The sequence below is a fragment of the Triplophysa dalaica genome, chromosome 16, assembly GCF_015846415.1.
Source record: "Triplophysa dalaica isolate WHDGS20190420 chromosome 16, ASM1584641v1, whole genome shotgun sequence".
Classification (NCBI taxonomy): domain Eukaryota; kingdom Metazoa; phylum Chordata; class Actinopteri; order Cypriniformes; family Nemacheilidae; genus Triplophysa; species Triplophysa dalaica.
In genome coordinates this window covers 6253134-6538453 of record NC_079557.1, presented here as the reverse complement: position 1 = coordinate 6538453, position 285320 = coordinate 6253134, and the positions used below count along the sequence as shown (strand labels likewise).

General features: G+C 38.6%; 22 protein-coding genes and 1 long non-coding RNA gene across 29 annotated transcripts; 11 read left to right on the top strand and 12 right to left on the bottom strand.

The window, feature by feature from the left end:
* Window positions 1-43838: 43838 nt before the first annotated feature.
* Window positions 43839-45342, bottom strand: si:dkey-109l4.3 (uncharacterized protein LOC559137 homolog). Of its 2 annotated transcripts, XR_008909244.1 has the most exons (5): window positions 44927-45342; window positions 44636-44827; window positions 44367-44449; window positions 44132-44238; window positions 43839-44028 (listed from the first exon to the last, which is right to left on the bottom strand). XR_008909244.1 is itself a non-coding variant. In XM_056769526.1 (4 exons), exons 1-4 carry the CDS (start codon window positions 45105-45107, stop codon window positions 44200-44202), a joined length of 495 nt encoding a protein of 164 aa, XP_056625504.1. In that variant the 5' UTR covers window positions 45108-45342; the 3' UTR covers window positions 43839-44199. The 2 variants fall into 2 exon arrangements, 1 of the variants encoding a protein (XP_056625504.1); XM_056769526.1 differs by having other exon boundaries at window positions 43839-44238.
* A 229-nt stretch (window positions 45343-45571) lies between these two features.
* On the top strand, window positions 45572-46493 carry tomm5 (translocase of outer mitochondrial membrane 5 homolog (yeast)). Its single transcript, XM_056769527.1, has 2 exons — window positions 45572-45782; window positions 46177-46493. Exons 1-2 carry the CDS (start codon window positions 45662-45664, stop codon window positions 46209-46211), a joined length of 156 nt encoding a protein of 51 aa, XP_056625505.1. The 5' UTR covers window positions 45572-45661; the 3' UTR covers window positions 46212-46493.
* Window positions 46494-46717: 224 nt separating this feature from the next.
* grhpra (glyoxylate reductase/hydroxypyruvate reductase a) lies at window positions 46718-49630 on the bottom strand. The gene is made up of 9 exons (XM_056769525.1): window positions 49300-49630; window positions 48875-49005; window positions 48646-48718; window positions 48423-48539; window positions 48164-48252; window positions 47717-47818; window positions 47429-47564; window positions 47209-47339; window positions 46718-47127 (listed from the first exon to the last, which is right to left on the bottom strand). The coding sequence occupies exons 1-9, from the start codon at window positions 49383-49385 to the stop codon at window positions 47006-47008; spliced, it is 987 nt and encodes a 328-aa protein (XP_056625503.1). The 5' UTR covers window positions 49386-49630; the 3' UTR covers window positions 46718-47005.
* Window positions 49631-49698: 68 nt separating this feature from the next.
* LOC130438477 (uncharacterized) lies at window positions 49699-60965 on the top strand. Its single transcript, XM_056770409.1, has 33 exons — window positions 49699-49948; window positions 50078-50128; window positions 50234-50346; window positions 50435-50518; window positions 50719-50774; window positions 50940-51008; window positions 51143-51340; window positions 51431-51567; window positions 51785-51970; window positions 52059-52180; window positions 52286-52396; window positions 52476-52574; window positions 52685-52727; window positions 52917-53188; window positions 53305-53315; window positions 54636-54781; window positions 54892-55077; window positions 55266-55298; window positions 55384-55483; window positions 55588-55680; window positions 55758-55840; window positions 55929-55987; window positions 56362-56429; window positions 56754-56856; window positions 56943-56998; window positions 57099-57234; window positions 57320-57359; window positions 57483-57554; window positions 57645-57752; window positions 58035-58200; window positions 58407-58536; window positions 58716-58829; window positions 59655-60965. Exons 1-33 carry the CDS (start codon window positions 49810-49812, stop codon window positions 59697-59699), a joined length of 3429 nt encoding a protein of 1142 aa, XP_056626387.1. The 5' UTR covers window positions 49699-49809; the 3' UTR covers window positions 59700-60965.
* A 1692-nt stretch (window positions 60966-62657) lies between these two features.
* On the bottom strand, window positions 62658-66358 carry grxcr1a (glutaredoxin and cysteine rich domain containing 1 a). The gene is made up of 4 exons (XM_056769883.1): window positions 65848-66358; window positions 64266-64505; window positions 63325-63390; window positions 62658-63195 (listed from the first exon to the last, which is right to left on the bottom strand). The coding sequence occupies exons 1-4, from the start codon at window positions 66253-66255 to the stop codon at window positions 63016-63018; spliced, it is 894 nt and encodes a 297-aa protein (XP_056625861.1). The 5' UTR covers window positions 66256-66358; the 3' UTR covers window positions 62658-63015.
* Window positions 66359-71015: 4657 nt separating this feature from the next.
* Window positions 71016-170520, top strand: atp8a1 (ATPase phospholipid transporting 8A1). Of its 5 annotated transcripts, XR_008909221.1 has the most exons (38): window positions 71016-71342; window positions 89480-89594; window positions 94453-94552; window positions 97361-97459; window positions 99931-99976; window positions 100060-100100; window positions 101349-101422; window positions 103715-103784; window positions 103903-104030; window positions 104497-104608; window positions 104923-105088; window positions 109230-109357; window positions 109718-109795; window positions 109928-110016; window positions 113728-113772; window positions 116796-116868; window positions 118083-118188; window positions 118762-118844; window positions 120615-120664; window positions 120877-120946; window positions 121419-121503; window positions 121977-122116; window positions 123579-123717; window positions 128723-128787; window positions 135614-135786; window positions 137915-138098; window positions 140557-140667; window positions 148451-148525; window positions 150212-150334; window positions 154390-154468; window positions 156606-156667; window positions 157047-157103; window positions 157499-157606; window positions 164283-164371; window positions 164749-164841; window positions 165091-165182; window positions 165988-166276; window positions 167652-170520. XR_008909221.1 is itself a non-coding variant. In XM_056769173.1 (37 exons), the coding sequence occupies exons 1-37, from the start codon at window positions 71294-71296 to the stop codon at window positions 167747-167749; spliced, it is 3495 nt and encodes a 1164-aa protein (XP_056625151.1). In that variant the 5' UTR covers window positions 71016-71293; the 3' UTR covers window positions 167750-170520. The 5 variants fall into 5 exon arrangements, 4 of the variants coding, with proteins under 4 accessions (XP_056625151.1, XP_056625150.1, XP_056625153.1 ...); XM_056769173.1 differs by lacking the exons at window positions 101349-101422; window positions 165988-166276 and adding an exon at window positions 102120-102193; XM_056769172.1 differs by lacking the exon at window positions 165988-166276.
* A 961-nt stretch (window positions 170521-171481) lies between these two features.
* shisa3 (shisa family member 3) lies at window positions 171482-175127 on the bottom strand. The gene is made up of 2 exons (XM_056769176.1): window positions 174421-175127; window positions 171482-173066 (listed from the first exon to the last, which is right to left on the bottom strand). Exons 1-2 carry the CDS (start codon window positions 174692-174694, stop codon window positions 172474-172476), a joined length of 867 nt encoding a protein of 288 aa, XP_056625154.1. The 5' UTR covers window positions 174695-175127; the 3' UTR covers window positions 171482-172473.
* A 1112-nt stretch (window positions 175128-176239) lies between these two features.
* Window positions 176240-184099, top strand: LOC130438150 (BEN domain-containing protein 4). Its single transcript, XM_056769959.1, has 5 exons — window positions 176240-176836; window positions 179204-179767; window positions 180852-180943; window positions 181311-181551; window positions 182014-184099. The coding sequence occupies exons 1-5, from the start codon at window positions 176383-176385 to the stop codon at window positions 182253-182255; spliced, it is 1593 nt and encodes a 530-aa protein (XP_056625937.1). The 5' UTR covers window positions 176240-176382; the 3' UTR covers window positions 182256-184099.
* An 803-nt stretch (window positions 184100-184902) lies between these two features.
* Window positions 184903-195439, top strand: LOC130437696 (uncharacterized). The gene is made up of 6 exons (XM_056769181.1): window positions 184903-185764; window positions 187977-188482; window positions 188704-189265; window positions 189958-192189; window positions 193228-193369; window positions 193722-195439. Exons 1-6 carry the CDS (start codon window positions 185385-185387, stop codon window positions 193980-193982), a joined length of 4083 nt encoding a protein of 1360 aa, XP_056625159.1. The 5' UTR covers window positions 184903-185384; the 3' UTR covers window positions 193983-195439.
* Window positions 195440-196383: 944 nt separating this feature from the next.
* Window positions 196384-203037, top strand: sfxn5b (sideroflexin 5b). The gene is made up of 14 exons (XM_056769182.1): window positions 196384-196556; window positions 198478-198546; window positions 198920-198997; window positions 199098-199124; window positions 199204-199258; window positions 199536-199561; window positions 199842-199895; window positions 200164-200220; window positions 200469-200534; window positions 201077-201167; window positions 201468-201583; window positions 201801-201886; window positions 202040-202157; window positions 202336-203037. Exons 1-14 carry the CDS (start codon window positions 196500-196502, stop codon window positions 202411-202413), a joined length of 978 nt encoding a protein of 325 aa, XP_056625160.1. The 5' UTR covers window positions 196384-196499; the 3' UTR covers window positions 202414-203037.
* Window positions 203038-203107: 70 nt separating this feature from the next.
* On the bottom strand, window positions 203108-206354 carry zgc:153018 (Transmembrane protein 179-like). Its single transcript, XM_056769183.1, has 4 exons — window positions 205808-206354; window positions 205579-205716; window positions 204217-204295; window positions 203108-204118 (listed from the first exon to the last, which is right to left on the bottom strand). The coding sequence occupies exons 1-4, from the start codon at window positions 206128-206130 to the stop codon at window positions 203915-203917; spliced, it is 744 nt and encodes a 247-aa protein (XP_056625161.1). The 5' UTR covers window positions 206131-206354; the 3' UTR covers window positions 203108-203914.
* Window positions 206355-207457: 1103 nt separating this feature from the next.
* On the top strand, window positions 207458-209716 carry ttc9c (tetratricopeptide repeat domain 9C). Its single transcript, XM_056769929.1, has 4 exons — window positions 207458-207651; window positions 208369-208675; window positions 208781-208963; window positions 209186-209716. Exons 1-4 carry the CDS (start codon window positions 207640-207642, stop codon window positions 209326-209328), a joined length of 645 nt encoding a protein of 214 aa, XP_056625907.1. The 5' UTR covers window positions 207458-207639; the 3' UTR covers window positions 209329-209716.
* Window positions 209717-210066: 350 nt separating this feature from the next.
* Window positions 210067-218928, bottom strand: si:ch211-168f7.5 (dapper homolog 2). The gene is made up of 4 exons (XM_056770465.1): window positions 218287-218928; window positions 214291-214459; window positions 213199-213402; window positions 210067-212710 (listed from the first exon to the last, which is right to left on the bottom strand). Exons 1-4 carry the CDS (start codon window positions 218515-218517, stop codon window positions 210384-210386), a joined length of 2931 nt encoding a protein of 976 aa, XP_056626443.1. The 5' UTR covers window positions 218518-218928; the 3' UTR covers window positions 210067-210383.
* A 1227-nt stretch (window positions 218929-220155) lies between these two features.
* On the top strand, window positions 220156-221896 carry map1lc3cl (microtubule-associated protein 1 light chain 3 gamma, like). The gene is made up of 4 exons (XM_056770034.1): window positions 220156-220594; window positions 220893-220948; window positions 221022-221128; window positions 221344-221896. Exons 1-4 carry the CDS (start codon window positions 220537-220539, stop codon window positions 221501-221503), a joined length of 381 nt encoding a protein of 126 aa, XP_056626012.1. The 5' UTR covers window positions 220156-220536; the 3' UTR covers window positions 221504-221896.
* A 1297-nt stretch (window positions 221897-223193) lies between these two features.
* On the bottom strand, window positions 223194-232253 carry ehd1a (EH-domain containing 1a). Its single transcript, XM_056769310.1, has 5 exons — window positions 231534-232253; window positions 228788-228885; window positions 225387-225799; window positions 224589-224753; window positions 223194-224400 (listed from the first exon to the last, which is right to left on the bottom strand). The coding sequence occupies exons 1-5, from the start codon at window positions 231929-231931 to the stop codon at window positions 223873-223875; spliced, it is 1602 nt and encodes a 533-aa protein (XP_056625288.1). The 5' UTR covers window positions 231932-232253; the 3' UTR covers window positions 223194-223872.
* Window positions 232254-234559: 2306 nt separating this feature from the next.
* ubxn1 (UBX domain protein 1) lies at window positions 234560-237506 on the top strand. Its single transcript, XM_056769311.1, has 10 exons — window positions 234560-234609; window positions 235122-235184; window positions 235258-235311; window positions 235594-235715; window positions 235909-235993; window positions 236066-236257; window positions 236345-236396; window positions 236650-236772; window positions 236944-237121; window positions 237275-237506. The coding sequence occupies exons 2-10, from the start codon at window positions 235126-235128 to the stop codon at window positions 237313-237315; spliced, it is 906 nt and encodes a 301-aa protein (XP_056625289.1). The 5' UTR covers window positions 234560-234609; window positions 235122-235125; the 3' UTR covers window positions 237316-237506.
* A 332-nt stretch (window positions 237507-237838) lies between these two features.
* si:ch211-114c17.1 (pre-mRNA-processing factor 39) lies at window positions 237839-242149 on the bottom strand. Its single transcript, XM_056769309.1, is given in 15 exon segments — window positions 237839-238189; window positions 238280-238445; window positions 238534-238605; window positions 238734-238918; window positions 239073-239215; window positions 239218-239343; window positions 239498-239624; window positions 239718-239954; window positions 240050-240154; window positions 240240-240423; window positions 240785-240952; window positions 241184-241302; window positions 241387-241512; window positions 241585-241814; window positions 242079-242149. Coding segments are annotated over 15 exon segments (2118 nt in total). The 5' UTR covers window positions 242137-242149; the 3' UTR covers window positions 237839-238117.
* Window positions 242150-243565: 1416 nt separating this feature from the next.
* Window positions 243566-253947, bottom strand: ganabb (glucosidase II alpha subunit b). Its single transcript, XM_056770101.1, has 24 exons — window positions 253669-253947; window positions 252779-252880; window positions 252210-252318; window positions 251882-252009; window positions 251588-251767; window positions 251072-251144; window positions 250761-250848; window positions 250215-250311; window positions 249824-250004; window positions 249581-249734; window positions 249265-249500; window positions 249042-249168; window positions 248823-248902; window positions 247415-247555; window positions 246645-246741; window positions 246451-246552; window positions 245959-246202; window positions 245806-245870; window positions 245640-245716; window positions 245435-245509; window positions 245228-245341; window positions 245028-245140; window positions 244840-244940; window positions 243566-244736 (listed from the first exon to the last, which is right to left on the bottom strand). Exons 1-24 carry the CDS (start codon window positions 253773-253775, stop codon window positions 244630-244632), a joined length of 2898 nt encoding a protein of 965 aa, XP_056626079.1. The 5' UTR covers window positions 253776-253947; the 3' UTR covers window positions 243566-244629.
* Window positions 253948-254463: 516 nt separating this feature from the next.
* Window positions 254464-259012, bottom strand: ints5 (integrator complex subunit 5). Its single transcript, XM_056768913.1, has 2 exons — window positions 258796-259012; window positions 254464-257834 (listed from the first exon to the last, which is right to left on the bottom strand). The coding sequence occupies exons 1-2, from the start codon at window positions 258867-258869 to the stop codon at window positions 254807-254809; spliced, it is 3102 nt and encodes a 1033-aa protein (XP_056624891.1). The 5' UTR covers window positions 258870-259012; the 3' UTR covers window positions 254464-254806.
* A 3112-nt stretch (window positions 259013-262124) lies between these two features.
* On the top strand, window positions 262125-263671 carry LOC130438191 (phospholipase A and acyltransferase 3-like). Its single transcript, XM_056770016.1, has 5 exons — window positions 262125-262259; window positions 262401-262454; window positions 262781-262889; window positions 263036-263304; window positions 263379-263671. The coding sequence occupies exons 2-5, from the start codon at window positions 262437-262439 to the stop codon at window positions 263493-263495; spliced, it is 513 nt and encodes a 170-aa protein (XP_056625994.1). The 5' UTR covers window positions 262125-262259; window positions 262401-262436; the 3' UTR covers window positions 263496-263671.
* A 448-nt stretch (window positions 263672-264119) lies between these two features.
* rarres3l (retinoic acid receptor responder 3-like) lies at window positions 264120-265822 on the top strand. Of its 2 annotated transcripts, XM_056769886.1 has the most exons (6): window positions 264120-264218; window positions 264424-264479; window positions 264865-264973; window positions 265055-265154; window positions 265266-265323; window positions 265509-265822. In XM_056769886.1, the coding sequence occupies exons 2-6, from the start codon at window positions 264465-264467 to the stop codon at window positions 265626-265628; spliced, it is 402 nt and encodes a 133-aa protein (XP_056625864.1). In that variant the 5' UTR covers window positions 264120-264218; window positions 264424-264464; the 3' UTR covers window positions 265629-265822. The 2 variants fall into 2 exon arrangements, with proteins under 2 accessions (XP_056625864.1, XP_056625863.1); XM_056769885.1 differs by having other exon boundaries at window positions 265055-265323.
* Window positions 265823-267090: 1268 nt separating this feature from the next.
* Window positions 267091-275688, bottom strand: scyl1 (SCY1-like, kinase-like 1). The gene is made up of 18 exons (XM_056769884.1): window positions 275385-275688; window positions 274516-274656; window positions 272531-272653; window positions 272206-272423; window positions 271925-272015; window positions 271673-271828; window positions 271433-271591; window positions 271071-271178; window positions 270864-270977; window positions 269983-270138; window positions 269703-269891; window positions 269512-269587; window positions 269190-269384; window positions 268801-268928; window positions 268629-268709; window positions 268216-268557; window positions 267998-268076; window positions 267091-267867 (listed from the first exon to the last, which is right to left on the bottom strand). The coding sequence occupies exons 1-18, from the start codon at window positions 275490-275492 to the stop codon at window positions 267743-267745; spliced, it is 2589 nt and encodes an 862-aa protein (XP_056625862.1). The 5' UTR covers window positions 275493-275688; the 3' UTR covers window positions 267091-267742.
* A 3734-nt stretch (window positions 275689-279422) lies between these two features.
* LOC130437866 (uncharacterized) lies at window positions 279423-284367 on the bottom strand. Its single transcript, XR_008909243.1, has 2 exons — window positions 280805-284367; window positions 279423-280567 (listed from the first exon to the last, which is right to left on the bottom strand). It is a non-coding gene; the product is annotated as an uncharacterized LOC130437866 (long non-coding RNA).
* Window positions 284368-285320: the final 953 nt, after the last annotated feature.

Below are 285320 nucleotides of genomic sequence, written 5' to 3'. Positions count from 1 at the left end.
AACATCACAAGATGTGCATCAAAAAACACGGACAAAGCAGACAAACCTGCCTTCGGAGCAAGCATTTCATTTTTATAGGTGTTCCAGTTGCACCTGGCTTATTTGCAGAGGTCAACTATGATTTAAAGGTCAGTGGCCATACAAATTACTTAATGTCTTAAGCCATACGACATGATAATAGGCAGGATGGTGTGTGACTAAACTATAAGATCATTCTCAATGTTGTTCCTTATATCTGTAGCCTCGAGCCTCAGTGAAGCTACATGGCTGTCTTTCTGACGTCTTAATGGACCAATTATCATGGCTTTGGAGTGGATCAATGAAAGTTCTGTCAGCTCAGGCTAGAGAGACAATGGAGGTGGGAGGATGTCACAAGATGCTCCGAAACCCCACGGAAGGCAAGCATGGCTAGTTTTGCCTTAAAGAGAGTCAATCTGGGGAGCGGCATGTGTGACTTAATCCTGTGACTAAAGTGGCAGTGGCACTCAGTAAAGTGAACATCTTTTGTGTCCATTAGAATTGTCTTTTTAAAGCAGTTAGTTTAGATGTGACATGTAAGAATTAGGGCTCTAAATTAACATAAAATGTTTTAACATAAAGTCCATTTGTTTAGAAACATTTATGATTGATACTTCAAATTTTGGATCTTAATTGTTGTGACAAAAAAAATTATGTCAAAAATCTGAAGACATTGTAAATTTGCATCAATTTTGCAATAAAATAATTTATGAATGCATTCATTTTTTTAACAAATATATAAGTATACTTTAAATACCTTAAATCGATTTCTCCTCCTTTTAGGTAAGGTTGCGAATTGAAATTGCAATTTAAACAAAAAATGGTCTCCCCTGACCTCTGAATTAGCCAATAGGGAGCCTGCAGGGGGCACGGTCATGGCAGCATACCAACATTTTTAATCATTTATCAATTAAGACATTACTTAATTCAGAGATTACCATATTATTGTATCATTTTTTATTAATTTACATATACGGCTGCATTTGAATTTATTTGGGGAAAATAATTTTTTTTTTAGTTATTGGACAAGTACATAAAAATCAGTGTTGAAAACTTTCTGCCTACACCTTGCATGGTTACCTTATAATAGTGATTGATATATTGAGCTGTGCAAGTTTGCAGGATATTTAACATCGGTTGACTTCAACCCATATGAAGATAAATACATAAAGTAACCTGCAATTTCATTTTTCAAACAGAGATGGCAACAGAGATTCAAAAGTTAAATTTCCATTTTCAATTTTTGTTTTGGGTTGAGAACAAAAATGTATTATAAGATTTATTTATATTATTTATAGGTCCATTTCTGATTCAAAGTACCCAGACATTCAGGCTACAACAATTTTTTTTACAGTTTTCTTGTATTGTGCTGCAGAAATTGGATAAATGTCTTGATGTACTTTTTACAAATTTACAATCACTACCAGAGCACTTAAGGTAGATGAGGGAAGAAAAGCTAAAACTTTCTTGTCATTACCACATTTGTCATATCTTAAATCTGCCTGTATTTGTGTCTTCTTGACTTTTTTTCTGATGTTAGCCCCGCATGGTGTTTTTATTGGTCCTGTTTCCTCTGTTCCTCACTGTTTTCACCTGTGCCTCATTATTATGATGAGTGTTTTGTGTATTTGGACCTCTCATTCCCAGTTCTCTTTTTCATGTCTTGTGTGTTTTGGTCCTTTGTTTAGGAGGTGAGTGCAGTGCTGTCTTTTGGTACCCACTGTTTCTGTTCCCTGTAGTTTTGTTTGTTTTGAATTTATTATTAAACACTGCATTTGAAGCCTACCTTGCTTCCTCAAAGTGCCCCAGTTACAATTATTGCCATCAGCATCAACACATTTTTGATGTTTATGAATGGTGACAGAAAAACCACTTGTGTTTTAAATACAAAAATCCTGATTGCCTGGCAGGAAGCAGTTGGCATTTTGAAGTACATGACCTTGTTCTGACTGTAGTCCTGTAAACTTACGTACGTACTATCTTATGAGTGCATAGACCTAAATGAGTTTTTATGGTTATGCTGTAATTTATAGAAAAATAGTGGCAAGTGTATGAATCGTAATGCATAGACATTGCTGTATTTAACGATTTGGCTTGTTGCTCATACAAAGCCAATGTCAACATTTTCCCCAGCCTGGTGATGTTTCTGGGCTGTGCTGAATTTGATCCTCATATGGAAGTATGGCTCCCCACTCCAGCAAAAAAAAGATTTAGGGAGCTAATCCAAATTGACTTGCACTTGTTCAGATTGTATCGCTACCCCTGATTGGAGTTCTGATGACAAGCCAGCTTTACACTGATGGGAAGTGAGCTTGGGTGACAATTTTTTGAAATTTAGCTTTGGGTCTACTAAAATCTACCAGAGAAAACTGAAAACTTTCATGGCCTGCTAGTCCAAAAGGTATTCAATGTGTTCTTCATCGTGACAAATAACATTGGAGAAGATGCGTTAGCAGTTGCTAAGACATTACCAAATCAACTACCTGACTTCATCGATGATTTAAAGCTGCAAAAAAAAAATGAGATCATTCCACATTTGCCTTTCAGTATTTGAATATGTATTGTGGCAATTCCAGTCTGCCGAATTTCAAAAGAAACCAACGTTATATATCATTATGACGCTATATATCATGTATGCGAGTATACGATGCAGCTCACCACGTTCTGGAACAGAAGTACATTTTCTTGGTACATGCTGTAGCTCTTTCACAATTGTCTGTTTTATGTCAAGAGGGAGTTCAGGCACAAACACAGTTCGCAAAAACCCATGTCAGATCTCTCCTTTAGCTGCCAGCAAGTTCACAACGCATCATTTCTGTACCGTCAAGCTCAAGGAAAAATGAGGCTGGACATAAGGGAAAGGCATTCTTCTATGAACATCTTGTGGGTACTACCTTAAATGAACTGAAGAGAGAACACATCATTCCTCTCTTCATTAAGTTACATTGGCTCCCAATAGTAACTCACATCAAAGTCAAAGCTCTGCTCTTGGCTCACAAGACCACCAGTGGTTCAGCACCCCATATGTTCGCTTGCTAATACAGACTTATTTACCCGGCAGATCCCTACGCTCTGCAAACGATAAGTCTTGTAGTGCCATCATAAAAAAGGGTATAAATCACTCTCACATACCTTTAGATCTGGTCCACATTTGTGGAATGATCTGCCCGCTGTTACAAGATCAACAGATTCTGCTGAAAACGCATCTCTTCCATCAACAACTGACCGATTAGTTCTGACTTCTATTTCTTTTCTACTCATTCTGTTTCAATTGCTTCTATTGTTTACCTCATTTGTATGTCTTTGGATAAAAGCGTCTGCTAAATGATTAAAAGTAAATGTACTTCTTTTACTCAGTATATTATTTTTTTCATTCCTTTTTTTAAGTCTTAATTGCTTGATTCATCCCTAACATGACAATTATTTTTATTTATCTTTGTTAAAATGTTCTTCTCCTTATCACACACATTTGTAAGTCAAATGTAAAAGTTGCAAAAAGTGTAACAAAAACATCACAGAATAACTAAATTTTGACAAAAATATGTCAGAAACAACCCTATAATTCAACAAAATATTCTGTATAGTACTCAGATGATCCTTTGAAGAGATTTTTAATAGTCTTACATCAAATACAGTTTAAACATTTGTAAAATAAATAAATTATAAAAAACCTGATATAATATAGACAAAAACAATTCTCGCCATGGAAGCTGGTGTGGCGTAAAAAAACAAATAGTATTATTTCCTTTCCCGTTTTTCCTGAATGTAAAGAAACATATGGAATATTCTGTGTTTATTATTGTAATTCTGCTATTATTTTGAAACCATGCCATTGTGGGACATTGTTTGTGACAGCTGCCTTATAGCACATATCAACAAGCACAGACAAAATTTCCCAGATTACTTTGGGGGTGGTCTGTGAAGTGCACGGCAAGTTGGTTTTTCTTCAATATGGTCTAGCTACATATAAAAACAAAATTTGTGTCGTCATAAACATTAACAGTGACCGTTTTTCTTTAACTTTGTGACTCTTTTAATTCTTGCTCTGATGTCAATCCCACAATTCCCAGCCACTCCATTACCATTCATGACCAACCACCGCCAGTTTGCTTCAAGACTTGTTTTCAAATCTAGTGTTAGTTTCCAAGCTTACAAATTCACAGCATCACCCTTCACAAATTACAGGTAGTATAAAATACACGCTGTTCACTTTCTACAAACCTCCCTATAAAGCGTTAAGTCCTGAGATACCATAACTGATTGCCCGAGACCTGTGGGGAGGGAATCCAGTTAGATTCCTGACCGGGTGCAGAAAACCTGATCTGATCTCAGCAGGATGTCGATTATAATTGTTTTGAATTCCAGGTGTAGCTCAGCTCTCTGAAGGGAACTCGGGCTGGATTACAGCCTCATCCTCAAAGTCAAAAACCAAACGATTCGAGAGCCGACAGAACGCTTGATTAGGAAGGCTGTCGAGCCCGGGGGAGACCTTCTTCTCCTGCTGACCCCTTCCATGTGTCATCACTGATTAATCTACAAAACGTTTGACAGGCCGCCCTTCTTTCATCGGACAAATGCTGTGAGCTGTATCCTGCCCCACGTCCGCACCACATCTCTTTGAATGTTTCAGTCATGCTGATATGAAGTGTGATGGGACTGAAGATAAGTGAAGAGAGGATTTTGGGGCTTCTCTAATAATGATAATATCATTGCTACAGCAATAAAAATTTGGGAGTAAATCATGATTGTGAAAAAACAACATGACGGTTGATAAAAGTCATACAAGTATGTGTGCTTAAATATAAACAAGTTTGATTGTTTTGGATTCGTTTCTATAAGGCAACATAATTCCATAGGTATGTTTGTGTTTTTCTTTGAATTTTTTTATTATTGCTCTTCTAAAATTTGTGAAGAAAGAATAAATTATGATACTATAAATCTTTGACTGGAGACGGCAAATGTTGTGGATAAATATATGATTAATCCTAATTTAAGTTAATTATTTGTGTAGTGCATTTCACAAAACATTATTTCAATGAAGCTTTTCTGAACATAATTACATACGAATAAACAAAAATAATTAAAGTAAACACAGATAGATAGATAGATAGATAGATAGATAGATAGATAGATAGATAGATAGATAGATAGATAGATAGATAGATAGATAGATAGATAGATAGATAGATAGATAGATAGATAGATAGATAGATAGATAGATAGATAGATAGATAGATAGATAGATAGATAGATAGATAGATAGATAGATAGATAGATAGATAGATAGATAGATAGATAGATAGATAGATAGATAGATAGATAGATAGATAGATAGATAGATAGATAGATAGATAGATAGATAGATAGATAGATAGATAGATAGATAGATAGATAGATAGATAGATAGATAGATAGATAGATAGATAGATAGATAGATAGATAGATAGATAGATAGATATTCAGTATACAGTCACTGGACAGATTTTGTTTGTAAAAAGCATATAAGAGACGTGACGAAAGCATGCTCATCAGTTCACCTTTAATGGCTTATTAATGAAAGCTGCCCTTTAAAGTGTTAGATTAGATATTTTTGCAGATCATCTCTGAGCTCAGACAATAGCTATGAGTTCTGCCGCAGAGAAAGATACAAGACTCTGGGACCAATGAGCCCTCACGCACCTTCCCATGTCGCTGAAGAGATAAAAACCATATAGCATTATGACCTTATCTCCAGCCGCTGTTTCAAATTAAAGAGTAAAGGCGGCCTTATCTCAGTAAAGCGCGACCTTGTGCATTGAAAGAACATGTATATCAGTGTTCATTTGAAAAGCATATGGAGTTGTGACAGTTCGAATGCACTGGGGTGAAATAAATGTGCTGGTAACTTGAGTCTGTGCTTCCTGTCTGTAAGAGACAGATAAGAGCAAACTTCGCATCATTTGAGATGTAGGTAATCTCTGCTGTGCTGGAAAATAAACATTTTTAAGGTCTCTTCACCTAGTGTAGTAAGATCTCTGGTGGGATCTTACATTTAAGAATGTATCACTTTTATGTAATGAAAATGGTCTTCATGGATGCTTTTAGCATAATTTCGTGTCGATTTTGTTAACAGAACCTATTTAAAGGGACAGTTCTCCCCCAAATAAAAATTCTGTAATTTTATTCCACCCTGAAGTTTTCATGTCATTGAAGACCTATGTGTAATCTTTTCTTCTGCGGAACACAACAGAAGATATTTTGAGAAATGTATTAGTGGTTTGTGTCTTTTTTATGGAAGTCAATGGGGGTCAGTGTTGTTTGGTTACCAACGTTCTTTTAAATATTTTCTTCTGTGTTCCACAGATGGAAGAAAGTCATACAAGTTTGGAATGATCAAACATATACATTTTTGCCATGGGTTTATATAGGGGGTATTGTGTGTTGGTAAGACTGTTTAATCGTCCAGAGCATGACTGCCCTCCTGTCTGCCAGCTGTGATATATGTTCATATATATATACTCCGTCATACAGAGCCGTAAATTCATACTCCATAAGTCATTTGTACAAATGGGTCACTGGGGTAACAGGTCGACTGCCGAGAGGGGTCAGTATCCAACGTTATATCAGTTTCACCGCATCTTCCTCAAAGGTCCAGTGTTGTAAATTTAGCGACATCTAATGGCGAGGCTGCAAACTGCAACCAACGGCTACTTCAACCCTCCCTTTTGAAGCAGTACAGTGGCTGACAGAGTAATACGATGTTACAACGTTTTATTTATTTTAATTTCTTTACGAAACGCACTCTATAGAGGGCAACTGTAGAAACAATATGATGAATTCCATGCAAGGGGACCTATGGTGTATAAAGATGGAAACAGCTCATTCTAAGGTAATAAAACATAACCCTTCATTTTGTAAGGTCTTTATACACATCTGAAGACATGTTATATTGCATTTCTGTTAATAGATCCTTTAAGAAGGTGCAACATAGAAAAGTTGATGACCCTGCACTTTGACCTCAATCATAACACGAGACTGTATTTAGAGATGCCTAGACCTTAGGTTGAATCCTCCATTTCGGATAAAAGCATCAACCAAAGGCGTGTGAATGATGCTTCCTGTTTATTTGTCATTTTGTTTCAAATGAACGACTCTCCAAGGTGTGCCACCGTTAATCCCATTGTGTCTGTCTTCACTCCCTGCCAAGTGCAGCTTCACCCCAGTTCTAAGCAATGTTAATCACTGAAAGGCCCACAGTGATTGGAGCTGACAGGGCCAATTTAAATCGTTGTCTAATTGGCTGAAAGGAACTTTCAACGCTGCCATCGCTTAGTATCAGCTTGATGGATGTACAACTACTAGCAGGGTGAAAATATAAGTATTCAAAGTCAGGTTAATCACTCTGGGAAAGGGCAAACTTACAAAAAAAAAACAGAAACGTATAAATATTTTTTTAGGAATTCATATCGTGAATATCTAAATGAAATTTTCTGTGGCTACAGACTCAGAGCGGGTTAAGCTGGGCAATTACTATAGGGCGATGAATTAAAAGATGCACAGCATGCATGTCAACACGTTTCTCAGTTCCTCGCGTGCCTTGTCAAAAGCCTCTTTAATTTACACTCTAAACCTATTATGATACCACAATCAGCACCCCATTCCACACAAACTCAAACATCAACTGGCACAATCCTTCATAATGAGGTTTTGTTGGCATGTTTACCAAGATGCTGGGGCTGTCACAATGTACAGTGTGTTCTGAACAGCCAACACCTGGGTGCTGACTATGAAAGACGATGGTTGATGGTACTCAAAACCTCCACAAATGTCCTAGCTATGGCTCGAGACCCAAGGTTAAGCTTTCAAAGGCACAAAAAATAAACAATAGACTACAAGAAAACATCTCCGTTAAACCTTGGACAGAACATTCATTGAATATGCAGCTTACTAAGGAAGTAGAACCTTTTGAAGTCTTTTAAAAAATGAGTCACTGGGTTGTAAGGACTCAAATTGATATCTCAGACACAGATGTCCTTTGGAGTTTACATCCTCTAGTCTATACCACCCAACAAGCCCGTGGACCGAATTAGATTTTTCTTTCTCAGAATAAGAGAGTTCTTTTGATCAGGTTTTTTCTCTCTGTGCAGGTTTTATGACCAATTTCCCCTCTCGCTCACTCTGTCCCTTCCTTTCTCTGCAGCTAGAACTTTTCCTTTGATATGACTTCATAATTGGATTATGGTTTCCACAAGGAGCACTCCACAAATTACATTTCCATATTTTCATAAGCATGCTTGAGCCCAGCGAAAATCCAGAGATAAAAGGCTTTGTGAGAGGTCAGAAAACAAGTGGAAAGGCAAAACAATTATCTGAGAGGAGAACATTCTTTAAGTAAAATGATAAATTTATTATGTTTTAAAAACCTTCTAATAAAAATAACTAAACCTTGGGTCTAGGTCAACTTTGTTTTGTCATGTTCTAAGAACATTTATGCATGGTTTAAAAGAAGTCACAAGGAGGTCCATTTTTTTGTTTATTCTTTTACAATAAAGCACTTGTGAGCTGTACAGTCTGTACAGTTTCTTGCACAGCTCCTGCATTCGGGACGTGTTTAAATATACACACATACACTGTTTTGGCCTTAAAGGTGATGTACAGTTATGTCAAAAGAAATGAAAAATGTACCTGATCATGACCTGATGTTCTATCACTGTCGTATAAGGTTGAGCCCATGGGTCATTCAAAGAAACTGGCTTGTCTATTTTTATTTTATTTTTATTAAAATTTCCGTTTTTAAGTGTTAATAAATTGTGTCATAATGCCACACGAAATGAATTAATAATTTAATTAATTAATTAGTATTAATAACGTGTCGAAAATAATATTAATATCCAACAGTAAATGTTAAAATATTAATATTATTAAAAAAACAAATTGTGTATTGGTTTCACATAAAAAAGTTATTTTTATTTTTTCATATATAATGTATTTATGTTAAATTTGCACACTTTGTTTGTCAAACATGTTAAACGTGATTTTTTAAGTTCTCAACTCAAATATTTCTAAAGAATAAATAATGTATCAAAACAATGGTAACCACGAAGCTTAAAAAATATAACAAATCTTCTAAATCTCAAAGATAAATGAACATTTAACATTAACAAGTGTTCATCTGTACTGAAAATACTTAATAAAGTGAATTTCTCTCCAAATGCATTCTTACACAAAACACAAGAACAAAAAGTCTCTACCATTGAAACACAACACAAATCATTCATATTCATTTTCTTAAATTGTGTTGAATAAACAAAAAAATTAAGTAAACTCAAATATTTACTAGTAAAGTAGCAATATTCTTTTTCTTCAGTGCATAACAGGCCTAAGGATAGACTAAAACATATCAATTTAGGTTACTAGATAATCATTGGTTTGTTAAAAAAGGACATTCCTGCAGCATCACAGCTGCTCCTTTTCAAGTCATTATTTGCACCTACGATCACAAGGACACAAAGGACGCCATCGTCATTAAATGACCCGTCTACTTAGTGTGTTTACTTCCTGCTAAAGTCTGCAGAACTGCTCACAAAATTGATCCACAACAGTCATCTTTCTCTCCGTCTCTCTCCTCCTCGCTCTCTCTTTCTCTCTCAACCTGCTCTTCCTTACTCCCGCTTTTAATTTCAGATCTAATGCTTCAATGGTTGGTTGGTTGATTCCACAATAATAACAGACTTCTTGTGATGACACACATTAAAGCTTAACCACAATACCTGATTACTTCCACAGCGTATCCAGTCTATCAGCGCTGGCGTGTTACTCCACTGAAGCTTGGCATAAAGGATTATTAATTAATGGGCTTTCCTGTTGTTGTAATCAAACTGTCTGTGGAATCAATCCACAGATGTAATGACAAACAGGCAGGGAAAAAGCACCTATAGAGAAAAGTAATGGTTTTCTACAAGGGTGGACTACACACACTCATCAGACTTTGTGAATTTCTCCACCCCACGTGTTCTTAAACTAATGAATCACATCATACGATGTGACGCTCGCTTCGAGAGAACAATACAGATGGGTTGGGAAGAATTGTTTTCACAAGTTCTGCCAGTGAGTCAGTCGTAAGTGTGATTAACGTAAATACTGATTCTAGACTCATATGCCACATTTCTCTATCTGTTAGCAGCATATTCAAGTAAGTTTAGTTCAAGTCAATTAAAGTCAAGAAACTAGATGCACTTTGGATCTTAACAAGTCTCTGCTGATATAGATGTGATTTGCGTGGTTTATTAAAAGTGTATTCATCCAAGATTTGAATTCATCCCTAAAGACAAAGACAGCGTTGTCGTGTACTTTTCAAAATGCAAATAGATGCATCAGCGACACGCGTGAAAAGCTAAGAAAGACAGTGAAGAGTGAGACCATCAGTGTTTACATTTGAGCTCCTGATTGGCTCTAGCACTTGTTGCCTGGTAACCAAAACCTCTTTTCGAAAGACAGTATATACTGACTGAAATATCACAAAGACACACTTGCCAAGGTCTGACAAACATACAATTTGTTGTGTAAGGCTCGAAAAAAGGATCAAAATCTCTTGAGAAAAATGCAATGAGATGCTTCATAGGAAAAATTCACATGGCTGCCATCCATAGAGAAGCAAGACCATTAAATATTCAGATGTTCAGGAGTAACACAATAACTGTGTATCTGATGCCATGGATGGGTATACAGATAGCTATCTTTCCACTTTTGTTATGTAACTGACAGAGACATATCAACTGGTTTGGCACGTCTATATGGTCTAAGGAAAAGATCAAATGACTCAGTATCGTACAAATGATAACTACAGGAAAGGAAAAGAATGACGTACAGCGTCTGTGTATTACAAGGATGCAAAATGGTAAAGCTTGTATTACCCTGGAATTCTTCACTGGTTTTGTGAGTTGAGCCTGGCTTGTTCATGGATGGGGAACCTTGTGGGGATAACAAAGATTGTTGCTTGGAATTATTAGTGAATATTAAAGCCAGCAGGGGTCGATCACCATCTATTCTGCCAAATTAATAAATGTAAATGTATTCTTTGCAGGTCATATGCCAAAATGGGGGCATATGCTGGTTGAGCGCAGTACTTCTGCTTAGATGATAATTCAAGGTCTTTACTCTCAGTAGTCAATAAAAATCCCAGGGTGGGGTGTTAATGTTGCGTTCTGATCAAATGTCCTCCATTTGCCTACTAATCATCCCCTAAATGTTTGTATGAATTATGAACATGAATTGGCTACATCAATGTACTCTGGTGGCCATTCTGCTGCACACTGATGGTTGATCCCAGCCTACAAAGGGTTTTGAGAGGAGGCCAAATTAATAAATGTAAATGTACATGTACATGTAAATGAGGGGAGGCATCGGAAAAGGTATCCAGACAATATATTAAGAGTATTGAATGTATTTTTATTATTTTTATGTATTTTTCATGTGGAGGACATGTAAATGCATTAAACTTTGTTCTTTGATCAGATTTAGGCCATCAACTATTCAAGCATATCTGGCAAATACATACAGTATTTCAATGGCCATTTCCTCACTTTTGCCAATCTTTTCAAACATGACATTTTTCCCATGTGAGATTCTGGAAAGCTTTAAAGCTTCATTGCTTTAAAAACAAACCCCTTTAAGTCTCAGAACGTTAACTTTAAAAAAGGGATGTAAAAATATTTATGAGTACAACAACCAACTTGAAACATTTCATCAAAAATAAATAAAAAGACTGAAGCCACTTTGAAGTCACAAAGTGACCCACCACAAACAGAAACAAGAATATATTTTGACATATTCGCTAAATAATAAAGACCGAGAGAACGTGACACACGTTTGTTTTGAAAAGAACATTGCTGCTCAGTTTAATTAAAAGTTTAATTCCTTAAACAATTCGTTAAAGTAGAAAATAAATTAATTCTTCATGTCTCCTGGTCGAATAGAAAAACTCAAATTGAAAGATTTCATTGCAAAAACCACATTGAGAAACATGATACAGTGGAGAGATAATCCCCAGACACTGATCAGAAGCTTTAAAGACAAGAGAAAAAATCCCAGTTGGTTTCACAACAGAAAATCGTGTGCATGTTATTTCTGCTGGAAATCTTAAAATTAAAATGAAATCCGTTATGTCAGAAAGGGAGTGTTTTTTTTTAAATGTGTGTTTGGTTGAGGGGAAAATGGGGTGAAAGTTGCAATGCTTTAATTTATTTTCAGTTTAGGGTTTTGTTCACATGCATCAATGGCAGGTATTGTTTTGAAGGAACTCATTTAAAAAACCCTCCAACCCTAATCGTAATTTCAAAGTTTCAAGCAGCCTAAGGTTGACTAGTATTGTGCACAGCTAAAAAAATCAAAGAATCCCATTGTTACACTATTCTTATTTTGTCTTATTTTAAACTGACTAGCATTTTTTGAGAAGGTAGCTTGAATTTCTGGGGAAAAAACCTCCCGGCAGCAATGACAACAATAAGAGCTGCATTGAAGATATTTGTGCACAGAAGTCCTAAGTAATGAATCTGTATCCAAATCTTTGAAACTCATTGCAAACGAATATTAGCATCCTTTTACTATTTAAACGTAAATCTATATGATTGGTCTTTCATGTTTTAATGTGAAGTTCAATTTACAGCAAATGAAAAAAATGTTGTGGACTGTCTTGCTATAGCTAATAAAAACCGATTTTGTCTCTGGTGAGTGGGAAGAACCTTTAAATGTCAGAGTTTAACATTATTTGACATAATCTTGTTCACTGATGTATGGTGTTGGCAGTTTAACCAGGCACTCATAATTTTCCATTTGCACTTGATCACCCGTTATTTCACTGTCTGTGCACGACATTAGTGCTCCTGCTGTTATTGAGATAAGAAGACTGTGCTAACACTGTGCTAGAAAAGAAAATGTCTCCTCACAGAGATGGTATATGGCATCTTAATGTTTGAGATTAAATATGTTTCATGTTTAATGCCTTTACATTTATTCAATAAAGTTCAGAATGCATCTTTGGGAAAAGCTTGTGACAAATTATTGAGATTTCTTTCCTATAGTAAAATCAGCCGGAATAAACCCTTTCCTATAAATGATGTAGATAACTGTTGCCAGAGTCATATAATACGGTCTAAAAAGGATGTAAATCCCCACAAGGTGCATCTGTGTTAGCTGTGCACGCAAACTGACAACCCAAAGCGCAGTAGTATTATTAAAATATTGAGTCACCTTCGGTAGTGTACTGAACATAATGTGTTTTGATAGCTGAGCGACATTCACAGGTGCATGATAATGCTGTATAATACAGCTGAATGATCAAAGCAGAGAAAGAGGAAGCCGGCCCCTCAGACGCTCTGTATTTCTAGCTACTGATTAACGTGAAAGAAAACATGACATCACAGCACAACGGGGCATTTCCTGTTAGGCAGTGAATTTTCATATCCCCCTCATATTTTAATAAAATATAGTTAACTTTTAGCTTTTTCCATCTGGTTAGTTATCATGTATAAATAATGATGCTATGATTAGATTAAAGGGACGTTTCACCCAAAAATACAAATTTGGTCATCATTTATTCAAAACCAGAAAACACAAAAGAAGATATTTCTTGGTGATTTGTCCTTACAATGGAAGGCAATGGGGGCCAGTGTAGTTTGGTTACCAAAATTCTTTAAAATATCTTCTTTTGTCTTCTGCATAAGAAAGTCAAACAGGTTTGGAATGACACGAATAAAAGAGTAAAAGATGGAAGAATTGATGTTACAGTACACATTTAGTTTTGCTGCTTTTTTAACTCGTGACACAAGAAGATTCATTTTTTTAAAGGTTTACCCGGGAGACATTTCATGAGCCATTGAGTGGACACATGATTAAGTGGTTGAATGAATCATGAAAATTACCGCATGCACCATATCCCATCAACAGAGAGAATGAAGATTCTTATGACTGTCTCCCCACACACTAAGAGGAAGTGAGATTGATGCTATGTTAGTCAGTCAGTTTCATGTCATACACCATGCAATAACACGAGGCTAACCTGGGGCACGTGTTAAAGATGGTATTTAAAGGTCGCGTGTTCCAACCTCCAGCTACATGTAAGTTAAACTGATCTAAGACCGTTCAGCATCCTAAACACTGACTTATATTTCTGAGTCACTTCTGTGAGTATTGATTATTATATCTAGAACATGCTTTGTATTATCCGGAGATATCTGGACATTATTTTGCTCTCAGAGAGAGAAGGACAATAAACTGACTCTGACTTTGAAAAAGCGAATTGCAAAGCTGGAGTTTTCAAACCAACTCAATATTTCTCAGGCCACCCTGACCTCATTCAGAATGTATGGGAAATTAAAGTTTGATTATCTGTCCGCCTATGCTTTCAAGATATTGGCCTTCTGACCGTACTGCTTTCAAAACTATAGACGTTTTGGTCACACGCTGCCAAAAGTGCAATTGTTACCTTGAGTAATTTCTATCGGATCTTGACCCTAAAATATTACTTTGGTATTGGTGTAATCTAATGTAGTCAGATTAGTTCAGTCTTTTTCGACGAATACAAATTCAAACTCACCGTATAAACACATTGTCTAGCATTAAAGATGTTTACATCGTATCAAACCATAAGACATAAACAGTGTTTACTAATGTTTCATTATTTATAGATTTACATGAGATGATATTTCAGGGAATCAATTTGAGCTCAAAACCAACCGACAAAAGCATGAGCCAAGAAGAGCAAACAAGTATTCTGTTAGTGCAGCATTAAGAACTCTAAATGTTTTGTTTGTCAGTGGGATTGTGAGAAAAAGCAAGAAAAGGACACAGGGGGATGAATAAAGGACATAATGGGACCTCATTCACTTCAGCCGTCTGAGGGGCGTCAGGGAAGAGAGACTGAGGGGTCGGCGCAGTAATTACATGACTGCTCGGCGAACGGGGAGAATTTCACCTCTCCAATCATCTGCTATTATCCTGCATTCCTACAGGCCTGAATGCCTGTACCTAGCACCCATTGAGGCTCGTCTCTCATCCTTCACCCCTGCATTACCTGCCACTACTGCATCACGCTGAGGAACGGCCCACTTGCATTGTTCAGCCGGCGTTCTCATTTCAATTGCAATGTGAGTGCGAGATGTCTGTAAATGGGCTTATTTTTACAGGATAAAACATTGCAGGGATTTGATGGGTGTACACAAGTTTGAGTAAGTTTCAATGACAGGCTTTATATTACTAAAATAAATGATCTCTCAGGTTTATTTTGTATTTTGATATTCAATCTCAGTCTGTAATTATTTCTTTCACTGCGTGGCTTAAAATACTCATTTGTTTCAATCAGATCTCTTGCGAGTAGATTTAAAATATTGAATAAACTAGTCAAATGCAGTGAAATCAAGTTTTCAAACCAGACTTGGCCAAATGAACACAGTGAGGTATGATGTTATTTTTTCTCTCTTTTTTAAAATCTAAATCATAGCAAATATAATGAGATATTCGCACAGGCAGAGCCTCTTTGGCCTGTTTTCAATGTTGTAGTGAGACTTTCTGAAACCCTCCCGGATCAGATTTTGGGGTTTACGGGCCACTTAAGTTTGCTAATCTAAGACGAAAGGTTTTCATAAGCCACAGGATGGATTATTGTCCACACGACAAATAAAGCATTGTATGAATGAAGGGATACATTAAAGATCTCATTTCAACTGTGGCCAGGCAGGTAATCATAATTGTCTCGCGAGGGGATTTTGTCTGTAGCAACCGGTCTAGAACGGGTCTTGCGGCATAAGGTAAACCCCCATGGGACAGCAAGTCTCAATAACCGACCTCGCGAAACAATAAAATATCCACTGTGACAACAACTAATACCTGAGTGTATTTCATTTCTTTGCTTTCTCTCTTTATTGGTCCTTCCTAAAGTAAGTTTGTGACTGTTCGAAATGTACAATCAAAAGTATATTGCCGGTTTCCCAGGATAATTTATTGAATGTGCGTGCGGTGGGAGCGTTATGTCTGTTCAGAGAAAAGGGAAGATAGCAATGGAGAGATAGTAGGAGTGATGGAGAGCAAAGGTAAGGAGTAAACATCAAATTATCATATAATCACACTTCATCGGAACGCGGTTTACGTGAGCGCACTATGAAACGGCAGATGCTGGTTATATTTCAGACACCTCGTCTGCAGACGTCCCTCTGAAATAGTGGCCTGGGTGCAAGACGGCTTTGAGTAGTGCACGTTGTGCATAATAAGTTGGGGAAGAGTTTCAAGCACCTCTCCAGAGAGTCGAGTCACTAAATAATTAAGCACGCCGTGGGAAGGTCTGTGTTAATATTGCGTATAAATGAGTGTGATGATGCAGGAAGGTGATAAGCCAGATGCATGGCTGAAGGTGAGAGCGGTGTTCTTCCTGGATCCATTAGGAATGAGCTAGAGCCGCTTACAAATGCGACAGATTTAGCAGCACAGATGGAGATGTGAAATCTCGCCATGTTTTTAAGGAGGGCGCTCAGATTTATTTTATTGTTTTGCTAACATCTTTAAATATGTTAATGTATTATTTCTTCAAATGAGTGCTGTTATTACGAAAACATGAAATATGATTATGAAAACAGAGCTTTTTATGAGATTGCCAGTGCTCTGAGTAATGGTAAAAATAGAGTACCCAAATTTCACTTTCAATTTGTTGTACTGCTGTCAGCTGTTTAATTTATTGTCAACCCGGAGGTGATTATAAACCGAGACCATAAACACCAAAGGGGGTCCCAGCTGTTTATTTATGTTTTAAATCCTGGTTTGGTAATTGGAGCATCCCACGTCAATTAAAACGGTTTTAATTCTCAGCAGGATGAAAATGTTGATATGCCAAGTAAATGTCACTATTTTAAGCTCGAGACACCCAGTACCGTTGTAAAACCGTCGGCAAACTAACGGCTAAAATAACCTGCTGTCTAGGGGTGAGAGTTATAATATGTGGACTGACACTTGGTGACAGGTTTTTTAAACTTTCATGTTTAACTTGTTGAAGTACAATAGTTTTACCTACACTTCAAATGCTATTAGATTGTTAATGATAATCTTAAATCTATAATTTACCTTATTCGTAAGTTTTTTAATTTATATATTTAGCCTTGTTGTGCAAGCACTGTTGAGCTTGTGCAGAGGCATCAGCTTTTGCCAGAGGGGAACTGGAATCCCCTGGTTGGGCCTGGGCTCTCCTGAGGTCTTTTTTCTCGATTGGAGTTTTGGGTTCCTCGCCACTGTTTGCATATTGTTTTGCACTATCTGCCTGGCCGGGGGGGCTGCTTTAGAATATAGAAGTTAAACATAACTTATATTATGCATATAAGAATTTATAGTCCGTTTAATATTTGACCTGTGGTTCTCTCTCCTTTATCCCAAATGTGTGCTTTCATTGTGCGTGTGTGCGAGTGTGTTTGCGTGTGTGCGTCTATGTCAATTTGTGTAAGTATGTATGCATATTGTGTGTGTGGAGCATTTGTATGTCTGTCTTTTGTTGTTTTCACCTTTTCCTTGTTTCTACAGGTATATGCCTTTAGTTGTTTTTCTTGTATTCAATGTGTCTCATGTACAGCTGCTTTGTAACAATGAAAATTGTAAAAAGCGCTATATAAATAAAGTTGAGGTGAGTTGAGTTAAATTTGCAAATGTTTGTCTCTGCGATAAAAGATAAGCTATTCAAGTTGCTTATAACGGACATATATTACAACATATATATAACAGACAAAAAGGGGAAATAAACGGTTTAAAAGATCTTGCCAGCATGGCCTTTTTTTGGCTATTAAAACTTGTAAGAGAACAGGTTTGGGTTTCAATCTTATGACGTCACGTATTGCAACACACGCAAAATGGTGGTCTCTGAGTAAAAGGATTTTGTTCATTGAATGATTGTTCATTCACCGTCTGTGTTTGCTAATAATATAACTATTTATTTTATATGAATGTTATATTAATTGTATTAAATTACATTAAAACTACAAAACTTAAAACAGTTTTGCAGTGGTCTACTGGAAGTTAAGTCTGGGTCAGATAACCTCATGTTGTCGCCCCTGAAGCTGTCTATAAAAGCCAGGATGATCACACAGTTTTTTTCCTCACAATGATATAGACAATACCAGCGTTAACCTATTTAGCTAATCCTAAAAGTATAAGTGTTAACAAAAAAGCAGCATTCAGTTGATCATGTGATGACATCTTCTGATATAACACAATATAACATCTCATTGAAGTGTTGTTTTGCGCACATTTGCAAAAAGTAACATAATTTTTTTAAGTTTAAAACTTTACTTGAGTAGAGAAATGAATCTCTGGGTGTGCCTTTTAAGTATATTAAAGTTGGATTAGGTGTATTAATAAAGCTAAGATTGAGTAGTCTGACATTTGATATTTCCCAGCACTCCACACCATCCATCATAAACACAGTTGGGATCAGTCTAAAATAACAGATTTTCAAATTCCCCGTCTCTTCTCGTGACTATTTTTAATTCAGTCCCTACTTGTTTCACACCTTCTCTCTTGATTACTAACACAGTGGGATTTAAAAAAATCTTAAATGATGTGCTACAGGACCGCTATCAGCCAACGATTCAAACTAACCGTAGTACATTACAACCTTCAGTTTTAAGAGAACAAGCCCTGATCTCCATGTTTCTGCGTGCCCTGCATTCAGTTTTTTTTTTGTCAGCCTGTCCTTCTCCCATCAGCTCGGAGGGGGGACGACTGGTCGGAATTGTGAAGCTAAATAAAAGCTATGTTTGGGCTTTGCAGGGGCGCTTTTGGAGGCAAAACTCTATTTCAGTCTGGCATTTCTGTCAAGCACAACAGGGATTAGGTGTTTGGGAGCACGCTGATCCGACCGCCAGGCGAGGAGAGGGAGGCTGTCTGTGTTTAGAGAGCCTGATTCTTTGGGCTGTAGAGTCTGATATGGAAGAGTAGTCACAGACGATTAAATGCAAGACGTGGAACCTGATGGGGGCAGGTTTAGTATAATCGCTGGCACGAAAGTTACGCTACTAACACAGCAGGCAGGGCGTTAGGCCGGGATCACACCGCAGCTCGAAATTTAAGCTTCAAGTCGATGGTACTAGAGGCATCTCAAAGTGCGTAGATCACTGGAATTAATAAACCAGAGACTTTTGAATCCACATGATGATTTGCATAGAAGAAAGATGGATTCAATTCACTGGTCCGTGGGTATCTGATGTCAAAGACTTGCAAAAGATTTGAACTGGATTTACTGATGCTTTCAATTGAGGTTTTTCTATAGAGGTATTGAATCACAAGGACAGGTGGCAGTTTCACAAGCTCTTTCTACATTCGATGAACCTCACTTGCCACTATAATCAAGGCTGAACAGAAAAATCACAGTATGATGCTGTTTGCAAGAAGAGTATGACGTTGGTTGTGATGTATTTTGTAGTTCGCCAGAACACAGCTTCACTGCCGTTGACTATATCAAAAGACAGATAGCGGCGTGTTTTCCTCCACAGACATTATTGATCTTTTATTTACAATCAGCTTTCTTTTCTGTGAACATATTACACGTTATTCAACATAGAGTATATCAAATGTTGACAATCCATATGCCTACTTGGTAACAGGGTTTTCTTCAGAAATTATAAATATCTAGCTTTTTTTTAAGTTAAATCATTGGATTCTAACATCGTGTTGACGCAAAGTTCTGTTCAGATTTCCATCCAGCATGAATTCAGATGAAACCTTGATCTCATATCTTTTCACTACAATGAGAGCTCAAAGTGCAGTTTCATCATTATGTTCTGCTTTCTTTGACTTACAATCATTATCACAGTTCCAAGGTTTTTCCATTGTTACACATGATGGTTAATTATTTATATAAAGGTAAGACAAACATTGTGCATTGACTACCGTCATTAAATGACCTACAAAGGGAGTTGTTAGAGCATGAGTAACAACCGAAATAATGAATCCCTACTCAGAAGACTCGTATCCCTTGTTGTAATGGTACATGTTTATCGACATCAACTTTGTCTTATAAAAAGTATATTGGACTGGAACTGGATCAAGCCTATTTTTCAAGGGGTTTGTCGTAAGTCTGCTAAAGTTCACCCGAAAATGAAAATCTCTTATAATTTACCAACCCTCATGCCTTCTCAGTTGTACATTAATAATATCCACCACCATGATCATGCATTGGTCCAAAATGTTGGACTGAAAAAAGCACATACAGAACATCAACCATAGAAGTAATCTATACAACAACTTAAGCGGGTGAAAACTATATATTTTGAGCTTTTGAAAACAAAACAAGCACATCTTCATTGAGGTTATTATAGTTTACTTAAATAATATCAGAATGTGCTACTTGAAATCACATGAAATGTGTCTTAAAACTGAAAATTAGAAATGTTATCTTTGTCTTTTAGTTTGAGGCACTATACTACATTATTAACTGAACATAAATAAAACCAAAACTGAAACTTAAATAAAAATAAAAATAACTTGTATAGCTATCTAAAAAACATTAAATCATAGAAAAAAAATACAATTATAATAAAAAATGTATATGTAATATATAATAAAAAAATACAATCAATATAGTCATAAAAATGTATATAAAATTTAAAAATGACAAAACCAGAATTGCTCAAAACTAAACAAAAAAGAACATAAATAAAAAATTGAGTTCTAAATATCAATGCCAAAAATCTGAAAAAACTGTCTATAAAACTTTGAAATAAACTTTACATTCAAAATTGTAGTTATCTATGTGTCATCATATGTTAACTGATGAAGTGGGAAGCTATATACATCTGGAAAGATTTAGCAGAAATGTCATTCTTCCAAATATCTTTTTTTGTGTTTCTGGAACTACTTGAGTGTGAGTAAACGATGACACATTTTGGATTACCATGTAAATGCCATGGTTTATAATTAAATACGGTAATCATTTAAGACTGTGGAATATATCAAAGTAGATATTACCACCTTACCAACCATCACCATACCCCTGTTTTGCTGTTTTTATTTAGGGTAAAAGTGCCTGCAAACTATTGAACCCTTAGGGAAATACTTTAGCTTTTTTAGTCAGTGGACCATGGACTTTGACGTCCAGTGTCATCATGCTTGGCCTCCGATTGCCACAGTTTTTCCTATCCGTCTCCCAAGACTATTAAAGAAGCTCGATCTTTGAGCTCCCAAAAAGTGTCTGAGCAGATCAGGGCCTGAAACTGCTTCTGAAACAAAAGACATGACAAACACAGGCTGAACTCTGTCTCACCCGCTTCATTCTCCCTTTCTCTGGTTCCCTTTGAGTGTAGAAAGAGATGTATAATATGTGCACAAGTGAATAGCACTTTGACCTTCTGCTTTCTGTGTGTGGGTGTGACTGAGTGTGTGTGTTTTGAACTCCAGTTGGACTTAAACTCTGTCATACAACATACTCAAACTCTCTGTGCCATTTCTGCATTTTTAATAAAAAGCATTTAAGCAGAGTGACCTGTCAAAATCACCACAAAGCTACACATGGACACACCTCACCCGACTGTAAAAGGCAACACTGCCCCCTTCAGTGGCGTGAGTGTACTGCAACTCTGAATAATCCAACAATCTTTCAATAACAAGATTCTGTTTTGCTGCAGGCAGTAGATTATCAGCTCTATGCTAGGAAAGCATACAATCTGTAAGTAGTAGGATAAAAGGATGAGTAGTGTATTAACTCAGTGTCGGTATGGCAATATGTCACAGCAGTGTATAAAGAACGCATTGGACTCGTGACAGACTTGAGAATGAGGTGGAAATACAAAATAATGTGAAAATGCGTGTAATATCGTTTCTCACGAGCTACAATTAAACAACATGGGGGTCTTAGTTTTTGGCCCACTGAACCATAAAATTGCAGTTTATGGCATAGTAATATAATCTAAAACAATTTTCCTTTCTTTAGGGAGGGTTAATGACTAGCCGGAATTTCTGGTGTGAAGCCCAGACCAGCTGTTTCACTCCAACACAAAGAGTGCAAAGAATTCCTCTGATTCTCATTCAGTAGAAAAAGGACACTAAATATACAGTATACTGTTCTGTAGTTAATGTCACCTGTGGGCAGAGCTCTTTTTACAAAAATAAAATCTTAGGCAAATTAAGCACAACCTAATGTCCATAGCAACTGGCCACTCACCAATATTAAATACGTATGTAATATTCTGTCAAATAAAAAAGTTAATAGTCATCTAAGCTATGGAAGATCTGTGCACCACCCATTTGGGTATTAGAATTACTGTTCTTGTAGCTCAGTTGGTGGAGAAATACATTAGCAGTGCAAAGATCTGGCATTTGACACAAATGCTAAAACTATCTGTTGCTTTGGATAGCATCTGCCAAATGCAAAAAATTGTATTAATGTGATGCTATGTCTAATAACTCATAAGGAAGAATGTAGAAAAACGTTTTCAAACAAATGTTTAAAAGGGGTAGTTCACCCAAAAATGAAAATTCATTGGGGTTCAACGGCAGTACCCATTGACATGGGTTTTGCGTCCATACAATAGAAGTGAATGGATACTGCCGTTGTCCTTTACCAACATTCTTTAAAATGTTATTTTTTGTGTTCTGCTGACAGAGTGAACGATGACAGAATTTTCACTTTGTGCCGAACTATCCCTTTAAATAGCACATATGAAAGTCTTACTCATTGTTGTCTATGCACATTAAGCTAAGGTAGGAGAAAATCTTTTAACATCCAAAAAAATACATGCTTTAATTGTACTCTTTGTAGCTAGTAAATCCTTTTCCAACACCCCCTTCCCACCTGTCTTCCCCCGCCTCCACCTCTTCCTTACTCCAGCACTTCCTGTTTTCTTTACCAGTCTTTTGACAGCTCCAGCTTTGATGCTGCAACACCACATGGTCTCACATGCCTCGGTTTCCCCTGAAGAGTGAAACAGACTGCTGTGAGAGACAGACATAAAAACAGTGAGTGTGAGAGAGACTGGCAGGCAAACTGCAAGTTGACCAAGTCCGGTCTTTCTGTGCCGCTCGCAGATCTGTAAATGGATATATAAATATAAATGAGGAATGGTAATAACTTCTCTGCTTGGCTAAACTGCGAGACAGACTTATTATAGTGATTCTATCAAAATATGTAAGGGATGATCATTTTGGATCATTAATTTTGGAAGACATTAATGGATGACCTGCATCATAAAAAGTGTTATTAAATATCTTTGTCAAAATTTCCAAGGCAGTTATGACAGGCGAAAATGCTTTCAAATAAATCATTATAATGTGACATTTGCTTCAATCGAAAATATTAGTAGTTAATTTATCAATGCCAGACAATATTTTAACTGTAAGAAATTGGTACATAATATTTCACGCAGGTTTGAAATGACATAGAGGTAAGAACATGTGAATTGGAAAATTTGTTGGTGATTTATTCTTTTCAAGCTTAGGTGTTGCACATTTTTATTGACTTACACCACAATTCCATCTTTCACTATTTTTCTCTCAAAGTATTTTACTTGTATTTAATAAAAAACCCAAAATGAACTAAATCAGTCACTTGATTGACAGCTTGTAGTGATGCTCATTGTGAGATGGCAGGTTGCAAAAGGGGCAGTCGAGCGCACAACCATTACTTCTGTCATCACACTGAAAAGCCAAAGATGTTCTGACACATAGAACACGACATACAGGCTAGCAGACAAAAAAGAGCTTCCACCGTGAGAAAAATAAACAAGAGCTTCTGATTCTGACACTTGAAAAAGCTCCTCATCGTGTTTAACCAGCGGGCACAGAAAAAGTCCATGTAAAATGCTTATTAACTCAGAGCCTCCAACCAGGCAGGAGCCCGTAAATCTATCCGCACCACAAAAAAGGCACACATACAGGTGCAGACGGTCGAATCGCATCCTAAGCTCTCTCTATTTCCACTATCCATCGTGAAATTTCAAGATGCTAAAAGAAGCTTCCTGTTTCATCAATCGATGATAGCTAGCTGTCCCCTGCAAACATTTTCTGCATAATAATCACTCAAAGAGTTTCATCAGCAATCACAGAGGACATCAGCGAGGGGCCGGCTGCTTTCCAGGTTGGAAGCTGCGCACGCCAGATCTTTGCACTCAAGATCAATCACTAAGCAATGCCCGGAGTGTCTAACATGATACACGCCGTAAATTTCAATGATTTCCAACAAGCCCAGATAGAAGACTCTGGAAGACGGGGGATCACAGGAAATTTGCATCTATGCACGGCCAACCTCATTTGGCACGGTGATTTGCTCGCTGTGTGAAACGGCAGCGTCAGCTGAGAGGTCAAATCGGGAGATTTTCAAGGGTACGCTATGTGTCCTCACTTCAAATGTGTGAGCAGCGCAGATTGACTTGCGACGGATTTACGTAGGTGTTCTCAGACACTGCGGGCGTGATTCTCCGCTGGCGCGCACACTACTTCGCTTCCTAATGCTGTTCAAATGCGGCAGTCGACGTGCACGTGCAGAACGCCATCTGAAGGGCAGTGGATAAGAAGAACACACCTCTCCATCATTCTGAGAGGAAATTGGATGGCAGGGTGCGAGATGAGCTGTTTTCCAGCCCAATTGCAGCTCAGGGGCTACAAGGGCAGAGTGTCACTGGCAGCAGGTAATCCAGGCTGACCCGTGCCTGCAGCATCAGGAATTATTCAAGGCTCTGGAGGAGCAGTCATTACCACCGCGCTAATGCTTTCCTGGCTGCCAGCGCTGAGCATTACAAAGCTTGGGGGGAGGCCCAGATTTCCTTTTTCCCTCGCTGTCTTTACTGGGTGTGTATTGAAGTCTATAGATAAGCCCCTGTTTGGGAGCCGACGGGGTCTGGGATTAAATTTTTATCGGTGGTGTCCCCAAATGTTTTTTGGCCTTTCCAGAGTCTCAAGACAATAAGCAAATACAAAATTAAAACAAAAACACAACAAGCTATTTTACGGTTTTCTCATGAGAGGGCTGTACAATGGAGGGTAACAATGCACAAAGTAAAGCTGTTAGACATTGTTTTGTGTTAGTCAATGTTTTCCCTGTTGTATTTTGGTTCAGGCACACAACAATATATATATGTATTTATATCAACAACAAAAAAATTTAGAAATATTAAAGGACCTTCAAAGTGCGTTGTCAACAGTGTTGGGTAAGTTACTCTGAAAAAGTATTTAATTACTAGTAACTAAGTACATATCCAATAGTGTAATTAGATTACTATACAAACTACTCCCTTCAAAAATTATTTAATTACTTTCTATGTCCTAAATCAACCATGATTAGAATTGATTCAAGGATATGCATGAAATGGCTCTTCTAATTCATTCAAATAAATAATAAATACAGCAACTTCATAAATTATTCTTATTAACTGACCAAAACAACTGTGCAATTACATTAAGTCATACATTTAAAAGTTAGCCTTAAAATTTTGATGTCGTTTCCACTATTGAATATATTACACAGTATTTAGTTCAATTACATCAGAAGTAACTAATTAAATTACAGAAAAAATTTAAGTAATCCCTTACTTTATCTTTTCAAAGGAAAAGTAATTAAATTACAGTGACTAACTACTTGGTAACTAGTTACACCCAACACTGGTTGTCAACATCAGAAAATAAAGTGATTGCTTGAATGAAATAACAGTAAACATATTGCTGTTTGCACGCATAATATCAGTTCCTCAAACTGATTTATTTTCTAATGGCATAATGTGTTTTTCTTGGTTACATTTCAGTTAATGAAAGATGAAAGATTGTTTCAGGCCTATTAACATCTGCTTAAGACAATTTAATACTTGTACTAATGACTGGACATAATTATTTTTAATCTGAACAATGTTTATGAAACCCCAACCAGTGTTTAAATCTAACAATTGTAGATTAAATATTGTAATTCAACCTCAAATTCAGACTCATAGATCTTAAAGCACCCAGAAACCAACATCAACAATTGATTTTAATTTACTTTCTAACTTTAAGCTGAAATAAATTGTGAAAGAATGAATGGCCTTTGAAGCTACAACCACTCGAGCGCTTTATTCCGTTAGATTTACCCACAACAGGTTTAAGTGTACTACTTTCTTCTCATAAAGTATCTTAATGGTCATATCCCACATATTAGGTCTGCTGTATTTTGAACATAGGCTTACCAGAGGACACATTTATTTAAACTCTGTATTTGCATGTTTCCATAAATAGATACAAATTAAACTATGATTGTCTCATGGAGCACAGATCTTATGAAGATTGAACACAGCCAGGATAACGTATGTCGGATATATTTGATGCGTAATCTTGGAATTTATACTTTTGATTACATACTTTAGTATCTTTCTGGGTACAGTGAGATCATTGAAATCTCTTCTGAAATGTCTTTCTGGGTCTATTTCTGAGCAGACACAAAGAAGCCTAAAGCACAAGACCAAAATGGGCAGTACAAAACCTTTAAAAAAAATAATTTAATCATATTGCTTTCCAGGAGGAACTGAAAAAGAGTGAGCATTTATTAAATTTCTCATAAACGTTTTCAGCGGCAGCAACATGTGACCACTTAACTTCCGGTAGACCTCCGCAAAGAATCAATGATGTTAAGTTTTAATTTAATTTAATACAACTAATATACAATAAAATATGAATTAAATTTAATATAAGCATAAATCAAAAATAAAAGAAATTGTTCCAACTTTTAAAATAGCTAAGCATTGCCATGAGATTGTGTTGGAATATCACACACTCTGGTTAACACAGCATGAGTTTAACACAATACCACATACTGGAGCCCAATGTGACACAGGAGACTGCACTACAAGACAACTGTCATGGCTTAATCTGACATGTCACCCGGTGTTCAGCTCAGGCATCTACCAGGAGACGTGTCAGACCTCAGACAGGCGGCCTATTGTAGGGCTGTGAAGACAGAGGTCAAATCTGACAGACAGCCAACAATGTCTGAGAGAAGCAGTCTGCTTTAGTTGTACTTTTAAGACTTCAATATGCACAGTTTTATTATATGGTACATTATGCGTGGCCTCTTGCTAGACTTGAGGAAATCAACCTACAAAGGACTTGCTTTCAGTTGTCTCCGCAAACTAAACTGGGAAAAGTAAGCTTAAAACACCGTGATAGCGTGCTGGAAAAAAATGGTGGACTGAAACACAGATGATCAGTACTTTCTATACTAGCTCCGCTCCAGAAAAAGCTTGAAGGACGACCCCCCTGCCTGCACAATCCCATCCAGTTCATCATAGTCTGGGCTAAGTGGGTGAAACATATATCCCGTGTACTGAAGCCTCCCGCAGTCCTGTGACGAAATTCCAAACTCCAGTGTGATAAATTATGTTCGCATTCTTTAAAGCCTTCTTGCGTCTTGATTTATTTTTTGACTTCGGAAGGCGAAGTGCTTGCGTCCTACCAGCGCATCCCTCATGGTAAGCTAAATTAGCATAAATCCATTATGCAAGCAAGGTGGTGTGGCTCGGAGTGCATCATAAGAGAGGAGCTCTATTTATCTATTTATAGCATGTACCTGGCATCTGTTCGACCAGCCTGATCGCTGTCTGCCAATTAACTCTGTGTCGAAGTTTGACTGCGGATGCAGGAGAGTAGAGGGGCATCTCACAAGGTAAAAGTGACTTCTGAACTGCTTGAAGTGCTAATGACAAGTGTCTTTATGCTGATTACTGATGTGCTCTCTAATGAATATATAGAAACTTTCAAACAGTATGTCAAATATTGGATGTGCTTCATGGTTCACGTATATAAACAGACAAATTACAAATGAGATCTTTTTTTAGAGGCAATGAGATAAAACGGAGACTTTACCTTCAGTCTCATGATGTTCTTGAGGAGAAACAAGTGAGAACATTCACAATTTTTATATATTCATCAATTAGAGATGTATTGTGGCCATTCCAGTCCAGTGTCTGTTGAATTTCAACCAAATTAAACCTCTGGAGTGACTAAGTCATCCAACAGCAATGTGAAAGACTGACAGAAAGACACAAGTGATAAGGTTTACACATAAAAATATTTTTTTCAAGTTTTACTTAACACATAGACTAATATTACTGTTTAATTGCTGAATAAGTGAATATAAACTTTTTTCTTTACAGTATTCGAGGTCTGTAAAACTACACAGCATCTTTCTGTTATTTTGACCTGTTTCTCAAGTTTTCATTTTCTGAATTTTCTTTGAAATTCTGAAAGGATATTGTTAGTAGTTCATGGAATTGAAAAAAAATTATAATTTTACCTGAACACATACCATACAAATTTAATTCAGAAAGAAAATCTATCTTTTTTCTGCAGGCTGTATAAGGAACATGTATAACGTATATAATAGTATTAAAAATATAATGTTTATTTAAATACGGTTTGATACGGTTTTTAAGTACAATTAAACTGGATTCACAAGACATTTTAACATACTCTTTTAAAATATTGGCATGTGTTGAGAGTTGAAATAAGTTTTAAATAACTTTTTTTATACATTTTGATGAGTTGACGTAATGTAAAAACTTTTAAACGTTTGAAATAGTAAATTGAAATGGCTTGTAAAGCCAGTTTGATTGAACTTAACATTTAATGGTAAATTCAACAAGTAAAAACTAATGCAGAATCACATGAGCAATCATATCAGAAAAATGTGTGTGCAGTAGCCTTAACTAATATTTGCCAACAGCTGTGGGTGTTAAACAAAACTGAACGGTCCCAACATAATAAATATATATAATATGAACCAGAGAGACAGAGACCCCTAAAATAAACAAAACTGGGAGCAGGATCAAAGATGGCAAACTAATATTAAAAGAATTAAAAGATCTATGTTCATATTTTATTTATTATAGTTTTATTGTCTGCGTCCTCTCATTTATTATTTACTTTTAATAAAAGAACGCTGGTGTGTGGGTGAATGGCATTCAGAGTGGAGGCCAACTTTGAAGTCGCCAAAGAAGTCTGTAACTGTAGATTTTGATATGGACTTAAATATTATTTTCTGATTATATTTATTAAATGAATCAAAAATTTGAATAACTCAGCAATACTGTCTACATTTACTCTATAGCTCTATACCTTGTATGTTAAAAAAAAATATTCTCTTAAAAAACAAAAAGTTGATCAAGTTGATTAAGCAAAATGAAACATAACAGAAAACGAATTGATCCCGGCTGTGAAAGAGCAAACGCTGAGAAATACACTGTACCTCAGGGAAATGCTAAACACAGGTGCATGTGGAAACAGCCGCTACAATAAATTTGATTTCTTACCCCAGACCATCACCAGGGAATCTATAGGTAATATATGGACGAACTGGCAGGCTAGCCGCAGTAAAGAAATAAAATCCACTACACTAATGACTAGTTTTCACCATGTATGTTTCAGCGCATTCATCCGTTATTAAATCGATTGTCACAGTAAACAGGAGGTTGCTAGGCACTAATGTTGTCACTGTTCATTTAAAGCACCCGCTCATTAAACACCGCTAATTATGCAGAAATAATGAATGCTCCGTCCGAGAGTCAATAACTGATGCTGTATTCACTCATCAGGTTTAGTCAGTGTAGAAACTTGTGTCTGACATCATTATGAATCATTCAACAAAACCGGTGCTCTTTTTTTAAATTATATCAACCACTTTGAAAACAAAAGCAATGCTTATCTGACATAGTCCAGAAGAATGTATTGTTTCAGTTTTTTAACACTACACAAACATTTGAACAAAATTAATCTAACTGTTAAATGAATATATTAAATGATATATGTAAGACTTAAGAATAAAATGAATAAAAAACTGGCTTCTGGACCAGTGTTTCCATTTGGCAAAGTGGTATATAAAGTGTACTACACAAACATCTTTTACTGAGTAATTTGCAGATATAAATAACTTAAAAATCATAACTTGCAGTCTAAAAATGCTGGGTTGTTCTCAACCCTGTTTTGGGTTACAAAAGGACAAATCCATCACACTGAGTTGTAAATGAACCAATGCTGGGTCGTTTCAACTCAAAATGCTGGTTTGTTTTTATGCATTGTGGGGTCAAATATAAACATTTTCAATTTAACCCAATGTTTGAGTTTGTTTGACCCAACCATGGTTTTTGTATAACCAACCATATGGTTTTTATAGCCAGTCATAGAAGTAATTATTTTAAATATTCCAAAAGAAATACATTCATACCATAATTATAAAAATGGTTTCTCATACAGTAGATAAATCACATTCATAAATCTAAAAAAAAATGTTTAAAGGATTACTTCACCCAAAAATGAAAATTCTGTAATCATTTACTCCCCTTCGAGTTGTTCCAAATCTGTTTAAATGTTCTGATGAACACAGAGAAAGATATTTGTTCAAATGCTTAACCAGACAGATTTTGCCCCCCATTGACTTCCATAGTAGGAAGAGATACAATGGTAGTCAAAGGTGCCCCAGAACTGTTGCTGTCCTACATTCTTCAAAATGTCCCATTTTGGCTCTCCTTTTGCCAAGTGGTTGATTTTCTTAGGACAACATCAAAATCGATCAGATTTCGGAAATAAATGTACAGTTTAATCTTCCGAGCAGGATTATGTGCTTCTAGACCATTGTTTTTCACTCATTATTTCCCTCTGATTTTTGGGGTATGTTATGTTTAGGGTTGGGCTTTGCTGTGGGTTTAGGTTTTATTTATAAAAATGTTGTCCTTAGGTCAACAAAATATGTTGTTCTGAGGACATCAACCACTATTTCAAAAATCTATTTTTGAAAGTATTTTTCCTACTATGGGAGTCAAACCATCGGTCATGTTAAAAGTATTCTTCCAAGTATCAGAACAAAGAAATTTATACAGATTTGGAAGAAGTCGAAGGTGAGTAAATGATGACAGAATTAAAAAAAATTGGTGAAGTATCCCTTTAATTAAACCAGGACAAATCACATTCTTTGTCTGATGAAATGGTTTACAATCTGACTTTCGAATAAGAAAACAATAACTCTCGAGTGTTTTCTGTGGAGTAGAATGAAGCTGAACAATGCGCTCTCTCCAGTGGCCGGGGTAAACATAGCTTTCTCTACTCTGGAAGACATTGGGTCTGGTGCCCTCATTACATGCAGCAGAGTGGTGAGCTCTGCATCGTGTTGAATATATCCCTCTTTGCAATTTCAGGGGCGTCAGACAAGCGTGCCTGCATTAAGCAGAAGCAGCGTTTGACTGACGTTATCAGCTGCTAACACTGTTCCGCACTCTGCAGACCGCTATTGAATTCAAGCTCAGCTCGGAACACCTTGCCATTTTGCCGGGTTTGATGATGTATAGCCAGCAATTCGGTGCCATTTGTAATCATGAGCAAACAAACAATATCTCGGGTAATTGCGTCGGCTGAGTTGTTATGGAATTTTGTCCTCGTGTATCCACAGGCACAGTGGCCATCTTACGACTATTTGCATAAAAGCGAATGGCGCGATTGATTCGCTTTGGTTTTCCATGCTCGCAGCGGTGAACAAGGAGGAACAGATATCTATCTGTGTGATGGATTACTCCGTACGGCTGTGGTTGAGCAGGAACTGTTGAGTGAGGGATCAGATAGGTCTAAGTAATAGGAAGTCGGATTGAATGTGTTGAAGTTTTAAAGTGCCCAGTGATCTAAGAGAGTAGCAAACCTGTTCAAAACTTACAATCAGAATGATTGAAAGCAGACGTTTCATGGTCAAATGCGTTTCACAAAACACATCTGTATTGTGATGGAAAATGTTTTTTATCAAGGAACATACATTGATCACTTATTTCATGATAGATATTCTATTTATTGCTATTGATTAACTATTTTATTATTAAATAGGACTTACGTTTCTGCTGCCTCTGATGCCAACAAGGGTTTGGAGCCATGCATGTTCTTGTGCCATCAGCCAATCGGCAGGCTATACGACCGTGACATGGGAAGATTAAATTATTTACTTCTACATCAATATAACCCGGTAGCTTTATCATGTTTTAAACCAAACTCCATACTACCGAATGAGAATCCGGCGTGTAATGTGGCTTTCTGTTCCCTCATGCCACCAAGCATTCTGTTTGCAATTAAAGTCTAAATAGATGGCACGGCGAAACAACAAAGTCCTCATTTAAATTCTAACTAATGACATTGCAGTTAAGTGGACTCGGAGGCCCCAGAGGTATCGCGGCAAAGAAACCTCATTTGAAAAACGTGTGTTCTTATGATGCTCTTTTTCTGCCGCTCGACAGTGAAACTCTTCTTATCTTTCGGTGCGATTATAAGTCGAGTCGAGCTTCAGACACAAAGCACAGCAGGTACTTCTGCGGGGCTATGCAAATGATTTCACAACAATGTAGACAGATAAAAAACTCAAGAGCGAGTTTGCACATGCAGCCAGGGTGAAAAATATACAGGCGTTCACGACATGCACAAAGCAGGCATCCTTTTGAAAACAGAATTACAGCTTAATGGCATTCGGAAGTTAAAAGAAAACATTGGATCCAATCTAATTCACAATACAATTGTTCTCTCAACGCATTTAAATTACATGTGATGCAACAGTTGCTTTTTTGAAGGGAAGAGTGTAAATCTTGGAGTCCATTTTGGTTTTGTCTCTCTCAACCAATGTCTATAAATCATGAGTGAAATAAATGATTTATCTTCTAGGCGGTCTGAAGATGTTTGGTTCTGCAGGTGCCAAACATTGATCTCTTGCATTGATCGTGCACCAAGGTGTCAGATTCAGTAAGGGGAATTCAGCCAGAAGGCAACTGGGTTTTATTTTCTGAACAGAGGTCGCTCATGCATGCATAGTTGTTGTTTTTTAGACGCAAGACTTGAACAGTGCTGTCAGAGGTCCATTAAGCTCAATCACAGGGGCTGGTTTTGCTGCCAAAACAGGGTTCCTTTACTTGAAAGCTTAAAATAAGAAAAGTTTCAAGCCATTCAGGTCACACTGTTTTCATTGTGAGGTCTGTTTGTTCGCTGCAACAGCAATAACTTATGCATCAGAGATTGATCAGAACCAAAACTTATACATTTTACATTTAGAAAAACTAAAAAACATTTTTCTTTTTTTACACTTGATCCTGCTTCTATGTATGATGTTTTGCCCCATCCGAAAGTATGATTTGTTTTGCCATGAAATGACTATAAAGCCCGTCGTTGCTATAATACAGATGTCAAATTGTGTTTGTGAGCATGTTTGGTCTGTGCTTTAAATAGGATGCAGTACTGGAACAGATTCAAGCACCAAGATTAATGAAGAGTTTACATTAAAGGCTATTCATTCAACCGTGAATGAGTCAATTAATCACGACATAAGCCTGCATGAATTACTTCACCTGCAATGTATTATATTATGTGCTCAAGGATTTTTTTTTAATTGTAAAGTATCTCATGTTAGAAGCAGTAAAGCAGACAGCATGTAAAGTACTGTATGAGAGTAAACAACAAATCTCCTGATTTTGGATCCAGGGGAACAATTTTGTAGAAATAAATCTGCAAAAATATATGTATAAGGCAATTTGGAATAAAATTCTAGCACCCCATAAAAGTACCATTGATATTGATACAAAATACACTCACCATTTTAATAAGAGTCAAAATGAATTTTTGGGCAAGGTATAAAATAAAGGTATTTTCTGCTTAACATTTTTTAAAGCGTAAACTAATTGAAAAAAAATCAGAACGATGTCCATCTCCTTACATAATTTACTCCTTGTCTTTTCTTATCTTCGTTTAAATCAGTTTATATACAGTTGTTGCACTATAACAGCTTTGTTTATATGTTGCACTTAAAAAAACACTTACACTTCTAAACATATAAATTGTCATTTTGGTGTGTTTTATTTCCACTTGTCAAATTGCGGTGCTATGACAATTTTTACACTAGTGGGCCCATATTTATGGGCTTGCCTTGGGCCCCAAAACCCCACGAGCCGGCCCTGGTTACAATACGATTACCATATAACCTCATTAAATGTATACAGACTGCGCTATAGTGTTATGAATTTTACATTAACCTTCATGAACCAGTTTAAGCGTATCAGACTCAATGAAGTTATTAATGTAGCAGCTGGAATGCGTAAAATGCTTCAGGCTAAATTTCCAATCTTTAGGCTTAACATTTCCTGAATAAATAGGCAACAAACAATTTTTTGTAAAATTACCCTCGCTCTCCCGTAAATTAAACTAACACTCCAATAACTCAATCTAGAGAATCCTTATAGCGTCATTAGCAAAATGTTGCTTCATAATATCTAATTCCCCAGATGCCTTTGTTTGGAGGGATCTATCATCAGGCTTCAATTTAAGCTTCAGATAAAGCCCGACACCGGCGGTCATTGTGTGAGGTGGAAATCTCTGTGTCGCTTACGTTTGTACTGATAATAATGCCATTAGTTTTTCTAACACACGCTGGAATAGCTTGTTGTATCATCTCCCCACTTCAGGCCCATTCTAATATGTTTTTCTTAGAAAAGTGTTTGGAGGCTTATTACAGCAATTCCTCTGATGTGACTAAATAGATGTCAACACTCCCTCATCGCAGGACCCAGACAGACAAAAGAGCATCTTAGCAATTCGTTTGCGAGTCCTATTTTTCCACCTCTACTGCGAGTCTGTCCACGCAAGTCCAAAGGTATTAATGGTGTTCATTCTGTGACCAGTTGGGTACATGACAGTTCATTTTCTGCATGGGCTCACAAAAGTCGATACGATCTTGTAAAGACAAATACCAGATAGCGGCCTCCCTAACCGATTTCGTTTTCCGAAGAAACATTAATCAAATAGGTTGGATATGGAAGTGCACAGACCGCCCAGCCAGTCCATACGCATTAATAAAGTAAGCAGATGATGTATGAATGAATTCATAGCAGGTTCTGCCTTTATTATTTCTGAATGCCGCCGAGCGCCACAAGCGCAGGGGATGGTGGGAAAGCTATGCTGGAAGCAATACTTACTCCTGCAGGTTGGAGTAATATCCCTCAGTAAAGTTAATCTATAATCACGTTCTCTCTGTAATGGATTTGCTTTTAATTTGTTTTACCTGTGAATAAATAAGTACATTTGACATACCAGAAATGTACCAGCGGATGAAATTCACCTTAGAAGAATAATGTGACGTGCAGAATGGATTATCATTTATTCACATTCACATCACTTCATCTGTCTCAACTTAACTTTAATGGCAGAACACAAACTAAATTACATTTTATATTTCATGTAATATAAAAAGTGAAGTGGTTTTGAAACAAAACAAATGACTAATGTCACTGATGGCCCAAGGCAGCACCCGAGATTAAGATGTACAAGTTCTCTTCCAAAACCTTGTGCCGAACCTTCTACAGGCAGCACCCTTTCGAAGGCAGGAAGGTAATAGAATATTAGTGATCTTCAAATACTGTCAACATATGCAGCTACCAGGTTTTGAAACAGAGCAACCATGCTTGCCCTGACACTAAAGCTGGTTTGAGAAAAACAAACCAGAAAAATCAGTCACAAAGAACACCTCTAAGAAAAATCTATTAAGAATATTAAAACACGTAAACAAGGAAGACCGAATTAACAGCCGCAGAAAAAATGAAGAGCCCTTTCCAAATATTCATTTTTTCAGCATTTCTTGATGTCTTATGGCCATTCCAGTCCAGTGTCTGTTGAATTTCAACTAAATCAATCCTCAGGGATGATGACATCATCCAACAGCAATGTGAAAGACAGACAGCATGACAAGACACATGAATAACATCAGATTTTTCCTTTTTTATAAACTTTTTCTAAATACATGATCAAATGTTACTGTTGTATTGCTTAAAAGTGAATATAAACTTGTTTACTTTGCAGTATTTGAGGTCTGAAAACATGCAGAGCAACTTTTCCGATGTTTTGACCTGTATCATTTTCTGCAAATAGAAAAATAGAAATGTGGGTAAAATAGTGTATGTAGCTCACAGAATAAAACGAAAATGATCACTTCATCACTATCACATTCTCAAAATCTACATTTGAGATAATAAGCATCAAAGTTCAACCATTCATTTCTGTGATTTCAATTTTTGACATGGCCTTACAAGATTTTATTTTATATCTTATTCAAAGGATGTTCTTTACACCATGTAAATGATTTTATGTAAAAAAAAAACCACCAAAACACATTTTTTACATAAAAAAAAGTGCTTTGGTAACAGCAATCATTGATGCATACTCCCTTTTCTACCTCAAATCTAAACGTGCTCCCTTCCAAAATAAAACGCAACCAAATATGCGATAAACATTGTGACCTCTCACACTTAAAGCAAGAAACATTCCTCTGAGCAACATCAACTCGTATTAAATCTGAAAGCCTATTGCCTCAGCTCCCAAAAAAGAAGCTGCAAAAGACCCCATGTTCTTAAGAAGTCTTTTTGATTTTTTGAATAAAACTTGAATCTGCTAAATGTTAGCCAAAAGGCATCTCTACAAGCACACACAAACACCCATCTCTGTCAAAAGCCAAAGCACTTTTCGTTGACTTTTAAAATGAAGTGGCGGGTGAGAGAAAAGCTAGGAAAAAATAGAGCTGTTTTTCAGGAAAAAGGAGAGCTACAATAGAACTTTGAAATTCTCAATCGATAACTTGAAAACAAGCCGTCATCTCAAAACCACTCTTGGCTGAAATATAATGGGCAATTTTAACATTTGTTATTTGTTTTTTTTTCTGGTTTTCTAAGTGAAAAGTTATTTTTCTCGACTGTTAAGTGATGTTCGATATAGTCGCAGGCCAGTGGAATCTATTCAAAATGATGCAGTCATGTTCCTCGCTAAAGTTTTAAGGATGCAAATACATTGAAGACTCTTTTTGATTTCCTGAACGTGAACAAAGACACCTGCAAACGCAGCATAAAAGAAGTGTCTTTAACAGCATGGCACTTATCTACAATAACTGACAGCCACTCAATTTTCCCCATCATCCATATGCTCAACTACAGCACAGTGACTTTAATGCAGCATCTGTTTTCTACAAGCATGAATTTGTATTGTTAGCCAGCCGGTCAAATCAGGAAAAAGCCAGACGCTGGATTTAATTTGTCTGGGGTTTTGAGATGGACAGAAGTGTTTCTGTGGGTCCTTCATCTTCACCATTAGCATCTTGGCAATCTGCAAAGTAACAATCTTCCCAAGGTATTGTAGAACAAGGACTTTTGAAATCCCTATGATATGAATGAGCTTAAGCACAAAGAAATGTTTTTTGAATAAGCGCATCGCCATGGCGATGTAAGAGAAGTGTGCGTCTGTCGTTTAGATGTTTCAATGAGGCTGCAGTGGAAGAGTCATGCATGACTGTATTTTAAAAGATGTCTGAGGTGGAAGAACGTAATTGAAATGAATGAGGTGACATCAAACAACTTCAAACTGTTTCTAAATCATCGTTAATGAAATATTGATATTATATTTGTCATCAGGACTCCCTGACGCTAACATTTGGGGTTTTTGATAAGAATTCCAACACTTAGTCTTAAACACTATAATTTAACAAACACAACTGGAGCATAAACTGAAGAAAGATGTTTAAATAATCAATAAATCTAATTTTATAAAAAAATATCTTCTGGATTTTTTAAAATCTTATTAAAAAGGTCAAGTCTAGGATTGGACGGGTATAACAAACTTTCATTCCGATAGGGTTAAGGTTCAAGCCGAGCGTCTGATGCATAAGGCAAAGCATACTGAAAACACTTTCTGAATTTCTGAAGTTTATCGGATTGTTCACATTTTTTTATCAGATGCTTGTATTCAAAATGACTTACAAAGGAGAGAGCGTTCAACAATTTGTCCCTGACAAGAAAAAAATATGTTAACAAAGAGTTGACTAAGGTCCATTCATCTCAAAGGAACTTTTTATTTATAAAAAATACTTTCAACATTTATAAACCCTCAAATCTTTATCTTAGTTCTGATGAACACAGAGAAAGATATTTGGGAAAATGCTTGTTACCAAACAGTTCTTGGCCACCATTGACTACCATAGTAGAAAAATTACAGTGGTAGTCAAAAGTGCCCCAGAACTGTTTTTTTCCAAATATATTTCTTTGTGTTCATCGGAACACAATTTGTTCTTGAACTGTTCCTTTAATTTGACTAAAAGAATAACTGCAATACTATATTTTTCTTCATTATCGTCGGTGTCCCTACAAAACCTTGGATGTCCAAACTTGCTGTTTGTTAAGAAATGGAAAAAACACTGTATGCGATGAAAAAGTTATTAAAGATAAACCTTGACATGCACTTTTTAAATCATTCAATTCTTATTGGTAAGACATTTGCAAAACCCAGTGGCAAACATAAAGGGTGATTAATAATAATGATTTATGGCCCAAAAATTCAAAGCGTTCATTATGCTAAATAATGGTGTTCATAATGGTGTTTTGTTGGAAGCCAATAGAATTTGAAATCCATTTCTGAATTTCATTTTTTTTCTTGTTTTGTTGAACATTATCATTTATGTCTGTTTGAAAGGCACATATCAAAAACAGAAACACCGAAGCATTGCCAATAAAGCATATGTAGCAATTTGCACAATCGTTTCTAGAATATTGCTATAAGGTCAGAAGATACATACGTGCTTGTGTAAAACTGCAAAACACACTTCTTCTAAAACTAATTGCCAGTGACTTGATACCCTCACTGAACCAGCATCTGTGCCAATAAGTGACCAATCTCACAGCCCTAACCTTATCACACTGATCACTTTATAGTGTATCAGATCAAACCCAAGGCCACAATCGGTCCAGAGCCTTGACCTAATATTACACGGCCCAATCTGTTATCCCGCAGCCACTGACCAGGGGGCCTGATATGGAACGTAATAAAAAATTGATAAGAGTTCTTTAATATCTCTCCGCTGGCTTTTACCACTCAGAAGAGAACTGGTACGATGAATGACAAACGGAGACGGAGAGAGAGTTTATCAGAAAGATTACTACAGTTTTGCTAATGTTCCACAAATTTCTTGACCGAGATTCGACGCTGGCGTAGCACAGAGAAATGGGTGTAATCACAAGACGTAACGCTTAATGTAGCGTGTCACTATTCTTTACTTTTCTCTAATTTCCATCTTGTATTCACGTTTCACTCGGTTGATGATGGATCTGGATAGTGATGTTGTTGTTATGTGAAATCAGTTCCATTTTAAAGAGACAGTTCACCCAGATAGAAAAATTTCACCATATACTCAGCTTCATGTTGTCGCCAAAGCCATATGACTTTCTTTCCTCTGCAAGAGAGAGCATTTTGAAGCAGGTTCATGATAAACATAAAAATAATTTCCTTTTTTGTTCCATGAAAAAAAGGCAAAGCATGTGGGTTAAGAATAACATAAGACTGAGTAAATACCAAAGTTTTAATTTGGGCTGAACTGTTGTTTTTAAGTGGCTAATGGAATATCCTGTGACACAATGAAAGCAAACCTGCGAGACAGCTGTCAAGAGAAAGCATAGCGTGAGCTGGGTTTTTCCTTTCTGAAATCTTTTGGGAACGGCTTGAATATGACAGTTAGCCACAGGGCACGGCAAAACCTTTCCCTAACCTACAGAGGAGCAACGCACGCTAGTCACACCATGTTATTTCCTCTGATGATGTTTTTGCATAAACATGTCCGCAGGCTCACAGCTCTCTCACAAGCCTGCGTTGATTCAACCGCTTATCAACATCCTCTATCTTCATTCTGTCCCAGCATGGGTATGTATACAGAGCCAGGTGAATGTGTGACCACGGGCTCTTTAAACCCCCTGTTGACATGGTTCATATACTCTTATCATCACTGAGTGGACCCTAATGTCTGAATTATGTCTTATTGAGGGTGAAAATGCCTTTCTGGGGGCAAATTTGGCTTTGCGGGATGCGCACACAATCATGCAGAAAATATCCCCTTTTCCACATGCACTCTCTTACACACACACTTGTGGGATGAGAGCCTTCGGTTATGTGTGATAACTGTTATCATATGTGACTATACCTGCCTTAGAATGCCTGCAAAGAATATAAGTCAATCTTGCAAACAGGTTTACAAAACACACCCATGGGTTTTGATGGTTTTAGGTCTTGGGGACTTTTGGTATGGTCAGGTAAGAAAACCAAAACAAAAAACAATTAATTTAAAAATCTTGTGAAAACAGCAATTATGGAGTATGCCTAAATGTTGTAAATTACTTTTATATACAAACATATCTTATGTTAGAATATTTTTTAAATGACCGAATAGATGGGAACTTCTTCAATAGGCTATCCCTTAAAAAGCTATCCAGGGTGACACCTCAAGAAAATGCCTAACGAAATTCCAAAAGATTCTAGTGAAAGGGTGGTGCCTTTGAAAATGCTAAAACATCAAATATAACAACAACAACAAAAAATGCAAAGTTGCTTCCACAAAACTGAAACAAACATCACAAGGATATAATTACAGTTTGCCGTAACTACACACCTGCTTTAGTCCTGTGCAGGCGCCCCATCCTCCACCACCTCCTACCATCTGATGCAGTGACTGGTTAAAAGATTCTGACTGTGACAGGATTTTCAGCAGATGGCAGCTACACTGCATTTGACCAGCAGTGCATGGTGGAGCTGCAGGTTTTGGATAACGGCTCCTGGTGACTGCCAAACACCACTAGTCTGGCACTGATGAGATGCCGGTGTAAACTCAATCATATCATAGGACAGCTGGCTACGACTACAGTCATTGACGCCTGTCGGCACTGATCTGATATCAGTTCAGGCTGAGGATTTTACAGCTGGCCTCTGTATCAGAGTGGAGTTAATTTCTGCATTAACCTGGTGGCAAATGTTCTTCAGCATCAACAGGCTTAGGTTATTCATGTTTAAATATTGCTCATCGAGCGTAACATGACACACTGTGTTGAACCGCTGAACCATTGATAGAGGATGTTAAGACCCCATTGATAAACCTGTAAATAACACTATACATCTGTACATTCAGTACTTCAATTTAAACAATTATATGTTGTTTTTATTTACATTCTTCAGTTTGGTATATAGGGCTTTATCTTTGTAATATATGACATCTTTCATCTATGTTTGCACTGTGTGTATACCTACTTCTGAACTAGAAGCTCCTGTTGCCAAGTCAAATTCCTTGTGTAAACATACTTGGTAATAAAGCTCCTTCTGAATCTGATTAAAGGTTAAGCTTGTCATTTTGTAGATGTTAAAAAACCTTTTCAGACCCAGCTTAATATGCAGTGACAACTATTAAATCTTCTCCATAAAGCATTCGGGTTGATTTCCCTTCAAACAAGATAACAACATTGCTGTTTGATCGTCTAAATCTGTAGATTATATGTGAATTATGTGCATAAAACATACTGCAGTATTTACTATAGTCAATTCTATTCGTATTTACTTTAGGATAGTATATTGTGTAGTAAAGTGTAGTAAATACTATAACTGTAGTTACTAATATTTACTACACTTTACTACACACTACACTACTACGCAATATACTATCGTATAATTAATATGTACTACATCATATTATAAATTACTATGTTTACTAAAGTAATAGGTATACTACAGTCGTGTTGATGCGGGTTACCACAACAATTTGCTACTGTATTCTGGTGAAGGTAATATGACTGATAAATAACATATCCGTAACACTGTAACGCTAATTACAAATGACGCCAAATCTTTCAAATCTTTTGCAGTAAAATGTATGAAGGTTTTAATGTAACATTTAAAATTTAAAGTAAGCAGCACACACACTTTGAAAAGCACTGGTTTAGAAACATAGCAACACAACCACAGGAGCATTATAAAATATATTCTCCTCCTTTTTATTACTGAGATCAAGAAAAGGAAAAACATAATTCCTTAGTAGTCCCTTGTGTGAAATACTAAACAAAATGTGTGCCTGCAGTATGAGAAACTAAAATCGCCAATCTTGCCATAAAAACACAAGCCACTGCTAAAAGAATTGCTATTATTACAGTAGCAATATCCTCTCTAATGGCAAATGAACTCCTGTTAAATAGACAAAGTTACATTCGATTTACATTTCCATTTACCAGAAATGCCCCTTATCTTTTTAATTCTGTAAGTTAAAGGGCAAAGTCTGAGTTGTTCTGTGAACACGTAGAAGCTTTCAAAATGAGCTAGTCTCACTCCTCTAACATGCTGACTCACTTTCTCTCTCTCAGGCGGTGATAAAGAGCTCATTTTCTCATCACCACACCAGTACTCAGTATCTGTCAGAGTCACCCAGGCATCGTTTAATCGGATTCCCAGTTAGAAAAGAAGAAACTTTAGATTAGGTCTGTCTAATGCTCTCCCGCCAGCTAAAAGATTCCAACAGTCTATGAGGGAAGCTAAATACTCTGTCCTCACAGGAGGTACACAGGTGTCAGCAGTCTTTAATAAAGCGCATTCTACTGCATTCTATTGCACCTGAGAGGCAACATTAGCAGCTCCAAAAATACACTTTGGTGTTGTGTTTCAGTATGGGGTTGATATCTCTACTTCAATACAATACACACGCAATGTGTTTATGAAGAGTTTCTGTTCAGGGGTATAAGATAAAATACTAGATGTTGCTTTGAGTGTCTCCTATTATTATGGTGCAGACCGACTCTGTGTCATCCTGAAGATTTAATATCCAGATTTTTAAATGTCTTGTTAGATGCCGTCTCCTTTTGATAGCTTTTGTTACACTGCAGTCTGGTGTACAAAGTGGTGAACTACACCTACTTTTTCTGAAAACGTGACTGCTGTTTGCTCCTGCAAAACACCTAGTTAAGATGCAATCTATGTACATGGTTGCCAGGGCATTCATATTTGGTTTTGTTAAGACTTTATGAGTGACAGATCAAGGAAAAAATTATTCTTACATTTGTAACCACAAGAAGTCTAGCAATGGTGTCACAAGTACAAGGGATTAAATGTTAAAGGACTGTTCACTAAAAATGTGTACAAGAATATAAATAGTTTTTAGAAGCTCTAAACCTTGGCAAGCACTTTTCAAAATGACTTAACAGCCATAAAGCTTTCTCCATCATTAGGGTCATCAGTTTTATGTGGAATTATAATATCCTCATTTTAAGTCAATTTTTATCTTTAGCAATAAATGTTCCTTTTTGACTTCCTAGGGACAGCTGGGTAAAAGCACAAGCATCAGCCTGGTGCCGATCGGGTCTCCTGGCACCAACTTACATCGCTCTCACTTGGCTACCAGCTGTGTTTATAACTCCTTTGTGAGTTATAATAACTGATATATTCACCATCGACCAGCCGCTTTTAACACAAGTAAAGCTACTCTCAAAATTGCAACCATTAAAGTTGTCTTCTCTAAAAGAACATTTTAAAACTGTAATATGCATTGGACATGCATACTGTATCAGTTTCCTTGCTGTTGTAAAGGGGCTCATGTGTTTGAAAATGGATAAGAGACTTACATAGTATGATAATACATATTTTCCTCTAATGAGGAGTAAAAAATAAATAGTTTCTCCATCTCATCGCCTTCCTCCAGACTCCTGTCAGACACTTCTGACTCACACAATTTCTACGTCATGAATGATCTATGTAAAACTGCCCGCTGAGACTAATAGAGGAGGGGGAGTGTGAACAGCTTCTAAAACAAGCCTGAGATGAAAAGTATTGAGAAAAGTGAGAACAAAAGGATAAGGGAAAAGATTCTTGTTTTGTGAAGTGTCCAAAACGTCACATATAGAGTCCATAAAGCCTTTTTATTGTAAAAAAATATATACAGTATATAAAAAGACATCAAAAGCAAAACTAGCATACAACACTGCTGAAGTACTAACAAGTACAAATGCAGAGAAACAACAAGCCTGGCATGTGATTACATAATGTTTATTTTGGTCTATTATCTCAGTCACTTATAACAGTGTTTATTGTGCAAAACCACAAATGACCACACTTTTGGAACATCTTGCACCGCATTAATGAAATACACTTGGTTGATAACATCCCTTGTTGAGTCGCAATGGATCAAGTTTACTGCTACTCATGAAACAGACGCTGTTACTAGAAAAGAACCGCACAGAAATAATGTATAGTGATGTGTTGAAGGCATATACTCTGTTAAGAAGTTAGAAAAGGTCAATTAACACTTTAATATGTATAATACCGTGATTGTTTTGTGCTTTGTGATAAAATAGCACTGCCCAACTCTGCTTATCCAGACGACTATCATCCTTAGAGACAATCAAGAGTGCTGACAACTTCATGAAAAACCTGAAGGCAGAAGATAATGCCACATGATGAATACCAGATACATTTCTGAATGTATGTGTTTTGTATCCTTTTGCCATATTAAACATTAAACATATACAAAATAATAAACATATCAACAATAAACTCACTTGTAAGTTTGTGAACAAGTAAGAAAGTGCAATAAAAAGCTTTTTTTCATGTTCGCTATACCGCCAGCAATGAATCGCTTGACCTATATGAGCAAAAAGAGACAGAATTTTGTTACAAAAACTGAGAATATCCTTTGGGATGCAACCTGGTCCTGATACTATAGATTCTCAAATGATGCAATTCCCAAGCCTCTCATAAGGATAACAAGAGGGACAAGCAATGCAGATGAATTGCTTGAACTTATGTTACTTAAAAAAATGAGTCCTACCTTGGACCTTCTGCTGAAATCCACCGGCTGCATTGCCTATGCAGTAGACGTCCTGCTCAAAGCTGATCTGGTCGTATTTTTCAATGTTGGCCAACAAAGTCCCATTTACTGGCAGGTACAAAGTGCTGCCATTAGGCTGCCAGCTCTCTGAGTAGTACACACCTTTTTGGCCATCAATTAAGACAAAGCCACCTAAAATTTGAAAGTTTATACATTCTTAAACTTGTTTTACAATCAATGTTAGGTTTAATAACAGCGTCAAGAACACTAGTAACAGTCTACGTTACTTACGTTTCCTCAAACTCTCTTTGGAGGGAAAAGCGTTCAGACAGTCTGCTCCGTTTACATTTACAGTCGTCTCATTTCGTTTACGTTTACTAGGTACAGAAATGGGCGACGTCTCTATAAATCCATTACCCCACTTCAGATGTACCTGGCAAGAGTTAGTGGACAGTAACCCATTGGGGTCCATGATTTGGTTAATTTTAGCAGTGTGTGATCCTGCACCTTACACTCTTGAAAGTTCTAGAAAGCACCCAGAACCAGAGGATGCTCGAGAAACATAAAAAAGCTGTACGGAAGTATACTAGTAAAATAAGTTAAATGGACAAAAAATTATATGTGCATATATATGTGGTTTTCAGATACTCGCACCAAGTGCTTCACACACACACACACACTGGAACCTAAAATCAAAACAATACGCCGTGAGAAGGAGTGTGAGTGATAATGTTGCCTGTTTACAAAGATAACAAGTTTAATTATTTTCAGAGGTTCATATGGTAAATGTTAGTATAAATTGTTTAATGTCTTATAAATATTACAAAATAAATTAATAAACGTACTTTACTTCCGTATAAATGGTCAAAATACTCGATTTACAAGCAGGCAATTGTAAGTAAGCCAATATTGGTGGTCCTAGAAGCCGATCCTCTCTGACGTACTTCCCTTTCACGTGCCTGTATCATTAAGTGTGGCTTGCTGCGATCATTTGAGTCACATATAGCATTTAATAACAGCTACAAGATGTTGAAAATCGAGGGACTCGGTCCGAAGATGGACCCTGAGGAGATGAAGAAAAAAATGCGAGAGGATGTTATCACGTCTGTTCGCAACTTTTTGATATATGTTGCGCTCCTTCGAGTCAGTGAGTGTCCGGCTTATTGCATTGGTTATAGACAGCAGTGATATATTATATCACATGGCATCTCCGTTTGTTCTATGATATTACAACTTTAACGCTGTTAGTATCTCTTTTCATGTATGTCTTGATCTTAAGGCACGGAGCGAGATATTGATCGGTTTACCGTGTCATCCATTTGCGGTAACGTTAGTCTCCATAAGTAGAGGTCACCTTTGATGTATGCCTACCCAAGAATGAATTAATATTCAACAATTAATGCGTGGCCCACGATTTGGTGCTCTATTAATTGACATTAGATTCAGACATAAAAAATCTCATTTTGGGTGTTTAAATGTCAAAACTGACAAAATTAAGTAAGGTTGAAATTGAAATAAATGTTTGTTGACTTCTGTTTCAGTACCCTATGTTTTGAAGAAGCTGGACAGCATATGACACCCCGCTATGGACAGAAACATTCCCTGTACAGATGAACATGCGGTACCTGGATGTTGCTGCATAGAGCCACTTGCCACACCGGATGATATCTGAAGAGACCTAAGGAGATCTTGTCACCTGTCAACCATGATTCTTTTATTTATTTGATTTTTTACTGGATGCAACTGAATGTATTTACTTTTTCTCTTAGCCATTTACATATATGAAAAACAACAGCTGTTAAACAGAGTGTTTCACATTGTTCACAAAGGTGTAAGCAATAAATCTTTTGTCACTTAAGCCCATTGCCTGTGTTGTCATCCACAGGTACACTAAAATGGCAATGACACCTTGACATCTTATGTATACTTGCACTCAGATAGCGGAGATCAACATTTACCTTCGCAACACTGTAAAATTTAAGTCTCACCAGTAACCATTGTAAAACCTACATCTACAATACTCTTGCAATGTATTGAGAGTGAAAGTGATTACATTTAGCTTTTCATATAAAATGCATTGAATGATGTTGACATTGTATTCCATTTTATTCATGTTTAGAAATGCAGCTTAACTATCTGTTAAACAAAATGTGGTTCTCCATGAGATGCCAAAATACCATCTTTCAATAAATCTGTTGTTAGATACAGAAAACTTTTTGCCGTTACAGTGAAGTTTTGTCACAAGAGTAAATCATGATCAAAATTCCAGTATGTCCTCTGCCTTCTAAAATCTAATTTTGTAAAGACCATGTATTTATTCACTTGCTGATATTTTAACTTCAGATTTTGGATAAGGCACAATTCAGAACACTACAACTTTAACTCACTGGGCATTTCAGTATCTCTGAGGCCTGCCAGCAAGTTGTTTGCAGACAGTTCACCCATCACACCACGTGTGTTGTAGGTGGCACTACCAATATGGGGAAGAACGACTGCAACACAAAATGACATTGTATAAAACATTGTTCTAGCTGCTTTATAATTTTTAAGATACTGATTAAAAGTGTACTCACCACAGTTATTAAGGGTCAGCAGTGGGTGGTCAGTGGGCAAGGGTTCGGGAGTTGTGACATCAAGGCCTGCTGCTGCAATCTGTCCACTCCCGAGGGCCTTAAACAAGTCCTCTTGATTCACAACTGCACCTCTAGAAGAATATACAGAATACACCTTCCATTCCATACTTGTATTGATTAATTTTCAAGCACAATGCTTTGCTTGAACAGTGTAACGTACCTGCTGGTGTTGATAAAGATTGCTGTTTTCTTCATCTTGCTGAAGAAGGTTTGGTCACAAAGGCCCTGAGTTTCAGGAGTCAAAGAGCAGGACACGACCACAAAATCACTCTCACTCAACAAAGTGTCTAATGGCACTGAGAAACAAAGAGCGGGGGGCTGGGATTAGAGAACCGGTCCTGATCTTAAAATTATAATTTAAATACCTCCAAATACTTGAATTCTTGATTAACATGATTATATCCCATTTTAAAGACAACTTCATTCTCTCTAATTTCTTCTTACATACCATATTCTCCCTCAACCTCTTGGGCCTGAGGTTTGGGTTGTCTGCCTGTGTAGAGCAACCTTTTAACTCCAAATGGTTTCAGTCGCCTTGCAATCGCCAGACCTACAAATCATCAAACTGATCTTTCATTTCTCCATTACAATGAACACGAAAAATAAGAAAAACAGGAGCCTAAAATTACTTTAAGTATTCACTTCTGCTTAAACCCCACAAAAAAATAAATAATTAAGTGACGTTTTAATGAACTTGAGAGATGCTCACGTAAAGACATTGTTTGCAAAATAAATATCAATTCTGAATATAACAACAGATGGTGAGACAGATGTAACAAAACAGATGATGCATATTGTAGGTGCTTAAAGTAGGTGGTTCATGTTAATGGTATAGACGTGTGATTTTGTTTTTTTAATTATTTCCTGAAGGCATTGTACATGAGCATCACTGTACCTATACGTCCCAATCCAATCACCCCTACAGTGCTGCCAGACAGTCCATAGCCACATAACCACAGAGGCTTCCATGTGCTCCAGCCACCACTGTTAAGAGAAATAAATGAGGTTTCCTCACCTAAGAAAATATTGAAGTACTGACTTATTACACAATAAAACATTTTTGAGTTGTTTTGTTTGTAATTGTGACACTGGATCTGTTCAAATTCAAGCAGTGATATATAGCAGGTGGTGCAGTAATAAAGAGAACGACTTACTTTTTGACTTCCTCTACACCTTCGGGGAGACGTCGAGCAGTGGCCAAGAGCAAAGCTACGGTCAGCTCCGCAGTAGCATCTGTCAAAACGTCAGGAGTGTAACCTACTCGTATCCCTCTAGGACAAAGAAAGATGAAGAACCTCATTGCTCTGTGTATGAACATCCATATTGTGCTCAACACAAGTCAGAAACAATTCAGAATTGTTTTTTTCATTATGTCACCTTTTCTTTATTTCATCTATGGCAAGATGGTCAAATCCTACCGAGAGAGTGCTGATCACTTTCAAGTTGGGTCCTGAGTAACACAGTATTTGTCAATCACATTTATATGAAAACCTGCAGCACAAGCACATACAACATTGCGAACTGCAGGATGTTTATATATCTTATTTCATGACATCGCTTTAGTTCTGGTGACGTTTATTAATAAAGAACCAAAGGTTTGTTTTACCTGCCGCATCCAGGACCTCGGTATCGATTTTGTCCGAGAGTAAACAGAGAAGCCCATGAGCACCTGCCACCCCTTTCAGCAGCTCTGCACGGGGCACAGGCTCATCACAGTCCCACACTGATAAATTACACCTGCAAATAGAGATAGATGGGAATGGGTGTTTCATTTTAAGACTCCAAAGACTGTATTATTTTCTAAAAACTGCCATTTAAAAGATTGCATTCTAAATAGTAATTTATTGACAGGAATGAATGAAATTAAAAAATCATCTGACACCAAAGGTCATTGACAATCCACGTGCTGTCAGTGATGTCCAGTGCCTTCCGTCATTTTGATAAAAATGCAGTTTCTTAATCAAAATGATTTTACACATAACGTTACAGAATTGAGTAATGTTTCATACAAGACCATGTTAAGTTTCTTACATGCCGGCGGCTTTTTGGAGTATTTTCATGCCCTCTTGCGGAATACGTCTGGTGACGAAGACTTTCATCATCTGCTGCGCGCTCATCCTGAACGATGAACTGATGAGTGAAACTCGTATAATTGACTCTAAAACAGATTGATAAAGTTTACGCCGACTTCCATATCTCCAAAGGCCACAGCTGTAGGAACTGGGAAGCAATGTAAATACGTGACAAGTCGCTGAACACTGTCGTTCGGCGGGCTTTAGCACCACCTTCTGGAGCGGATGGGCAGCGCAACAGCACTTAACTCTGACTAGAATTTACATTAAACTCTACACAACATGTTCTTTAAATTACGTGAGGTACATTAAACGTGGTTTATTTGAACCCCTGTTTTGTTAACGTTGTGTTTGTTTTACTGAAAGTGTACTCAAATCGTTTTCATTTGCATTTATTCAGAATTTACATTCCAGTAACATCAAATGTATTAGTTTTACAGTTTGTAAATTAAAATTTGTGGTCGCATTAATGTTTAACTTTAATTTACTGCAGGTTATGAGGTTTTTGTTGACTTTAATCCATCGGGAGTGTGGTCAAAGTAAACGGTCGAATGGAGGTCTGATGGTTGCCATGACAGCGCTGCGTGATCTTCCGGTGACTTTAACCGGTAAAATATGGAAAAGCTAGAGTCATATTTACAAATAAATTTTTCACTACATATGTTTGATAAATTACTTTTATGCTTTGTATTGATGTTTCATTCATCCTGAGAGGCGCTAACATTACTCTTTTATAGTATCTGCTGCTGGCTCGTGGTGCAAGAAAGTGACAAAGTCTGCTCTGCAGGGTGAGTCAATGTTAATATAACTGCTGTGATTTGTGATGTGGTGTGGATATACACTACATCATTTATTTATTTTTATTAACTATACACTGTTTTTATTTATTTCAGATGTTATGGAAAGACTTGCTGTGTGTGTCCCCCCTTGTGAATGCATTCATCAAGAAGAACTCCAAAAGTTCTCAGAAAGTTTTGGGTGTTTGTTGTTCACCTATTCTTTTCATGTGAGTACATCTGTCTCTCTTTAATGAATCTCATTAAATGAATATCAACCTGTATTCGCAATTTGTGTATATTTTTGGCTGCTTTAAGGGAGGAATTAGCAGTGAAACGATGGAGGCTGACCAGACAAAAATTCAAATGTTTCTCCATAGACTCAGTGCGGTACATGCTCAGGTAAAAATAGAGTTTTTGGCAATTCAAAAAAATAGTGATTATGGCAATTCACACAACTACCAAGACTTCTCATAGTAATAAATTTGACTAAATATTTAAGAAATGTTTCCATTAAGGTTCACATTTATTTGTAAATTCGGGTATTTGTAGTGTATTTTTCTCATTTAAATATATCAATTTATATTATTCATCTGTTTCAGATCAGAATGACGTTAGAGATTAGGACTGACTCCAAGAAAGACCAGCAAATTTTTAGGTTATTCAAAGAATTAAAAACATTTCTAGTGTTACTCAAATTATGATATAATGTGATGCAATGATTAATATACTACTTACTTAAACTCACATTTTAATTTACTGTATATTTTTAGTAAACTAAATCTGATTAAAAATGCAATTGTCCTTTTCTCTTCCATTATAGGAGAGAAGCTGGAAGTAAAGTTTCAGTGATGGATCACAGCATTTCTTTGGACAGTGCTGCATGTGGACAGTCAGTTCATGCAATTTTTGTTAAATAGAGCAACTTTTGGGAAAGCAGAATCAACATACTTTGAATATAGTCTCATAAAATCTGTCAACCATTTACTTTTCTGTTTTATTTCCATCTGTTATTTTGTTATGAAGGAGCCCAAACTCTGTACAGTGTCTACTATCGTGTCCCAAAGTCCACCCTGTATTAGGAGACACATTCAGTTGTGTTCTCACCACTGACGCAATCGGAGAAGGGTTGTGTGGGGAAATGAGGATGGCTACCATGGCAACACTTGCACCTTGTATGGATCAGTATCCCAACTGGCCGACTCGCCTGTCGTGCATACAGATATCCTTAAAAAAGAGGGTTATTATTCATATTAGAGATGCATTAGAGATACATTGTCTTGAAATCATTTTTCCTTAACATTTAGTATACATGCTAGTGTACAGTCCATGCGGCATGCCTCTAATGCACCAAAGACAGATGACTTTCCTCCAGGACTTGGCTAAATCACTGTCTTGGGGTGATCTTGGCATTTCTAAAGTCTCCTGCATGGAAGCACAAACCATTGAGGGTAAATGACAGGGCCAAATGGAAAGAAATTGAGGATACTGAGAGCAAATTGACTCACTGTGTTGCAATTTTATGGATGGTAGCCTTGCTGCAAAGCTGAAAGGGCACTTTGCTACAAATAACTTAAGGCTAATAGGAATCATGACGTGCCACCAAACTGCTGCTCCAGACAGTCATCCAGAAAATGTAATTGTTTAATTTTTCTTTTCTCTAAACAGGCTCCATGTGTTCCGAAATAACGTTTTCGGTAGATCTCTGTAATCATAATGAGGAATCAGGATGTAGCGGCCCTGTACAGCAGAGCTCTGAGCCAGAATGGAGCCATACTGTAGAGCAGATTCTCACTCTATTCATTTTCACTCAATACACTGACGCTTTCCACTCCCAGGTTTCGGACTTCATAAGTAGGTCTCATGCACTTGTTTTATCACATAGTCGCTTTAAGATTGGTCATGATATTTGAGGTTCTGCTTTGAATGTTAAACATGTCAGGCAGTGAGGAGGCTTTAGAAAGACATTTGGATTCAGTGCTTTGGTACAATGGGGATCAAGTTAGGGCAGCTCTGCAGACTACACTTAAAAGCACACTGAAGGTTTTCCAGAAAAGACAAAAGGTAAGATTTGACTTTATTGAATTGTAATATATTTATCAAAATGTGCTTTTGAACAACATTGGTCATTGTGAACCATGCATACTGTACTTTGTCTGTGTACTTTAGGCCAGGCTGAGGTTGCAGTCCACCCTAACCACTGTCTTGAGCTCAGTGAGCAGTGTAATTGCCAGTAGCAGCAATGCAAAGTTTCGAAAAACATGCTATGACAGCATAAGGGTATTATATACGACTATAGTTTAATCTAGTTGCCAAATCATTTATCTTCTAACCGTGTTAGTAAAACTCCACATTATAGGTCACAAACACTTGTGAGTTTCGTGTTTCTCTACAACGATCTCTTCAAACTGTCGTGGATGGCCGCTTTGCTCCCAGGCGCATGTGTAATAATGAAAAGGTCATTTTTTTTAATTCCTTCATATTATTTATTATTAATGTGTCTTTATTGTTACCTTTTCATAATGAGAACTGTTGATTTATTTTTTTCGAAAACAATGCTCTCCCAAGATGGCTGAAGCTGTTAGCTCTGAACAGAGTAGCATTGAAGAAGGTAAGTTTGAGCCTACTGGAAATTCAGCTTAGACCACTCAAAAAATCATGCTGGACTGGTGTCTGCTGGTTGGTTTGATAGATTTTGAACACTACGCAAATTTTTGTCAAAAATATTTATAAGAATCATGAATCATTCATTGCATATCTTATTTTAAAAGAGACTGTGTTGATTCATCCCTTGTTTCAGACTTTGAAAATCCACCAGACTTTTCTCCTAAGAGGAATGACGGTGACCTTGGATCACCATGCAGTGTCCCTAAGAAGAGACAGTGTTCACATTTTCCTGAAACGCCAGATACCTTCATAAATGTAATGAATTCAGACGTCTTTGAGGCATCACCCATTCAGAGACGTCCCCTGTCATCTATACAACTTCCTCAGAGTCAGCAAGCCGAAACGACTGAAGACATGCCCTCAGTTCCCTCCATGACTAAGCTGACTAAACGTAAAAATAAACAGGTGACGCTTTATTTATGCATTTTTTAATTAACAGATTATTGTTATGTTACATTGTCCAGTACAACTCAAAAGAAACTGTATAACCATCCATTGTCTTATATGTCTTTGTTTTGTAGGTAGAGAAGCAGTGGCTTCAAGAGCTTGAAAACTTTTCCGAATGGGACTGAGATCTCAGACGGACTTTCTCTGGCTCTCTTTTGTTGTTGTCATCCTTGAAAAGATTTGTTAGAATTTGTTATTTTTTTCTCTTACAATGTCAGTTTAGGATATATACTATGTATGTTACATTTTTATTCAAAGTATATATACAAATAAATACTTAATTGTATTCCACATGGAACAATAAAATGTATATGTTGGTGCATCGTATAAATTAATGTAAAATATTGGATACATTGAAACAATTGTAATGTGTGAAAATTTACTGTCAGTGTTATTGCTGTAACCAATTGCACATCCCTGAATACTAGCCTTAAAACTAGCCTTAAATACCCCACATGAAATCTCAAACATAGTTTTTAAAACAAACATTGTTTTAGGCCACACCTCTTGTCCTCCGGTGATGGACTCACCCTGGTCCGTTCTGTGAGACTTCACTGCAGCCGTGGTGGACAAAAACGCTCTCACGTTCGCTTGTTCAAAATCTCGCGAGACATCAGCCTGTCGCACTTTCAGTGTTTTCATGGTGCTCTTCTTTATGAGCAGCGTTGAGTTAACAGACGAATACGCAATGGACTGAACTTTATAAAGGTAACAAATACCGGACTAAATGACTTTATTTCAACGTCTGTTTGTTCTCTGTAATATGTCTATAATTACTCAGCAGGTGTAGCATCTTGCTAAGTTGCAGCTATCACGCTAGGCTAATGAAAGGCACCGGCTCCAGTCAAACCTAGTGTGTGTGTGTGTGTGTGTGTGGTTAACAGAGCGACAGTCTTCACTTAAGCTGAAAGAAATGTAGACAGTCTCACGTTTAGACATCTGCTGGTTGGCTCAGCGACGAAGGGACGGGTTATCTAGCCAGATATTTATCTCAATTGAGTGGTAATTCTATGCTAATCCTAGTATTTAAAGTCGATGTTTATGTTGTCAATGTTGTCCTTTGACTTTTAATGTAGGACTGTTTGGAGAGATGGAACTTTTGGCACCCATTGTCACATTGGGCTTGTTAAGTGGCTTTGGGATCGTGTGTACTAGACATCCTAATGTGTTGTTGGTACAGCAGCTGCCACTATTATTGTTGACAACATACATTTCACCAAGTGAAGTTCAGATTGCTCTGATTTTGTCATATAGATGTCTCAAAACGCGTAGTTTATATATAAGAGGCTCGTAAAAAAAGCACACGGCTAGACATATTCTGATTGTGTGACTGTTGTTTAGTATCACAAAATAATGAAACCGTTATAAAGTTGTTTAACAATGCATTGTCAATCTTGTCCAGCAGGATTCAGTGTGTGTCTCCTGGATTTGCCATCGTAAGGATGTTCCCCTGCCTAGCCTATAGACCATGGCAAGTCCTCTGTCGGGTCTACATGCAACAAAGAGCCCCTTTGTCTCAAATACCCCCCAAAATAGCAAAGCCGTGTTTTGGTAAGAGTGTCATGCGTTGTGCAAATCTATAGTTATTTATATATGAGGAAAAAACATTTTTTGTGTGCCTAGGAATGACTTCTTAATGCATGACTTTTGCCATTCTGTAGGTTGGCAAAGTGGCGCAGGGGTCCACAAATTCTGGTATAGCTTTGCAGACTCAAGGGTGACGTCTGTGACATGGACACAGGTGCAGTACTGTTCCACATCAAGCAGTGGTAAAGACGCTTCTCCACCGAGCGTTAATGGGACAACCGAGAAAGCACAAGCTGCCCAGCCTGCTGGAAAAACTACGGGTAATGTCTTCGAGGACGGAAGCTTTCATATGCTTCACTGTTTGTTTCTTTGTTATCAGGGATTTTTCAACTTTTATAGATTTTGATCTTATATTCAGTTTGTGTCATTGTCATTTCCAAGAATAGTGGATGATGACATTTGTTTTAGGAGTTAATGGTTATTTCTCTTTTCCCTGTTTTGCTTTTAGGATTGATAAAAGCTGAGAACATTCAGGTGAAAGGTAAATCACTTTTTTTACCCACTCAGTCAGAATGTATATCGCTTTCGAGACTTAAGATATCGGTATCTGTTCCTTATATTTACAGTTCGGGCTGTCCTGAAAAAGAGGGAATATGGCACAAAGTACACCCAAAATAATTTCATCACTGCTGTGAGAGCTATGAACGAGTTCTGCCTCAAACTCAGGTATCATAAAATTCAGAATCAGTCCTTACAATCACAAAATTCTATTCAATAAAATAGTCTACCAAAAGCTACATCTAAATCTGTTTCTTTCGGTGTACTCTTAGTGATCTTGAGCATCTTAGAAAGATCCGTCGGCGTAGTCCCCATGATGACACAGAAGCTTTTACTGTCTTTCTACGATCAGACGTGGAGGCAAAGTATGTGCAACCATCTACATATAAACCAGTAACTAAATACTAGCCATTAGTGATTATGTTTTGCTGTCTGTATCCAGGGCGCTGGATGTATGGGGCAGTCAAGAGGCACTTGCTCGAGAGAGGAATCTTAGGAAAGAAGTGGAACGGGAGTATGAGGAAAGTATGTCTTTTTAATGCTTAAACTGCATTTTGGTGTTTTGTGATCTGCTGGCTAATAACCACTTGTCTCACTCCTCCTCGCTCATCAGACATATTTAGAAACCAGCAGCTGCTGAAGGAATACAAAGATTTCTGGGGAAACACAAAGGTAGGACGGTTTATTACTAAGATTTGCAATACCCCAAATCATTTTTTACGATTTCCATCTAGACACACAGATACATCTTTTCGTCTTGCATTGACCCACTCACTAATCTAAGCTAGTTAAACTGATGCCAATCTGTAAGTAAAGCCCTATTGTGAACCACTAACTAAGTAGAGGAAAGCTAATTTAAGCCTCATGATTCAAAAAGTCCTCAGGGTTTGTCTCTTTCCTCTAGTATCCTCTGTGTCTGCATTTTAACTTCACTGCTGCTGATTTCAAAGCAGAGATTATTTATACATTAAATATTTGTGTTTATATCATTTATACTGTTAACAGTGAAATGGGATGGGTTTTAACATTGTGTCTGTTTTCAATAGCCTCGATCAGGGAATAGGGCGACATTTCTACAAGGGCCAGGAAAAGTGGTGATGGTAGCTATATGCATGTAAGCCTTTAATTAAACTATTACACCACCATCAATACTCTGATCACAAAGTTGTAACTACTGTATGAGTAAAAGAGGAGTCTGCCCCATGTCCATATATTAGATTAAAAAGATAGAGTAAAAAGGCATGTGCTCTCACATGAGGGACCACAGATGTCTTGATCATCTGTTCATCATCAGTTCTTTGTTTATCAGGCAAAGATTTTGATATGTTCCCTTCGTCAATGTTTTCTATTATATAAATCATGAATAAATTGAATTTTAATGTTTTTTGAAAGTTATCCACATCACAAACATTGAATATTGATTTTGTGAAATATGCAGAAACGGACTGAATTTCTTCTTCAAGCTGTTGGCGTGGGTATACACAGGATCTGCCTGTATGTTTTCCGAAGCCATTCATTCGCTAGCTGATACCTGTAATCAGGTCAGGACGTCCCTTTTATCACTTTTAAATTCCTTTAAAGTCAAGTCTTATTTTAAATCATCATTTGAACTCTCTCTCTCTGACAGGCTCTTCTTGCGCTAGGCATCAGTCAGTCTGTCCGAAACCCAGATGCCAGCCATCCGTGAGTGTTTTATCACCTGCATGCAACTCATACACTGCGATTTCTCAGTGTACATGTACTCAATGGCCACTTCTCTGCCTACTGTCATCTTTTTTTAAAGGTACGGCTTCTCTAACATGCGTTACATCGCCTCCCTTATCAGTGGAGTGGGCATCTTCATGATGGGCGCTGGATTGTCCTGGTATCACGGCATCATGGGATTACTGCACCCTCAGCAAATAGAATCACTTCTCTGGGTTAGAAGCCTTGAATTTGATTTTGCATATGAAGGGGACAAGTACTAGTCAGTGGAGTTATATCCCTATTTTATTTGTGTTGTAGGCATACTGTATCTTAGCAGGATCTCTGGTCTCCGAAGGAGGTGAGATGTGGTTTCCTCTTACGCTTTTTATGGGGCTGTGTTGGCATATCATCTTACAGTCTAATGTCTCACAATTATTTCTGCATTATTTTAATTTGATTCAACTGTTGGTTTACCATAAAGCTACTCTGGTAGTGGCCATTAATGAGATCAAGAAGAGTGCAAAGATACAAGAGCTGTCCTTTTACGAATACGGTACGTACCTTTGCATAGCTTTGTCTGTTTATTTATTGTGATTAGCATTTTCACACTATTGAAAGATGAGAACTTGTTTGTGTGTGGCAGTGATGCAAAGTCGAGACCCCAGCACTAATGTGGTCCTGTTGGAGGATGCTGCTGCAGTCCTGGGGGTGGTGCTGGCTGCTGGATGTATGGGGCTCACCTCTCTTACAGGTATTTAACACAAACACTGATAGGCCCGATCAGTCTGACGAAACATCCTTACATGTTCAGTATAGATTGATTCTCAATGGCAGCACACAAATGGTTGCAGGTGAAATAACCATCTGGGACTGAGCTTCATCCTCTTGTAAAGAGCTGTTGATGTTCTTTTAAGTTCTTTAAATCTACCTCTCTGTGTGGACGCAGTTCTCTAAGCTCACAAAGTCAATTTGGTTACTTTTTCTTGATTGTTTCTTTGCTGCAGTATCGACGCTCTCTTTCCTCCCTCCTCAGGTAACCCATTCTATGACAGTCTTGGTTCTCTTGGTGTGGGAACCCTGTTAGGGGCGGTGTCTGCGTTCCTTATTTACACTAACACAGAGGCTCTGCTGGGCCGCTCAATTCAGGCTGAACACATGCAGAAGCTCACAGAGTTTCTGGAAAGTGACCCTGCAGTCAGGTCAGTCGCAATTGTCCTTGCATGTCTCCTTGTTTCCATAGTATGCATAATAAGATCAGAGCAGTATTAAAAATCAAATCTTTTCTCAAAGGCTTCAATAAGTGTTGCTTGAGTATTTAGTGCTTCTTGCGAAGTAAGAATTGGTTTTATTATTGCTCATAGATCTTAAATTTGATGTCCTCACTTTAGATATTTTTTGTCCCCAGGGCAATTCATGATGTCAAAGCCACAGATATGGGGCTGAGCAAAGTGCGCTTTAAAGCGGAGGTGGACTTTGATGGGCGGGTGGTGACGCGCTCATACCTGGAGAAACAAGACATTGAACAGATCCTTAACGTATGTGAACTGGTCAAGAGCATCTCACATGACTTTACTGTGTGCATGTTTGTGTAAATCTTATTCTGCAAATACTTGGTTTTTTAAAAAGGTAAATGTGATCTGTTGGTATTCTAAAGACTTCCAAATAAGCACCTTTCTTAAGCTGTAATCAACATATGGATGTATTTGGCCTGTAGGAAATTCAGCAGGTGAAGACACCAGAAGAGCTGGAGAATTTTATGCTGAAACACGGAGAGAACATTATCGACACATTAGGAGCAGAGGTGGACCGCCTGGAGAAAGAACTGAAGGTATCACTTCTTTAGTGAAAATAGGCCACCATGACATCACACATAAGCAAAATGCAAGCTTTCTGTTTACTCTCTATGCTGTGAGAACAAACACTTGGGAGACACCACACACAACACCTCTTCAGTGAAAAATTTGATACTTAATGAGCTGTAAAATATATGGTGTATATATAAGCAGTGGCAGGAGAGTTGAATTACTGGAACTTATTTGTCATTGCTAATTTTAAAGAGTACATAACTAGGCATTTTTGAGGTCCTACTTTGGTTTAGGTAGTCTCCAACAACAAGTTTATGTACATAGGTGTAAAAGCACTACTATTTTGTAATAATAGGCAGTTATTCTTCCCTTACTTCTTGACTGACTCTCAAATTATTTGTTCCGCAATTCATCTGTCTAATACCCTCCTTTCCGCTAGCCTAGTCTGATGTGATTGGTCAGATAGTCTAATCGGCTGTGATTGGTCTACAGCGAATGAGGCTCAAGAGCAACAGTGTTTAGGGAAAAGAGTGAAGTTTCACGGGCAGTCCTTAATCCCGTAATCAGGGAATTTATGTAGCGACGTACATCTGCGGCGGTTTGCGAATCGGACTAGGGACGAATCATTTGTGTGATTCAGAGTCGACTGCCTTTTTTCCTTTCAAAAGCCAATAATTTTATTCATTCTCCTTTGGATTTACAACTTGGCAGACTGCTTACTTTCAAACACAGCAATGTTACACACTGCATGAAATGTAATTTTCATGATATCCTGTTATGTACTCTTTAGCAAAACATGTTTAAAAAAAATTTGAAAGGATTTAAAAACTGCACTTTATTTTCCACAGCAACGTAATCCTGAGGTGCGGCATGTGGATCTGGAGATTTTATAGTGTTATAAAACATGGCACAACGAGGAGGAACAAGAGGAAGAAGAAGAAATCAAACCTCGATCGAACTCAAACTTCGATTATTCTCTTCAACCAGCCAATCAGCTGAAGTCTTAAATTACCCAAGCACCAACCTGTACATGGTTTCATTAGTTAGGTAAGCTAGAAGAACCACAGAAAATGACTCTAATTGCATAGAGACATCGGCGATAATGACTTATGCTTCTGTGATGTTTATATCATCAGAGCTTTGAAATCATGTGCTTGAATTCAGAAGGACCAGAATCTTTTTAGCGTTTTACTTTGGCCTACAGAGTAGCATAGACTCGTAATTCACAATCTGTTTTTTTTGTCTGCTAAGCCAATAGTGCAAAGGTAATGATTTGAGGCAATGGCTTTATATCTCAAATATATTTAGAAATTAATCAACATTTCCCCATATAACTTTATTGGCTACACAGAGACAATGGTGAGTTTAAGTGATGCCACTACTAATAAATCAAGTGAACAGATTTCTGAGTAAAGCTGTAATAAGAAGCAGTGAGAGGCATCCTGTATTGCAATTGGTATGTTTATCAGTTTTAACAGGTATATTTGTTGAAACACTCTTCAACTCAAAAAACTACAAACTGTTTTAACAAAATTGTTCAGATTTTGTCAAATGTATCTTTTTGGCCCATCTCAGATGTATCTAACCACAATTTCTTTTTAAATATTCTTGTCCTATCTGCTTACAGTACTGCTGTACAGATCTGGGTTCCTGATGCCCCCTAAACACATCTTTGAGTGATTTTGTTAATGAGCCAACCTAGTTTGTGAACACTACTTCAGGTTTCTTTCTATTGTAAATAGTTCCTGATTGTTAAAATGCCTGTGAAATTTGGTTATCAAAAAAATGTAGTTAAATTGTTCCTATCCATTGTCAGGATCATTTGTTCAAACAGTATGTTTAGACGGTAGTCGTTGTAGATACTGTATGTTCTCATGTGTGCTTGAAAACATTGTCATTTTTGCTCAGTCGCTCAGTTCCTTTTAGGAAACGACTGGTAGTTCTTAAATATATTGAAGGTGGATTACCATATGCAAGGTTAGTTGAAGGTTGACATTCAGATTTGTTTTGGGGAAGGCTTTGAGAGTAAATATATATTTATATTGAATATGATTTGATTGGTTTCAGATTGCTATTTGGTTCAATATTTTACGAAGATATAATACTAAAGCAGATTGAGTATTAAATTGCAATTTATTTATTAAACCTCTGAATATGTGTTTTATTGTCCCTGATATTTTAATCATTCATTGAAAATTCTGAGTTCGTATGGAAGGCTTTAATATTCAACCCCTTTGTAAAATAAATCAACGCCATTGGTCTGCAGACTAGTCTATCACCCTGACTTTTATTTTGATTGGCTCAGATTGTCCTCCGTAAAACATTCCATAAAACTCAAACATACGTTTGAAATTCGTCGTTTCCTCACATTAATATTACCATACTATGATTACAGTCAATAATGTTCACCGTATATTGAATCCAATGTTAAATGCTCAATGACAAGCGTGATTTCAGTATGTAGTGTACAGAATGCATGCGAATGCACGGACATTATACACCGTCTCGGTCTCAAATTCTGGTGAGCTGACTAAGAAGTCTGCATTATTGAGGAGTCGGAGGCGCGCGCGCAACGTGTGATTCGCCCTAGGATGCTCACTAATAAGGTGTCTATGTAGCGCGCGCTTCGGTTTTGAGTCGCATCCAGAGAAGGACAAGCGAAACGTGTGGCGCATCTGTGATGTTGATCATGAAGAACGAAGGGACGCCGCGCTTCAGCATCGGATTTCTTCTCTCTTAAGGGCTCGCGTTTGATGGTACACAGCATACTGTCTTTTCCTTTTTTTAAGCCTACAACGAATATATATTGCAGGAAAATGGACATTATCGCTGAGATGCATATATCACAATAAATGAATTTGCGGGTAATGAAATCCGTCGGTTTCGCACATCGTGCGCGTTTTTAAATTCGCGTATATAATCGCAAAAGCACGTTGAATTTGGCTGTGTGCTTTCTGTGTGCAAAATGTGAAGAATAATACAAGATGTTGATTTTCATTTTTTATAGCGTATGGATATTGTATTGTACTTTGTCTTTAACTGTAATGCATGTCCTATGTTTGCATGCGCGCACGATCCAGTTCTTTGTTTATCGATTGTAGATACTCGATATTCGTGTGAATTTTCCTATTGTTATGAATGTTTTCCAAACCAATAGGTGGCGTTTTTGGCCATATCTTGATGACCATGTACTCTGCCTTTTATTAATTCATTTGCTTGTTGTATGAATTATAATGTTTTTCCAGCTTGCTTTATAACTGTGTATGTCATGGTTCTGTAAATCTTGTATTTTTACCTTAATGCGCCCTGGCACATTAGATGCCTACCTGGACATTATTCATAAGCCAGCGTGATGCTGTATCTATAGGCAATTTACTAGGTTGGTATATTTTTTAACCTCTGTACCACAGGGGACATTACAGTGATTTACTCTGTGCTTTGAGCCTCTTTACAATGCTGCCTTGTAGACTCCAATTCAAGCAGCATTGTACAGGGCTATGACTGCACAGAGACGTTCATCCAGACCTGCCCTGCTGTTTATTTGTAAAGGATTTCTGCCGACCTCATTTATATACAATTATTGTAAATGTTATTTGCATCGATGTTTAATGAACCCTTAAATAAGATCAGAGTGAAATGATAAATTGCAGATCACAGACATTAGGTCATCCTTTTTCAAGGCCGGCAATTTGATTCCTGCATACATTTGAATAATTAAATGTTAACCTAACTGGCTGACAAATGAGAAAACACTTCGCTTGTTGAGGACTTATCTCAGTGATCTGTTTTTGTATGGTCAGTCGATTAACTGATAAGCTTTCCTCAGCATGAGACAGGACCAGCTGTCTTGATGTTTAACAGTTTATTGCCACATGCTGGGATCATAGGGTTTGGAAAGATGATATCCCGCCCCTGACAGTCGTTCTGTAATTTTCTTAATGGGCTATTTTTATTTACAGTGACAGACAGAGTCCATACTGTCAGAATGAATAACGTTGCCAGGTATTTTATCATAATATTTTAGCAAATGGCAAAATTGAGGTAAAAAATAAGCATCATTGAAAAAAAATGTGTGGACGCAGTTACATTTTCTAAAAAAATGTTTATTAACAAATAACATGTGTTTTTTGCATCTCTATGTAGTTCTTAACATGGCTTATGGGTTTAGAGATGGTACTGGGAAGGGGTGGCAGGCACTTGAAAAGGACCTCAGTGAGAACAGCTGGAGCAGGGCTGAAGACCGTTCTCATTGCATGCTGTGCACTTCAGCGCTTTGAAGGAGTCGGTGAAGCAGTTGCGAAACACAGACATTTTGCTACCATGGCACAAAGGGCACGGGACGAAAGCGAATCCCCCACATGCCTGGCACGTGTTGGGGTGCTGTACCCTCTACAGTGGAAAACAGAAAGAGGAACATTTGAGGACAAAAATTGGACAAGAAACCAGCTAGGTTTTGGACTATTTTTGGGGATTTATTTTCATTGGTTTATGTAAGTGAACGCCATTAACACAGTTTACCTCAATTTTGGTCAGGAGATCTTGAAGCTCTCCTAATTCATTCATTTCAAGTATTTTTTCGGCACCCTAAATGTGCAAAACAAGATGTATTTAAAAAAGATTAGATTGTATGAGTTTTGCATGATACATAAAACACAGTATATCTCAAATAATGACAGAAATACACTCTTAAAAATAAAGGAGCATATATCACAATGCCACAGAAAAGAGCCATTTTTGGCTGAATGGTTCTATAAAGAACCTTTCCCATCCAAAGAACGTTTCTGTTTCACAATAGGTTCTTTGTTGTGGACAAAAGTTCTTCGGGTTATGAAAAGGTAGGAAAGAAATCTCTTTTAGCTCTTTTAAGAAGTAAATTTACTTCCAAAATGGTTCTCTATGTCATTCTTTCAATGTCAAATGACAATTTAAGCGTTATGGACATGACAGAAAAATTCTCAGAGAATGATTTTGTTAAGATTATATTAAACCATCTGTTATATTTTTCTGAACCCTAGTCTAAACATCAAAAGATGTCAGTCTATGAAAAAACTATATATTTAAAAAAAGGGAAATAAACATGCGTTATGGATGTGACAAAAAATGGATGCGGTTAGTCAATAAACTTTGAAGGATTTCTTTAAAATAAAATGCACAATCCTAGAGCAACAATACCCAATGAATGGAGAAGGGATGTCCCTTTATAGAACATAAAATAGTTACTTTATAGTTATTTTCAAGTGTCCATTTTTGGGGAATACGTAGCGTTATGGATGTGACAGTCCTGAAAACTTTCCTGACCATAGTTTTTTGTGGTATGGTTGACATTTTCACGGAATTGCCCTGTAGCATTTATGGTACTATGTTAAATCATCAATGGATTTTCTCTATAAATTATAAATATAACATGCACAATTGTGTGAATGTGAAAGCAAAAGTGAAGAACTTATGTACAGACTGACCCCCAGGTAGTGTCCACCAATAAAGACCACAGGAAGTGAGGGAGGTTCACCCACTCGCTTGCAACGCATCTCGAGTTCCTTCCCATATTCACTGTCCAAAGCGATGTTCTTCTCTATGAACCTCAAACTGTGGTTCTGAAAGATCTTCCGGACCAGCTCACATCGCTCGAATGTAGTCCTGACCACTCGAAAACTGGTGGTATAGATTACAACTCGCCCAAACTCTAGTGTCAGTTCTGGCTGAGAGGGCCGAAGAAAACATGAAATCTGGTATTAGAAAAAACTCTTTTTCAAAGTTAATCATCATGACACATGTCACTTGCTACCACAGTTTATCTAATACTAGGCTATCGCCTTAAATTAATTTATTTTTAATATGTTTTTTGCAACCTTACATTAGAAATAAAAAGAATGTATCAGTTAAAGATCTTCTGTAATGAAATGATGTGATAACTAAATGAAAATGAAAAGTCAAATGTATATGAGAATCAGTGTTTAAATCCGTTCTGGGTTCGTGTTTGAACAAAATGTAAGATGCAGGTAAGATGAGGCTGCAGTGAAAAAAAAGGTTTATTGATTTTGCGAGTCACTGTGGTTGAGATTGACCTCCGGCATCCTCAAACATCCCAGGTGTTTCTTCTTTCCTTAGAACAAAAATAGACTCTCAACACATTTTATTGTGAGATATGGGGATGTAGCTGTCTGATGTTAATGTAACTTGCATATTGGGATCCAAGACTGGTGACCACTGACGTGTCTATTTTGCATAATTTGCATGAATTTCGAATAACAGAGCAACTTTTGTAAGGATACCAATAATATAGCAGACGACTCACAACAGTGAAATGCCAAAAAAATCTTCAACAGTGTTACAAATATAGTATAATTTTTTTTTCATGTGCATCAAATTAGTGGTAAGACATCGTTATCTGTGTTAATACATTTTCTGCAAATAGGAGTCCCTACAATTGTTAAATGTGCTCATTATTTCTAGATATACACAAGGCATACATTGTTGTTATTTGAATAATGACCTTGCAAATACTAATCCCTATTCACCCTCTTTTAAAAAGGGAATTCAATTATATTTGCTCGAAAGCCATTAGCCAGACGTAAAAGCGAAGGTCTTGAAAATACATTAAGATGATTAACTTTGCCAAAACACTTAAAGAAATGCATCATTAATCTTTAATTGTACAGTGATCTTGCTCACTGGGACGTCTCGTTTGTCTGGCCGAAGCCTTGGAGAAGAGAACAGACTGTTACCAATAGCAGCTGAGGAAAAAGACTGACCCTTTTAAGGACAACTGTATAAACAGGACTTTGAAGCATTTGGGCCATTGAAATGATGAAAAAAATACAAAACTGCGTGTCAGTTTTTTTTAGAATAGCTCATAGATGGCCAATAATAAAGAAACATTATGATTTGGTTCTTATAAATATGGAATAAAAATGACCCCACTTCAATCTTTCATTACAGTCAGCACTAATTATTAAGTATTGACATATTGATTGCCTTTTTGAGATTATTCTAATAGTGATGTGTAAACTGATCTTTCAATAATTTCCTTCAATTACTTACCCCATTGTTTTTAGCCAAGTTTTCAAAGAGTATTTGGCCAGCACTGACTTTATGCTTCACTCCTCGGACTGTTCCGTTTTTACTGAGGATATTCACACGTTTGGTGCTCAACACGTGATCCTTGACTCTCCCCCCTGCAAACATCAGCAAATCATCAGGTTCACTTCCATTGCCATCCAGCTCCGAGCGAAAAAATCCAAACAGGTGGCCGTTGACCTCCCCGCTAGTGGATGGGGTGCTGGCCCGCTCTGCTTCAGAGCTGCTTGTGCAGTCTGAATCCAGTGAATCCGACGGGCCTTCATCTTTAAACATCTCTTTCAAAACGCGCCCGCTGTTTCCTGAGGCCACCCGGAATCTCACCCTCTTCTGCCTTTTTCCATCCCCCGGTATCAACACAGCCTCCTCCATTCTACCAGCTTACATGGTCAAAACAAAAGGTGTTTTTTAATCCTATGGTTTCATTGGTGGTGAGAATGATTAGCTCCAATACAACTACATGATTTCCCCTGGAGCCGAGGCACATCGAGTACCACAGAAAGAGTTTGATCTGTGAGTTACCGTCAGCATCACCACCAGTGTTCCTGTACTTGTTAATAATTCATGTGGTTTTGCCATGGTTACTGAGAAAACCAACCACGAAGAAACTGATAGTGTCATTAATAATTTATCAGGCCATACATTTTTTCTTTCTTTTTTCTTTGAACAACACATGGATAACAAATTATTCTCTTCATTGAGAAAACTTTGCACTTTCTCTTTAGTGTGAAACAAAAAAGGGTGTCCGTTTGAAAGCTAAATTAACATATATTCAGCTTATGCGCATACATTGATTTGACGATCAACTAGAAGTTCTTTTAAAGCTTTTATTACTGCTTGTCAACAAGATTTTTATTTAATAGGAACAATGAGACCCTATGGGCTTAGCGCTAATGGTACTAAGGGCTTTTAAATGCACTGCAGTTTTATGCCACTTAATATATTGGACTACATGTGCCTGTATCAGTACACCTGCTTTGCTTGAGCAGAAGAGGAAACAGAGCTCAAGTCTCAATGGCTGGTATTTCTCTTCAGTCGCCCTCCAGTGGGAGTGCAGGTAGCATTGCAGTTCCTCCATATCACAGTAGATTAGACGTTGGCCATGTTTTGAACACGTAGAACTTAATACTCACACCTTGTTTTCATCACTCACAGGTAAAAAAAACCTTGAAATATGACACGTTAAACAAGTCATTTAGAGACAATAGCTTGTCAGTTTGTACAAAAGTAAACGCCTTTTTTAAAGCCCTGTGTATGCTTTCCTGTGGCTCAGTGGTTAGAGCATACCACTAGCAATGCCAAGGTCATGGGTTTGATCCCAGGGGATTGCACATAGTCAGAAACAAATGTGCAATACAATGCAATGTAAGTTGTGTTGGGAAGAAAGCGTCTGCCAAATGTGTAAATGTAAATATTGCGGCATCTAGTGGTAAAGTTGTGAACTGCAACCAATGGCTCATCCCACCCTTTTCACAAAACTACTGTGGCTAAAACAGGACTAAGATGACATCACGTTTTTGCTTCTTTGCCAAAGAAGATAATGTATTCACGAAATGCGCTCTGTAGAGCAGTTTATCCGTTTAGGGCCACTATAGAAACAATATGGTGAATTCCATGTAAGGGGACCTGCGGTGTATGTAGATAGAGATAGCTCATTCTAAGGTAATAAAAACATAACGCTTCATCATGTAAGGTCTCTATGCCCCTCTGAAGACATAGTTATGTATATTAAATTGTATTTCTTTAAGATACTCCTCAATCTAACAAATTTCACCTATAAGTGATCCTTTTTACAGGAAAAAAACTTTTTTGTTTCTCTCCTGGATCCCATCTCTTTTATCAGCCTACTGTATACATGTGTCCGTCATAAAGGTATTCCTTCATATCACTCCCCTTAGAAGTTATCTGAGGTAAACATTCAGCCAACTGTGTTCAAATGGTAGCATGAAAAAGAACCAAATAGCTCAAGTCTGAGCATAATTTTGAGGGCTTAATTAATAATGCACTACATTAACGCATTTGGCATACGCTTTTATCCAAAGCGACTTACATTGCAATATCCTATAAAATTATACTTATGTATGTGCAATCCCCTGGGATCAAACCCACAACCAAGCATTGTTAATACAAAAAATAAAATAATAAATAATAAAATAAAACATTTTATCTAAGTGCAGATAATCATTTTACAGTTCATATTTTCTGATTAGTTATATTGGTTATATGTCAAAAATTATTCTAAGAAAATGTTTGATCTAACCACTGCATAATTTTAAAATGATAGTTCACCCCAAAATGAAATTTATCTCATCATTTATTCACTCTCTTGTCATTTCAAACATGTGTGACTTACTTTTATTCCACAAAACACAAAAGAGGATAACCTGAATAAATTTGTTCACCGTCACCCATTCACTTGCATTTGTTTTGTGTCCATACAATAGAAGTCCATACAATAGAATGAAAATTGTAAAAGCGCTATATAAATAAAGTTGAGTTGAGTTGAGTAGAAGTGAATAGGTGTTGGCGCTGTCTGTTTACCAAATTCATAATATCCACTTATTTGTTCTGCGGAAGAAAGTCATGCAGATTTGAAATGACAAAAGGGTGAATAAATGATGACGGAATTTTCCTTTTTGTGTGAACTGTCCCTTTAACAACAAGAGAATAAGAGTTAACACAAACAATGCAGATTACTACAGCATAATTCCATGTTATTTACACAGACAAGAATTAATTTTGCTTAAGTATTTCATGTGATTTCCTGTTGGTTCAGTGAACAAAATAAATTAACTTCAGAGCTTAACTGTGCACTTCACAACATGTAGGCTAGCTCACCCTCTTAAGAGGATTATTGACGTTATGACTGATAAATATGAATTTGAAGTGGTTATATTGTTTGTAAACTCCAAAGGTGCCCTCAGGAAAATTCAACACAACATTTTTACTACAAGCCTTACTCCACCAGAGGGCAGAGTAGGATCTTATCAATTACAACAATCTACAGGTTACAGGATATTCTATCCATACAGTTCATTTCCTTTCTGCACCCACAGTCTATATCTACATCAGATTAAACTCAATAATCCTACACCTGACCCTGCATATCAAATCCACCCCTCCATCTTCTCTCAGACAGGGTCTGTGAACATTATAAAGATGCAGGGTGTCTATGTTTTAATTAGCATCCCAAATCAATATCTGCTAAACCCACTGTCCTCTTTCACCTGTGTATCCCAGAATCCCCAGCTATTGTTAGATCTGTCAATTCTAAGGGGCCTTTCTGAGTATTTTGTCTGAAAGTGTGCTAGGGCTGTCCAGGACAGATGGTGAACTGACTGACAGGTCTGTTGCTGACCCTTTTCAAAAGAAAAAAACATCCTCAACTTTATCTATTTCTTTAACATAATAATGTACATTCACGAACGGTTTACATCACATTCCTTTGAATCATGCGCAGTCCCAAGAACGCACATTGAGCTGCTTTAAAGGCATAATCTTTCAATGAGTCTAGACTTACAGCCTGCAGTAAGTGCAACCCTTGTGTGGCCCGATAGGAATCGAGGGTTCTGAAAGCTCATGGACTGAAGCAGGCTTGCTCATTTATCAAAGAGACGCCCTCTGACCACTGAGCACAGATGATTTAGCAGGGAGTGAGACATTAGCTTCATATCAAGACTTCTGTGCAAGCAGAATAAATTAATGAGTCATGATGTTTTGACATGATGTGTTAAACTAGAACATCTACTGCTGATATTATTACAACAATGTTTTTAAACTGTATTTTACAATAAAGGTCAAGTTTTGGACGGGAAACGATATGCAATTATGCATACATAAATAAAAATGCTTAAAATATTGCAATTTCACTCCACACATGTCAGTCTAGTCGTTCTGTCGAGCAGCAACGGAAGGTTGGACATGTGTGTCTAACACATTCATCTATTTTTATCTGTCTGTAACTGAATGAGCATGTGTGTATGTGGATGAGTCACTATTTAGACTGATATGTGCTCAGATGAAACCACTGCACACATAATCGAAGAGGCAGGCATCTAGTCACTGTTGCTAGGCAACCCCAGGAGCAAAAGACCCAAATCCCTGTGCTTGCGTGTGGATGCTGACTAGGTTGAACGAAAACCCGAAAAGCTTTGAAACTAAGACAGGAAATGTTATTGGTTGTAATATAATATCAATATAATGCCAAAATGTATAAACTGCTTAATTTGGTGAAAGGAAATCTGAAAGGCTGTGAGACAGTCATTCTATTGGTTTCAACGATGTTGCAACGCATATATATATATATATATATATATATAAAACAAAAATATATATAACGGTTATTTATCATCAAATTTTACCCAATTTATAGTGACAATGAGAAAACGATTAGGATTCATTTAGCTTTCCTGTAGCTCAGTGGTAAGAGCATTGCGTTAACAACGCAAGGTTGTGGGTTATACCTATGTAAAATAGGTATACCTGTGTATACCTATGCAAAATGTATAGGATAAAGCAATGTTAGTCGCTTTGGATAAAAGCGTCTGCCAAATGCCTAAATGTAAACGATTAAGATTTCGTGACAACGCGTTACGACACACGGTTTGATCTAAATGGATAGTCGCGTCGAGCCGCATCAAGTGTGGACAAAATGTAAAATTATAATGGGTTCCAATCCGTTCTATGGAGACTTCCCGTCATCAACATGTGGCTTGTTGAGAGCAAACCCTACGCACATCAGCAAAGTCGTATTTTTTCGTGGATGAGGTGTAATATAGGAAGCAATTGCAGAGTCGTGATTGCTCCAGGGCTTAAAATAAAGAAATAGTGGGCTGTCATTGTTTCTGCAATCCCCTCGAAACAATGAGTAACTGCAGTAGGGAATCTCCAGGAGACTTTATCAAGCGTATGTCACGTTAGGGGGTTCTGTTTGGGTTCCGTTTTTAATAAGAACTCAAAACACGTATAGTGTACGATTGGAGCTGTGCTTTAATTCACCTTAGCTAAATATATCCTCCGTAAGACATAAACAATTTTAAGAGTGAAAACGTCCCTCCCTGCAACCGTTGTTTCGACACATCCCCCCCTCTGCGCTCTTATTTGGTACGTTCTAATTTGAGAAGCGGCAGCGCTCCGCTCGCTCGCATTCACCGTTTTAAGCTCATATCGATTCTTGCAGTGCTGGACCGATCTGGCCTTCAACTCCGCGCACTGATGCTGTAGCCCGTTGTTCTGGGCGAAACTACCGCGGTCTGTGAATAGGACCATGAATCCCAACCCTAAATAAATGGTCACCGGGAGTGGGGGGAAAGCTACTTTGGTGACGGTCACCGGCTCTTGAGACTCTCGGGAGAGAAAAGGAACGCGGAGTTTTCGGCGGTCATTTGACAGGCGCCGCCACCTTGGACCGATGCCGCCGGTTCATAGGACTGTGTCGGACCTCCGGTCCCGTGCTGACGGTAAGAAGACTCGACTTTAACGCGGCTCTGTCTCGTTTCGTAGCTGTCATCTTGTGCACAGTCTTTTCCCAGCTCGACAAACTGTTGCGATAAGACCTTACTGTACATTGGCTGTGAATGCGTGTAGCCTAAGTTGTCACACAGGTACGTTAAGTTACTTTGTAAGACAGTGTAGAAGGCCTTATAGCTTTTGTTGTCATTTGTTCGCTTATGTGTAAATACATTTAAAATGGCTCGGAATGTGTTGTGACACTTCCGCATGTAATTCATTTTATCTGTGATGTTTGTCCTTTCAGTTTTAGTTGGATTTTTGTTGACACGCTACATGTCGATGATAATGTTATGCATGAAGTGCAAGGTGTGCCTTAATTAAAAAGAAATTCAAGTTATGATGTGATGTAATATGTATCATGCATTATTTATCTTTGTTTTAGTGGATAATATCATTAACGCCATGTGTAGTTTATATCAGGTTTACATACATGGTGATAAAAGGATGGTCATGTGAGAAACAAATTATTCCTGGTATTGATCCGGATGTCAGTGCTTTGGAAAAATCTAGTCCTAGGAAGCTGTTTCACACCTGAAGACGTAATATTTAATACACCAATAAATAAAGGCTTAAAAGTTGATTGTGATCTAACAGGTTGCAAGGATTCATTTACTTCCAGTATTTGTGTGGCACATCTGTGTATGTTGAAACGGCATGACAGATGCGTGTACATGCCGGGAGGCGTATTGATCAGACAGGCTCTTGTCTGTGTTTGTCTTCACCCTTGATTAATGACATGGTTCCTGTAAGCGACCTTACCCATCAATAGGACAGACTGGGATATGTTGCATTAGTTCTTAGAAGATAAAAAGCATGAGAAGTAATATCTGCATACTTAAACATTTTCATTTCCTCATGCTGGTCAGTTTGTGAAACTGTACAAAGGTTGTTAGATCATCTAGTATGTAGCTTGTTATGTTGGGTTTGTAATAGTCTTCTTGTGCAGTAACTATGTTTTCAAGGAAATGAATAATAGGCCATATACTAACTACTAACCATTTAAGAGGATCTGGAAAGATCACATTTTTCACAAGCATATGAGTAAGAATATCCAGTGTCTTAATGTCTTACTCCCATCTTATTCTTGTTTTAACCTTTGTTTTCCGAAGCACGCCATGCCTCTCGCTGCCACACCTTCTGTGTTCAAAAGTATCCTGTTCATCGGTGCAAGCACTTCCCAGCACAGAGCGATCGATATGCCTGCATGTCCGATCAGGCATGACCTATTCTGTCCCAGATAGCAAAGGGTTTGAATTGAAGTGAGAGCTGTTTTTAAAATGCTTTATTTATTGCAGTGTGCGCGGTTTTCACTTTCTCAACAGACCTTGTTGTGCCGCACGGTGTGTGGGGTGGGTTTTTTAATCACTGCAGTGCATCGGGCCACTCCGGGCAGAGCAAGGCAGGACCTTGGCAGAATGTCGGCCTAATCCACTCATGCCCTGTCCAACAACCTCCAGCTTCGTTCCTCCGCCTACACCACCTCAACCTACTCCTCAGCCTCCATGTGTCTCTTTGCTTTGGGTACGTTAGAGCGTTCACCAGACCAGGCTGGGACAGTTGCCAAAGCAGTCTTATCTGCCTGGCGGTCGGCATAAGCGGAGGTGGCATGATTCTGGGTGTGAAGACAAAGATCATATATTTAGCTAGGCAGAAAAGCCCACACTGATGGGAGAATATAAGATATTATGTCCCGATCAAGACGTTTTTTTCTAGTCTATATCCAATATCTGCAATGCAGCTGAAAGTTTTTTCTCCTGCTCTGAAAGGCAGCTGTAAAGCTGCAGCGTGAAATTTCTCTACCTCATCAACTGAAATTGCCAAAATAAAAGTTTTTAATAATAAAAATAAAAGCGGCACCCATTCACTTGCATTTGTTTTGTGTCCAATACAATAGAAGTGAATGGGTACCACCGTTGTTCGCCTACCAACATTCTTTAAAATATCTTCTTTTGTGTTTTGCTGAAGAAAGAAAGCCATACAGGTTTGAAATAATCTGTTTTTTTATTTTAAATGTTCAGTGACATTTTTAGCTAACAGGCAAAAGTATTCCAGTTAAGCATCATTACCTTAGAAGAATGATCCATTAGAGTTTAGGATTTGTATTTGATGTTGGACTCCATTTGTTTCATGATGAGATTGATGTGTATATGACGCAAACCATTTGTAGGTTGAAGTCCTTCAACACTGCTTTGTGTCTGAGCATCATAACCAGTGTGAGGTGGGACTGTCTGTGTTTTTACATAACTGGTTGTTAAACCAGTAGGCTGTGTGTTCACATCATTTGTGTAGATAATGGGCTTTGGTGTTAGACGGTCTCATCTTCAGTGCCCTGCAGACAGAATGGGATTCAATCATGATGCTGCTGTTTTGCTTTTTTTTACCGTGACTCATTTGGAGATGGATGTGTCAGATCTGTCAGTACCTCCAGTGATCCATCATCGGAGAGGCCAAAATTAGGCAAAGCATATTGACAATTTGCACTTGCAATAATAAAAGCCATGTCTGTCACTGTATTTAAAATGGTCACATGTAATGGTCACATACTCTAAAATGTAATGGCTTAATTCCGATGCAAATGATTCTGGTAGATGCAGTGTTAGATTGATAGAGTTGTTGGGCACAGATGGGTTGGTACGGCCTGATGAACTGTTACGTAATTAAAAACACAAAGACACAATTAAGCCTGTGTGTTTTGGAAATCGTTTTTGTTAAAATGTACCACCTATTGCGCTGGATCATTTGTTTTAAAGAGTCATGAAACCCCCCTTTTTTTGGATGTATAAAAACAGCTGTAGCATTTTGAAATGGAACTGGCAGCAGACAGTTGAAGGGGAGGAGTTAACGGATGCTCCGCCCAAGCCGTCTGACATGCGTCATTTAAGATAGTCACTACAGGAAGAAAGTGCATTTTTAGATTTTAACTAAAGATAATGAGGGTACATGAATTTTAAAAAGAGAATGATTAATAAACTATTTACAGTCAACTTATTAAATAGGCATTGTCATTTTTTATTTCACTGTGAGTTTAAAATATATTAGTCATTACACAAATCATACGGACAAGCAGCAGCGGTATTACAGAAACCACTAAATTAAATATAATGAGTGTTTATTTAGAAGAAAATCCAAGTATAACTGTTATCGCTTTTAAGGAGGTGGAATAGTCCTTAGGTCACGGTACCGCATTCCTGAAGCAGACTGCCATCATAAGCGAATCCAAAAGTCCACTTGTCTCCATTTCTAACAGCTTTCCCGAAAATAACTGCCGCTCCATTGAGCTGGAATTGCCCACATGAGCTCTTGCCCACCGATTGCTCCAAATGGCAATCCGCACCTGTCAATATCCAATTTCAACAACTGTCATGTAATTTTCACTTTCTGTGGAGAAGCCCTTTCCCCACATATAATGTTGCTAACGTTGTTTTCTAGGATGTGCAACACAACCAACTCTGTTTAAATCTAAACAAATGTAGTTAAGTCAAGTGTGTCATGACGCTTTAATTCCAAAATGTTGAGTTCCTTGTTCATTTGCTCAAGAATCAACATTCTTAAGTCATATGCCATTCCAAACCTGTATGACTTGCTTTTTTTTAAAGAAATGTCTCAGGGGTAACACAATTTGTATTCATGCAATGGAAGTAACCAATGGGGTCAAGTGTTATTTGTTCACAACATTCTTCACAATATCTTTTTGTGTTGGAATGAGTAAATAATGAAAGAATAAAACACTTTCATTAATACGTCACAAAAGATATTGGTAAAACATATAAGAAATAATGAAAAAGGAAAAGCTGAAAGGTGCACTTGAATGCATTTAACTATTTTCACTTTAATGTATATATACTTTCAAAGAATGAGTTGGCACATTGGGATGTAGCGACAATCTATTTATAGCTTCCTATGTTTTTCTTAACGGATCACACGTGGTGCACGAAATCTATTTCATCATTCATGAAACAGTCCAGCTCTCTCTCTCCGCCAATCACACTGTTAATCCTTTCGGGTTTTGTCCCTCCCCCATTCCATACAGACAGTCCTTGTTAGATAGTTTCATCACAGCCACAGGGGAACAGAGCAAGCGAGCAGTGAGATGGATTCTGGGTCTTAATCATTCTGTCGCCTTTCTCTCATTGGTCGAAACTGGATGTGGAAGCTGAATGTTCATTTGCTCGTAATCAATCCAGCTGTCAACATAAAAGCTATTTACTATCTGCTTGTGGCTATATTATCAACAATCCTCTCCCAAAAACCAGTGTCTGGCTTCATGAATACATATTAAACAGTGTACGCTAAAATATGAATGCAGATGGTGGGAGACGTTATATTTAGACTAGGTTGTTAATTTATTAATGATTCGAAAGTGTGCTCTCGGTCTACATGGTTCACCCCCTCACATGTGCACTGTGTGACCCAGCAATGCACACCATGTTTCACTTATTTATCCACACAGAGAGAAGATAGATTTGTAATGTACATGGATGGATTATACGCCAGTCATCAGGACCAGTATGACATCATTCCTCTATCTAGATTTCATTTCAAGAGAATAAATCACCCTCTACTGACTAAGTAGTCTTACAGCCATTAGCCATAGATGTGTTTGAATGAGCTATAGCCAGGTTTATATTTAATGCATTTGCAGATGTTATTATCCAAAGCGACTTTCATGGTTTTTATCAGTATGTGTGTTCCCTAGGAATGAAACCCACAACCTTTGCATTGCTAATTCAATGTTATACCAGTTGAACTGCAGGACCACGAAAGGAACATGTTGACATGCTCATTGACGTATGTACTATAATCATAAATATAATTGCATATGTCAATATATAATAATATATATAATAATTGAATCAGCATTACCTTACATGATTTTCATGTTAATAATTCTGAACTAATAAGCTGCCGTGCTCCACCTGCCTTGTTGACGTCATACATTTTGAGAGGCATTCAATTACAAGACTGTCATCTTAAAGGGTTGGGATGTTAGATAACCATAATTACAGGCGTTGTAGTTCTTTATTGGAAGAAAACAGGTGTTCTGGGTTTTTGCAGAATATAGCAACCCAATTTCAGTTTCAAAAACCCAAAGACTAAAGTGATAGAAAGCATCACCCTTGAAGGCTCGATCAAAACATGCTGCCCAAGAATGAGCTTTCAATATCAAGTCACGTATTTGCTCTTTCCCTTTTCTCTTCCTGTCCTATAATATACCAGTGTGGGATCTAACACGGTCTCATATTATTCATTTCAACAGATTCTGTCCCGCCTCCCGTCATGCCTGGATGTGTCTTTTTTATACTTTGAGTGATTAGAGCACCAAACAGACCATGTACGGTAAAGGCCTCTTCTGTTGTTTTTGTCATAATGCCACAGCATCCATTTAATATCACTGGTGTTGACAGCTACACCACTGTAATCCTTCACAAGTCAGCCTCTCTCTCCACTGACACGCCAGCTTTATGACGGACAGGAGCCAGTGCAGCTATACCCTGTCGTATATTAGAAAGGAGTCCAAGGCAAGCTAGAAGTTATATGGAATACAGATTGAAATAATGATTTATTGTAAATAATTTTTACAGGCTGCTTTGTCTAAAATAATTAAGCTTGATGTTCTTTTCAATTGCATTGCTGGTACTACCTGAACCTGAAATGATATCCTGACAATGATATCATGTTATTTCAAACCTGAACTTTCTTTAAATTTTTCAAATGCAAAAATATTTTTTTGCACCACAGAAAACTAAAAAAAATTATAATTGTAATAAATTGACATTTTTAAAGGGGTCAAATGACACTGCTTAAACAAATATTATTGTTTGTTTTAGATGTAATGCAAAGTGTATAATTGATTTATGGTTCAAAAACATGGTATTTACCACATACCGTGCATGTTTGTATTTCCTCTTTGCCCCGCGTCTCTGAAATGTCTCTCATCGCTCTGAAAAGCGAGGTGTGCTATGATTGGCCAGTTAACCAGTGCGAAGTGATTGTTCGAATACTGCAAGCGTGTTACGGAAATTAAATGCCTCTTACCATATTTGGAACATCAGGTTCCAAAGCAGCTGTACTGACAGGTACGCCCAACTTACTTGCATATACATTTGGGCAGTCTAAGTCAAATCATACAACGAACTGACGTAGATTTGTGGGGTGTGGTTACACAAGGCGTTGCAGGCAGGTCTGGGTGAGCATTTGCTTTTAGATAAAATGCATCTTTTGTTCAGATTTTAGCAATTTTACCCGTCTAATACATGGTTGGGCAACTTGTACACAGAAAAGCACGTATTCGTGACATATGATACATCTTTTCAAGGATAATTCAAGGAATAAATGCACAAAAAAAATGATGTTTGAGTTATGTGACAACCATGGCAACATCTAAATTCAGAATTTCAAATGGTTATTAAACTTTGGCTTGAGTGGCTGATATCAAAAGAAGGCATAAACATCCGGAAAATATACTTCCAAGTATCAACATAATGTATCTCTTTCAAAGGGAAATCTCTGTTTACCGAAAGAATGACACACATCTTCTTCCCCGTGCCATTTTCTTTTCCACTGCATTAGGCCAGTCTGACACACACACCCAGTCTGAGTGCCAAGTCTAGAATAGGGCCTCTATGCCCCTCTTCCTCCAGCGGGCACCCCTCTGGATTGTGTGACCTCTGTGCCATTGTTCCGGCTGTCTGTCTGTTGGCTGACACAAGCAATAATCCTGAAATCTGGCCTCCATCCAACCTCATTACGGTTCCTGCCACCATTGATCCCGCCCCCACAGGCTTCCCCTCCAGTGACACTTCCTCTCTCTTTTCTCTCTCTTTCTTTTACTCCCTTACTAACTTCCTTTTTTACTTGTGATTACTCTCACACAAAGTGTTTTGTGCCTCTCTTGCTTCTGTCCTGTCGTTTCTCTCTGTTTTTCTTTCTTAGATCAGCGACTCTCAGTCGGCACAGCTGTTCTCTTCTTCTCTTTGGTTATTTGCATGGTGTTTATACACTGTAACCTCCACACCTGACCTGCTTGCAAGTTGTCATGTTTTTGTTAGATTTCAGTACAAGATCTATTAAATATATGTAATAATAATGAAATGCAAGAAAATAGAGAGACGTAGATGAGAGTAAGAGGGAGATCTGGAGCTTGTTCTGGTGTTGTGGCTCGCTGTTTGTTGGCGTTTGTGTATATGAGGCGTGACTAGCCTGTGGTTAATGAAATTAGTGCAGAGGGAGGCAGTGCGGCAATGAGGGAATACTGTGAGAACATCACACGGAGAAATGTGTGTCAGTAACAGAGGCTTATCATCAATGTCTCTACGGATGGATAAAGACATGAAATGGAGTTTGAAGAAGCAGGTACAATAAGCCTCTCTGCAATGTAAAATAACTTTAGGTTTAAAGGAAAGGGAGATGAGTCTTTCATAGTGTTTTGGTGTTTCTTACATGTAATTGTATGAAATGTTTAGTTCAATAATGATATGCTGCCTATATTTTCCTGTACAAATTAATAATTGAAATTAAGCTTTGGGAAGCTTTTCTAACACTGCTATAATATGTAGCTTGTTCTGAATCAAAAATCTGAATCAGATTGCGCTTTCTTGGCAAGTGTTCTTTAAACACACAAGGAATTTGTCTTGGTGGCAGAAGCTTCCAGTGCACGTATAGTTGAAAGTTACTAGACATAAAGACAATATATTATAAAAGAGGAACAGTGTAACAGTCTATATAGTATATAGCACAAATTATTTAAGGGAATTGTAAACCGTATTAAAGTGGCCGTTATTCAGACAGATTCTGCATATCTTATTTTAATCTTGAGTACTTGTAGAATTGAGTTACTCATTTGATAACATTTATCAAAGATAGATACAGCTGTACGATTTTTTTTCGAAAACATACGACCTGCACGCTTGTGGGGGGGTGGGGTGTATATGGTGGTTGGAACCAAAGCGTTTGCACATCCAATGCCACAAAACACAGACTTATGACTCAGTTTCACTTACTGCATGCAGTTTATGTCTGGCACCTCTCCATATATCAGTTTCAAATGATCTCCAAATTCAGCCTTATATCAACCGTTTATATAACATTCGAACTTCGCGAACACTCTCCCTGGTTGACGCGTGGGTGTGCTTTTCCGGGAGAATTGTCCAATAAGGGACCGAGAGAAGGGTTAAGAAACAGATTTTCATGTTTGAAAAAACTTTACGAAACCTATATGAAGACTGGGGGAGTGTATCGAGCACGGAGATACTATGTCATACGTCCAACTCGGTTTTTGACAAGTTGACCATGTCAAGGATGAGAAGACAGCACATTTAACATTATAAAAAGAACGCATGAAACACTGTTGCGCATCCCCTTAAAGTCAGTAGCCTACATAAAATAAATAGATATGAGTATAAGTAGTTGGTATTGCTCATATTTTATTGCACGGTGGGGAAGAATATTTAACTGTTCATGAAGTAGATAGTCTGAGGCATGAAACTTTTCGTATGTCTGGCTGTTTTGGTGGTCAGTGCTCTGTAGCAACGGCCAGACGTCAGCAGTTCAAATAAAAAGTGTGCTGGGTGTGAGGGGTCAGAGTGATTTTGCGAGCCCTTTTATTTACTCTGGATGACTACAATTCTTGGGTCAACAGTCCTGTCTAACCTTTGTAGTCTTAGAAGGTCAGTTTTGGCAGCTGAGCAAACCCAGACAGTTATGGAAGTGGAGAGGACAGATATAATAACAGCAAGTAGTACGTTGAGCCGATCATGTGGCAGTTTGAACTTCATCAGCTGGCGAAGGAAGTACATTCTCTGCTCTTACTTTTTGACAATAGAGTCCACGTGAATGTCCCACTTCAGGTCCGGAGAGATGGTGGTGCCCGGGAACCTGAACGACTCTAACGAAGCCACACTGTTGTTCATTATTGTTAGTGGGGGGAGTGCAGGGGGGTTTCTCCTGAATTCTCCATGTTTAGGAAGATTTTCAGATTTTTCTAGTTTATTTTTGTAGCGTTACTGTGACATTGTCGCTCTTTGCTTCATTTTCCAGTTTGTTACTCAGTAGGGGTGTTAAACACAGAGTCTGTGCATCAGTCTTTTCACTTTCTGAGCTTATGACCCCTCGTTCTCTCTATTTCTACTGTTATAGGAATAGCATTCACCTTAATGTAGAAGAACATCAGATCATATTTAAAACTATTATTCTGCAAATTTGCATGTTAAACTTTTCTCTTCATCCTGATGTCAGTATTGCCTTTGACAGGACATCAGTAAAGTAAAATAAGCCTTGAATGGTTACAACGACAGCAGGCAATATTTTCAACAGAGATTGATCTTTCGTTGTTAGTGTTGCCTGTGAGTAGGTAATTGTAGCAACGCTACAAGCTTTTCTTCATTTTTAAGTATTGTTATTTTAACAATAGTTTGCTTATTCAATTCTGAGCTAGTATTTCCTGCAAGTTCATCCAAGCGAGTGGTAATTAAATATGCTGTGTTTGAAAGTGTGGCTCTCTCTAAAACAAACTCTCTCTACAACTCAAGTAGCGTTGGTAAATGTGATCGAATTCCAGCTTAGTTTGGATGGTTCATTTCATAATTAAAAAAACTCATCTGCGGAAAAAACTCTGCATAATTTATAAAAGCTCTTGTGTGTCATGCTATTTGTTTTCTTTGTATCTTCGGTAAATAGTTCTGTCTGTAACAGGTTTTGATTTTTATTTATTAGTGTAATGTATGTAGTATAACAATTTTAAGATTTAGATTAAACGTGCAGTTAGCATCTAACCAGAAGTGCAAATAACAATAATGACATTATAGATATAAGTATGAATATATTTATGTACCTTCATTGTCATTTCCGTAAAAATGCTTCTGTATAAATGTTATAAAAAAATCTCATAAATAGAATCCCCTAAAAACAGAAGCTTCTATGTAGTTACTATGTATACTTTGCATTTGTGGTGTTTAGAAACTTACTGTAGCTATAAGTTTTGAATAGCCGGATTAGATATCCCATAATGTAATTTATTGGTCGTCGTTTATTTTCACTTTAGGAAAAGAAGGGCACCTACCCTCAGCATGCCATCCAAGTCATGCCCTTCCTCTAACCTCCGGTTCCTGCTGTCATACTTGTCAGGCCAGCTGTCTCCATTCCTGACCCTGGTCGCTGTGCTTCTGCTAAAATACACCATGCATTTCATTTTATACATACAAATTTACATTCCACGCTGAATCCTGCAACCTATTTATAACAAGTATAGATGGCAAAACCAGGGAAGGCCTTAAGACCCGCATGCAGAATTAGGCAACACCTGTTAAAGATGCCTATGAATATTATATGAGCCCTTTTAATGCTTTTGAGTCCATCAGCAATGGCCTAAATAGCAACATTGTGTCATTTGGTCCCATTTCGTTCCCACGGTTGGGTTACGTTAGCACTGTTGATGCTAGCATCTGCTGCTTTCAATGGCCAGTCATGCCTTATAACCAGCACCTTTAGAGGACTAGCTGGATTACAACTGGTGTCACGGCAGATGAAGTTTATGAGAGATAACCGTGCTCCAGCTGGGTTACCTATAAGCCTGTGCTATTGGAAAGTTTCTACTGAGCATTAGGGAATCCAGTAAGCCTCTCATCCTGCATAGTCATCTGGGTGGCATGTTGCGTAACTGGCCTGGGATGGCCTGACGTGGAGCGTGTGGTGGCTTGTTGATCAAGACATAGAGGTGGGGCTATTTTTAGCACCTTTAGTGCTGCGAGTGAGAGACGATTAGTGATAGGAATGGCAAATAAATTGCTAACAGAGGTTCAGGTTCAGATTTATTTTGTCATGTGATGTCTGTAAGGTTTTAACAGAAATTATACAAAAATATTTTCTTAATTTTTCTACTACCCATGTGGCACAGGAATAAAGTGAGGAATGTAAAAATTATTTACTCGCCCTCTTGACGTTTTAACCTGCATGGCTTTCTTTCTTCTGTAAAACACCATTGGTGATATTTTGAAGAATGTTGGAAACCAAAACCGTTGGTCCCCATATACTTCTAATGTATGGACACAAAGTCAATGCAAGTCAATGGGTACCAACGCTTTTCATTTACGCTTTTCGATTTAATATTTTAATTTCTGCAGGAAAGTGGACCAAGGGGTCCCACCACAGAACAACTGAGCTATTTCTGTGCACCAGCTTTTCATAACACTGCTTGCATTTGTAGTCATTTTAATTACCCGGCTCTGCAAGTCTTCCTCTTGCTCATGTTTACTCCACAGGGGCCAGCTGGGCATTTCTTTCGCTGGGGCATCCACATCCGGTCAGAGGGGCTTAAAACACTCTGTGGGTCAGATTTCTAGGGATATATTTGGCCCTTTGAACAGCGACGTACAAATATGCATTTAATTTGAATTTGAATCCAGTTCATGGTTATTAAATACTTGGAGTGTGTAAATGTCTTATGTAGAATGAAACATCTGAAAGTTGCCGAACACTTCCTTCAGATTGCAGCAATGAACTGTGTACCAACTGACCTGCACTGCTGTGGTTACTGGAAGTTGTGTTTCTGTAATATGAGAATCAGTGACAGTTTCCACTAGAGATTGGAGGCCAAGAACCGTTGGTTACAACTAGAACTATTCTTCCAAATATCTTTTTCTGTGTTCACGAGAACAAAGAAATTTATACAGATTTGGAACAACTCGAGGGCGTGTGAACGGAGGCAGAATTTTCACTCTGAAAAAGTCTACGCCTCTCCAACATGAGAAAGCATCAAGATCAAAGCCCCTTGTCACCGGCTGTCCCCTTGACTCATACAAGGCCACGTGTGTCCGTGCCACTGGAAATTCCTTTTTTCAAGTTTTCCTTTCTGCCTCTCTATGTCATGTATCTCCTCTGCTCTTCATCCTTTCCGCCCCACTGCCCAGTGTACTACGCCTACAGAGAGCACCCTCCATCTCAGCTGGGAAATCCCTCCTGTTTGAACTGGACTGTTTAGCCCTAAATTGCAGACTACTCGTGTTTATAATCCCATAAGTATTCAAGCTTAATTGAAAACCCTTGGACTTGATTACAGCTTGTCCCTTCAGCTGTTGCCCTCAGCGCACGTCATTACGCATATTCTGAATCATGGCTCTTCTATTAAGGCTTCATTTTTTTCCTCTCACTCCTTCACTTTCTCTGTTATTTTTATTTGTAGTCACGGCTGGATAGATGACAGAATGGAGTAAATGTGAACCTGAGAGTACAGGGCTCTAGAGTGCGACTAATTTGGTCGCACATGCGACCTTATTTTTCAATGGTGCGACTTAAAATTATCAGAGGTCGCACCGGTGCGACCAGCCGTTCGAGGGGGAAAAAAGTCTCCGCAACCCTGAAAGTCTCCTGTGATTCAACAACAGACACACATTAGAGCCATATCGTGGTCAAACCAATCAATGATAGTGAAGGGCGGACCCCCCTCTGATTGGCTGTGGTCCAGATATTCCCTCACGTGAGTGTACCAGAGGTCGCGACGTCGCGTTAACTCAAAATTCTCTGTCATTGACGGATTTTTCACCCGTGACGGAAAAATCTGATGGCCGCCCGTCATTTTGGCGGATTACAATGAAGGCAATTTGTAAATCCCCGTTTCCCTTCAGCGTGATATGCTCGAAAAGCAACCTGCGTGTTTTCACCTGTTATTGTTACTGACTAGACATATCCACCGCTCCGCTCCTCACGCGAGCCGGACCTCGATCGCAAAACAAACGAGATGATCAAAAGTCCAGACATGCACATGATAAACAACGTAAAACTTGCTTCATTGCTTATTATTTGTTGTCCGTAATGTTTGCTAATTTCTTGTGTAGTGATAATGTCAGAGCTCGCGTTCTTTAAATGTGCGCTGCACCATTTTCATTACTTTCGTTTTATTCAAACGGTTTTGTACAGTATTTTTATAGACTTCAACACTAGGATTTTTTTAAATTGTTAATAGAGTAAGTCTCTCACCACTGTAAAGTGACTTTTACTTGTGATACGGGACTGTTTTAATTTCATCACTGAAATTTACACAAGATTTACTCCAAATTCCGTTCCTAAAAATCACAGCGCTTCAGTCGACATCAGCCATAACTTTTGTTACAAACACAAGATACGAGCAAAATAAAAAGTGATTTTGAAAGGGCTTGAATATGGTATCAAAAACTGTATCGGCTTTATTGGGCATTCGGTTGTATTACAATACAACAAGTTCCGAGACGCCAAAAAAAAGTTCTGAGAAGCCAGTACAGCGTGATGACGTCACGAACATACAAATTAGCACCTAACGCCACCTTGAACCATAGTGATGGGTAATAACAGATTATGACGGATTTTTTACGACCATGTCAGTCAAAATGACGGACAAAAAAAACTGTAGCGCAACCTCTGGTGTGTACGTTTGAAAATGCGTGTGCTGCAGTGAGACAGAGAGGTGAGGAGACTAATGCTGTTAGTTAAACAGACTGAATGTAGCAGGGGATGATGAGAGAAGATGAAAAGAACAATTCACAACTTTTTCGTGAATAATGTTATTTTAAGGCCTGATCCGTCCAAAAATCACAAGCAATGCTCTGACACTGATCCTTCAAGCCCTTGACCATTTATCTTGAAATCTTTTAAGTTTAAATTTCTCTTCACTGAAGGACAAACACTTTTTCAGTAAGTTACCTTTCTTGTAGATTTGTGCTTCAAATAAAGAACTTAATGTTGAACAGTTTGTAAGATAAACATTTACAAGTAAATTTTGCCCATATGGACATTAAACAAAAGTGAACTGGTCAAAGCAGGTAAATGTTAAATGCGATGCGGTCTAAAATTTGGGTGCACCTAACTTTTGTGCTAGTGCACCCAAGAAAAAAAGTAAGGCGCACCAGTGCAACCAGTGCAAAAAGTTAGTCTAGAGCCCTGGAGTATATGTTGACTCACGTTGCAAAACAACACGGGTTGCGCAACAGCATGCGGTTGGGCGAATCTATAAATCGTGCATGGCTGTAATTAACGCAGGGTTAAAGTGAGCTGTAATCCCCTAAAGCACATTTTGGATAGTTGACATGACTCAGATGTCTTGGTGGTTTGTTTCCTGTAAAAAACGCTAGTGCCCTTATTGTCTTTGATCAGGTCGGTTGCACTACCCTCATGGATGATATCATTGCAGAATTGGAGCCAAAGTTCATAGTTTCATGAAAATGATGTGCTATTATATCATAAATCTGTTGTTGAAAAGCCAAACTGTAGGTTAGGATTCAGTTTGTCATGTGATTGGTTTTTATGGGCTTATTCAATAATTGGTATTGTATTGTCCTTGACATTTCGCCTGTGGTGTTAAGAGGAATAGGTACTAAATCAGCCGTGGCAGTTTTGTGGATGCTTTGTTCCTAAAAAACTAGTTTTGTGTTTACCTTATGGTTCACAGTTCCAGATGTGTTCCTTTACTTCCTTGTCATTGACATGTCAGCACTTTGCACAATTGATCGGTAAGGGTGATCAGTCGTAACCCATATCCGGTATATATCAAAGAATTTAATATAATACTATATATCTGTTACATTGACCCACATGCATAATTCCAGTGGGCTCATTGTACAAGATGATAGAACAGTGCAAAATTGCTCCTGCTTGGCTTTATCGACAACTTGTCAATGTTAAGTTGGACACATGCAATGCTGTAATGTTACAGTGACAAGTTTTTTTAATCTAGTTTCTTGGCGGTCTTCTCAAATTGCTCTCATTGTTGTTTTAATAAAAGTGGGACTTAGATGAGTGGAGCCAGTTAACTGTGTGCCATTTACATGATTTATCAGAGCAACTATTAATTATTTATCGAGCGATATCATGAATGAGGGCCGAGCAGAACATTGTTTGCTCCAGATGAAGCTACAGTTGAATCTTGTTATTCTCATGTACACACACAAACACCCCCCCCCATCTTTGGAAATGATAGCATGAAAAAGTCCCCGTGAACTGGATGTTGCGATCGTTTTTACATCCGTATTTTGACGCATTTCCCAGTGAAATGGAATTTCTAATGAGAAAAATAGTGGGTGTGGCTTTCGTCTTTCTTTGAAATTTGATTGGATGCATATAAACAGCTATTGTATTTTGAAATGAAACTGGCAGCAGACTGATTGTTGAAGGGAGGAGTTGACGGATGCTCCACCCAAGCCGTTTAACATAAGTCAATTAAGATGGATAGTCATTACAGAACGGAAGTGCATTTTCAGATTTTAACTGAAGATTATGAGGCCACACAAAGTTTGAAACGAGAATGACCCACATTGATAAACTATTTACAATAAACACAGCGGTATTTCATGAAAAAAAATGTCATTGTCATTTTACATTTCACTTGGACTTTAATATAAAGCTTAATGTGGTAGGCAAACTAAGACCTGTTTTATTTTCACTTATAAATTGTTGCCCTTGTGTTGTACTATTTGCTTCTATTGTTTACATCATTTGTAAGTCGCTTTGTTTCTTCCTTATTTGTCTGTCAAGTATTCACAGAAGAGACAGGTTTTAAGTAGTTTTTTTGAATGTTTTGAGAGATGTGGTTGACCGGACTGAGTAAGTTAGAATGTTCCACCAGGACGGAGTTGTGAAGGAGGCAATACGAGATGCCACTTGAACACTTGCAGAGTTCTTGATGGAATGTAGGAGGATGTTAAGGTATGCCGTTGCAGATCCAGTGATAGTCCTGAAGTCAAGCATTAGTGAGTTGAATCTGATATGGGCTTCAACAAGTAGCCAGTGGAGAGAAATGAAAAGGGGTGTCAGGTGAGCTCTTTTGGGGTGTTGGAAGACGAGGCTTGCTGCTACATTCTGAACCAGCTGGAGGGGTTTGATAGCCTTTGCAGGAAGACCAACAAGGAGAGCATTGTAGTAGTCAAACCTTGAGATTACCAGAACCTGGACAGGGAATGTTGTGCCGCATGCTCAGTGAGATAGGGTCTAACCTTTCTAATGTTAAACAAGGCATATCGGCTTGACCGCTTTGTCTTTGCAATGTGATCATTGAAGGACAGCTGTTCATCAAATACGACTCTGAGGTTCCTGGCTGTTTTGGAAGGAGTGATTGGGGTATTGCCAAGTTGGACGGTGAGATCGTGTTGCACTGATTTTTAAACTGCACAAACTGTGTTATATTCCATAACCCTACCACTAATCCTAAACCACAAACCTTTCTGTATTTTTACATTTCAAATAAAAATCAGCCTGTGAGTCTGCTGCATGACATATCTAGATTCCAGTATGAGAAGTTTTTTATTCCACAGATACAGCCTGTTGTATATGTGCTAACACTCTTAGACAATTACTTTATTTAGGTGAAACGTCAATGCTGTCTGTTGAGCGTAGTCAACACACCCTGCTTTCATGAGGAGGAGCCACGTCTGAGTTATATTTTTTTAGTTAATAGGATAGTGAAAAATGCTGAGAGATTTTCCTGTTTAAATTTAAGTTTCATCTGGCTGTTCAACTGGTGTTGCTTCATATTAAAAACATATATACACACATGTATGTAGTACTGAATGTGTTGAAATTAGTTCTAGGAAGCTATGCCGTATTTTCTTTGTTAACATTTAAGGGTTTTACACCTTTTATTGGGACAGGATGGTATAAAACTGACAGGAAAGTGCTGATAGGGGCAATGATAGTTTGGCAATAGACTCTCAGGATGCGAATCAAACTCGGGTCGCTGTGATCACATTGGCGCTATATGTCATTTTTTTGCTAATGCCATATTTTTGTGCTGATTTTGACGAACATTTGAGTTTCTGGTGGTAAAATTTGTTAAATACAAAGTATGTATACATAGTACAATGAATGCTCTCATTAGGACTAGGATGCACAGGTAAAGAAAAACGTAACGGGCGGAAGTTCCAGTTGCTTGAAGATCTCATCCAGGCATGCTTAGAAACTTTCTTAGAACATGGTTATAAATAAGTGTGTAGCCCATGTTTTTTGCAGTAAAAAAGGGATGGAAAATGCCATGACCTGAATTAGCCCCAAATAGTTTTTATCTTAAGCCAGTTAAAGTGTGGCCTACAATATAGCTAGTATTGTCATTGGTTTGTGTGTGTGTTTGGATGCCTGCAGGGGAATCTGTATGAGCTGTCCTTCTTTCACTCATCTGGTCCCTTGGGTTTAGCGTGCCTGCAATATCAAACATTTCTTTTTCCACTGGCTGTCTCCAGCCAAACAAGTGACTTAATCCACCTGGACATCTGAATTAAGTGCTGTAGGGACCATCATCATATTTGAAGCACCCCCTTAACAATCTATACAAGTTGGATATTCCTTCTAAACTACTTAAAAAAAGTCTTTATTTAAATTTATGCAAATGCTTGTTTTGTCTTATCTTGGTGCTGCCTAAAGTTTGATGAGCCTCCACAGTGGTCCGCCGTTTGAGAAACACTGCTTATACAGTAGTTGTTAGTTTAGTTTTTTACTGTAAAGTTGATAGGGCAATTCTTATGTGCCAGACCTATAGGAGCTAAAGAAAGATCCATATTGATGTATTTTCTGTTAAAACGGGATGTTTAAGTGGGGGTATTGTTACCTTATACCCATTACCCATGATGCTTGCTAATTGGTTACGAGTAACCAAGAAAGGGGGGGCATTTTTATTCTTATAAGTTTGTGATTGGACAGATATCTGTTTAGTGCAAGATAAGTTGTTACAAAAAGCACAGATTGTACATTTTAAGTGTGTATGGTTAGTTTTCGGTATGAAACTCTATGCCAACTTAGACCTCACTCAAGAACTCCAACATTGATTTAATGGCACAAATAATGAACTCTTGATTTTATAATGAAAACAAGGGTTGTTTCTTTCATTTTAATGATACAACCAACGGCTGAATTAATGGTTTCGGAAAGTGTGCATTGCTCTCTAACAGTAGTATTCGCAATACATTTTCAAAGCCATAAGAAAATTCTCTGCTATCTCCTGAGTTGGATTTTATACTGTTTTATCCATTTGTTTAAGACTTTGCTCAATCATTTTCAATAAAATAGTGTTTATTTTGACCTTTTTACTGCTGTTTCGTATTTTACATCATTCTTTGTCTCTTTTTCCTTCACTCAGGTTATGAAAAGACGGAAGACGCTTCAGAGAAGACCTCTCTAGCTGATCAGGAAGACTCCCGGCTAATATTCATCAATCAGCCCCAGTTTACCAAATTCTGCTGTAATCGAGTCAGGTGAGTTCACCCACGTCCTTGTGCAATTGTGTGTACGGTGTAACTGACAAAAAGACAAATTGTTGCTGAGACCGTAGCAAAGTTCCAGCTTTCAGCAGATGGGAGGAGAGCATGCAGAGTGAGAGAGACAGAAAATACTGCAGTCTTATCATCTGATGTTTCACACTCAGGATTCCCACCTTTGCTTTATCTTCACCGTGTATTTGATGCAGTATCAAAACACCCCAGTGATCTGTTTTTGTGAAGCAGATGTTTTTGCATTTTTACACTCGTAAAATGTCACCTCAAAGTCAGGTGTGGATAACGTAATCGGATTAGTTTAAGATGCACTATCCCACAGACACGAGTTGTTGGTAAGAAGTGATTTTCTCCCACCCTGCAGTGGGAGAGACGTTATCCATGTGAGCTCACCATCATGTCTGCAGACCTTTAGTGTGTAAAGAATCTATTTGATAGTTCCATCTAGTGATCACATAAGCGACTGCAGTCAGTGAAAGAGCGCAGCTACTTTCTATTAATACTGTTCTCTAATACAGTATTCCTGCTTTTATATTTCAGCCATTTTTCTGTGTTTTTAGCCTGATGTAGAGAACTGCACACTGACTCACTCTTTGTCTCATGCTCTGGATTAAACAGTAGCTTTAAACAGTCAGATCCTCTGTCAGTCCAGGTTAATGTTTCCATTCATGCTGCATGAGTGGCTGGGGAGTCCTGCCTTTTTTTTTTAATACATTTTTTATGTTTATTTTATGACACTAGACCAGGGGTCTTCAACTACTTTTCTTTAAGGGCCTGATTCCAAAAGTGCAAATAGGATGCGGGCCAATTTTTTTCTTCTGTTTGTATTTCTGTTATTTATTGCATTTAGTTTAGTTTAGTTTTGTTGCTGTTACTTATAGGTAAAATATTAAAACATACACACAAAGTTTACATATTTTTGTTATATATTATTTACATATTTTATATATATTACAGATTTTGCCTTTTTATGATATTTAATTTAAGGGATATTATCTATTTAATTGAATTTTATATACCTTAATGCATTAGTTTACCCAAAAATGTTATTTCTGCTATTTACTGACCCTCAGTCCCCCTGTACTTCCAAGATATGGGTAGCATTGTTTTTTCAAAAAGATATTTATGAAGATACTTGGTTGAATAAATGAAAGCCAAATTAATAAATGTCAAAAACGCACAAAAGTAGCACAAAAGTAATCCATGAACCTTTACGTTAAACTGGTGTCTTATAAAGCAAAACAGTTGAGAACTGAACGCTATTATCGTATCTTCGGGTCAATTCCAATCGCAAACTATGTGCAACACGCACTAAGAAGGGCAGATCTTTGTAAGTGCAAGTTCTGGAGGGAGATGAACAGCTGTTTTTTTGTAAAATATATCTGTTTAAATCATACAAAATGAATGCAGTAATAAAAACAACATACTTTAGTCCCTTATCTGAGACAACAGTTCACGTAGTGTAGTATTCTTCATGCAGTTACTTTCAAGGGCACAAGACGCGTTAAGGATAACAACCTATCGTGTGCCAAACAGACTGTGGTTGTGGATTGCCGATTATAACGTTGCAAATAACAGTTTCTTGGAAAGAGCGATCAAAAGGCTTTATAAGAAGTCAATGGTTGTGAGCTGCAGAAATTACTTTCGTATTGAATGTAGCAGCGTATTGGACTTTCAAATATGTGGCAACTCATGGTGTGCATTTCTTAAACCACACCTTTCTTATAATCTCTCCACTTATTTTAAATATTAAGGCGGGCCAGTTAGAGATGATTGGTGGGCGGCCAGTTGACTAGCCCTGCACTAGACTGTCACAAAAGGAAAAAGGCCTAGTGACCTGTTATCACTCCTGTGTTTGTTTAACAAAGCAGCATCCATGCTTTAAGTGTGACAGTTTTGTTTCCTTGTGTGTTTAAATTGTCTCTCTATTATGATCCTGTTAAAATAAATCCTATATCGGCGCTGATCAGTTGACTACCTACCTACCATATCGCATTCCAGTGAAGCAAAAACCAGTCTGTGGGGAAGAGCGATCACAGAGCATTTCACTTAAACACACACACTTTACCTAAACAAACACAACCTTCTAAAGTACAGAACGTAATAAACTGTATTAAATAATACGGATGCACACCTCTATCAAATAGGGCTTATTCATAAAAGACAACAGGACCATATCACCCAACTGGTTTCATTTATCATTAATCATTATCATTTATCATAAACAAACACAAATAATTGTTCTCCATCCCACATTGCCTTAGGAAGACACAATGAGCAAATGTTTTGATGCTTTTGCAAAAATGCTAACACAAACAAGGCCACGACCTCCTGTCCATAAAATTATCAAAAGCATGCGGATGAACTCCGAGGTGACATTTTGATGAGTGGTTATGTTAGTTAGTCCAGCGACAATCTGATGAGACGGCATCCTAAAGCTTTATACATTCGTGCTGGTTCATGTTTGTTTTAAAGCGTAATGAAAATAAGTAGCGTGAGTACGCTGGGCATAAGAAGCCTGCTGAGGTCTAGAACCAGACCGATCTGATTTCATAGGTCGTGTTGAGGAAATGAGGATAAAGACGCAGGTCAGCTCCCAGCGCTGTTGGGAGAGAGTGTGTGTCAGCTTGCACAGTGTGATGAGAATCTGGAAAAACAGAATAAGAAGATACACTATGATGACAGAATTTTCTTTTTTGTGTCTCCATTCAGCTTTTTAATTGCCAAAGAAAAAGCTGTGTGGATATTAGCACATTGCCTCTATATCTTTGTGGTGGTTTTGCTAGCCAATATCATACCACCCAATATCATTTGTCCCCGATGTTGGAAAAATCTGACTTGCACTTGCAAAGATACTAACTTCAGGCCAAGTAAGGGAAGTGTGTGTTAGATTATGTGTATGAGCACAGATGGTGGTGAGAAAAAAGAAGAGGGGCAATGACTGAGATCCTACACTTCTGCTCTCAGTATCCTCCATGAGTTGCGTTGCCCAGCAACACACCAGTTTAATTTCAAAAACTCTCAGAGCAGCTGCTAGCTGCATCCACCTGGCGAAGCATCAGCAATCTCAGGATAAAAACCGGGAGAAAGTGAGAAAAGAGAGAGCGACAGGCACCTGACAGAACTTTCCATCTCATGCGGTGATGCTAATTGCTGTGGTACGTGTGCAGTACGCTGTGCACTGATAAGGATCTCTTTTATCAGTGAAACACTGAAGGCAAGAGGGATCAGTTTCAACGTTACAGTGTTTCACGGTCTCTCAAGTTGTGTGCCATGCGTGTGTGCTTTTTGTTCAACCTCGATCTAAATGAAAAATAAATCTCTTAAGTGTTTAATACCAGATGAGAGTGATGTCCTTAATTGACACGTTTAAACTTATTTCCTTAATTCATTAGAACATATTTTACCTGTTATTAACTTATTTAATTGAAGAGATTGTTAAATATATAAATAAATCCATTTTTTACAATCATTCAAAACAAATGTTTGTCCTTACGAAGATGCATAGAATAACATGTACAGGTGTTGTGTTATACCTGATTGAATCTCTGTATTGACCAATCAGGATTCAGTACCAAAAATGTTTATTTCATCTTTTCTTTCTATTGTTATTCTTTTATAAAACATTTCATGAAAAAATATTTCGAGTCCAATTTGATGTAGAAACTGAAGGACACATCCTCTTGAAATTTATGATTCTAGGTTTCTCAAAAATAAGGTGTTTAAAGGTTTTTTATTTTACTCGAGCAACATAGTTTGATCTAACACATTTGTGTTTTTTTTTTTGTTGAACTGAAACTACACACCGGATTGAGTTCCCAGCATGCTATGCTCTCATGATTAGATTTAGACCGTAAATGTTGAAATGAAGTGCTAATTTATGTGTGTTTCTAAACAGGGTGATAGATAAGGACACTTTCAAGTGTTTATTGTTCTGTTATGTTAAAATTCACAAGATTTTCTGTTGTGTGTGAAAGCTTCCTGCTGCTTCCCTCCAGAGTCGACACGTCTTATTACATATGGTAAAGATGTTTCATACAAAAAATTGTCCAGCTGAAGCAGTTAAAGTTCATTTGCTCAACATAGATGAATTATGTTGAGGTGAATATTAGAAATGGTGTACTTTTCCATATAATTCAACTCAGTTTAAGTTCCAATAAATCCGTTCAGTTGTGTGGAAATGGGTCATTAAATAAAATTGAGTGTAATTGTATGTAATGTGAATTGTCACGAGTGATGATACCACATGTAAAATATCATGGGTGATGATAATGGTCATTAAAATGAGTGTCTCTCGGTGGTCTGCTCTACTGGTGAGTGGGAGGATAAAGAGGCAGATGTCAGAGTTCAAAGTGGGGCGTTTATCTCGTTCTAAAGTGGCCTCTCTGTCTTTGCCCTAATGTGAGCATAAATCAGTCTGGATACTGCGAGATGGTATTTTTACAACCCTTCCCTTTCTCTTTCTCAAACTTAGCTGTTCTTTATGGTCATTAACTGCCTCTCTCCATCATTCACTGTTTGTTTGTGGCTGAGGCTGGCACCCGGAGTCAGGACTTGGCAGAGGAAATATGATTTGTGATGTTTCTGGTGGTTAAATGTGCTGGGTACCATTATCATTCCTATTTATGATATAACAATGACTTAGTGAGTCAAAACAGGCAGAGACAACAAATGAAATATGACTTCGGAATCTGGCTAACTGTTTACTTCCTGTGTAAGACACAATCCTGACCATCATTAAAATGATTGTGGTTATTGTGACTAAATAACATCGTAAACTAAAACCGTATCCTTATTTGTCCCCTTTTATTTTCTTAATCTGCATCTTTCTCTCATCCAGCACCGCCAAGTACAACCTGCTGACGTTCCTGCCTCGGTTCCTCTACTCTCAGTTCAGAAGAGCGGCCAACTCCTTCTTTCTCTTCATTGCTCTGCTGCAGGTAAGTCCCGTGTCTCTTCAACCCTCGGGGCAGGAGAACAGATGACATGCTGGAGAGATTAGAGCTGTCAGCGCTCATGATCACCGATAAGCACCTGCCTGAGGATTCCCTGACCCGCTGTGCTTAGAGCTTTAAGGCTTTTATTGTATTTTATAAAATAGTGACATGCAAGCAAAGTTGCCAAACATAACCATCAATTAAATAGATATATGAAACCTGCTTAATGTTTTGTGAGAGATTAGAGGATGCTAAATATATCTTGTTTTAAAGCTATAGCTGATTTTGGTGTCAACGTATAAGCATCTCTGTAATAACCAGTTGAAGATGCAGTCATTGAGGGCTCCAGATAAAAGTCTTGTTCTTTAGATTAGATTAGATTAGATGATTAGATTAGATTAGATTCAACTTTATTGTCATTACACATATACAAGTACAGTGTAACGAAATTTAGTTTAGGTCTAACCAGAAGTGCAATTAGCAAGTGCAGGATATACAGTGTGAATAAATACAGAATACAATATTAGGAAAATACTATACAATGGCCATGTACTATGAAAATGTGACAGTCGGTTTGTACTATGAACAATATAAACAGAAGGCTATATACTGTGAACATTAATGTACAGGTGGTTATGAACAGATAACAATATAGACTATACAATAGTGCAAGTGACTTGAGTGTGCATTAGTTACAGACATTAGCTATTAAAGTTATAGTGCAATACATGAGTAGATGCAGTTATACATTTACAGTGCAGTAGATGAGTTAGTGCAGTTATTGAAGTTACAGTGCAGTAGATGCGTTAATGCGGTTAATAAGGTCACAGTGCAGTAGATGAGTTAATGCAGTTATTGAAGTTATAGTGCAATAGATGAGTAGATGCAGTTAGTTATGCAATAGATGCAGTTATGCAATAGATGAGTTACAGTGCAGTACAGAAGTTGGTGCAGTTATTGAAGTTACAGTGCAGTAGATGAGGTAATGCAGTTATGAAAGTTACAGTGCAGTAGATGAGGTAATGCAGTTATGAAAGTTACAGTGCAGTAGATGAGGTAATGCAGTTATGAAAGTTACAGTGCACTAGATGAGGTAATCTAGTTATGAGAGTAATCCATTAGTGCAAATGAGCATTCAGTGTAGTATTCCTGGTGTGCAAGTGAGCAGTATAGAGTGCAAATGATGCTGTGTGTATAAACAGTCCGAAAGAGCAGATACATGAAGTACTGGTGTGTACAGTTCAGTCATGAATGGCAGCCCTGTAGTGCAATGTAAACAATGTAATAGCAGCATTAAAGTTAAAGTTATGAGGGGTAGTGGAATCAGTGGGGAGCAGAGTTCAATAATGAATCAGCTCTGGGAAAAAAGCTGTTTCCTAGTCTGCTGGTTCTTGTCCAGAGGCACCTGAAGGGCCTGCCGGAAGGCAGGAGAGTAAACAGTCTATGAGCGGGGTGAGAGGAGTCCTTGAGAATGCTGCGAGCTCGACGCAGACAGCATTTCTTTTGGATGTCCTCAATGGAAGAGAGAAACAGCATTCTCAAAGCATTCTCAACAGCATAGACAAAGAAGGGACAACGAATCCACCAATCTAGAGGGACACTGAAGGTGCAGTACATATTAAATTAGCACCTTTATTTTGAGCTAGCTGAATTAATGAGCTGGGGAAAGGAGAGATGAAGAAGGAAAAGAATCTGTGAGACGGAAGTGGAGGAAGTTAGGTGGCTTTGAAGTGCAGGTTTTGTGTCTTCATTACTCTGTTGTCAATGCAGTAACCTTGAACACACAGGCTCACTTTTGAGGGAAGGAAAAACAGCAGGGACGGGATTACTTTGGTAACATAGGGGCCAAGGTAACCATCTGATCTTTATGAATGCTGTTTCATCAAAACCGCTCAGTGCCATAACACTTACAAAGTGTTTTGGGTGTGCACAGCGAAGCATTCACTTTGCTTGACTGGGGATACTTTATAAAGTTTGTTAAAAAGCCTGTCTTGTGCATATTTGATACAGTAAATGTTTGTTCTAAAAGTAATATTTACATTATTTGGGAAAAGTATAATGTATTTTTTTCTCTTGATTTTGGACTGAAATATGAGTAAAATTCTTTATATGAGGTGGTGGGAGGTTTTTCTGACCACTCTGGGTTTCTACGTGACTGCTGTGTGCTGTGGTTTGACATTGAACATATTCTCCGGTTTACGTGATACGGGAAGTAATGGGGAAAGTGTAGGTATTACGTTAAAAGGAATCCGTTTTGTGTTTCCTATTGTATGTCTCTGCATTGGCCTTTCACTGAACCTGTCAGAGCACTCGCAACTTATCTGTTCGGGACACGTTCCAAGCGTGATCAGGTTCTTTATATTACGTAAGCACTGTGAGCTACGTGAAAAATCAAGAGGGGAAAAAAAGAAGTTGAATTAACTAGTAGCGTGAATTATGTAAGAAATATAAGGCTGTAATGCCTGCCCAACTGAAGTATTATATGGTATAATATATATATATATATATATATATAAATATATATATATATATATAAATATATATTTATATATATATATATATATATAAAATGTATATTGTGTATCTGTGTATTAAGTTTTATTTAAATTGTGCTTTTTTCCCATTTCTTTACAGATCAGAGATTAGGATGTTAAAATGATAAATGCACACAGCAGTTGCTCTTGTCCATAGCACTGTTATGATTCATGAGAAAAAATCAAGAGCAGTTTATCGCAATAGCGAAAGAACATTTGTGTACCTGTTTTGTATACTTTTGTATGCTTTCAACCTTGTTGTCTTTTTATTTCACAGCAAATCCCTGATGTTTCGCCGACAGGACGATGGACGACGCTGGTGCCCTTACTTTTCATTCTGGTGGTGGCAGCAGTGAAAGAGATCATAGAGGACCTGGTGAGAATGTTTGAATTATTTATTGTTGCAATTGCATGATTTATGCACATCTTATGGTACACTATAATGTTGTGAGCATGTTGTGCGTAGGCGTCTGACGTATGTCCTAACCTGATTATAGCTGGATCAAGGTCAAATTCACTGGCATATATCGAATGTATTCCAGGCATATATAACCATTAAGATCAATTTGAAGAGCTTAAGTACTCCTTTAGTACTATGCCAATGAGGCCCTTCTCAAACTAATGCAGTTTTTTATCCCTGAAAATGCTGACCACAAGCATTGATATTGAACCTTATCTGGAAGCTCTGTTAGACAACAGCATCAGTGTTTTGTTAATGTGTTAATTTCTTTGTTTTAATGTTAACCTAAGCATAAAGAAATGAAATTTGTTCTTAACACACCTCTCTTTTTTAAATAATTGATTTTATATTCCAGTCAGGATGAGTTTTAATGAGTGTGTAATGAGAGAAAACTGCTCTCTGTAGCTTTTATTCTCCTGCCCTTCACAGCTGTTACATTATCCGAGTCGGCACTCAAGTTTACCTCTTTTTACTCTCGCTGATAATTCGGACTCACTCTCTAGAGATCAGGTATACACGTATATGTCTCCCTTCCATTAGCCGACTTTCCAGTCAATACGCTTTTCTGGTCCGGAGGAAAAGATGACTTTCAGCTTATTTGGCTTGTAAATATATTCAAACAAATTTACATGACGGAGTGAGTGCAGGGTCGAAACCACCAACCCAAATTTGATTCACCATAGTGCTGTGAGGCTGAAACCAGAGCCTGCTCTCCCGTCTCCCTCCGGACTGCCATCTGATCACATCGAACTGGATGATGTGGTCAGAACGCCCGTCGCAGCACTTTATAGGGGCTCTGTGATGTGTCGTGGATGTCTGAAAGGTCAAGGCTTAGTTTGGGAGTCAAGGTCATGTAAATTCACCACAAGTGTCATGTTCGGCTTTGAGCGGTGTGATTCACATGAAAAAAAAACAAGTCCTTTAAGAGAAATGGAACTGTGCATTGTTGGATCTTGATGGCCTATTTTGTATTTAAAGTTTACCAAAAAATATACATTATAGCGGTTTTAAACACATTAAAGATAAAGTTTTAGATACAGCATTCACATCCCACACATTTGGGTGTATTCAAACCCTTTGTGTCGCAAACGTTCACAAGTGATGCAAATCAAAAAGGGCCTTAAAGGGATAAAAATGAGATCATCATTTATTCACCATATTGTCATTTGTAACCCGTGTGACTTTTTCTGTAGAACACAAAAGAAGATATTTTGAAGAAAGTTGGAAACCTAACAGCGCCGGTACCCATTCGCTTCTATTGTATGAACACAAAACCAATGCAAGTCAATGGGTGCCGGTTAACAACATTCTTCAAAATATCTTCTTTTGTGTTCTACGATGGAAGGAAGTCATACGTGTTTGAAACGACAGAAAGGTAAATGATGACAGAATTTTAATTTTTGGTGAACTATCACTTTCATTTTTTATTTTCTGGGTTTTTAGATCTATATACATGACACTTTCTGTGAATACAGTTTAGATTTGGTACTCTTTCTCGGTTCCTTCTGACTGTTTTAGAAGCACTTAATAAATCCACAATTCCTCATAATCCCAATTACAAAGACAAGAGGTGCCGCATTGGTGCACTCCACTGTACTTCACTAATGTAACCACTTATCACCAAAACCAAACGGCTGTTTCACTTTTTCCACGAGGGCTTCTTTATTATGAAGTTTTCTGTTTGCTTTCTTTTTCACGACAGATAAGCAGACGGTAACCTTGCCCCAGGGTTCTAAGATTAGATGAATAATCAAATAGTCACCTTAACACAAAGCTCAGTCTCCACAGAAGGAGGACAAGACAGGGATAAGAAACAAGAATGAGAAAGTTTCCCAATGCGGCACCAGAGCCGGCTTGGATGATGAATGGATTGTAGACTAGTATTACTTTCTCTGCTCATGCAGTATCAGAAATGAGGTCACGTGATATCATTCAGTTAGCTCTGCGGTAATACAAAGGGGGGCGTCTGTCATATTAAATACTTTGAGTACAAAACTGGGAGATATGGGGGAGGCAGGAGAGAGAGGAAAATAGAGTGAGAAAGGGTCCATTTAATAGTGGCCTGTTATGATTAGGAGATCTTTAAATTCTAAGAACATAATGCTGTTGGGACCACAAATGAAATTTTAAGCAATAATTCACCCAAAATGAAATTCTGTCTCACCCTAAATCTCGGTCTCATGTAACTAAAGCCTACTGCGCATAAAACAGTCATTCCTGGTCAAACAGACGCACCCAGGATGAACATGTTTGCAGAATTATCCAGGAAGATGATGTTGCAATGGGAGTACGCTGGAAGCGGAAGCACAAATGTAGAGCTCTTATAGATCGAGCTCATTATTGTTCTTTTCATTCTGTCTATTTATCTCATTTGTTGTTTTTCCTAGAAACGTCACAAAGCAGACAATGTCGTCAACAAGAAAAAGACGCAAGGTAAGACATCTTCCACAACTTCATGCTGTTACCTCACAGATTTTTTTGGGTGGTCACCCATGATCTCATTCTTTCTCTCGCAGTATTACGGAACGGAGCTTGGGAGATTGTACACTGGGAGAAGGTACTACAGCAGATGGCATTACTTTACCTACTGACTCACAGTCAGCAGCGACTTGCAACATGAGAACAAGTATTCTTAGAAATAGAGAGAGACGAGTCTGCGAATAAGGATGCTGTCCGGCGTAAATCAGAGCAGGTTTGATTTAGGAAAACAGATGCAGGCCTTTGATGTTTTCTGACATAGAGTTCAGGTCATAATGAAGAAATAGAATCCTGCCAGGCCACCGCTTGCATGCGGTCGCCATAGAGATTCTGATACAGTTAGAGAAATGCCAGTTTTTCAATGTGTTTGAGTTAATAACCATGAAAGAAAAATCCAGTCTGTAATTATGAGGTGAAAGAGAAAGAAAATGGCTAGAGATATAATCACCAGATGACTGGACGCTCATTATCGTTTGCTACATTAACACACAGCTGTGAGAGTGTGTTAACCTGTGGCCTGAATGCCTCACAAAACAGAATGTGATGTCATGGCAATGACTCACTAATATGCTTTCTCTAGAATTGTATCATTTTTGCAAAGATGCTGTTCTGCTAAGGGCTAGAATGAACATATGAATGAATCCTCTTTAAATCTGAGCATCAGTATATTTGTGATATTTATTATGTTTCCTCCTTTTGCTCCTAATTGATTCACGCTAGAAAAGTCTATTATCATGCTGAGATGAAGTTTTGTACAAATACAGTATGCCAAGTATTAAATTGTATTTTTATAGGGCTTTTTACAAATAGCTTCAAAGCAGCTGTACAATTTATACACATATTCATTGTGTGTTCAATAGGAATGATATATAATTGTTTTCAATGAAACAATAGGATTTTGTTACTGTTATTGATAATTAAGAATGTATTTAAATGAGAAGAAATCGAAATGGGAGCATTTAATAGTGGTTTCAGACTTGTGGACCCCACTAAATATAAGTGCATATCAGCTTATGCAGATCATAAAGTCTCGATCCATATGGATTCAGAATAATTCCTCCAATCATGACAAATGTGATTATTGAATTTCGATTCTGGTTTATTTTTGAATTTCACAAAGAACAACATAGATCAAATTTCGATGCAAGTTTCAAAGGGTTGTGTACAGACCAAAATATATAATAGAATAATAAATGTGAGGTGCATTAAATATGAATGAAGGTCCTCCAGTAATAAATTATTTCTCTGATTTTACCGAGGGCTCCTCTCATGTAGTTGCTATTTTGGTATGAAGTCTTGGAATTTATAATTAGTTTGTGTTTTACAGGTTGTGGTTGGAGATATAGTTAAAGTAAATGGCAAAGATTATGTACCAGCAGATTCTATACTCCTCTCGTCCAGGTAGACGAGTCCATTCCACCTATGGGGTCCCTGTCTGTTCTTATGCTCCTCTCTCACACTCAATACCCAAAGGAAGTGATAATTCACAGGCTAAAAATAAAATGAATGACATTGAAGTAGAGTGGAGTAAGTCTATAGGAAATGGGTGGATTTAGTAGCATATCCTACATGGCCTAAATATGTGAGGACATGTGTTTTGCATGATTGGTTCCATAGCCTAAAAGTCGGAATTAGCACTTCCTTTTGAGGATTTTTGTTCTGATAAAAGCTGATGAGATAAATATGTGGTCCTTTTCACTGTCAAAATCCATTTGGTACACCACAATTTGACCAAAGTTTGAGTTAAGGATATCAACCGTGGATGCCACTGTGATTTTGCATCATTGATTGATTATATTCCCCAATTTTTTCCTCGTTTTATTGATTTATTTGGTTTACAGTTTGGCTCAGATGGATTTTGAGCAGTGAATGAGGGGTGTGGCACTGTGTTTTTTCCCTTGTAAAGATTAAAGTGTGTGTTTGTGTCTCTCCTCCCTGTTTTGGTCTGTGTGCTCTCCCTCTTCTGTCCATTTCATCTTCCTTCATTACTTTACTCTCCCTCCACCCGTCGCTTGTCTCCCACCTCACATGATCAACAACCTTCTCCTGACTTCACTCTACTCATTCCCGTCGCGCCGGGGCTGCTGGGTAAATTAAGGTGTCGGTAGGGGAGGTAGTTCGAGCAGCCAATGGAGATCACCTCCCGGCTGACCTCATCATTCTGTCCTCCAGGTCAGGAAAGCCTCCAGTATGCATGTGGGAAGGGGGCACTGTACAGGCGGAAAAACAGAATACATTGTTATTTCAGTTTTTCCTTTTTTGACCTGCCGATTTGTTTGTCTGCTATTTACATCATAGCTATATATTTTTTAGTTTTGACGCTGTGCTCTCACTGATATTTCTAGATGTTAGGGCTTAAACTATATCTCAATACTTCTTATTTAGTATTTGGTAGACATATTGGTATTTGTTTACAGTGTTTCTTTTAAATATCCAAATACTTCATGAAATATTGTAACCAAGTAGATTAAATATTTTTCTACGTTTTAAACATAACAAATGTTATTCCATATGCACCGATATACAGTGTTCATTTACAATAATTGCAAATATTTTGATGAATCAATATATCGACCAGCCATGAGAAAATGGGTTAACTAGCCTGAACTGAAAATACAGATGAACGGCTTTCAGTAACTTTTACATCGGAGTTGTGTTCTACTGAAGGTTCTTCAGTGTGCACACAGAAAAACAAAACGTTTCTTTAACGCTGATGGAGAGAAAGGCCCATTCAATACTGTAAATGTCACAGCTGTTGTCACAATGCATGGCTTCAGCAGGAGCTGCATGCTGTCCTATCGCCAAATTATTACAATGCACAGTATTGTGATTAACCTTTGTTGTAATCGTCTTACTCTTAGAGAATCTAAGATATTGCGAGAGGATTACGTTTTACGTTTTTCAATGCTTTGTATCAACCAAAGTCGAGGCATTTGTGTAATATGGACTCCACGCAGAGCACACTCTGCTGGTAACGTCATTGCACTTATGTTTGGGCTGAATATTTCATTTTTGGAGAACTGTGGAACAGCTTTGGCCCTGTGTGCTCGGTATCTTGTTTCTACTCTTCTCAGTATTAACTCTGACTCATCATTTGTCTGGTGTGCTCCATCTTTCCTTAGTTTCATGCTGGGTGGGTGTCACTAAAAATTGAAACGGCAAAATGCACGGCCATAAACAAAGATGTTGGTTGGCTGCATGTAAAATGATGAATTTAAGAAAGTGCCATTAGAGCTGAAATGCTTGATGCTGTTTTGGAAAATTTGCTGTGCACAACAACGCATCTTTTGTTCAGTGGCTTTCATTTTGCTGTTTGGCTTTGTCTTATTCTAAATTATGTTTGTTAATTTCTAAGAAATCTTGGAGTAGTTAAAATGTTTGTCGTCTCCAAACTGTAACTTGTGACTGTGACTTTCTTTCTATTAGCCAATATCTACTGTGACTTGTTTTAACACACTCAAATCCGGTTTAGCACTACATTATTTTTACGCTTGCATGTCTTTTGCACTTTGTCCCATTATGGAAGTAAAATGGGTTGCACACTCCATGTCGACCTAAGATGCAGATGTTAGTTTTTGTAGCTTTGTCCATCTGCTTTTTTTGTTAGTTTAACAACGTTTAGACCAACCCCCTTCTATACTTTTGTTGTAAATTAAAATGGATCCATTCTCATAATTGTGCTCTTAACCTCAGTGAACCTCAAGGAATGTGCTACATAGAAACCTCAAATCTGGATGGAGAGACGAATCTCAAGATCAGACAGGTAAGGTTTTACATTCATTCTTATCATACCTGCGGTTCTTCGGATGTGATTGATACTGATACGGTTTGAATTGAATCATCTCATTACTTTTGTGTAATGCAATGTTTTTCATACTCAGGGTCTGCAGATCACCGCTGACATTAAAGATATTGACAGTCTGATGCGTCTGTCTGGGCGGATGGAATGTGAGAGTCCCAACAGACACCTGTATGAGTTTGTGGGAAATATTCGCCTGGATGGACACAGGTGAGAGAGCCAGTAAAAGACAGATTAATCTTGATGGTGAAATTTTGCTTGAGGAAAGAAGTTGAAACTGTGACAGAGAAGTCTGACAGATTTAACTATACTTTTTTAGCCTGGTATATCGAGGAGTGTAATATGGGGTGAAAACCGTATCAAAACCTCCCACAAATACACGTAAAAGATTCACGCACTGAAATTCACATATGGTCACGAGAGATCAACACATATATACGGCAATTCACGCGCGCTCTATTTACAAATGCACTAATCCAAATGCATACAATAGGTAAAATTCACAATATACTTATCTGTGCTGTAACTGTGATTTAATGCACAAAAATCACATGTGCTTTGCATTCGGACTTAGGAACGTGTGAGGAAAACGCCATTGCACCTGTGGAATAGTTTTTCCAAAAATGCTAATTCTTTCATTTGTTATTCTTATCATGTTTGTTTGTTTTTTACTTAGCACTGTACCACTGGGTCCAGATCAGATTTTGTTGAGAGGAGCTCAGCTCAGGAACACACAGTGGATTCATGGTATTGTGGTTTATACAGGCCACGATACCAAACTGATGCAGGTGAGATGTGTTTTTCTACCGAACCCTACAGTCGAACCGAGAATTCAGCATCAGGACATGTGCAGATTACCTCTTACATTAAATCTACAAGGCCCTTATTTTAGTTTTGTCTTCTAATCCAGTTCGTTCTAATTGTATTCTCCATGTTGGAGACAAGTATAGCATCTACATGTTGAAAATGGGTATAAAACAAAAAGTTGTTGAAGCCATGATGTCAATAAGCACATGCAAGTTTTACACTCTCTTCACATCCCACCACAACTTTATTGCCTGCAGTATGTGATCAAGTTTTTAATCAGATCTGTTTCCTTTAGAACTCCACCCGTCCTCCTCTAAAGCTGTCCAACGTGGAGCGCATCACAAACTTTCAGATCCTCTTTCTTTTCGGCTGTTTGTTGGCCATCTCGCTTGTGTGCTCCATCGGCCAGACCATCTGGAAATACCAGTACGGCAACGACGCCTGGTACATGGACCTCAACTGTAAGAACCAGACCCCTCTTCTTCCTGTCATGCTAGACGGCTTGCGCGTCTATGTGTGCTTATTCATTTTTTTATCACCTTTGTTAACGTCAGTAATTTTCGTCTTCCCTCAATGTAAACAAATATGCATTGCCCATGTGAATATTTGTCAATGAAAAGGGAAAGGAAAGCCTTTCGCTTTTAGTTCTAATACGCATAGACACGTGATTGTATAAATGGTTGAATATCACAGATGCTGCTGTAGTTTTGTTTTCGTTCGTTTTGTTATCAGCTTCCTTTCTAACATTCTGTTTGGTTTGTGTTTTTTGTTTCTATGTTGTTGTCATTTTCTTAACAGCTCCAGGTAACAACCATTTAAAACCCTTGACCATCTGTGAATGGCCCCTCCTTACTAACCCCTAACCGAAGCTCAGCTTTTGCTAAGCTACCGAAGCTACTTATAAGGTTTCCCTACTTTGAGAGGGTAATTGCGGAGGACCGCACACACACGTCGGGAGCCCAATGCTAGGTTTTTCCCCTTAAGCTCTACACTGTGTAGACCCTATTAATGCCTGATGTCAAAAACGTGCCTCCCCCTTCCTGTGTTTGGGTGACACGTTAAACACTTCGCAAGCTCCAGCTTCGGCCGCGTTAGTGCCCTTTCGCTCGTGTCTCCTAAATGAGGTACGACAGTAAGCCCCAGACGCACAGGCAGGCAGACTCGTGGGCGAGTTACCCGGAAGGCCCTTTCAGAGGAGGAATTTTTTGCTCTTATCTTAACATAGAAGCAAAAACGCCCGGAGGGCGAATCGTTTTTTTTTTCTAAATGCCCCCCTATTCCTCCACGTCCTCTTCCTTCTCGTTTTGCTGTGTTCGTTTTACCGGTGCTGACAGACGGGGTGGAAAAAACTGCTCTGGAGGAGATGAGCAAATCCATGTTAATAGGTTTGTTTAGATTGGTGAGATATTAAAAACTATCATTCATTTTATTTTTATGAACCGTAATTAAACCGATGAACAAATACTAAAAGCATTGCAGGTAATTGCAAAACGGCAAACAAATCCCACACACCAATGTGCGGTATGAAAGTTGAGAATCTATTAGATTTGTGCCGGGAGCCACTTGCAAAGTGATTAACGTGTCACCACCACCATTATTCTTATTTTAATAGGAGGGGCATGTTGGTTTCCGAATTTATCCCAGCTTGTTTTATGGCCTGCACGGTTCCCTGTTTGCTACATGAGTTCATGGAAAGATTGTTCTTAAATGCTGAGACGCAGAGGACAAACATGGATTGTAGATTCAATGTGCGATTGTTCACGTCCAGGAAATGCGGTTGACGTTGGGCTCCATGTAAGGGAACGGTGAGGTCATAAAGCAGGTATTCATCATGAGATTGATTATTCCATAAAGGTGGAAGACTCTGTCTGATTTGCTTTTATTCTTCCTCTGAGTGGAACCGTAGATGAGAGAGGTGACATTGATTTGTTGTTTACGTGGAATTGCTTGGGATAGTTCACCCAAAAATGTAAATTTCCCAAAAGAAGATATTTTGAACAATGTTGATGATCGAACAACAACGTACCCATTTCCCTTTATTGTATTGATACAAAAGCAATGCACGTGAATGGGTACTGAGGTTGTTCAGTTACACAATGTAACACATTTTTTTTAAAGTTGCAGTTCAGTTTCATTTTGAATGTTTCTTTATGAAGCTTAACATGCTGAATACGAAAATCACATAATTTTGTCACACATTTATATATTTTGGTATTATTCAACATACGCAGATATTACAAGCTATTGGCATGACACTGATCTCAAAACAACAGCTTAACATAACAGTTACATAAATGAGTCGTCCAAAACTTCAGAAGTGTACATTTGATCGTTTTTGTCCATTATGACTACTAATACTGTACCAAGTTATATACCAAGTTCAGGACGTAGTCACCCATCATCGCTTCATCCCACCTTTCCTGTGTTACAGAATTTTCTGACATTGGCGATTGGAAAATATTTTTAAGATATGTGAAAATTTGTACAGTTTTTGTTTATTTTCAAATAAGATCAAACATCTCTGCTACAGGAAAATAAATATTACCACAATAATTAGCACCACAGAATTGTACAAGAACTATAAAAATGACATGTGAAACAAAAAATTGTTACACTTTGTTATCAACATTTTTCAAAATATCTTCTTTTGTGTTCTGCAGGAGAAAGTAAGTGATTCTGGTTGACAATGACAAGAGGGTGAGAACATTTTTGGGTGAACTATCCATTTAAAACATTGCAATATCTGTAGTTTAATGGAGTAATTCCCCCAAACATGACAATTCTATCATTTTAAAAGTTATTTTCTTAGAAACAAAAAGGAATTACTTTTTGATTAAACTTGCATAGTTCTTACCGTCCAGTTAAACCTTTTTGTCATCACACGCTCTCAAACTAAACAGACAAAAACACCACTGAATGAGTCAATTCAACTTGAGTACTGTCGAATATTTACTCGCAAATGCAAAACCAGGCGTACAATGAGAGCAACGGATCTACACCTTCCTCTCATTAACCTGAGCATACGGCACACGTTATGCAGACAAAAAATTATGCATCATAAATAATTCATTTGACTTTGAACTCCCATGACATTTTACTCTGGCTTCTGTCCCAGCACGTATCCAAAGCCACACGTGGCTCTATGCAGATGTTTTGCTAAAATAATTGTATTATGTGAACTGAGCATTCACTCCACCTGCAACAACTGTCACCAGTTTTAAGGTCCTAACCGGTATAATAACAGGTAGCAGGTTTTAACATCATAAACGCTGACGTGTGCTGACACGGTGAAGCTACTTCCTGCCGCGACGTCTAATGTAGCTCATAGTGATACCCAGCCTATAATCTAAAGTATTTGTACAGTGTGTACGGCTATTCTCACAAAGGGTTGATTGTCATTTCCTTTCCTGTAAAATTTTACCTTACAGTAACAAAATGCCTGTTGATGTCTGTAGTATTACATGATATATTTGTTTTGGACACTAAAGTGTATTGAGCAGTCAAATCAATACATTTCTTCCAAATGCATTCAATACTTTTCTTTTTTATATTTCCAAATGTCACCTCTCTCAGTCTGGCTCCATATGATGAGCTTTGGACTGAATCTCCCTCCTTTACATTGAAACATCCAAACTGATCGTTTTCCTTCCCACCGCTAGCCAAATCTTCTTCCTCTCTCCATGAGCCAATAGCAGTCGTCTCTGTGACTGCCCAACCTCTTTAGTTCTGTGTTATGGTATAGTAAAAGACTGTCTCCTAACTGCTCAGAAAGAGCTTAATTGCATTATTGCATTCTGCGGACCCCCCAGGTAAAGCTTTTTGTTCATGCTTCAAGTCAACATGACACCCAAATCCAACCCAATTTACTTTCTTAATACATATTTCAGATTCATTGATGTGCGTGTTTGTAATCTTAAATCCAGAAGTTTCACTTGAACAGATTCTGCCTAAAGTCACACACAATACTGTTGGTTTGCTAGTAGTAATGTGAGTATTTTATTGCTGTTCAACATTAATGTGATAGTTTGCGTCTATTTTCCAAAGTTCCATGTCCTGTTTTACACGGACGCATGCCACGTGAAAGTGAATGGGTTGCGAAAGCAGTTTCATGTTGACCTAATGTCTATGTGTGAGCTACTTGTCTTGTGTCTGTGGTCTTGTTGTATTCTTACACTTTTCATTTCTCTGTGTGCTTTGTCTTTGTAAAAGATTTGGTGTGTAAAACTGGAAATCATGATCCTCCAACCCCAGTGCATTGTTGGAAAATGTGTTGCTTGGAATCTTGCACATGTTGCCAAGGCTGCTGCTATGAAATCAGAGACTTGACCTTGAAACTGAACAAATTTAAGAAGTCCCTAATTGGAGAACTCAATGTAAATTTTAAGGGGTCTATTCCCTCCGATGATGATGTTTGCACAACGTTCGCACACACACTTGTGGAACGTTGCGGAAACGTTGCAATTGGCCAAAAACAGCTTGTGGGATTATTGTCTTTCCATCAACCCCACCCTCAGACGATCCCATTATATTTTTCACAGCTTTGGAAAACTGTGTCGCCTTAGAAACTATCTCTCCTCTTCCTTCCCCCTCTCCTCTTTCCAGATGGCGGAGCGGCTAACTTCGGCCTGAACTTTCTCACCTTCATCATCCTCTTCAACAACCTGATTCCCATCAGTCTTCTGGTGACTCTGGAGGTCATAAAGTTCGTCCAAGCTTTCTTCATCAACTGGGTGAGTTGCATTCGCGCCTTCTGCCGTGATGAATCTGCTGTCTTTGAAATGCAGGCTGCCAAAACCTCCAGGGCCGCTCCTGGAAAACTTCACAGTCCGAAAGAAACTGGGGCTTTATTAAAATAACCCATTTGAAGATGATAAAATTGGACTTGGGGCAGGGAGCTTACAGCACACTTTTAGATGTAGAGGAGTTTTTAGATTTCCAAAGAATACCAAGACTTTTGAGCAGAGTTGACATTCTTGGTATCTTCATTTTTTTTAAGTGGTCATTTTTGGAGTTAAGATGGAGAAGAATAGTAATAAGAAAATAGGTTGTGATTTATTAATTCTGAATGGTGACCGTCTGATGTATTTTAGGACACTGACATGATGTATGAAGTCACCAATACACCAGCTCAGGCCAGGACGTCGAACCTGAATGAAGAACTGGGACAGGTATTACAAATCTTTAGCTACAGCAATGAACAAATTCATATTCTGTTTGTGAATAAAGGTTTATGTTGCCAAACAAAATTACAGATTTTAACGTTAAGCTCTATTGTGTTTTCCTTTCGTTCCTGATACCAGGTGAAGTACATCTTTTCGGACAAGACTGGCACCCTGACCTGCAACGTCATGCAGTTTAAGAAGTGCACCATTGCAGGCGTGGCCTATGGGTAAGGCTGTGCTTCCCACACACACAAACAGCATCGCTTTATAATGAGCAGAGTGTACATCTGGCTCTAGCTGTCTTATCCTCAGCTCTCCCGTTAGCAGCTGCCTCGCTGCCTCCCTGCACAGTCAGAGCCTTTCTATAAATAAAAGACAGAGACTTACAGATTTGCTCACTGAGACATCCTTTATTCACACACAGATAGGAGCGCTGCTTCTGAATTGCCTATTTTTCTAACTTGGGCCTTTTTATTGGCCTTGTGTTTTGAAAAACTAAACGCAACATTTTATGAGTTTTGCATTACACAAAGGTTAAGGTTTGTCTGGTTGGATTTGATCACGTTGTCATATGCGCAGTGCATATGTGATTTTATCAGCATGCTCAGCGTGTGGCAAGATGGAATTGTGCTCTTCCGTACGGGTTCTTATCTCTTTCTCTTCAGATAGTCTTAACAGCACGTTAATGCTGACGTTTATGGTAGGCAGTTTTCAAAAGACGGGCTGAATTGCACAGACGAGGTCACGCCAGGGTCACGAATCCGTGCTTATTGGATGTCTCGTTGCAGGACTCGAGCACTCATCAAAGACATGCCACCCATTACGCAATTCAACAAAATATTCACTTTCATGCTTCATGCAAACCTATAGTAGGATCAGAGATGAATGTAAACCAGTGGTTCTTAAACTGCTACTGTAAACATTGTAATGACATGCTCAATGTGTCTTTAGTGCATTCTTGGATAGAAAGAGACAAATTTATACAAATTTAATAATGATCACAAATTAGTTTGTGAATGATACAGTGTTGATCTGTTAGCCAGACTGAGTCATATGACTGTTACCTCCGGGGTAAGCATCTTTCCTGCCACCCTGTAGCACTTATAAAGTAGAGATTACTTATGTGACATCTAAAGCATTGCTTTTTCCATAGTGGAGGGATATCCCACTGCTTAACATTTGTTGCATTCGGCGCACTACCTGTTTAAATCGGAGTGTTTTCAAGACTTTCAGGCTGGAGAACTGGGCTGTCTCATGAATATGGATGCTTTCTTTTATCTTCTTCGAATGAACTTGTTCTCGTCTGATGCTGCATTCCTCCTCTACAGCCCACACTTATATGTGCAAGTAGGACATATTATACTAGAGGGTTGGATGCAAAATAGTGTTTGGGTGTTTGACTTTGATTTGACTTAGAAAACAATAACATGCTATGAGTCTTCGTCTACATTGTATGCTATCTCTTAAGAGAAGTTTGAAATCCTCACGAGGGGGTGATCAACTCCCTGTGTCTCGGTTCTCCCTTCACTTGTGTTACCATGCCCAGCTAATGAAGTAGAACAGTAATGAATGAGGAAAATCCCTTCGGGCTAAGATGTTAATTAATTTGATGAGATGTGGCTCGGGTGCTCTCTCATACAGACATGATGACAAGTTTCAGAGCTTTTTAATATTCATTCTTGGCCTTCGGCACTGATAAATTGGACATACCTGGTCGTGGAAATTTCTGGATAGTTTTTGGCAGATTTGTTGTTGTGAAGCCATGTCTTTCTGTTCGCTAAATGCTCAACTTTTTCTTAGATTGTTTATGGACAGATTAAATGTGGAATGTGGAAGATTAAAGAGTATCTATTGACAGAAATGCAATATAAGACACATGACCATGTCTTCAGAGGTGTATGAAGACCTTGCATAAGAAAGAGTTATGTTTTTATTACCTTAGAATGAGCTATTTCTAGCTATATACACCGCGGGTCCCCTTGTATGGAATTCCCCTTGATGTTTCTACAGTAGCGCTAAATGGATAAACTGCTGTATAGGATGTTTTTTTATATATAATCTCCTTCGGCAAAGGGAGGGCTGGAGTGAGCCATTGGTTGAAATTCGCAATCTCACCACTAGATGTCGCTAAATTTCATACACTGAACCTTGAAAGTGTATTTGGCCTGTGTCTTCTTTGGAATATTATTCAGTCAACGGTTTATTTTCCGGTTATTGAAGGATTTATCATTGGATGAATGCTGAGAGTTTAGTTTTAGTTTACTGTTTTTAGACAGTGAGTTTTGGTTGTAGATCTAGGTTCTAGGATTTTTAGATTTCGTCTGGGTCCACTCCTAGAAAGTTTGGTCTGGTTCGAAACCTAATGGGGTCTTGTCTTACGGTGTCTGGTATTGGTCCACTGGCTCAATGTGTTGAGATTGTCTAGTTTTGATTACAACTGATTTGAACGTCCAGTCTTGCCATCCCGGATCACATTATCTTTTTTGAACAAATATATGTGAGAGTACTTTGAAGTGTGTGGATTAAACCAGCAAATCTCTCATGTACACCAACTTTGATTCTCTCTGCCTTTGTTGTTCATTTCTAAGCTCTATTGTTCACTAACAACCCAACTGGTGTAATTTGACTGGCCTTTGTTGTTTTTAAAGCGTTTGTGCCTGTCTTGGGAAATCTGTTTTGTTTGGATGGCGAAGAGGAAGTCAAGTCGAATACCTGCAGGACTTGTGTTGGCCTATATTAGTATAAATGCACTTCACCCTGCTGAAGAGCAGTTATTTTCTGTTTCGGTGTATTAAAGTTATCTTCCCCTGCGGCTAATAGTAGATACAGTGTGTGTATGGGCAGTAAACCTGCTTTTTGTTACTGAATGTGTGCCATATTCATGTATCATGGTATAGATGGTTTCAAAGCAACAACGTAAACAAACATTACTGCGCTTGTGCGCTTTTGTGGCCCGAACATAACTTCCACTACACATCCGCAAAGAATCCTTAGTGATTATTTCTGATGACAAGCAAAAAAACGAGAACCGTTATTTGGCTTAACTTGCCTTTCCAATGTTTTGAATTAAGACTGCGATCCCAAGTTCACCTGCTAGATGTTAATGTTCCATACGGTTTCTTCAAATACGACAGTTACATGACTTATTTAACAAATTGTTTATTTAATACAAATAATAATATAAATTAATATTAATATAATATCAATTTAAATTATAAATACTTATATTATTAGACACTAGCCAGACTAATAAACAAACACAGACCGGAAGTGGACTTCGGGCCAGGTGCTTGCGTCCGATGAAGTCGTCTACAGTATATACATGTACAGCAAATATACTTCAAAGAATACGTTGTATTGCCATGTTATGTTTTTTTTTACTTTGTACTATGGTAATATGTTGGATTTTTTGTACACATGACACTGTGTCATTGAGAATTGTCATCTCCAGTACACACCTGTACCTCACATCAATGTATCAGATCTGTCACTTTGTTTCATTTTTTAACATTGTTGGATAATTTTCATGAATATACAGCAGGTATCATATGCATTGAAAATATTAAGAGTGCTGATCTGGGAGCGCATTTACTTTTCATCGCATTCATGTTTATTGACTGGATGGTTCTTTCTCTTAGATCAGCAGCACCTTGATGAGCTTTTTAGCAAGCTTTCTTTTCTAAAATTGACACTCACCCATGTTCGCTCAACTTGTTTGCCTCTTAAACAAATAAGTCTTTACTTATTTCCAATAGCCTATTATTTAATTTACGATTCAAGTTTATCTTATATTAACACGAAAACAGGTCAATTTGGATCCAAGAATTGCTTCCCACTGTATTTGAAGCGTTTTTCATCTTGTAATGGCAGACATGCAGAGTACACATGGTCCCTTCTGTTCTGGTCTGTTTTGTAACTCTCTTCACTTCACCCTACAGTCATGCAGCTGAAGTTGAGGATGGTAGTTTTGCAGAGGAGGACTGGTAAGGACCAACGCTGTTGGATGTTTTTGCTTCGTTTTTTGCATCTGTGACGTGTTATTGCCGTGACGCCTTGTGAGAAATGTGTTTCAAACCCTTTGCTTGTGATGGGATTGTGTTTAGTGGCAACATAGTGTCGTCCAAATCTGGTATGATGACTGAGATGGATGTTAAATGTAAATTTAAAATGAGCTGTTTATGGGATCAGAATCGTCTTTTATATTGTTTTTATGTAGTTTCACTTTTTATTCTTGGTTGTATTTGTGTGTGTTTTCTGTAAGGACCCAAGACCCTTTACCTTTGTCAGATAAGGAGAATTTTATTATAAACAGCATTTGTCGAAAATATTAAAATGATCAATAATAATGAAATAATATTTGCCTGAGATTGTCCGATTTGCTTTGTCTGGACTTTTTCATAATATAACTTATTAACTAATGCATGCAGTCGCTCTCTTTGTCTGGGTTGTGAGCGTTGAGACAGCACGGCATGCATGTTACTTCTTTTGAGCGGTAGAGGCACGTGCAGGGAACAATGGAAGTGTGTTTGTGTGTGCGTTTCTCCAGGGAGTTGTGTAAGCAACACTCTGACATGTGCCTTCTGCACCTCTGCTGTTTATTTTGTTTATCACTCTTAAAAACATACACAAGGTCTCCCTGCCTCCCAGTGGAGCTGTAACAGGATATTCTGTTTTGACCAATGTGAAATGAGATGGAGAGAAAGAATGTGTTTACGTATATAACGTGTGAACTGTTAGTTAAAATAAATATTACACTATTATAATTCAACACTGCAGTAGATTGCAGGAGGGATGAATGGACAAAATCGAGCCATCAAGGTCCAATAACTACAGCACTGCTGTCTGTTTCCATGGAGACGGTTGCCCCGCTGGGCTTTGGATCACCAATAAAAGAGGCTATGCTTGGAAAGGGATTCTAGTGTATTGCATAGTGTGCAGTGTGTACTAAATAATGTTTTGCATGTGTTATGTGAAATGCTGAATGTTATAACAAGATATAATTTAAACAGTAACATGTGACATGAACATCCAGCATAGAATTAGCTTGTTGCATTCATGATTCATTCAGTGGTCCGGTTATCGTCTTGGAAAATTAAAACATTTATCATTTTTCTTTCTATATGTATATGGATCTGTGCCTTATAGTACAGTGTAATGTGAGATGCGTCATTGTGTTTCTACACTAATGTCCAGCATAGCATTTGCTCTGTCAGCACGACGGAAATGATCAGTTTCGTGTTGCTTGATATGTTTCTTGTTGTCTTTCAAGGCCTTTTTATTTTCTGCTTATACCACATCCAGACTAATAAAATCTTCGCCCAATGCATTTTAATGTGTTGGATCACAGTAGGTTTGTGTGTGAGCGAGACGAGCATGTCTGCATGTATCCCTGTTCGAGTTGCTGAGAGACAGGAAATTAGATTTTGTTGGTGCCGGTGCTGCTTCGTAATGTTCTTCTTTTAGTGTGATGGATTTGATTTACATGATCCTCCAGCCTGAGATTTTGTCCTCACTGTATCTACAGTACTGCTATTTTTTTGCCAAACTCCCAATGCCCTCACCCGCCCTACCTGTTACTTTAAAAGTCATATTTTGTTGTCAAAAATAATAGCTACAGATTTCTTATGTTGCCACAATATTGACAGGTGCTGTAATGACTATAGTATAGATTTGCTTCTAACAGCGTTTTATTTGTTGTAGTTTTGAGATTGATCCTTAAAGCCATTATGTCTATATATAGTCATATTTATTGCTTTTACTAAGATATAGAACTGGGTGTAAATTCAGTCTACTGCATTGCACCTCTATCGGCGAAAGTGTCAATGGCTGCACACATGGTGTTTGTATCTACTCTGCTATCGTTGTGCTTCATGAATGACAAGTATTCTTTATTACCATGTTGAAATGGGATTAGGGTTGAAAGGTCATGATGTGATGGAATTATTATTAATGTTATGCTAATAGCTTACCCTGGCGCAGTGGCTCTTTTGCATAATTATATTGATGATAGGTTTTAAATGATTCCTTATAAAAGTGCTTCTTTTAGAGTTTCACCCATTTAAAACCAATATTCATGTTATTTTTGTTTAGGAATATATATATTTAAAGATTTTTAGATTTTTTTTTAGAAATAGATTTTTTAAAAGCTGCATTTGGCATTTACATTTTATGAATAAACCAGGATCATACATGTCTGCTATGATCTTGAAGTGAATCAAAGTGAAGCACATGACACAAGCACAAGTGCATAACGTCGGAGCGAATGGCCAGGGTCGTATTTTTAAAGGAAATATAGAGAGTACAATTGAATACTCTTTAACTCTATATACAGATAACTTTTTTAAATGTTCAAAAATCATGTGTTTTATTGTGCATTCCGATTAATATCAAACTGCAGCTTGGATGTTTTGATTAAGTAATAATAACTACAAATATACAGTTAACTTGTAACTAAAACAATAAAAACATGTTTTTAAGGATTTTTTAATACTGAGTTATTTGTTTTTGCAAACAAATTTTGAAAGCAAAAATAAATGAAAAAATTGTTTTATTCAGATTCTTATAATGAAGTGGGTAGGCACAGTGTTACTGTACTTAAATCAATTCACATGCGGATTACTAATATAAAGATTGCTTGCTGTCAAATAACTATGATTCATTTGCACGACATTTAAACTCTCTTATGATATTCTCTATTATTTTGGATGCATTTATGCATTCGAGGGTTTGCATAATCTATCGGCTTCCTAGAACCGACATTTTACACTTCATAAACCCAGTCACAAACCCATTGGTTTGTTTGTGTTTCTCCAGCATAAACGAACAAACATTCAAAGTCAAATAATTGTTTTATTAGTCAATTGTTTAATTTTTATTATGAAAACATTTTTTTTTATTAAATGGAATTTCCTAACAGGAAGAAGAACATGGCTTCTTTATTACAGTGTTACTGTATACATGAAAGCGATTTTGATCTGTCTTTCTCTCTGTCTGTCTCTGTATGCAGTCACAGCTCTCAATCCACAGAGGAAACTGGATTTAATGACCCCAGTTTATTGGAAAATCTCCAAAGCAATCATGTAAGTACTGTAATGGCCTCACAGCTGCTCAGTCATGCCCAGCCAGCCAGAAATGTACACACAGGCCCTGATATCCACATACTCACACCTCCTGTTTCTCCTCAGGGCTGGGGTACTGCTCACATCACATCTATATGCTGCACACCTGGCCTATTTATGAAATGTGCTCGGAATAGTTAACAAAGCTACATTAGGCCTTCTGTCAGGGTTTTTCTGTAAAAAAATCTGATAACCTAACAAACCCACAATTTATATGCTGTCAGTCTTTCACATTGCTCCTGAGGTTTGATTAGTCGAAGTTCAACAGACACTGGACTGGAATGGGCACAATACATCTAGAAATGCTGATTAAATGAAGATTTGGAATGGTCTCTTAATTTTTCCATGGCTGTATATATAATAAAACCTTTAAGATATTTAGTTGTGCATATATAATGCAAATCTCAATTAGATTTAACACCCACTATGAAAAAGAAATCGTACTTGTTGTTTATTTACAGTGCAACTATAATACAGTATATTTTAAGATACATTAAGATGTCTGCTTGTTAGGGAGCATGCATCCTAAGAGTGTTAAAGTTAATATAAATAAACATTAACAACTGTGTTGCTGTTCAACACGGTCTCATCATGATACATGTTTATTTGAACCTTGTTTTGCTTCACACACATTTTATTGAGTCGGATACATGATACATCCAATGTGAACGTCACAATCTTTAAGCCTGTCAAAACCAATGAATTCTTGGACGTCAATCACCAAGCCTTGACAGGGGTTTAACAGGGAACCATCAGCAGGGGCTTACGTGTCCCATCATTTTGAATGCAGGGTCACCTGGGCGACTGACGTTAGAGAGGTCCTCACGGCCACCTGAGCTTCTCTCGCTTTTGTGCGCATCCTTTCAAACGGCTTTTGATTCCTCCTCTCCAGAATCTTTTGTTCTCTCGCAAGAGAGCTTCATCAAAGAGAGACACAGGGACCTAGAAACTCAGGAAGACCGCAATCATCCTCAAAAGGCTTAGAACAATGCTGACTGAATTCATAAATGAACAATATCATGAACCTGTTATGTTGCTCTGGTTTTGTTTCAGTAGATTTTTGGAAAGAAATGCCAGGCTCTTCTGCACTCATATTTGTGGGTTTTTTTTTCAGTACCTGCAATTACAATTGCTTTGTTTTTGAAAATTTTCCATTCTCTCTTGTTTCTCTATAGCCCACCGCTCCTGTCATTATGGAGTTTATGACCATGATGGCTATCTGTCACACAGCCGTGCCCGAACGCACGGATGGCAGCATCACCTACCAGGCTGCATCACCAGGTCGGCTTCAAACATTGACAATATTTGCATTTAGAAAATACTAGTGTTTCTATCCCTTCAGGCAACAAAGATTTTTATTACATTATTTTGCACTTTAGCTTCTATTCACATTCTAGGCCGTGAGATTAATTTAAACATTTTGGCTATTTAAAAATGGGGGAAAAAGTTATTCAATATGGCCTTCCCCAACTTCCTGTTTCAGTTGAAATAACATCATCGAGTCATTTCAGTGGGTCTTTAATTTCCTGTTTACATGTCTGATATGGCTTATAAATCACCAGCAGACATCACATCGAGCTTAGACCGAAGGCATCTGACATGTTGTCTCACAACAAAGATCATTTGTTTACGGAAGATAAAAGGAGAGAAACAGATGAGTTAATGCTGGTTAAATTTCTCGACCGGTTTATATTTGTCAACTCGTGGTCATGCATAAGTGATCTATTCAGCATTTGTCGGAACTTATTGCTGCCAAATTTATTGCGGCTCACCAAGAAAAGCTACATGATCCTTTTTAATTTTATAATTTTTAATTTAATTTTCCTTTCATTACTTATGCTTTTTTTTCCTCAGATGAAGGAGCTCTGGTGCGGGCGGCACAAGGCCTGGGCTTCGTGTTCTCGGGGAGAACTCCAGACTGTGTTATTGTGGATTCGGTGAGTAGAGACATCATGGGAATAGATGATGAGTTGCATTGGGAACATGACTCACCCTCTGTCATGCTGCATAATTCACTCACACGTTACACTCTGGAGGACTATTACAGGCAATTTGTACGGCGCAGTCCCACTTCAACAGATCCATTATTTCTTTATTATAACGTATGATTCAGAGGAAACCATTGCAGCCCTGCGGTTACTGCATTATGTACCTTGGGTCAATGAATACCTAACATTCTTTCGGTCTGAAATAAATCACTGTTTTACCAACTCTATTTTAACGAAAACACCATTTATTAAATGAAAACACTTTTGTGAATACCTATATATATCTTTACAGGTAAAATGTGTAAATCAGTTGTAAAAATGGGGAATGCATTCGAACAGGTTTTTTAAACTGTCCTCCAAGTTAGCTGTTCGTCAAACAAGCCGCAGTTCCCACCCTAAGCATAGTTCATCCAAATTATTTATTTTGCAGGGGTTTATGCTAATAATCACACACTGGAACAGTGCTGCAGGAAACAAATTATTTTCCGTAGCATCAGAACAGATTTTCTGTACGATCCCTCTTATAAAATAAAATCTGTACTTCCTGTACTGAATGTTTCAGATACATTTCTTGAGTAAGGACACACTGTAGAATTTTTCAGGGTGTGTCTTGCAGTTATGGATGTTTTTCTCGGCGCACAACGTCCCAAAAGAGCAACACTAGAGAACAAGTGATGAAGCGTTATAGTTGCAGACACACAAAGTCTCTCCCCTTATCTCGCTCTTTAAAAATGCAAAGACAAATGCGCAGATTTTTGAAGCACTAGAAGGGATGGTGAGAAATGCAGTCGATGTGCTTCTGATATCTGTGCCCGGCTCTTAATAGAAACTCACCGAGCAAAGATTAGAGAGAATTGAATTAGTGGCACAGAAAGCACTGCTGTTTTTTAAAGGCCTGGGAGCAAGAAGTCACACTTTGCAGCTGTAATTGGTTAATCTGATGGCAGCAGGAGGAACGGAGGGTGAATCTTGCTCTCCCCAGTTTATAACACTCTAATTTGGGCCTTTTAGTGCAAGACTTCACAACATCCACATCATAATTATACTCACTTGCTTCAAAAATCTGGTCTAGAAAAGCCTTGAATAGAATTTCAAAGATAACGATTTTGAAACACTTTGTTAACACTTCGCCCCTGCTCTTGCTGTTGGTTAATATGTGAAGCAGAAAACCTTTAGGAATTGATGTTCATGCAAATGTATTCTGATATTTAAATATATTTAATGTTTACTTGTGCCTGTGATGATTGACCTATAGAAAAAAACACAAATGGAGAATTCAAGGGCTTGTGAGCAATGATGACATTTTCTCTTAAAGGGATAGTTCACCCAAAAATGAAAAATTGTGTCATTATTTACTCACCCTCATATTGTTCCAGACCTGTATAAATATCTTTGTTCTGCTTAACACAAAAGAATCAAGATATTTGCAAGGATGTGACCGAAGTAAAACAGATCTCATCCCCCATTTACTGCCATAGTAGGAATAATAACTGCTATGTGAGTCAATTGGGGATGAGATCTATTTGGTTACTGACATTCTTCCAAATATCTTCCTTTATGTTCATCAGAACAAATACCAAGGTTTGAAGTAAATGACAGAATTTTCTTTTTTTGGGTGAATTATTCCTTTAAAATGCAGTTCAATATAATGTATTGCCCAATCATTTGCAAAGATTAAAGCAGAATAACTATGATGCAATATCTCTCTATTTCTTACAGTTCGGAGAAGAGGAGAAATATGAATTGCTGCACGTTTTGGAATTCACAAGGTAAATTGTTATAGCGCTAGCAAGATTTTCTCGTGTTCATTTCCATTCTTATCTTCATTTGTTCAGCTCTGACCATTCATTCTTTCTGCTAGAGATAAATAATAACCACAGTGATATTGTTGCAACACCACCTTCCCTCAAAGCAATGACGGTTTAACGTTGTACTGTGATGGTAAAGTTGATGGTGTTGTTTTCTGTCCATCCCCCAACAGTCCCAGAAAGAGGATGTCAGTCATCATGCGTACTCCATCAGGAAAGATCCGCCTTTATTGCAAAGGAGCCGTGAGTATCTGTCTGTCGCTATGGCAACAGAGAGCCGTCAGTCGCTCACTGCCAAAGCTGCGGCTCTCACTGAGAATTCGGTCGGCAACACGCACAGAGCCACACCCGCCAATGTCGGCTTTATTTATATATCTGTTTGATTTGTATTTTTAAACCAAGGACACACTGCCTAAGCGTTCCTTTTTATGTCACGTTTTTTTAAAGGTGTTGCTCTGTGCGTGTTTGATACACCAGTGCACAGAGGCTGTAGAAAGATGGGAAGGTAATGTTATCCTCCCCATCTAAAAAATCCCAAGCTATTGTGTAATGCATCAAAACTGGCTCCAATGTTACAATGTCATTATAAACGAATGTGTTCAAAGGGAAATAAAGAATTAGTCCGACACATGTTATCAATCTCTTCTTGCTGTGTCGCTGTTACGGAGCACATAACATGCTGAGCAGAAGAATAACGTCCCTTTTTGCGTCCCAGGACACGGTGATCTATGAGCGATTAGCTGACAGTTCCAGATACAAGGACATCACCCTGAAACACCTGGAACAGTTTGCAACAGAAGGTGAGACACAAACAAGTCTACTGTCTGCGATCCATTTGTTCGTAATCAGATGTTGGTCTGGTCCGCACCCACAAGCAAATCAAATCAGGGCAGGTAGATTAAGGGTTGCCAGATCCTCTCATAGGCGCAGTGTTTAACTTGATCAATGGGGGATGAATTTTCATGGGAGGCTGCATGAACTGTTATGTGCTTGAATGAACCGGCTTACTGCAGTGTGAATGTTAAGCAAACCAACTTCAAAAGCTCATGAATTTACTGCCCCCTGGTGGAAGCTTGGTAACGAAACAATATAAATAAATCTTCATGTATGAATAATTTGTGCTGAGAGGAAATGATGCACCTAGCATCCACCTACCATATGAAAAATATATTTTTTTGGCTCTTTTTGGGGGGTTATAAAAGGAATTTGAGGAAGGGGGGATATTTAAATTTAAATGTTGGAAGAGTAGCTAATGAATTCTGTTTCTGTTTAGGCCTACGCACCCTCTGTTTTGCTGTGGCGGATATATCTGAATCCACTTACCAGCAGTGGCTGGAAATTTACCATCGTGCTTCAACATCACTTCAAAACAGAGCCCTCAAGATGGAGGAGAGCTATGAACTTATTGAAAAGGTAAGATTTTATCCTCTGCTGTTGTAGGTGGAAGAGAACAGTAACTGTACTAACAAAGCATCCGAGAAGTTCATCCATGTTTGACTTAAAATCAAAACTCACCCTCATAAAGAGTGCTACACTTTTCATAAGATATTCGTTTCAATGTAAGAAGCAAGTGCAAAAAAGAACAACATGACTCCAGGGAAATCTGAAGGCAGGTTGTTCAGCAGTCCTTTCTTCTGTTTGTCTAGTTTGCCAGGTCCCAAAACAATTTTTTAGACAAACAGGCTGGGTATATTTTGCACCCCTGGCACCTGAAAAGTGTTAAAAGGCCCAACCCATGAGAAAATCACAGTGGTGGACCTGTGTAAAGCTGTGCAAAGTGTAAAACTGGAAATTTTGGTCAAACATGACCAACATCCATCATGAATCACCGGCTGAGGCAATCCCGCCAAAGTCTTAAAAATAATAGATCTAATCGATCATTTCACATAAAAAGCCTCTGGTTTGACAGGTGTAATAGCACCTTTGCACCAGCAGGTGGAAGATGTGTCACTTTATATTTACAATCTTGTACTTGGGTGTGACATATTTCCCTTCAAAGCTAAAACTACATTTATACAGAAGTACATAGAAAGAGCTTGAAAATGTCATCCAATATGTGAGTTTTAAATAATGATTAGATTATTAATCAAGTAAATCAAAAACATAAACATATAAGATACAAAACACTCAGTATTGAATATCAAAGATTGCACGCTTTTGATTGGTTGTCAAGATTGTAAAATTCCTTACACTGTTTATGTTTGAAACAAAATGTTGAAAATGTATGTTAGATTGTTTAGAATAAGTAGGTTGTTACTTTTTCTCTTTTGGCACTAATACTGTACTTTGATATTTACATTTCTGAACATTTATCGGTTTGAGAAGAGCTAATGCACAGGATCTGTGCCCACACAATTCCTCAGAAAGAAAGAATTCAGTATCCATAATTAACATTATTCAAGTGTACATTTTAAAGATGAAATGTATAACCACACAGATGTCCAAAATGATTTGAACCTTTTCAGTAGCACTCTGTGTGAGTCTTTTAACATGAAACATGACTGAGGGGATCCTTTATTATTGTTGTGCGGTTCAAGTGCCCTGTTGGCATTGTGACGTGTTTAATTTGATAACTTTATTTCAACATCGGCAGTAGCAGAATTATGTTAGTGGATAAAATGACTGTGGTGCACTATGCCTAGTGGGGAAACGGTGCAGATCCGATGTTTAGCTTTTTCTTCGAACAAACCAAAATTGCAACCACATATTTGATTTATTTTGCATTTTGTTGTTTTACTGAAATTGACTATTTTTTAAAAAGCTGATTTAATTGATAAGAATAAGTATATATACAGTAGTATTTAGTATTTGTTATTCACACAGTAGATTAAGAGGTTTTTCTAAAGTGTGATAACTGTTTTTTTTCTCTGCACAGAACTTGCAGCTGCTGGGGGCCACAGCCATTGAAGACAAACTGCAAGATAAAGTCCCAGAAACCATTGAGACCCTTATGAAAGCGGACATTAAGATCTGGATCCTCACTGGTGACAAACAGGAGACCGCCATCAACATAGGTGAGTGAAGATCAGGAAAGACACAAAAGCTCTTTTATTGAGAGCAGGGACAAAAATGTTGTGTTGTCCTCCATCCATCCATCCATCCATCCATTTTCTTCCGCTTATCCGGGGCCGGGTCGCGGGGGAAGCAGTCTAAGCAGGGATGCCCAGACTTCCCTCTCCCTAGACACTTCCTCCATCTCTTCAGGGGGGACACCGAGGCGTTCCCAGGCCAGCCGGGAGACATAGTCCCTCCAGCGATTCCTAGGTCTTCCCCGGGGTCATGCCCGGAACACCTTCCCGGGAAGGCGTCCAGGGGGCATCCGGAGAAGATGCCCGAGCCACCTCAGCTGGCCCCTCTCGATGTGGAGGAGCAGCGGATCTACTCTGAGCTCCTCCCGAGTGACCGAGCTTCTCACCCTATCTCTAAGGGATCGCCCAGCCACCCTGCGGAGAAAGCTCATTTCGGCCGCCTGTATCATGGATCTTGTCCTTTCGATCATGACCCACAGCTCATGACCATAGGTGAGAGTAGGAACGTAGATTGACCGGTAAATCAAGAGCATCGCCTTGCGGATCAGCTCCTTCTTCACCACGACAGACCGGTACAGCGACCGCATTACTGCAGAAGTTGCACCGATCCGTCTGTCAATCTCCCATTCCATCCTTCCCTCACTCGTGAACAAGACCCCCAGATACTTGAACTCCTCCACTTGAGGCAGGAACTCTCCACCTACCTGAAGTGAGCAAGCCACCCTTTTCCGACTGAGAACCATGGCCTCAGATTTGGAGGTGCTGATTCTCACCCCAGGGGCTTCACACTCGGATGCAAACCGTCCCAGTCCTGTCCTCAGCTTATGGAATTTATTCTTATCATGACTGCAGATAGCTTGCAGTATGGAGGAATTTGCAAGACACTTTTCTTTCAATAATTGAATTTATTAGGTTAAAGTAAGGGAAAATTAAATAAGCAAGAGTCAATAAAATGTTAGTAAACAATCTTGGGTGGTATCAGGCTCAATAATGCATACCCCTCTCTCTTATAGCCAACACAAACACACCCTTTTTGACCACCTGTCGTGCAGGTACAAGGTGCCCTCAACTCGCTCTAATCTGTTCCCGAGACCACCACCGACTCTCAAAACAGGCAGGGGTACTCCTCCCATTCCCCTGTGATGTGGCGTTCCCCATTAGCAGGACAACTGCACCACTACCAGTGCGGCTTTCAAACGGGCCTCACGTTAAAAGCCACTGACAGAAAAACAGATTCTAAGAGAGCATAGTATGTGACCACCTACTAGCACTGATCCTGAATCAGCCCATTGTGCCCACCAGCCTTCTGCGGTGGGGCTTGAAAACGTACACGCTCAGATATTTTTACTGTACCTCCGTTTGGCGGTGGTGCTCTGTAAAATATAGACGTCTTTTTCTGTGTTTACTTTGTGTTTTTACGTTTTGCAATTCATCATTTGTGGAAATCAGTAAGGATGACAGAAATTAGAGTCTCCAAGCTAACATCGGTTTCCCAGAATCCTTTGCCAGGTGACCATATGGCCAAAAGTGGTGAAGTGCTGTGTATTTTGCAGCGGTTGAGGAAATAAAATTCCTGTCAAATTTACTCACCCTCATTTCCAGAAATCTCATAAAAGGAAAAATCCATATTACCATTAGCTCTATGCAGCTTTGTCTTGCTTTTTATCTACTGTGGTCATTTTATCTAGTATAGTGAAAAAGTCAAACAGATTTGGTACAATGTGAGGATGAGTACAAGTAGTAAAATTTCATGTTATGGACTCAAACGGGGGGCTGTTGGTTAAGGTCCAAATTTCAGTTTCATCGCAGCTTCTAAAGGCTCTACACGACACCAGTCGTTGAATAAGGGTGTTGTCTAGCAAAACGATTGGTCATATTATATATATATATATTAAAATTATAGAAATTAAACATAAATATATAGCTTGCACTGCCTCGGAGGTCGTCCATTTTCTTTGTCGTGTAGTGAAACGATTGGTCATTTTCACACTTATTCATTGGTTGGTGTCGTTTAGAGCCTTTTGATCCGCAACTGAAATTTAGACCTTAACTATTTTGGTGCATTATATGGTGAAGAACCCTGGAAAGCTTTCCTTAAAAGCCTCTATTTGTTTACGACAGAAGAAATAAACACACAGACAGGTGGCTTGTATGACATGTGGGGGAGTGAATTATCATGTCATTTTTATTTTATAGTGAACCATTTCTTTAACAGAATCTTTATTTTGAGGTGAACTATTCTTAATTAAAAGTTGTGCTGAAGTGAGTTCTAAGACATAGGGAAATAAGTGAATTTAAAACATAAATGCTGATATCAAATGTACATTTTCTCCATATCTCACACTTGCGCTTTCCAAAATGGCACGAAAAGCTATCAGCCCCATAGGTGAAGTCAAGCTTGGTTTAATTTCGGGTTAGCGGGCACTTAGAGCTCTTTGCCCGCTTCTCTCTCGGAGTACATGAAATGTCTTCAGTTCTCTCCACACTGGCCCTCTGACTGCCTCATTAATGTATAAGACCGTTAAACAGGAGACTTGGACCGTGGACAGGCCACTGCTACTTCTGTGGGTTTGTTGCTCCTGGCCACTGGGTGCCACTGTAAAGCCTCAGAGACTTCAGCCCAAACAAACAGCATGCGGCCAACGCAAACAACTCAACATGCCGTCTCTAAACCCAAAGCCTCCGCCAGCAGACTGAAGTCAAAGCCACCATGCTGCTGCACGCAGCCAATGCGACCGCTGTGTGTAACCCTGATGCCTCCATCCCAAAATGATATTTACATGCGGCCGTTATGCATCATCCAGGTGTCTGAGTAAGACCTCCAGGTCTGTCAAGAGTTTTTTTAGTTCCACCTGGTTGGAAAGAGGTGGTGAGGTTCGACTGTCAGTGGTCAAAATGAGCCAGGGAAAATTCGTCAAGATTTGGGTCCCGGTCAGGAAAGCAAAGCAGACGGCTTTCCACATTGAGAGGAAACTTGGGTGAACATCCATACGAACAGCTCAACGGTGACAGAAATGAATCGTGTGGACACATCGACTTACCGACATGCTAACAAACAGAAATACACGCAGTCTTGTTAAATTTTATTGCAGTTTTGTAACACTTTAGGAGGTGTTAAAAGCTTAACTGCTCGTAGGGACTTTATTTCTGTTATTCTTATTAGACAAATGGGTCAAATTTAATTATATGCCATATATTTGTCACTATATTTTTTATTAACTGCTTGCGCTACAGACAGGGCTGTCACGCTATCTGATTTTAACACAGTTATTGTGGCCAAATAATTTACAATAACACTATTATTGTAATGTATCTATTCACATAGAAAATTAATAATGATATAATTTACAAACATTTTTACTTTTGTTTATTTTGTGTTTTCTCTTTTTTTTTTACTCGTAAAGAAATGGAAGTTTCTGACTTTTATTCGAAGTGGCGAATACGTATGATTTCGATCGATCTCGATATCTCGGTACCAAAATTTTGCTTTCACACCAGTGGTTTTTAGGTTTAGGGGTGGGGTTAAGGGGGGGGGATTCAGTATTTCAGAACATCTAATAATCATACATGGTTTTTATGATTCACATTACGTGTTAGTCACCTCGTAAAATATTTAGGAATTCCTGTGAGATCAGTTTGGAGTATTTAGGATATTGTTATATAGTTGATGTATTTCTGAAATCTCATAGTTTTGGTCTTATGGCTATTTGTATTATTCCCCTTTCTTTTTTGCCAAAGAAATCCGTTAAAAAATGCAAAAAGTGCTGGTCAACTTTGACAACACAGTATTAAATCATTTAAAAATCTCAATTTCCTAAAAAATAACACATTTGGACATTTCAAGGTTTCGGAAGGACAGTGACAAAATGTGTAAACACAATATTAATAGTTATGCACATCACAGTTATTGCGAAACAACAAGCTACTGAAAAATATGAAGTTTTCAAATCATGTTTTGCCAAAAAAATCATAATTTACTCACCTTCTTGTATTTTCATTTAATTTGAATTCTGCAGAACTTCTTCTGGTAGACGAACATCAAATTATCACTTCTATTGTATGAACCCAAAACCAATGTGAATGGGGACCAGTTAACAACATTCCTCAAAATATATTCTGTGTGCTGCTGAAGTAATGAAGTCGTACAGATGTAAAATGACGAGGTTGAGTAAATTATGTCAGAATAGTATTTTTGCGGGGGAACGATCACTTCAATTTCTAGTTTTGTTTGTTGGACAAAAAAAAGCAGGGAAAACAATTCCCCAGGTTTGCATTGAAAGAAGGTTTGTGCCATTTCTAAAGAGCAGAATTTGATAACGGACTATTTTGCCCTGGAGCATCCCAAAACCCCTAAAATCCACCAAACAAAGCCATAGCAACCACCAAAAACATGGTATCAGGTATCCAATACACAAAACCCAACGTAATCCAATTTTACAGTTGCCGCTGGGCAATTCCTCCACTCTCACCCCTATTAAACTTTAGTATTCCTGTGATTCACCTCTACACACACACACATAATGTTCCCCGAGGAGGCTGCACTCCAAATACTGAGGTGTCGGAAACACATTAAACAGCAGATGGACTTGTATCATGCTTTATGTTGTTTAGACACTCCCTGATGGATGATTGGATGTGTCATGCTTTTTATCAGGCCGAGAGAGCTCGCTGTCAGCCTGCCAATGTTGAGGTCACACAAACAGTGAAGAGGCAATGAGGTGTGGGGGGGTTTACAATCTGGTCTGCTGTAAACTTTCATCACAAAATATGCATTTCACTCCAATTTGTCACATCAGTCATGCGTTGCCGTGGTTACACATCACCAGTCTCTGTAATATTGATGTATTACCAAAACGTGAAGTTGTGGCGAATCATTTATCATTTGTTTAAATGTTGAGCGAGGCGTGTTTCCTTGCAAGCATACCATATGTTTTGGGGCCAAGCGAGAGGTTTAAATAATGTGTTTTTTCTTGCTCTTTTTTTTCTGAAGGACACTCGTGCAAACTTCTCACGAAGAACATGGGCCTGCTGGTGATCAACGAGGACACCCTGGATGTGAGTATAGGGATGGAGGTGTATGTTTATTTGTAAAAGCAGTTACACCTCACGATTTGTAACACTAGCGCTGCGAGGAGATGAAATGACATGTCAGCTGACAGATCGCTTCAGCCCCACGGTACACAAGAGAATGTGACATCATTCCCAGGGTGCCGCTCTTCAGAGCAGTTACAGATTACGTTTTGGGTTTTCATCCAAGGAGCTCACCGCCTGATTCTGTCATCGCTATCTCAATCAATCACTTGTTCTCTCTCGTTCTCTTTCTGAGTCTCTTATTCTCCCACTTATTCTTCAAAACCCTCTCTCTCTTATTCTCTCTCTCTTTCTCTCTCTTGTTCTTGTATCTCATTCTCTTGTTTTCTTATTTTCGAAAGTTTTTTCTGTCAGTCTATCTGTCTCCATTTTTCTTTTTCTTTTTTAAAGGAAGTAATTCAGTAAAAGTGTGAGACCACACTTATAGGTTAACTGCCTTTTTTTTCAGTTTTTTGTCTATTTAGTATGCAGAATGAAAGTTTGTGTTTACATAATATATGTCTTTGTACTGTGGATGTCAATTATATACACGTACATGTAAATTAAGGATATATTTACATATGTTTATTTATATTTACCAATAATTAAAATTATATATACGTTTTTATTCATCTTTATATTTTTCTTTAATATGTATATACACATTAAATATTTATAAATGCAAAATTTATATGCACATTACACAGACATATATTAAGTAAACACAAATTGTATTCTGGATGCTATTAATCACGATTAATCGTTTGACTACCCTAGCAATATGTTATTTTAAATTATATTTTTACCTTTATTAACAAATTAAATGCAGAGTTAAAAAATACGTAACGCACAATACAAAAGTGTCTGACAGACACGTTTTATGTTCAGTTTGACCACTTTTTGCTTTTAATAACAGTATGCACTTGAACCTCAACTAATTTAATCAAATGAGTAAAGTGCAAAAATTAATTTAATTAAATTTTTTATTTTACGTCATTTTATTTTATTGTAAATTGAAAAATGTCATTTATTTTCACATGTAAATTACATTTTATATTTGCTCAGTCTTTTGGACCCCACTCTGTGTGTTCAGCTGTGGTTTATAGGATAGAGAGGGATGTTGTTCCTCCACATGGTACCGTTTAAGAGACCGGAATGGGTCGTGTTCTTGGATCAGGGGTTCGGGATTTCTTTCGAACACACAATACAAGGGAACAACTCCCTGATGGGAGAATCTATTCTGTTGACTATAAAATCCGCTTTAAAGCAAAGGAAACCCTTTTGAGACACGCACACACACATACAATCTACAGGTCCGGTGGCCCCTGCTGGGAAACTCTTCGGTTTTGTATGCAAGTTAAAGGCTCTAAAAATTATTTCATGCAATTCACATGCAACAGAACCCCTCCGTCGGTTAGGGCGATGTCCCGTTGCGACGGGGGTGGGGTTTAAGTGGTGACGGACGGTTCTAGGTCTGTCAAACAGCCGTTTAGCATGATAGATGGAGCTGAAAGAAAAAGAAGAGAGGTGCACTCCATAAAAGCAGGCAGTTGCCGTTTGGGTGCCACTGCACGTTCTCCCATGCATGTGCAAGTGCTTATATAACACGCTTAAAGAAAACAAGGAGAAATTTTCATCCCGCTGCTCGGCCCTCAGAGGTCCGACAGTTGTGGGATTTGCTGCGCTCTCACATTGCAGGAAAAAACGCTGGAACAATACGGCTCCCTTCCTATCGGTCTCTTTCGTCCTTTTGGGAAGATGAAAATGTATAAAGGAAAATAAGATGGATGAAGGAACCCTCTCATTCAACCCAGAGGAGAGGGGTTACAGTGTTCTCCGGACGTCAGAGCGGGGCGATTATCTCAGTGGAGGGAAATGCAAGGAACTGTGGGAAGGGTCAAAGAGCATTGACTCAAAAATCACATACAATACGCAGAAGAGTACAGTGCCTTCTGTCGCTCGAAGATGAAACCGAGCTATAGTGTGCAGATAAACCAAGGGGAAGGAGAGAATGAAGGGATTGTGTGAAAGAGTACAAAGTGAGGAAGGAAGTGGGAGACAAAATAGAGTCACTCAAGTCTCTACAGAGAGATGTTTATTGCGTTTTATTTTTATCCCTTGGTGTCCACAATTTTATTAACAATGTAAAACACTTAACATCAAAGTTGTATTTGTTAGCATTAATGAATGCTTTTGCTAACATGAATTTAGAACGAACAATATAGTTCTTCAGTAATGTGATAGTTTTCAAGAAAATGTCCCTTCTCGTCATTTCACACGTTTATGACTTTCTTTCTTCTGCAGAACACAAAAGAAGAAATTTTGATGAATGTTTGTAACCAAATAGGCTAGCGGCGGTACCTATTCTCTTCTACTGTACGGACACAAAACCAATGCAAGTGAATGGGGGCTGTCACTGTTCAGTTAGCAAAATATCTTCTGTGGAAGGAAGAACGTCATACAGGTTGGAAATGACATGAGGGAGTAAATGCTGACAGAATTTAACATTTTTTGTGAACTTTACTTTAATGCCAAAACAATAGTTTATGTTAGTTCACACTGCAAATGTAAACATATACAAAGTTTTAAAAACACATCCATAAATGCTGAAATTAACATGAACAAAGATTATAAATGCTATTTTAGTATCGCTTATCGTTAGATCATGTTAGCTAACGCATTAACTGATCTTAACCAATAAAACCTTACTGTAAAGTGTTACCAAAATTTCTTGGACCATAATAGCCTTTAAGATGACCATTTTGCATTTTTAGATGTAGGTAGGCCCGCACAGAATTACAGAATTTGTAGCCAACAATACACAAAAAAATGCTTGCTGGTACAATTTAAGATTTCCAAACTTGAGATAAGATACGATTTTGTAAGAAAGGATAGGAATCCCAAATCAAGTTAAGATTTGCTTCTGTAATACAGATTTGTGAAAAATACAAATTTAACGTATCCTAATTTAAATTAAGATTAGAATTAGAAACTTTCTGTAATACGCCCCCAGAAACAGATTTCTAAAACATGTCTATACAGTCTGGTTCTCTGTTGTCGTCATTAAAGATTAACCATCAAGGTTTTCTAAAAAGTCTAAAACAAAATAGAACATACAGTTTTTTTTCAGATTATCTAGCGCTTGGCATTAGGTCATCCCTGTTTTCCTTTGAGAACTGTAGCACTTTCTGTCTGATTGCAGTTTTAATTCAGACAGACATGTAACTTCCCTGGCTGGACATTCAAAAATACACCTTAGAAGCAACCGTCCGTCTGGATGTATTTATGTACATGTCTATAAGTTGTCTATGCAGTTGCAGTCTGCTATCTTTCAGTACCTCCTTCAATAACACACAACCCGGCAGTGTCCTTCCTCTCTGTGTTTATAATGTCAGCTTTCACGTGCTTGAGTCCAGGCGTCTCTGTGAAAGGATTTCCTAAGCATTCCTAAACCAGCCCTTATCTGTTGGGTCTTGGCTGTTTGAGGAAGTGATGTACTGTGTATCCTAACGGATGCCTTCTGCCCTCTTCCAAACCAAACACACTTGAGTCCTCATCATCTAATGTGCTAACAGCCATAACACCCAGGCCTGTCTGGAAGACTTTAAACAGAGTGTTTTAAGTTAAGATGAAATGGCGACATCTCGTAAACAAATGTAGACTTTGGTTGATATGTCTGCTTATTAGTCATCATTAGCGGTCTTTATTGTTGTTTGATCTCGCATTGTGGCCGGACTTGAAAAAATGCTGAGGGTGCTGAATGTAGTTTTCTTTAAACATGCCTTCCTCCACTGGTTGAGAGCTCTACGTGTCTGCTGCGTACATTTAATGTAACCATATACTACTTCTATACACGTACTGTATATACACTGACGAGGACGAGGACCCACCTACAGATGCCTGAGTGAGGATGGATGCCACATTTGAGGGAATTTCTTGCAGCTGCAATTCTCTGTCTTGCTCTCACTTTCTCTCTCATTGCAACCCGAGGCTTCTCTCTTCCTCTCTCTAAACCCACGGCTCCTCTCTCTAAATATTTCCTTTGAGCTTGGATTACAGAGCCTTGTTATGCCAGCGGAGGGTTGGTTGCTCCCCAAGGTATAATCTCATACCCCTTAGGCATCTGACCCTCAGCCTCACAACCCCCACATACAGTTAAAAGACGCATTCAGTCTTTTTGAGGTCTTTGTAGTGATGTGCGCTTCATACTTTAGATTCCTGAAGAGATTTGCTAAACTCTGTTGACTTCAAAACATATTCTGAAAATATTTGTTAGTGTTGTGCGTTTTTTTTGTTCCGAATTTTATTGATGGATTTATTTTTTTACAAATATTAAATTTTTAATGAAATATTATAATTAAAGAATGTTTATACATTTGTTTATGTTACTTAACTGTTATTTTAATATTATTAATAAATTATGTTTAAATTATTTCATATAATGATAATGAGTTTTTATTAGTTTTATGTTTAGTCTCAGTCGGGTGTTTTCAAACTGAATGATGCCACGGACTCCCCAAATAAGATGAACCTTTTGTGAGGGACCCCCTTTCTCAAATACAAACAGTTTATCTATGATGTGTTTTGTGTGGGGAAAAAACATTTAGAATTTGTTTGATAAATGGAAAATATGATATTATAAAGACAACATGTTGTTTCCATACTTAAATAGATGGCAACACTTTCACTTTGAGCCCGGAAAAAAGAACTAGAAAGATACAAATATACAATTGTGGAAACTATGCATGTAGCAGAAAGACAGATTCACACTTAGAAATGAAACCTTTTAATAATGTTCAGTTTTATGTTTTATAATTTCGCTTTATTTTTGTCCCACAAAATTTGTGGGGGACCCCTTGCAACCTTCCTCGGGCCCCCTGGATCCCCCGACCCCAGTTTGAGAACCTCTTGTATAAATTGGTCTGAGTTTGCCATACAAATAGCATTTGTTGCTGATATGGCATTAATAAATAAATAAATAAAGTACATCCCTGAAGTATTATGATGTATCAGACGGCAATGTTGAGATATTGTGTAGGGATTTCCAACAGCCAAACCAGACACTGGATGCTTGTTCTCCTGCACACACGCTGATAAAAACAAGTACACCGATGAATGTACGGCTAATATATTGCACATTTCTGTTATACATATTTAGCATGCATTCTTGCATAAAAATGGCAGTAACAAACCTCAGAGCCCTGGGAATGATGTGGTTTGCTTGAAATGTCTGTGCTATAAAACCAAATGTTTTGTTATTTAGGTACCTAGCATTATTCACGTGGACAGTTTAACTAACTTTGAATACATTTTTGGTGTTTACACCGTCCACAAACTGTTGCTTGCTACCTAAATACTGCCTAAAACCGGCTAAAGTTGACAAAACCTATTTCAGTATATCAGAATTTAATACACTACACAGTTAGAATAAGTTCTAATTCTGGTGACTTGGGGACTTTGTGGCGCACTTTGACAAATTATAAAGAATTGAGTTGTTTTTGATCCCAAAATGATTTTATAAGCCATTATTTTAATACTTGGATACAGAAAACATGGCTCAAGTTGTGTATCTTCAGTATCATGGTCTTTACGGATTTGGAATGTAGGCCCAGAAACCTTGTGGACAGCTGCAGAACAGGATCTGCAGATTGAGATATGCAAGGGTTGTTTACTCCCAATACTCAGACTATGAAGAATGTGAGATTAAATATAACATATCATAACATATCTCTAACTCTTTCTTATGTCCTGCTGATTTTACTCTACACTTACACACCTCTGTAGATCCAAGAGCCGGTGTGAGGTGTTTCCTCTACTTGTGGGATTTGGACCACATTTATGAGGCCCTATCATTCCAACACATGAGAGACTTTTTTATGGGAATATTATATTGGGTTTTAACAGAATTCCTAATCCAAACACGGGACCTTCCTCCCACACGTGCCCATGTCCTTACAATAACACCCTCATACTAGAAGATATGTTTTCTGCTGAATGTGCCGTTTTTACCATTAAAACATTATAAGTATGGTATAAAAACATCAGCCAGGTCAAGTCTAGGATCCTGCTTTTTTTCAGGTCTAGTCAGTGTTGATTAAGATCTTCCAGGTTTTAATCAACACACAGAAATATTCCTGGCTTCCAATTTGAGCCCATACAGCTGGAGCAGGACATTCCTCCGAAATAACACATAAACCCAGACGTGTGCTCTTTCTGATTCTGTTCAAACTCTAAGGAAGAGAGGTCTGCAGTTTGGCTAGCGCTAGGAGTCAATTCCCATGCCGTTGTGTTTCCTGGTCACGGCCATTGAAAGGCCTTGTTCTAACAAACGAACCATCACAGCCAGCTTCACCACTGCTCTTTCCGTAATGAAGCGTGCCTTATGCACGTTCTCACTTTGATGCCCCGTGCATTGACGATAAACAGACGTTAAATCACATGTGCAAAAGTGCCTGGTGCCCCGTGTGTGATATTTCATGTTTATTCTTGGGGTTGATTACATTGGCATTAAGGAAAAGGGGCAATTATACCAGTGTTGCGATGTGGTTTCTCATCAGAGAGCTGCAAACGCTTATGATTCATATTAGATAAAGTTTAATTCCCATCATAGTAAATGTAGTGTCTGGCATTGCTTTTGTACGATTTGCACCGTTGGCATTTTCAAAAGAACATCTGATGTTCAAACAGGCCCTGAAACTCTTTAAACATATTATTGGTTTGTAGTTATTTTTTCTTTTTTGCACAATTTTTTTCCAGAGGAATTAATATCACAAATCAAAACTCTTATTCCATACACTGTGTTTTTGCGCAGGGTACGAGGGAGATCCTTAGTCATCACTGCGGCATACTGGGAGATGCTCTGCACAAAGAGAACGACTTTGCACTTATCATTGACGGCAAGACGCTGAAGTATGCCCTCACCTTCGGGGCCCGTCAGTACTTCCTGGATCTGGCCCTTTCATGCAAAGCTGTGATATGCTGCAGGTAAGTCCTGAGAACTCTAATGTGAGAGCGCTGTAAAAATAAAGAAAAAAAACTCTATTTACCCAAGGTCTAAAGTGTTCCGAGCGTTTTAGAGCCTAACATAATTCAGCAACTGCTTAACCATTTCTGATTTATTAGAACCTCAGATTGAAAAAGAAATGGGTCCGATTTTGCGTCGCAGAAAACGTGAAAAATATGCATTGAAAATATCAATTTAGAAAAATAAATACAGAGTCGAATTATTGCAATTTTTCACCGTGAGCGCATAGAAGCTTAAATGTGTTTTCCATTGTTAAACCTTGAAAATATACAGGACATTGTGTCAAGCTCTGCTCAAATGTTTACTGTTCCACAGGTGCGTGTTAAATATGTCTTTTGTAGGTTAATAACCTTTTCTGCCCTTGGGGATCTGACGTCATCACTAGTCATTTCTCCTCACTTAAAAAAACATCAATTGACTGGCAGAAAATTACGAGACACGTCGCTGTGCTGTTGAAGGAACAAATTACCTTTCCTTTAGGTCACAACCTTCCCAATAAACATAATTATATATGCTCTCAATGCAGCAATTTACTAATGAGTGTTATTTTTTATAATAGTGGATTGTAGTCTGAATGTCAGTCAGATATGGATGGAGTCAAACTGTGTGTGTGTTCAGACTAGAATAAACCAGACCAAAAAGCTACCTAGAGAAGGAAAAACACACGAGTAACCAATTGAGCGTGACAGGGAACTGCCAAAAATCAATGTTGATTTCCAGATACAACACACACCACAGGTGCCATAGCCATTATGCAATCCTTGATGTAATCTATCTGGTCTGTTTACACTCACCGCACACATGTAGGGCCACACTTATATCCTAGATGAATTAACATTAAATTGACTCTAGAGCTCTCCTCCCATATCGGGGGCAATCTCCTGTTCACTGGAGAGCTTTACATCACTCGTTGCTTATAGAATGACCTGTGAACGTCGAGTCGGGGTTAAGCCTCAGAGGAGCTTTTCTACCCGCGGCGAGACTTTCATTTCTTTCGCTGACACGGATGATGCAGTGCCGTAACGCGCAGCAGCCCTTCGCTGGTATGCGGCGCTTTAGATCAATTGGTAGAGCATTGTGCCAGCAACGCCAAGGTCTTGGGCTCGATTCCCAGGGAATGAGCATTGATTAAAAGCAAAGCCTGTAGGAAGTAAGTCACTTTGGATAAAACTGTCTGCCAAGTGCGTGAGATAATTACATTTGCAGCTCTTCAGAACTTCAGACTTAAAGATTGTTGCAAGTGCTGCACAATTGCAAAGATGTTTATTGTTTAAAAGGGTTTTTGTTTGGCTTTTGTAATTTATACGGTAAAGAATAATAGAAGGATTTTACATGTATTTGTTAACTTTGGTTATTGATTTCGTCAAGACTTTCTTGATGTTGCTATTGTTGTTTTATACTGTATTGAAATACTGCCACACCTTAAAGGTCCAATATGTCATTTTTTAGAGTATCTATTGAAAGAAATGCAATATAATATACACAACATAAACGCACAAACTGCTTTACAACGGGCGTTTTGTTAATATGTTATCTCCATCAAAAAAGCACAAAAAATGTGTTTCTTAGTGCTGTGTCAGCCATCGTAGTGCTTGGAAAGGGAGGGGTGAGCGGTGGAGTGAGCCGTTGGTTGCAATTTGCAACCTCACCTCTAGATGCCCCTAAATTTCATACACTTGACCTATAAATACCATTGCTGCTCAATGCTATTTATTTCTCATCTTTAGTTTTTTTAAAGGGAAGTTGATTGGGAAAGATTTGGAGTGATCTTTTGTCAGTAAATCACAAGTTGAAAAGTGAACACAGCTTTAGAGGTCACAACGGATGGGGAAGATATCAAATGCTTGTCAACACCGATAATTGGCGACAAGAAAAATGCTTGAGATTCCCCCTGTGAAGGCACCATCACGAATGTGTGATTGTGCTACAAACCCTTTTTTTCCCTTCGTTTAACTAAATAAAATTTACTTTTTAACCTTAGAAGAATGTTAAAACAAGGCTTTTCTACACCAAAGAATTACCAAACAATGGCCAGATTTCTGGTAATCACCTTACAAAAACCATACATGTTCTGCTTTCTTTGGAAAGGGTTTCTCCTCTGCAGAAGTCTGAGGTGGTCGAGATGGTAAAGAAGCAGGTGAAAGTGATCACTCTGGCTATCGGAGATGGAGCCAATGATGTGGGCATGATCCAGACCGCCCATGTGGGTGTCGGGATCTCTGGCAATGAGGGCCTGCAGGCTGCCAACTCATCCGATTACTCCATTGCACAGGTGAGAAACGATTGGATTTCAGACGCCTACAGGAGGAACAGAACTGATAAGAGTTTAGTTTAATGTGCAGTTTAATAGAAACAGTATGATGCTTTGCTAAACTGTACTCTATTAATATAGCTAATGTGTTTATTTGGACACATTTTATTTTAAGGTACAATTCTCGCTATAAACATAACCGTAAACTATGACTTTTTCACCAATAAACTCGTAATTTCTTGCATATTAATAGCAAGTAATGTAGTTGTTTTGGTTTTGGTAGTGGGTAGGATTATGGATGTAGAATATGGTCATGCAGACTATGTGCTTTATAAGTATTAATAAACAGCCAATATGCTAATAATAGGCATGCTAATAAGCTACTAGTTAATAGTGAGAATTGGTCCCTCGACTAAAGTGTTAGCGTTTATTTTTTATTTTGGTCACACTTCAGTATTGACTGATCTTATTAATTTGCGTGAATATTTGCATTGACATATTAACATATTTTATAATATTGTCTTACTATATTAATACATCTTATTTATTTGGATTAATTATTCAAATGCATTTGACTTTTCGAGGAGCGTAGCTACATTTCTAAAACGAAAGTTTGTTTTGTAAAGCAACACTCCTGTCTCGTGTCACCACAGTGCGACATCCAGAAAATGAATCTGGATTGAGATTATGTATCTGAGGTGAAAGGGTAAAACCCGTGGCTCATCGATTCTGCGGTCTGAGATGGCAAAAAGGGTCGTTCAGGTCAGTTTACATAGCTGACTTGTTCTCTTATTCAAACCCCTGATGATGGTGAAACTAGACCTTCCCCTCTTATGTAAACGTAATTAAAAAGATGTTTTGTCATTCTCTGATTTTGATACAGCACAATCTTTATTGTACATGTAACAATAGAAAATCTCAAGTGTCGCAGATCGCTGTCAACACGGCTCTCCATCTCTGTCCCATGATTCATTTCATGTTTTGTGCGGCTCGTAGAAAACATCTCTTTTCACACTTGTTCAATAATGCCACAGGCGGCCCGAGCAGTGTGTTGTCTCATGCATCGGATTACTTTAGAAAGCGTCTTGTCTTAAGTACCCTTATGGTATTGTGGATGGATACTTGTGAATGCAGGTCGGTTTGCAGAAAGTTATCTAACCTGCCTTGCAGCGAAATGGCTCGTGTGAAACGGTCTGGATCAAACGGTGAACTTTAATGGGCGCTACCGTCGAGCTGCATGCATCCATCATTTAAATCCAGTGTCATGTTTAGAGCACCATTAAAACTTCTCACATTGCTGCTTTTCTTTAGATGTTGAAGTAGATAAAGACATTCATGCTGATGGTATTATATAGACCGAAGTGAAGTGAGGATTGTTGCTATAAATCATTGGGTCCGGGTCAAACAACTATGGGTGGGACCCTTCTACCATGGGTCCGATGTCTAAACAAGTTTGTCTATTTGTTTGGTTTGGTTTCATTTCATTTATTGTTTACACTAATTTATACAGTAATGTCCGGTTTTCAGAGGGGCGGTTGCTATAAAAAGATTGACAAAGAGATGTTAATGGAAGTTTTAAGAACTGGATTTGTGCCAATCTGTAAATTCTTATACATAAAGATCAATGATGTCTACTTCTGTGATTCATTTGCTACCCGAGCTGATCTCAGATCAGCACAGACTGCTTGTGCTGCTCTGTCACTTCTTTATAAATTGGTGTTCGAGCTAGGCTTTGAGGTTCGCTTTGAGGTTTGCTTTGAAGGGTCTCCTTTGAAGGTGCGATTATATCGTTTACATATCATACAAATCAGTATGAAGGAACTCTGCCGTGTTGGCAACTTACAAAACATCTTGCGCTTCAGCCTCGTGCCGGACCCGCAAACCAAACAGAATTTAAGACGAGGGCTCCGCGTGCAGACCCCACTGTAGTCTGTCTGTCAACAGCTCCGTCAGCTCAAATCCAGAGGTCAAACAACCCCTGATCCCCTCAAACACGCTCCGTACCCCTTACAACCCACCCTGCTGTTTCTGCCCCCAGAAAAGCAACCCGGCTGTTTATTTTACAGGAATGATGGTTTAGAACGCCGTCATCGTCAGGGCGCTCATGAGGAAATGAAACGTGGCATGTCTTGTTCATTGATAACGGTCATGTTTTGTAGCTTACGGTGTAAGGTATTATGAACAAAGTGCATTACGGTTCAGCCCAGAGAGAGCAGGGATGTGCTTTCTGTCTTCTACTGCTTTTCAACAACTTATAAAATCTTACAAAATATGCAGTGAATGGAATGTTTGTGAGACAGTCGGGGTTGCTTCCCCTGCAACGTCGGGCTTCCTGTTACCCAAGGACGATAAGATTGTCTCTTTATTTTAGATCCAGAAACACGTTCTTGGAGAGGGAACTGAAGTCTTGTATTGAACAGATCTCGTGTAAATGTTCGACTCTAATGAGCTTATCTCTGTGTCTTCCCTCCTCTGACAGTTCAAATACTTGAAGAATCTTCTGCTTGTTCACGGCGCCTGGAACTACAACCGCGTTTCCAAGTGCATCCTGTATTGCTTCTACAAGAACATTGTGCTTTACATTATAGAGGTAAGAAAGTGCTATATGTATATGCAACCATTACAACGGTTTAACTTATTAAATTCGCCATATTAATCACCAAATTTCATGAATTGTAGTCTTAAAGTTCTCCTTAAAATAAAAAAATTGGGTGAACTTTCCTTTTAAGGAGTTGAAAAGGAGCGTTTAACATTTTATGGCAAGCAACCGTTTATTTGTCTTTCTTCTTGAAATAAAAGCCTCTTATTGGTCATATGTTTTGATAAGATTGAAAAACTCTTAAATTGACTGGCATTGCACATGTGTGGGTGGAGGACAGACATTCTCCTGCTGGAGGAGTGCAGGTCTGTCAAGATGGAGCCCACAGGCAATCCATCTGAGAAGGCATTTGACAGTTTCCAGACCCGGTGCTGATAGTAAGTTCAGAGACTTAACCAAGAGTGACATGTTAAGGGGTTCGCTATCAGCACCAGCTTTATCATGAGGGGCGTTTGGCCATTTTGATCCTGAGATGAACACAAGGACAAGCAGTAGTTTTTTTCCAGCAGCATCTGAAATTCAAATCCTGTTTGTAACTTTTTCCAGCTTGTAACTAGCGAGCAAATTGTGAAATTACGAACTGTATAATTTTATATTGACCATCAGGGAGCTGCTTGCTCAACAGACCAACACCAGCGCTCACGAGCCTTATGACCATACCAGTAACATGAGCTCTTCAGAAATCCATATTTTTTTCCTCGGCGCTCCTGCTCTGATGTGCCACTTGACCTGTGAACCCTTTCTTCCTTCATCTCGACTTTGTTTTATGTGCTGTGGTAAATCTCCAGAAAGCCCCTCAGATGCCTGATTGTTGGCATCCAAGACTGCTCGAGACGGAGAGAAACAGAAGTTGAGATGAATACTCAAATGTTATTTTCTTATAAGGGATGGTGCATAAAAAAGGACATTCTGTAGTTGACCTAATCTGGTGTCGTTCCAAACGTCTGCGATTTTCCTGCAAGTGCTCATTCAAGATGAAAGCAGGAATGTTAGAGTCGCTGTTTCGTGAATCATATAGATGTTTATTTTTACTGTCAAGGTCCATAAAAATGAAGCCATAGGAAGGATTTGGGTTTTGAATGACTAGGCATATTGTACCTAAGTCATATTGACCATTTTATGTTGCTTTATTGTCGCCTTGTAGCCCAATATCCCAGATCTCCATTTTTCTATACACTGTAGAAAGGAGTGGTCAATACATTCTCAATACTAAATTCTCCTGAGTGGGTTTGGAATGACATGATGGCAAATAAGGACAGAATGTAAATTTTCGTGTGTAGTCTTTCTTTTATGTTGTGCTGTATAATTCAGTTGTGGGTTAGTTAAGCCCATGTCAAAGCCTTTTCCTGTTTACATGCCTTGGTTGCATTTAGATGTGGGAGTTTGGGAAGCAGTTGTGGTATTGTTTTCTAAATGCAGCAGAGATGTGATGTTTCTTTCCCGTCTGTTTTAACAATCTGCGGATGAAATCCGTGGGAATCTATGGTCTCTCAAAACCTTGTAGCTGTAAGCAATTACGGTTCAATGAATTTGATATGTGAAACGTTTTCGGTATGTGGTGCGGGATGACTTTCATGAATTGTTTTAAGCGGATTTGCCCTTGGTTGTCGTATTTTGTTCCACAGCAAAAGTTATAAGGTGAACACAAACATTTCTGGCCGTGATCACATTTCACACTTTCTCATCAATCAAGAAACAACCGATTCTATCGCCCTCTGTTTTCTGTTTGGCATAAGAGGTGTTACAGGAACAACAATGTACAGTTAATGGCCTTCCTCGAACACACCCTCCAAATACTTCTAGCCACTTTTATTTTTTTTGTAGTTTTCTCTTTAAGCTCTCCTTTGAGTCTTCAAGAGAACTGAAAAGTGCATCTCGGCTTCTGGAAGTGAATATATCTTCTCCAGAACCCAGCTTTTGTTATGGGGAGAAAATATACTCCCCCTCTCCGTCAGGGGCTTTTTGAAGAACAATGGGGCAAAGCTTTACTGTTTCCTTGCCTCACACCAGAAACACCTCGGTTTTGTAAGGGCCTGATATTCAAGACACTTGCTTCCCAAGGGTCGGTTAAAGGGATACATTTGTCGTCCTAATAGGTTTACCTTTGTGTCTGTGAAGGATTATTCATCTCATTTTTCTTTAACCTGAAGGAAATGGAACAAGGATGTTAGTGGCCGTTTCTCTTGCGGTTGGCGCATTGTTCAAATATATATACGTACTTCATGTTCTTGGATTCTTTAGTAACATATCCAATTTCTTTTTTAATCATTTGAGTTTGATATGAGCAGAAACATTACAAATATCTTTTATATTTCAGATTTTCTAAATTTACCTATAGGTAAGTGCTTAGGTAAAATGGTCCTTTCGGTTTCTTCCTGTGAACTACCAAGAATATTTCTCCCAAATTTCAGCTAAAAATATTATTGCTATTTGCATTTATTTGCAGAAAATGAAAACTGAAGAAACAGGTCAAAATAACAGGAAATATGCTCTGTATTTTTTCAGACCTCAAATACTGCAAATAAAACAAGTTCACATTTACTTTCAAACAATACAACAGTAATATGTTAAAAACCTTTTTTTTTAATGTGATGTGATAACCTCAATTTTTATCACAGTTTTCATGTTTCTTGTCATGTTGTCAGTCTTTCACATTATTGTTGAATTACTTCGATACTCCTGAGGTTTAATGGGCACAAAACATCTAGAAATGTTGATTTAATTAAAATTTGCAATGGTCTCTTCATTTTTCCTTGGGTTTATATCTTTTATACAGTTTTTCACAACATTTGTGTGCTATGCTTTCTTGTTTTTTGTTCTTTAAAAAGTCATATTTTTGCTTTGTAACAAGCTTACAACAAGTCTGTAAGAAGGAGCGGACTTGGAAATTGGAACCGAGCGCTAGAATTATTTGCAATGTTTCCAGACAGAAGTCTTTTCAACTGTAACCGCAACGCAACACACGATCTTTCATTTTTGGTTACAGTTTATCAAACAATTGAATTTGAAGTCTAACTCTTGAAGTTAATGCGGAAGATGTTATCATCTGCCATGCTGGTTTGTTTAGCCCTCATTATCTTGTCTCGCATTCTTTCGACATGTGCAGAAATTAGCCCGGAAAAAAACTTTTCAGAAATTTAGCTGGATTAGCCTCTTTGAGACATGGAAAGAGCCTCTCTTACAGCCAAATAGCTGTGCTGGCTGTTATTATCTCGCTGGGTTCTTAAGAGCTTGATTGACAGCTCTTCAGCAGGCACCGGCAGGGCTGACGGATGAGGAGCATTTCTGAAGTAATTACAAGAGCCTCATTCACAGACACAGCAGCATTAGAGAGGGACTGGAGTCCTGAGAGGAGGCCCACGACCCTGCAGTCTATCTGGTGCCATCATTATAAAACACATTCTCACACATGGGAATTTAATGCCTCTTCTTAATTGTTTTGCCCTTCATTTTGTAGGTTATATGCAGAGGGTCTTCGGTTGTTTTAGTGGGGTCTCTTTATTGGAGAATTCAGCTTAGACCAGCTCATGTTAACTGATATTAGGTAGTTGAGCAGCTTTTTTTAGAGACGTTTTTGAAACACTGGAATAGAAAACATATATTTTTATAGTAAACTTTATTATAGAACCAAAGAGTCCTTATATAACAACTTAATATTCATCGCCTATTTTTCGTGGAACCCTCTGATTACCGCTACTTGTCAGGAAATGGAAAAAACACTGTGAAATTCTAATTTAAATTGATGAAAAACAATAAAATCACAAAATGTGTTCATACAGGTTTTTTGCCCGACAAAGACATTATTAAAAATAAATAGAAAGTTAAATTACAAGAACCACCGTACATTGTAAAAGCTTTTATTTTACAGAATTTTTTTCAGATTATTCAGGTAGATTTAAAATGCAGTTGAAAAACGTCAAATTATATAAAAAAGACTGCAAATGTACAGGAAAACCATCAAAACTGGAATACTTGGTTTTTCTTTTTTTAACTTTTATTTTACAGTCACCTCAGCTGCGGCAAAATTTTATTTGACAGGATTTTTACAGTGCATTATATTTGTCCACCGTAGAAACTTTACATTTGATATTTGTGTCAGGAATTTGTTATAAAATAAAAAGAAAGGTTGTCTTGCTGTCTTTTTAAACATGTTAGCTTATCTCTGATGTTCTACCAGCTCAGCCAAGTTATATAAACCAGCTTGGAACAATCAAGTGCCATTTTCCAGAATACAGCTGCCACCTTAATCTCTCAGTTTTTATTTTAAGTAGCACATGATAATGCCACAATTTTTTCCCCTTTCCCATCCCGCCCAATCTCAGAACACAGGACGGGGGTGGAATCGCTCATTTCAAAATTCCTTAAAAAATATGCCAAGAGCCCTTCTGGGCAAGTCTCACAGGGCCACACAATCTGGCTTTCACACATAGGCACACCCTCCGCTTTTCAGATTGTGCAGCGGAGGTTAGAGGGCAGTCACACCTCCACTGCGAACAGCTCTGAATGAGAAGAGAAGGAAAGAAAGCGAGAGCCCTCCACACTGTGTCCTCGGCCCCTAATGAGCAAATCAATGAAGATGAAGTCTCATTGAAGGGAGAGGGGCTCTCACAGGACCTGGAGGACCAGGCCAAAACGCTCTCTCATATGCATGTACTGCTGCCCATGAATAGAGGCTTTATTTTGACTTAGCACAACAATGTCCTGTAGCCCGTCAATGAGGGAGTCTCGCATTCTTTCAGTTCTCTGACCCGCCTGTTCCACTACCAGCATCCCACTGGCTACAACGACTCTGTGTGTCATGTGGCTTTTGGTCTGCGTGTTTGAGAGAGGCTCCCAGAAGTCCAGGATGTAATCGCACCATGTGATTTGCTTGTAAAAGGGAAAACAATGCAACGCTTTTTTGTGGTATTCTTAGTTTAGTTGTGAATGTATGTCGTGTGTGCACTTGCATGACCGCATGGACAAAGTTTTTTGAATGTCATTAAACATCTAATGAAATATGTAAAGAACAATGTGAGGACATTTTAAGCTGGGCCTCGCTGTTTGAAAAGCTCATATATTAGAAAATCATTTTTGTTTAATGCACAAACAAAAAACGTTGGGTGATGGTTGAGGGTATAGCACACAAATATAACCATTCACTTATGTAGCTGTGTGTGTGCAAAATGGATTCAGATGCAGGAGCTTTCTTTTAAAAACAATATCACGGTAGAATGCACCTGATGGAAGGAAAAACAGGAGTTGGAACGGGTGGGCGTGGCTGCGGGGGGGTCGTATTGGGGGAGTGCGGCCAATCCTCCTCTTTTTCTTTTTCCGCAGGGCTGAAGGGGAGGGGTGACAGACAGTTGTTTAGGGAACATTTTCACGCATTGGCCCGCAGTATTGAATGAGAGGGGCTTGTGGATGTGCTGTGTGTGCGAGTATGAAGGGCAGTGCTGTATCGGATGGGGGCCGCTGTCGGGGGTTCCGTCAAAACCCCAAAATTTGTAGCAATTCATGCCTTTATAATGGAGTCAAATGAAGCGAGGAAATGTGCGTCTGATACTACATGACAAACGTCTCACACACGCACACATGCAGAGAGTTGGTTATGGTGCAGCCATCTTCACTATACACTATCTCTCACAAGTTTAGGTCAGTTAATTGAAATGTTTATCATGGTCTTAAAACATTTGGATCCGAAGGTGTTAGGCTAAATATTTATCAAGACATTCACATGTCAATTCGTAACTGCTTTACAAGGTGGCTTGTTCGTATGAGTTTGTACAATATGATAATATCATGCCATTGCTTTTTTCTGATAATCATGTTTTATTACAATTCTCATCAAACAAATTCATACGAAATAGCAATCTTGTAAAATAGTTATGAATTCCCAAGAGATCAGGTTGGTTTTACAGAGAATCGAATTGCGAGAATATGTTTTTTTTCGTTATAAAAGCCATTTTGTTTTATTTAGATTTTTATGAATTCGATAAAAATAAGTCAAATAGAGCCCAGCTTTAAAAGCATCATGGTTTGATTCCTTGAGAAGCTGGTTTATAAAATACAGTCAATTGTATGAAATGTAAGATGACACTGGGACTGGGCGGGTAAGTTAAATGCGGTAAAAATAAATTTTAATTACAATGAACGCGTTAAATGCACAGCCCTAATATATTTATATATTTATATATATATATATTTTAGTTTAGTTTTGATCAAAATAATTCACATGTTTTATTTTATTATGCATTTACTGTTATTCTAAAATGTCTAAAACATATTGATAGATAAGTGACCCTAAACTTTTGAACAACATTGTATTTCTCTTTAATTTACGAATTTACAATTCGCTTATGTTTATTTCACTTCTGCTTTATATTTAAATGAATGCATCATCTTGGATTTTGAAGGTGCTTATCGTTCTTCAACATCAGACTGATGTTTTTCAGCACCTTATTTGTTCATGCAGCCGATGTCAATTTAACTCTTAGACATGGGGATATTTCTCAGCGTGTAGGAATTTTCACATCCCATTTTCAGATTTACAGATTTCATCTTCCCTGTCATGCTCTTGTAAAACTACAGAAATTGTACAGCAGCTGTCATAACCATGACATTTCTGGAGTTTTTGGTAGGGTAGTCTACTTAAACTGATGGAGATATTACCTGATGAAGTCATCTCTGTTGCATATGGTTTAGATAGACGTTATCTTATCTTCCTTCTCATTTGAGAGCTTCTGCCTGCATAGTCTGCATCCGTTAAGCTCCGTAAGATCTTTAAATCTTTAGAGAAACTTCTAAACCGACCACAGATTTATTTAGAAATGCCGATCTGGGATCAGTTGCTTGTGTTATGAGACACTAGGGGTTGATGAAGGTGGGAAGTGGTGGATCTGATTTAGGAACTGTTCTAATCCCCTCTGGCTGAAGTCATGGGAACTGTTGCAGACTCTTTCTGTCTTATTGCCAGGACTAACATCCCATGCTGTCTCTCTCTTCATCTTTACATAAGGCTGTCTGCCGAGTGATGATGTGTTAAGCTTATATTGTGGCTTTGTATCACGAGATTCAGTGGGGCTTCTATGTATTGATGTGGCCCTTCCAGTGCATCTGTACTACTGAGATTTTAATGTCATCTCACAGCTCGTATTTTTACATTTACTATTACCATGAATATTTACATTGAGCATTAGTTCCCTTGCTCAAAAAGGCTTTGTGTTTTTGAATATTCAAAAGTCATTCTGCTATCACATGGATCATCAGGTTTTGTACAAACCTGTGAAAATCATGTGGGCCTTCATATAAGAGAGCTTTCATTAACATAAATCTAAATTCATTGTTGTGAACTTTTACATTAGGAAACGCAAACTTGAAACATTTCACTAGTGGCCTCAGACTTTTGGATCCCACCGTCTATATGAAAAACGGACACACACCTGGCGTATTAATCCTGAAGACAGATCTTGGAATGAATGCAATGATACGGTGTATGAAACAGTCACAGCACAGACTTCAAGATCTCGCTTTCTCTCTCTTTCTCTCTTCTATAGGATCCAGAGTTAAACACACACAAAGCAGACAATATGTGATTAATGAGGGGGTATATAAACTGGTCAAAAAACATTGAGGTTTTAATGGGTCTCATATGTTCAGTCACAAGTCTTGGAAATTAAGGAATACATAATGTATTCATTTCATGATTGCATATACTGTACAAATACATGCACATTAAATATAAATTAGTAATTGGAAATATTAAAATAGTAACTATGGGTTTTTTGTCTTTCAGATCTGGTTTGCGTTTGTAAATGGTTTCTCTGGTCAGATTCTGTTCGAGCGCTGGTGCATCGGCCTGTACAATGTGGTAAGCAGTAACTGCGTTTGCATACACACGTGTGCGTCTGTGATTTACTGTCCTCTCTTTATTACTGTAAGAGGAAATGTGTTAAAATCCCTCCCCTGTTGCGCACGGGCAAGAAACTCATTAGCCGCGCCACCCCAGACGGCTCCTTTACTGCGGCCCGTGTCAGCACTGTCCTGAAAAATCTGCTTCTTATTTATGGCCGCCTGTCAAGTCCATATTCCCCGCGTGCCCAGAACTATGTCCTGAATGTACTGCAACAACACACGCTCATGCCCAAAAGATCTGAGTTAATCGGGCCAGAGGTGGTGATTAAGAAACAGGTTGAATCGAGGCACTTTTATATACACACACATGGTGAATTAGAAAATAATGGAATACGATTTGTCTTGGTCATAAAATCTTGTAGGTTAATTTCCTTTAGAAGCAAGCAAAACTCAATTGTCACAAGAAATTGTTTTTTACGCTCGAACAAAAAGCATCATTCGAACACGGCTTCTCATCAGCCGCGTGGAATGGATCATTGGCATTGTGAAGCCAGTAACAACTTGGCCAGTCACATTCTCTCTTTATCTGAGAGAGCGGGAATTCCACCGCTTCAGAGGGGGTCTGCTGGACGCAACGGGCCGAATCCACCCTTGAATGGAGGAGAATGAAGTCCAGCGGACCGTGTCTGCTGGCCCGTCAACCACAGCCAGGCAGCTCCAGCTGGACCAGTGAGAGAAACTTACTGGCTGACCCTCACCCCCCTCCGGACTATTAAACCGCCCCTCTCGCTTTCAACAGCTGCCGCGCGCACAAACCTTAAAGCACTGCAGGAAAATGAAAGCATGTTGGAGTTATGCAAACAGGCTGCCGGCACGGTGGCAGATGTTCGTCTGAAATCATTTTCCACGTGTTTAGCGGGAGAGGACATATAAGATGAAAGCCAAAGTTGCATGCTCAATGGATTGCAGCGAGCAAAGGGAAAGCTGTGTGGTGCTCGGCATATGTGCATGTGCATACAAGCTTCACATTCATGTATTTGCTTATGAAGGAGTGATTCTGTCATAATTTTCTCATCCTATTGACATTTTAAAGCTGTGTGACTTTCTTTCTTCTGTAGAACACAAAAGAAGATATTTCAAAGAGGGCCCTATTGACTTCTATCGTACAGTATTAACACAAAACCAGTGCAAGTCAATGGGGACCGACCGTTTTGTTTACCTATTTTCTTCAAATACTTTGGTTTGTGTTCTGCGAAAGAAAGTCAGGTTTAAGATGACAAAGTGGTGAGTAAATGATGACAAAAAGTTTGTTTTTTGGGTGAACTCTCCCTTTAATTAATCATTATCAAATTAGGTTTGGATAATGTCTGTGTCTGTCATTCATATCTGTGACTGTGATTATCGCTTTGCAGAAATGTTGACAGTTTTTCGAGCAGGTCAGTCAGACAGATCAGACACGGGGGTGAGCGACAATGTTGCTCCATCTGTCTGGTCAGGGTGATCAAACAAACAGAGCACCACACAGCAACAATGTTTACACGTTTTGGATGGAATGAGTCTAAAACTTTATTTTTACTTTGTTGTCTTTGAAACACATGCTGGGAAAGGCGTATTTAAAAAAAACTGTTGAATGTTTTTGACCAATGTTGAAAAGTTACATCATGATTGTAATTATTTTTCTTTGCCTTTTTACTTGCTTTAGATCTTTACTGCTCTGCCTCCTCTCACTCTGGGCATCTTCGAGCGATCCTGCAGGAAAGAGAACATGCTGAAATACCCTGAACTCTACAAAACCTCCCAGAATGCAATGGGCTTCAACACTAAGGTAAAAAATGTACACTCAACCAAGAAAGAGGAATCTTTGTTTAGACAAGTTTCCCCGATGACATTTAGATTTTATCTGATCTCAAAATAAGACAAAAGGTAACACAAACAATGATATGGTTTTTGAGGCATGGTTCATATCACACAATGATACTAAGAAACGACTCAGATCCTGATCATGATTTTCAAGCTGATTCCTAACTCCTGCCATACACAGTGAACAATTATGTATGTCAGCGGTTTTGTGGTATTTCTTTATGCAAATTGCAAACTGTTGTCGTTACAATTAATGAAAATATAGTTTTGAATTAGCAACTGTATAATTAAAATTATAATGTATTACAAATATTGAAAATGTAAGTCATGGAAGTTAGCTCTTGTACAAGAAAATATGAAGAGTGTATTTAAAAAATGCGAAAATCGGTCAAAAATAATTTTTTGTGCATTCCAATTTATCATTCAAACTGCATTTTTTTTTTTCGATTTATGCCATAGTAACATAAATACAGCTAGCTAACACAATAAAAAAATCATGATTTTTGAAAAATCATGTTTTTTATTTCATTTCAAATTTTCTATTTAGTTTCTCATTTTGGAAATAAACTCCTCATATAAAGAAAAACCTTGTGATTTTATTATAATTGCTTTGGTGATAATGACCTCATTTGCTGACTGTTTCTGGTGATCAGGTTTGTCACTCCGGCTTACAGCCCCGCTGAACAAACAGATCCTGTTATAACTCAAAACCGTAAAAAATCAGCTTGACAGCAGCACCTTGTTGGTTAAGTCATTAGTACAACACCCTCTCTGTCAGCCCGTCTCTGAGTGGTCATCTCTCTTATTTAGAAGCTAATAAACTGTGTAAATATAATTAAAATGTGAAGCAATGTTAACAGTATCTGTTCCTTGAGCAAATCGTACCACTCTTTTTATGTACATTGATAGTGTATATATAGGACAAGTATGTTTCCATCTTCTCTGGGTGTCGGACTGTTGGCTTTAACTCTCTCTGTGTTAATAAAGTTGTCTCGTCTCCAGCCGCACTATGGCTGTCTGCTGGTGAAACCTCGCGGACCTGCTCCACAGGCGTGGAGACCCATTTACCACAACACTGACACGGATTACAGACAACACAACCCCTGGGGTCAGGATAGAGAGAGAGACAGATTTACTGGCTGTTTGTAACACAAACGCTGTCATTTTTCACATGCCAGAAACAAAACACTCAGAAGTACTCTGAAGTACTTTTGTTATTTACCTCAATGATTTTTTTGTGAAGTACAAAAAAATATTTTTCCCCAGGTGTAGGTTTACTGTACACTCTTAAAAAAAATTGTGCTCAAAGGTTCTTTACAGCGATACCGTAGAAGGACCATTTTTGGTTCCACAAAGAACCATTCAGTCAAAGGTCATTAAAGAACAATCTCTTTCTTACCTTCTTATAGTCTGAAAAATGTTGATGTTAAAGGTTCTTTATAGAACAATTTAGACAAAAATCATTATTCTATGGCATCGTGAAAACTTTTATTTTAAAGAGTGTAGGTTTAGCCTGTAGTGACTTTATTTGGATTCGTATGAAAACATTGTCATTTGGATAGCTGTCCTGTCTGTAAAAGTCTAACGGTCAATTTATCATCAACGTTTTGAAAATGTCAAAGGAGCATTGCTGAACCTTTCTGTAAAATCCAGGCTGAAGTTTCATAGTGTAATTCTGAGTTTATGAGCCTCAACGTTTGATTTCAACCATTAATTTCACTATGATTTCTATCTTTGATGTGACGTTATTCAGTCATTATTAAAGATGATCTAGGTTATATTTTTTTACAAAATGCTCTTTACATTATGTAAAAAACAGTAAATCACAAAAAATGCTGCTTTTTCACAGACATTTTTTCACAATTGCATGCCTTCGATCCCTTTTTTCTTTCATTTACATTTGTGTATAGAACTGATTGAGAATTACGACTCCTATAGCACAGAGAGGGAAAGGAAGTGTCTGCGGATGAAGAAGGTGGGAAAATGTTAGTGCTTTTCTCACTGTTCTCCCTTTCACTTTAAATTATACATAGTCTTGACGCTAAAGTCTCCCAAATAACACCGAAGCCCCTCATAGACCCCCAGGGTGAACGTTTTTACACTCACTCAACAAACTCCATCTCTCTCTCTCTTTCTTTCTTTTTGCCTTTATTTGTAGTCCAACATCGCTGAAGAAAGCTTATTAAAGAGTCTGGCAGTATTTGCCTAAAATTGAGTTGATCCTTTCATGCGAGTTAAGCAATTAAGCTGTCACAGAATGCAGCCCTTTAATTCACGCAGTACAGACCGCCATTCACATCCAAATTCTTAGCAACCTGCTTGGATATTGAGAGTCTGGGGCCTCCTGTGACAAACGATTATGAACATTTATTTGATTTCATTAGCATTCATTGTAGGCCTGTCTGTTTGTGGGAGTTAACAGGTTTCGCTTTGCTTGTGATGGCTAGAATTTGAAACATAAATGTCATACTAGTGGTCCAGGGAAAAAAAGGCTTATAAAAAGGTAAAATATTGAATATGTGCAAGTTTGAGGTATCAATGCAGGTTATAGGGGGGTTGGATATTTGTTTTCCTAAAGCCATTCGAGGTGTCATGTACAGTGTGTCTATGGCACAAACTTGTAGGACTCTTACAAATGTTTTTGAAAGCATCACTGATAGAAAAAGCAGGCAGGTTGTGGCTGCATTGGAGTTTTTTTACGGATGTGGGATAAGCCCGTTATCTGAGGGCCGAAGCCCCGAGCTTTGTTTTGTTGTGAGGATAGCAGAGGTGACAGGGTTAGGGTATAGAGGTCAAGAGGTCACAGAGGGCCTCTGTGAAACAACACAGAACAAGACCATCTCAGGGTATTTCTCTCTCCTCTCATCCCCACCCCCTCAAATATTCTTGGCCCCCACACGGTTTAGAAAATCACTACCGGACACTCTGGTCTGAGATTTTCAAAAATTTTGTTGAAGGGATAGTTCACCCAAAAATGAAAAAAATCTGATTCTATTATTCACTTTCTTTGGGAAGCGGTATATGACTCTTTCTTCTGTGGAATACAAAATATATTTTGAGTCTCCGTGCTTTTTTTGTCTGTATAATATAAGTCAATGAGGACCAGTGTTGTTTGGTCACCAACGTTCTTCCAACGTTCTCCGAAAGAAATCATACAGGTTTGATGACATGACGGTGAAGAATTTTTTGGAGAACTATCCCTTTAATCTGAAGATAACTTTTTAAATTTAAGTTTGTAATACAGCTGACTAGATCGCAACATTATTATTATCCGGTTTTATTGATATGGGAGTAATGTGTTGTGTCTGCGAGCAGCTGACAGTCTGAGACCGCAGGGGTGAAAAGAGCAGCGCTGGAAGAAACCGAGTTTGGAAACTCCACCTCTGACGGGCCTGATTTCATTTCACGGCTGTTTCATGCTACATCGCCCATTAGTGTTTTGTTTGGCCACGTCCGTGCATAATGTAAATTCAAAACAAGGCGGTTTTGGAGGAGGATATTTGTTTAAACGGCACATCCAAAAACCACACGCCCTTGTATATACACACACGGACACTCAAAGGCTTTATGCTTTACCTGTGAAAGCGATAGTTTTTCCACGCTCCCAAATTACCGCTCGCTGTAGCGACAGACTAATACATCTTCATTTCTTGAACTTCTGCGTCTGTGTTTGTCTTAAAAGTATCCATGAAGGATTCTGTGATTTTTTCCAAACTCACAAAGGAACGATTGGAGAAATTTGATCGGGCGACTAACTTGAAAAAGAAAAGAAATAAGGAAAAAACTCTTGCAGTTCGTTGCCGTGCCTGCCTCTCACCACACTAGCAGGATATACAAAGTGTCTGTCAGCGGGGTGGCCATTGAGCGTGGAGGCCTGACAAACCTTCCACTTAGCCCGGTGCTGAGAGCCCACAAAGGCCCGGGGTCAGGGGTGAGCGGCAGGGTTAGGTTGGCCGCAGTCTTTCTCATGGTTTTCGTTCCTCTCTCTTATTTCTTCTCCCCTCCTCCACTCTCTTGCAGGTCTTCTGGGCCCATTGTCTGAACGGCCTGTTTCACTCCGTCATTCTCTTCTGGTTCCCCCTCAAGGCCTTCCAGCACGGTAAGCGCACACACACTCTCGCGCTGCTTTGGGATTAGTTTTTTTGAGGTCACTGGGTGTCGGAGAGAAAGACAGGCCTGGTCTTGCTTCAACTTAATCGCTTCTCATTGGCCACCATGAATATCTCAAAATCAACATTTGTAACAGAATTTCCACAAAAAAACATGTTTTATATTCGAGATCAATCGTTATATTTTTTCATACATGTCTTTTAAAATGTAAGCATGTTTAAATGAGTGTGGTAAGTCTGTGAACGGATGTGTGCGCGTGCTTTGGCTGGCTCACTACAGGACCACACAGACTCAGACCAGTTCTTTAAACAAAGGAGGAGAGATTGCCGTCTCTGACTGACAACCTTTCAGCGCTCCATACACGCATGTGCAGAATGCACACACACCTTCCTGATCCACCTGCTGTGTTCGTTATGTTTCGCTCTCCCAAAGTACGGATGCTTTTGGATGATCAGAGTATGACTAATACGTCTACATTAACCCGTATTAGAAGCATTCTAATACTTAATTGAAGCATTGCGCTAAACTTCTTACCATAACAATTATTTTGACACAATAATGATCATACTTAACTGTAGGAAATGGAGTTTGTGTCTATGGTTCATTTATCCTCAATGATATGGGCAGATCTGTTGTGTTAGAATCTCTACACGACTGTCATACAGCTGCAGTTATGTATTATTTACATGACCCATAAAGCGCAGGTTTGTTATGGATGGGGAATAAGCCGTTATGTTTGTTGAGTCCTCCATTTCCATCGTCGATTTGAACTGTAATGATAACGTACCAAAACGGAAATATTAGAGCACTTACAACAAAGTAAACAAAATTGTAATTTTGCAGGGTTTCTCTTTTTTTCTTTTCTTTTTTGTTTGTGGTAATCAATTTTTGTGCTGACAATATATCATACTTTAAGAATGTTTCTTTAAGAAATAAATTATCCAAATATTACAATTCTCACTTAATTAAATACCCTTATGCCATCCTAGATGTATACTTCTTTAACTGAACACAAACAATTAATTTTTATATTAAAATGTTATCATATTTTATACACATCCCGGGTTAAAAATAGTGAACTTCAAAAAAGCACATCCATCTTTAAAGTTAATAAATAATTTCTGAAGCGAAACAATAGGTATGTTAGTGATATTCATATTTTGTGCTTATTTAGCGATTTATATATGTGACCATGGACAACAAAATCAGTCTTTTGGGTCAATTTTCAGAAATTTAGATTTTTATATCACTAAAAGCTGAATAAACAAGCTTTCTTTTGATGTATGGTTTGTTAGGATATGACACTATTTGGCAGAGATACAGCTGTTTAAGAACGTGGATTCTGAGGTTGCAAAAATCTTAACTTAATATCCTAGTGATTTTGGGCATAAATGAAAAGTGGATCATTTTGACCCACACAATCTATTTCTGTCTTTTACTAAAAATGTTCCTGTGCTACTTTAGACTGGTTTTGAGATCCAGGGTCAAATATATGTTCATATTTGGCCGAACTGTTCCTTCTAAGCTACAATGTGTAACTTTTCCTTTTTATCACATCTCTGTTTGAAACGAAATAACAGGTTATTTATTTTCGGTATTTATCTTATATGGGTTGAAATGATTTTCCGCAGAAATATTACACAAAATCGTACCCAGCCGCTGAAATTATAAATCGTTTTTATAAGCTTATCACTGTGAGGCTATGGGAACAGTTTTGGTTTTATTTTCACCGTATGTACTTTTTCAATAACTGATGTTTTACTGAAAAAAGGATTGTAGCTTAATGGGAGATTAAAAAGTTTTCGATTTTTCAAGCCCGCACAAATCGTTTGTGTTATTGTTTTACTGTTAATGGAGTTTCAGTAATACAGATTTGAGGAGAGGTTAAACTCGCAGTCCAGTGTCGCATCTAGCTCATCCGTAAAGCCTAGTACACAACTATACATTGTTTCAGCACCTTGGCCCTCTCTGTTTAGGCCTGACCATAAGACCTCTTTTGAATTTAGTAAAGTAATGTAATATTGTCTATACACTTTACCGCAGACCTGTTTGTTTGTACATGTCTGTGTGTGCATTAGCATGCAAACCTCCCATCTAAAAGCCTTCTTGTTTATTTCTCTCCACAGACACGGTCTTTGGAAACGGGAAGACACCAGACTATCTCCTCTTAGGCAACATGGTTTACACAGTAAGTGTGTTCGAGGCCTTCAGACCCTCCATTATCTGTGCGTCTCCAGAAAAGACCCTGAATCCTCACAAAAGCATCTCTGTGTCCTGGCTGTCGTCTGACACTTTGTACCGGTCGTCCTGCTGTGAAATGTTCCTTTTGGAATCAGTCCGGCAGAACCGGGTTCTCGCTTACTTTTTCGCCAACTTTTTTTGTAATGAAACGAAAATAAAGCTGATCTGCTTCATTTCAAACGGTACTTCAAACAGAACCTGTTTGGATATTCCTCTCTGTTGACCAAAGCTCATATATTAGGTCATTTCAGTGTGATGTTTATGTATATTCAGTGTAATGTTTATATGTAAATGCAAATGAAGATAAGAAATTGTGTCTCTTACAGTTTGTGGTGATCACGGTCTGTTTGAAAGCTGGGTTAGAGACGTCGTCTTGGACCATGGTGAGGGTTTGAATATCTCTTCTTCCGTTTCACTGTTTCCGTACATGCTGGGCATGAATTTCACGAGTGTGACTTTCACAGTCATGTGATTTTTGTGTGATTTGGGAGCATTTGTGCTCCTTATGTTTCCAGTGAGCTTCAGTGGTTATTTTGATTTGATTAAACACATTCATTTAATATGCTGGACACATGATTTGTGTTCACACACAAAATTATTTTACTATTAATTAATATTTGCTGTTACTTGTTATACTCTTTGTTGAGTATCATAAAAATGTTAATCTATTATGCAGCTGTAATATGTTACATTAATTTGGCGTTTGGAATGCAGTTATATGCTGTGTTAGCGTCTTTTTTTAACTTAATTTGATTTTTCTGATCTCATCTCATCACAGTTCAGTCACATTGCCATCTGGGGCAGCATTATATTGTGGATAGTCTTCTTTGGCATCTACTCTTCTTTATGGCCACTGATCCCTCTGGCTCCGGATATGTCAGGAGAGGTAATATACAACAACACACTGTTTTATTTCCAGATTAAAACTGTTTTTTGGGCAAAACATGATTCCGCAAATATGATTAAATCTACGAACTGAACCACACATTTGTCCAGAGATGACGTATTTTTGTAGGGTAACCCGGAAGAAAGCGCTGGTTCCCTCGACCGAAAGCCTATTCATTTTTCCCATAGATTTATGTAAGATCGCAGAATAAACGATGTTCGCACGTTTTGTTTATCAAGATAATCTTTACAAATTAATAATAACAGAACATTTGTTACCTTTGAAGCCGAAATACAATCGTCAGAAGTAGAAGGCTAACACGATGCTATAAACAGAATACACTTAAGGTCGCTCAACCAAGAATTTGACAACTCTTTCAAACTTTAATAAAATGTGTTCCCTGGTAAGTAATTACTCCATGAATGAATCCCCATCTACGTTTTAAGAGATTTGTGCCCATGTTGTATTATTTGTGAGCTTTATATGCGAGATGACGTGTAACGTCCCCTCCAAAGGAAGTAGTCGACACAATAAGGCTTTTAAAAATCACAAGCGGGTTATAATTGGTGTGTTTTATGTCATAGAATAAAATGTAATAATATTTAGAGGTTTTGTTAACCACAGACCTTATTTCGGGCAATTTACCAAAAACCCATAGACTTTGGAGCGATGGGACCGGAAGTCCTAAAATGTTAACTCGCAACTCATCTCCTCCGCTCCTTATGTAAAAAGGCTGTCAAATGATTCATTGTGATTAATAGCATACAGACCAAAAGTTTGTGTTTAGATAATATATGTCTGTGTGCCGTACAAATAAATTTTGTATTTATAAACATATAAATACATGTATATTTAGGATTTTTTTTGTATTTATTTATAATTACAAATAATTCAAATTAAATGTTAACGTTTATCATTTTTTATAAATATGTCTATGCGTTTATAAAACTTTTATTCTGGATTGGTGATTAATCTTTTGAAAGCCCTAGTAAATACACAAAATTATGTAAATAAGTGAGCCAATTAGACTAACCTAAACGTATTACGATTTAAAAAAAGTTTTTGTCAAATTTCAGATGCCATTCTTTAGCAAATATTTTCCTCACACGCATCCCATCGTCATCCCTTGGGTTGTGGATGTGTCGGGTGATATAAAGCACACTCAGACCACCCTCTCTCTCTCTGGCCTCGGGCACTACACTATCTGTGCAATAATCTGAGCATTAAGAGTGTTCTGTGCGTTCATTAGACTGAGCGGGAGCTTGAAACTCTACACCTCCACGAGGCCTCAGGGAACAGAAGGTCTGGGCTCTTTTCTCACCTCATAATCTCCTAATGGAACTTAATAGCCCATATTTGTGTCACCTGTGAGGAAGAGCTGTTTGAAAACATACATTAGCTTGTTCCTGAGTCCAGGCAGATCTTCCAAATACGTGTGTATTTATAATACCGCTGTGTTGTTTTCATTCAAAGGTAGTCCAAGTTGTCTTCATATGTTTTGTTTATTGACATAATGTCTAGACTTCAATGGGAGACGCTTTATTGTCACACACTGTGGGTTATGTTTAAAAGTTCTCATAGTCTTCCAAGGGTTCGTATCCCAGGATCTGGCGTTGTACCGGCAACCTCACGTGTCCTGTACACAAATCCTGAATGGCCAGTCAAGTGGGATCTTTTATCTGGTACATGCACGACGGTAGAGTTGATCATACCCCAGAGGCCGGGGGTAACCCAATGCCGTTGGGAACCATGGCAACGGCACTACATCAGATATCAGGGACAGGCAGGTGGGGGTGGGTCACGTGAGAGGGCACACCTGAACTCCGGGCCACCTCGCATGGATCTCTGACTGTGCCGTCACGGCTGCCTGAGGGTCTTGGGGGAAAACAAAAAGTGTTCTTGGAGAACAGGTGGATAAGAATATAAGGCCTTTACTATAATATTTACTATAGTATTTTAAGTACTACTTTTAATCAATGACACAGGGATAGTCTGTCACAGTGAATCACAGCTAAACATCAAATGTTTGATGCTTTTTCAACCCGTCACTGCACAGTTACAACAGTCCAGTTATGCAAACAAACACGCTCACACATTCCTAATCTCACATATTCACAAAGTCATGTCAGTAATGCACAACAAGCACGCTTCACACCCTGTGTCTTTCATTACCCCTCCAGAATCATGTAAAGTTAAGGTAACGCTGTAATGAAAATAACAGGTGACAACATTAAAAAAAAAAGGCACGTAAACATTCTTCAGAGGTCAGAAAAGTGACGCAACACTAAGATTTCAGCTTCATTGAAGTGATTCTGCATCGCATTCTTTCTCGCTCTTCCATTGAATGCAACAGACAGGTCTGCTTTATTCAAGCGCACCTGGTATCTGTGTGTGCGTGTATGTGAGAGAGAGAGGTCATTCATCTTTTAGCATTCTCTTTGATGTACTAGATTTCACCTTTAGTGGTTCACTCTCCCTATCAGCAGATAAAACTGCTGCCTAACACTCATCTTGCAACTACTTACTGGAAACTGCAAGTGTGTGTGTGAGAGCGAGCCGATCTGCTCCATTTCAAAAAAAATTAACACAACCTGTCAAGAAACTCCATTCATGCTTACATTCATGTTGTGGACCATTTCTTTGTTTGATGAATTGAAAAATAAAAAACTTGAAAGCACTGACTTCTCTCACTTTACTATTGACGTCCTATAAAACAAGCATAATGGTAGAGGCTTTAACAATTGTCAACCTCTGTCAATATTTTTTTGGAAACTAAAGCTGATTTTTGTGTCGCATATAAAAATTATTTTTACCAGTGTACATGTTCACACAATGTCAGCACTAGTTTGAGCTTCTTGTGTCTAAAGGTGCGTGTAGACCGGCAGCGACTTTGTCGCTGTGTCGCTAGTCTCTTGCTACGAGGTCGTTAAAAGGCGTTTCTAGCTTTGGTTGCTCTAGTAAGATTTATAAACAAACCCTGCAGTAGCTGATGACGTGAGCTCCGCTGCTTTACTCATATTGGAAGTCGCCCCAGAAAGTCGCTCATCATTTGCATTATATAGAAAATCTCAACTTTATTGTGTCGCTAGACACGCCCACTTCCTGTCGCAAACGGTCATTTCTGCTCATGTCGCCGGCTCTCCATTGAAATCAGGCATCGCCTTGCTTTGTCCATGTGTGTCATTGGCAGTCTGAATGGGCGTCAGGTATAGTTCTCCCAAAAACAAAAACGCATCATTTATGTTGTTCAAAACCTCTATATGGTTTCTATGAAACCCTAAAGAAAATATTTTGAGAAATGCCCCTGTGGTTTCGTGTCCATACCAAGGAAGTCAATGGAGGCCAATGTTGTTTGGTTACCAGCATTCTTCAAAATATCTTATATTTCCATAATAGAAAAGGGGGGTGATGGGATGTCGGGTGTATGTTTTCTCTGTTTTCTCACTTTAGGGCATTGTGGTCATCTCTCCCACATGCCTTGTTATGAAAGCATCTGAAAACTGATGTTTGTGCAAGCCCCTGAACTAGGCCTCTCTATCTTTCTATCTCTCTCTTTCTTTCTAAAACAACAGGCATTAGGTGGGCATCCAGCCATGCATCTGACCATCTGGCCTTTTGAAACTCTGAATATCTTTGCTTTAAAAGTTCTGCCGACCCACAAACTCACAACTTTCCCTTATGTAAACAAATTAAAATTGTCAGGCTGTATACAAGGGGACGTTATGCATTTTGAATGATCGTTTTGGCTTATAATAAAAGCATATTTTAATGAGCTGCAAGTGGGATGTTTGATTTTGCATTTGACTCCATGTGTGGATGGAGAACGTCGGCTTTGCTCCTTGCTGGAATTTCGTCTCTAATGCCAAAGGGTGCATGTCCATGTCTAAATTGTTCTCATCTTATATTTACCGTCACAATAAGCGGCATTAATATTCTTGGGTCAGCGTTATCTCTGGTAGGCATGACCAGTCGAACTGCTGGTTAGTGCGGCACAGTTAATCCAGCCTGTCAATCACTGGAGGACGTCACCACGTGGGGCTGAATGATAAACGCTCAAACTTGATTTTTCTGTTTTAAGTGCTAAAAGAATCTGTCAACGTTGGATTTGACGTTTTGAAAGACTTGATCAAATTGTCCGTTGCTGTGCGGCTGACAGTTTCGATAAACTACCATTTGCGCATGAAGGATTGTGTGCGTGTCTTTTACGGGGGTTTACAAATTTGTTTGCATGTTGTGGCAGATTTAGTCTTAGCTGAACTTAAAATGTGGCCAATTCCTATGTAATGTGAGAGTCTAACAGTTGTTGAATCGCTTTTGTGAAGCAACCTTCAAATACTGAACCACATACACTTATGGCAAAGGATGCGATGTGTAGGACTGCTTTTCGATCTACTTGTAAACATGATATAGTGCATTTATGCAGTTTTTACAGTATGTGGTTTTTACGGAAAGAGTTTCCTTACAAAACAACTCTTACAGTATTACGTTTCACGAAACACAAAAACGTGTTTGGAAGAAACGATGCAGTCATTTTCTGTATTTTGACCGTTTATAGTAACCACATCTCTCAAGCTGTACAAAAAGACTAAAATGACCTGAAATTTTGTCCCTCTTTCTTTAAACAAAGTTGTACTAGTTTAATGGAGAAACTGGAAAAACTGACATTTGAAGAATGACGGCATATGATTGTGTGTGTTTGAGAATGTGTGTCCAGAAGAAACACAGAGACTTGATGTTCTGTCAAAACAGTCGTCGCTGTTGATGCTGACAAGCTTGACTGCCCGAGAATAGACGAGCGGAGACGAGAATACGACAGTTTATTATTCTGTCCTAGATGTACACCAGCAGCCTTCCATATTTTGATTCCTTCTTTTACATCATTATTTATATGGAGGATATAAATAATGATGTCAAAAAAATGAAATATCGTTGCCATGTCATACATTGTAAGAAATATAATTTTCATTTCTTGGAGCGTTTATACAATACAACATAGCAGGAAACATTAATAGTGTAATTGAAATATAATCAAACATTCCCACCAGGGGTCTCATTCATACCTAAAATGTTTTTGAGCCCCTCTTGTCATGGCTGATTGTCTAGTATGTTATTCTTGCAACGACAATGATTAAACCGTTATTATCAAAGAGAAAATTATAGAGCAGTCACATTTCACCACGACATGAAAATCCCCTCACCCGTGCCCAATTTTCTCCGATACCTCTTGGAAACACAGAACACGTTTGTTCATTCAGGGTCAGTGACTGTAGAAGAGGAAGCCATTTTGATATCCAGTCATTTTGGGGTTTCCGGCCTCCGTGATGTTTTGTAAGACATCAAAGTCTGTTTTCTTGTAATGGCGAACAGATTAGCTCATTTGCGAACACCTGAGACCCTCGGTCGCAGATCGGAGCTGGCAGGTGTGACTTTTTGTGCTGGTTTGGATTACAGGAAGTTGATTTGTCTGGGAGCGTCGAGTTTAGACAAGTGGCACAAGCACGTACGCTGAATAGCAACGGGAGGGGCGGATCAGTGCTCTTTGACATTTAATGACAGGTATTTTCAGCACGGCAGGGCCAAAGAAAACAGGCGACTAGATCTCGCAGCCTACGCCAGAGTATCCCTGTCTCCTGACTCAGGCCTGGTGAAACCACAGAGCGCCCTTTCTTTCTCTCTTACTGTCTCTCGCTTTCGTATTTTCAAGCTCCTACACAGACAGCAGACAGTTTCACACTGTTCAGTTTTGGCTGTGGCTAATGCAATTTACGTTTTACGTGGAAAAGATTCTTTATTCTGGGCGTTGTAATTATCGAGAGAGATTTATGATTTTAAAGACCTTAATGTTATTACTTCATTACCGATGTGTTTGTCTCAATCCCACCCAGTCCAAGACTAATGAAAATCTCCTCAGCGCTTGTTTATTTAATTCCCGGGTGTATTTTGGCAGACGAACGTTCAGATACTGGCTTGCCCTGGCTCTCATTGAAAAATGCATTGGCCGTTTGTTTTGGTTGAGCGAGTGTTCTGAGATAAGTTCATTCGCATCAAATTTGGGATTTTTTTGAACATTTATCCATCTGCCGTTTGAACTGTTTAATTCAAGTAATGAAGACTTATGTGTCTGAGTTTTGCACTTAGTACCATGAAGTGCTGCCGGCGCTGACGGTAACATCCGTGATAACGGATACTGCTGTCTCTGCATACCTTAGTTTGTATGATTTAAAATATGATGAAAATAATGCTTTTGTTATCTCCCAAACATCCGAGCTCTGGTTAAAATGTTACAGGAAAGAATTGGGAAAAAAAACATTTGCGTCGTTGTTTGCTGCACCGTTTATTTTACTTTAAGACCAAAAGAGACTAAAGGACACTTTTATTTGCATACTTGGACATTTGCACACATGCAGTGCTTCATATGCTAATGTCAATCTGGACCAAGGTTAACCATTTCTTCACGTTTTAGAGATGTGGTCTTGGTTGTGCCTTCACAGCTCTCAACTCCCTTGTCTCTCATTTTTGTCTTTACATACTTCACTCACATTTAAAATATAACAGATACCAGTTCTCCAGTTAACCGGATTTAAAGGTTTGGTCAAGTTGGTGGCCGAAGTTTTTAACAAGCCAGCCGCAGATTCTCTTGGGTGCTCTTTCTCATCTCACTGGTTGTGTTTTGCAGGCAGAAATGATGTTCAGCTCGGGACTCTTCTGGATGGGCCTGATCTTTATTCCCATCACCTCTCTGGTGTTTGATGTGGCATACAAAGTGTGAGTTGAGTTTCTTCAATACCAGCCAACCACACGTCGATTCATCTTCCTATGTGGTCACCGTCTGATTTACTGCAGTAGTTTAGAGTTTCCGTGTTCTTCTCATCTTCTTCAGTTTGTATGTTTTGATAGTTTAGCCGTCATGGCGTCATCGGTTAACATTATCCTGAGTGTAAAATGATCCCTGTTCATTTTCGTGGCAAGAATGGAATGCCAAAACTACCATTGCCCTAGTGTCATGTACTGATAAAACTAGTCTATTTTATCTTTAAAAGTAATTAAAACTATATTTTATTGTCTCACTTTTTTGTATGCTATTGCATATGTAATAAAATTGGCGTAAATTGTAAATGTGTGTCTTTTTTTCTGCATGTCAGCATGAAGAAGGTGTGTTTCAAGACCCTGGTGGATGAGGTGCAGGAGTTGGAGGCGCTGTCTAAAGACCCCGGAGCCGTTGTGCATGGAAAAAGGTGAGCGCCGTTTCACAACCATTCTTAATAAAACCGAATACGCAAAACGAGCGGATCAGCAGGAATCACCTCCAAGTATAAATGATCCCGATGGCTGCTCTCCCAGCCCGTGTGTGTCTCGGTCCGTCTCCTCGCCGGAGACGATTCAGGAAGTTTGTGTTTCATTCGATCTGTAGAGACCGCCATGACTCTCTTAATGTGGATGTGTATGATTTCTGGGTCTCACAAACGTTCTCTGTTCTTTTGCAGTTTGACTGAGAGGGCCCAGCTTCTGAAGAACGTGTTCAAGAAGAGCACCGTCAATCTGTACCGATCCGACTCCATGCAGCAGAACATCCTCCGTACGTCAGCGACACACATGTCCACCGCCACACACACGCGGGCAGACGCACACACGTCAACAAGCTCTCCACAGTGCAGACGCCACAAACAGCATCACCTAGAACCACTGATTCACACACACCCCACCATACCCATATGCAGCATCCAAATGCAGGTTCACGCTCACACGCGGGGGGTCATGGATGCACAGCTGCAGAATCTCACAGATTTACAAACCTGAACCAAAACCCCTGAGAATTAGGTGAGGACGGTTGTTCTCAACAACTGCAGATAATAGCTGCAGTAATGCATCCGTAATATCGCTCTAATGCGACAGCTGCGCTAACAAAGCTCATGTTGGAGGGTGTGATGCCACCGGGCAGCTGCTTTGGGTCCGGGAGACTCGACATGAGAGCTTGAAAGTCAAATCTGGAGAATTGTGACGTCATCACAGTCCAAAAGCGACTGTTAATTAAAACACCTGCAGATGTATGAGGTTGTAATATAGGTAGCGACACGGGATTGACACAAATACACTAGCTTATGAACTTATTAGCATTTCCTCTCCTGAGCTGCTTGTAAACTACAATTGGTTTTTTTACACACTTTATTTTAGTGGTTTTCAACTGGTGGGTTGCGAGCCACAGTCACAGGTTAGCAGAGAGAAAAAAAATGCAAGAAATACAACGCTTGAAGCATTTCACTGCCAGTTTGAGGCGAAACCAGTTGAGAACCACCGCTTTATTTCTTTGCATTTTAGTTTTAGATTACATTTCTGTTCATTACCTTTCTTTATTTGCTCTATTCTTTGTGTTTTGCTTTTAGGTGAGGATGAGGGATGTTCAATGATAGTTTAATGTCCTTAGATGCATTCTTACCCTTAGCTCACACCGCAAAGCATTACAGTTACCTGTGAAAATGCATTTTAGCATCATTCGCTTTCCTTAACGTCCCTCTCATTCCCCACCTCCTACGCATGTGCTGCTATGTTTTGAATGAGTCATGTTTAATCATTTCAATGCCCGCTATCATTCCCACAATGCATTGCCCTCCTCGGCCTCTTTCATGTGCCTCCCAGGCCAGCAGGTAGAGGTTGAGTCAAATGAGACCTAAGGTGAGTCATACATAAAACGTCTAGTCCCAGTGTGCAGTGCTGTAGAGACCATAGCACTAGTGAGAGTGAAATTGTGAATGTGGAATAATTGACCAGTTTGATTCAGAGTCCAAATGGTAGTTTGCTTTAGAGACTTCAAATAGCCCCGTTTGTTAACTTGTTTTGTTTTTAAAGGTACTCGGTTAAGTAGAATCAATAATCTGACATTCCAACACTCATAGTGTCTTATTTCCTAACTTCCATTTGGAGTCTGCCAAGATAATTACTATTGACCACTCGGATCATCTCTGCCAGCCCACCCACAGCGCCATTGCCGGTTTCTAGAGGTCCCCTGTGAGACCGATCTGAATTTTGTTGTTTATTTCTGGAAGCAAGCAGTCAGGATGTCGTGCATACTGATGTCTTCCTGCAGACAACTGATCTCCTTTAATTTGACCAATGCAACTATATTCAGTTATTTTGGGTGTATTAGTGTATGTAGTTTATGGGCGGGGTTTACTAGACCCCATTCTTCCAGGAGTGGGAAATTACACAATTTGAAATACTTCAGGGCCGTGTTTAAGCACACAAAACTTCACTTCATGGACTTGTTACATTTTAAACAGCCAATTCAGATGCATGGGTTGCATTGATGGACCAGCAAGCAATGGTATGAACATGAATCCCCTACAATTTAAAGGAATAGTTTACCGGGAAATGAAAAATCTTTCATCATTTACACATCCTTATATCAATCCAAACCTGTATGACTTTTTTATGCAGAACATAGAAGATATTTTGATGAAACAAACAACATCGGCCCCCATTGACTTCCATTGTATCGACTCAAAACCACTCAAACATTTTCTCAAAATACCTTCTTTTGTGTTCGACAGAAGAAAGATTCACATACAGGTTTTGAATGACATGAGGGTGAAAAAAGAATGACAGAATATTTATTTTGGGGTGAACTATCCCTTCTAGCACTGTAAACCAACCCGCAAAGTCAGAATCAGGCCACGCAAATCAGAATTATTGGCCATGTTTGCACATTAAAGGATTTGCATACTAACTAAAGCAAATCAGGTTTTGCAAATGTGCGTAGTTAACGCGATTTATTTTTAGTCAATTCCTCATGAGAGTGAATAATCCACAGTCCCTTGGTACCCTTTTCAGGTTTGTAGATGGAGCACATCCCAGTGTTGTGTTTGATTAAACCAACAGCTTTTTGCTTTCAAGCTTTTTCGTTTTATAATTTCGCGACTTGTTTTGCTTATCTCATGTTTTTGAGTTTGTTTGTATCATCTTGCCTGAAGTTTGAAATTTGGATGTTTTCCAACAGAACATTAGTGTCAGTATGTTTGTCTTACGCATGTTCTCCCCAACCTGTTTACAGATGGCTACGCATTCTCTCAAGATGAGAACGGAGTGCTGTCCCAGTCTGAGGTCATCAGAGCCTACGACACCACCAAGCAGCGGACCAATGAGTGGTGAGATCCGGCTCGATGGTCCCCCCCTCAGCGGCCACTCTACTTTTAAAGGCCGTCAGCCTGTCGGTTTATCTTTGGCCAGCTTGGGGCACCCTGGGCAACAACGGATATGAAAAACATGTTTGGGTAGGGGAGAGATATTCTCATCTTGGGCTTTGAAAGGAAACAAAGATTTAAGGGTTTGTCTGTTGAACAGCAGACACAAGCACTGTGCTAGAATACTTTTTGCCCAGTGTACGGTCAGTATAAATTTGTGATTTTTCAAGTGGAGGAGAGCAAACGTGATGAACTGACTCTCCTCTCCTCCACCATTCCTTCGGCTCTGAGTGTTGCAGCCAAAAATGTGACGATGAAGGTGTCGAGAAACGTTTGTGTGCTCTTCAACTGTGACGTCCTGTTTATTAATGCCACATCTGTTGGTCAGAATGTTCCCTTTTTGTTTTTAGTGTATAGTTGTTTTTTATTTGCATTTAAAGTTTCACGTTCCAAAGAACAATATGAATGCAGTCCCTGTTTTAAAGAAATCGTAGGAAAACAATTGTTATGTGGTCCTTTACACTTGTTAAATGCTTTCTGCACTAATGTGACCACTTCACATTCAACTTTTTATTTTCATGTTAAATCGAACATTACAAGGCCTTACATGTGTTGTTGCCTTCTACCATAACTGGATGCTTTTTTTTGTGTGAAATATTTGTGGATTTTTCTCTTCAGTCAGTTTATCGTGCCTGATTCTTTCAGATCTCTTTCAGCTCGCACGTATCTGTCATTTTATACAATTTGGCATCATTTCAACGGCTCTCTTGAACAAGTCTCTGCAATCCACATATTACACGGCTGCAATGATCACAAAGGTGCCTAACTGGAACTGCTTTTCCCCAGTGAGATAGAATTTCAGAGAATAGGTAGCGGTATAGCACGCTTAAAGGGATACTTCACCCAAAAATAAAAACTCTGTCATCATTTGCTCACCTTCGACTTGTTCGAAATCTGTATAAATTTCTTTGTTCTGATGAACAAAGAAAAAGATATTTGGCAGAATGCGTATTACCAGAGATATTTTGACCCCCATTGACTACCATAGTAAAAAAAAAAAACGGTAGTGCCCCAGAACTGTTTGCTGTCCAACATTCTTCAAAATGTCTGTTCAACAGAACAAGTCATTTTTCCTAATATGGGAGTCAATGGGAGGAAAAATCTGTCTGGTTACAAGCATTCTTCCAAATATCTTTCTCTGTGTTCATCAGAACAAAGACATTTATACAGTTTTGGAACAACTCGATGACAGAATTTTTCATTTTTGGGTGAAGTGTCTCTTTAAGTTAGACAAAAACAACGACATCGTCCATCTCATAATATGTTGTCCATGTTGTATCAGGCTGCTATAGGAGTGTGAGTCGATATTTTTAGGCCTCACATTGAACAGTTTATGGTCGTGTTTAATAACGCGTTGTTCGCCGTAACATTTATTCAACAATTCCCACAACACAGTTTCAATCCTTCAAACGCAAGTGCCATTAGCATAGAAGAACGGAGGATTTCGCCACACCCGTATCGATACAACTGTCTCAATAGTTATTTTGTGAATTTGTATTTTTATATTGGACGTAAGTGTGACTTTTTGGACCGACCTGCTTTGTAATGAAACCGTGTCCCTCTTTTGTGGCTCCTCTTCACAAACCGGTGGTGGTTCATGAGCTTTGCCTGTGACTACAACTGTCGTATTGACGCTTCTTTATTTGATGGTGGAGTTTGTGCGTTAGTTTCCTTCTCCCCGTGGGAGAGCACGTTTTGTACAGCGTGTCTGCGCAACGTGTGTCGTCTGCATGTGCATGTGAGCTAAGGATGCGTGTTTGTGTAACGTTACGTGTGGCTGTGCGAGCATATGTCTCGATCCCTTCGGTATGCATGTCCGTTTATTGTTTTAAGGTCGCTCTCTCGTTGAATCACCCTGTTTGCTTGAGAGACTCGAAATGTTTGAGAATGTGTGAAGTCCTGTTTGTCTGAATGTGTGGTGCTGCTTGTTTTGTTCGTCTGCACGACTCCAGGTATACTAAGGTGAGCTATATGCCGATGCATGGCCCTGTATGTTAACAGGTGTGTGTGCAGGTGTATGTGTGCGAGTCTCTAAATGTATCTCTGTTCGTATGAAGCTCTGCTAAAGCTTGACCGGAGATGTTGCACAGTGCACTCTTTTATAGTTTACGTGATTAATATCTTCTATCTACTTAATTATCAGTTGCAATATTATTTATCTTGGATGGATGTATATGTTTGTTATTTAGTTTCCAATCTCAGTGCAACTCTTCTTCTTCAAGCCGATATGTCTTTTTTACACAACAAGAATAGAAGGCTACATTTATGGTTATGTGCATTTTGTTTCTTAAGGTGTGCTATTGAGTGGTCTGGTTGTTTGTTGTGGGTCGTCTCACTGGTTCAAACGCTGACTTTAGGGCCCTATGATGTAACGTATGTATGACATGACATAGGGGCTCGGACTGTTGCTTTCTGAAATGTCGTCTGTCGAAGTAATGCATGAATGGAAAATCATTCTTCGGTTAAGCCTAAATGTTAATTGTAAGCCTCTAGCGTCGGTCACTTTAAAGAATGAAAATGCACTTTGGTTTGAATTCTCTATTGGGTGTTTTGTTTTGCTTTTAAATCTTTCTTTTATGTCTTTTTTTTCAACGATTGTTTAGCATGTTGGAACTGCAAACTTTTAAGTGTCGTCTTTAACTGCCATAAAGGACTACTGAAATAAACATTGCAACTGAAGGTGTTCTTTCTATTTGACTTTTTTGATATTCAAGTTATATTATTATTGAAAGAATTATCTACTAAATACAAGTCAAATTACTAATCATTTGTTAACAAGATATTCCCAGTACAGATCCACTGACTCTCCAACAGGGATTCATTGAACACAAGGTTTGGCACTAATCTCTACCGTTTCCGTACCATAAACTCCCGAAAGCTTATTTCCTGTCTAGACTAATGCATGTCGACCATTAATTGCATAAGCGTTTTATTATTCTTAAACCTTTTCTACGTGGTAAAATCTCTGGTTTATGTGTTTTTAACGTATAAGAAGGTGATAAGAGAGCGCTAATTTGTTGTCCTTACATTATTACATTATTATTTTCAATAATGGTTAAACTCTTAAAATGCTTTTACAACACAATCTGTGTTTGAATACTTGTTGATCATAAGTCAGTTTTAGCTTTTACTGTCTGATACAGAATACAGCAGTCAAGAACAGTAACTAATGTCTATATACTAGTACCACAGTATTGTATCATCTAATGTGTTTCAGTAAAATTCCTTTGATTTGATATTTTAGAATGTACAAAGCGACATCAATTAAAACAGAAAAAAGGCAGTGATTTGTCAGTACTAGTAAAATAGATGGCATCACTGTTGTAGTTATGATATATCATAATATATCATCACTGTGATGTTGGTCAATGACATAATAGAATTTTAACAGCAGTTTATTTATGTTGGTTATTTGTAAATCTATCCAGAGTCTGTGTGCCTAGACATATTCAGGATTAAGAATTACAAAAATGTTTCATTCTGACTAACAGGATTTGGGAATGTAATTGCTTCTTAATCAACTTTTTTATTTACGTGATTACTTTAATGTTTCTTTAAATCTGTCATCCACATCCTTTCAGATCTGAAATATTGGGAAAACTGTTTTTGTAACAGAGCGATAAGTCAAAAGAACCACAGGTCAAAGGGAAAAAATGGTTTAATTTAACTTGAAAACACTGTTGGTTAGAGAATTTAATACTTAGTTAAAGGCCCCCTCTGCTACCCCATGATGTCATTCCAGGTGGTCTGTACATTTATAAACACACTTCCATTTACAAAACCTCGCCCATAAAATATAACAAATACAAAATGTTTTGCCAATGTAATCTGAAACTGAGTCAATAATGGCTTTCAGATTGTTACAAATTATACAAAATTGAAGCTTTCACCAGAACATCGAAAATAGAAACTGTCCTAGCGATAGCTGTGCATTTCATTCATTTGAAGTTAAGAACAGAACGTGGTTCATAGTGTCCATTTATGAAGCAAATATAATAAACAAGCGCTTTGCCTGTTTCCCTTGGACAAAATAATCTTTGTCTTGTAATAAAATCTTTAATCTGATCCTATGAGAAAATACAAGCAACAAGCATTCCTAGAAATCCACTATTTCCTAGAACGCACTGTTTGTGTGCCCTACCCCTAAAATGGGGCTGAGATTGTCGAGAAACTTCTTTTCACAATTCCTTATTGTGTATTGATGATCCAACAAACTGTCACATAAGACTGGTATTTTCCAACATTAGAGAACTCTTTATCATGTAAACAGATCGAAAGTGCATAAGAGATATGATGAATAGTAGACGTATGTGCTTAGAAGTAAGCATCCAAGTTCTAGTATCGTATGCTTTGCTATCCAAGACTAAAATGTTTGTCTCATTCCAGCCAACATTTGGTTCTTTGCGTTACTGCAAAGCCATACCTCAAGGTCGACTATCTAGCCAGTCATAGCAGCCTCGAGCACCCACACAGCTCTCTTTAATTCCAGTTGCAGTCCCACAAGTGCCAATCTCGATCGCTGAAAGATGTATCGGGCTTGTAATATGAGTCTACAACAACACCATTGTAAAAGACTGCCTCTTTGGTGTCCATCTCCGTTTATGCATTTCCCAGCAACCAACAAGCCCCAGGTCAGCTCTGGCTGAAGTCCGCAAAGCCCTTGTTCCCAGAAAACGGATCTTGGGGTAGGGTAAAGAAGTACTGTTGTGGCAAGAGGAACCCTGAGCTTTGTGCAGGGTGTAGGCTCTGGTGGTGCAGCTGTAACTGACCGTGGCTGTGTGGGTGCTGGAGAGAGTTACTGCCCTGCATGCCCTGTTGGGAGTTGTAGGGTGGTGGAGGTGGTGGGAGGAGCAGGGCTTGGGTTGGAGTCACCGACACTGGAGTCGAGGATGAGGAAGATGAGACCATTAAGAGCTGCTGCTGTTGAGAACACTGCCCATCGACCCGGCCCAGAGAGAATCGACGGAGAGAGCTCCCGCCCCCCGCTGAGCTGGAGCTGGTGGTGGCCGTGCTGGACTGCCGGGACGGTGTCCGGAGACTGGGCGGAGCAGTGGTGAGGATCATGGGAATAGTTTCGCCCTGACTGCGCAGTGAGAAGCGAATCGGCTGCTGGGTGGGCTGTTTGGGTCGCAGGCAGGTGCAGCAATAAACCGCCACCAGAGAACCGACAACCACGAACGCCACGAAGATGGAGCCCACCATAAGAAAGGGAACATAGATGGGCTCTGTCAAAGTGAAAGAGAACCGTATGGTTAGAGACACTTAAGGCAGTCAAGTAATGATTATTTTGAATAAGGTTCCATATAGCAAACTTTCTTGCATTATTATTTTCAATAAAAAATATTTAAACTGTTGAATTTGCTTAGATTAGTTGTGTGACAGATTTTGTTCTTTTTAAATTAATTTGTTGCTTAGCATTTAATTAGTTATTCAATAATTTTTCAAGAACAGCATAATATTTATTGTTGAACTGAATCAAGATTTTTCACATGTTTTGTCATATTAGCGTTCTCAAATTATGTGCATCATGTAGTTTTTAAATTGTTAGGGCAGGGATCAAACAACGGCATTAATATTAATAAACATTATTTTTGCTAAACTCTCTTATGTGGATTATAAGATCGCATGCAATTTTTCCAGGTTCGAAAAAGATTTTTCGCCTATAAATTTAAATAATGTGGATTGTTGCTGTAAACTGTTGAGAGGGGAATGAGATTATTATGATATTATCTGGATTTTGCTTTGAAGGGTGTTTGGGAAGTCTCAAATTTGGAGATCACCGTCAGCCTTGATTCTCATTTAAACAATTTATGTGGCCTGCCCTGTATGAGAATACACTTTTTTATGAACCGTTTTACAATGTACAATAGTAGCCCAGGGTCATTTTAATCCTCAATATTGAATTATAATTACCATATTTATTGTAATTTAATGAGCCTATTTGCTTTTCTTAAAGTTAATGCAACAGACTCTATGCTATTTTCTCTCATGGAATGTTTAGAAATAGTGCAGGTGTGTCTGGTTCAACCTCAAGTAAATATGTCAAGCATTTCAACAGGTGCGACTGCAATTCGATATTCTTCAAACTGTTTGTATTTTATCTAAATAAAACATTTTGTAAGACATTATTCTTTCTGAAGACCCACAATCCCGGTCTCACTTCACGTATCCTTGTTGTGACATTCTATGATTTGGCTATCAACAAGTGTGCCATTAGAAGTAATCCAATCCGGTGTAATTATGTCTTAATTTGATATCCGGTGAATGTTCCCCTGTTCTAGACTACACAAGCAGCATGTAAACACATTACATTGTTCCGTGTTATATATGGTGTTCTTGAATAACAAATAGGGTTGAATTGTTTCTAAAGAAAATAGCTGTTTTATTTATTATAATCACAATTATTTTCTAAATTACAATTTATCAGATGTATTATTATACTTATCATAGTCATTCAGAGTTATGATGCTGTATGATAATGTCTTTATACTGAACAAATCCATATTTAACCCAGTAATAGGACGCTTGATTTTATTTGTAATTGGTGCTCTAAACATACGAGTTTAAATGTTGTCTTACGGGCAGCGTATTGAGTGTCATTCTCCACTTCTCTGTCATTCGTGCAGGTCCCCTGATCCAGGCGCGCATCCGCGGCCGCGCAGCAGTAGCGCAGAGCGCAGGTCCCGCAGCACACAGTCGCGTCCATAGTATCAAAGTCCTCCGGACACTGAAAACCCTCGTGGTAATTCCCACTGGTGTCCAGCCATCCGTGGCAGTACTCTCCCTGGGCATCCGATATCCGTAGGTTCCACGTAAGATACCCCAACAAGAGGCAGTTCAACAAGCGCACCATACCGGCGAGATGTGGATGAAGTCTATTCTTAAAAACAGAGTGCGCACCACAAACGCGCGTCTTGGTATCCTAAATAGATGGCTTTAAATCAAGTAGCTTTGATTTGGAAAAGTAATCCAGTAACGCATATGATTTAATGCAGTCATGATAAACAAGACTTGAGTCCGTTCCAAGGACTGTTATCCATATCCAATATTCGGAGCTTGAAACTGTCCAAAGTTAGTTGAAAGTAGACATCCAACGTAGATTTGAGATCGTTCATCCGCTCTCGTTTACTGACATTTTAGGCTATTTTTTGATATGCATCAAATGTAAAGAATATTAAATAAGTTTTAAATACCTAAAACACCGTTAAAACGTGCAATTGTTCTCCAATTCGTTTCGCGGTTTGCGTGCGATCATGTATTGGTTGAAGCAGAGAGCTGTCCGCAGCTCGCGCATCTCCTCTGAATGTGCTGCACTTGTGAGTTTATCCGGAGATGCTCACCCATGCGTTCACTCCGTTTCTATGACGCGCACGCAGCTGCCTGGGTGGACGTGCGCATTCATGTAGGTGGTAATGTCGCGTCCCGTCACCCTGGGAACGCGAAATGGGCTGGAATATTTTGTGCTAATTAGACTGTTTTTGATTTCCTATTAATGCGTAAAAAAACAGTATTTGTCTTTCTGATTTGGCCAGTTTCTTTTGCCTTATTTCTTTTTGATTGGCTCAATGGTATTTTATATATGATTAAAAACATATTTTAAATTAAATTGAAAAAAATTAAAATGTTTTTTTTTAAATTGTTGTGTTTAATCAATCGATTAAGAATTGAGGATCGATTAAGAATTGAGTAACAAAGGGTTTGAGTTGAATTCGTGTCATGATAGTGCCCTCTTCTGGCTGTTTTGCTTCTTGCAAAACTGGCGCAACATCTCTATCGAGGGATCACAGTACATTGTTCACATATTTAGTAACGAAATCTTTGATTCTCCAAACAATTGAGAAAAATAGTTTATGTTGTGATAAAAATGTGTTGTTTTTATTACTGTATGATGCATTTTGGATTTGGGCTATTTTCTTTCCTGCCATCACTGTATTGCACTAGAATTTTTCTAGTAAGCTAGTGTGGGTTTTGTTTACTTTTATTTTGGCACAATTGTTTTGATTTTGTAGGCTACATTTACGTTTTTAAAACATTTTACACATTTCATTGATTTACAATTCATTTTATTTTTTGTAAAATTTGTGAATTATAAATTCACTAACATTACCTATTAACGTTCAATTCCCCTTAGCTCTACATGTCCATTCATTTCAGAACATAGCCCCAAAATTACAAAAGATAAACAAACCTAAAATAAACATGGCTATGCGAGAAAACATGGAGCGAACACGCGCATCTTCAGTTATCTATCAGCACCCCTCTGACACTCCCACTGATGAGAGCAGAAGCCACACATCGCCGCGCGCGCCACGGCCGCCGCCGGTATTCCCCTGTTGGTAGAATAAAACCAGCGCGTGCTGTTACCGCCAGGGGATTGGAGCAATGACTTGTCAGTAAAGTCACCCACCCTCTGAGTATCTCAGTCTGAGTTAGAAGTGTTTGAGACACATAGCGAGGCGGCGAGACGCGGGGATAAACGGTTTAACCAGACCGATCAGAAAGACAGCCTACCTGAAGCGACGCGAGAAAGTCCAAGAGAGAATGGAGGAGGAGATGCTCCCGGCAGACGAAGGTCTCTCTTCGCCCAAAATCTGCAGACAGCAGCAGCAGCGGAGTCCGTACAGCTCTCTCAAGACCTTCCCGAGCAAGCGCGCGGCGGGCAGGGCGAGATATGACAGACCCACAATGGTGGACATCCCGCAGCTAGGAGAGCATCACCTCAGTCAACATCACCAGCAGTATTCACAGCGCACGCCGCTTCAACAAGCCTCCATTTCTATCAGCAGCAGTCACCAGTCGCAACACCGTCTCCCCTGCGAGATCAGGCCCGGCAGCAGAGTCGCGACATCCAGCGCAGCATCATCAGCGGGGAGCGCCACGACGGGCGCAGCATCAGCCTCATTTGGCAGCCAGAGGAGGGTCGCCGGCCAGGACACCAGCAGATATCCGCCGGCTCGCCATCAGTCTCCAGACTGCACCTATGGAATAAGCTCAGGTAACTGTTTAAAGTTTGACTCAAGAAGTTTAAGTTACGAATTCATCACGAAGCTGATGTCGAATGCAACGTGTCCTGTTTCAACAACTGCGCGATTTTCAATTCGTGTTTTGTGGGCATGCGTTTATTTTACGTAAATACTTAGATAATTTGGAGACCCACGCCCAAATGATGCGACTCCTTTAATCATTAATGCTCTCCACATGTCTGATTTCACATCTGAGATGACCGAAAATAACCTAATAATACCATAATGGTCCTGCACTATTGATTAATACGTCCTATAGCCACCTGTTTGTCTAATTTTTTTGATAGACAGACTCCTAAAATAGAGGACAATAAGTATTGTGAAAGAATTTTCTAAGAACAGCACTAAAACATCTGGATTCTTGTTACATCAGAAAACACTTTATTTGGCCAGGGAAAAGTTTTACAAAATCTTATCAACACAAACTTTGCTTTCATAACATGTCTCTCCGTGCTGTTTTGGTACTTAACAAATATCTTTGTTTTGGTACTTTTTAAATCTTGTGACTATGTCAGGGTAAAATTAAATTTGTTTAACAAACATCTTTACATCCCATCTACTGTACACTGTGACTATTAATGTTTTGCATTAAAGCTTTGTTGTTTAATAAAAACAATAGACTAATGAAGAACAAACAATGAAAGTCTTATGGTCTAATCCAGTACTGTGCATCAAATCTATTTACATGCTACTGTAACAGCATTTATGGAAAGTGTTTCCCACCCACAAAATGGTTTAACCAAACTTGTCGAGTTCAGTGGTAATTGTTGCCAGAATTTATTTCACTCTTTGAAGCCTCTGGCGGTGTCACGTTAAGAAGCTGAGTTATTATCACTCAACAGCGTGCGTCAGTGTCAACAAACATACATATGCTACTACTTGCAAGTACTGTCACTTACTACTAAACAATGTTTTTATCATTAGTGACTCGAATACATAGGGTTTGGTTATTTATTTATGCATATTTCTTGGCACATATGTAATGCAATGTTTAAAATGCAAAATGGTTTGACATTTACCTGCAGCCTGGGGGATCCGAGCTGTTTGCTTAATGTTTATTTCATTCATTAAACAATGGCTGTCGACACTCTTTTCAACAAAAATGATTCCCGGTGCCTGTTTGTAAACAGTGCGTTCCAATGTCGCACAGAGCTTTTGGGTTTCTTACTGAATATTCATTGAAAAAAGAATGCACGCGGGATTTTGAGGGTCAATCAGACAATACTAATGGTTTCATCTTTCTAGCCCCGGAAAACCCAAGGACGCTGGTCTGAGATCAGTGCAATAATCCAAATTGCATTTAAAAGCTCCTCCAAAGGGACTGTGATTAAAACAAATGTGCCTCATAAATTTGGCTCTGCGGCACATGTTGTGTTTAATGAAATTTCATGAGGCTCGCTCTGCATGTCATATTGAGGAAAAAAGGGAGGGAGGGATCGGAGAGAGAGAGAGAAAGAGGAAGAAGAGGAAACGAAAGCAGAAAAGGAGGAGAGAGAGAATGATAGATATCAGATAAATATCAAATCCATCTCGCTGGGGTAAACAGAGATGCCGCGCATGTTAATAAATGGCCACATCTGCTTAAGCCTGATAGACGCATCTTGGCGACAGCAGGTATTCATGCATGCCAGTCATACGGGTGATACAGCCAGTGCCTGAGCTGATAATTGTCTGCCCTGTGTCTTTGTGTGAGGATGGCAAATTCATAATCATCCTTTGAGACACGCATAAGATTCTGCATTTGGGCGCGGCCACAACGCTGTGGTGAGAAAGTAATTATATGTGGATGATTGGTTGGTCAGTCCACATTTTTTTTATATGAATAATCTTTCTAGTTCTCAACATTTTGAAGGATTTGGAAGATATTATTTTTTTATATTAGAATGTATGTGCTTGCAGATGCACGATCTCTTAAATCTTGCGGGACGTAGTTTCTAATTTTAAGACAAAAATAAAGGCAAGAGGAAGCAGGGCAGAAGATATGAAACAACAAACTCACAGATTGCTTTTATTTGAATCCAAAGCAGCTATATTTATCATATATGTACTTATAATACAAATTCTTTTTTATCCCATTTATTTGAAATCCTTGAAATTAGCTTTGGATTATGTAGTGTACAGTTTTTCTCTGAGGCCGGCCAATAAATTCCAGCTGTTGTCTAGTAAATCATTTATTTATACTTTTTGCCATCTAGTTATTGCGTTGTTTACCTGAATTTTGTAGTATTCTCTTTTGCAAGAGAAAATTACATCGGCAAAGAAAATGACATATTTCCCAGCGAGCGATGGTAATGAAATTTAGAAAAACAGAAATAAACGCTTGTGATTTCCCCTCACAGAAAACCGCCTCATACTGGACGCTTTCGCTCAGCAGTGCAGTCGAGTTCTCAGTCTTCTAAACAGCAACGGACGGCTCCTAGAGCCCCAGCCTTCCCTTGTCCCCGCATCCTCTTCCATCTCCGCTCTCATCAAACAAGAGGATAGATGCCTGTCTTCAGAAGAAAGACTCAGTGTCAAGCCCAGGTCAGAGGATCCGTCTGTGGAGAACGCAGGTGAGGAGACGCAATGTGGGAACCAATGGAACCAACAGCAGACGTCAGCTTTCCTGCAAATTTTCACAGAGTCGCTTCAGAACTACCTGCTGTCTGGACCTCAGTCGTCAGACGGCGAGCGGTGCCGTCAGGTAGATGCTGAACCAGCAGCGTCAGGGTCCCCACGACAGAACTTAAGTGGCTGGGCATCACCTTCTCCATCAGAGTCATACGGACACCCTTCATCCACACTGCCTGAGGAAGATGAGGAGGAGGAAGGCTGTTGTCCTCGATGTATAGAGCTGGAGCAGGAAGTTCTTAGTCTACAGCAGGAGAATGAAGAACTGAGACACAAACTGGACCGGATACCAGGTATTCATCTACAATCTTAAAGAATGTGGGTTATTTCAATCCAGCATTTTGTCAAAAATGGACGAACCCAACCCAGAATGTTTATATTTGACCTAACAATGCATTGAAATAATCCAGCATTTTGGATTCAAACAACCCATCATAAGATGATTTATAACCCAATGGATGGCTTTGTCCCTTTTTGACCCAATGCTGGGTTGAAGTTACCAACTATTTTTAAAGTGTATAATTTATGATATTTATATAATGATATTTTTATAATTTATAATGTTTTGTGATTAAGCTTTTTATAAAGGATTATATTTTAGTCCTTTTTGATACAAAATCCAGAGTGGGTTATTATAATTAATCTGTGCACCATTTTTATTACACTGAATTTTTCATATTCTACTTTTTAAAGGTCCATTGAGTAATTTTGTTTAGTTTTGTTACTGATGTTCAGAATACCTTTTTCGTACTATTAAAATGAATTCTGTGACCAAGACTGCTTAATGTTGGGTGGTTACACTAAAATAGTGCTTTAAAATGCAAAGGTTCTGTAAATAACCTTTAAACAGACAGTCTACCCCAAAATTCTGGCATTATTTACTCATTCCTTCTTCTAAATCTGTAGAAACGTCTTTGTTCTGATGAACACAGAGTAATATATTTGGAAAAATCCTTCTAACCAAACAGTTCTTTGCCACCATTGAATACCATTAGGGGTGTAATCGACTGACGAGAAAACTTCTGGATCTCGCGAGAACACGTTACCCTCAGGCTTTTGGCGTGATGTATTGGAGAGTTTGAAACTGCCACCATTTTAGTTGCATGTAATCCCTAAATTCAACCTGTGCGACCTCAAAATATATTTGGTAGCATTTGTGCGCGTGAATGTTTTGTTGTGACCTGTTTAGGTTTCATTACTATACAAGAGACGCTAATAACTGCAGAAAGTATGTGAGCTACAGTGACCGGCCCAGCCATATATTTCAAGTATCTTTTAAAAAAGTTTATTTGGAACAATATTCAAAATTTACTATTCTAAATGTGTTATGAAATAAAGCAACTTTTGGTAATAGTAATGTTGCCTTCTCTTGCACAGCTCCTTGCCAGAATGTTCTTGACTTCTTTAAGACTGTTCTTCAGCACTACAACCACTATGCTCAGCCCCAATCTGAAGAGCAGCTCACTGAGGTATGAGACGAACAGGCATAATTTAGGAAGTGTGTTACAGCAAAAAACCACAAAGATGTCGGTTTATGCTAAAAACTGTAAGCAGTGGAATATGAAGTGAAACTGTCATTCAAATTAAGGACTAATCTGGGGATCTGAAAATAATGTTTTGACGCACTGTTAACCCGCATAATCCTTTATTATTCTAGTATTGTTCATTTTCCCATAATTGATTTATCTAATGAATTGTCTTGTTTTTAGGCACAACAGTTCATGCTGTATCTTTTTGTAGCTTTCATTGTTATAGTTGTTATTTTTGCATTAAAGACAGCATTACACATGCTTTTATCCTTTATGATTATGATTTTATAATCTCATTCTTAAATAGGGCAGTAAGCAGCTTCTGGGGAACTACCCTCTCTTCATCACCAATAAGCAATGGGACGAGGCAGTCAACTCCTCAAAGAAAGATGGCCGACGGCTCCTACGTTACCTAATCCGGTTTGTGTTCACAACAGATGAGCTGAAATACTCATGTGGTTTAGGGAAGAGGAAGCGTTCAGTGCACACCGGGGAAACCGGACCAGAGAGACGACCTCTGAATCCCGTCAAGGTCACATGTCTTAGAGGTAGCGCACTGCACTATCATATCATAGTAGGAAAATTCTTGTGTCTTTTTTTGTTGTTGTTCTGTTGAACGCAATTTGGAATATTGAGGAATATTAAACTTGGGGGGAGAGTAATTCATGACCGAATTTTCATTTTTTGGGTGGAGGATCCCTTTAAATCTCTGACTCTCAATTGCAGTCTTTGCTATCTTGATATATCTCAGCACAGTTAAAAACGTCTTCTAAAACATTGTAGAATCATATTAAATCAAATTACTGTCTATAAAATCAAGATAATAGATCTCATTTGTGTTCTTTTTCCTACGGGTATTACTTTAACATTATCAATGTTATAATTATGGAAACTTAATTTAGCATCTCAAATTTGTTTGCCTCCTGCCTTGTGTTTGTGTGTTCACACACAAACACAAAACACACACTCCATCAATCTTTCATCCTTCTCTTTTCCTCCGCATCTCTCAGAGTTCATCCGGATGCACTGCGCTTCTAATCCTGACTGGTGGATGCCATCCGAGGAGCAGATAAACAAAGTTTTCAGCGATGCGGTGGGGCACGCGCGGCAGGGCCGGGCTGTTGGCTCTTTCCTGGGCAACGGGGGCAGTGGGAGCAGCAGCAGTGGCAGTTTATACATGGACAGCTATGACGGGCAGCTATCTCAAGATGAGCTCTATCTGAAAGGGTCGCAGAATGGACTGGGGGACTGAAAAAGCATCATCGGCCTAGCCTTCAGCTTTCAGTGCCCTCTATGGTTCAAAATGCATAGAGGGAAAGACAGCACTTATGTGATGGTTAAGGTCTTTTTTTAATGTGCGGCTTATTCCTTCCTGTGATTTCCTGATTCAGCAGTAAACATTCCAGGGAGTTCACACCTACCCAATCATTTTAAATCATGTGTGAGACTCTTCCATAATGTTTGTTTGACTGTGTGTTAAGCAGTGGACAACGGCTTTGAATTTGACAAAATTCAGGTTTATCGTGAGCTCCATTTAATATGATTTGTTTCAAAGAATGTGATTCATTATAGCAACATGAATGTATTCAGTTATTTTAATTCATTGTATATAAGGAGAGCTTCCATCAGATTCTATGTTCATAGAAATGAGGTGCTATTATAACGTTCAGTTATTTTCTAATATATATGACATTTAAAGTGCCGTCCCTTATTTAATCATATGTGACCCTGGATCACAAAACCAGTCTTAAATAGTACGGGAACATTTTTAGTAAAAGCCCAAAATACATTGTATGGGTCAAAATGATAGATTTTTCTTTTATGGCAAAAATCATTAAGATATTAAGTAATGATCATGTTCCACAGAGATATTTTGTAAATTTCCTACCCTAAATATATAAATTTTTATTTTTGTGAGTGTATGGCCTGCTACAGCGCCTCGGATTGACAACATCAATGGCGATTTTCTCAATGTTTTGATTTTTTGCACCCTTAGATTTCAGGGTTATAAACATCTGTATCTCCGCCATATATTGTCCTATCCTTAACAACTCCTACATCAATACAAAGCATAATTATTCAGCTTTCAGATGATGTAAAAATCTCAATTCGAAAAATTTACCCATAAGACTGTTTTGTTGTCCAGGGTCACATATGATGTTGAATTATCTGTGATGTTTCTTAAAAAAACTGTGACGTTGCAAAAACAGTATCGTAGTGGCTGCAGGATAAAACACTGGATTATCAACTTGTCCGCATTTGTGACTGTGGAGATAATGTTATGTATCGTTTGATGGGTGGCTTCCTAATGTTTACTCTGACTATACAGAAAAGGAAGCTGTGTTGTTTGTAATCTGTGTTTATTCAAGTTTGTCAAGAATTACGCCTAAACACATTCTGTGGGGCCGTAAAACGTGCCCAATTGGTTCCATTTTGTTTACTGCATAAATGAAATGCCTTAAAAAGAGAAACCACTATGAATTACAAAAACTGCCAATTCAGACTGTTGAAAATCTCTTGGTATTCCTGCTACATCAATGGCCTCATGCTGTTTGTTGGTTTGAAAACTGACAGTCTTTTGTAAATGCCTTAGAGAGGTTATGATATGCTATAGCAGAATGTCTCTGTCTGTTCAAACTGTTTCTGGTCAATGTAGAATGTCTGTGGAAATCAGTCAAAAGCAACAATACATTTCGATTCAATTTTCTCGAGTTTACTTGTGTTGGGGAAACCCCGTGATTTAAAATTGAGTCATCTCAAAACTCCCGAATGATGTGTGAGTTTCATATCTAAAGCACCGTGCATCTGCAACTAATAATACCAACTTTGCCCCCAATGTGTCAATGAAGTTTTCATTCTTGGATTCCGGTTTAAATGCCAGGGATTCCCAGTTATCACAATGTAGATGAAAGTAGTATTACGTCTTTAAAATAATTTCTTCCCCTGTTGCAGTTGCCTTTGACTATACCAGACAAGAGTCTCTGTTGTGACCTGTTGTGATTGTACAAATCCATAGTGATTGGAAATGGTCTTCTAATCTATTCAAAGGACATGTCAACACTGTGAATCCCGTCAAATGTATTAAGACTGTTTTGCCCCTTGCCAACAAACTTCTGTATGCCAGCTCTTCAAACAGAAGATGCATTTATGTAATGTGCACACAAATGGAAAAAGACAAAGAAGTGATTCAACAATTTCATCTGTGTTCTGATTTAATACATACGTGTCTATTAATTCCAGACATTGAACAATAGATGGCAGCAGAAAACAACACAATCACGACAAACTCTCGTGAAACCAGTTCAAAGACTGTCAAATTCACAAATTCGGGATGAATAGTTCCCAATATCTGCTGAGTGCTCGTGCTGTATACATATAGGCCTACAAGGCAAAGTGAATGATGCGCCACGTTGCGTTTATACTTTTCTTATTTACATTTACGCATTTGGCAGACGCTTTTATCCAGAGCGACTTGCATTATCCTATACATTTTACATAGGTATTTGCAATTCCCTGGGCTCGAACCCACAACCTTGCGATGCTCTCACCACTGAGCTACAGGAAAGCGTTCTAATAACGTTAATGGTCTCAAAAGGTTGATAATAACGGTGATTAGACATATACAGACGTATTTTCTGACACTTGGTCCACTATGCATATCTTATATCCTCAGTTTATTGTTGCATTGCTGTCGTCAGGGATTGCGCAATTTAAACCAGCGGTTCAAAAACATGTTGTTTTGGGCAGCATAACCACATGATTCTGCATTTTTCTCATGAGAGACCAAACAGACATTATCGCGGTTTATACCGTGGACCCCACCCCTGCAACACACACACACACACACAGACCCATCATCATCACTGCACCGCGACTGCGTCCAGCGTGAAAGTTTGTTTCTCACTCTCATTTCCCGCCGCCTCCACGTTTCGCAGTCAGCGTGGGGTTTATATTGTATCCCTCTGCTTGATAACATCACTATCATAAAGTTGTATGTGAATCAAACGCTTAAATAAAACCGCAATATAATTTAGGGCTGCCTTTCTCTTTAATTCCGCAGGAGACTTTATTGCGGAGCCCCCACACATGTTGGAGGGCGGGTCACGCTGGCGCAGCAGTAACGCAGTGAGTTGCCAAAAATCAGCACAACCTTCATTACAGTAACCTTTCGTGAGTCGGTTTTATTGGCGTTAAGAGTCCTTTATCTTCCGCATTGGTGGTTTAACGAAGAGGAAAATGCAGAGATTTGGTGGTGGCGTGACCGCGCTCACTGCAACTTCAAGCGGCGGATAGGCGCAAGGGCGCGGGTAGTGCATAGTTATTCAGTGCGCAAGTGTCACTGCGCGGATAATCCCAAACAACTGCGTGTCCGACCGCAGGGATGCCTCTGATCAGCCTGGACGACGATGATCAGAGATGGATCCCGACGCACGTCAACGTGACCGTCCTGCGCGCGAGGGGTCTGCGGACGAAGGGCAAGCAAGGCAGTCGATACGTTTACACTATCACCCAGGTGGGTAAGGAGAAGTACAACACCGGCCTGGTGGAGAAGGCGGAGGAGCCGCAGTGGAACGAGGAGAGCTCGTTCGAGATGCCGCCCGGTCTGCTGGAGGCTGGAGGGACGAGCGCGTACCCGCCCGGGAGCAGCAACCTGGTGTTCACCGTCATGCATCGAGTGCTCATCGGTCTGGACGTGTTTCTCGGTCAGACTATTGTCCCGTTGGACAAAGTTTTCCAGGAGGGAATGTGTCCCAGAAACGAGTGAGTATTAGTGCTAAAAATAGGCCGTGTAGGTGGTCCGTGGCCTTCACACAAAAAGTAGTGTGACAGTAGCATGGTGATACTATATATATGATATATATATGATTGTCCTGTGCCATACCATACTAAATTAACCATCGTTTAACTTCAGTAACCATGTTTTAAGGTTTTATTTGTAGTAAAAAATCCAATACAGTCACTGCAAACCATACTTTTGCTACGGCAACCATAGTTTAAGCAGGATATTTATAGTAAAACTGTGGTTAAACAAATTGTATTAATTTCACCAGAATATATGGCTAATGCACTTTTTACTATGATAAAACTAATGTTATTTTTTTCTTATAGTTGCAATAAACGTTTTAAGGATAGTAGTACAAGTCATATAAGCCTTCCTTGTTTTTCATATGATATGGTCATGAGATATTTCACACAAGTATGCCAAAACCCTGAGCCGATGGTTTTGGGAGGAAGGATTTCTAGGGAATCAATTAACAGTTGAACAGACATTCGCATAACAGAATTACAGGAAGATTCTTTGGCCAACCCTCAAATTGCAAAAAACTCTTATATATTGGTATTGAATGTACCTTTTAAGGTAATGCAAGGCAGCAGAACAGCCACGCAAGCATTTCTTGGGAAGTGTAAATCCAAGAATGTCAGATTGATGGGATATCTTAGTTTTTTCTATGGCACAACAGCAGCATATTTCCAAAGACATGCCGCGTCTAGTTCTTGTCAGTATGCTTGCATAGTCTTGGCTGGCACAGAACTGTGACTCCACTTGGCAGACCAGCATGTTACACAATACTCTAAACTGAAGCACAATGCATACTTTACTGTGTTTTAACAGACATGAATCTGTCAATCTTGCATATTTTGTGTTTGTAGACCAAATAAGAAATGAAATTCAGTGCCACTCAGTGAGACTTTTATTAGGGACAGTGAATCATTTCATGGAAGTGGAGGACAGAGATGAGGCTGGCAGGCCTCTTGGCTGAAGCCTCTATAAACAAGTGAGAAAGGAAGTCAGTGAGGCATGCTGAACAACAATAACATTGTTATTGTCATACTTGATATGCCTTCCTTTATTCCCACGTCCGTGTTTAACTTGGAAGTGTGGTATACAACTTTCAAAATTGTGTTAAAGAACAAAACTAAAACTGTGATCCTTGTTAAACATTCATCAAGACCATCTTAAAAGCCACCTAGCAACCACTAAGAACACCCAAGCAACTGCTCAAGCAACACCCTAGCAGCCGGAACACCCGTTGACACTTATTTTAACTGTTATCAAGCCTACATTTGTCTGAACAAACCTTGATTTCTCTCAGTTCTTTAAATCCCATGGAGAGTTGGATGGAGAAATCCATACTGACTCATTAGATGTCATTGTAGGCGTGCGGCTCCTCTACACATCTGGCTTTAATTGAAGAAAAACATTGCACCTCTTTCTCTTTCTATCTTACCCTCTAGGTCTGTCTTTTCTACCCTCTCCCAGTTTAAGATGTTTGTCTTGGCTCTCTGCACGTGTGCACACATGAGGTGCTTCGTGTTGTACCGGAAATGGAGGAAATAGTTTCACCACTGGATTTCTCGGAGACAAAGGGGTGGTACCATTTGCAAAAGAGTCACTGCGGCGTTGGTCATTTTTAGCCTTTGAGATGTTGGGTTCATTGTTATGCAGGACATTGTAAGCCAGTGTTTAAAAAGATAATAGAGGGAGAACATCAATTTAAGAGGGAATCTAACATCTGAGTCTGACATCATTCAAACATCAGAAGAAATATTATATGAATCAAACTTGTATTGTGCATAAAGGGGAATGTTATATGGAAGACCTTAAAAAAATTTAGCTGAAATATAACTGCAAAAATAGCTTTTTGGTTAAAAAATAAACAAGTGTATAAAATCAAAGTTTTCCCCTTACTTCCTTGTGCAACAAAAAACTAATAGTAATGTTTGTCAGCTGTCATGTACAATTTTGCCTTCCGTTTGACATCATTTGACATCAGTCAAAGTAAAGATAAGTGTTTAAAGAAGTTTGCAATTTCATGTTTCAAACCGATAAAAAATGTGTCGATCCAAAAAATCTTGAATGCCTAGAAGCAACATACTTAAGATTTTTCAGTCAACTTGTGTTTTGTCCTAAAAAACTGACACCATTGTATTTATGATAAACTTCTCTCTTTTATATCTGTCTGTCTTTCAGGTGGCTTAAGCTACATTCCAAGGTCGGTCGAAAAGAAAAAGAGCGAGGAGAGCTGCAGGTGACCGTTCAGTTCACTCGCAACAACATGACTGCTAGCATGTACGATCTCACCGTAAAGGAAAAGCCTCGTTCAGCTTTCGGAAAGCTCAAGGACCGTGTCACAGGGAAAAAGAGAGGGGACGTCGAATCCTCCTCTGCCATTTTACCTGGCCGCTACGCTGCTCTTTCTGGGTCCGTGGGTCCACCCTTTGCGGGAGATGGTGGACCGGATGAGCCGGCTGAAGAGGAGGGGTTTGATGAACACAGGAGCAAGATGAAAGATTTCTTCCTGAAGGGGAAACTGCGTAAGAATTCTGACACACGCTCTTGTTCGTCCTTGGCATCGGACAGTAGCATGGCTTCATCCGCCGGGGATCCATTTGTTCCGAAAGAGCTGTCCAAAACTCCCATATACAGCTGTAGAGTAATGGAGCCCTTCCGCGTGGATGGCGAAGGAGGGATAAAAGGTCAGAAATTTACAGATTTTGTTGCATTATGATAATTTGAATATCAAACATATCCTGCATACATTGTAAACCTTTTCGTAATTATTTAATTTGTTAGAAATTCTGAAAGCGTAAACGTTTACAATCCTACATCCTGCTTAAGCATTTCTGTCTCTTTGAGCAAACTGAACGAGGCTTGACTCTTTCTCTACTTTGTAACCCTTTGTCTTCTTCTTCTTCAGTGATGACACACAAGCGTGCACACAGCGATGAAGCCAGTAAGATCACCGGTGTTCCCCGGCCCAGTCACGCAGTGGAAACCCTAAAAGGTCAGAGCGCGGCGCTCTCCCAATCCACCATCTGCATCAACGGCAGCCATATCTACTCATTCGAGCCTGTAAGCCCCAAAAGCCCAAGCTCCATCCCAGCCAAGCGTTCGCTGTTGGAGAAATGCGCACCCCTTTCTCGTTCTCTCCAGAACCTCACCCGACGCGGCGAGGATCCGCAGAAGAGCGATGGAAGACGCTGGTCGATTGAAAAGAGCAGGAAGGAAGACGGCGAGGCAGATGGATCTATAAGTCAGACCACGTCAGAGGGGAAGCCAGCGCAGGCCGCCGGCCCTCCGACGGCGTCTTCTGGGGTCATGGAAGTGGTGGACAAAGGGAGAAAACTGAGGAAGACTTTTTTTTCTAGTGGGAGGAGTGAGTCTTTCCCAGCCAAGCCAGAGCAGAGCCAGGTTACTGTTCCGTTTGAAGGCAGACGTAGGGGATGGTTTGGCTCCGGTGACTCGCACAACAAGCCAAGGTGAGTGCAGGCCAAGCAAGGCTTCGAGGTTTTGTCTTACAGTCCAGAAGAGAAAATAAAGCATGTTTGCTAGGGCTAGCGTCTTTCACAAATAGCTGCTCCCCGTGACCTTTACGACCGACAGACATTTTCCCAAAGGAACACATTGTTTTAAGGGAGCGGCTTTATAGGCAAGCCTGCATTCTGATGCAACAGTATTGCAGTAGCGTTTCCATCCCATTCCTTTGAATTGCGCTTGGTCTGCAGAACATACAGTAGGTAGATATTTTTCAAACCTCTCATGAGAATTAAGTTCCATAAACTTGTTGAAGCGTAAAAATCATTAAAACAGCTATTTTCACTTATTTCATTTGTTTGTTCAGCAGCATTTTTGTTCACATCCAGCCATTTTATAGTTTACACTTCATTTATTTAGATTACATTTTCGAATCCGCATTACGTACCAATTTTTTTAATAAATGTTAATGCTATACAACAGTATTGATTTATGAACACAGATTGCAAGCTGGTTTTGCCAGACACTTCCCGTCTGAAATAGCATCAGAGCAAAACATGAAGAGAGACTGTTATTCTTCTATTAACATCTGTTATTCTCTAATAGAGAAGAACTGTCTCTCTCCCAAACTATAGCTAGATGTTATGGCCCGTTACACAGTTTGACTAAGAGGACAACTTGTGCCTTCCCTCCACAGGCTGGGAGTTTCTCCTAAGGTAGAGAGCAGCTCAGACACAAACCCTTCTCCCCCCCTCTCTAAACCCCCCAGTCAGCCCCCATGCACTCTCCCTATCGCTTGCACTACCGGGTCAATGTCTACCCCTAGTGGCGATCACTCCAACCCATTCACCTGCTCATCCCCGACTCCACCTTCCATCTCCCCCTCCAACCCTTTCCTCACCCGACTGCAGCAGAATCCATTTTTCGAGGATCTTATTGCTGAAGAAGCACTGAAGTCTCCTGATTACTGTTCTCCCAATTCTCACCCAGCCCTTCCCAGCCCCCTTCGTAACAAAATGCCTGCGATAAAGCGAGAGAGACCTAGGGGTATGGCCAGGCAGAGGTCTCTTCCGACCATTATGTCTGAAACACCAGACACGTCGGGTAACTCGAACGCTAATCTAAACTATTCTCAGTCTGAGAGGGCCGGGCAAGATGATGACTTTGAGGCGTTCGCCACCAGCCGCTTGAAATCACCAACGGGAACCCCAACTAGACCTCCATCAGCATCATGTGTTCCAGATGTGAACCAGATGATGTATGTCAATAATCGATTGAGAGTTGATGAAGTTGAAATGGATGTTCCAAAGCCATGGGATCTCCCTCCTTTACCGCCTCGTAGACCCGTGAGGAACCAGGTCACAGGCAGGGAGAGATTCTCCGACAGCTGGTTAGATCGAGCACAGGAGTTGGCGGTGCAGAAAGAGGCCGGCTTCCTCTCTCAGACTGACTTTGCTTCTCTGCAGCATGTGAGAGAAGGAGATATAAAGAGGAACTCTCAAATTTTATGTTTAAATAAAGAGTTTAAGACAGACCCCATTTCCTCACTTGAGCGTGACAGGACGCATCCTTCATTGGAAACGGAGTTGCGTAGCGGCTTGCTTGAATTTAAGGAAGATATAATCGTGCCAGACAGAGGCCCTCCTCCTAATTTAGGTCTTACGTCTGATTTGACTTCAAACAACGTTCCCCACAGTCCTCCCAATGGTTTAGGTGAGGATACACTGCATTCCCATCATTCAGAACCAGAAACGCTGTGTTTCCCATCTGACTTTGACTCAACAGTGACCGAATCCCTTTGCAGTTCCCCTCGGACCCAACCAAAACACGACTCGGAATCGTCCTGTGAAATTAATCCAAAGCAGAAAGGCGAGCAAAAACAAACTTCTAAAACTACAAATGACATTTGTTTGCTTGTCCTCCCCCATAGAGATTCAAACAACAACACAGATAGCACTACACAGTTTGCTTTTATTGATTCAGGAAGTTCTGCGTCTGAACCGCCGTTTGAAATGAACAAAGACATTAAGCCTTCAAAAGAGTCAAATGAGTATTGCATTTTAAACTCTTCTGGTAACGAAATGTCACCACCTAGATGGTCTCCGGGGTCGCCTAAGGATTTATTGCGCAGAATAACATCAGAGCTAGAGATGTTTTCACCCAAGAAGACGTGTATCACCGACACATCGCATATTAATGACTCGCAGAATTGTAACCATTTGGATCATTTGTCACTTTTTCAGAGATCACGTGTAGAACAAGAAGTTAAATCGTGCGAATGCACGGCTTCAAATGTAAACTGCGAGTCTCGTGAGGTTGGCGCTCTCCAAAACAAAGACATCACTGTGACCACACAAACACGCTTGGCACATGCCGCCGATGACATTGTGACTCAGATGGGAGAACGTGGGGAAGCAGAAAACAATGATGTCGTACACACTACACATGATGATGTAGACATGCTTAAACAGACTTGTCCTTCAGCAGAATCTGAGGATGATAACCAAACCTCGAAGGCCAGTTTAAGCGAGGACTTCAGTTTGACTCGTGATGAACGAATCAGCTTCGAGGACCTGCATGCAAAAGTAGCTCCAAGAGGCTCAAGAAGCCTGTATAAAACCGATGTGAAGTCAGCCCGCATCAGACCACGTTCCACCACAAGCTCACCCAAAACCATCATGGATGCTGAATCTCCAAATCCTGTATCAGATCTCATTCTGCATGATGCCTCTCCCTCACCCTTCCCATTAGCTTGTACCAATGCCTGTCTCCATCCTCACCCTCCCCTTCCTGTGAACCCCCCGAATGAGATGCCTAGCATGGGTTCCACTTCCTCCACCAAATCCCAGCCCCAGGTTGATGCACAGCTCCCCCTCTCACCTGAGGAGACACAGCCAGCCAGCGTCGTCCTGCCCCTTGAGGAGAGCAGGTGAGACCTCACTGCCTGCGAAAACACACTTTCTCCCTCTTCTCTTCACTCACCTGAGGATATGACTTCATTTTCTTACAAATGCGCTAGGGTAGGCACAAATTATATGCTCACGTATGAATAGATCAACTTATATTGCTCACAGCTTGCTATAATTTGGACAAATGTGAAATGCATTTTCTCCAGCACCAGCTCTCATTACACTTTAATCGTTTCTTATGGTCTTCTTTTGCTCTGATCATTTGTTTTTCATCTCTTCTGTTGCTTTATGCCTCTGTTTGGATAGGCACACCACAACACATCCTCTCTAGTAGCGGTAATAAAACAAAAGGACTAGACAGTATTATATTCAGTGAGTTAAGTGTGATAAAAGGTTTGATGTTGAATAGGTTTCGTATGAAGTGTAGACTTGCGTCATAAGAATCATAGTATCTTGAGTTTCAGAGCAAATCATGGCACAGATTTTGTTACCGATCAGATATTGTTCAGATATAAAACTCTGCCATTAAATTTTTTTAATAATTTCATTACATTAACAATTACTTATACATTTTATTGTTGTGTAGCTTTATACTCCTACAGTATGTATGTTTGTTGTGAATCAAATATAATACATTTTGTATAAATAGTACATTTTATAATATTCTTCATCTAATTATACTTATTCTCAATTATTCTTAGTTACAAAAAATTATGATTTTGAAAAAGTAATAAAACCACTTGATATTTTTTCTCTGACATAACAAACATGCTTTTTTCCATGGGCAGCTATAATAATTCAAATCGGCAACATAATTTATAAGAACTAGTCAAATTGCACATGATTCTTGGACAAATGTCATTGGACAATATTTGTATGGGTTTAACCTCGCAATACTTTTAGTCATGGCGTCTTCCTGTTTCTTCTGCTATACTAACTCTTTAGAAAGTTAACAATAAAGTTTCAAAAAAGGTCAATGCTCACACATTAAGTATTACTTCAACCATGTACAAATAGATTCCTAAGGTACTTATTTGTAGTTTTCTTTTGCTGTACAGCCCTCACCCAGTGAAGCCTTTGACCAACACTGTGCATGGAGAGAAGAAATCAGAGAGCCGCTCGGTGCTGGAGAAACTCAAGTCCACCATCAACCCAGGACGATCTGTGCCAATGACACCTACGGAGGAGGAGAAAAATCAGGTACTGAAGGCTTAATAAAAATACTATTTGATTCATTTGTGTTCCAAAAACAGGTCATACAGCTTTAGAACATCACCAGGGGGGGTAAATGTTGACTATTTTTTATTTTTGAGTGAGCTGTCTCTTTAAGGAACTGGAACGCATGCAGGTGCTGAAAAAGTGTAATCGGCAACAAAACAGAGGAAACGTAGATGCTCACGGAGACATTTAGGATCTAAAGGCATAATTTGGTCTAGGCATTTCTTGTTGGAAATGCTACACAATTTTGGGTTTGATAAACTTCAGCATCGCTTAGTACGGTCTTTCCTCATAAACATGTCTTTTACCTTGTCCGTCAATGTTTTTTGTGTAGTTGGCTCTGACGGAGGCTCGTGCGCAGTACCAGAACATGACCAACATGGAGTTGATAGCTCTGCTGCTTCAGCAGGAAATTGACATGAAAAAGCAGCGTGCTGAAACCGAGGTGCAGGTGGCCCTGCTGGAGAAGCGTGAGGCTGAATTGAAGAAGATGAAGGCTCAGGTCAGAGACCTGGAGGACTATATTGACAAGCTGTTAGTGCGCATCATGGAGCAGACGCCCACCTTGCTGCAGGTACGTGGGAGACCCAAATGACCAGAGTGACCCATTGTGCCAGAAACGCCTCATGCTGAACTAAAGTCATTTGTAACGCTCCATTAAATGTCAAAACTGCCAAGTTCATGTAGACACGATACAGCTTTGCATGCTTCCATATCCACAATGAGTTGAAGTTTAGTATAGCAACTGCTAGTCAAGCTAAAAGCACAAGGCAAGTGGAAAGTTAAATAAAAAAGTTAATGTAGTTGTAAATGGAATGCACATACATATGTCTTCCGGTTAAAGCTAAGATAATTTTCTAATATTTCTGGGATCTGTACTTCATTATTGTATCATAACGCTTTACATAATCTCTCTAAAGTCGCAAAAATCTGTAAATGAGAATAAACACACTGCCTGTATAAACTGACTTGTATAGATGGTCACTATAACACTTGAAATGTGTTATTTCCTCATTACTAAAAGTAAAGTATTTGGGAAAACTGATATGCTATTAGCCCTCTGAAATCTGACCTATTCTCAGAAAAATGTTCTAATTTTGTTTCAGACTTATTCAATTAAGTTCACCTGGTATTAACACTAATACTTCCAGTAAGTTTTGAAACGTTGGAAATATTTAATACATACTTTAAGTAATATTCTGTACCTGTAAATAAATAATTCTTGATAGCTTTAAAAAGCACCTTATAATACGCAGTATGCAAAAACCATAGTGCTTGAGCTAGTCAGCTTTGCCTCATTGATATTACAGATGTCAGTGCATGCTCACGGCCATCAAGCACACGCACTTAAGTAAATATTGTCTTGAAAACATGTAAGATATGCAATAACACTTGCAAGCTAAGCTGTAGCTTAAGTTAAATTATGCTACACAAATATATTTATGAAGCCTTAGCATTGCAGCGTTCATAAATCATTGCTGATGTAGCAGATTTAGTGAAGTAGCAAATGCCAAAGCTAAACCACAAAAGCTTAAACAAAGCTTTAAAAAGATGTATGTTTTATGTTTTTATATTATATGTGTGTGGCTTTTGTTTTTTTATTTAGATTCAGAATGTGTTTTATATTTTTAGTGGTCCTAAAGCTCTAAGTTTTCCCCCGTGTTTCTGCTGAAGTAAATTATGTGAGGTTCTAAGTTTCATTGCTGGAACTTGAGAAAGTACAGGGTTACAGTTAATGTTGTGAAGATTGTTGTTAACTCACTGAGTGTTAAGCTGTGTAAAGTATTTCACCAACCGTGCATCCAAAATGAAAATCTCAGTTTTCTAGTTTTAGTATTCCAGTGTGTTTCAGGAGAGAACGATGTAGCACTGTGATTTTGGATTGTGATGTTAATTTGCTCTTCTTTTGTCTTTAATTATCATAATGTTTATGGATTTATTTACATGCTACATTCACATTTGTATTTTTCTTCCTGTTTTATTTATTGCAATTTTTTTCAAGCAGTTTCATTTTAAAAGTTATTTAAATAAAGTTATAAAGTAATTTCTGTGGAGGGTCTTTGCTTTGTTCGCTTTTATTGACAGAAATGATACACATAACAGTACTGGTAACTGCGGTGATACCTTTAACTACCACTAGATGACACTTAGGAGCTTTTAATGTAACTTCTTGAAGTTTTTTTAATTAGTTTACTCAACCTTTTTTCATATTGATGTAACTGTAATAACATTTTAATATTATTGTTATTTACAAAAATATTGTGGTTTTGTAAAACCCCTATTAGGAAAGAGTACATTTAAATAAATAAATACAAATTTACATGAATTAAACAGGTATAGGCTATATTAACTATTAACCTGAGTTAGAATACAAAACGTGATAAACATGGGCAATTTACATTTACGTTTACATTTAGGCATTTGCCAGATGCTTTTATCCAAAGCTACTTAGAGTGCTTTAATCCTATACATTTTACATAGGTATTTGCAATCCCCTGGGATCGAACCCACAACCTTGCGTTGTTAACGCAAATATTTAAACAAACATCTGTGCAAAAGAGTTAAAATATTACTAAAACATAAGAATCTATCGTTAAAATATTAATACTATTAAGCGTAATGTTATATATGCTCCACGTTTAAAATTGTAAGATGCTTTCGGAGTCTTATTTTAAGAAATAATACAGTGCAGTTTAATGACTAGTATTTTGGAGAACTGTTCCCTCCTGAAAAAAAACAAGATTCTAATGGTTTCCAAAGCAAATACTATTATGCTGTTTATCCATTTAAAATTCGATATTCCTTTATGTAATATGTTTTGAGTAACATTAGAGATACCAACCCATAACCAAACCCACAGACATCATTACATACAATATAATTCTTAATTAACCATTTTTTTTCAAGAAGCAGAATGTCAGTCTTTGTGAATTGCCAGGACCAGAGCGTGAAATCTGCTCTGGTTCGGCTTGAGTCCAAGAGCAAACTGCAGTTCCCATGAACCCCTGCGCACCATTGCTCCACTACTAGTTTCGCACCCGAGTTGACTACTCTTCAAAAATTCCGTCTCATGGACCTTTTTATTATTTAACATCACTCCTCCGCTGCTGAGATGGCAGAACATGCGTCTTTTCCGGTGTTTCAACTGGGAAAACCGCGCTATGACCAGGTAAAGAGTTTGCCGTCATATTAAAGTGCATCTTTGTCTGTGCGCCTTTGATGGGCGTTGATAAACAACATATCTGTGCAGATTTCTTCGCTCCAACACCATGTTGCGAAAGTCATCCGTTTTCGTGCTTTGCATGGTGTCTTTTGTTCATTGGTTCATTGCGTTGTTTTTCGCGGGTGCTGATGTTTGCGATACGCGTTTATTTCTATGGTGTTTTATTACACCGTTGTGTTGTATCACCTTAAAACATCAAATGCATGTCAGTGCAGTGCCACTTCTTTTTATATGCAAATCACAGAGGAAATAAGTAACGTGGTTGTTTCAAAACAGGCGCGTTGAATACAAATGAACCGGTCAGTTTAATTTGTGCATACACAGCCTATTAGGAGTAATTGACATTATTAAAGTTAATATTTATTTTTAGAAAAGCCGAAGACCGCATATCCTGCATGGATTATTTTCCTTAAAAACAATGCATTTAATATGTACACACGATGAACCCCCCCGTTATGCATTAAATAGTCAAGTTTTGTGTAATGAAATAGGGGCAACTTCTGCGCAACGAATGCAAATAATTGTCTCATCAATTGTCGAATCCGTGAGATCTCGTTTCGGTCAAATGAATGACCGTCTATTTAAGTCCCGTTGCCTCCATGGAAACGCCACAGTCATCCTCTCTGAAATCAGCACATGGATGTCAGTCATCAGTGCTGAGCTCTGGGTTGTCAGGGACAAGTTCACACCGTTATTGCAACGCATGATGAAATGCAATACAATATTTGGGGTTGGGGGTAGAGATCATTACCTTTACATTGTGTTCAGTGAATGGATGGGCGATGGAGCATAAACTACCTTCCTTTTGTTTTGATGCTCATCTACTCTGTGATCTGTGAATGTGTGTTTAGATACCCTGGTCTCAATTTAAATGCATGCTATCATATCTGATTATCACGCCATATGCCAGTCGAATGAATAATTCGCTTTACGTGATCTGCAGGGAGAACTACATGGACTGGCTTGTCAGCGGGCCAGTGACATTTTGCTTGATGTGCCAAGAAATCCAAAGAAACCTGAATATTTATCAGTTTTTTTTTATAGGTCAGTGAGGAGGTTATTGGGGCAATTCTTATTGTTAGGACCCTTGAATTTTCTGTTAGCTGATAATACTAAAAATCAGTTTTTGTATGGCCAAAATCCAGCTCATGTGTATCTGACTAACTCACATTCTGCCGTTTTTGTTTTTTTATTGCTGCTGTTTTTAGCTGAAATCAATGCAGCGGAAGGGTAACGGTGTATTTTTCCTCCTGCTCCTTCTCTGCGAACACTGTTGGATATTCTCTCGGGAACAGAAACACATACATAATTAACAAGTCTTCTCCAGCAGACATGCGTACACATAGCTCTCTGCAACAGCTTTGAAGCAAGTGTCTGTAGCCCAGAAATAACATTAGTAGACGAGATGAGTGAGCTCAGCAGATTTTTGCTCTCTTTGCTATAGTGTAAGATAAAAGCAATCCCAACTACAAAGACCTGTGAGATGATACACACAAGATTTTTTTTCTGCTACATAAACCATTTAGATGCAGTAGATTGAAGCTGTTTTCACTGCGCGTTCCTGGCCAAATAAACCCTTGACATGCCCCATCATCGGGCCTCTGAAACAGTTGGCTTGTGTCGCTGCCCAAGAAGTGTAATACAGAGAGAGCGGAAATGTTGAAGGCAGTCATTGGCAGGTGAAGAAGCTCCTTTGAGTTCTGAAGCTTTGTACAAACGGTCTCTGTTCACTGTCATTATTTACATTTTTCGGTAATGCTAAAATTAGTAGGGATCTTGATTATTTAAGACTCAACACAAAAGTTGTCTTGTTAATTTATTGCATGGAAATGCAGGCTTGTAATATTGCAATGCTTTTCTCCCTCAGAGCACATTTCTTGGCAGGTTGAGACACTTCATTGACATAATTGATCCTTCTACTCTTTTTGTGACAGAGGTACAAAAATATTATTTTGTTTTATTATTTAGAATTAAGTCGAATGATTAGTTACATTGTTTTTGCATTGTGATATTCTTGCAGCCTACCAATCATTCCTTTACTGTAATTAAAGGAACAGTTCATCCAGGAAATTAAATGCTTTCATCATTTCTTATTCTCCAAACTCATACAATTTCCTTTTTTCTTAAGTAGATATTTTTAAAAGAATGTTGTGTAAATGTTTTTGATCGCCGGTATTAATAATTTGTTTTATAGAAAAATAAGAGCACAATGTTTTTTGTGATGTATATATCGTTTAGTTCTAGCTGTGAAAAAGTATTACTTCTTTATTAACAAATCAAATATTAACATATTTCCTAAATCTTAATAGAGTCGCTTAAAACAATGCATCAAACTCCTGGATGATTTTAAGCGAGGCGCTCTTCCTCCAGGAATAACAGATCATCAGGTGAAATGTCTATAAATAAATATTCAATGTTTTCAGAATCAGTAGATGTGGTGGAGTGATTTCTATAAGCTTGTGTCGTGTGTTCTTCACCTCTGTTTAGCTCTGGGAGGCTCAGAAGGTGAAGCAGGTGAGACACTTATGGGCACTTTTAAATGTCACTTGGTAATGTTGGTTGGAAATAAAGTGACTGATTCGTGTGCTTTCAGGCCATCATTCACCCTGACACCGGTGAAAAGATCTTCATGCCTTTTCGTATGTCAGGTAAGAGTACAAAAAGAGAGACAGATATAGAAAGTAAAAGCAATCTGGAGAATTCAAATGAATTCCTACATTCCTACATAGGAACAGATGGTGTTTGTGCATACGCCCAACAGCAGAGATGATTTATGTATGAGCGCACCTTGCCTTACAATGAATACATGCAGCATATTAACATTAATTGAAATATTCAGAAAAATACAATAAGTGATGACAACAATACAGTAGAAGTTATTTTTCAGTTATGATTTGTTCACCTTGTCGTTTTTGTCTTTCACAGGCTATGTGCCATTTGGAACACCAATCGTAAGTTTTCTGTTTGCTCGAAAAAGATCAAAGTGCAAAATAAAAGACCTCACAAAGAGCAATAATATGAGAGAGAGAGAGACATCATGCAAATCATTATGTATGCACACACCAGTGTTGATAGATTAAATCTGTTTAGCATGAGAGATGAAATAAAAATCAGCATTTAATATGTGTTCTTGTAGATATTTGTAAAATGTTGGCCAACGTGGTGCTGTAAACCCAGTTTAATAATTAAATTGTTATCAGAGGTGAAAATCCTTCCCTTCTTTACTTGCAGGTTGTAGGTCTTCTCCTTCCAAACCAAACTTTGGCCTCTACTGTGTTCTGGCAGGTACATGACTTGTTCTCATAATTTGAGCCCCTCAGTTCCAGGAAGCATAAAGCAGACAACAATATTATTATAAGCTGACTCTGCAGTATCTCAGCAGCTTCTGTTTCACAGTTGGAAAGAACTCATTTTATGTAGTCCAAATTAATTAGATTTTCGTTATATATCCTACTTTCACCAGAAGCTGGCTTCTCAGTTATAAAAAGTCAATATTGTGAATGTTCATCTGCAGGTGTTTGTGTCAAGCTAATGCAGAATTTATCTCCTACAGTGGTTCAACCAGAGTCACAATGCCTGCGTGAACTACGCCAACCGTAACGCCACAAAGGTACGGGTTTAAAATGTATTTTAAAGTTCAGGTCAGCCTTTTAATGTGCAAATATTGAAATGTAGTTGCAAATGGTAGTTGCGTTTCCTTTTCTCAATTCCGTCTGAATGATCATGTTTTCCTGAGGGGCACACATCTGTTCTGCATCTGAGGCTTTTGACCTCTGTCTGCCTCTGTCCTTTTGCATTGCACTGCACAGTCTGTTGTACATCATCTGCTCCAGATGTTGACCTTTTTTTTCTCTTTAGCCTACACCCACCTCAAAATTTATTCAGGGATACCTGGGAGCTGTCACCAGTGCTGTTTCTATAGCAGTAAGTGGATAAGCATCAGTGTTTTGTAAGTTATAAAAGGATTGTTGTTCAGCTAAAATGTTACTTCAAAGTAGAAATAGTGTATAAATAAATAGTTTAAAATAGTGTCGAAAAATGTTTCACAATATGTATATTTCCAAACCTGTATAATTTACTTGGTTCTTTGAACACAAAAGAAGATATTTTCAAGAATGTGGGAAACCAAGCAGTTGTGGTGCACCATTGACTATCAGTAATTTTTCTAGTGTGTGGTAGTTAATAGTGTCCCTTAACGGTTTAGTTGCAGACATTCTCTTAAATAAATTTCTTTGTGATCAGCGGAACAACAAAATTTATACACGTTTGTAAATAATGACCGATTTTTCATTTTTTAATGAACTATATCTTTAATTCAAGGCAAATTCTGAAAGAAAACATTACACACAACACAGCTAAAGATAAAAGAAACCTAAAAGTATAAAGACATATTGTTCTTATCTCATGTTCATATTTTTAACACCTTCTCTCAAATCTTGAACATTTTGTACACTCTGTGTTTTTAGGTGGGTTTAAATGTACTCATCCAAAAATCCAGCAAATTTAATCCAGCCACCAGACTGTTTATACAGAGGTTTATCCCGTTCCCTGCTGTAGGTATGTTCATATACAGATGCTGCACAGTGTATTGCTAACTACAACAGACCCATTCAATAGAGTTATCTCTTATCTTTGTAGTATTAAACTCCCTCTGCTGTTAATATGTAGTCATGACACACAAATGAGACACTACTCATTAGTACACTTCAGATTATTATACAGATAATCATGTGATTTATATCATGTTATTTTCACCTGTCCATCCAATGCTAACTTGTTATATAAAGATGAGCTATTGGAATACCATAGTTTTGTTTAGCATCGATATTTATCTTAAAGGTCTGCATCTTTTTTCAGCAAGTGCAAACATCTGTAACGTGGCTCTGATGAGACACAATGAACTGTCAGAGGGAATAGATGTATTGGACAGCAATGGAAATGTTGTGGGATCCTCACGAATAGCTGCAAAACATGTGCGTATATGAGTTAAAACATCTTCAGTGTGATTCCTTTTAATTATTTTTCTGTTGTGCATTTCACAACACACAATGAATCAAATAAGCTTTAAAAAAATAATGAAAACTTTTTATTATTTAAAAAAATATGTCATTAACTAAAACAAACCATCATTATTTAGGAAAGATTTTGCCTTATTTTATTTTTCCCAATTCTTTTGCCATTTTCTATCAGGCACTGATAGAGACGGCAATTACGCGAGTGGCTCTGCCACTGCCTATCTTTGTCCTTCCACCAATCATCATGGCTTTCTTGGAAAAGTAAGAACCTGATCTGCATATGAAACATTTTTTTAGGACAACTTTAGGATGAATATGACAAGTAATTTACTAGAAGAAAGTTCTGTGTGAAACGACCTAATTAAACTAAAATGCAAATACAACTCTATTTGTAAATTTACTGTCTTCTGCCAGGCTCCCTCTGATGCAAGCCCATCGTCGAATGATGCTTCCTGTACACAGCTTAGTGTGTCTGGCTGTCTTTGGTCTGTCATTGCCATTGGCCATCAGCCTTTTCCCTCAAATGTCACAGGTACCTTAGTAATACCCGCCACATCATGTAGGAGAGCTTTATCCTCTCTCTCCAGCAAACACTAGCTGCAGCTTTAATTTTGTCCTTCGACCTGTCATTAATCTTTGCGCGAATGTGTGCTATGAATAATATTATAGCTGGGAATTGCTTGTTGTTAATCATTTTTTGTTCCTCACAGATCGAAGCATCTCACCTTGAGCCAGAAATTGCCATGGCAACAGATTGCAAGGTGCTAATTTACAACAAGGGACTGTGATAAAGTGATAGAAGGTGGAAGAGTGCGAGAGAAAAGCAAAGAGGAAGAGATTCATAGTTTAATCAGCTGTCTGAGAGATGCCGAGGACACAACAGTAGCGCGTAAGATGCAAACAGTATTAAGGAGAAAAAATGCATTCTGAGCAATAGTAACCTGCTTACCCTTTCCTTACCTTTTGAGCCATTTATCAGATTTCAGATTTTTTAATGAATTAATAATTGCAGTATTTAATATTTTTACAGATTACAGTTAAAGGCCTTACATTAAATTACCTTTTATAATAACAAGTGTTAGACAATGTTGTTAAAAACAGCTTTAAAATTAATTCTGTTATTATTAGGTCAGTGAATGCACTTTAATAGTTATTAAGGTATTTATTGCATGTCGTATGTAAAACCTCTAAACTTTCGTTGTGTGTACAGACTTCTGATGTTTTATAACAGAAATAGTAGTATTTTAAGACTACTGTACTTCTACTTTTATCTTAAGGAAACAAAAAATGTTTTGCCACACTACATGGTCTGGTTTATTTTCACTTGTTAACATTAACAAATGTTAACATTCACATTGAATTGTTTAATAATGTCATTTTTGAAAATATATATATGTTTTTGTTTTCCGCTACCACACTTTGTCACGTTTTGTTATTTGCACTGCATGGACGAACAAATAAGTAGTTTGATTAATAGCGAGACATGTTAGATTACCTTTAATGAAAGTGTATAAATAGCACATAATACACACAAACAGCAATATTAAACAACAGCATTAGCAATAATCATATTTTCAAACCCTAAATGAACATCTCTTATCATTTCTCTCTGTTTTTCAATCAGCTGTTTGTATTTCACAACAATCCTCCAGGTCAAAGGTTCAGAGTTCAAAAGGGATGCGCCCCATTCTTAACATTCCACAATGTTTTTCCAGCTTCCTTGTCTCTGTCTCATACACAAACAGTGCTATAGCCAACAGATGTGGATGTTTTATCAGGAGGTTGCATCAACACAAACAGCTTCATATAAAAACCTTCATAGGGTAAGAAAGAGAATTTCTGGTTTGAGTGACTGCAGAAAGTCATGGTATTTTCTATGCATTCACAGTACAAAACAAGCATGGGTCTGGCTTGAGCACGTGCAACTGCCTTTCCTTCCCATTCACTTATAATTCACAATATACGACTAAACATACAAAATTCTTGCAGAGGCAATAGTGCAATGTGTATTATATTTTTGGAATCCTTTGACCTCATGTAAACTGTTTAAAGTCAAGGACAAATGTCACAATTATAAAAGCACTACAAACTACAAGATAAGCTTTTCAGTAAGTGCATATAAACTAAACACTGAAATTAGGTTATTCTGTGTTTGACATGCATGAGAAATACGCCGATTGTCTATAGGTCTTAAATTTGAATTTCCCTTTTACACTGATCTTTCCCCTTCCATCCGATTATGGAGATGACAATACGTCTAAAAATGATACTTCTGTGAACACTTTATGGCTAAATTAAAACACTGGGGGTGTGTGAGGGGTGCGAGTGTGGATGCGGATGATGGTGAGGGCAGTCCACATGAGTTTGGCCCAGGAGAAGTTCCTTCTCACGGGGTAGACATGGCCCGATATGCTGACTGTGAGAATTATAAAGCCTCAGGAATGACAAGATAGCTTGAGCCAACCAAAGAGCTGCTACGAACCACAGAGAGATCTACAAAGAGAGAGCGAGAATAATACATGAACTACAATAAATGTTAAATATTAAATGTTAAGTAACGGAGGGGACACAGATCCCGGATACAACTTTACCTGGGCACAATTGAGCTCGTAGTAGAAAGAGGACGTCTCAACATCCAGATAAAGAGGAACAGACTGCGACTCGGCACAACTGTAGAGGATAAGAGAATTATTAAAATAGCAGATAAAGGAATAAACCGCTGATCGATTAGTTAATTCATTAGCCCTTTATATTTGTGCAACTTATAGAAAATGTTTTTATTAAATATGAAAACATGTATCGTTTTATTGTTCAATTTGAAGAGCATCATTAAAATCTATCATTATTTTTCAACACTAATAGCCTCCTGCATACTTTACATACTTTCAATTACAACTTAAGTGATAAAATGACTTCTTTACAGTCATCTGTATTTTTACATTTACATTTAGTCATTTAGCAAACGCTTTTATCCAAAGTGACTTACAGATGGGGTAAGCATAAAAATGTACACAATGTATTCTTAATAACAAATAAACAAACCCATGAAAAATCGAATATAATGAGAACGTATTTAATGCCATTGTAGGGCGTTCTTACTGATCACTATGAAGGAAATATTAACGCTGCTTTTAAACAAAATATAAACTGAATCAGCACGTGGATTGAAAGCTTGTGTAACGTTACCTTTTTTTTTATTGAACAAATATAACATCAAAAACATACAAGCAGAAATAAACAACAAAAATTCAGAAGACAAAAAGCCAGTAAAGAGAAGTAAAATAAAAGCAAGTAAAAATAAATAAAATCAATAGACAAATACAAATAAATACAAATAAAATTGAGCCAGGGGTAACAAAAACTTAAAATAAATTCAAGAGAGAGAGAAAAGCCTTGAGACCCTTTTGGTTTTCATTATAAAAAAGCTGAAATATTATACTTTGTGCACATTGTAACAGACTTTAATGCTTTGGCATTGTTAGAAGAAGAGATAGTACCCAAATAACAATTAAGGTCTTTGCAAAAAAATTATAAAAAGAGGTTTGACAGCCAAAAACTTACACTTGTGTACGAAAAACTTGGCTAGAAAAATAAATAGATTTATAAGAAAATACTTGTCTTTTAGATTTTTGTCAGAATTATAAAATCCAAATAAGACATCCTTTAACATTAAAGAAAAGTTGACTAATAAAGAAGCACGAACAAACAGACAAAATTTCTCCCAAAAAATAGCTACATGAATACAGTCCCAAAAAAAGATGAGGTACAGACTCGTCTTCCACTCCACAAAAGGAGCAAATGGGATCCAACTCAGGAAACATTTTTTTTATAAAGACATTGACTGGATAAAATCGATGCAACTACTTGAATGATACCTCTTTAACATTATTAGTGATTAAATATTTATTGGATACAGACCACACTTTCTTCCAAGGAATATTGTGTAAAGTTACCTGTAGGGTCGAGTGTTGTGATCCGTGACAGTGTTGCACCAGGACACAAGGCCAAGCGTGAGAGTGACACTGGCGCCTCCGGAGAGGAAGAGCACACACAGACTCAACAGCAGTGTGAGGAAGGCTGAAAACAGCGTGCTGCGCGAAACATGAAAATCATTTACTTTTATTCTACACATTACATATAGATTAAACAAATAATACATTCATGTTTATTAGAAATACTTACTCGTCATGCCGGCGGTGCAGATAAAACAGGCTCCTCCACCCTTGAACTGCGCCGTACAACACAGTGAACACGCCGACGAATGTGGCGAACTGGCAGGCCGCCGGGGGACCCCATTGTTGCACCACCAGGTGACTGACTTCTCTAGACTCCCCTTCGCCTACCGTGAGGTTCTCAGTCCGCCAGAACCCCTGGCTAAACAACGCACACCTCCCCTTAAAAGCGGATCCGTTAAGTGCGAGCGGTACGACCACCAAAAGTCCGGCGATAACGGAGAGGGTGTGGGCGGCGCAGTGAGCCAACAAGAGTCGCCGATCCAGCTCCATATAATTCAGAATTAGTTCCCGTTTGCGAATAATGGTGTTAAGCTGTATGTTTGTCAAAGTCGGTGGTGTGCAAGGGGAATGTAAAGCGTAAATAAAACGTTGAAAACAACAACATAACACGGCTGGTCTTCTAAAGCCGTCTCCGCCCCTTTGGCTGCAGGACGCCGTTACACAACGGATCAGCGCTGCGTTCAGACTGATGTGACGCACTGTCACACAATTTGGACGTACGCATCGTCACTATGATATTATATATCGTAATGATGTGTTACATTACATTACATTAATTTAAATCAACTGTACATGCATGTGGAAATGTGTCAATCGAGTGAGGTTTGTTTCAGTCGAGTGACCCACCCCCCAATTTAAACCTTAACTCGGGCATTGGAGCAAACGCTGAATGTAAATGACACTCCCAAAATATTAAAGTGGGTCACCACTGGTGGCTGTTAATAGTCAGGCATTTTTATTATGCATTGCAAATCAAAAAAATATATTTCAGAGCGCAATACTTATAAAATTAAAGAAATGTCTGATCTACTTATATGGTTTTGTTTTACGTAAAGCTGCAACATTCTAATACGTCCCGTAGAAAAGCTTGACATTCTCTGTCACTGTGTTTAAGAACGTGAATGTTTTCATTCATTCATAATGACAAGCCAAGCACTAATTCTTTGTATATGTTTTATTTGTATGTTGTTTAAGGGTGTTTATGCACTTTAATTAAAAAATGTTGATTTATTTAACCCCAGTTCTTGTTCTTTAAGCAATAAACAAGCTATAACACGATTTCAGACTTATTTGCATTAATCATAACATTAAGGATAGGGGAACGTTCCATAACGTCTATTAACGTTAAGAAAACATTCCTGGAAAACCAAGAGGGAACGTTAGAATATCTGTTCCAGGAACGCTTTGGGAACCATGCGCTAACGTTCCCAGAACGTTCTGGAAACCAAAAATTGTTCGCTGGGAAATTAGTTCGGTATTCAAACTCAGTTTCCGGTTTTTGTTTATGTATGCAAGATACAAAAGCAGGAAGGAAAGAATTCTGTAATTTCGTAGAAGTGTCGCGACATGTTTTTGAGTTCTGGGGCTCTTTTGAAAACGTTCCAGTTGTATTTTTTCCTACTATGGTAGTCAATCGGGGCTAAATCTGTCTGGTTATAAACATTCTTCAAAATATCTTTCTCTTTGATTATCAGAACAAAGAAATGTATACAGATTTGGGCCACCTCGAAAGTGAGTAAAGAATGACAGAATTTTCATTTTTGGATGAAGTAATCCTTTAAAAAGAATGTCAGTGGATGTTGGAAATCATGTGACGTTGGAGAAAAAGTTGCGCCTTTATTATTCTACCAAGAGGTGGCAGTATTGCAACATGCAACAACAACACAGAACGACCTAGAAGAAGAACGTCAAAGATTTATTTCCTCAGCGCTTTTAATAATATTTCCTGCATTAAAATTGTGCTTTAAGAGGACTGCAAGCATTTTAAACTTTAGCACAATGGATGAAACGGTAAAATAAAAATTACTTATAAGTTTTTACGTGATTATGAAAGGCGATTTACTACTGCATGCTTTGCTGGTTTTATCTTTTCAAGTCACGAGAAGTTTTTACTTTTATAATAGCCTACGTGTATGACTACCTGTTTTGAAGGGTTTAATAGGCTGTTGGCGTTTTTGTTTTAATACTAGTCCGTATGCCATGAACATAATAGTGATCACTGCTAATTAAACATCCCAGACAATTGTGGGTCTCAATGGCGCCTATGATGGAACTACAAAATGTCTTCTTTAAAACGAGACCAATTTAGACGTCTAGACCAAAGCGTTACAGTATTACACTAATTTAAAGGTTGAAAACACCTTTAAGCTCCCCCCTTAAAAAAGGGCACCGACAGTGATTGCGAAATGCGATTTACTACTGTGCTTTGCTGGTTTTAATCACGAGAAGTTTTTACTTTTTTATAATAGCCTACGTGTATGACTTCATGTGGTTGAAGGGTTTCATATACTGCTTGCGTTTTTGTTAAAATATAAGGGAGTATGTCATGAACATAATAGTGATCACTGCTAATTAAACATCCTAGACTATTTTGGGTCTGGTAGGCGCCTATGATGGCTGTCTATGCATGCAGCGCATGAGATCATTTGTTGGCTGTAATGATATGTTGGCCTGACACGAAGTATCAATAATGAAGTACGTCAACTTTCATACGTCAATGTGTGACAGGCTTTGGATCCTAACGAAGGGGATGTTGGGTCTTGTTTGGGAGCCACCGCAGGATCTTCGGGTTCCCGTTTAGACTTGCAGTTGCAGGATGCTGTACGGTTAAAGGCGGAGGGCAACGCATTTTACCAGGAAAAAAACGTGCGCGCAGCCATCGGACGTTATCACCGTGCCTTGCTCGTTCTTCGTTGCCTGGACCCTGAGGTGACCTCTGCCCTTCAAGGGTTTGGCAGTCAGTTGCCTAAACTGAACCCAGAACAGGAGGAGCTGTTAAGAAACACCCAAGTAGATTGTTATAACAATTTGGCAGGTAACATAGGTTCCACTGTGGTGGAACATAAAGTGATGGTAAACTTATACATTCAGAAGTATGGTTCTGATTTGACTACTTGCAATTTATTTTCCTGTTTTGCAGCATGTTTGCTACAGCAAGATGTGGTCAACTATGCTCGTGTATTAGAGTACAGTCTGAAAGTCCTCCATTGGAGGGCAGGTAACACTAAAGCCCTGTACAGAGCTGGGGTGGCATCATTACAACTAGGTGATGCTCAGACTGCTCGACAGTACCTCTTACAAGCCAGCAAGAGCACACCCAATGGTAAAACCACATATTTATTATTTAATGTACAAAGATTTTCAGCTGCAGTGCCTGCTTGCAGGTAATGAAGCTGTTAGATATTGAGATTTTGTAACCGTGGTGTGCTTTATGTCGGTTAATTTGGTGAGATCAAGTATCTGTAATTTAATAGCTTCAGTTGTTTTTTTTAAATCTGGACACAAAGCAGGAACATTCATTTCATCCATTTTCTGAATTTTTCAGATGCCAAGGTGAAGAAACAACTTCAGCGAGTGGAGGAGAGACTTGGCAAAGACTACCAGAAAGAAAAGGCGCTCTACAAAGGCATGTTTAATAAACAGAAACAAGCAGAAGAGCCCGTGCCCGATGAGAAAAGCCCAAAATAGGTCTAAATGGACTTATCATACATGAGTCAGAAGGCACACGTATAAGACCCCTTAAAACGGAGCTGATGGTTTCCTGATAGAAATGGGCTCTTGCAAAGTTTTGCTTTAGGATACAGTTAATTTGCCACAAATGGCATTTACACTAGTGGGAGTGACGTTCCTATGCCAGGACTGAATGTGTATGACCGAAATCTGGTGCAAAGTGGCAGCTTGAAAGACAAATATGTGCACTTAAAACCAAAAGCATTTTAGTCACTTGCATATTTCCTCCCCTGAGATTAAAGTCCTTACCTGTTTTTGTTCGTCCAAATAAATATTTTTGAAAGTATTCTTCTGTTTTTGTGAATTGCTTTTGGGTTGACACTGAATAAAGCTGTTGTTAAAGTGGGATTGGATCAAGTTAATACGCTTATGGAAATATTAATTAAAAATGAAAATATAATTTTTTGTGTCGGAACAAAGATCTGCTTATGCAATCTTATCGTACCTAATAATGCAAAACCTATCTTAAGCATTAATGAATGGGTTATTGTCGAAGCCTGTGCTGTGTGTACACATGGTGCAACTGTGCCCTGAGAGACCTGTGTTCAAGTGGTGTCCATTCCCGATCCTAATCTCCTCTCTCCTCCCGATCACTTCCTGTCTCTCTCCACTATCCTCTCATTAATAAAAAAAAGGCTAAAATATAACTTTTCAAGTAACTTCAATACTTTTCAAGCAAAAAAATAATTAAATACATTCCGTTTGAAATAGTTTTATTGATATTTATCCACATTTTAGCACTTTTCAAATATCAAACAATGTTTCTTCATAAAGTCCTGAGCACGGAGTTCATACAACATATTTTTTTATTTGGTCAGCGTATACTTTAGAGTGCTTTAAACCTAATATGTCCATAGTTAAAACAACACCAGCAGCACTATGACCATAACAGTGCACGAAGACACGTCACAAAATGGCATGCAGAAGCACCTAACCAGGCAGAAAATGTTTAAAGTTTGAAAAAAACTGGCAGCATTGTTACGCCCCTGTTGAAAGTTCTTATACTATAAATACTAATCTTTCTTTTTAGATTTCTGGTTTTTATTGAAACTGAGGGACCTCATGGAGCCAAAAACCTTTCTTCCCAGGTCACGGAATGATCTGGAACGGGTGAGAGGGGCTGATGGTGGTGGAGACGGGGAGAGGGAAGGGGAAGAAAGAGGCGAGAGCGAGTGACTGCTTCCCTCTAGGCTCTGAGATCGAGAGAGATGGAAAAGACTGGCAGTTGAAGAATGATGCTTCTCTTCCATTCTCACAAGATTGCGACTGCGCTCTGAGCCCCGCCCGGCTCGGCTGATTTCAAAAGAGGAACGCCACTGATTGCAATCCCGCTTTTGAGAATGTGGCTCGAGTATTCCCTGAGATTCGCTTCGAAATAATGCTCGCCTGGACAAGCGGAGGCTGGAGCTCCGCCCATCCCAACTCGTCCCTTTCTTTTTTGAGTTGTTGCCTCTTTGTTCCTGCCTACTGGATGGCGTTTCTTTCAAAGAGGTGTGCCTCCAGCTGATTCCACCAGCCCTCTTGTCTCTCTCATCCTCCTCTTCTCTTCCCCAAAGTCGTGCTTCAAAGCCCTTCCAGAACTTTCCACCCTTTTTAGGTGTCTGAGTGCTCATTTCATCCTCCCATCCGATGCTGTAGTCTCTGCCTGAGTAACTACTCACTGTGGCAGCTCGGATAAGCTCTCTAGAAGCATGTTTACCCTGGTACAGCCTTTCTCCATCTCCACTTCTTCGCCAGCTTCTGTCCTCAGGCCTCCATCCAGCCCCTGCATTTTGCCTGAGGGAACCTCCACGAGGTCGAATGAGGCCTTCAAGAGAAGAACTAGATGGGTGAAAGCGTGGGAGAGAACATTGGGATGGAGAGTCACGGCGAAATACTGATAGTTGTGCAGGGGTAAATGGGGAATTAGAAAGTAACCGAGGAGGGGAATGGACTCTGGTATGGGAGGAGCCAGGAGAGGAGGCGGGGTCTGATTGATTATGTGGGAAGGGGAGGATGGGAGAGGACCTAGTTGGCGTGAGACCCGAATTGTCAGAATGGGGGCTACTTGACTGTGACGTAAGTGCCGAATGGCAATCTGAGTGGGAAACTTGCAGGCGGTGCTGATGGGATAAGTAGTCTTGACCTGTCCAAGTGTTTGATGACGGCGTCAGATTAGTTCGATCTAATCCAAAAGGAAGTTGAAATGAAGAACGGTTAGAGTTCAGTGTAGTAACACTTGGAGAGGTAGACCCCACACCTCTTTCTCTTTCACTTCTAAAACATTCCGCATCCAACTCTACCCCCTCCTCCATCAAACCAATAACAACAGATCTTGGCAGCCCAGATACACGAGAGATTTCACAAACAACTGCAGAGTCTTCGTTAAGTTTAGGAGGGCTATCCCAAGCTTTGGTTTGAGGACAACCCTCTGCCTCTTCCCTTGCTGCTCCGCTCCAATCTAGTGATTTAGAGAAACCCATGGGGGTAAAAGTCTTTCCGGTTATCTCCAGAGACCCTCTGTGGTTCACTGAAGAAGGGCAGGTGGAGATTCTTGGTCTCCTGCTCCAGTTTGGAGTGCTGGTGATAGTGGATGTAGAAGAGGAAGGAGAAGCAGCTGGAGTAACTATACTGGCGGAGAGATGTCCACATGACCCTGACACCTCCTCTTTCATATTTTTAGCATCAAAACTCAATGTCTTGTTCAGGTTTGGATTCAGGTTTAGATTGAGATTCACGTGGAAGCTGATGTTGAAATCCTCTCCTGTCACAGAGGGCAAGTTTCCAAGATTGATGGAATTGCGACTTGCACGTTTGCCAATACTACTCAGACTGACTCTAGCCGCATTTCCCAGTATGGACTTACATGGAGTCAGGCTACCACCAGACAGGCTGGATGAGGAAGCACTTCTCGGATGAAGCCCCTCGTAACCAGCGAGGTTCTTTTGATGTCCACGACTGGCGGTTTCAGCAGCCACCCTGCTGTGATACTGATGGACTAATCGGTTGATGTATTGCTCCAGTTGAGTAAAGGATGGAGAGGTTGGGGGTTGGCTCTTCGTGGAAGCTTCTTCGAGGTCTGGCTCTACAGGTTGCTCACTCTCTGGGCTGGGAGAGAGGCGTGTGGGGGAAGGCTCCAGACAGGAGGTGAACAGGGGGCTCTGGAGGGCCACAGCATGAAGGGGACTAGGGTAAGGGTAGACCTCTTTCGTCTTTCGAGACACTAGGTCTGAGCAAAATTTGGGGTCCAGGTGAAGCTGAGGACTAGAGTTGGAAGAGGGCAGAAATGAGCCGGGATGTATTCCTCCTAAATTTGAACAGAGGTCTGTCAGGAACATGAGGCTGTTGATCTCCAGATCTCCTGTAAATCAAGAATTAATGTAATATGAGCCATAACTATTTAAATTCTCAAATTGAACCAAACATGACTGAATCCCTAGTAAAAAAATACAGGTCACAATTTAAAATTTAAATAAATGCAATTCAAATCAATTTTGCATTGAAAATTCTGCATTGTAACTTCCATGACATAAGAAATTATTCATACATTAATGAATCAAAATATTTTACTCAAGTTTTTATAAGTAATTATTGCCATTCATTCAGTAATTGCCATTATTTTCGGATAGTTTTCCTTTTTTCTTTCAAAAATCTTGCAATAAACTAAAAAAAGAATATCATAATTTAATAATGTAATCACATTGCATTGCAGGATAGTTTGGCATCATGGTAATACAAATGGGGGATATAATTGTCATTAAATTTAACTTTAACTTTAAACATTATCTCATTTAATTTTACATTTAGGTTTAAAAAAATCACATGACACCCCCAAGACTAAAGTCATACCAGTTGAAAAAGGTCTTTTGTCCTGTTTCTCCAGTGTCCGATCAGGACAATCCACACTCTGAGATTCAGCCTCCCTCCAGTGGGTGGTGCTATGATCCATCGAGCGAGGCCTACAGCTCACTTTTACTGCCCCTCCAGGAGCTGCCTCACTGGACACTGAATAACAAGAGTCTGACAGAGAACTCCCACTGACCGAGTAAAAGCCTGTTTTAAAGAAAATGACAGATGAAGATAAGAGTGTTGCGGGGGTTGCGTTTCTGGGGTGACGGATGTTACGAGATGCCTTGAAATATGTCATTTGTTAATGTTTGCACAATTAAAAAGCAAACTACCAAATCACAGAACCTGCATAATGTTGAAACAACATGTGTTATGTAGAAGGTCAACATTGATTCTGAGCCCCAGTTATATTCTCATCAAAATTGTTATTGCTAGTTTATGATTTATATTTAATGTCGATTGATTGATAGTAAAAAATCTCTACCAAACTTTCTTCGAACATTTTCCAGCGTGTTGTGTTATTTTATTTTATCATCAAAACCTGCCTTGTGTCATTTTTCCAGTCAAACCATGGAACACATTTTTTTGTCAACTACCCATGTGCAGTCACTTTTAACTTATCTATTTTAAGATTGTTGTCCTTTGAAGTATTTCAACACTTTTAAAATTGCTCTTGGAAGTCTGACCTTGCAGCTGTCCACAATTGAATCTTTCTTAGTATTTATAGTATATAACATAATATTACGTTATTCTAATTGATAACATTTATTTATACATGTTTGTTAAAATGTAACTTCTTTTAAAGAGACAAGTATTGTGCTAAAGTAAAGTAAAGGATCATACCGTGCTGAATAACATGCCATGCCAAAAATAGCCAGCTCTGACTAAATTACATAATGCTTCAAATGCCAAACACTAAAAAGAGAAACAATACTGTGGAACAATGATTAATCACTCACGCAGACTGTCAGGGAATGAAGAGAGCTTTAAAAAGGGCACCTCGGCATGAGAGACCCCAGTGCCTTTGATAAATATACATAAAAAACCTAAGCTGAGCACTTTTAACCAAATGATCATTTTTATCATCCGCACCTGAGCTGGGTCTGGAGTCGCAGTCAAGTGCTGTGGTGCCTGGGGGGTCCGGAGTGGGAGAGGACAACAGATCAGACGGGACATCCCAAGACAAGGTGGACCAGCGTGAGCTGATCCCCTCTCCCGTTGTGCTCGGATAAGGCAGATCAGGGTGCGCTAGGGACAGACTCTGAAACAGATGGTGAAGTCATGTTACTACAAGATCACGCATCTGTGATGTTAATATTTACAAAACAGTACACCTGCAAGACAAGGCAATGTGGCTTTATGATGCTTAGGGATTAAGATCGTAGCTGGGTCTGTTACGCAACATCAATGGAATGCATTGGATAAAGTTCACTTCTGAAGTTTTAAGTATGAATGGTTTACTTAAGAAAGCTGTTTGTGATCCCTGTCTCCCCCGGTCCAAAGGAATCTCCTATTGCGTCACAAGTATCCCATTAAACAAATGACTATTGTGCATTCTCCTGTTAAGTCTGATCAACCTTCTGTCGGACCTTTAGACAGACAATGCAGGTGCATTGCCGAAATGAAAAAGTCGGGGGAGGGCGGTTAATAACCGGAGAGCGGAGAAAGACAGATGATAAAACAAAGGAGAGACAGAAGAAAAGAAGGGGGGATGATGGGTATTGAAAGAGAGACTTTGACCAGGCTTATCTCTGCCCCAGCAGTTTACACACAATTCAATTCTCACACTCTAAAAATACATAAAGGAGAAAAAACGCGCAGTAAAGAGTGGGAAAGCTTGAGTAAGATATTAAAGAATTTGGAAGATACGAAGGTTGAAAACTCATGTAGGGGGACAGCTAAAGATTGATGGCGATGAAAGAAAAGAAGGGAGTTTGGGATAAAGTAAGGAGCACGGGGGATGGGTTGCCTAGTGAGACGAACAGCATGACGGAGGCATCTCTTACGTGCAACCCCCCCCCAACCACCAACGCTGGACCTGGATATAACTGCCTCCCCCATTTCACTTCAGAGAACTGTCAGGCCTCTCGTCTTATCCTGCCCTCTCTCCAGTTCGCTTTCTCTGCTTCTCTTCTCCTCGCCCACACATCCGATTTAGCAGCAATACTTTAACTCCCTCTTTGCTGGTGGAACATGAATTGATGTGTGCACTGACACATGCATTCGACAAAAAAGCACTTATTGCTGCCTAAAATCCACATTTCGGTAGAAGACAAGTTGGTGTAGTTTATCCTAGCCACAGACAAGTCACCTCTGGCTGACTAAATTTAATGGCGTACAATTTTCTGTATGCTGTTTTAAAGAGTCAGTTCACCCAAAAAATGAAAACCCTGTCATCATTTTTTACCCTCACATCGGTCGAACCTGTTTTGGACTTAATTGGAACATAAAAGAAGATATTTTTAGAAATGTGAAAAACAGGGGTTCTGTGTCCATACAATGGAAGTCAATGGGTTCTAATTTTGTTTGGTTCCCTACGTTCTTTAAAATTTTGAGAAATGTCTCAGTGGTTCTGTGTCCATACAATGGAAGTCAATGGGGTCTCATGTTGTTTGGTTCCCAACGTTCTTTAAAATTTTAAGAAATGTCTCAGTGGTTCTGTGTCTATACAATGAAAGTCAATGGGGTCTCATGTTGTTTGGTTCCCAACGTTCTTTAAAATTTTGAGAAATGTCTCAGTGGTTCTGTGTCCATACAATGGAAGTCAATGGGGTCCAATGTTGTTTGGTTCCCAACTTTCTTTAAAATTTTAAGAAATGTCTCAGTGGTTCTGTGTCCATACAATGGAAGTCAATGGGGTCTCATGTTGTTTGGTTCCCAACGTTTTTTAAAATTTTGAGAAATGTCTCAGTGGTTCTGTGTCTATACAATGAAAGTCAATGGGGTCCAATGTTGTTTGGTTCCCAACGTTCTTTAAAATTTTAAGAAATGTCTCAGTGGTTCTGTGTCTATACAATGAAAGTCAATGGGGTCTCATGTTGTTTGGTTCCCAACGTTCCTTAAAATTTGGAGAAATGTCTCAGTGGTTCTGTGTCTATACAATGAAAGTCAATGGGGTCTCATGTTGTTTGGTTCCCAACGTTCTTTAAAATTTTAAGAAATGTCTCAGTGGTTCTGTGTCTATACAATGAAAGTCAATGGGGTCTCATGTTGTTTGGTTCCCAACGTTCTTTAAAATTTTGAGAAATGTCACAGTGGCTCTGTGTCCATACAATGGAAGTCAATGGGGTCCAATTTTGTTTGGTTCCCAACTTTCTTTAAAATATCTACTTGTGTGTTCTGTAATTCCTACTGGTTTGGAATGACATGAGGGTGAGTAAACGATGAAAACGGGTGAACAACCCCCCCAAACAATATGCACTGTGAACGAAATAAACAAACAAAACAGACTTCACCACCAAACATGGATGAAAATCTCTCATTCGTCTCTGCACACCCACACAACACGTGTGCGCACATTTAGACTAAACATCTCCACATTACCAATCTAGAATCTATGATGTATTACCCCCTAATATAAAGTTGTGTTTCATTTCATTTCATGGGGGGTAGATAAGGAGTATTTGCTCAATGGGGGAAACCTGATACAAGTCTTACGGACACGCTGGCCATTTTCCAACTAACGATCAATTCATGACGAAGTGCTCTGGCACATGGAAACTGAATTATATAAGGCTAGAGATCCAAATGGACATACAATAATATAAATAAGGTGAACATCTATAGTCCGCCCCAGCAGCCGTATCACTGACACAGGAAATGGATTAACGTCATAAGATAACAAGGTGAATCTTGTGGGAGGCAGCGGGGAGATGGAGTTTTAACCACTGACGCGTCTAAACAATCAATTCCTATAGACGGAAAAATCATATCAAAACGTAATAGTATAATAAATCAATGTCAGTTAAATGAAACACGATATACATGTTTGGTACTCGTGAAATCCAATACAGCATTTACCACATTGCAGTAGCTCATCCTAGTGATGGGTTAACAAACATGGCACACCCCCCATTCTCCATCTCTCTGACCATCTCTCTCCTTTTCTCTCCCACAGCAGGCAACACAGGAGAGGTGATATCTGTGACGCCAACAACAGAAACATTTTTCCATGTAGTGTTTATGCAAATGGAAGTTGAGTAGGTGGAGAGGCAACAACATTGTCCTATGATGACTAATCCTTTTTGTCTCATGATACATTACTGTTTCTCATGCACATATTCTAGCGGGCCACGTAGTCGGCTATAAATGCTTGTGTAATTGGCCTTTTGAAATTGGGAAACGTTTGTCTGTTATAAAAGTAAATGTATCAAAGTGATAAATGAGATCCTGGACAATCATTTAAAACCCTTTTACATAAATGTTTGAGTAAATAAATAAATGAGCAAACACTTTTTTTTTATATGGAGAGAAATAGTTACATTTATTTAATGTATACTACAGTTCAGATGTGACCTCACTTTAATTCACATCCACACTTGCTCACCTTATAAAAACACACAATGGTGCTTCTATTTTTAACTTACACATATACTTTCCTCCTCCTCCAATTACACAAGCAAACACCTGAATTGCACCTGTCATGTGTCATCAATACCTTCGGTCTAGAGCCCTGCCACATCACCGAATCAACATTTAATTTCATTCACATTCACATTATTTAAACTAAATGTATTCGTATATATATAATTTCCACATAAAACCATCAGGTTCTATAGAATGGTGCACTTGTACCCAATTGGCTGGTATTGTGCAATCAACACGCAGTGTGCACACAGTGGTCGAGAATGGCAGACTAAAAAACTCAACCTTGACGTTGATGGGAAATAAAGGTGGACACAATTCTGAAATGTAAACACAGCAGCGTCCTGTATAGGTCGTGCAACGTGAGATCCATTGGTTGCCAGGGTCACCTCTCCCGCCGACAAAACGTGGAGCAGGTGGCACCAGCAGGATTCCTCAGATCTAAGTTACATTTATAAAAGGAACATAATGTTCCTTTGGTATTTTTCCCACGTCCCCACTGACCTGTTGCCTGCGGGAGGTTGCGGCACCATCCTCGGCGGCGCTCTCCCGTTCTTCTCCGCGGTGAGCGGCCGTTGCGTTCCCGTCCAGCACCGCATCCACCATCTCCAGCTGTCGTCCTCTGAGGAGATCCAGCTCCATGATGCCAGCCACAGTTGCTTTTAATCGCTCTCCGATACGAACCCGCTCGCTCCCTGACCACAGCGAATTCACGCAGCCGCGGCGCCCGGCCATTGTGCGCGCAAAAATCTGTATCGCCCGTTGAACGGGAGAGATTACTGTTCACCTTTACGCAAAGCGAGAGCACCGACTGTCAACGCAGCATCAGCGCTGTGCGACTTGTGCAGTGCCGTTTAACCAGAGGCGATGCTTACAATTCAGATTCCGCGCAATGTATGAATCCGGATCTAGAAGACGCAGTACCGAGAGAACTCGAGCGCTAACTTTTGCACATGTAACAAAGGCATAACGTTACTTTCAAGGCGAACCGCCGAATTTGCAGATGTGGACGAAACGATCATTAATCAATGATTCTTCCCCGCCTAACCATTTTTAGATGGTTTATCCATCACGTCAGCTATCGTTTCGTTCATGATGATGATGATGATGATCATTGAATGTATTCAGTGATATGCGACACCCTGCCTGCACACAGCTCACTGCTGCGAAGAAGAGAAGAGAGTATGGGGAGGAGTTTGGACCCCCGAGCTCGTTGCTAATTGGCTGGCGAAGTTTTCGAACAGAATTGACAAGTTTTTAAGACGAGGAATGTAAATTACGCATTAAGATTGATATTTATATATACTTAGATACTTTTATTTTTGTATTTAACGCAGAGAAAACGATACAATGCGATTGCTTTAATCAAAGTTTAGAGACTTGGAGTGTATAAAAAAAAGAACTCTAAACACTAAAAGGAAAAATGTGTCAAACCGTATTTTAAATGAAGTGATGTTATTTGAATTCGGTTTACACTTTCAATGACCCCTGTTTCATGTTGGTATCAAATCTGCTGCTCTATAAAGAGCACGTACATTACAAGAAAGGAAAAAGACAGCAGAGTCTGCGTTTAACCAGCAGGTGACAGTCTCTGCCAGTCCAAATAATGCATTAATAAACCAAATATGTTCCCATCAGTAATGCTATTTAATCACACTCACACAAGACTAGTACAGTCTTCAGATATTGTTTAGGATTTATGAGAGGTCTGGTGAACTGCTGAACTTTGTGCTGAAATGTCAAACGTTTAGCAGCTGGCTAAATCAATTAAAAGTTATAAGTAACTACATGTTATGATAAGACAAAAATGTCGAGTAAGGTTTGAGGTCGACGTTTTACTTATTGTAGGCTTTCATATTCGTCCATCAAGCACATCATGTAGGCTTCAATGTATATCACTGACCTACTTTGAAATTGTGAGGATGAGCCGTAGGGAAAGGGGAAAATATTTAGATCCAAACTCTAAGGCTCTTGCCTCTTGGATTGGAAAATATAGCCCAGGCAATTAGGTCAATTAACAATTTACCATTCAAATGTGTTATGCGTGTCATATAGGAAATCCATAAAGAGAGGTGACCAAGTAGGAAAATATGCACCATTCATTTCTTAGCGACATTTGACTGTATTATATTGTTATATACTTATTATATTTTAAATTTTGCAGATCTCTCATTAAAAAAATAACTTATATACGAAGCATCACAATCGGCCATTAAATGGTGTAGGCGCCTTGAAAATAGAGCGCTCGTCCCGTTATTTGAGTTCAGTGAACTCTCAAGCAGCATTCTCACGTCGTTCACGTCTGTTGTAGAGTTCTTTCACAAACTGTTTCATAATGTCGTGATTTATTAAACAATTAAGCTGTCATGACCCTATATACAAATATAGGAGGTAAACTACAAAAAACGGGTGCGTAATTACGCATCACAATGGATGCGTAATTATTGATCCATGTTCCTTAGGACTTGTCTGCAGGACAGTGTTTAAAAGGCATATGACACGGTTAAAATCCGCATCCGGCCAGTTGAGACTGGTCCAAAACTAGCTCCTAAAATCATCGTAGGGTGTTTAATAACGCGTAAGCAGTTCTCCTCTTTTCACACCTACCCTTGCCGTCCCCTACACACAGCTCCAGCTCGTATAAAGGCCGAGCACTTAGAAGCTTGACTGAGGCAGAACTTTCACCCGAGGGGACCACTCGTCAGCCCGGACTCAGCCTCCTACCATACCACCGTACACGTCTTCAGCCTCAGAATGCCTCCCTACGAGAAATCAATGGAATTTATGCCTTTCAAACAGAGAAAGTGTTTGGGTAGGTCATGCTTTTCAACTGCTATTACATAGCCTTATACATTTAAGCATTTGGCAGAGAGTAACAGAGAGTTATCCAAAGTTACAGTCCATTCCATTTATAGGGCCAACATGTTTTTATCAGCATGTGTTTCCATGGGGATCGAATCCCCGACCTTTGGGTTGCAGCGCAACACTTAACCAATACTTTTTCAAGTGGTTAAATCTACATGTACTTATAGACTAACTTGTGTACTTTTCACTCGTCCTTATTGTTTTATATTAATATTTAGAAAAATATATAATATTTGTTATTTCAGAAACAAGAAAAGATGAAGTCTGCACTATTCGGGTCAAGTTCCCCAACAAATTACCGGTAAGATGCAAATATTTTCTGATTGTTACAAATGAAAGAAATAGTTGACTTATTTCTACTAATTTAATCTTAGGTTATCGTAGAGAGATTCATTCGGGAGAAAAAGCTTCCTCTCCTGGACAAAACCAAATTTCTGGTCCCACATGAGCTCACACTTGGACAGTTTCTCAGTCTGCTCAGGTACTTTCACTCTTTCTCATAATAATAAAGATGCATTTGTATTGCACAAGACAGTTGCATAATACAAGTGTACTATTGTGTCAGTTTTCAGCAGCTCAATAGGGAATGACTCATGACTCATTCAGACTGTTAAATATGAAAGCAGTGAAACACTTGGATGTTACTTATAGGCATTCTGCATAAGGAACGGCACTAATGTCAGCTTTCTCTTTCAGAAGTAAGATAGTTCTGGAGGCCTCTCAAGCTCTATACCTACTGATCTCTGGAAAGAACATGTCTAGTTTGTCAGCCAGTATGGGGGAAGTCTATTCACAGTACAGAGACCCCGATGGCTTCCTTTACATGACCTATGCTTCACAGGACATGTTTGGGTGAAAAGAACCTACAAAAATCTCACACAAAGATCTCGCCTCACATACCTCCAGACTGCTGCATCTCTGAGACCATAATTCAACATTGCTGCAAGAACTGCAAAACCACACATGCCAACGGTTACATGTAGAGAAGACATCACTTCCTGTGATTTGTTAAAGGCTACGTTTGAAGAACACCAAACAGGTTACACTGCGCCCTGCAAAGTGAGGAGGGATGCCACTTCAGAACTACACGTCAAGATGCTTTCCTTGAGATGCACAGGACACAAAACGGATGTCATGTCCCACAAAAAGAGAGATGGAGAGGGTTTGTTGGACAGTAGTTTCCTCTCCTTGCTCTTTCTCGTGTCTGCACATCGGTGGAAGTCTAATCTGATCTGAAATAGAAATAGTGCAAAAAACAGACATTTCTACTTGGCTTCAACTGTGAAAATCCTCAATAAATCAAGTTCTGTTATTTCAACTAACTGTCTGAATATCTTTACTTATAAAATCTGTGTACAGTTTATAATCTGTGCTATTTTATAAGGCAATAAGATATAAAATGTCCTTCAGTCCTTTCTTTCAGTTGCTTTCGATTAGTTCTAATAGGCAGCTACTTTAAAAATAGTATGCTGAATGATCTTTAATGTGATGAAGAATATTTCAGCAGGGAACAGTATGTACTTTTAAGCATCATTTTCTAACACATGGCTGTTATTTAACTACCATCTTAAGCAGTCACATGGCGTTGAGCAACAAGGGTGTGGTATATGGATAATGCAATAGATTAAAAAAAAAATAAGCAGCTATTTTTACAATGCATCTATTTATACTTGATTGTTAAACTGGTACAGTATTTAATTTAGTTTGAGAGTATTATACAGATGCCTTAAATCTGTATTCTTATTCTCACTTCGTACACTATTGAGAATCTTAGCACCCTCTTGTAAAGTGTGTTCTGAAGCCAGAATGCATTAACTGAGAAATGCCAAAGACAAAGGTCAGATAAAGGTAAAAAAGGGTCTTTATCCAACAGAAAATGCTTTCACTGGCAAATATAAAGCAAAAATATGGCAAATATTAAGTTAAATACTTGTACAAATTATCCAAACATATAGACGACTTCATTGAACACAAGCCTGGCCAGAAGTTAACTTCAGGTCTGTGTTAGGTTGTTATATAACAATTTATTTTGTATTTAATTTATATAAATATTATTTTGTATTAATATTTTATTTTATAATAGATTAAATTAGAATAATCAACATGTCCATCTTTGCAGAGGTCTACTGGATAATTAGGATTTGGACCACATAATGTCTGCTTATGTTGTTGCCAGAAAATTAGCAAGCGTTAAACAAAGAATCCAATGGACAAGCTTTTTGTCAGGCATAACAGTGTTGCAAGAGGAATCACCTTTCAATAAAAAACAGAGTAATCAAGATGCATGGGAAGGAAAAATACTTTCTCAACAGCAGCCAAGACCAGCAAACAAGACGATGTACAGTGATACACCCTAACATGTCTCAACATAACTTGATATGAGAGGAAAACCATGTTCAGATCATTCTTTTCTGACATGTACAAACTAACAAATCATGATAACATGACGGATATATGTGGTTCAAGGTTCAAATCTGTAAATAGTTGGTCTTCACTGCACTAAGAATCACTGAAAAGTGTGCCTCAATAAAATAACTCAAGCAGTGTAGCTTACAAATCTTTTTTTTTATTGGTCAATGTACGTCTGCATTCAACTGTGGGCAAAGACTTAAGAACATGAAATCCCATGTTCTAAGAGGAAAAAAGACACCCTAAAAATTACAGAATACATATAAATGCATAACTTTATATATTGTTAGGAGGAAATAAATCAAAAGAAAACTTTTAATAATCAACAATCTGAAAATATAGATACAAAATACAAATAACTCTAAAGAAAAAGAATAAGTTATGGAAATTTTGCAAAAATAACAGCAATCACGTTTGGACTGGAGTAATATAATATATTTTTCATATTTTTCACATTTTAGTTTTTTTAGAAGCCCTCTTAAACAACATTCTCATTCAAATCACACAGCATCTTCACTCCAATAACTCTGTTTCCCAAGTACCATGGAAGTTTGGTAATCAATTTAAATGCTTTCTATTGTCCATAGTGGTTTCTCCATTTCAAAGCTATACAAAAAGTCCGTCACTGGCACTTAAGCTCTTTTTGGTTCGTCTTTTCAGTCCTGTCATTTATAGCGCATAACCTTCCATCCTAAACCCTTCTACAAAAACAAAAAAATCAAACTAAAGATATAAATTGAGGTCTGAAGACTAGCTGAATGGTCATAATATGGATTGGGTACCATGAAACCGATCTTAAAAACACAAGCCAGCTGCTCAATTCTGCTCTTGCCGTTTGGAAGGTGGCACAAGGTGAGCAGGCAATTTGCCTGGAAGCTCATGTCCCTCCAGCTTAACCTTGATTAGGTGATTTGCGAGCGCAAACTCCTCATCGTCTAGGTAACCATCTTTGTCCACGTCTGCCAGGGTCCAAATCTTTCCAAGCACTGTGTTTGGCAGTTTGGACTTCACCATCTCTTTCTTAACTGTGGCACCTGATACTTTCCCATTAATGGGAGAGAGGGTGTAGAATATTTCATCATAAGTTGGCTTATCGCGGGCAACGATCCATTCCAGCTCATCAATGCCCTCGCCTGCACCTTCTCCATATCCGTGACCGAACGGCCCATTCATGGTTCCGTCAAAAGCACCGCCCTTGACTGCCTGGCATGGCATAGAGGCCTCCTCCTTTCGGACCTGTGTCATTAGCTTAGCGATGTCATTACCCAGCATGTCTTCCACCAACTCCAGCAACTTTGGTTTGAAGGCGGGAAATTTTGTGAAGTCTTGAACAGCCAGCAACTCCTACAAAGCAAGATTGCGTTTTACTTTCATATATAAGAGACGCTTTTTACAGAATTCATTTATTATTTTTCTGTTCTCTTTGTCAAGAATGTGAGTGACATAAATGCTCATTTCCCTTTTCAAACCTCTCCCTTCCTCTTTTCTACATGAAGTGAAATCAAGTTGGGTTAAATACAAAAGCTTCCTACCTGCATTTTCTTTACGTTAGGAAAGTCTCCCGGTGATATGTTGTGCTCTTTCTGAATTTTATCATATATCGCGTCCAGGTTGTTGATGAGCTCTTTTTTCTTGGAGTCTTTCCCAAACACACTTGGCATCTCTTTCTTCAAAGCACTGATGATGTAAGCATGGACCTTAAAGGAAGATATTCAATCAACTTAAACACAAATTTGTTTGGCATGTCAACTGTAGTTTTCAGAAAAACTTTTCACATCATGACCACAAAGCTGGACAGTTGCATAAAATAATGTAACCAAGCACAAAAGGGTCCACATTTCCTCTGGTTGTAGTTATAATAAGTGAAACTTTATCGGTTTGATCAGATTCCTGTAAACAATCAGTGTAGGTGAAAGTTTGTTTGTATCTGTTGTTTTAGATGTAACACAATGTGTATACACAATTTAAGGTAAAAAAACGCTGTATTTTCTACATGAATGTATCTCCTCTTTGCCCCGCCTCTCTGAAACGCGCAGATTTTTTACAAAGCTCATTGCTCTGAAAAACGAGGTGTGCTATGATTGGTCAGTGGGTGGTGATTGGTCGAATACCAGCAAGTGACGGAAATGTGACGGAAATCTAAGGCTTTTTACCATATTTGGAACATTAGGTTCCAAAAGAACTGTACTGACAGGTACGCCAATTTAAACAATTGGGCGGTCTTAGTCAATTCATGCCACAAATTGATGTAGATTTGTGGGGGTGCGGTTTTAGATAGAAAAAGGCCCCTTTAAGTGGGTAAACATCCCGGATTTCGACATATGTTTTACCTTAGCAAGACGAGCTCTTTTGATCAGATCATTGAGCTTCCGTAGAGCCGCGTTCCGTGGAAGACTTTGAATGTCTTTAAAAAGATCCTGCTCCTCTGCTTCAAACAGCTTCCTGTTGTCTGCGATCAGAAGCGGCTGAGCCCAAAATGACCCGATATACACTCTGACTACCTCAGGGGTGTTGATGATCTTCCCCAGTGACCACATGAGGGCACCGTACACCCTCATCAGCTGCTGGGTGCTGATCTGGTCGGCTTTATTCAGAACCACACGCATCTTGTCCTCATGGTTCTTCAGGGCCTTGATTACCTCTGAGAACTCATCAGAAATGTCCAGCTTGTGGGCGTCAAAGAGCAGAATGATTCGGTCAACTCGTTCGGCAAACCACTCCAGAACTGCTGCAAAGTCATAGCCTGCAATTGAGAGAGGAGAAGAAAGACTTCATCATATGACTATTATATACTTCTGAATCAAAGCTATGGCCAAATGGGCTGCATGAAACAGGCTTTTTGAATAAAATGAGGTTGGGAAAGTGATTTAGATTTTTTTTAGCAGCAGCATCATCTGATCTCAATCAGTTTGTTTGTTCATAAACGGCAAATATAATGCCATGTATTCAGATAAAGATCTGCTGCCTGAAAATTCCACTGTGACACATGTTTGAATAGTAACATTAAAAAAAAGACGACCGAACAGGATAGAGGTAGAATTGAGGATTTCTACCACAGTGATTAGGTCATTTGAAATAAAAATAATCTCAATATTTTTGGAAACATTGTATTTGTTTGTACAAGTTTTGTATATTATTAGTTCATGTTAGCGAATACATTAACTAATATCAACAAATACAACCTTAATATCATTCTTAATTAAAGATCTTCATTTAACTTCTATCATTTCTTTCAACCTTCAAAAGCAGTCGAACTATTGTAAGCAGGACATAAAATATATCCAAACAAAAATTATGAAAAATCTCATGAATTTAACTTAAAAACATCTGAAAAGAAAACTGTTTAGTGAGAGTTACAGATGCTCAAGGAAAAACCAGTGACATTTTGCTGTGGACCACACTTTTAGTTCCACATTCTATAAACTTTCATATGCCATTAAATGACCCCATTTCCAATTATTTTATGTAAAAAAAAAACATTCCCACACAGACGAACTAAACACAACACAGTGACATCACATAATAGTAACCCAAGGCAACAATGAAACACAAAGGCTGTTTGAGCAGTAGCTGGATGGGAATGCTCAAACACCCATTCATGCTTAATCCCACACAGGCACAACTGCTCCGAAGTCTGTTTCATCTCTGCAGTGACTGGTGTTTACCCTCAGGGTCTGTGGAACGACTGCTGGGTGTCTATGGTATGTTGGGGAACCTTGGTTTCTGGTTACAGGCTCCACCGGCCTCAGAAAGGACAATGGAGTCACAAGACTCTCTTGACACATATCCAGTCACAAAGGCACATTTCTGTTTTTATAACAGTTGTTTCTTTGTGCCAAAATGTTGGTTGTCATGCTTCGTGGGGATTTTAACTGTATCTACAGTCTTCAGAGAGTTGACATGGGCCAACTCAGCATTTCCTTCATTCTTCCTCTGCACACCACGTCTAAAGGGAGTTCAAACACAGTATCTAATAGTGACTGCATGGAATACAGAAATATTTCCAGTAGGGAATATTGTGCAACAGTAGTACTTTTCCTTCCAAGACTAACACGAAGCCAGAGGTTTGACTGCTTTAAGTATCCAGGTATATGCAGGATATAATATAATACACACAAGCCTGAACAGCTCAAACATCCTGTTTCCTTATCAAGTCAAAGAATAAAGGACATGCCTAATATGAAGGGAAAAATATATAAATAAGCTCTTAAGACGGAAATCCACTGAAGCTTTGACATGTCAGAGCGTGAAAAGAAGGAAGTCGGACTTGTCTGTCTTGCTTCTCTTCCAAAACAGACAAATACTGAGTTATGGTCGTTAATTATAAAGGGGAAGTTACGAAATAATGAAAAAAGTGATGTTTAAATAATATAGAGCAGTGGTTCTCAAATTGTGGTGCGTGTACCACAAGTGAACGTGAAGCTGACGTCACGCCCTATGTTGCATTTTGCAATGGCACTGCCAGCTTGGGAGGATCATACTCCACTGCTATTATAGTTTTAATATGTACAGTTACTTAATTTAATTTAATATTTGGAGTAAATAACTACTGAAAGTGGAAGAACCAGGGGATCTCTCTGAACGACTAAGTAATGCAATTTCAGTTCTTAATACAGCAAGAGCGTCCTACCTTAGTTATTTCTGAAAGTGACCTATTTGTCAGATATGGTGTCCCATACCCGAAATGTGGCCACTGCATTTAAACCATCCAGTGAGATGTGAACACACGCACAGCAAGTCATGAGCACACGTACACCCGGAGCAGTAGGGGGCAAGTAGGGTAAGACTCAAGTCAAGGCAACTGAGATTCGAACCCGCAACCTTCTGGTCACGAGTCCAACTCTCTAACCATTAGGCCACGACTGCCCCTAAACTAAAGCAGCAATCATCCCAATATGGCGCAACATTTAACTTAACAAGGAAGCTTGACATTTTCTATATGACAAGGTTAACAAGAAATATGATAAAAGCCTAATATTATGTAAGGCTATAAAGGAATTAGAGAAAACATGTGGTCAAAATGAATGAAAAACAACAGAAAAACCTTTGGTTTTCCTTCTGATCCCAACACTGGACGAGCGTGTGTATTTGGTTTATGAAAAACTGTTCTCTCTCACCTACTTTAAGCATTCCTTCTTTACTACTCTGACTGACTCTTGAAACCTGGCAGTGAATACAACAGATAGGATACTGTAGCTCTTGCTTGAGAAATTGCTTCTGAGGTTCCTCATTCGTCAAAGTTGCTTTGGCTAAAAGCTCCTGCAAAATGATGGATGTACAGTAAAAGCAGGATCTAAAAACGCCAGGTGGTGTGATGGATATAAAAGATCAGTGCTTTGGAGATAAACCTCAAAATAAACAACAGCACCTTGAACTATACAGAACTGAAAACCAGTGGAGAAATGTCCAGACTGGTGTAATACGTTCTCTCTTCCATGTGCCTCTCAGTCACACTCTGAACGAACTACAGACCAGACAGACAATACTGGAAATTTCTGTTTATAGTGAATTACAGTAGTCTAGGAGAGATGACATAGCCTTTATCTGCCATTTACCACTATTTGGTTGGAAGACGTTTTTATACAAAGCGACTTACAAATGAGAAATGCAAGCCAAGGCAACTCATTCAAGATGTAGGGAAGAAGGTTTCAAGCAGCTAAAGAGGTTTGTAATTAAATTTAGTAGATGACATTTAAAAAAATATATAACAAAAAGGCCAAAGGCTGCTGACCTCTGCTTATCCTCTGTTTCTCTCCTGACAGGATGCCTGGGGTATCGATGATACTGATGCTTTCCAGGACAGGGTTGTCTAACTGAGCACAAACAAACCTGCAAAGAGAGAGTTTGAGATTGAAAGTCTAACATGCAAAGACAGTAAAAAAACAGAATGTACTGTAACAGGTTTGGTGAGATTGTCTAAGGCCACAACACTAAACTCATCTTATTTCCCCCTTTCATATTGTGTAAACATAAGCAAAAATTATCCACAATAATTATAGATTTTATATAAATGGAGACATTTAGGGGTGCCTCACGATCGATTCTTGACTAATTGGCATACAGAAAACGTCATTACGTCGCATTTTGGCTCACAGTCAGACAAGTGTTGGCACTTTCATTTACAGTCTTTGAACTGTCACATAGTGTATTTTAATACAACCCAGTACCCAATAAAGCCATTCTCATTTTCTTTTGTCAGACATAAAAACAAGTGTATGAATTGAAGTAAGTACAACGGGGCTGAATGGTTTTCTCTTTCTCTACTGCTCGTGTATGCTCCGCTGTTTCTTTGCGTAGAGTGTAAGCTTTCTAACTGGACTGGGTGCTGCACCTCTCTCGCGGTTGACTTCCGCCTTTTTTGTTCTGATGACATTACGCTATTATATTTACTTATAACATTTTAAATCACTGTTTTTTTTATGAAAACATTTATGAATCGATTTGAATCCCTAGAAGACTGAATCGCGATTCATATGTGAATTGATTTTTTCTCCCACCCTTAATTTAGGCCCGGTTACATAGACAAGGCTTAGCCTAAGCCAGGACTATGCCATAGTCTCTTTTATTAAAATGCCTTAGAAAAAACATTACTGATGTGCATCTTGAGACAAAACAATGGCACTGACATACATTAAGATATGTCAGGGCAAGTTCTTTTCAGTCAAAATTAATTTAAGTCTGGGACTAATTTAAGCCTATGAAACCAGGGCTTAGGGTAATATGTATGCATTTAAAAACACAATAATAACAAGACAGTTTAGACTGAGGTTAAAATTTCAAAAGTCATCAGTCTCACGCTATTAGGCATGGGCCGGTTTCAAGGTATACCGATGTTTGAAAGAGTGAAGGTTTCAAAACCACAAAAATTTCCTGTGACACCGTTTCAAAGGTATGAGCTGTGTTTACACAAAAATACATAATTCCATCATGTAATGTTTGATGTTTAGGCCTAATATGTGAGCTATGACAAAATATTTTTTTTGAAAGAGTATTATATTATGAGGCTTTATTTTTTCCATGTTTTACATGGTCTATGAATGTTGGTTAAAAATAAAATGTATTTGTGTCCAGTTGAAAAGTCATTGTTTGTATATGCAAATATTTGAAAATAACACATGTCAGTATTCTATTTGCAATACCGTGAAACCGTGACATTACATTACACGGATGCTATATTAACACAAAATAAACTTTGGCAGCACTCTTTGTGTGACTACGTCACTGCCGCTTGCTCAAAAGCGATAGTCAAAGCATATGCAATTCTGTCACAGGACTCAAACTAATATGAAACTTTCTTAATAAAGCATAAAAATCCATTAGGCCCATCCAAGTGAAATTTAGAGCCAAACAATAGGATGAGGCTTCCAAAAAACCCATTAAGCTACAAAATTCCATCAGTCAAAAATAAATCTTTGCTTTACGTCCGTTTATAATGACAAGATCATTTATATATTTAACCAAGACCTTTGTATTGTTTGTATGCAGGCTGTCTCATGGGCTTGTGTCAAAACTATTGCTTCCTATTGACAAAAACATTCATTCAGGCTCTGTGACAACAATCTTCTGTTTCTTCTAACAAGGGTACCAAACTTAGACTATTAGATTTTGAAAAGAGAGAAAAGAACATTATTATATTATTCACTGTCTATATAATAGAAGGCAGTATCAAAGAATGGAGTTTTTGAGAAGAATTTTTACATTTGCCTGATAATTGAACATTTTTTGAATGTCTGTTAACACAGTGATAATATATCCCAATTTTTTTTGGAGAAATTAAGTTAAAACAAAACATTTTAACTACGTCCACTGTTCTTCAAAACAAAGGAAATGATCTATTGAATTTTGAAATATTTGAAAGTCCAAAACATGGAACTAACTTTTTACTTCCTGTCATCTATTTCTTGATGACCTCAAATAGACCCATGATGACTAACACAGAGAGTGGAATATGGGAAATATCTTAAACCCAACACACCACTGGTATTACATTCTGGGGTTTGAGGTTCTTTGTTTGGGAACTATTTTTAATTAGTCAAACATATGGCAAAGCACTGGTAATCCCAGCCTGTTACAATCCAATTCGAGTTGAAATTGACAGACTTTGACACCTGCTGTGCCATGATGACTCGAGCATATCACGTGGAAACGAAGACACGCATTTTTAGTGAATAATGGTTGTACTGTACAACAGTGAGGTCATAATTAAAACCAAATGGATAAAGTGAAACCAGAGACCCCCTTCTCAATAGTAGTCTTAAATCAAGGGGTGTCTCTAGAAGTATTTTCCAATGATAAAAAATATCTAAAGGTTTCCAAAATGTGTAGGAGCCAACGTACTGTCAGTTTAGCTTGATCTCTTGTGTCATAAACATAAGGCCACCTCCCATTTCAACACGCTTGCCAAACATGACCATTATTGTACAGTACATTTCCCATTCAAGAGTGGAAACAATTTTATATTGAATAGAATGATTTACCTATTGAGAAAAGCGTTTCCAAAGGCATTGAGTTTACGAAAAGGCTTTTTTGGATCAACGACCAGCGCATTACCAGGTATCACTCCTTCCTGTTCACCGTGCATTACCGCTATGAAGGAATCCGTCGTCGGCTCGGGGCCTATTCTCATACCGGGAAAATCCTGTTCCATTAGATGCCTGATGAAGGTGGTTTTCCCGGTCGAGTACTGTCCCACCAACAGCACCATGGGCTTGTTGTCAAAATCAGCATCTTCTAAAGCTGGTGAATGGAAGTCGTGGAAATGATAGGTGTCCTCTAAAGGAAAGAGTTTGGTGCGGTAGAGGCGCTTCAGTCCCTCCGACACGTTCTGGAAAAGTTCTGGGTCTTTCTTCCCTTCTTTGTTGGACCAACTAAACATGATGATCGTTGCGCGACAGCCCTCGCTCGAAGAGAAAAGAAACGAAACCTCTTTCGTTCAAATATTCACCACAAACCAGGCGGCGTCCCGTCGAAACTTTGACTGTCCCACCCCTCTAGTCACCTCTGTTTTAAGAATTAACGCAGCTAACGTAATTTGCTGGACCAGCACTTCCCTGTGGCAAATCGCTGAACTACACAGCGCGTATATCTGAGGTTATTACAACACTGGAAGCAAAATTGTACCAGTTTGAATCTTATCCTGCTGACGGGCACCTCTGAAACTTCTCGTACCTAGACTGACTGACTGACTGTGCCGCGCATGCGGAACCCTGTTGTGGGCTTCATAATAAGAGCCTTTATTTAACTAGATTGTTGTAATGTTTGATTACAAAGGGTATTCTTATGGGAGATTATTACTGTATCATGCAGATGAAGGCAGAGTTAATAAAATACATTCTTGATATTAAAAAGAGGAACATTAAGAACTCAGGCACCCAATCAAGCCACTGCTTTGTTCTGCGCAGAGTGATCAGAATATAATATTGAAATACCGCGAGAGCAGTTTCAAAGCAGAGCCTTCGAGTCGCTCTCGCGATACTTTGGAGTTATTCAACGATCAGTCTGCGCAGGCGCAGCATGAGGTCGAGAACACGTAAAGACTGGCGTAGCATTGTGAATACGTGGCTCTTTGTGAACAGTGAAGCTGTGATATTGCTTTGCATACACACCAACGGTTGTAGTAACAACACATATGTTTTCAAAAATTCTTTATTGGTCAGATTTCTGTTTTACATGTATATATGTAAAATATTATTATGTTAGTTTAATCATTTTATCGAAAAAATCTATTATCATTACGTCAGTTATATATATATATATATTGAAATGTAACTTTTGTAATTGTGTTTATGACAAATCTTACCACAAATGCTCATTATCTTGCTTTTAAGTAAAAATCCATCATATACACAATCACGCAAGTTGTAGCTTAAAGTCCCAGTGACATAAAAATGAAATTCTTATTTTTTCATGAAATAATGCAGCGTTTATAGTAAATAGTTTATCAATGTGTCTAATTTTTTTTTTAATTCATGTACACTCATATTTTTCAATTAAAATCTGAAAATGCACTTCCGCCCTGAAATGACTATCCATCTCAAATGACGTAAAATGGCTACAACGGCTGTTTTAAACATCCAATCAATTCGGAGTGAAAAACGCAAACCACGCCCACTAAAATCTTCTTTGAAATTCCTTTTCACTCGGAAATGTGTCAGAAAACGGAAGTAAAAACGATCCCAACTTCCGGTTCACAGGGACTTTAATGTCTCAGTTTAAAACTAGAAACCTTTAAATATATATACGGGATTATTTTATTGGTATTCTATTTTATTTTTATTTTGTGATATGGACCAAGTACACTAAAACAAAAAAGGAACCCATGTGGACATTAATTATTACATACTGAGCAGATGTTTTTCTTTGCCATTGTAATGGGCAAAAGCACTTCCAGTGTCCGTCACATGTGACTCTCTGCAGGTAACAGCTTCTCCAGTGGCATTTCAATAGTTTTCCACATGAAGTGGCTGTTACACCCAGTGAGCACCAGCTCTTATCACCTCATCATGTTATGCTTGTTCACAAAATCTTCTAAGATAGAAAAAAAACGTTAGGGGTTTTAAGGATAGAAAAACTCTAGTCAATTAGTCAAAATAATACTGTAGATACAATTTTAATATATTTACTCAATATTATTTAACCTGCAACATGTGCATTCAATTTCCGTCAACCTATTTGCATTGTTTCCTCACCCACTCCTTCCATCTTAGAATGTCAAGGACTTTGACATTTTGAACTTTACCCATTTTACACATCGGCTGTTGATAGAAACATTCATAAAGGCACATTTGTTTCAATGTAATCTATTTTAAACCAATTTCTATTTATAAAGCTGCTATAAAAATTTTACTTTGCATGTATAGTAACATCAACATTAAGAGTAGTTGTAACGTAATAATAACTTTTAAATATAACTCACCTTTCTGCATCATATTATTTCCGCTGTTTAAAAAAATGGCAGAAAATAAGGTTAAGTGATTAGCATGAGGATAAGAACAAAAACAACAGGAATAAAAAAGTGGTAAAAAGAGGGATAAAAATAGAGAAACAGAAAACATGGAGTAAGTCTAGCACCCATGAGCTTCGGTTTCAGTCAGTAAGAATGCCAGAGAGTAAGTAGTTGGCAGATTAATTATTACACATGAGTACAATAAGTAACAAGTTATGTGGCCCATCCCATATTGCATTATGTGTACAATCACCTGCATATGTTACAGGTCTTCACTCTCAAAACCTAAAGTGAAAATAAATGAGTGAATGAATTATAACTGTGTAAATCAGGCTTATTTCTCTATCAAAGTAATTGCATTATTGCTCATGCAGTACTTTTCTTAAGAGGTGTTTACAAGCTTTCATTCAGACATTTCTAACTAGAATGAAAAACATACAATCTTCTAAGAGCTAAAGTAACTAAATGTATAAAAAAAAATTTTAACAAGCTGTAAATCGGTTTCTGACTATAGCTGAGTAATGCGAGTTTTTTTTAGCAGCTTTGCGAATTGACCCCAGCGGTTTCCGTAGATGTGTGGAAGCGACACAGTGTTGCTGACAACAAATGTAAGTAGCTGCGGGGCGATATATGAATACAAGACAAACCAAATATGAAATCGTGTCAGAATGTTATACCTAATATATCGTTAAGCTTTTACGCTATAGAAAATCTGATCAGCTCACTAGACAATAAAAAACAGTTTGATGTTGCTGGAGGCTGATCAGTGTTAGCTTCAGCTAGCCGAATTTAAATAGGAATGCTAGCTGCTTTAACACTTTCTAATGAGTTTAGTTATTTTGCCCGATTTGTTTTGATCATTCAGAGATTCATAGCATCAGACAGCAAACACCAGAGCATAATGAAATTAATTTCTTGTTTCAAGTATCTTACTGAAGCTTACGATTTTAGATTTATATTTTAAATAAAGATTTTTTTCCTTTATTATATTTTGAACGTATTTGCAGCCCCACTCTAATATGTTCATTGACCTTTTTGGGGAGAAAGCTCCTTTGACTATGGATTCAATTTAGCTGTTGGATATCAAGCCATGCCTTTTGTAATGAAAATGTCATTTCAGCGTGATGGCAGAATGCACTACTTTAGAAAGCCTGCTTGAAATGGGCTTCGACAGAAACAGAGCGTGAGTATTGTTTTGAAATTGACGTTGTTTACACAATAATTTGGTACTTCATTTACTCGTTGGTTTTTTGTAGGGAGAAGGCTGTAGCACATACTGAAAACCAGGGCATTGAGAGAGCAATGGACTGGTGAGTTACTTGTTCACAGTCAGGGATGAATTTGACCAGATGCAAAAACATCATGCTGAAGGACCTTTTGATAAGCATGCATGAAAGACACAAGACATAAAGAACATCGTGACATAAATCCCTAACTAGAAATAAAGAATAATGGCTACAGATTATCAACAGATTAATAATGGATACAATTGTGCTCAAAGCTTTATTTTATTTCTCACACACATATTATGTATTACTAATATGTTTGGATGTGCTGTAGATGTTCAAATATTTATATTTTTATTGTAACAGGTTAATGGAACATGAGAATGACCCAGACATAGACGAACCTTACGTTCCACCTGCTGAGAATGTTCTCGGGTCAACAGTAGAACAAAGCAGCTCACCTCAGTCTCCTTCAGGAACCACCGAATGTATGTTATCTTCAAGTAGCAATCCTACCCTATCTGTCTGGCAACCTTCGCCATTAAAACAGTGAACTTGTCAGGTTTAAACACAGAATTTAGGATGCTAAATGTCTGTACATCTCTTGCACCCTCAATGTACATTTAAACATTGTGCTCAGAATTATCTCTCACATAATGATTTTGCTATCCAAAACAACAGCAGCCGTTGACAAGGAACTTCAGGAACTACAGGAAGATTCCAAACGGGCTATGACAGAAGAAGAGAAGAAAGAACAAGTAAAAAGGTGTGTGCTTTGCATAGGTAACATAAAAAAACACCTGTAAAATGTGACCAAAACAAACTTTCTTAATTTCAGATTAGAGGATTTAATGAAGATGAGACAGGAGGAGAGAAGAGAAAGGGAGCGTCAGGAGGAGATAGATAGAGAAAAGCAGAGGAGGAAACAAGGCCAAGAGATTCTGCAGGTTAAACAAAAGCTTCAGGACGACGAGATGAAGAAGCTTGCTGAACTGCGCAGGAGGGAGAAGATGGAAGACAGACTTGCCAAGTAAGACAGACACTGATGATGTGGTGATATAATGTTGTTAGTAAATAATCTTCAATTTTTAACATTTCGATTGCTATCTTTTCCTAGGCAGCGGGTTAAAGAGAAGATTGCACGAGACAGAGAGGAAAGAGCACAAAAGGTATAATTTATTGAACTTATTTTTCTAGGATAGCTATGGATAACCGGGTCAAATTCAAAGTGTTATGTGCAGATAAATGTACATACACTCAACTTTTCTGTTATTATTTCTCATTGTTCTGAATAAGCCAAAAATAAAAAAGCTAAGGCAACGTTAAGACCAAAAGCAGCCTCTCACAACACTATCAGTGTGGGAAAGTTCTTTTCATAAGGTGATGTATAAATCAAACACATACCCCTTCATCTCTATACAGTTTGGTGGTGGATCATCAAGCACAACTCTGTCATCTCCGCCCTCTGAAGCCCCTCAGCTGTCTTCCCCTGAAAGCCAAGGTGCTCCTCCAGCGAAGAAAGATTACGACGAATGTCGGATTCAGGTACTGCTACAAAATTCAGCAACACCCAATTTTTTTTAACAACACTTATTAATGTGCCTAAAACATCTATTAGAAAGTCCATGTTTTTGGATGGTTGAACTGAGTGAAATTCTAAGAATTGTAACTGAATTAGGGATTCTAGAAATAAATCGCACATTTCTTCATCTCTAGGTGCGTCTCCTAGATGGTACCACCTTGAGTGCCGTTTTTAAAGCTCAGGAGCCTCTGGCTGCTGTTAGAGTCTACGTGCAGATGAACGGGGAAAATGGACAGGATTTCAACCTCATTACTCCGTACCCTAGACGCGTCTACACAGATCTTGACATGGAAAAACCCTTGCGTGAGCTGGGTAAGAGAATTTCCATGAGCCTAAAATTGACCATGCCTAAACTTTAAAACAATACTGATGGAATTAAGTAGTTCTTCATAAAAACAATGGGAATCTAAGGTATGGCATTTTTGATTTTGTGATCATCATTGGTAAATACATTTTTTTTTACAGGTCTGGTGCCTTCTGCTGTCCTTGTGGTTACAAAGAAATGAAGTAAAAAAAAGCTGTTCTTCCACACATCCATACAAGATCAAATGGATTTCTCTATGAAGACTATGATTCAGTGAACCGCTACAATGATATCACGTTAAAACATGCGCCAAATATACACGTAACTTGACCAATAACTTCATTTATCTGTTTTCGCTCAATAAAAGGTTGTGCTAGTTTTCACAATAATGAACATTGTGGTCTTTGTGTTTTGTCCCACTGAAAAATCTGCCCTACATTTTCATCACATTTTATCACATCAGCCTCATTCATTTTTTTGTTGGGAAATGTAGCAAAAATTGTAGAATAGATTGAAAGAACATAGACAATCAGTTCTTCAAACATGATTAATGAGTAGGTAGCCTGTACATGATCTGAATTATGCTCTTGTAAAACGATGGAAAACACTTTCACCTCAGTAATTATCTTTTAAATACTGTACCTTTTTTACATATGAAAAACACAATTGACAATGACACAGTCTCTTTAACGGTGCGTTAAGCTTCATTACAAAGTTCTCATAAATCACTTTTATATTTTATTTCAATGATAAGATGATTGCCACCACGTAATAAAATCAACAGTAAAAAATAGTCAATGAGATCATGTTCACGTAAACATTTCAGGGATTCACTAAACTAGAATCAATTCACAGATAAATTGCTTAAAAACCAAGCATAAACGAGTATGCATCCATCCCAATGTTTTAAATCCAGAGGTGCAATGACATACCCTTCCACGGTTTCCTTTGAGGAGAAAAACTTAAGTACATGAAACACCTAAATATGTCCATTCAGAACGGATTTAGCTTGGAGGATAGTACTGGTTATACTGGTTCCAAGGATTTTGGTAGCTACCATATCCCCCATACTGCTGCTGTTGAGAGATGAAAAGCATTCAACACGTTTAATATGTAGCTCTGGTTGAAATACAACATTTGTTCAACTTCTAGAGTTTTTGCTGTACCTGGTACCAGCTGCCATAACCTCCATATGACCCACTCATGTCTCCGCCCATCATAGGTGGAGGTGGTGTTGTCATTGGCATGTGAGCCATAGTGGGAGGAGCAGTCTGTACCCCCGTGGCAGATCCATCATCCATTTTGCTCATTTTCTCTGGGTCATCACTATCCCTTAAAAAAATTATCAGAAGTACATTGAAAACACATTTAAGGAAAAGCTAAATCTCACAGATTATTTTAGTTATCTGGTCTAGGTTACCCGTTCTCTGCTCCTCTCTTTCCATCATGTTCCTTCAGCAGCTTCTGGTGGTCCTCGTATTTACTCAACAGACTAAAGAACATGAAAATATGTCTATTATCAAAAAAAAAACTGATTTTGCAATATACGGTTTCTAATTTGTAATTATATCTTAGCATTTGAACACCGATGGCCCTAAAATAGTCAAAAAGAAGTCTTACCTCTGTACAGTGGATCCAAAATCCTCAGCAAACTGCAGACCACGTTGGGAGAAATGAATCTTGGTCTTTGGGGAGAGCGGAGCAGCAAGAGCTTTGGCCACACACTGCAGAACCGCACCTTCATTCGCCCGCACATCACCAGATATCTCCAGCTCCATAAGGTTTTGATAAAGCCGACCATTATCCTGAGAAGAATCACCGAATGTCAATGACTAACTTGTGAACTAGTGGTATTACTTCAAATTTGAGATCATCTAAAATAAACTGCGTAAAGGGAGAATCATAAAACTGAATTTAATACAAAATAAAAACAGTGGCTTTGTGTCACCACTTGTGTACCGGACTGATCTCTATTGCCTCCTGTAGAACTGTGCGGGCCCTGGATGGGTTCCTATACAGCTTGAGGATGAACCGGGCCAGTTTGATTGAGTAAAAGGCGTGGAGTGAAGGATTATCTTTACTCTGTTGAACAGACTCTTTAGCAGTGACTCCGCTACATCCAGATGACCTGCTCTCCTCTCTAGACCTACTCTCCTCAAACGCACCGCAGACAAACCAGGCAATACCATCTCTAAAGACTCCAATATACGCTGTGCCTCTGAAGCATTACCTAAGCATGAGAAGAGGAAAAAATATACAAAACATTTTAGACTAGATAAATTCACTAAAATAATAAAGATGTCTTATGAAGATTACATCTAATTTAATGCAATATTTACAGAACATATTTTTATGCATTTTCTGTGCCAAGTTGACTTGCTCACCATGCTTTTCCTCAAATGCAGACCATTGAAGGTGGATGCTATGTTTGTATGGCAGGTGGATTCCACAAGCTCTGCGATACACATTACGCACATCTTCCACACCACGTGGTTCCAGGTAATGTATATACTGTAACACACAAATACATTTCAAACTGCATCCATTAGAAAATCAGATACATAATTAGAGAATCAGGCAGCTGAACCTTTTCCCCCAACTTACTTTAACCCAGAATTCTTCATAGAGTGCGCAAGCAATGAGACAGCGCTCAAACAGAACCAGCACTCTCCCATGGCTAGCCACATCGTCTTTTTTTGATTCTTCACTGCCCTCCACAGTCGTCCCTTCAAAATCCATTGATGTCATCTCAGCCTCTGCCATCTCCCAGTCCAGATAACTGTGCCAAGCCTTCAGCTGGGTTCTGTCCATGGGCTTTACATGGAAATAAGGCCTTTTAATCTGAAGAAAGGAAAAGAATGGGGAACTGTGAACTAATGAAGAAATATAATAATAAGTTAATTATTTACGAACGTTTGAGTTCTAGTGGTGCTCACAGCATCCTCAAAATTCCATCTCTTTTTGACTTCTGCCTCATTTTGTTGGTATACTTCCTCTCTAGAGGCCAAAATGAGCTCTTGCATCTTTTGCACTGCCTCTTCCTGAAATAAAGGAAGAGAGATAAGACACTCAAAATGTTTTATCGTCTTTAAAATGTCCTGTATCATAGATGTAAAGCATGTTCACCGAGTCCTTGCCGTCATCTGCAGGCTCTTCCTCACCCGGCGGTCTCTCTTCTTCATTGGCAGCAATATCAGATCTCTCTTTTTTAGCATGTATTTGGGTTTGTTTATACTCTGCTCTCACCATACTATACTCCTCTGGTGAAAGGAAGTCCAGAGGTGGGTGGGAGGTTAGGTGAGTTTTCAGTCTGATGAGAGACACAAATACAAAACATACATCAGCTATGTGAAACATAAGGGTTTTAAGGATTTTTGGACTGTTTGGAAAGCAAAAGAATTTGTGATATTTTGGTGATCTGGATTTGAAGTGCTTAGCTGCATGTGTTTACCAATGACAGTTTACCAATTAGGCTTTTGTTGATGCATTCAGCTGCATCTAAATATAAAGGGGGAAAGAGATCAAAGTATGAGCGCGAGACGAAATGGTAACAAATTCTCACAAATCCATGCGTGTTTGTAGTACGTGGATCTTGTGTCTCATATCTGAGGAGATGTGCAAGGAAAAAAAAAATGAGCACGCTGATTGTTACGATCGTAAGCACAACGTACTTCTCATAGTGTGCGTTGTAGAGCTGTGTGGGAACCCTTAGTACTCTATCATAAATAGCGGTCATAGCCTTCAGGTTTCCCTGCTCCTTCTCCCATTCAGCATAGAGATCCCATAACCGGTCTGAATGGAAGTCCCAGCCAGCGGACGCAACTGCCTCCTCAAACACACTGAGGAGAAAACCCAGAGAGGGAAGAGACCATTACACTTGAATTTATGGAAAGGACAGCCCCTTATTATGGAGCGTCTCATTTTCAAGGAGGTCCCAAGCTTTATCTTTATTAAAAAAATCTTAGAAATCAATGAGATTCAAACTTCACAAAACGACCAGCTGTAAACAAATTAAAAATCACAAAAAAGTTAAGCAAAAAAGGCTAAAGAAGTAAATATCTCTGTGGTACCAGCGGATGCGATGTGCTGACTCAGGCAAATTCATGTCGAGTGTTCCCAGCAGCAGGTTGATGTAGTGAATCCAGAGATCAACACTGAGAGGAATGACCTTCAAACCTTGTTCACACACCTGTCGCAGCAAATGGAAGTTCATCCTTTTGTTGCGTTTCCAAACAATATATTCATCTTTATTCGTGCTGAACATTACTCTTACCTCCTCAGCCTTGATGTTACGACCTGCCCGTCTCTCAATATCTGCAAACTTTTTCCAGTAACCATAGCACAAAGGGTACCTAGCCAGAAAGGCATTGAAAGCTTGGCAGGAAGCTCTCAGGTGGCCCTGTACAAAATAATGAAATGAAATGAACAATTCAATCAGATCTGTACAAGGTATTACATTTCCAATAGTCACCTCTTGTTCACAATACTGCAGAAGATCTGTCCAGGTATTAAAATTCAAAGGATTCTCACTGGTCAGCTTCCAAAGTTTCTCAAATTCAGCAGGCAGCTCTCCCTCTTCCTCCTCCTGCCCTTCTGCCGTGTAAGGTGCTGCGGGGGCGCCCAAATCTTCATTCCCAGCAGACTCCGATGACAGCTCAACATCTGGTTTAGAAGGTTCTGCAACTTCAGGCTCATGCAACCCTGTCATGGAAACAGATTCATTACACAGCTGTGGGTAAATAAAACATGTATTTAGAGATGTGTGTTTGTTGACACGACTAGTAAAAAAACATTCTTACAAGATAAAAATACTAAAGTTCACCAAATGATTCAATGAATACTTGCATGAGGCGCATTTGTGTCGTAAATGACGCCTTTCAAGAACAAACACATAAAAACACTTAACCATACCTTACGTAAGCTTACAAATAAATACGTAAGTAGTTCATTTTAAGATCGAAATACCTAAAGGATTTGTAAGCTCTCCGTTGTTGCTAGGCTCCTCTGTGCCTTCCGCCGCCATTACTAACCACACAATAAATGACGCTCATAATGTGCGACTTCTGTTCACCTGCTGCGCAGACCGTACGGCGTATGACGTCGAATTACCGCGAGAGCAGATAGTTCTGTATGGTTTAATCGCGTTCGCGGTATGTCATATATGACCATCGGACTTCTTTTTTGGTTTTACATGCTATCCCCTAGGAATTGCTGAAAGTATTTGGAGGTAATTATTATTGGTTGCAAACAATAGAGGAATTTACTTCTTGTTTTATGTTATATTTTACAAGTTTTGCATGCAGTTATATTTTCAGTAAACTTGTACTCAATTGGAGTTAATTTTTGAAGACACCTGATAAATATTGCATAACAAATAATCTCAAAGAAGTGTCATATACAATTTTCAATCGAGTCTATCCAGTTAAATCATTGGTGATACAATTTATTTAAAGTGGATGTTGTAGACCTGTGTGTTTTGCAAGACTTCCCCTGAGACATTTATTTTGGGAGTGTCCTAAGACACTATAATTACTTATAAATTAAAACTATGTGTTTTGGGGATATTTCATTGGAGGATAATATTGATGTTTATATTTGATTTAATTATTATAATTGCCCGTTTTCATATTCGTAAAGTGAAATGGTGTGAAAAAATACCAAACTTTGAGCATTTAAAAAATTAAGTTAAGATATATTTAGAAACCGTACTTACAACTAAAGCTGTAAAACCAAGGAAACTATAAAGCTATTAAATAAATAGTAGCTTTTTATGTGAAAGGCTTTCAGTTTAAGTTTTTTGTTGTTTTAAATAAAAATACGTTTTTATTTTTTTTCCTATACCCCTGACTTGTGTAGGCTTATGTAATCTTGTTTGTATTATACTCAGGCTCGAATTGAACCAAGTTCTATGAGAGGGACCCCCAATAAGACTTTTTTTTGGTGGGGGTTAGTCTCCAAATATACAATTTATACAAAATACACATTATATTTGGTAATGATATGCATGGCTATATACTATATATTGAAAACAGGCTTACAGAAAGAACATCTTGTGATGTGGGGAGGGGCGTTTCAATTTGAAAGAGACTTGACAACTAGCCCAAACAAACTTAGCATAAATTATTGTAAATAATTAATTCACAAAATATACCATATCCATTGCATGAATTTAATCACATTTGTCATAATTTTTACTCAAATACAAATATAAAAGTCCATTTAAAATAAAGTAGATATTTTACTTCTTATGGTCCCTAATGCCTTATGGGGGTCCCGGATCCCCCCAGTCCCCCTTCAATTCGAGCACTGATTATACTGTTCAAAGTGTTATACGTAAATAAAAAAACGACAATCGGACTCGCTTTTTTTGTGATTATGCAAAAAGTAGACTTGCAACATTTTTTGTAGTAAGGATATTCAAGTTATGAGAAGGAAGAAGAAAACGAATGCCGTTGGGAATGTACAGTTAATCTTTATTACACTCTCATTTGAACACCCATTTATCATTACTTCTACTAACAAAAAAAATCATTGTCTCAATTGTTCAGAGCTTCCAGGGCCTCACTACACAAACGAAATCAAACTATAAATGTAAGTATTAGCAACATATAAGTGACATGAAATTGATCAGGAATGTACACAGAGACCTCAGTGGTCAAAGGCTTGGTTTAAAACATTAACTGCAATCGCAATCATTTGGATGAGATTCATACTCTTACAGTGGATAACAATGATAAACTTAAAATGTCGTCTAGGCAGGAATAATTGTAAGTGCTGGACTGTCTCAAAATGTTATTTAAAAAAAATTAGTCTATCCCTCCCCTAACCCAACACAAGTGCACTGAATATCAAAATTACAAAAGAATATAAACATGAAAAAAATCCATTCCACACAATCAGTGGTCCATCTTCCCTCGACAATATTCCCATATTAAGCCAAAAATCTTTTCACTCTTGAATGATGCCATCAACCATTAGAATCTACAGCTACGCATTCTCCAGTAAGAAACTTGTTAATTTGAAACAGAAATTTAAAACCCTTGATGTGCAAACACCTACACAATGTTCTGGAGCTTTAATAGTATAAAAACATAGGACATACAGCAGTGATTTGTAAAGCTGATGTGTCACCTTGTGGTTGAAAAAGGATTTGTCAATGACCAATTCTCTCCAGTATTGAGTGGATTTTCAATGTGCACTGTGAGGATTGAAATAGATGTATAGCTTGCACAATGCTTCAATTAAATGAACTCCACTATCGCTACATCAAAATATTAAACAAAACATTTGTCTGGTAAATTGTATGACATTTAAAATAGGAAAACATTTACCGTCTGACCCTGCCACATTTTTTTTAGACTGAGAATACTTCTTGTACTCAGAATAACACGTCTTGCTTTTTGTGCACTTAATTTGTGTTTATGAATTAAAAGTAAAATTCTGTTTTTGTTTTTTAGGGTTTTCCAAGTGCCTCCCTCAAGTCATCTGGTCCTGGCTGCTGTTGAGTTGCACCGAGTTACTGGAGCAGAATGGTCCAGTCAGCCCCAGCGTTCATGCCAGGTTTACGAAGGGTTAACACTGACATTGAGGTATCAAATTCAAACTCCACAGAGGTTTCTTTGCCTGGTTGAGAAAATGACAAGCGGATCAAGAGGACGAAGATGGCAACCCATATCATCTTCAGCATGAAGGCCATTTCAAAGACGACATAAATTGATGATCTTACCATTCACTTTAAGAAGAACCTTGCTGGGCTTGCTGGCCCCCAAAATTAAAATTTTCTCAATCCAGGAAGGAGTCGAGAAGTTACAATCTGGACACAGGTTCCTAAGAAAAGGATTTTTTTAGTCAAAATTAAATTACAATCTAAATCAATGTTTAGAAAAAAGGAAAAGGGGGAAGATATATAAATACCTAGACGTGAGAACTTTTTTGGCATAAGTGAGACTCCGGTGAATGAATTCTTTCTTTTTATCATAATTAAAAGTATGGCCATCATCAATATAGAGTTCTCCTTCAGCAAATTTCTAAAAGTAAACAAATCTTTTAGACTGTCTGATACATAAATTATGCATCTCATCTGGCAAGTGAAGAGACTGAACTGACTTCCTTACCTGAGGACTAAGAGCCACATACAAGGTGTACGGGTCATTTTCCATGCATACAGATGACCTACGGACTCTTTCTTTCGTAGGAATGATAGAACCACCACGCTGGAACACTGGAATCTAAACAAGACATTAAAACCCAAATAAACCACTTACTGTGAAAACAACGTTATATAACAAATGCTTTAATGCTTGAATGACAACAGTTCTTACAGAGCTAAGAGTAACTGGAATGTAGAGATTTTGTGCGCCGCTTTGCTTCTGGAAAGTGTGCACATCGTACCAAACCTAAACAGGAAAAAAATTATTATAATATTTAATAATATTTATAATATTTAGTCTGGATCACTGTAATTTAAAAAAATAAACGATATCACAGAAACACAGGAGCTGTTCCGAATGCAAATTCATATCATACTTCTCCATCTCCAGGCAGGTAGGCTGTAACTCCACGAGCCCCTTCCTCAGTGACAGGGTGAACCAACATATCTCTCCCTGGAAAAAAAAACAAGGAGGTTGAGAAATGTTAAAGCTAAATTTGATATTTTTCAAATAAAATAAGAGAACACGGTCTTATCGCTTACCAAGAAGGAACTCATCGTCAATGGTAAAAGTAGAAGTGTCCATTGGATACTCAACCCACAGTGGTCTAAGACCAGACAGGAAAGAGAAAACATTGATGTGTAATAGAATGACCAAGTATCATTGACAGACACATCCAAATGGATTTAACTCACCTCATAACTGGCATTCCAGTTGTGTGCGCATGGTAGAAGAGCTGGTACCAGTATGGCAGCAGGGCATAACGCTGACGTATTGCCTCTCGGATGAGAGCCGTGTTTTCTGGGCCAAAGAGCCAAGGTTCCCTGCGCGGTGTGTCAAGATGGGCGTGAGCGCGGAAGAACGGCTGATACGCACCTGTCTGGTACCAGCGAACCAACAGCTCAGTGCTGGGATGCTTAAAAAAGCCACCAACGTCAGCTGTATGAGAAATAAACATCTTGGAAATTTTAACGCGGGCAGAAAATATGACGTACACAAACTGCGTGACTGACTGAACCACAGTGGGTTATGATGTAATGCCCAAAGAGAACCGTACTGATGCCAGTGTTTAGAAAATAAACCATGAAAGGCAACCTTATAGTTGTCTATGCATATTAAGTTGGGATACGAGAAAATATTAAACATTGCATACAAGTTTAAACAGAATGTCTGGAATCATGACTGACCACCACAAAAAGAGATGCCAACGAGTCCAAGGCTTAGACACATGGGAATAGAAATCTTGAGATGGTCCCATTCAGCTGAATTATCACCAGTCCAGACAGCACCTGATAAAATGGACGACACAATGTGCATTTACAAAAAATTTTAACGAAAGCTTATTTCATGTGCTTTACATTTACAAACATAATAAATTCACCATATCTCTGAGAGCCAGCAAAGAAAGCTCTGGTCAGTACAAACGGCCTCTCAACTCCACCAGATCGCTGAATCTGACCCTCGGCAGTAGCCATGTGCTGCAAAGATTTAAGTAATTTAGGGAAAATAAACAAAAAGCTTTTTTTAAATGACAATATACGCTTACCCTCACTGAAGGAGGTATAGCATTATAAAGTGTAACAATGTTGATTAAGGAACAGTTCAACAAAAATTGAAATGACTGTCTTCATTTACTCACCCCCTTCTTAATAAATGTTTTTGTTCTGTTGAACACAAAAGAAGATATTTTGAAGAATGTAGAAAAGCAAACACTCCAGGGGCACTTCTGACTACCATTGTAATTTTTCCTAATATCAAATCAAATCAAATCCCTTTATTGTCACTCAACCATATACACAGGTGCAACAGTAGGTGAAAAACTTGAGTGCAGTTCCAACCAACATGGCAGTAAGACAGACATTTCTTGTACACATTTACGCAGTAAACATTTCTGTTTACACCAGAATACAACAAATGACACGTAATATACATAATAATTATACACAGCAGGAAATTTACACAATGTGCGTGTAAACCGTGTACACCGGATCTGAATCTGATAGTCACTGGTGGCCTAGAACTGTTTGGTTACATTCTTACAAATATCTTTCTCTATTATCATCAGAACAACTCTAGGGTGAGTAAATTGATGTCAGAAATTTTTATTTTTGTGTGAACTGTCCCTTTAAGGCTCCTCAATAAGATCCTCACCACATATAGTCCATAGAGATTGTGTATGTCTCTGTGTTCCCATGTCCCATGGAGAGCATCTTTGTGCATGGTAACCTCCGGGCCGTTGAACACAGAAGGCTCATTCATGTCATTCCAAGTAAAGAGGTTCTCCATCGAGCCCTGAAATGAAACATGGCGATGGATTTGCTTGTATGATTTAATCTAGATCTTAGCATTACAGCATCTCTCTTCTAACTTCCTGGAACTTCTCTTTGTGCTTATTCTGCAATAAGATGGTTCTGAATTTTTTTGCAAACAGATTTTTGTGGCTTTCACTTCTGGACCTTGCAGAAGGGAAATGAGGTAGAAAAACTACACCACATCCTGACTTGGTGAGACAAACGTGTAGAGCTGTGACATCAGCTTCAATGTATATGCAAACTAAGGATGCCACAATACTCAATATAATATCGAAAGATTCGGTATGACCTCCACGGTTCAATACGTGCAAGTTTTGCGTTAAAAAAAATTGTGTGCTTAATTACACTGTGAACTGGCCCTGTCCGTGTTTGTCTGTAGGCTGAGATAGATAAATGTATCCCCACGAGTAATATCTAATAGCAACGGGCAGTGAAGCGTGACTGCCAGCAACACGAAAGGCAATGTGCTGTTGAGTATAATGCTGACGAACAGACGCAGGCTGACTTTATTGTATACCCGTTGTACTAAAGTGATAAAGTCCATTTTTGGCACATCAAGAATGTATTTTACACTGCATACGAAAGCAGCACGTTCGCGTTGCTCTCAGCACATGCAGAAAGAGGGTCTATTGCACCCGGACAAAGTCCGTTTAATGAAAGTCATGGAACTCCGCAGTCTTTCGGACAGTCGTTTACATCATAGCAAGAGCGCCTCCAATTAGCAATGCATTTCTTCCAATTTATTGCAATGGCAGTGGCGCACCTTGTTAATATATTATCTTTGGCCTTTACCATTGAGCGCACGTTTACTTCCATTATAGCAATCGCAAGTTTGCATTACGTCATTTTAAATACTCTGCCAGTGTTAATCTTTACATTCATTCAATACACCAATAATTTGTACAAGTTGATTCTTGCTAGACAATTATAAAATAAGTCAAGTAAAATAAAGAGAATTTCCGTAAAATAGTTTTTTCTTCTTCTTAAGGTTTTACTATTCGGGTCAAATAAGCATAAAACAATGAAAAAACACTTTAATGTGCCGAAGCCATCAGAACCGGACTGAAAACCGTGAGCGAAAAACAAAGGTTCGCGTCGAACCGTGGGTGAGCTGTATCGTTGCATCCCTAATGTAAACACAATGCTGAAGCAAGCATTAAATAAAATGTTCTGACATTCTTACTGATCAAAAGTATTAGGATCTTAACCATTTAAGTGCTACCTCTTCAAAAAGTATTAAACTTTACCTCATACTGATCATAAGCAAACATACTGGCCCACCAGGCTTGCATCTCTGGATTTGTGAAGTCCGGGTAACCAGAGTGTCCTGCGAGACGGACAAAAACAAAAGCCTTGAAAGTGCATTGCAGTACAGCAAACATAATATTATGCATCTTATTACAAAACACTGTGAGTTCAAAATCACAACTAATGCTAAATAAATTCAAGTACATCATATTTCTCACCTGGCCAGCACCAGCCTTCATAATTCCCACCTTCTTTGTTTTTAGTGTAAAAGTCTTTAGATGTAATCTCACTGTGGATTTTGTAGGCACTATCAACTTTGATGTGGGGGTCTACTATAGCCACCATCTAGAAACAAAATGTTAGAATTGTGAATATGACAAATACAGCTTTAGTATACCAAATTATATTCAAAAACAAGTTTTGCAAACAACAGGGACTGACCTTCCGTTTCTTGTCCGATATCCCCTGTAGCATTTCTTTAGGCTGAGAGAACTTGTGGGGGTCCCAGGTGAAGTATCTCTTGCCATCAGTATGCTCGATGTCAAGCCATATGAAGTCATATGGGATGTCATGTTGGTCAAAGCCCTGGTCCACTGAGCGCACATCATCCTGGTCATTATAATTCCAGCGGCACTGGTGATAGGCCAGACTGGCAAGGGGAGGAAAAGACTGGGTGCCTAGAGGACAAACAATATATTACTGGTCATATTTTTTATTATAGATCTAACAGGATTTTTGCGAATGTTGCGGTATATACCTGTAAGGGAAGCGTATTGTGAGAAGACATCTGCGGGTTTAGGACCAAGCATGATGAAGACGTCGATGATGCCACTTTCAGAGATCCAGCGAACGTCAGTCTGTGGCGTCTCGCTGGAGCCTTGAACGAAGTCTAGCATCTTACCAAAAACAGTCTGGATGGAGAAGAGGAGATGTGTCTGGATCAATAGAGCACCCTAAAAAAAGCCCTTTAGATATATTAGGGACCTTAACAACCTCTTACCTTTCCAGCTGTGTTAGAGCTAATGTCTACCCATGTCTCAGCTGCATTAAGCCAGAAAATACCCATAGTCCTCTGTGCATTATGGGCCAGCATGACAGGCACTGATCCATATAAGGCCATTGGATTATAGAGCTCATACTGAAACACATCTAGGTTATATAGCCTATATGGTTCACCACCGCTAGAAAGAGAACAACATTTGTATGTTAATGATTGTTTATTACATAGAAGGGAAAATATTTCGAATTGGTTATAACGCTCAATTGGCGAGGCATGGGCAAACAAAACCAATATTGTTAGTCTTTAATATGCTTTAAATAAAAGAAACACCAACTGTAAATGTTATTGTTACTGGAAAGATGTTTCTCTACAAATGAATGTTTCTACTCACTCTGTAGTCTTAAGTTTTAGGCTGTCAGCGTGCTCTGGAATTCCATAAACATGTTCTACACCAGGCAGGGAAAAGTCTAAACTTATGGACGTGGGGCCTAAGAAAGAATTTTAGACCAACACAGATGATAATCATTAAATAATATCCATGCACAACTTCAGAACTGAAACTGTAATGCAATTATTGTGCAAGACTGATTTCATGCCGCCGCCGCCATGTTGAAATCAAAATCGATGATTTTATGATCTTAAATGTTACGATATAAGCATAAGACACATGTCACACGAGCTGTTTTACTTTACCATTTAAGCTATAACATCACATATAAGTGACTATTTAAACTGCCCTAAACGGGTTTCATACACCCACACACAGCAACTCTAACGTTCTACTCTCAGTTCATGTCTATCAAGCCATCTATATGCAAGTGTACATTTAAAAGTTGAAGGAAATACTTACAGCAAAATATTTTATTAACAGAAAGCACGAGAAAAAGCTGTACTCGCAATAGAATTCACATGGTCTTTAATTAGCCAATAAACATACCATTTGGTTTAGTATCTGTGTGAGATTTAAATGTTTCCTCCCACAGGCCGGATTCCTCTTTATCACTCTCTCTCTCTCCCTCTTCCTCCTGTTAAGAAAGAGATAAAAGAAAATAGGATCCATTGTGAAGAATGACATCCCAAGTTTCACACAGATGCTCGTGTTACATAACGGCTACAAACAGTTGTAAAACCAGATAGGCTGCAGTAACCGGATGAGCTAAAGTCAAACAGAAGACGTGGCATGTTGCCACTAACCTGCAGAGTTTACCCAAACACACCCACAAATGAACATAAAGCTTGAATACTGACCTTGTCTCCGTCCTCTTGCTGTTGAGCCTCATCTACATTGTCTTTCACTTCTGCACCATCAGGTTGTGCTTGCCTTTGATAAAAACAACACTAGTTACAAAATATTCTGTACAAAGTCCGTCGGAGAAAAGCATCTGCCTTTATGCCTAGATAAAAACTGAATTTAAAAAAACACTAACATGAAGAATTTTATTATTAGTTTGCTTTTTTTCTATATTAGCCATACATCAAAAGTAGGTCAGTTGCATTTTATTCGATGCATTTACTTTTTTCTACCCTAAGGGTTAATGTCTACCTAGGCATTTCTGCCAGCGTACAGCGTTTTTTCAATTGTTTCCAATGGTAAGGTGCAAAAAGCTGCCATTTTGTTTTCCACGCTCAGCGCTGGCATTCAACCAGGACCCCAAAGTTGAAAACTACTCAACTTGGGGCAGAACACTGCACCCGCTGCATTTTATTTTTTGTGGTAAAATGTAAATGGCTTTTAGAACATAGATAGAAAAGGCAAATGCTCACGTGTCCTTGCGAAGTTGCAGGTGTTCAAAGGCCAGCAGGCCACGAGAGTTGAGGGACAAGAGCACTTCAGGTCCCTCCATAATGTCCAGCCTGAAGGGACGTGCACTGACAATCAACCTCTGGCTCTCTGCTCCCAGAGACAACACAACACCGTTTTCATCCTTAGACAACAGTGAGAGACTGGCCAAAATTAGAGATGGCCAGAGAAGAGAGGAAAAGGAAGAGGTTATTCATAAGAGCATGTGCTCGAGTGTGCAATTTCATGGTATGCTCTCCGATCAGAGGGACACTCACGGTTCAGTAGGGGGGTCTGCTATAAGCACGTCTGGCACCTCAAAGCGAGGCTTCAGAGGTTTCAGCTCATTTATCTTCACCCGCGTCATGTTCCCCTGCAGCCTGTAGAGCTCCAGCAACAAATGCACCTGTAAATGGCAAGACAGTAGACCGTGAGCCAAACACAGACTGTTGTCAAGAGGGGACAAGAAGAAACCTCGTATGTTAAAATAATACTGCCTACTGTATTGGGTCTGGGAGGATTTTGTTCAAGACCATTTATGCATTGATTTATGCACCTAACCAGAGTTAAAAAAATATTTAAGTGTTCATGAAATATGAAACAGACCTTGTTGTTGTCATTGATGAGCTGGAGAGTCATTCTGGAGTCACTAAGCTCCAAAGTGTCCAAAAGAGCCCTGTACGGGGAATGGCCCTGTTGGAGCGCCCGTTGACGTCTACAGAGACATAGGAGAGAGATATACATTTATGGAGTTCGATCTCAAAATCTACATACCAAATATTTCTCAATCTTGCCATAAATTACTCACCCTCTTGTCATTTCAAACCTGTATGACTTTATTTTGCAGAACATGTTGCTAACCGAACAACGGCAGTACCCAAAGACTAGCTTAATTTTTGTTGTCCATATAAGAGAAGTCAGTGGGAACTGCCAATTCTAGGTCACAAACATTTTTTTAAATATTTTCTTTTGTGATCTAAAGAAACAATTTCATACAGGTTTGAAATGACAAGAGGATGCAAAAACAATGACAGAATTTTCACTTTGGGTTGAACTATCACTTTAAGTCGGCGTATTTCAGTAGTAATCTGTGATCTTTAAGTGAACTACAAAAATCAAGTTGTATCTTGCAGAGATCACAGGTGAGGTACAGATATACTATATAGCTGACATACTTGCAAAAAGCACTCTGATCACATGTTTTAAAGTTTCCCCGGTCCACAGCAAAGGCACTGCTAAAAAGCAGACACACACAGACCACAGAGAGCAGCCCCATCCTAAAACAGCAAGAGGGGAAAGTTGGAATTAGAGTTAATTTACTATGCATCATGTTGGAATAACAGGGTGGCCTTTACATGGGTAACATAATGAGAATAAACAATAAAACAGTCATGTACTTCCTCATAAACCCCACTTGAGGATCAGTTTCTTGCATGTGATGGACACGTGACTGCGCACAATCGGTGCTCATTCAAATCTTTTGATTAAAAAGAAAATTCAAAGCTAAGGGGTTGTTTAACTTAGGACATATGCATGAAAAAAACATTCCCATTAAACACTAAACGTTGTGCTAAACATTACACATTGCTAATCAATAAAGCTAAACTTTGTCCCCATTCGGTCAGACGATTAACTATTGAAAGACATTCAAGACTTGTATTTGTAATTATTTACAGACATCATTTCATAATCTAAACTAAACGTTACTCTTTAGGTTTTAAGTAAAGGTGATATTCACGAAGTAACGTATATAGGAAACATATCATCTAAATCTACAAACAGATCAACACCACGATACAATGCACCCGCAAATGATCAAATACAAACATTTTATATATAATATGGGTTTGTAGCGGTGTATAAAGACACGCCGTCCTAGATTAACATGACTCGTCATAATGCCAGCGATGCTTCAGACACGCATTCATCCGGTTTTTCATTCGACACATGCATCCTTTAACAGACCAGCTAACTCGCGATTCGGTCCCCAGTTTGCCTAAGATAAAAGCATATAACACTCGGAAAAAACACGGCGATGGATGACAGCTTAAAGTCTTTGTTTTACCTTTCAATGGAGATAACCGCCATCTTGGACGCAGCGTTAAGCCCAGCCTCCCGGTTATTGCAAGAAGGGATACAGCTACGGCCGGAAGTGGTGCAAAACCTCGCCATTTAATTACAATAATTTACATAAGCTAACGCCTACACCTACCCCAACCCTTACCTTACAATAAATAATATATATTAATCAACTGTTTTCAGCGTGACAAAAATTATGCGGTATTGAAGTGCACATGCCCATTGGAGGTAGCTGTATCCCTTCTAGTCAAAATCCAGCCTCCCGGAGGTCGGTGCGCTAGTTGAGTGTGTTAGCTGGAATACCATTGGGTAACAACGGGCCTCTATAGATCACGCTTCCCATGGCAACGAATCCAAATCTTAAATGTATACTTGTTTATCCAAGATAATTGTGTGAGGAAATTGCATCATATTACACTTATGCAATCATCGTTTAGCACAGTTATTACTTAAAATTATATTTCATGTGCTAAGGCAGTTATGATATGCAAATTAAAACAAGCCTACTCATAGTAAAAATTAACTATGGTTTCACTACATTAACAATAGCTTTTATAGTTTAACCATGATATTTATAGTAAAAGAATGTTTATAAAAAGAATAAACAGCTTATATACATTTATAAATAAACAGTAATAATAAATAAAAAACATGTTTAATCATTTTTACTATAATAAAACCATGGTTCATTTTCTTAAGGGTATACTTAACTTTCTGTTTTAGGTGAATAAATATTTTCAAAATTTTTCTTAATCACGGTCAAGACAAAAAAGAGACATCAAACATTTAAGATCTTTACTGGTTTCCAAACAACAAATGCAAGTAGAAAGTGTATTACATTCCAATGTATGCATAAACATTTTCAGTCCTTAAAAAATCTACAAAAAATTGGCTAGACATATTTACTAATACAAAAACAGAGGTGACGGTTAGCAGAACAGTAATTACGTTCATCAGAAATATACTGAATTCTTTGTCTAGATTTCCCACCTCAACATGTTCTCTTTAGAAGTGTCAAATTTACATTTAAGCACTACTTGTTGAAAAAAATTAAATGGAAGAGAAATGTGGAACCTTGATGAACCGATGGCCTCCAGGTTTGAAACAACAGTATGTAACAGAACTTAAACTTGAAATCTCCAGCAAAGGTGTCCCAGACGCTCAATGTTCTTATGGAGAACACTGTGGATGGGTGCAATATAGCGTGCAACATCGCCATCCCGTGAAAAGTCCCGAAAGAACAGTCCCTGATCAGCACAGAAACTGAACTTCTGTGGCATAGGGCTGTTGCCTCGCATGTACTCCCATACACCCAACAGGAGGAGCCTAACTTCAAATGGTGAGATGTGAGGGAAGACCTCATGGATGTTGCTCAGTACTGGTGGTAGAAGCTGTCCCTCACCCATACATGATACAAGCAAACAAGAGGCCTGAAGATGCCAGGGGGAGTCTGATACCAATTGTTCTCTTGATGCTTCCCAATGGGCCAGTAAGGTGGAAAGTAGGCCCCTTAAAACAACCGAACAGTAGCACAAAGCTGGACGTCCAGCTGCGACCACACAAAGAAAATGGAACAACACAGCATTTCCTTCAAAGCAACGTCGAATGTGTATGTCTCGCTCAACTGTAGTTTTCGCATGTTCTTCTGGTGGCCATGACAGTTCTCCGTTTGCTACATCTGGGCAGATGTTCTCAACCAGGGTTACCGCGATGACCTTTGCAGCTTCTGCATTAATGGGAGGAAGCTCTTCTGAAGCAAGCGCTTCTTTGGCATGAGGGTAGCGGCCATTAGCGGCATCTGCAGCAGAGCCGTTTCTAGCGTTACCTGTAGTGCTTCCGCCACCTGAACTACAGCACTGAACAGTCACTGAAAGTAAGGTCTGTATATTATGGATGACTCTGTCTGGATCTGGGTGCGAGGGAGTATGGGGAGGTTTTAAACCCTTTCCAATAACACCAGAATGAAACACGGACCACACGCTACCAGAGAAGTTAACAGAGGTGCCAAATTTACAGTTGATGCCCAAAAGTGAGACACCCAGGTGGTTGGGTGGGTGCGTCATGTCATCACCTGGACTTTCCTGCAGACCTCCAAACAAATCTCTGTTTCCTTTGTGTAAGGCACCTTCCACCAGTTGTTGAAGGACAGCTTTAAGTGTCAAAGGGGAGTAGCCTGCCAGACGTGACAAGAGACGCATGGAGTGGCCCACTTCCTCTTCTCCTGTCTGCGATCCTACGTCAACGCACTCCCCTCGCTGTCGTACAGACACAAAGAAATGAGAGACTGCCGCTCGACATATCAGTAATAGATGAGCTGGAGAACACGCTCGGGGAAGCTGGCTACATGACAGCAATCGGGCAGTAGCTCGAGATACCGTTGTGTCACCATAAAGAAGCAAGGGGCAGAAATCATGAAGGTGGTTGGCAACAGCGATCCTGACTTGTGCAGACATAGACGACTGAGTTGATCTCTCCGCTTCGTTTTTACGATCCTCCTCCTCACTCTGTACGGCTGTAGCAAGGTTGTTCAGGAGCTGACCTAGCTCTTTGTTGTTTAGGTTCTGGGTCTGGATCTGGGCAACGCAGCGAGCTACTGTAGAGGGAAGCAAGCCAGAAAGAGAAGTGGAGAGTGGGGTGTACAGTTGCGAGGCCAGGGCAAGCTCTTCTGAATTGCGGGCTTGGGTGAAGAGCTGACACAAAGCTTCAGTGGCCACACTTGCGCCACCATATACAGATAACAGACACAGGAGCTGATGCAACCAAAGGTGCCTTTTCCGCTCGAGCCGGAGGGTCTCGCCACATAGTTCCCCTATGTGGACCTGGAGCTCATCTAGAAATGGAATCACTTGTGGCATTGCTGAACCAGAGGCAGTTGAATGGTGTTGGTAGGGTTCCTCACCCTCCGGACGGTTGTGCACAAGTTTGTGAAGATGTAGCAGGAGCATTTGCAGTAAGCGATCACAGGCTTCTCGAATACTGTCATGGGGAGAGGGTGTAGGACCTGATATGATCACAGAAGATGGTGTAGCAGTGTCAGCGAGGAACTTTAGCACCCTTGCTCCACCTGAAGGGCTTTGGCTAATGAGATGCACAGCTAGACCTAGCATGTTCTCAAGCTCCTCCCGGGGCAAAGCCTGAAACTGAGCCTGCAGTTGAAGTAGTACAGGTGGTCGGAGAAACTCCACCAGCTCTGCAGAAACAGCACCCAGGAGTGTAGGTGACAGAGCAGCCAGCTGAAGCAAAAAGGGTACGGTGGCCCTCCGGAGATGAGGGGAGTTCTCCCACCCACCTGCCCCAGATGAATGTGGCGGTATGTTTTGAGACGGAGCGGACAAACTGTCTTGGAACATCCTGAGAAGCTCTTTCTTGATGCTATCTGAATGTCTGGAGGCCAGGTGTCCAAGGATACCAACCACTGAGCCTATTTTGGGGACCCTACTGCTCTTGTCTATTGCCTGCTGTTGACTCATCTTCTCAGCGGAGGAATATCCATGTGCATAAAAGTCTTTGAGTCCACAAGCCAGCACCCTGCTGATGATAGTACCAGGGAAAGCAGAGCCAATGTGGGCAACAACCCAGTCAAAATGAGGCGAGTGCTGAACCGAGGTGTCCAGCAACGCATCTACACAGGCATCGGGACACCATGCCAACATGGCTGCCAGACACTGAGAGTAGCACTCCATAAGTGACCGAGTGGCTGCACACGACATCCAAAGTTGCAGCAGCTCATTCAGGCTGGAGGAGTGAGGAGCTGCCCTTCGTCCTGCGTGCTTGCTGCTTAGCTGACCGAGAAGATCTATGGCCCATGTGGACACAAGTGGTGCCCAAGCTTTAGGACTAAGCTTGATAAATTCTGAGAGGACTGCATGAACCTCTTTAATGACATCCTCTAGATTGGAAACGCTGGTGTTGCTTGCTGCACTCATACAGTTGCCTCCATTTTCAATTTCTGCCTCCAGATCTTGTAGGAAAGCTGCAACATATTCATCATACACGCCCCTTAAGTGCTCTAGGACGGCACCGCGACATGCCGGTACCGTTCGAAGGAGACGCACTGCACATCGGGCATGATCGCGAACGTTGAGTTTACGCCCCTGCGTCTGGTCAACACCGCTGATGAAAGCCTTAATTTCTAAAGCCAGCTCTTGAGGGCTAAAAGGGAGGAAAATAGGACTGTTAGTGTATGCAGAAAAAAAATATTTTATAAGTTTAGCCCTCACATCACAAAACTACAAACATCTGTTCACATCGCTTCTTTATTATATATAGACATGATTTATCAGTAGTAACTGTGTGACATGCTTTAGATAATAGCTGGCGGTGTAGAGGTAAATATCTTTGTGAAGAAATAAAATGTCATGATGCTCATAGTGAATAACAATTTAATACATTTAGACATAATTTGTCAGTAGTAACTGTGTGACATTCTTTACATAAGAGCTGGCGGTGTAAAGGTATACATCTTTCTGAAGAAATAAAATGTCATGATGCACATATTGAATAACAATGTATCTATAATGACATACAAATAATATGAAAGAAAATGACTCGGTTGATGTTTTTGTTTAAAAACAAATTTTGTTCATACCACCCACCACTATACATCATCTAGAATGACCTACAATTCCACTTCACCCTATTTGATCATTTTGCAAAGTTCAATTGCCCTGATATATTTTATAAAGGAGTAATAATATTACAAATATATCGTGTTTATTAATGTTTAAGCTGTGTAAAGTTGTTTACATTGTCAAAAGTTTCCTGAATCCGAAAAAAGTATAGCAAACTCTCATCCAAGAAATGACAGTCAAGTTAGTGTATGCCATTTACCATTTAACGATAAAACGTACAAAACATTAGCATAAGCATTAACGTAGTTATCCTCAAACCTTTCCTAACATACTGTAGAGAACCTACTATTCAATGCTTATAAATATTCCATCTAACCATAATGACATCAAAGGAAGAACGAGACGTGGTGTTGTTCCGTATAATTCATCCATTTTGATGCAGATAAATGTAAACTGTAATTTCTGACCTATTTAAGTTGTCTTATTATTGATCAACCTGTAGAATTAGTTATAGATCAACCTGAAAGATTATTTTATCTCACCTGTAATTGTTTAGAGTGTGGCAGTGAGAGGTCTGCATGGCTGACAATGCATTCCCCTCGAACATGGCAGACATCGTTGAGGCACTCAAGCACAATTCTCCATGTACAATATTTTATTTACGTGAAAATGACAGTTATTAATTATTAAGACAGGCGAAATTTACAACTTTTAAAGATTAGAACTCCGTTTCAATGAATGACGAGCATACACCGGAAGTGCAATAACATTATTTCGGCATAGGGAATATAACGGTTGGCCATACACATCGCCCTCTACAGTGTGGGAGAGACTTTGAGCACAAATGTGAGATATATCCAGCTGCAGGCCCGCAGCGCCACAGGTTTCAGTACACATGTATGGTTTCTCGCAGATCGTGCTCCCAAAAGTCTTTGTAGTTTATGTTCTTATTTTCGCATTGATTTCGGTGACTTTTATGTACTGTTTGATATTATTTTCCCCATAGATTAATAAGCCCATTAAATGAATGTATAAGTGTAGCCTATGTGTGGTTTTACTGCTCATTGAGCAGACATCTGGCTAAATGTGGAGGAAGGTGATTTATTCTAAGCTAAACAGTCTTTGTCTGACATGCTATGTTTTCTATACCTTATTTGGTATAACATGTGTCTTGTTTTGCACTAAATAAAGATGTTTCTTCCATATAGTTTCTATACCATTAGGTTATAATAGGTGTCTTATATAAGGATTTGTCTTCCCTGAAATAAATGAATTTAAAAGCTGGATGCCTCTGTGTCTAGTTCTTGTGCTCCCATATCTGCAGAAGAATTCTATCACAACATCCAACCTTTTTCTGATTTGATTTTAAGGGTAAACCAAAACACTGAAAGAAACTTAATGTTCGAAAGGAACCTGAAGTTGAACATATACTGTACAATATCTGAAAACGCTAGCAAATGCATAATCTACATTTTTAGTTATTTTTTGCATAGTGCTTTCTATTTTACTAGATATAATATTTACTTAATATCCCTAATATCTACATAATCAATATATGTTCATTTTGAAACAAACACTTAGGCACCAAGTATAGACTTTCAATGTCAAATATACTTTATTTTTCAGAATTCAAAATAGTATTTGATGTTCATAATTAATATCTAAATAATGTCTATCAATGTCTGTTCAGTTTGAAACAAACCCTTGGGGACAAATGGTAGACTTTTAATGTCAAATATACATTATTTTTCAGAATTCAAATAAACAGAAAAGAAAGTCTTGCATTTCTGAACAAACATTTCAACAAATGAAAATGACAGAAAATGAACTGGCCGAATCAAAAGCCGAAATATCCAGCGCCCGCGCATCCCTTCAGTGCTCGCGTTCTCTCTCACTGGCTGTTATCAAAGGACGATTATGTGAGCGCGCCGCAACAAAGTCTAAAACTAAAACATTTAACAATAAAAGCTCAAAACCACCGAACAGAAACTGACACGTAAGCTCTGTGATGCACGACTGAACGTGATCGGCTTTATGTTTCTGTATTATCGGAGATCACGCTCATTGGCTCGTGCTCGTTGTAAAGCAGAACTTTAAACGCAACAGACTCTTTACAGACGTAATTGATCAGCGGAACGAACTGTCAGTAAGTGATGATGTAGCTCACGTGGACCGTCATCTGGTGCTGATATCACTGAACCTCATGTTAAGCCTGTTTAGAAGAAAAGATGATATTTCCATATTTTTTTATGAACCACATATAAACTTCTCATATGAGTTTGAGTTTGACTGTAACTTGACTACTGTTACACATATAGGCCTAATAATTCAATGTTGAGATGATTGGTTAATATGACAAGGAAATGTATATTTGTTGTATTGTTTTAAAATATGTTCTCCTTAATTGTTGTGGTTTTAGTGCGTTTAATTAATAGAATTCAATAAAAACTATTTCAAAGTTTTTAAAACAAAATTTCGGTATCGGTTTTCGGCCTATAGTGCATCCAGAATTTTCGGTATTGGTTTCGCCACAGAATGTTCATGTCGGTGCATCCCTAGCTGCAACAGTTTGTACACTGTTGTATTTTTTTCTCTTTTAAAATGGTCGTATGTGTCTGCATGGGATGAAATGAACAATACACAACACATCGAATAAATAAAAATAATGAAGATATAATAACCAATAATGAAGATAGATATATCTGGCCAAAAAACAGATTAAATGCTACAACGGTTTAAAACTTTAATAATAACATGTGAAAGATGTGCACATAGTAGTTGTGAATAGACACCCCCATTGAGGTTTAGCCTTATACGCTAGCAAAACTTTTCAACTCGCAAGCAAAACTTTTCGACCCGCAAAAGAAAGACAGCAGAAAAGAAAGCAACATTTGGGCTTTCGTGATGAAAAGTGCACAAAGAAAAATTTATAAATCAAAAGATTAGCACGCAATGCAAATACTTTTGTTATCAATTTCGGAGTTTTTTGGCGATCTTTAATTTTTTTATAAAAAAATTAATTCGTTTTACTCATAAACAGAAGATTTGTGATTGAATATAAAAGACACAAAAAAGATTCCATAGAAGACCAGCGTTGATCGTTGGGAAAACGCAAAGCACCAATTGCGTAATAACACGCGCTGTGCATTACCGTATAATACGGACGCCAAATTGCGATTTTCCGTGCATAAATACGCCTTTTTTGCGCAAATTGGCGTACGTATTAGACGATAATGCAACAGCGTGTGATTTATACGAAATTGGGTGCGATCAGGTTGGGTGAGCACGGAAAAAAACACCAGCCGCCCTTTCCACTGGAAACAAATGAAAAAACACGCGCACACCGGCAGAAACGCCTTGGTGGACACATACCCTTAATCTGGACGAAGTAACCCATCCGAAATTTTCTCGCCTACGATTTTATGAATACTAATGATTCGAAAACTACTCTGTCCAAGTACTGTTTCTTCTAGCCTACTACATAGTAGCCTACGTTTGTAGGCGTTTTCGGACGCAACATTAGTATAAGCACGTCCAAATTTCGCGAGAAAAAGTCCACCAACAGGGTTATTCTCGCCTACTGTTTTGTGAATGACGACTTGTAAATACTATTACCCCGCATACTGCTTTTTGCCAACTTTAAAGGAAGGAAGTGTACCATTTCGGATTCAGCTAATTATACTTTCGAATACTATTAGGACGGATAGGATGCTGATTAGAACGCAGGTCCAGTTTCTATCTGAAACTTTCAAAAAGTCTGCAAGTATATGATGTCAAGTCTGTTCAGATTTTAAAAGGAGTTTTCTTGGAGTGTTCTCCAGCCAGTATAGCTACAGAAAAAAAGGAAGAGCGCTTTAAGGGCGTTCACCAATGAGATCAAGCTATTTCGTTCTCTAGACGACAATTCCGCCTCTTTATAATTCACAAGCCGGTTCTTCACTTCTGATTTTACTCTTACCTCTTCTAAAACTGCATGGATAGTAATCTAACTCACAAACACATAATTGTAAGTATGTAATGTTAGTTATTTTATCTAAACACCTCCTATATTTATTAATTTGTGATCGCATAGTATGTATTTGAGTCGCTTAAAGACTGAAAAAGCCTGTTTTGTTTACCTTATGTATTTCATTCTGTGCATTTCAAGGATCAGTGTCAAAACGGATTCAACTTGTAGGTTGCCATGCCACCGACTAAAAAGGTAAATGTGCATTAGCAGTAAGATTGTAAAGAATGAAAAATTAAAAGTAGGCAAATAAGAATGAAAAATATGACTATTTTTGGCATAGTTTTTACTTCGGTGGTTTTTGTTGAGAATATAGTTCATTGCTTGGACTATCTCAAAGTGTCGTTAACCGAGGGAAAGAGAAAGCTGAAAACAATAAGCGGATGCCTTCGTTTACAAAGTCTTATACAGCAGCCACAACCCGTTCACTTTACTTTCAGTTTTGTTCCTATATAGTTAAGCAGTCTCGATTCCCCCCCAAAATGCAGTTAAATATAACACCCCATATGTTTGTCTTCCAGAATGATGAGAAACCAGAACCAGGAGACCTCATTGAAATCTTCAGAAGTGGTTACCAGCACTGGGCTATCTATGTTGGTGATGGTTTTGTGATTCACCTGGCCCCACCTTGTGAGTTATGAAAAAAAATATATCTTATATCACAGTAAAATACAGCATCAAATACACAAGTATAACTAATAAAGAATTATTGGAACATAAAGACTAATATTTTTTCCCATAGAAACGTCTTAGTTTCATTATCTTTTCATTTACAGCTGAGTATGCTAACGCTGGTTCTTACAGCATGATGTCAGTCACGTGTGACAGAGCTTTAGTGAAGAAGGAAGAAATCTGGGATGTTGTAGGCTCAGACAAGTACAGTATCAACAACCTTCTAGATGACAAACATGTGCCTCGAGATATTGGAGATATCCTACGGGATGCAGAGAGGCTTGTGGGCAGAATTTGTCCATACAGTGTGGTCACGGGTAATTGTGAGCACTTTGTCACAGAGCTGAGATATGGAAAGCCAGAGTCCCGCCAGGTACGGCAGTTGTTTGCATTGCATCAAAGTTATCTGAAAGTGAACTGATACTGAATTTCTTTCCATTCTCACAGGTACGATCAAAGGTGGAGATTGCTGCAGCAGCTGGTCTTGCAATGGCTGCCGTTGGGATTTTTGCTTATGCTGCTGGCTTTTTTGGCTCAAGAGACAAAGAAAAGGAGACAAAATAAACGCTTCGACATGCACAACCGAGGCCTTTACAATTTCAATATCAGTAAATGTATTTAATATAATGAATGTCATTCAAAGCTAATTGATTCTCAACAAACAACAGAACCACGTATAATATATAATTTATAATATATAATGTATTTCACCATTAATAAAGGAAATATTGTTCTATTTACTTTTTGAGCCATGTTTATATTTTGGTTTTACTACCACTTAATGACACTATCATTTGCAGTCAAGTGAGTTCACATCCATTCAGTTATTTTACATAAAAAAATCATGATAAGGTAAATAGAGTAAAGGAATAGCATAATTGTTGATTTGTTTGCAGCTGTCACCTGGTCAGACCGCTTTAAGGTTCTTCCTCGTTTTTCTCTTCAACATAAGGCTCAATGCATGATGTGCACTCATTTTCACCAAGTTAAATGTTTGTTTACAAGCCTGTCATAATTGAATATGCTTCGTGCGAAGATTTACAGAAAATGTACATGTCGTAAAGTAGATTTATGGTGATCCGGCATATAAAGATAAACACATTTATGGTAGAAAAACAATAAGAGAGCTTTACGGCGTTCACCAATGAGACCAAGCGACTTTCTTCTCTTCTGCACGCTGATTGGTCGGTCGTTCCTCTTGGTAAATCCGTCAGCTGATTCCTCATCTCTGATGTCAAATACTGCGACAAGTTCGCAGATGGTCATATCGCTCAAATACGTAAGATTGTAAGTATCTTCCATTATTTATTTTATCGAAGCAGCGTAAATTTTGATCAAATCGTAACTGTAAACGTTGCGTGTTTGCCGGAAATTAACGATCTCGCTCAAAAGCCTGAAAAACACAACGCTGTATTTTGTTTTGTGTATACTTGGACAAACAAAGGAATACAAAAGAAACAAACCAATGTCTTTTATTCTGTGTTCGTCATAGGATTAGTGTCAAAACCAGAAGAGCGGCTTGATAAGGTTGCTATGGCACCGACAAAGGTAAATGTATATACTGCCTTGAAAAGAATTTGAACAATTAAGATATAGTAAATTACAAATAACCAGAAGAAGAATATTTGGGCGTTGTTTCTACTTTGAGGGTTTGTTACTATTGTATAATGTTAGGATTTTGATTTATGGTTCAACTTCTATGACTAGTAATGAGAAAAAGAGAGAAAGAAACAGTAATAAAAAACATAAAGACAAACTAAATGAGAGGAAAGAGCATACAATGAATAAAGCGATTGTCTTTGCTTACAATGTCTTTTAAGAGAACAGCAACAACACTTTTACTTTCTGTCTCTGCTTCTGTTTAACGTTAGCTGACATTAAAAATCCTCAATTACTGTAACTAAACATGACACATGATATTATTTTGTCCTAGAATGATGAAAAACCACAACCCGGAGACCTCATTGAAATCTTCAGGAGTGGATACCAGCACTGGGCTATCTATGTTGGTAATGGTTTTGTGGTTCACCTGGCCCCACCCAGTGAGTAATTTGATAATCCTAATAAATTCCATTATATAACATATTGGCTTAGTCTTTTTTTAATAATTTCCCTTTACATAGCTGAGCATGCCAACGCTGGGGCATGCAGTATGATCTCAGTCACATGTGACAGAGCCACAGTGAAGAAGGAAGAAATCTGGAATGTTGTAGGCTCAGACAAGTACAGTATCAACAACCTTCTGGATGAAAATTATGAGCCTCGCCCTATTAGAGAGATTTTAAGGGAGGCAGAGAGCCTCGTGGGAAATAAACTTCCCTATTGTGTGTTCAGAGGGAATTGTGAGCACTTCGTCACAGAGCTGAGATATGGAAAGCCAGAGTCACGCCAGGTAAGCTGTTTGTAAATATGTATATTAGTCAGTTATAGAGGTCTAATTATCGATTATTGAGCCGCTATGGTAAAATATTGACATAACTTGATGATTAGGATTAAATCACATTAGTTTGGTATAGCTGCTTTGAGGAGCATTTAATTTGTCACACATTGATAATCACATATTTTCTCTTTTGACAGGTGAGAAAGGCAATGGAGATTGGTGTTGGAGTTGGTGTTGCTGCAATTGTTGGATTTGGAGTTTTAGCACTTGCTGCAACTCTTTTTGGTTCAAAAGACAAAGAGAAGCAGACAAAATAAACATTGGGAAATAAAGTACTCAAAGCACATTGCCTTAAATATAATGTCCGTAAATTAATCCGTTCATGTATTTGATAGAAAACCCAAACATTTCAAATGTTTATGTTTTAACTTAGGGTTAGTTTTATAAGCACAAAATGAAACATTAAAAAATGTAGTAGATTTAATAGAAAATAAAATGAGATATACATGCATGTATTTTACTGATTAATCTTTAATTTGTGAAATGTTTTAATCTCACACTTTATCTATTTTCTAAATTTTTAAATCATGTTAATACCTGTATTATCAAATATGGTTGAATATTTGACCAAATATGCATCCCAAAGCTACGGTGTCTCTCTGCCATTTAGTGTTGAATAAGCATGTACAATGTTTTACGTGTATCATTATCTTTATTACATTAACATTACATTTATGTATTTGACAGATGCTTTTTTACAAAGTGATTTACATGCATTCAATCTGTACACTTATTAGTGTGTTTTACCTGGACTGAATCCACTACTTTAAGCAGCTAAAGCAAAGCACAACCAGTTAAGCTACAGGACAGCAGGAAAAATATTTCAATAAAACACCTTTGTGGTGTCGATATATTGACACGTGAGGTTTTTTGTTTGTAATTCTGTACCACCAGGGTGCAATTTAACCACAAGAAATTCCAGGGGGTGTAGTTATTTTTCAACAGCACAATGATGTTGAACTGTATTACACAGTTTCATAAAACCTTTGTTACAATTTCTTGCAATCGCAAAAGAGTAGGAGACATTATTTGAGCAAGCATGTTGTACAATCACAGACATCACATACACTCAGTTTCTAATTAGAAAATTAGACAAGTGTGATCCCATCATGTCTGAATGTTACATTTGAAGCTTCCTTTCAAGAGTGACGTATACATGACAATCTTTAGGTGGTTTTCTTTTATGTATTTCTATAGGTCAAATTGGAGTGTTGCTGGCCTATATTACAATAGTTCACGGAGACCTTTGTTACCATTTGCTAGATACGATTATAAGATTGTGAAAACAATAAGTTATCCTTCTTAATGTAATAACAATTGAATTTACATTTATGATTATTTGAGTTCAGTGTCTATCACAAACCAATGGTTGTAAACTTAGTATTTGCCTAAAAACATACCTTTTATATTCATTCAACAGCCTTGCTGCTGCACAATTCCCCCCAACTTCATGTTGAAATATGAGTGCAATGACATTAAAGTTTAGTTTCAGTTTCATGCATACTGATAAGGCAGATGACTTGCTTTTGCTAATCATCAATAAGAAAAAAGCAGCATTGTGTTTGATAAATTTGCTGCCATTAGCAGGACTTAGTGTAAATGCATAGCAAAGGAGCATCCAAGAATCTGTACAGTCCCTTCCAAAAGAGACTGTTTCTCTTTATTATTGTACGTATTAAATAAGATCCATGTTAAAATATTGCACCAGATCTCCTCAACTTAAAAAAACATCTATTGATTTGTTTATTATACGCAGTCCTGCCAATCAAGACGAAAAATGAAGGCACAAACCAAAAATAAGAACATTGACATTTGATGAAATCAAAACACCTCGCATGAGCTGTAATAGAACCTTTCTCCCATGATTCCACTGTTTTGAAAACACCTGTCTGTTTTTAAACGTGACTAGATTTCTGACAGTCAAAGTGTGGAGAGACATGTTTCTATGTATCATCCACTAAGTCCTTAAAGTCCACATCCATTGCAAGAAAAAAGAAAACTGTATGGAAATGTATAATCAGAATACATACACAGATGTCTAGGATTATAGTTTGTAAATCTTGCTTTGACACGTATTATCTTTCTTGAACGTGAGTTCATGCTCACTCAGTAAACTTATGTTATTATTTTACATATTAATAAAAACATGGTACTGGAAGTAAGGGAATATCATAGCTTCTGGTGTGTAAGCAGTTGCTTAGCAGACGTGGCAGATGGACACCCTTCTGCAAAAAGGTCAGACAGCTATGAGGTTCCTCTTCTCATCCCGGAATGTTTCTTTAAAATCTGACACTGACTGGAGTCTCTTCAAATAGTTCATGACTGATCAGAGGTTGGATTATACTGCGCGTCCAGTGTTTACATTTTAAAGTCAGTCCAGCTTGCGTGCACCAAGTTTGAGAGGACCCTTAGCTGCTTTGCGTTCTGCCCGTTTGGCCTCTAACTCCTTCCTTCTTTCTTCTCTCTTTTTCTTTGCTAGTTCTGCTTTACTTAAACCTGAGGAACAAATCGAACGGAAGAGTATTTAATACCTCAGTTTCCTCTAACTGAAAAAGTTCAAATATCCTCGTTGTAAAAAATCAGCAGTATGTAGAAACTTGGTTTGAAAAGCAAAGTGAAAACTGACCCTGCTCTCCATCCAATGACTCCCAATTTTCCTCCGTTCCCCAGTCACCTGTAGTGTCTGCTTCCCAGCCATCAGGTTTCTATGACAAAAACACCTTATATATTAACACATACATTCCCCTCTTATTTAATGACAGACAGGGGTTAACTGAGCTCAAATGACCTGGAACAAAGCATCTGGTTTTCATTTAGTCTTCCCAGTGTATCAATCTCTCTTACCATAGTAGCAGCCACATTATTTGTCCTTTGTGACACACCGGACAACAGATCAGATGACGTTGATTTTCCTACTTCCCAATTATAATCGCTGGCCGGTCGTAGCCCTTCCTGTCCACTCTTTGGAACGACGTTTGAGGATGCAGCTTTATTTCTTGGAGTCGGGGCGAAACTATCAGCCAGACCCCCATCTTCCTCCCAATCATTACCCCAGCCCTCGTCCCCAGGTGAACTTTGACCCTGACCATCAGCATCTTTCTCATTGGACCAGCTGTCATCGGCATCCCAGCCGGAGCTCCAATCAGAACTCTGCTTCTTAACTGCCTGAGAGGACTTCCGACCAACCTATGGAGATACTATTTTAGCAGATTGACAAAGACAGCAAATCAGAAGTTACACTCATGCAAATGACCTACATTGCTTTTCTTCTGTGTTGAGGACATGGCTGACCAATCAGAATGCCAATCATCTGGGTCTGTCTGAACTTTCTCAGAGTCCTGTGGGAAAAACAAAACATTTCAGTATTTAAGTTTCAGCTTCCTCCCGCAATATAAAAAGATGGAACTCTTAAAAAAACTAGAGATTCACCTCAAGACTTCCCCAATCCTCATCCTTCCATCGATCTCCTTCAGGCTCTGCCGTCTTCTCATTTGATGTCTCTGAAGGGATGGCATGTGTACCAGAGGCACTGTCCGGGTGTGTTTTCAACTCTGGACCTAAAATAAGGATTGGAGGAAACTGATGAGATAACAACTTGTCCCTTTTGATCTCATAATTTTTCTAGTCTTCTATAATACTGATTTGCATAATTTTTGGTAGGTTAAGGTATCACTATGGAAACTGAGGTAAGGTATGATTTGCATTAATGCATATATCTTGGTTCTGTGCAAAATGGTTGTCAAATTGTTCTAGCTCCCTTGACTAGTTTCTGGTTAAATTATTACATTTCCTATACTGAACATTCTCTTGCTTCACACCTATGCTTGCAGTATTTGTGGTTACTGGTCCAGCTGCAGGTTGAGGGGCTTGGCTGTTCTCAGCAGGTGGTGCCTCCGAACCAGCCGGAGCATTACGTATAAGTTTGGAGGTGAGGGACGAGACGCCCGTCACGGCCCACCCTGCCCACGTGGCAGCAGACCCTCCTGTCTGTCCTGAAGCAGTCACATCCTTCTCTGAGGGGAAACAGTGGAATAAAATATGAATGCATTCACAGGTTTCCTGACCAGTACATTTCCATGAATTTTACACAACCTTCACAGTCATCAATGATTATAAAACCCGTGCTAATAATCATCATACCTAATTCAATTAGTTTAGTAGGGTCTTCTGAAACTGTCTCCAGCTTACTGAGGAAACTTTTTATGGCTTTGAAAGCCTATGGAAACAAAAGAACATCAGGAATGTAAAAGAACAATAGATAACACACCCAACCACCTAACTCTTAAATACTTTGCATAATAGACAATTTTGCCAACTCTATTTTTATATACCTGATCTCTGACATTTTTATCTGGATCTACAGTCAGTGTGCAGAGTGTGGGAAGAATGCGAGCAGCGCTCTCAGTCACACTATAGTACTGATGAGTGGCAGCGAACCCGAGCACACCAGCTGCGCGTGAGGCAGGAAACGGGTCTTTAGATGCACGTGAGAATGCGGAGATTAAAACACGCTGGCGCATCTAAAGAATTAGATGTGAGAGACACAGGGATGTCATTAAGAGAAGCCACATGTCATGGATGATAAAATCAAAGGATTATGGGACTAGTTACCCCAGCATTGAGGTAGGGGGCAATTTTGCCAAGGCAAACAGTGGTGTTGCAGCGTATGGGTCCCTGGTCATCCCGAGCCTGGAGTCGTGCAAAGTGACGCATCAACTCCTGGTTTAAATTGGTCTCATTCAGTTTAGGGGCCAGGAGGAGCATGGACTGCAGGAACAATGAAAAGACAAATAGTATCCACATCCACATTATACTGAATGCTCATTTGCACTAATGGACTACTCTCATAACTGCATTACCTCATCTACTGCACTGTAACTCATCTATTGCATTACTGCATCTATTGCATTACTGCATCTATTGCATAACTAACTGCACTAACTCATCTACTGCCCTGTAACCTTAATAACTGCACTAACTCATCTACTGCACTGTAACTGTATAACTGCATCTACTCATGTATTGCACTAAAACTTCAATAACTGCATTAACTCATCTACTGCACTGTACTTTTAATAACCGCATCAACTCATCTACTGAACTGTAACTTTATAGCTAATGTCTGTAACTAATGCACACTCAAGTCACTTGCACTATTGTATAGTCTATATTGTTATCTGTTCATAACCACCTGTACATTAATGTTCACAGTATATAGCCTTCTGTTTATATTGTTCATAGTACAAATCGACTGTCATATTTTCATAGTACAGGCCCATTGTAAAGTATTTTCCTAATAATGTATTCTGTATTTATTCACACTGTATATACTGCACTTGCTAATTGCACTTCTGGTTAGACCTAAACTACATTTCGTTACACTGTACTTGTATATTTGTAATGACAATAAATTTGAATCTAAAAATCTAAACATCCATGAAAAACAAAACGATAGTTGATACACTTCCATTACAAATGGAGCTCACACATACCTTCACAGTCTGCTCTCGAATAGCAGGGTTTGTGTCTGTGAAACCATGTACCACATGCGGAAAGATCTGGGAGTTTACTGCTGCTTCATTCAAGTACTGGATAAACTGTTCCATCTGATAGTCATAAGAAGACAAACAATAAAAGCAGAGATGATGATAATAAATGGTCTTTAATGTAAGGAGGAATTTAAGGCTGTTTGTTTATACCTGTTGTAAAAGTCGTATCCTCATTGCTCGATCGGTAGACGAGAACATCTTTACAATGACTGGGATGATTTTCTGCTGGTACTCTTCAGCTGACAAATACTTCCCCACCTAACACACAAAACATACATCTATACTGCAGTAAAAGAATAATTTTTTTTTCCTTAAGAGGCCCAACTCACATGATTTTACATTTATTCATTTAGTCATTTGGCAGACGCTTTTATACAAAGGGATTTACAAATGGGGTCACCATAGAAGTAGAAGTTGTCGTCGTTTGTTAAGGATAGAAAGAGTCGGTACTAATCGGTTGGGTGTTTTAAGTGTTGCTATGAACAAAACACAAAATCTTATAAGTTTGGTACCTTAAAAAGTGGTGTGAGGACTACAGCACCAGCATTTCCAAACTCGAAGGCTGTTAGGAGCTGAGGCAACACTTTGTGCTTGCAAAAATCCTCAGGGAAAGAGTCGAGATTCTCGCTCAGGTCCTGGAAGAACTGCTGCTTCTCTGCAGGCTCTTTTATCTACACACACAAGCGTTTTAGTGTCTCATTTGACTGACCAGGTTCAACAAGACAAACATAAAACAAACAAATCTTAAATACCTGTATCTCTTCCAGAAACAGACAGCTCTCCACAAAGCTGTTGTTCATGAAGCCTCCTGGAGATCTGCAGTTCAGCAGGAATTTCGCAGGGTTGGGACGAATCTTTGGGTTTGCTCCCACCAACTCACAGTAATGCGGGACTAACTGCTTTGGAATCTGTAAGATGTTTGTTTACAAGGTTCTCAAAATAAACCTTATAGTATGCATGTGTTGAATTCAAATACTTTACAAAGGTTTAAAATGATTTGGTACCTTGCCGAGTGATCGTAATGAGGATGCACGTGGTAAAGGTCCATTAAATACTTCCCAAATGAGACAACCAAGACGCCACAGATCCCCTGTCCTGCAAAAAATCAACATATTTATAGATTCATCAAATAAACAGATATTTTAGGTCTTCAGGTGAAACTCAAATAATAACATAAACTACATAAAACAGATTTCACTTATCAAACTAATACTAGATTAAATAAGTAGAGTGAAAAAGAATACTAGATTTTGAAAGACTAGATTTCTGCCCAAATATCTGTTACCACTTTTCTCCTCCACTGCCGGGGGTCTCAGGAGGGTCGTACTTCTCCAAATCTGGGTTGATCACTTTAGGCGGTGGTAAGGTGGAGTCTCCCTGGTCAGAGGTGACATGATCCAACCCTCCAAGTTTCCATTCACCGGCACGGTCCACAAAAATGGCCCACATGCCCAAGTTATTATGAAGGAGGTGACAGTCATTCACCAAGAAGCTCACGGCTTTCTGATGGGGGAGAAGTGAAAATAAATCTATTATTTTAGACTAAAATAATGTATGATTAAATAAACACATTGTGTAAAAGTGATTATGTTTTTCTGTCCATATCTTACCACAATTTGGTGAAGGCCCCATGAAACCTCTAAGTCTCTGGTGCCACCTTTCTCCGCCTGTACCTTTAGGTGTGCAGTCAGAGGGGTCACCTGTTCTGTGACGATGTATAAGCTCTTCTCTGTCTGATGTCAAAAAAGACATTTTTTACATTATTAGTTATTATTAGTAAGATCAGAACGAAATGTGACACTGTAAATTATTTTCTAGTATGTGTCTTAGAACAGGAGCCTTTCGAAAATGTGGGTTAAGCTTTAAGCTCACCTCAACCTGATGATCAAGAGGAAATGAGAGCAAATGAACGAAACAAATTTTGCGCACCATTAAACAATACTTAAAGGGGTCAAATGTTACGGCTATAACAAGTATTTTTGTTTGTTTCAGATGTAATGCTAGGTTTATACTAGTGGTGGGCATAGATTAATTTTTTTAATCTAGATTAATCTAGATTAATTCCAAAATTAATCTAGATTAATCTAGATTAAAATGGCTCATTTGAATTCTGCCGAAGGCATTCAGAATATGTGTGCTACCCAAATAATGACTAAAAGTAAGTCTTTGAGAACGGGTTTCTCAAGCCGGGTGGCGCATTAGACCAGGGGCTCATCTCCTGTTTCCAAAATGCATCACAAACTGCTTGAGAAAGCTGTTCTACTATGATAATTGGTGATGAAAATTAAATTATGTTCAATAAGATGAACTTGTGTTTACTTCCGCATTAGCTAAGGGATGATTTCCGTTTAGGTGGTACTTGAGACTGGAAGAGCTCCTACAGCACATTTACATTTAGTCATTTAGCAGACGCTTTTATCCAAAGCGACTTACAAAGAGTGAGGGAGCAACAAGCGATATGTCATACAGGAGCCATAATACATTAGATCTCAATACAAAGTTACTGGTTTCAACTAAAGCTAGACCACTACCTGTTGAGAGAAAGTGTTTTTTTAAACCAATTCCGCATTGCACAAGGTGCAAACAACCTTAGTCTTGTCGATGTTTCTATTGGGAAGCTTCTTAAAAATTAATATTCCCTGAAGCAAACCCGGCGGCTTCATAGCTGCATCCATGTTAGCACGTCACGTTTGATGCGGTAATTTCACAGTAACGTTATGTTGTGTTCAGACCAAACGCGAATGGTGTGTCAAGCGCGAGTGATTTATATGTTAATGCAAAGAGCCAATAGACCTACTTGCTGCGCGAATCGCGCGAATGAAGCCCTGCTTATGAGATGATGAGGCTGCTTCTGCTTCCGCGAATGACGCGAATCACGCGAGTTGAAAAATCTCGTTCTCGCCCGGTACATTGCAGTTAAGCTGGTATACATCCGCGCTAAAATATCAAGGTGAAAGTCATCATAGCTTGCGTAGTATAGACCCAGCTCACAACCCAACTTTGAGAATAGATTAACGGCGACATTTTTTTTAACGCGCGATAATAGTCTCACTGCGTTAACGCCGTTAACGGCCCACCACTAGTTTATACACAATTTAAGGTTAAAAAACCCTATATTTTCCTCATACCATGCATGTTTGTATCTCCTCTTTGCCCCGCCTCTCTGAAACATGCTGATTTTTAGCAAAGCTCATCGATGTGAAAAGCTTTGTGTTGTGCTATGATAGGCTAGGTAACCAGTGTGTAGTGATTGGTTTAATACTGCAAGCGTGTGACGGAAATGTAACGCCTCTCATATTTGGAACATCAGGTTCCAAAGAAATGTACTGACAGGTAAGCCCACCTTACTTCCGTATACATTTGGGCGGTCTTAGTCGAACCATACCACAAACTGACATAGATTTGTGGGGTGTGGCTACACGAGACGTTTCATGCAGGTCTGGGTGAGCATTCGCTACTTTTTTTTGTCCCGACACAATTTTTGCAATTTGACGTTTCTTATACATGCATTGGTTACCTATAACATACCAAAGACACAGAAAAACACCCCTTTAACACTTTCACTTCATCAATATGACAAAACACGGGCCCTCACCTCCAACCCATCTACGTAGGATAGGATATTGGGATGTCTGAGTGTTTTTGTGCGTTTGAAAGCTGCTTTAGCCAATTGTGTCTGCTCCTCTGTTCCCTGGGACCCATCATACATGAAGATTGATACTGGTTCCCCTGTAGTCTGAACAAAAAAAGACCATAGAAGTTAGGTTAAGTTATAATTCTCCCATATGAAACATTTAGTGCGAGACTAGTGGAATTTTCTTATTACCTAACTAGTCTTAAAAATAAAGTAATAATTTGATTTATGTTATCTTTTGCTTGACCTGTCAATATGAGACCTCTCAGTAATCTTTGCAAATGATAATCCGATACAATTATTATTACCTGTTAATAATCTTTGTATATTATAATAATAGATACCTGTCAATATGGCCTATCTGGATACAGTAAACAATAACATCCGCAGCTTTTCTCAGCAAATAAGTTACATATAAATACACGAGTGATGACAACTGATAGAACATACAAAGACAGAAACAAAAAAGCAAATAAGACCAAAGACTAATTTAATTCAGCACATTCTGACATGACTGCAGTTATATGTTGACGTGGCCACATCAACAACATTACGTGGCTATCCTTGCGGAAAGATGACAAAAATACATCCTCGGCAATACAAGCGTTTATAGTTTAAACAGTAATGTTACATCCCCCACATATACTACCCCGAATCTTTAAAAACGTAACACATTTAAAAGAAACACATGAGTTTTAAGCCCGCGTCAGCTTCTCTGTACTGACCGCTATTGCGCAATGCTAAGCGAGACGCAGCTAAACTTTAGCCCGGGGTTTCAGTGGCCTCCTTCGATGATATGTCTATTCTAAGTTAATATGTTTGATTTTTACCTTGCGCCTGCCCCGAGTAAGGGTCCAGATGCCTGACTTTTCTTGGTTTTCTGGTAAAATTTCATAGTTAAAGTCTTTGATAGGATCCCGAGAGAAAAAGGACCACATCCTTCCCCGTCAATCCTGGCCACAGTGTTGCTGTAGATCGGACAGCGATCCGCTAGAGGGCGCAACTGCTTTTCGATGGACCATCTACCCGCCAGTGAGCACTCAACTCTCAAGAATACTAATGTGGTTAAACTGTTGCGATTACTACCCTTAACATGTCTTAAATAAGACAAATAGGTATGTAGTTATGTGGTGTTACTGGGTAAGAGTGCGTAAGTAGTTAAACATTATCAAGGCTTTTATAATTATATAATCACCCGTCCTTCGGATGAGACGTTAAACCGAGGTCTTGACTCTGTGGTCATTAAAGATCCCATGGATCTCCTCTTAAAGGGTGTAATCCCAGTGTACTGACCAGATTCCCGTCACTGGCCATTGTAAATCATTGTCTTCTAATATTCCCAATCCTCTGAATTGGCTCTCTCTCTCCACCTATAACTGGTGTGTGGTGAGCGCACCGGCGCCGTAGTGCTGTTGCTGCCGTCGCATCATCTAGGTGGATGCTGCACACTGGTCGTGATTGAGGAAAGACCCCCCACATGTGACTGTTAAGCCCTTTGGGTGTACAGCAATACAAAATAAAGCGCTATATAAATGCCTCATTCATTCGACAGTGTTACTCTGAATTATATTTACTTTTCACTTAAGCTTCTATTCCTTTTAAAACAATACAATTAAATCCCGAGACTGAGTCCTTACAATCATGTTCAATTAAAATGTTTTCTTGATTTGAGGGGAAATTACATTTGTTTGAACTACCCCTTCAAGCATCGTGCTTTGAGGTATTTAGCATTTTTCTACATGTGTATCTTTAATCCTCCCTTCGCTTTTTTTGTTTGTATTTTTAGTTGTGAGAACCGTTTTCGGTGTTAAATGTTTCCAAGCAAAATGCATGTCTATTATAACGTTAGGTTTGGGTGTCAGTCCACTCAAGAGCTCCTATTAGAAACTTGTCAGAATCAAAACAAATGCATTTCAGACTTGCCAATGATATTGTGGACCACTTTTTATTTGGCAAGAATATAATTGCAGTGTATAGGATTGCATTATCCTATACATAGGTATTTGCAATCCCTTGGGCTCGAACCCACAACCTTGACCTTACCACAGAGCTACAGGAAAGCTTTTATTCATTATAAATGGTCACCAAATACACAACACGAACAAAAGAAAAAGAATGTGTTAAGGATTTTTAATTAATGTTACACACACAAGTTAATGTTAATTTCTAAATTTGTGTCAACAAAACTATGTATTAAATGCAAGCTAAACATCTATAAAATTGAAAATGTTTAAAACAGATTTCATGTAATGCATAAAGTTCAACAACTCAAATAATGGTCGATTAAATGCTTGTTTAACCAAGATACTGCACAATATTAAACACTGAACTGCTACTAGGTATTTAGAATAAACTGGAATCCCTTAAAGTGACATGATTTTCTTTATTTCAAGTATAATACACACAAGTATAACAGTTCAGACAACATATCAGCCATGCACTTTTAAGTATGAAAAAGTTAACCAGTACATATAAAGAAGATTTGTTTCAGTCATTTATGAAGGAGTATTCTTTGAGCAGAGGTTCTACAAATGAAAAGACACCGCAGGGAATCGAACCCCGTCCCGAGAAATCAGGAGTGCCACCACCAGAGTCTTTTGCTTTTTTTTGTTATGAGGTTAAAAGCAAAACCTGAAGAAACAGTCTAAGATTGTTCCCTCAGGAAAAGAAAAACCCCAAACCTGCTGCTCTACAATACTCTTGAATGGCTCATCTTCACCAGCCTGAAACTAAACAGAAGACTGCAGATTTCCCCCAAAACCCAGACAATCTCTTTAAACAGCCATAAATAGCATTGATAAAGTAATTAGGATCTCAAAACAAGTTTTTAAATGTTTACGCATTTCTGACCAGCAAGGTCTCGATAAAGGTTGCGCTTGTGTTCAGATGAGAGACACCCTATTTAAAAGCTGAAACACAAAAAGAAGAGTTAGACCCCCCCAATAAAATGACCAAAATGTGAAAACCTTTTACCGCAACAATCATCCGCTTCTCGAAATCCCACGAACACTGCAGTATGAAACGGTCATCGTTGCAAATCACTGTTCCTGTAACTAGACAAAAGCTCGCAGTGTTTTCTGGCCCCACCCCAAGACCCCAAATTCTATTCTCATGAGCTTTTAAAAGAATGTCGACTTATCTCAAGCAAGTTAGGCTTTGCACCAAATCTTCTAAGTTCAGAATGCAAAGGTTAAGTATGTCTACAGCTGCAATGAGAAAGAGAGAAGTTACAAGCCCCACAATCCCCCCTCCCCATCCCAATGCAATTAAAACCTCACTCGCAAATGCAAAATCGAGTTACTTCAAATTGCTTCGACGCAAGCACATCCATCCACTCCCATGTTATGGCTCAATTTTAGAAGAAATCACAACAGCATACCTGAAAAAAAGAGAAAGTGTTGCCCCACCCCTTCCCAAAGCTTCCAAATTCCAAACACTGATATTGTAATACCAACAATGGATTTTCAAATTTTAGTGCAAGGGTTATGTACATGCATATTTAGAGCAGTACGGCTTCTATCCATACAGAAGATCAAGATCAACTATATGTACTTAACTCATAGCAGATAGCAGCAGAGGGATGCTCAATTAGCAGCAAAATAAGCCTGAGGGTTGATCAGAGCGACTGGATTTTCCCAGTGTTCCATTAGGTGGTTAGGCATCTCCCAGATGACAAGACAAATTAGCTCTAAGTGAAAAGGACCTAAAAATTGAAGAATTGGGGGAAAAAAACAGAAGACGCGCAGACAAACAGGAAGTTGCTTCTGGGGTTTCGACAAAGCTCTCAAGCGCACGGAAGGGGATTCGGACAGCCATTCATTCAAGTGAAGACATTCACCAGGTAACTGCTCTCACAAGACAGCTTTGCATTCAGATGCAGTTGAGGCGGCAGGGGACAGACGAGTGATCTGAAACAAAGAGCTTCTACACACAAACACTTCCACCACACCGATAGCAATACCAACTGTATGACTCAACTAAAGGGTTAGGAAATGCAGAGAAACTTTAAGTGCATGAAGGCATAAAATAAGAGTAGCTTCTGAAGCGTTGGTGATTGATGTTATTGACGTTTCATGGATGATTCTATAATTATACTTAAAGGTTAGGACACCTGTAACTACAGACTCCACAGGACGAACATCACATACTTTCACCACAGCTGACGGATGCGATTTCTGCAGAAGAGAGAAAATGCAAAGCCCCTCCCACCCAGACATCGTTTTCCAGATATTTTACAGTTGTACATTCCAAATAAAGCAGTGCAGTTGCACAGCTTTTCCCAGCCACTCTAAATTTAGACTCTGGAGCACAGTTGTGCAACAGTTGAAGAGACGCTTGCTAGACATTTGTAAAGCAACTTTACGCACCCTGCACAGTTGCACAGGGTATAGGGACTGGGTACTCAAACTTTAAATTCATGTAGTTTTACTACAACCAATTCTCCTGCCTGATGAAGCGTTCAGTCGACCCAGGGATTTCAGTGCTTAACTTCTGAATGGTGGTACTCTTCACACAGCTTTGTAAGATTCTGCAAGATCAAAAATGGCAAAAGCAAGACCCCTACACCCAACCCCAGTACAACAAACTATGGTCAAAGCAAAAATCTAAGATGTGTTCTTTAGATAACAAGTTTTATGCAGATTGCATAATCACTTTAAAATTTGTATAGTTTGCCTTTCCTCCTTTGAACCGTGCGCAGCAGTAGGACTGGACTTATCTGCCTCACGACCTTGAAAAGAGTTGACCTCAAGCTGTGGGATCCAAGCTTTACAAAAAGCACCAAGCTTAACATTCACACCTGAAAAAGCATAAAGAAATACCCACGAAAGCCTCACACATACCAAAAGAAAGAAATGCATACCAAAATATTTAAATCACAATAGGCTATGCATTTATTAACTTAAAATGTCAACACATACAGAACGTACACAATACAAATTACATCTAATTTGTAATGGCAGTGCTCATCCAGCAGCTTACAACAGACTTTTAATGAAAAACGTTAGCAACAAATGGGCTTGTTTAGTGACCTTACGTGACCAAAAGAGGCTGAAGTTGATTGATGCGAAAACAAATCTTTACATACAAATGTTAGGATGACATCTTCAGTTGAAAGCATTCAGGGACACGGCACACTGAAAAATGCAAAAGGGAGGAGAAAAGCCTACACAAATCCCTTTTCTAAATACAATTAACCAAACAATGAGCAGCTAATACAATTACTGCTAATAAACTTAGCTATAAAATTGTATTTAAGTACAACACAATGACAGACAAAAGCAAATGAGAGCCATTTACATGAAAACTCATTACTTGCCATTAGAAAATGTTAAAAGCGCCTGGGCCTTAATTGAAGTAGCTTTGTTCTGTAAGTGGGGGAGAGAGGGAGCAGATATTGGTTGGACCACCAGCCCTGTTCTTTGAGGGTTTGGTTAATCTGTAAGAGTCACAATTAAAAATCCCCCCCAGATCCACAAACCCCAAGGACAATATCCATACAACCAATATCAACATACTATTCAATATGGAGACAACATTATGCCACGATGATGCGTTACAATAACGTGAAGCTTTTGATTCCATGCCATGTTACCAAAGATGTAATTGCTGGTTTAGCTGCCATGGAAAGCTTGCAACAGGGCCACTCTTCCACTGGCAGATATACTGGTGGTTCCTTCCCCCATACAGCAATATTCAAGCCATTGCCAACTTTAAAGCTGCTTTCACAAGCTGCAAAGTCTAGGAAAAGATTTGGGTTAACTGCCCACAGCCCACCCCTACTGCCCATGACAACCAGACATTCAATATTGAAGAAAAATAAGAGTACGTGTTAAACAATTCCAAAAAGAACGTTAATACAAATCCAACGAGGTACCTTCCTAAATCCCAAAGCAAAGGCTTTCCTTGTAGCTTTACAAGAATCTGTTCAGAGCGGTCAACAATTTCACTTTTAAGGGTCCACACAACAGCTTGGAATCCCTTTTGGTTCTATCACCTTTAACGTGACCTGGGCCTGTGGGAAAGAGAACTCGAGAAACGTGTTTGACCCTCCCCAACCCAAAGAACCAGACACTATGCAATTACATTACAGATTTTGTAAATTGCTATAGTATGTGTTGAATCAGCAATATTACATTAAATAATATTGAAATTACTTTTAACATTTTGCTACATAGAACAATGCATTTACTTAAAATAGGAACAGTTGCTCCTTTTTAAAAGGCCATGCATAATCTCGCCAAAATTTTACCGGCAGACAGCATGAAGCTGTCCTGGCACCAAACGTTGGACAGACGCAGCGGATGTGGAAGTAGATGTGGCGGTTTCATGTAGGGACGCATGGGAACATCAAAGCCGAAATACCCGTCATACTTGGATTGCTCTTCAGGACGGACCTAATGGATTTAAAGCGGATACGAAGACGACTTTTCCAAGAGCCAACAGCCGAAATGCAGTGGGGGCGTGCGTGGTTGCATAAGGACGATCATCTTCTCGGCACACTAACAGCATTCATCACAGTGGCAATCAGACTTGGCCAACAACAGGACAGATGACGCATCGGAATTTCAAACATTGTCATTCACCACGCCTGAAAAGGAAAGAACAGAGCTTCGCGAGCAAATGTGTTCTCAAGTTACACTGCTGAAATCGTTTACTTTCAAAATTGCACAGAATACCTCTACCCATACAAACCAAACGCTTCCTCCTGACTTAAGATGCTATGATGAAGACCCCTGACACCCTGCTTGTGCGCCCTCTTTCTCTGCTCCTGGACACCCATCTTCGGCTTGCTCTGATCTAGACCAGCTGATCTCCCCCTGGTGGCGAAAGATGCTCTGACGCTACCCTGCCTTGTGGATCTCGCTCCCCTTTGGATAATGCTTTTCTTCTCAGCTTGCATCTGCACCCTGACCTCTGATCCTCCCTGGTCCTGCACGGCTCTGAATCACCCCGGTTCCCCTCTGGTCCTGCACGGCTCTGAATCAACCTGGTTTCCCCTCTGGTACTGCACACCTCTGAATCACCCTGGTTTCCCTCTGGTCCTGTACAGCTCTGAATCACCCTGGTCTCCCTCTGGTCCTCGCCCTCTTGTGTAGAATTCTTCCATCCGTAGATACATCTAAGCACTAGATCTTCACTGGGTAAATAAAACTCAGTCCATTTTCCCTTTCCACCAGACTTGATCTTCTGAAATACTTTTAGAACATAAAAATACAAAAAAGGCTATGCTGCCATGTCGAATGATTACGTAATATGACTCAGTCCATAAGTGACCGCGTAGCGGCGTCGTTACTGCTTCATCGTAGAGCTGTTAACATTCTCCCATTTAAGAAATGATTTCATTGACTCGTTGAAATACTTCAAAACGATCAGACAGCAGGTCGCGTGTATCAGTATCAAATGAAGATATGTTTCTTCCAAATAAATGATTAAAAAAAGTCCACTACTTAGTTAAAATAAAAAATAAGATGTCCTAATGTTTCCGGCAGTTGTGTTGACTTAAGAACTTTAAATGCCTGATGGATATATTGGCAGCCGCTTTGTGTCGATTTTTTTTCTTACGGCTTTCAAAAACAAATAAATCATCTTGCGGTTCAATCCTATTCTTGTCTTCTGCTTAGACTTTAAAATGCCTTGTTAGATTATGCTTCGGCTCGGACAAAAACAGCCGTGGACGCCATTTTAACTTTAGCTTGTTCTGGCCCTCGCTATAAAAACTGCTCTCCGCCATTTTGTGAAGGCGTCGTTCAAGACTTCAAAATTCGAACTAAAATACTGAAAAAATCAGACATTTGTCACGTTCCATGAAAAAAACGTATATTAAATAACAGTATTTTAAGCTGTAGCTTCGTTAAACCTGTTAGAGTCGTCATTATATTAGCGTATCTGTTAAGTTTAGCGGTAATAAGGCTCTTTGTCCGCTGGTTAAACGTAGTAAGTTAACGTGAAACTAGTACAATAAGTTATAAATCGATTTTGTACAAAAATGAGAGTTTAGCGGCACGAATTCTTGTTAGATTGGCCATCAGTCGTTAGCTATTTAAGCATATTAACTGTTAAACACAATCTCTTTTCATCTTCACGACAAATAAAACGTACTGTATAATTCTCAAAACATTAAGCACAAAAGTAAGACTTTAAAATAGAAAAAGACTGTTACTAAATCGTCGTCTAACAACAAGAACTGCTAACAAAAAGAAATACGAAAGCACATCACCAGACCACCGAAAAGACTCTGCCTTCCTATGCGCCTCACCCCGTTGTGACGAACGTTGACGGAACCCACATATTTATAGACTGAAGTGATGCGGTCACTGTCAGCTTCTTCCGCTCTAAAACAAATAGTTCCGCTCAAAACCGCACGGTTTCGATTAGTATTATAATATGACCACTTCAAACTCTAATTTGCGTGTGTAAAGGAAACCCAATAGAATGGTTGCGTGATGAGATTATTTAGACAATGACAGCCATATACTTGGCCAAATGTTGTATAATCACCCGATAGGAACATGTAACGTGTTATTCAAAGCATTCAACAGTTTTTACAAGTGTGAGACATATAAGGAAATCAAACGAAGTTACCACAAATTTTTTTTTTTCTGTAATTACTAACACATATATATGATTGGTCACGTAGCCCAAAAGGCAGGATGATTATTTTCTCTTTTCAAACATATACACCGATGACGTTAGAAGCGCAGTGCGGAGGAATACAAAGCAGGCGCAAAACCCCCCTTTTCATCCGGCCCAAACCGGTTTCATCGTTCGGATCTACTTTGCTTTTTACTGCAATGTCCAAATGCGCATGCGTTAGAGTTCATATTTTTTACACATCTATTGGATTGATTAGAAGAAATACCAGAATGTTCTAGTTTATTCCAGACAGAAACACGCTTATTGTTAAAAGGCACGGGGGTCAAGAAACATACATATATATTTATTTAAAAAGACTAATGTCTCATCAAATAACGTCATAGATTTGACACATCCCTTGTGCTATACTCTCCCAGATGTGAATGTTGTTTTTACAACTTCATTGGAGAATTGTATTTAAACAGAAAACCAATTTAAACAACATTTGGTTTAAAAAGCGATGAAGTGGAATTTGGCCACGTTGAGGTGGGTGAGGGGTGAGTGAAACGAGACCTCCAGCACGTCTCCTCTTTGGAATTTCTGCTGACGCCCCGCTCGAAACAAGACTGTTGTTTGTGTGGGGGGATGGGCAAAACAGAAATAAACTGTATTTTAATACAGTAACGATGTTAAATGGTTGTGTGTTCATAATATTACTCGCGTGTTAAAACGTGTATGGGAATGAATGCATTAAAATGGTATTTACATTGTTAAACTGTCCCACACTAATTCATTTAGTATTGTGAACACACTGGTTTTTATAATTGCATTCACTAATTGTCAATGACAATTAAAAACCCATTTTAAGATTTAAGACTCTTAGACAATCCAGATTTCATGACTCTTTTCTTAGCAGCTGTCCTAAACAAACTGCTCACGTGTTTGCTTTTTCAACTTACGAAACGAGTTTGCAGATTCGTCATCACTCATATTATTTCGTTAAAACAATGCTATTTTACATAAACGTGCCACACTGTGTCGCAACATATGCTCAATTAAGGTTGAGTAGTAGTTTTTGGTACCAAATAGAAAAAGTTTGGAAAGATCGGGACTGTTCTGAAAGTTAGATATTTGTGGGACCTGCATTTTGTTAAGAAATCCGCAAGATGGCACCAATCTTACATATCCGTTCCATTGACTCTTCCAAAAAGCTCCATGCAGAGGCATACCTATCAATAAATAAACAAATCTAGATGAATGAAGATGACCTGAATCAAAAGATCTAGAGATCTATTAACTGTCAGACTTGCTTATACGTTTACACAGAAGTTTCCACTTAACCAGCAAGCATTCAGCACTGTCACTTCAATAACAGTTTCATAAGTGTGATTGAAATTGTGAAGCACATGTGTTATAGACAGAGATTGGATTTACAAATATATATTGCATGTTAAACTTAACAATTCTAAAAGTTAAAATAATTTAATGCTTAAGAATTATAACATTTACTAAATGTAATTGTCACCAACTAATGATAAGATTTATATACAAATAGCTGTTTTTGTCTTAAAGTTTGCTGTTCTTTATGCCATGTGGAGTTTAATAAAAGTTTGATATAAAATAATAAAAGTTGAATGGTCAACATTTTTTTACCGTATCAACATTTTAGAAACTGCTTAAATACATTCTTTAAAAATGTAGTAGTAGTTGATGGGATGTGATACAAATGTAACATGATAAAAAAGGTAAAAAGACACAATGTGAATATATCCCAGTGGTGATGTAACTGAGCACTGTCATTAATCCATTCATTTCCATTTTGTGTGTGTGTAACGTGTAGACCATGTCATGCAATGTCCCTTCATCAAAGCCTAATCAATTCTTTTCGAACTGTTTTCTCTCCATGAGGGCGTGCATTCATTCAGTTCAATGCAGAGTTATTACATCAGAATCAGATGGATATTGGGTGATGGAATGCCCTCGCAACATTTCACTTCTACTCATCTAGTCTGGCAAAGAAACATCTGGATGCATTTTTAAACAAATCCACTTTTTTTTCTCACAAGAAGACTCTAGAACACTTGCTTATAAAGTTACATGCTCAAGAGTTGATGATAGTATTATAGGAAATTATTGAAGCAAGGCATTAACAGTATAGCCAGCAACACATTACTGAAAGGGTTTGGATTTCT

What these genes read in the sequence shown, in the direction of transcription:
- rarres3l (XM_056769885.1), top strand. An exon ending in GGTTCACCTGGCCCCACCCA is followed by an intron (nt 264,974 to 265,054) that starts GTGAGTAATTTG and finishes CCCTTTACATAG; the next exon opens with CTGAGCATGCCAACGCTGGG. An exon ending in GAAAGCCAGAGTCACGCCAG is followed by an intron (nt 265,324 to 265,508) that starts GTAAGCTGTTTG and finishes CTCTTTTGACAG; the next exon opens with GTGAGAAAGGCAATGGAGAT.
- map1lc3cl (XM_056770034.1), top strand. Translation starts at nt 220,537, where the DNA reads ATGCCTCCCTACGAGAAATCAATGGAATTTATGCCTTTCAAACAGAGA. An exon ending in CAAACAGAGAAAGTGTTTGG is followed by an intron (nt 220,595 to 220,892) that starts GTAGGTCATGCT and finishes TTGTTATTTCAG; the next exon opens with AAACAAGAAAAGATGAAGTC. An exon ending in AGTTCCCCAACAAATTACCG is followed by an intron (nt 220,949 to 221,021) that starts GTAAGATGCAAA and finishes ATTTAATCTTAG; the next exon opens with GTTATCGTAGAGAGATTCAT.
- shisa3 (XM_056769176.1), bottom strand. Translation starts at nt 174,694, where the DNA reads ATGGTGCGCTTGTTGAACTGCCTCTTGTTGGGGTATCTTACGTGGAAC. An exon ending in TGACACTCAATACGCTGCCC is followed by an intron (nt 173,067 to 174,420) that starts GTAAGACAACAT and finishes TCACTTTGACAG; the next exon opens with AGCCCATCTATGTTCCCTTT.
- scyl1 (XM_056769884.1), bottom strand. Translation starts at nt 275,492, where the DNA reads ATGTGGTCCTTTTTCTCTCGGGATCCTATCAAAGACTTTAACTATGAA. An exon ending in CCTACGTAGATGGGTTGGAG is followed by an intron (nt 272,654 to 274,515) that starts GTGAGGGCCCGT and finishes TTTTGACATCAG; the next exon opens with ACAGAGAAGAGCTTATACAT. An exon ending in ATAAAAATGTCAGAGATCAG is followed by an intron (nt 269,588 to 269,702) that starts GTATATAAAAAT and finishes TTGTTTCCATAG; the next exon opens with GCTTTCAAAGCCATAAAAAG.
- LOC130438191 (XM_056770016.1), top strand. An exon ending in GATTCACCTGGCCCCACCTT is followed by an intron (nt 262,890 to 263,035) that starts GTGAGTTATGAA and finishes TTTCATTTACAG; the next exon opens with CTGAGTATGCTAACGCTGGT. An exon ending in GAAAGCCAGAGTCCCGCCAG is followed by an intron (nt 263,305 to 263,378) that starts GTACGGCAGTTG and finishes CCATTCTCACAG; the next exon opens with GTACGATCAAAGGTGGAGAT.
- zgc:153018 (XM_056769183.1), bottom strand. Translation starts at nt 206,130, where the DNA reads ATGGAGCTGGATCGGCGACTCTTGTTGGCTCACTGCGCCGCCCACACC. An exon ending in CTGCACCGCCGGCATGACGA is followed by an intron (nt 205,717 to 205,807) that starts GTAAGTATTTCT and finishes TGTTTCGCGCAG; the next exon opens with CACGCTGTTTTCAGCCTTCC. An exon ending in CACAACACTCGACCCTACAG is followed by an intron (nt 204,296 to 205,578) that starts GTAACTTTACAC and finishes TATCCTCTACAG; the next exon opens with TTGTGCCGAGTCGCAGTCTG.
- atp8a1 (XM_056769173.1), top strand. Translation starts at nt 71,294, where the DNA reads ATGCCGCCGGTTCATAGGACTGTGTCGGACCTCCGGTCCCGTGCTGAC. An exon ending in AGACGTCGTCTTGGACCATG is followed by an intron (nt 157,104 to 157,498) that starts GTGAGGGTTTGA and finishes ATCTCATCACAG; the next exon opens with TTCAGTCACATTGCCATCTG. An exon ending in CATGCAGCAGAACATCCTCC is followed by an intron (nt 165,183 to 167,651) that starts GTACGTCAGCGA and finishes ACCTGTTTACAG; the next exon opens with ATGGCTACGCATTCTCTCAA.
- ganabb (XM_056770101.1), bottom strand. Translation starts at nt 253,775, where the DNA reads ATGGCGAGGTTTTGCACCACTTCCGGCCGTAGCTGTATCCCTTCTTGC. An exon ending in AGCAAGAGGACGGAGACAAG is followed by an intron (nt 250,849 to 251,071) that starts GTCAGTATTCAA and finishes CTTTCTTAACAG; the next exon opens with GAGGAAGAGGGAGAGAGAGA. An exon ending in TGGCATCTCTTTTTGTGGTG is followed by an intron (nt 246,203 to 246,450) that starts GTCAGTCATGAT and finishes TTTCTCATACAG; the next exon opens with CTGACGTTGGTGGCTTTTTT.
- si:ch211-168f7.5 (XM_056770465.1), bottom strand. Translation starts at nt 218,517, where the DNA reads ATGGCCGGGCGCCGCGGCTGCGTGAATTCGCTGTGGTCAGGGAGCGAG. An exon ending in CGACTCCAGACCCAGCTCAG is followed by an intron (nt 213,403 to 214,290) that starts GTGCGGATGATA and finishes TCTTTAAAACAG; the next exon opens with GCTTTTACTCGGTCAGTGGG. An exon ending in CAAAAGACCTTTTTCAACTG is followed by an intron (nt 212,711 to 213,198) that starts GTATGACTTTAG and finishes CTTGATTTACAG; the next exon opens with GAGATCTGGAGATCAACAGC.
- ubxn1 (XM_056769311.1), top strand. Translation starts at nt 235,126, where the DNA reads ATGGCAGAATGCACTACTTTAGAAAGCCTGCTTGAAATGGGCTTCGAC. An exon ending in GGCTTCGACAGAAACAGAGC is followed by an intron (nt 235,185 to 235,257) that starts GTGAGTATTGTT and finishes GGTTTTTTGTAG; the next exon opens with GGAGAAGGCTGTAGCACATA. An exon ending in ACGACGAATGTCGGATTCAG is followed by an intron (nt 236,773 to 236,943) that starts GTACTGCTACAA and finishes CTTCATCTCTAG; the next exon opens with GTGCGTCTCCTAGATGGTAC.
- tomm5 (XM_056769527.1), top strand. Translation starts at nt 45,662, where the DNA reads ATGTTGAAAATCGAGGGACTCGGTCCGAAGATGGACCCTGAGGAGATG. An exon ending in TGTTGCGCTCCTTCGAGTCA is followed by an intron (nt 45,783 to 46,176) that starts GTGAGTGTCCGG and finishes CTTCTGTTTCAG; the next exon opens with TACCCTATGTTTTGAAGAAG.
- ehd1a (XM_056769310.1), bottom strand. Translation starts at nt 231,931, where the DNA reads ATGTTTAGTTGGTCCAACAAAGAAGGGAAGAAAGACCCAGAACTTTTC. An exon ending in GGAAACGCTTTTCTCAATAG is followed by an intron (nt 228,886 to 231,533) that starts GTAAATCATTCT and finishes CTCTCTTTGCAG; the next exon opens with GTTTGTTTGTGCTCAGTTAG. An exon ending in GAAACAGAGGATAAGCAGAG is followed by an intron (nt 225,800 to 228,787) that starts GTCAGCAGCCTT and finishes TCTCAATTGCAG; the next exon opens with GCTATGACTTTGCAGCAGTT.
- si:dkey-109l4.3 (XM_056769526.1), bottom strand. Translation starts at nt 45,107, where the DNA reads ATGGACCCCAATGGGTTACTGTCCACTAACTCTTGCCAGGTACATCTG. An exon ending in CAAAGAGAGTTTGAGGAAAC is followed by an intron (nt 44,828 to 44,926) that starts GTAAGTAACGTA and finishes TTCAAATTTTAG; the next exon opens with GTGGCTTTGTCTTAATTGAT. An exon ending in ACTTGTTCACAAACTTACAA is followed by an intron (nt 44,239 to 44,366) that starts GTGAGTTTATTG and finishes TTCTGCCTTCAG; the next exon opens with GTTTTTCATGAAGTTGTCAG.
- grhpra (XM_056769525.1), bottom strand. Translation starts at nt 49,385, where the DNA reads ATGAGCGCGCAGCAGATGATGAAAGTCTTCGTCACCAGACGTATTCCG. An exon ending in ATAGATGAAATAAAGAAAAG is followed by an intron (nt 48,540 to 48,645) that starts GTGACATAATGA and finishes TCTTTGTCCTAG; the next exon opens with AGGGATACGAGTAGGTTACA. An exon ending in GGTGTAGAGGAAGTCAAAAA is followed by an intron (nt 48,253 to 48,422) that starts GTAAGTCGTTCT and finishes TTCTCTTAACAG; the next exon opens with TGGTGGCTGGAGCACATGGA.
- grxcr1a (XM_056769883.1), bottom strand. Translation starts at nt 66,255, where the DNA reads ATGGAGGAGGCTGTGTTGATACCGGGGGATGGAAAAAGGCAGAAGAGG. An exon ending in TTGGTGGACACTACCTGGGG is followed by an intron (nt 63,391 to 64,265) that starts GTCAGTCTGTAC and finishes TTGCACATTTAG; the next exon opens with GGTGCCGAAAAAATACTTGA. An exon ending in ATCTCCTGACCAAAATTGAG is followed by an intron (nt 63,196 to 63,324) that starts GTAAACTGTGTT and finishes TTTCCACTGTAG; the next exon opens with AGGGTACAGCACCCCAACAC.
- LOC130438477 (XM_056770409.1), top strand. Translation starts at nt 49,810, where the DNA reads ATGTTTAACTTTAATTTACTGCAGGTTATGAGGTTTTTGTTGACTTTA. An exon ending in TGAGAACATTCAGGTGAAAG is followed by an intron (nt 55,299 to 55,383) that starts GTAAATCACTTT and finishes TTATATTTACAG; the next exon opens with TTCGGGCTGTCCTGAAAAAG. An exon ending in GGGGCTCACCTCTCTTACAG is followed by an intron (nt 57,753 to 58,034) that starts GTATTTAACACA and finishes CTCCCTCCTCAG; the next exon opens with GTAACCCATTCTATGACAGT.
- LOC130437696 (XM_056769181.1), top strand. Translation starts at nt 185,385, where the DNA reads ATGCCTCTGATCAGCCTGGACGACGATGATCAGAGATGGATCCCGACG. An exon ending in GACTCGCACAACAAGCCAAG is followed by an intron (nt 189,266 to 189,957) that starts GTGAGTGCAGGC and finishes TTCCCTCCACAG; the next exon opens with GCTGGGAGTTTCTCCTAAGG. An exon ending in CTGCCCCTTGAGGAGAGCAG is followed by an intron (nt 192,190 to 193,227) that starts GTGAGACCTCAC and finishes TTTGCTGTACAG; the next exon opens with CCCTCACCCAGTGAAGCCTT.
- LOC130438150 (XM_056769959.1), top strand. Translation starts at nt 176,383, where the DNA reads ATGGAGGAGGAGATGCTCCCGGCAGACGAAGGTCTCTCTTCGCCCAAA. An exon ending in CACCTATGGAATAAGCTCAG is followed by an intron (nt 176,837 to 179,203) that starts GTAACTGTTTAA and finishes TTCCCCTCACAG; the next exon opens with AAAACCGCCTCATACTGGAC. An exon ending in CAAGGTCACATGTCTTAGAG is followed by an intron (nt 181,552 to 182,013) that starts GTAGCGCACTGC and finishes CGCATCTCTCAG; the next exon opens with AGTTCATCCGGATGCACTGC.
- ints5 (XM_056768913.1), bottom strand. Translation starts at nt 258,869, where the DNA reads ATGTCTGCCATGTTCGAGGGGAATGCATTGTCAGCCATGCAGACCTCT. An exon ending in CACACTCTAAACAATTACAG is followed by an intron (nt 257,835 to 258,795) that starts GTGAGATAAAAT and finishes CCTCCCTTTTAG; the next exon opens with CCCTCAAGAGCTGGCTTTAG.
- ttc9c (XM_056769929.1), top strand. An exon ending in TTGTTATAACAATTTGGCAG is followed by an intron (nt 208,676 to 208,780) that starts GTAACATAGGTT and finishes CCTGTTTTGCAG; the next exon opens with CATGTTTGCTACAGCAAGAT. An exon ending in CAGCAAGAGCACACCCAATG is followed by an intron (nt 208,964 to 209,185) that starts GTAAAACCACAT and finishes TGAATTTTTCAG; the next exon opens with ATGCCAAGGTGAAGAAACAA.
- sfxn5b (XM_056769182.1), top strand. Translation starts at nt 196,500, where the DNA reads ATGGCAGAACATGCGTCTTTTCCGGTGTTTCAACTGGGAAAACCGCGC. An exon ending in TATCCCGTTCCCTGCTGTAG is followed by an intron (nt 201,168 to 201,467) that starts GTATGTTCATAT and finishes ATCTTTTTTCAG; the next exon opens with CAAGTGCAAACATCTGTAAC. An exon ending in CACGAATAGCTGCAAAACAT is followed by an intron (nt 201,584 to 201,800) that starts GTGCGTATATGA and finishes ATTTTCTATCAG; the next exon opens with GCACTGATAGAGACGGCAAT.